Genomic DNA, 288,358 nt, shown 5'->3' with positions numbered 1-288,358 from the left:
AATTTTACCCTTGACTTCAAAGAAAGCAGAGTTAGCCCAATACTTAGTACTTCTGGAAATCTCGCTTTTTGTGTACTAGTTTAGGTCATAGCTCTGCCATTGGCACAAGTTTTAGGCGCAAGTGTCTGCGTACATGGGTCATTTTGCAGGATTTGCGCTATAGTCTTGTAATTGCTTTCTTTTTTGAGAAGTTTGCATTTCTAATGGCTTATTTATTATTAGTGCTTTTTATGGAATGCCATTACAGTCAAAATATTTCATTGGTTTTATATTTTGCCTTTTTAAAAATGAACACATCGAGTGGTTCTTAGGTTCTGTGGCTAATTTGTAATTGTTTAGGTAACTAAATATTTTAAGTTTCAAACAACATTTTAATATTTATAGTTTTGTCACCTTTTCCTCTGAATTACTGCAATCTATAAAAAGGCCTCTCAGACTCCTCAATTGGTGGTCTTAAACAGTGACCTGGTTCATGAGAAGTCAAGACAGATAACTTTATTTTATTTTGGGAAAGCAGCTTCATGCTTAGGCATCTGAATACTGTATGGCTGTGCAAAGAGATGAAACAGTCATTAATAACATAAATTAAACTCTCCAAGTTTTTTGATAGTAGCTTTTCAGGAATTCCATGAGATTAAATGATTTTTGAAAGTGTCCCTTTAAAAAATTGTGGGTTTTTAACAAATTTAATTGGCTGAAAATGGTTATAATCAGAGGGATGAATGTTTTTCAGATCCTAAATACTTATTTTACCTGTTGGTAAACCTCGTGAGTTTTAGGCTTTTTTGAGAAAAAACAGTCATTATTATTCTGATCTAGAATTCTTAGCTCAATTAACTTCAGTTATAGCCAAAATTCTCAGTGACTGCAAGATTGGATTATATTTTTGTAGGACATACAATATTATGCACTATGATACCTTTATTGGATATTATTCCTATATGTATGCACTACCTAACTCAGAAATCACTGTTGATCATGTGCATGCTTAATGGGATATAGTTACGCTCCCACGATTGTCTATTTCTAACTGCAGGTGTTGAATGACTTTCTAGTATTCTATCTGAAATAGTCTTATGTGTTTGAAGTGTTGAGATGGTGGTTGTTTTTTAATAGCAAGTGAATTTTAAACTCTTGTTTGTTGCCTGAAACACCTCCAGAAATCATTGGTTAATTTTTTTTAACAACAATTTCTTTTCTTTATAACTTCAGGAATGTATAGACAAATATTATGCAAACTATTTTTTGGAAGAGAGAATTTGCTGGCACTGTTATCTTTATGCACTCTTACTGGCATTGTAATGTGGAAAAACTCAAACACTTGCACAGAAATTGCATGTGGGTGGATTAATTGGTTTTAAGTGACCAATAGGTACGGTTCGGTCTCATAAATAATGTGCCATATAATTAAAGTATCATTTAAAAATAACTTTGCAATTGTACCCTTTTTGGCCAAGAACAGCCCTAAGGTGGTCAGAATTTCAAGATTTAATTATTGAAATATATTAGCATAAGTGAAGAGAAATTGGGTCGTAGATCAGAGATTAAAGTCTCTATGGTTTAATGGCAAATATACTTTAAAAACATCTTGTATTCCAATGAAGTTGCTAGAAAATAATTCAGCATTTAATTGTATACCTGTTCACTAATTTATATATGTTTCTTTACAGAGTCTTACTTTATACATCTGCTCTTTGCCCATACAAGCACCTTTTGTGCTGCTTGTCTACCACGGGTGCTAGCACCTAAAAAATGCTAGAGTAGACAATGCATAGGTGTTTTTATAATAGCCTCTGATCCTATTTGAAGAGTAACCTTTGATGGTATGGTAAAAATGTTTGTCTGGTCTGCAGTGCCACTGTTGCTAGTACTGATGGAGTTGCAGAAATGCTAGATGAATGGCACAAAAAGTCCTAATATAGATTCATCCTCAGATTCTTCCATTATTGACGAACATTCTGAGTATCTGCTAGCATTGTGTTAATGTGGGAGAACTAGTAAATGAAGTTGAGTGCTCTATTTCAGTTGTCCAGACTGAATGAAGTGCAAAAATTAAAAAAGCAGCATAAGTGGTGAAAAATAAACTACATTGTAGATAAGTTTTAAAAAATAATCTAACTACTAACATGAATAAGGAAATAGATTTTTAATCTGATAATGTGTTACACTTTTTAGATTTATGAGCTTTATTTATAATTCTTGATTTGAACAATTATAATTTAGCTTAAATAAATGCACTTACAAAATTGATACACAAAAAGAATGTATTTGAATGTGCATTTGTTCTCAGTCCCCCCTTAAAGAATATTCTCCAGCACTTAAAGTAGGCAAACTTTCTGAACAATTCATGTCCCCCGAGGTGTAGAAATGGTAGTAAATACAGGATTTCCAGTCTCGTAACTGGTTGGAATCACCTGAGTCTGAAGTTTTTCCTGCCATTGTAAATATTATAGTCCATGTGAGTATAATGCTTTGGTACTTGGTGCATTATATCTACAAGGGGCCAATAAAACTTGACTTAGGGAAAGCAGGCTAGGATATATTTCGGCACAGATAACATATATAATATATACAAAGCTATGACTCAACTAGGTTGACTATCCTGAAAATGTTTGCAGATCCCATTTCAAAGCCGGTGAAATAAACACAACAGAGCAGGCTCAGTATGCTAAGCAAGCTTTTGTCACTGCTGGGAGGTGAAAGGGTAAGTCTGGCGCCTTGATCATACTATGTACTATCTAGCAGTTGACAGGACCTAGAATTCAGAGGGGATTAAAGACAGTGTTACTAGACATAAATTTGCCCCACCGAAAATAAAAAATGTAAGTTGAAATCCAAGGTTTAATGTATCATGAACATGAGTTGTGGAAGTTGGGCTTTATCAGCAATGCTTGATGTATATTGCACGTGCATGAGGCATTGGAAGGATTAGTAATTTAAGTTTACCAATCATTTTATTTAATTAATTTTCTCGTTTTTATGTAGCTATTCTTTTATTGTTATCCTCTGTGCTGCTTTTGCTACTTTACCTTGGCAGTAAATCCTTTTTTCCTGAAATATTGTGGTGCTGTTACTTCAGAGAATAGCATTCTGGTAAATTTCACTTTCAGCATGGGAGTAAAGGAGCAACAAAGTATCTAAATGTGAAGGTGTCAAGAGATGCATACATCTGAAGCATCTTGATTGATTCTTGTTATCTGATTGAATTATCATCAGATAAGCTTCAGCAGCCCAACACTAATTCTCCATGGTACTGACATGTATCAGATAGATGTTTTCAGGTCAAAAAAAGAAATTCTAGACAGCTTTCTGCTGCACCCTCTTAGTCAGTTGTTGTGTAGACTTCAGAAACACATAGCCTGGAGGCTAACCTTGTTAATCCAAGGTTACCATGCTAATTTCTCCATTCTTACGAAGGACCCCAAAGAGAGCTCTAAGCTTTGTTCTACTTGAAATGAGCTCTGTGGAGGGAAAGGGGCTTGCGACATACACACCATGTGCCTAAGAATGGTCTGGCTATTGCTATGTTTCTTTTTAAAGTATTTTCAACTTTTCTTCACAAACCAAATAGGTGATTATTTTATGTTGTTTGTTGCATCTGGCTTCAAAGTGGCACTTGGTTTGCCAACTAATGGAAGTCTTTCTAAGCACCAATCCGTACTACAAATATAGCTGTAAATTAGGTTGGTGTTGTGCCATGATCAGTGGTATCTCTAATGTCTTATTGATAGTATGGATGTTACATTTGGTTCTTATTCTAGTCTTTATAGCCATAGGGCTACCCAGAAAAAATGTTAGAACCACATTGCCCTGTGCAAACTAGCACTAAAAAGTGGCAGTATAGATGCCCCATCCATGACAGTCCTGCTAGGCAGAACTTGGTTATACTTTACCTCTGTCTTCACAGTGTGTGGCCATGGATTTTATTATAGCTGTCTGGGAACTTAGTATTTGATCTATTCAAATTTTGGTTCACTGTCTGAAATATGTAAGATGCTTTTAATAAAGCTTAACACAGTGTTTCCCATAACACTCAATTCTTTGTTTCTCTAGGAACAAATCTTAAGTGCCTTTAAAAATTTGCCGATACACTTTGCTTCAGGTGTGTCCCTTAGTAACTTATTACAGTGTGGTAACTGATACACAACTAGGGTCGTTTCTACATCACCATAGGAATTTATGGCTTTTATCCAGGCTTGTTAAAACCCCTTTTTAAGGAAAAGACCAACCTATTGGATTTTGGTTTTGATTGTTGAACTTGTCACTCCAAAGTACTAACATGAACATATCTGAAAGTTTTTTTTATGCTAAAACATTAGGCTCTAATTACATTTTGAATATAACTTTAACTGTTAATAGGGTAGTGAGCACATCCAAGGTTCTTATGCATATTGGAGAACAGCAAGAAAATTAGGACTGTCTAGAAACCTATGGGTGGAGTGATTTGAAAGAGTGGTGTGGCTAATGTGTGGAATCAACAGCAGGCAGAGTCAAATTAAGAGCTTTATCAGAAGACCTGCACTTGTCCAGACAGCTCAACATCCACTGAAGGTGGTTTTTTGCAGATTTTGATTGGTTTGTTTGATCGTAACAGTGTCAGTGCTAAAACAGCAAGTAAGTTGATGTGTGTCCTTAGATACAGACTGGATACATTTAGGAATGGCTTATTAGTGGACTGGAGGCTCAATTATTGTCTTTGCCTGCAGAAATTGCAAGATTTCCTTTTTGGATAAAATATGCTTCTTAGGTCTGAAGAATAATTGTGTAGTATTTTTTTTTATTTGTGGGATTTTTTGGATTGAAAGAAATAGCAGTGTTATTCTTCACAAGCAAAACGGGAGGTCTGTCCCCCAAGGAATTTACAATCTAAGTTGAACATACCACTCAATTAATTGTGAGAATGTATTGCAAGGATGATGTTAATAATAGTAAAAGATACTTTCAAGTTCACTGTTTTTTGTATATAGCTTTGTATATTTTTGTATAACAAGTGGTATTTCTTCCTACTTCTAAAAGTCAGTCTGTCTGTTTCTAACCACCTAAATTATCTAATACTTCTGTTGTGTGCTTAATTAAGGAGGGAACAGTTGGCTTGGCTTGTAGTAGTTGTAGTTGTCTTGGCAGAACACGCCTTATACTATTAAGAGAATGACAACTGTTATTTGCAAGATGGCTACACTCTACATTTATCTTTGTGGCACTGTATAAATATATGGTGCTTTATAGGCAAAACATGAGCTCTCCCCTAGAGGATTTACTGTCTAAGATGCAACAGAGTTAATTTGTTCTCTTTGGCAAGAGCTGTTTCTGTCTTCAGGGATATTGTGACATGGCCAGGTACTGGTTTGAGTGCTTCCTGTATTTAGGGTTTTTTGCTGGTATAGCAAGGGAGTGTGATAACCATCAAGGAATTATTTCTTACTAGAATGATTGAAATTGTCTTCGTCAGATCATTTCATTCTTTGAAAAATGGAAACTTAATTAAAGGTTGTGGGATAGGATATTATGGCTATCTAATTATGAAGTTTCTTGGACAATGAGGAAGACATGTATGTTTCATTGTATTTTGGTGGAGATTAATTTTGCATCTTTAGTTCCTGCTAGATGAAAGTTCAGATCAAAACTAAAGTGAAAAGTTGAAAGTTCAGATCAAAACTGGCAGTAAGGTGGGAGGAGTGCTAGTAGCAAACACTATTACCAATAAATCAAGGTGGATTGATTTAAATCAAGGCTATTTAAATCATGATTTAAATCACCAAGAGAAAATCAGTGATTTAAATCAAGTTTCCCACTGATACTACTTCACATGTTTCATAACAATGGTGCAAATGTGATCACTAAAACATGTTAATTTACAACTCGATAAAGCATTTTACAACATCTAGGAGGGTATACTTTGTGTAATTTTTTAGATAGCTTGATTTTTATTAATTTAGGAAATAGTACATAATACTCATTACCCGTGTCAAGCTGCAGATGCAGCAGCAGTACAGTAGGAATGGTAAGAACTAAATATCATACACAAACACAATAGCACTTATATTTTATTAAACTAAATCTTAAATGTTACATAAATGTTTCACATTTAGAATTTCAGCAGTCTCCTGAGTTGCTGGCTGATGGCTGTCCTTAAACTTTTTTTTTTTTTTTTTACTTTTTAAATTTTATTAACTCTAACAGACAAGTCATCACAACACTAAACATACGCTGTCCTTAAAACTTCTACAAGGCTATGTCTACACTGCAGAGTGAAGTCGACTTACTTAAAATCGACTTTCACTCACCCATTTTTAGAAGTCACTGGAGCGTTTCCACACCATGCTCCTTGTGCCGGGTTCGTGTGTCCACACTTGCCACGCTTGTGTCGACAAACAAAGCAGTGCACTGTGGATTGCTATCCCACAGTGCAACTAGCCACGGGGGCTGTTGGGACGAGTTTCATTGCCCCATGATGCAACGATCCTTCTTGCCCTAAAGAAACAGGAAACCGGTTTTCGTGTTGTTTATTTATGCCGTGTGCTCGCCATTGCTGTGGAGACATGGAGCTAGCTCAACTCTGCACTATTATTGTGAGCATCACAAATACATCGTGGCTTATCATAGAATATTAGAGTTGGAAAGGACCTCAAGAGATCATCGAGTCCAACCCCCTGCTCAGAGCAGGACAAACTAGAGGTGGTGGGGATTGAACCCACAGCCTCATACATGCAAAGTATGCGCTCAAACCACTGAGCTACCTTAAGGGTATGGTGGAGTATTTTCAAAGGAGAGTGAGAACCCAAAGCACAGGCCACAGCGATGTCACTGAGGCTGCCCTGCTACAAGATATCGAGTGGAACAATTCATGATTGCTGCAGGCCGTAACACATCTGCAGTCCGTGGAGTGCTAATTCTGGTCCCGCGAAACAAGCATGGACTGGTGGGACCGCATCATTATGCAGCTGTGGGATGATGACCAGTGGCTGCAGAACTCTCGTATGCGAAAGGCCACTTTCCTTGAACTTTGCGCGGAGCTGTACCCCTCCCTGAAGCGCGTGAATACTTGCTTGAGACAAGTTCTTACGGTGGAGAAGCAAGTGGCCATCGCTCTGTAGAAGCTGGCAACCCCTGACTTTACTGCTTGGTTGGGAATCAGTTTGCAGTTGGTAAATCTACAATGGGAGGAGTTGTGATTCAAGTGTGCAGGGCCATCAATGGACTTCTGCTACGAAGGGTAGTGACTTTGGGAAACGTGCAGGACATAGTGGATGGGTTTGCCGAGATGGGGTTCCCAAACTGCGGGGGGGCATTGATGGCACGCACATCCCTATCTTAGTGCCTGCCCACCTAGCAACAGAGTACATAAACCGCAAGGGATACTTTTCCATGGTGCTGCAGGCCCTTGTGGATCACAGGGGTCGTTTCACCAACATCTATGTGGGGTGGTCTGGAAAAGTGCATGACACGTGCATATTTAGGAACTCGGGGCTCTTCTCTAACATGCAGGCGGGCACTTTCTTCCCAGACCAAAAAATTCACATCGAGGTTGTGGAAATGCCAATAGTGATCCTGGGGGATCCTGCTTATCCCTTGCTCCATTGGCTAATGAAGCTGTGACCCTTCTGTGCCCAGGGTAGCCACCTGAAAGTGCCAAGGTCAGGGCAGGCTGTAAGAGGAGAGCAGATTCTCCCAGCACTGGTGGGTGACACTGAAGTCAGACTTCCCAACCAATCACAAACAGTGCTTCTGATTCCCCACACTGGTCATCAAGAAGTCAAAATAAAATATACACAGCCCCCTTTACTGCATTTCAGTCTCTGGCCCCCAATCAGCCACTAGGTTCAGTAAAGAGACCAGTTATTTAAACTCTATGCTCTTTACCAGAAAGGTTCCTCCTGACCCCGAAGGATCAGCCACAGTACCAGATCAATATAAGTTTAGATCTTACCCAAAATACCATGCTGCTAGCCAATCCTTTAGTAACTAAAACTAAAGGTTTATTATAAAAGGAAAGAAAAAAATTATAAGAGAAATGTTAAAGGATTAAAGTAATCAGATACATACAAATGATTTGAAAGTCCATATATATCAGGTTTCTAGAAGAATTGTGGAGTTTGCAGGCTTGTATAGTCCCTCTGGTGTACAAGGGTCTCAGTCCTTTGTTTCACAGCTTCAGTTGCAGATGACTTGATCCAGAGGTAGATAGGTGGCTGAAGGCTGAACCCGACTGAAGACAAAGTGGATCCCGGGCACCTGCCTTTTATGTCCTCTGGCCCTTGCCATGCTGCTTGTGGAATTTCACAGGAACCAAAATGGAGTCCAAAGTCACATGAGCAAGTTCTGGTGACTCATCAGGCATATCCCTGGCTTCTCCCCCTGGGCCCCTTGCACCTGTGAATGTCTTAATGGGCTATTAAGCAGGCCATCCCTACAGCCATCCTGTTTGGGGCGTTACCCAGACACAGCACAATTTGTAATACAGATCATAGAATCATAGAGTTGGAAGGGAACTCAGGAGGTCATCTAGTCCAACTCCCCACTCAAAGCAGGACTAACCTCAGCTAAATAATCCCAGCGAGGGTTTTGTCAAGCTGCAGCTAAAAAAAACCTCTAAAGATGGAGATTCCACCACCTCTCTAGGTAACCCATTCCAGTGCTTCACCACCCTCCTAGTGAAAAACTTTTTCCTAATTTCCAACCTAGATCTCTCCCACTGCAACTTGAGACTGTTGCTCCTTGTTCTGTCATCTGCCACCACTGAGAACAGCCTAGCTCCATCCTCCCTGGAACCCCCTTTCAGGTAGTTAAAAGCTGCTATCAAATCCCCCCTCATTCTTCTCTTCTGCAGACTAAACAAGCCTAGTTCCTTCAGCCTCTCCTCATAGGTCTTGTGCTCCAGCACCCTAATCATTTTTGTTGCCCTCCCCTGGACACTCTCCAACTTGTCCACATCCTTTTTGTAGTGGGGGGCCCAAAACTGGACACAATACTCCAAATGCGACCTCACCAATGCCGAATAGAGGGGAATAATCACTTCCCGCGATCTGCTGGCAATGCCCCTCCTAATGCAGCCCAATATGCTGTTAGCCTTCTTGACAACCAGGGCACACTGCTGACTCATATCCAGCTTCTTATCCACTGTTACCCCCAGGTCCTTTTTTGCAGAACTGCTGCCTAGCTCATCGGTCCCCAGTCTGTAGCTCTGCATGGGATCCTTCCATCCTAAGTGCAGGACTCTGCACTTGTCCTTCCTGAACCTCATTAGATTTCTTTTGGCCCAATCCTCCAGTTTGTTTAGGTCATTCTGTATCCTATCCCTACCTTCCAGGATATCTACCACTTCCCCCTAGCTTAGTGTCATCTGCAAACTTGCTGAGGGTGCAATCTACCCCATCCTCCAGATCATTAATAAAGATGTTGAACAAAACCGGCCCCAGGACCGACCGCTGGGGAACTCCGCTTGTGACCAGCTGCCAGCTAGACATGGAGCCATTGATCACTACTCGTTGAGCCCTATGCTCTAGCCAATTCTCTATCCATTTTATAGTCCATTCATCCAACCCATACTCCTTTAACTTGCTGATAAGAATACTGTGAGAGACGGTATCAAAAGCTTTGCTAAAGTCAATGTATATCACGTCCACCACTTTCCCCACATCCACAGAGCCAGTCACCTTTTCATAGAAAGCAATCAGGTTGTTCAGGCATGACTTTCCCTTGGTGAATCCATGTTGACTGTTCCTGATCACCTTCCTCTCTTCCAAGTGCCTTAAAATGGATTCCTTGAGGACCTGCTCCATGATTTTTCCAGGAATTGAGGTGAGGCTGACCGGTCTGTAGTTCCCTGTCTTTCCTCCCTTTCTTGAAGATGGGCACTATATTTGCTATTTTCCAGTCGTCAGAATTGCTTGAATAGCTGTTTCTGAAGGAGACCCTTCTCCTCCCACCAGTCACCAGCCTGAGCCCATCTCCAGGAGCCTGCAGAGAAAGGAAGAGGATTATGCTGTCAGAAATATTCTACAATGTTCAAGAAAGTGAATTTTCTCAACACTTCCACTCAGCAGTGTTGCTGGTGTCTCAATAGGGGCGGCCTTTGGACTGGTCCTTCATCAGGCTGGGTCTCTTGCTGAAAAAGTAGGAAAAGACCCAGAAGCTGCAGATCCGTGGCAGAAGGCAGGAGAAATCAGCTGCTTTCAAAGCGGCTGAAAGCTAAAGGCTTGGTCTGAATTATTGTTTAACATTTACTTAACATTTACTTAGATATATCAGCCATATCCATAACTTCCATTACACATATAACACATGAACATAAACATTATCGTCTTACTTAGCACATTATAGCCTTTCTTACAGTACCTGACATGGCATATCTCACATGAATTATGATTTTGACACGCTGATGTCAAACAATATACTAAATGCCCCCCCCGCCCCACCCCCCAAATCCAGCCAGTGTGACACCCCCAACGCGATACTAGTGTAGAAGGGAGTAATCGGAACTCCTGAATACACCTCAAGGGTCCACCTTATCCAGCCAGCGTGACAGAAGCCATATACTGGGCATCTTGACAGCGACAAGGAGCGTTTTAATAACAGGCTAAGCACTTGCAGAATGGTGGTGGAATGTGAGTTTGGGCGTTTAAAGGCCGGATGGATAAATCTCCTTACTAGGCTGGACATGAGTGAAAAGAACATCCCATCAGTTATATTTGCGTGCTGTGTTTTTCATAATGTGTGTGAAGTGAAGGGGAAAAGGTTCCCCCAGGGTTGGGCTGTGGAGGAAGAAAGACTGGCTGCCAATTTTGAGCAGCCAGATGGCAGCAATACACTCAGTCAACTGTGGGGCGCTTTGTCTTCGGGAAGCACTGAAAACCAGGTTCTGCAATGAGACACAGTAATGTTTTCTGTATGTTTTGTGCCTTTGCTTACCATCCCCCGTACCATAGATATCAGTACCCTCCAAAGCCCTCCCCAAACAAGCTATGAATTAATAAAGAGACGTACTGAAATGATGCAAACTTTTATTTATAAGCATTCAAGTCAGTGGGGGCGAGTGTTCATTCACAGTCTCAAGGGGTAGTGTGGTTGCTTGCAGGACAGCTGTCAGTCTGGCCGCCGTTGTTTTCTGCTTGCCTCCACTGGGGTGGAGTGCACCACATACTGCAGCCTGGCCATTCTCCTCCAAGACTGCTTGGGGGTTGGGGAGGGCAGCAAAGCCATAGGCGGAGGAGCGTTCTGGAAGGACTGCAGTGGGGCTCTGTCCGGCTGCTGCTCCTCCTGAAGCTCTACAAGCTGCCTGAGCATGTCTGCCTGCTCACACATGATTCTCAGCATCTCTTGCTGGGTACTGCGATCATGCTCCTGCATTGCTCTTTGATTCTCCCTGTCCATGTCCATATTTTAGGACAGAGCTCTGTCCCAGCGGCCATGGAGGTATTCCATGAGCTCGCCAAACATGTCATCCTATGGGTTTTTTCCCCTCTTTCTGATCTGCGATAGTCTTTCCGCAGCACTTCTGGGAGGTGGGGGGGAGGCAAGGCCGAGGTGTCTGCAGAAGGAAAAGAAATGCACAATGTTGCCATTGTTAACAGACCCAGAAAACTGAAGCAAATGCAACAATGTATAAAATACTCCCCTTAGTGTGCACAAGGCTAAGCCAGACCCGCATTCCATTCTGGCTCGGAGCTGTGCCATAACAGACTCCTCGCCCCACAGACCGATGATATCTAAGACCTCAAGCCGATTCCATGCTGGAGTGCGTTTGGGCTTTGCAGTAGCCATGATGAGTTCAGCTACAAAGCTGTCTCCATGCTGGCTACACAGGAAATGAAAATTTAGATTTTCCTGGGGCATGAGGGGAGGGGCCATTTCCTGTTTGCGTGGCTATGTAATAGCAGAGCGTGAATGTCCAGAGCTGTCACAATGGGGCATTATGGGATACCTCCCGGAGGCCATTAACGTTGAATTACATTACGCTGTGTCTACACTGACGCAAAATCAAACCATGAAATTCGAATTACGTGCTATGCCACTTGTGGAGGTGGTTTTATTACGTTGACTTTTGCCACATTTTAAGTCAATGGATCTACCGTGCCAGTGTAGACACAGGTTTTAGGAGATCGACATAAGTGACGTTAAGTCGACCTCCGTCGCCAGTATAGAACAGGCCTAACTCTCATTTTCCCCACTCCCATTGTGATTTTTATTGATAGACTGAAACAGAAATATGAGTTTTCCTGCTTTTTCAACTCCCAGTCAATTTCTTAGCTTTGCGTGAATAATACCAAATGAGGAAAATATTCTCTCTGTCCCTGCAGAGGAAACTACTGCTGTGAAAAGTTGACTTAGCAAGTGAAGGAACTCTGTTTCAAGGTGCCTGGCTAATGATTTCCACCAATTCAGGGGAGTGTCTTTGTTCAAAACATCATCAGTAAACATGTACTGTTTAAATGATTCTTCTCCAGTGCTGAAATTTATTATGACTGGCATAACTGAGGAGTGATTTTGAGATGCCCATGCCATAGCAACAGCATCATCTTCAGAAGTTAGGCATCTACCTTTATATCTGGGGTTGAGAATGTTTGCAAGAAAATGAGGTGGAGTTTAGTGCTTGATCCATTCGCTTCTTTATTGCCTGCAGTTTAACTTTCTGGTGAGGTATTTCTTTCTACAATGTCTCTTGAAGTGCCTTCCAAATTTCGACAGCATCAGCAATGCAGCAACAATTTCTCTAAAGTTTGTTTAAGGCTATGGGATATAGGCTTCAGTACACTGAGCATATCCTCTACATTCCTCTTTAATCCAATGTTAGACACTTTGGATGAGATACTTTCATCTGTTTTATCACGTTTTTCTTCACAAAGGTTTATGAAAATAGGGCAGTTCTTAATAAATTGTTAAAACAATCAACCACAGAATTCCATCAAACATGTTGAGGAAGAATTAGTTTGGATCCTTCTGCTCTCTTCAGTGAAGCTGAAGCAGAATGGTTGTTATGGAAGTATTTTGCGACTTCAACATTTTCTTTTATTTCTGGCAAAGACTTATTTAAGTCTTTGGCTAAAAGATGCTAAATGGGCACTGCAGCCATATGTTATTAAGGAACATCCTTCCGCTTCTTCTTCTAAGTATCTTCTCATCTTTACCACATTTGCAGCATTGTCTGAGACAAAACTGTGCACTTGACAGTTGAATTTTTGTTCACAGTTTGTTACAGCTTTCACTGCCACTTCTTTTAAATATTCTGCCGTGTGGGCATTTCCCGATATATCTATTGTTTCTGAAAGATATGCAACCCCATCTTCTGTTGTCATACAGGCACATATTACTGGATCATTGTGTACCTTGCTCCACCCATCAAGGTGTAAACTGGCAAATTTCCCCTCAGTATTTCTTGCACACTGTTCAAGTTCCTTCTCATACACTGTATCTAGCAACCTTCCACCACTGTCTGCTCTACCAGGTGGAGTGTAGCCTGGTCGTAAGGACTCAACCATGTCAATGAAGTGTTTATTGTTAACAATGCAAAAAGGAGAATTTGTGGCATAAATGAACCGAGCAATCTTTTCATATATGGTATCTTGTTGGTATTTGCTGGTCCTTACTACAAACCCATCCATGTGGTGGTTTTACTGGATGATTGAAATCTTTTGCTTGCTACTGATACTTGGTTGTGTGAAATACGTTTAGGTGCAGCTTTGCTGCTAAAAGTACCAATGGGTGACTCTGAAGCTGTTGCAGATAGGCAATCACAGTCAAAGTCTCTTATGCTTAAATGGGATCCTGAAACAACATTCAAAAATGATTTTGAATAGTCATTTTTCTCAGTTCTTCTCACTCTATTATTCAGTTAATCATTTACATTTTTTTCAGCCAGGATGCAGATCTGATTCCAAATGACCAAAAAAGCTAAGAGTGACTGCACTTAGAGTGCACTTAATTTTGGAGTAAACCCCATAGAGCTCACTGGCACTTCTGTTTTTTGAGAAAACAAGTATAGGATTGGGTTCCCTTGGTAAAGTTAAGTTATGCTGAAGTAAAATAGAGAATAGACTTATGGCATCACCATTACGGTCTGTGGCTATGATGTTCAAAAATAAGGGGCATGTATTATGTAATATAAAATAAGAAAATGACACCCAGTGGCAACTGGCGACTCTAGATTTCTCTTACTGCAGCTTTCTGTACCATGTACTTGGTAATAGATTCTAAACCTAGTTAACTAATTAAAAAACTATAAGGATTAGCTAAGATAAACTTTTTTTTCTAGCAACATCCAACATAGCAAACAGCTTGGGAATTTACTTATTAAATCACACTTATACTAAAAGGCATAGAATCTTGAAGAATGATGCATTGCAAAGTGAATTATTTAAGTTACTGACCAGTTGATCCACATTGTTCTTCAGACATATCCACATCTACATCCACATAATTTTCTCCCAATAAACAGTTTTCATTATGATGTTTCATTCTTGCAACTAGGCCCTGCATCTCCTTCTTGCACTGCTTACACTTGACACGTTTTCCTTTTTTTACCCAGGGAAGGAATTTCTTCAAAATATTCCCAGATAGGGTCTCTTACACTCAGAAGCCATGACAGTTTTTCTGTGGCAAAAGTGTGGGGGGAATAGAGGAAGTTGTGGGTACTGAATGTCTTCCCATTTTCTTTCCAGTCCACTCCACTGTTCCTTTCTACTCTGCCTCCGTCCTTTGTCTCTCTAAGACAGTGTCTTCACTAACTCCTCTGCCTTGCTTGGCCCAGCTTTACCACCACATAAGCACAGAATAACAACATTCTTATCCATCCTGTGTCTTTCTTTGCACGTGTGACTTTAGTCTGCTGAGAAACAGAAACTGTGAAACAGAAACTGAAAGCCCAGAACTTTCGAGAAGCAAGAGCTGGTAGTTAGGCTGGACAGACTAGAGCCATTAATTCATTTTATGAGATTGTAAGTGTAGGTTTAGCATGTTTGTGATGAGATTTAATTGCAACTGTTATTTTTTAAATGAGAGTGAAATGTAGTATTTTATTGATTTAATTTTTTTTTTAAATCTGATTTAAATTTAAAATATCCTTGATCCATGCTACAATAAATATATATGTGGCTTAAATAAGGTAAGGACTGTGCAGGAAACTCAGTGGAATCTGATACTCTAGATTTTCTCACCTCTTTTATGAGAGGCAACACAATGTGAAGTGAGGCAGGGGAAGACTTTATCTCTTAATTTGCTTATTCAGTGACCTAAGACTAAAATTGATAACTCATTTCACAGTCTCCCACTGAATGGTCAACATCATTCCACCATAACTCGATGTCATACCTCTCAGCTGAGAGGCAAGGGATGGAGTGTCCATATACTGAATTCCCTTCATGCTTAGTTGAGTCCTCTCTCCCTAGAGCAAGATGATGGCACTTTGGGGTGTTTGAGAAAACTACATCCTTTCACTACCCATGTATCTGTTTTTTTTATTTGTTTTATGGTGACATCTGGAAGCCGTTGTTGAGATCATGCTCCCATTATGCTGAGTACTTATAAATACAATAAGCGAATCCATGACCCAAAGAGTTTACCGTCTAGTCACATAATTAGTCGATAATCTGTTCTGAGGATGAATGGAGGAATTCACTCACTAGGCCTGTCAGTCTGGCAGTTTTTTAAATTAACATTTATATTTGAACAAGAAAACAGAACTCTAATGTCTTGTTTTAATACTTACTTATACTATACAATTGGTTTAATTCATTTTAAAGGTGACCTGGAATGCTTTAAAAAAAAAAAAAAAAAAGCGATCCCCATTCAGTAACAGACTGCCTGCAAATAAGTACATTATTAAAACGGGAGTTCATTTTTTTTCTCTTCACTCGCCATGGAAGATGAGTTCATAAGTTTAAGAAAATTAACATAATACAGTACTGAAAGTTGTACAAAGAATGCAGTTCTGTTTACATGTCAGCATGTCATCACCCAATGCATGAGAGAAACAGTACTGAAATTGGATCTTGACGGATAACACTTTGAGTACTTGAACATTTACTCAAAAAGTACTTACTAGCCAGAGGATGCTACAAAAGTCAAGTCAGGTATTACAAAAGAAGAGGAAGATGGGGATATAGCCTGCCAGTCTTCTAGCAGGATCAGGAACTTGGTGAGGAGTCTAATGCTCACTTCAGTTGCTGAGTGAGAGGAGCTATCTTCCCTCCCCAGCTTCCTGCAAGGATGGATTGTTATGCTACACCAATATAACCTTTCAGGTTCGTCGTAGAGAGAGGGAACCTTCTAGCTTTCTCTCCCATGTATTGTGTGGTTTTTCTTTGCTCCCTCATCATCTCTTCTTCCCACCCCTAAAATCTCCTGCATACTGCTGCTGCCTTCCCAAGTAGTTCAGTGAAACTGACAAATAATTGGTCAGTATTATTGCTGGGAATGTTGTGGTACTGAAACTGACCAGATATTAATCATTGGTTGCTGCAGGTGTAGTATAATGGAGAGCCTTGTTCTCTTTTATAAGCAGCTTTGACTTGTTACTAAAGTGACATGATGGAATGAAAGGATTAAATCTTTTCTCAAAACACAATGACTTAAATGCATAAATCAGAATAAAACATATTTTAAGCACTTGTGCCTCAAGCAGTTGCAGCACTGTCCATGTGGGTATGTAGCTAATTATTTGTAGGCCCAACTATCAGTATGATGACTGACTATTCATAATAAGTGTATTTAAGGACCTTTGTTCATTTGTCGAAATGAAAACTGTATAATTCTATCCACCAGTTACCTTGACTGCACAATAAAAAATGCACTTATGTCTAATTGACATTTGATTCCCCTTTTCACTCAGAGCAACTTATGAATATTTGTTCCGTTTGTGCACAACTCAGTCTTTTGAGAGCACTTTATTCTTGCATATTTATGGGGCCTGAATTTTAGCTCTGAAGTAGGACTGAAAATTGGATTTGTCATGTGCAAATACAGTTACATGCTCCTATTCCTGGCTTGAAAACTGGACTTGTGCTTTCATGGATTGATGTAGTAGTCACCAATATATTGAAGTGGGGGGAAAAGGCTAGAGGTAAACTGCTTGTTAGTCGTGTAAAGGCTTTTAAAAGCACAACAAAAAAAAACTAGTCAAGGTTAATACTTTACAAAGTGTATCATGCATGATAACTTAAACACTTGGATTTTTATTTTTGTGAGTCCATCCCAACACCTGTATATTAATGGAGGCTTTTATCTGAGGAATGCATATATTGAATGTTAAAATTATTATGATAGGGCTTGAAAAAACTTATTAGACAGCTACTAGCTGGGGGACTACATTTATTGGCCAGAGATAGCTGCAAGACAGATGAGGTTTTATGTGCTTTCATGGAGAAATTCAGAGCAAAACTCTGTTGAGAGGGCTAGCCTCATTTGCTACTTCTAGTTATTAATCAGGAGGGTGCTTGTGTTCTGCCAGGGTACAATCTCTGCACTGTATGCAATCTTTATCTTTTGTAATGGCTATTGTATAAACTTGCCATAAAGGAGTTTCTCTTCAGTGCTTTCTGTAAGTTACTAGACTTTCAGTTTCTCTGAATGTTACCTGTGAAGGGCCACTGATGCTTCATATTTGTATGCAAATATCTGTTTAAATGCCTAAGAGAAGCAGGCAGAAATGATCCCCTCTCCTTTTTGAATTCCCCAAATATATTGCTGCTTCTCTAAATAAAATGAAGACTGGATATGCTTAATTTTATTTTGATAGGCTTCTCATGTGTTTCAATACGCTTTCTTTCAGTATCAAGATAAGGAAGAAGTCGTTCTATGGATGAATACAGTAGGACCTTACCACAATCGCCAAGAGACATACAAATACTTCTCTCTTCCCTTCTGTGTGGGGTCAAAAAAAAGCATCAGTCATTACCATGAAACACTAGGAGAAGCACTTCAAGGAGTTGAATTGGAATTTAGTGGTCTGGACATTAAATTTAAAGGTAAGCATTCTAAATCATACTAAAGAATCCCCTACATTTAATCTCTGAATTAGATACTCCTGGGTAGGAGAAACAGACAGTTCCCGTAACTAGTAGATTTCTCATTGTTGGTTATAACACTGTATGAAAACAGGCCTTTAAGAAACCATTTGTAATAAACACTCTGAATTTCTTTGTGTGTCTGATTCACCCCTTAATTAAGATATTTCCTTGCAGCAGCTAATAAACTTTTGAGGTAACTGATTATAACCATGCAAATGTTGAAAATGGACAGTGCTGAAGAAAATTAAAGACTGTTTGGTGTGAAAGTATATGGCTTTTATTTACTAAAGATTAAAATCTTTTCAAAATATAATAGCGCAGCTCTTAATTTATGTACAGAGTACATATAAAATAACTGCTCAATATCACATGTTGGTACAGGTATATATTAGAGGGACTTCTCTTTGCTTTTCTGTATTATTGCAATCAGGGCAGTTAGGACGTCTGAGATATTTAGCCATATATCCCCTATAGAAAAACTTAGTATAGAATATAAACAATGTATTGAGGTTGATTTGAAGGAAAACTTTTTTTTGTAGAACAGAACACATTCTATAGCTTTTATCTTACTCTTTAAACTTCTGTATTGTGGCATACTAATCTTATTGATATGTAAAATTGGAATTATTGCTGTTTTTGTTAGTAGGGTAGACACGAACTGTGGGCCTGTCCCAGACCTTCTTCAGCATAATAAAGGTGGAACTTGTAACTGAGAATTGTGGATATTAATGTGACCAAATTTTTCAAGTGTGCTGAGCACATGCAGCTCCTCCTGAGGTCAATAGGAGCTGTGGTGGTTCAGCACTTTTGAAAGTCCTGTCCAAAATAAATGTTGAATGTTATACCCCTCTTGTTTAGGTTTCCAGTTGTAAAAGCTTTACTATTGACTTTTTTGCCCAGTATTTTTATAAAAATAAAAGTTGATAAAACACAAAATTGAAAAACTAAAAATGACACATCTGCATTCTATAATTATTCAGACTTGAAAGCATTGCTATCATTAATTTGTCTTTATACATGCAATGTGTGAACCTTTATTGCATATAAAGTTAAAAATAAATTGGAACTGGGTTTAGGGGAGGGAAATTACATGGAGAAATTTACAGTTAATTTAACTGGAAAGTGTTTAATCTTAATAGAAAGAGATAATGGGACTACTAAACTTAAAACAAATGATGAACAGGATAATGTCTTACTGCCTTTTCTGATTGGAGATTGTATGAACTACTAACTTCTACAGTGAATCTCTAAAACTAAATGTGAAATTGCACAACACGTAGGTTACGTGTAACTTGTGTTGAAGACTTTTAAAATTAGGCTACAAAACTCACCTAATATTCTAGAAGACCCACTTTGAAAGGGTTTTTTGCAATCTTCTGTAAAACTGATAATTAATTGCTGATGGTATCTTTAGAGACACAAAGCATAATGACTTCTTGCTAGACTGACGGTACACAAGCAGTTGCTTAAGAAAAATAATGGAAAGCCACATGTGTACTGTAAATCTAACAATATATCATTGGTGTTTTAATATCCTTTCAGTATCAGGAAATATCTTTTTTGGAAAAGAAAAAAAGATGGATTTCTGAGGCAGGTCAGCTTTTTAGCATAACGGATCTTAACTTGTCTGATAAATCTTCATAACTTAGAGTTCACAGAGCAGCTTGGTCTGATAAACTAAGCGATACAGACGAGTGTGCATGGTTTAAGTTTCAAAGCATTTTATTGACTAGTGAGAAACTGCGACAAACCTACATGAAAAATATACTAAATTTCTCCTTAGAGGACTAAATATATCAGCATAAAGCAGATATAGATGGGAGTAGGGAAGGTACACAGGAAGTCCGAAGACAGCATACTGTTGAGGAGGTTAGCCTCACAACTGCTGGGAAGGTGGAAGGTGCAAGGAATATCTTTTCGTCATTGTCATTGGACTGTGCTATGGTGGCTCCATTTTCATAATGGACTTCTTGCTTTTAGGTGGCTGGAAAATAGAGGCTCTTTTCTCTCTTCTTTGGCTATTGGAAAGGAGGAGTTTTCTTGCACATTCTCCTCCTTTCCTTCCATCTAACATGACACACTTACCAGCTGAGGGTCTGCAGTGGGGGAAAGGATTCTACTATTCAAACTTTCCACCACAACATTCTGGCTCTGAATGGTCTCTGTTGCTCTCTCTTCAGCCTTTTTGGGCCGTCTTCCTGCATGAATAGCTCTACTACCTTCTTCTGTAATTGCTTTCCCAGGCAGCAGCTGGAAACTCAGAGGAGTGGTTACACTTTCACTTGCTGCTCACAGGGTTCTTCATAACACCAGTAAAACTGACTGCTCACTCAGCATAGTGTTGTCATGTCTCAGCAGCCACAAACACACTTAAGCAGTCTGCCAGCTAACTTGGAAAGGCAACACTGCATTCGTTTAGGTTCTTGTTGTGTTTGCAGATTTATTATTAGCCCATGAGGGCTAGAAACTCCAATATTACAACGCTAAGAATCTGAAAGTGAAACTGACTTCATAGATGTTTTTGTTTGTTTGCTGGACTTAAAAATTCAATAAGTCAATATAGCAAAAAGAGGACTTAATATTTCAGTCTTAATTATGTATGGTGCCAGTTGTTATTTGCAATTTAAGTTGTCTCTTTAAGAAGAGCTAAAATGCAGAAGGAGTACAGTGTGCCAGAGTCTTGTGTACTGCCAAAATCTAACTGAAGCTCCCAAGGCTATGCAAAAGCCTTTACGTAAATTGATCTATTTCCCTGGAGTGAATCCCCAAAATACAATTTAGCTGACGTATACAGCAAAATGACCCAATCTGCTTCACTATTTGACTTGACTGCTCATTTCTGCACATGTGGATTTTTAAATTAGCTGTGGTTGTTTGATGGCAGTCACTGTCACAGGTAGTAATGGTTCACTTGACAAGTCAGACTCAAACTTGGAAGAGGAAACCACTACCATTTCCTCTGTTAGGTAAGGTAGCTCTTACATCCCTGGCTGAGAAGAGGGAGAAAAACAAATTAGGTTTTTCCTTTTCAATGGATAAACTCTATTTATTTACTAAGCCACTTTGGATCGGTGGATAAATGGGTGGTCTCTCTTCTAGGTAAGGCTTGGAAAGACAGCACTGTAGTGACTTAGCTTAAAAAAAAAAAAAGGGAGTAGTTAGTTACAATTCATACTCTGCACATGCCAAAAAGGGTTCCTAGAGTAAGAGAATTCTCAGATTTAAGATAACCTTGCTAAGGGCACTGAGGTCAAAGAAACAGAGCTCCCACCTGACTCTTTCGGAAGCCCCACTCTCTGGGATCCATAAATTACTGGAATTACATTGATTACTGGAAACCTTATTCTTTGCTATATAAGCTTTTTTTCCCTACCTCCTCCTGCCCCCCCCCCCTCCCAATACTAAAGAAGGGACATTTATGTACTTAAGAGGAATAACATTCTGACTTTAGCAAGATAATCTGATACATTCCCAGTATTGTTTCCCTTTAAAATTGCTGGAACAGATGTACTGGGATCTTTCATTGTTTGTTATAAACTTTCTTCATGTAACTAAGGCTTGAAAAATCTACTCAAAGCTAGTCAGTGGAAAGCTGTCTGTGTGTGTGGAGATTAATTCATCAGCTTGCATGGAAAACAGTTTTGCTTAAAAGCTAGAATATTTTAAGATGGTGAAAGAACCTACCATCCAAAATACAAACCTAGATAATACTGTCTGTCTTAATCTGCGGGCAAAACTCCAGTGCTGCTGCTGCTTCTGTTTATATATTATCAAGCTGCAGCAAAATGAAGTTAACTAGTCAGTTTAATTGCTGCTATTCATAATCCTGAAGGCAGTAATAAAGGTGTCAGAAAATCATGTTATTTTTATGCTGTTGTCAGAGAGAGCTCTGAACAGCAGCAGAGAGCTTACAAAAAAAGTTTGGGACTACTGTAGAGTAGAGGAATCCTCTTTCTCACAATAGCCAAGAGCTTTTTGGGATCAGTAGGGTAATGGAAATTTGCCCCCCTTGCAGTACCCAGGAATCTTTAGAGGGGATTTGGAGGAAATCAGCAAAGCTCTTTCCTTCATCAGCTAAAGGCTGTGTGTGATGCTTCTAATTCATGTCTCTATCAGGCAGAACCTGATACAAAAGATGGACTGTTCTTCAAAACCACCTGGTCTCCCAAACTTGTTCCAGGGACAGCATCTTGGTTAAAATTGCAATACCCTTCCCTCTTTTAGCAGTTGGGGGTAATGGGTTGAGGTTCTGACTAGCCAGGGTGGACTGTGGTTGCTCCTCTGGAGCAGTGACAAAGGAGGATCTGCAGGCAGCATGATGAGTGCAGAGTACTAAATGATCTGGAGGCACTATTTTGAGATCCTGGTCACAACCTTTAATTGTACTGAATTGTATTTTACTTGGTAGCTCTGGCTTCCACTTGCATAAGAATAGGGAAACTGATGTGCCCCTTGTTCAGTTACTAGTTTGTGAACCAGCAGGTAAACTTCAGGGTGCAAACCTGAAGTTCACTATTCAGTGCCCCATCTTCACCCTTTTCCCTCTTCATGTTCTTTGAGTGCCTAATACTTTGGCACTTCCTTGTCTGCGTTACAAATCAGTATCATACCTGTAGTGGATTCAGCTCCTAAAGGAAGCTGGTATGGATTAGATGTTAAGTGGAAAGCAGATGGTGCAGAATAGCCAGCAGATGAGTAAATGCATGTGTGAGAGAGCTAGGATGCTGTCTCTGTGTATTTCTAATTTGTCCCTGACAGTCTGTGTCCTGATAATAAAAGATTAAGACAATAATCCCAAACAATAATCTGTTTTGTGGCTACTTCTGTATCAGGAGATGGCTTTAATGTGTTTAGCATTGGATCATGAATTTAAATCTGAACATAATTAAACTCTCTCTTAATCATATTTGATCTGTGACTTAAGGTACTAAAAAGACTATTATTCTTTAAATTTGAATGTATGACTGGTATAGATAAATTATATAAATAATATGTTGACTGAAGGCTTTTCAAATAACAAGGAAATTGTTTGTAACCATTAGCACACAGTGACCATAAATTAAAAACATAAAATGTATTGAAGATCTTATTTTTACAGGTTCAGAAATATTTCTCAAAAGGGTTATCATACAAATACAACACAACCCACATGCCACTATCTACACTTATGTTGTTGAGTTTGATATCCTGTAGCTGGGAAATGGAGGCTTGAAAAGTTGGAGAGTGCATTTGAGATCTGGTTTTGTGGTGTTAAACATTTTTGGTACTGAATTTCTTCTTGCTTTTGTGTTTAAATGCATCCTGACCACCTCAACTTTTGGATGAATTTTTAATGGTGGATCTTGTTCTTGGATTAAGTAATTCATATTAACGTTTTCATAAAGATACAATTGGATTGTATGTAATGAATCAGAATGCCTCCTAGCAGCAAAAATCTATTCTAATGTAAATAAAGTGTTGATTTTTTGAAGTAGTCCAAATAAGAGTAGAATGAAATTGAGGCAAAGATTTTCATAAATAAAAACCTAATTTTAGGCACCTACATGCATATGTAGGTTCTCTAAGAAGCTGATTGCCAGGTGCTGAAAATCCAACATCTCCCATTGAAGTAAATGGGAGCTGCTGAATTCATAGCACTTCCGAAAATAAACGCTTACTTAGGTGCTTAAACATTGGCATGAGTACCTGAAACAGCTCTACAGCTACACCAATTTCCTTGAAGCATTTTGAGATCAGATCATATCATTTTGATATCAGGTTAAAAGATAGGAAATAAAGGGTAGGAATAAATGGTCAGTTTTCAGAATGGAGAGGTAAATAGGGGTGTCCCCCAGGGGTCTGTACTGGGACCAGTACTGTTCAAAATATTCATAAATGATTTGGGAAAAAAGGAGTAAACCATGAGGTGCCAAAATTTGCAGATGATACAAAACTACTCAAGATAGTTAAGTCTAAAACAGTGTGTGAAGAGTTAAAGGGAGCTCATAAAACGGTTACCAGGCAACAAAATGGCAGATGAGCTTCAATGTTGGTAAATGCAAAGTAAAGCACATTGGGAAATATAATCCCAACTATACATATAAAATGATGGGGTCTAAATTAGCTCAAGAAATATCTCAAGAAAGAGATCTTGGAGTCATTGTGGATAGTTCTCTGAAAACATTCACTCAGTGTGCAGTAGCATTCAAAAAAGCTAACAGAATGTTGGGAGTCATGAGGAGAGGGATGGATAAGACAGGAAAATATCTTATTGCCTCTTTATAAATCCATGGTATGCCCACATTTTGAGTATAGCATGCAGGTCTTGTCGCCCCATCTCAAAAAAGATATATTGCAATTGGAAAAGGTACAGGAAAGGTCAACAAAAATGATTAGGCGTATGGAACAGTTTCCCTATGAAGAGAGAGTAATAAAACGGGGACTTTTCAGTTTGGAAAAGAGAGGACTAAAGATGAATATGATAGAGGTCTATAAAATCATGACTGGTGTGGAGAAAGTAAATAAGGAAGTGTTATTTACTCCTTCTCATAATTTCATTTGGTGACCTCTAGTTTTTGTGTTAATAGGCAGCAGGTTTAAAACGAACAAAAGGAAGTATTTCTTCACACAGCACACCGTCAGCCTGTGGAACGCCTTGCCAGAGGATGTTGTGAAGGCCAAGACTAATAACACGGTTCAAAAAAGATCTAGATAATTTCATGTAGGATATGTCTATCAATGGCTGTTAGTGAGGATAGGCAGGGATTGCTGTTTGCCAGAGGCTGGGAATGGCTGACAGGATGGATTACTTGATGACCTGTTCCTTTCATTCCCTCTGAAGTACCTGGTATTGGCCACTGTCAGAAGACAGGATACTGGGCTAGATGGACCATTGGTCTGACCCAGTGTGGCCGTTCTTATGTTCTTAACTAAATCCCTAGTTAACAGATCAGACTTTCTAATGTATGTTTAGGGGGAAACCTCAGTGTTCTATAAAAGCTCAATAATTATTGCTGATCAATATCTCTTTAAATCAGTGTTGCGGAAAGCTTTGAGTCTGCCCAATTAAGATGGATTTTGGATTTGTCCTTTTTGTTTCCCTTGGTTGAGATGAGAGAAATTGCATCAAATGACAGTGTTTGTGAAAGACACTGATATGACACACAAACTTAAGTGCTCTATTCATGGAACAGGGATAACCAGAGCTCATTATTTTGTGATGCTGTGGAATTTACCCTAGAATCCACCCTTTGCTGCAAAATTATGTACCACAATATAAGCTTTTGAAAATAATAATAAAAAAGTAGCTCTTATGCTATTGAAACAAGTGTAGTGTTTTTGAGTTGTCAGACAACCTGAAGATCGTGTTTGGATGTATGAATGTCACACTGGGGTGGTAACCCAAATCTGCACTGGGGATTTGCATCAATTACAGCTTCTGGTGGTCATAAATCCCTAATGAGATGAGCAACACTGCTTTTTGTCAATGGAATTTGCCCCTGCTTGAAACTGGGATAAGTCACACTATTGCAAATTGTGGCTCTATAGAGGTTTATCATGTCTAGACTAGGTGTGTGCGCTTGTGTGGACTACATAGGAGACTAATCGGGGCAATTCCAGTTAGACAAAGCTTAAGCCTAAAAATGAAAATTTAAATGTCAGCATTAACTATTTATTAAATGTATTAGAGATCAGAGACATAGTCTGTTAGGTGCTGAACAATGCATAGTAAGAGTCCCTGCCCCAAAGAGTTTATTGTAAATAGATATAGGATGAGAGGAGAAAGCAACCTATATTGCAGGTGAGGCACAGAGATGAAGTGATTTGCCTAAAGCCAGACAGAGTTTTTGACAGAGCTGGGAATTGAATTCTCATCACCTGTATCCCAGTTCACTGCCTTAAGCACAACACCATGCTACCTCTCCTGTAATCTTTCTCAGAATATGTTTATTTCATATGGTAGTTAAAATACTAATGGTACATCTTAACTGAGGCTGCCAATGTTGCTGATACCAGAGGAGGCAAAGTGGCTTTAGCAATTTTTTAATTCATTCAACCCCTTTACTCTCCTCACACCCAAACTCTCCAGTTCCTTCTTACCAAATCAACTTTCTCTGTCGGATGATGAAACTATATACACAAGGCAGTTTTTCACTTCCAAATCTATACAAACATCTTCTAAGTTTGCTAATGCTATTATGTGTATAGTATAACTGCACTTTTTTTAATCTATTATGACTATGGGCCACTCCAGACAACATTAGAATGATTGTATTACAAGAACGAAACCCCATATGAATATCTTTATTCAAAACGTTTGGGAAGTATTGCATTAGTATCAGCTTATCCTTTTATAGAGATTTTAGGTATTCAAATTATTTAATTTATTTGACAAACTAAATCTTTAATAGTGACATTTCAGTGAAGAAATTGATGTGTAAAAACGACAAGGGTTTGAATTGGCAGACTGCATCTGTTACACTAGAGTTCTAGTGAATTAATATGTATCATTAGCACAATAACAGGTTGTACTGTAGAAGATTTTTTGGCACTGTTACAGGTACAACACTCATTAGAAAAAGTTGCAGTTTTAATAAATGAAAATTATTTTAAGCACATTTACTGTACATGAATGTATCACTTATTCAAAATTTTTCCTATAGACCAGGGTGCCCAAACTGTGGCTTTTGAGCTACATGTGGCCCTGTTTTTATAGTTAAAGTGCAGCTCATGGAGGCCCTACGCGCCCCTCTTACCCCCCAACCCATTCTCCACTTACCAGACTGGGGTGGAGAGACTCAGGGCGTCTGCCCTGCAGTGGGGTGGTGGGGCTAGAGACTTCTGCCCTGTGAGGAGTGGGGTCTCGGGCCTTCTGCCCCACAGGAAGTGCCTGCCGAGGCTTGGGGCTTCAGCAGGAGCAGGGCTGAAGCCTCAACAGGCGCGTCTCATGGGACAGAAGCTTCAAGGACCAGCAGACACGCCCTGGATCTTGAAAGTTTGGAAGATTGTTGTATGTGTCTCGGAAGGTCAGTATATTTGGCCACCCCTGCTCTAGATTAAAGACTCTGTACTCTGAGGTATAATCAATTGATTAGCAATGAAATAATTAATGTTTATTTAATGCTTTAAATAAACAGTAATACCCAAAATGGATGAAGGCAATTTCACACTTCTGAGGTATTTTTAAACTCTGCAGACTGAGGGTTTGTCTACACTTGAAAGTTAATTTGGATTAAGAAAGGGTATAAATTTAAAGATCGCTATTCTGGAATAACGCTCTGTGCAGGCAAGCTGTGAGGCATACAATGCTGTGCTAGTTCCTGTTAATTAACATTTTAAAGTCTTTCTTCACCACCACAAGCTAGTCCTTAGATTCTGAAATTCAGCTAAGCAACAGATTAAAAAATGACAATTATATGCATCCATTTATGTGGCTATACTTTAGTAGTAATGTTTACACATAGTCTGTATTTGTTACCTCTGTATTCAGATGTTTATAATTTGATTTAAAACAAAACTAGTATTAGAAAAATGTATGTACAAATACTGCCATGGACTTGCAGCTTCCTGGCACTTACCTTTTCATGCATTTAAATCTTTTTCTTAAAACGGACAAAGGCCAGAGAGTTCAGAGTTAATCAGATTTTAATCTGAATGTGTTGTAGAGCAATGGATATTAGTTGAACCCACTTATGCCTATGGTGAGTTTGAGCCTATATTTTTCTGGAGCATATTTATAAAATGTCTCTGGTTGGCAGGGTTTTGTCTTAACAATTTTTTAGTCATCTTGGCATTAATTTGAAAAGCAATTAGTCCCTAAACTTTGGATTTGTCACTAAGTGGGGCACTTAAATTGTCCCAAAATAAAACATAATTGGACTTGCTCTGTTACTGCTAATCTTTGACCATTTCATACGTAACAAGAATCATAATGTTCTACTAACAGATGCTTTTGTCATGATATCTGAGTAATTGTTAAACACACAGATGTGTCAAATCTGGCTTAAAATAACCCTTCACAAAGCTAAGGACCAACAGAAATGTTTCTGTGAATTAAAAATGAGAACTAAATGGGACCAGTTTAAAAAATCTAAACAGCACTTTTAGTTTGTGCCTTTCCATCTTCACATTGTGCCAGGAATGAAAACCTGATAGTGAAATGGCCTAAAACTGATCTCAGAGTGGTCCATTGTCCAGAGCTCTTGGTAGCTATCTGCACAGTGCTGACTGGTTGAGTGGCATTGAGGTTCTTGTTTCCAACTACTACGTTATTTTAGCACAGCTAAAAATGCATTAGCTTCCTAACACCTTTTTTATATGAGCAATAACTATTTACCTCAGGGATGATGATGATGTTTGCCATGTATATTGCAGTAGCATCTGGAGGACTCAGTTAGGTCAAGGTCTCATTGTGCTAGGCACTGTGCAAACAGTGACAGTTCCTGCCCCAAAGAGCTTGGAGTCTCAGGCTGGAAATAGGAAGTGACCTCATTGACCAAAGTTGGATGAGGAATTGGTTTGTGAGTTTATCTCCACTAGCTCCTCAATGCTTATTTTTAAGTGTGCTGCTCACAGGGTACCTGCCAAAGGATACACAACCAGTAAGAACTTCAAGCTCTGGAAATACGCATTCCCTCACTCATCTGCTTAATTTGTGTTTTAGTTAGCGCTATCATTAATATGTCATTAACATGTTGTTTTGATTTCCACAGATGATGTAATGCAGACCACATACTGTGAGATTGACTTGGACAAAGCAAAGAGGGATGCTTTTGTGTATGCTATCAAAAATCATTATTGGTATCAGATGTATATTGATGACTTGCCAATATGGGGTAAGTGCTATGGGATACGTGGTGGTGGTGGTGTTAATCCAGTGTTTAAGATGATGACGATAAAATCTTTTACATCCATAAGGGTGTGGACGTTCCATGCTCCTAGAATGAGTTTTTTCTTTTCATTGTTTTTTGACCACTGTAGGGTGATCTGCCAGCTGCGGTAGTCTGACCAGATGTTATGGGGCAGGCAATGTTTAGGGCACCTTTTCTAGGCCCCTCTCTTAAAAAGGGTGAACAGTGCTATCCTAAAAAGGGCTGCTCAGTCGCCTAGAACGCTTCCAAACTTCTCCATCATCCCAGGGACGGAGCTGAATGGCCATTAGCCCCAAGGCTGCCTACATCAGGATTGTGGCTACGCCTGCCAGTGGTCATCTCCACCTGTCGCTTCATCACGCTCTCATTGCTGGAGGACTTGGATTGATGATATAATTTTAATAATAATGAGATTTGATAAGATGATGATAATGGGATAAGATTTGCGAGAAAACCTGTGTGAGAAATTTGTAAGTGAGAAGGCCGTTGCACAGGGGCAGTCCCACTCTCTCGGCCATGGAAGCCTGAATCCAGCAGCATGAAGAATCGTTACTGCTGAAGACTTCCTTAGCTACAGTAGGTAACCAGGACATCTTCAGTGCCTTGTCATGCTCTCTGCGCCCCACAGCACACTGCTGAGCCACCTTCATGGCCGTTAAATCACAAATTAATTTCCTCCATTGAAACAGTATTCACATGCTAGAGAAAGGCAAGTTAGAGAAATTGCCAGGGGTAAAAGACCCACCTGCTACCCTCATCTGTTTTAGCCCACTTGTTGAAGTGGTTTATGGGGATGTGGTCGCTTTTGCATGCAAACAGCTACTTGGAGCCACAGCTGAGAGCTGGGTGTAGGTGGGGACCAAAGCGAGTGAACTACTCACTAAGGAGTATGACGTGTTCCTCCAGCAGAGATACTAGCCCCCCGTATGGGATATGTGCTAATAATTTAAATCATATTTGTCAATCATTGAGTGACTGAGTAATGTACTGAGGATTAATGAGATCACTGTACTTAGTTTCCCCTAAAGAAGCTTATTCAATAACGTCTATGTAGCCTAATAATAGGAATAAAAAAGAGTGTGTGTAGCCTAATAGGAATAAAAAAGAGGTTGAAGGATTGATAATTTATTAAGGGAAGACTTCTGAGTGACTTGCGTTGCTGTTTCAGTATACTTAAAAACAATGAAAAGCTCATTTTAGCAATTTCTTCCCAAAAATAGAGTTTTGCTAATGCTGAGTTTTAAAGGCTAAATTCTGCTCTTAGACATGCACCTGCAACTCCTACTCAGGTTATTGGGAATTGTGTGCCAATCTGTGACCAGAACTTGCTTTGTGGTACTATGCTGCTGGGGTTGGCACTCAGACGTAGTAAACCATTTAACTTGGTATGAATAGACTCCGAGTCTAATTCAGAGCACAATGACAATTAACTTCACCGCTAATGTAGTTAAAGAGCTTTATAACTTTATTTTGAATATACAGTACTTGGCTATGTAAAGTGAAATAAATTAACTTTAGTTATTTCTAGATTGTTCTTAAAAAAAAAACTTTGCTTACTGTCCTTGATAAGGAGCAAGATGTCAAAAATCAAGGGCAAGAAATGAAGCCTAGTTCAGTGTCATTTATCTGAATTCTGCATGTTTTTGTTAAAAGGCCCATATGCAAATGAGACTTCTTCCTTAGCAGCATCTAAACTCTTAATACATTAAGAATAGGAGCAAGTGGAGGAGTTGTGCAGGACAGAGTCTTGATATGTCTCCTCTTGAGTCAATAGCATTAAACCAGGAATGCCTGAATGATCAGTCTGTTTTTTCTGTTGTCTTTCTTGGACTCTTTTGGAAGATTGGTCTTCTCAGTAGGGACTTGTCGGACATTCTTAATTTGGTTTAGAAGTTGTGTTTGAATCTTGGATCAAAACTCTTCTCCTTATCCCAAGGGTGTCTGTGCCTCTGTGACATCTGTCTTGTCACTCTTCCGCCCCCCCATCCACCTGCCACCTTAAATAAGCCTAACGGAGAAAGGTTTTTCGATGCCACTTGTGTATATTGGTGGCAAACGTTTTTGCCTGCTAAGTTTTGTGTCCAAGTTTTTCTGCCAATACAGACTTTCATCTTTTTAATTCAGTCAACTTCTGGATGTTTAAGAAGGTGCTTCAGCTCTGATAGTCTGATTATAGGGAGGCAGAAGTAGAAGGTTGACCTAGGGAGCGGAAAACATCTGAGCAGTCTAAAGTGACAGAAACTAGGGCTAAGCGCAGTTAGCTGAATGGGTGCTTCTCCCTTGGTGGTATATCAGGCAACCTTCACAGGCCTTAGTGATATTATGGAGCCGTGGTCGCTGCTCTGTACTGAAAAGAGTAACCGAGTTTCTACATTCTGGGCAGCCCTTCTGTCCCAAGATCCACAAAGACTCATATTGGCTTCAAAACTCCCAGGCTAGGCTTGTGGCCACGTCAGATTCCCTTCTCTTCTACCCCCCTCCCGCCGCCTCAGGACTGAAAGCTTAAAATGTGTGTTTTTCTGAGCACGTAGCATTGCTCTTAGAAACCGTTAATGTTTAAGCAACTGCTACTCTAGGCACTAGCTATTTCTAGCGTAACACAAAGCTTTGCATGTATGTTTAATGCCTATCTGATAGGGAATTTGAGAGATTAATGACAGAGCTATATGTGAGGCAGTAAACTCCTTGGGCGGGTGATTATGGTTAAACTACTTGTTGCAAAGATCCTCAATGCAGATAATGCAATTCTTATGATACATCGAGAAAATCCTTCATTAAACTAAAACATAAGTAAAAATGTTGTTGTTGGAGGTTTGAAAGTTCCATTCTGGATGTAGACTGAATTCTGCAAGTGTGGGTTCAGAAAGTAAATAACTGCTCAAAGATGTAACCTGGCTGGAAACGAAGTGACAGGTTGTGCCCATGTCAATAATTACACTACTTACCATTCTGTAACATCTTTCAATTTTAAAGCTCTTAAAGCACTTTATAAGCATGACCAGATTATCACAATGGGTCCCTTAAAAACATTTGACAGTGTCTGGGAGGATAAGTTAGCATGTACTATCCCAGTTATCCTTTTATCTGTTAAATGAGAACAAAGAGAAGTTGACTTCCTTAAGGTCATATAACAACTCTCTGGTAGACCCCAAATCTCCAGTTCTTCGCTTTAACTACTGGACCACAAAGGATAATTTAAATTTGATTCATGAGATATCTAATTATCTGGGTTGTGATTGGTAGAAATCGTATTCTTGGATAAGTAAAGGGACAATAGGATAATTCTGTAAGATTTCTGTTATAGAATTTTCCCTCACCCTCCTTTTAGAATTTCAGCCCTTTTCTCTTTGTACTCTGAATACTGGGATCTATCAGTTGTGTTTGATGTAAACATCATGAGGAATACACAGGCTTTAAAGAACTTGATCTGCTGCTTTCAAACTAGTAGTCTTATCTTGTCTGTAGCCAAGCAGCATCTGGGGTTCTCTCTTCGAGTGATTGCTCATATGCATTCCAATTTAGGTGTGTGCGCACCCCATGCACAGATTCCTGGAACTTTTTTTTTGCTTTAGCACGCCCGCAGGGCCGGGTGGTGCCCCCTGGAGTGCCGCGCTCATGTCGCGGTATATAGGGCGCTCCGGCCCCACGAGTCCCCAGTTCCTTCTTTCCGCCTCTGATGGTTCCTGGAACTTCTGCCCTTGCTATTGCAAGCAGCAGTCCTTAGCCTCTTTGCTCTAGTTGGAGATCTAGAATTAGTTAGTTATTCAAAACAGTTATTTAGATAGCTGTTGTAGTGTCAAGTGCCCTCAGGGGCTTCTGCGGGAGCCATGCCGGGCTCCGCTGGCTTCAAGAGCTGTTCCCTATGCTCAAAGCAGTTCGCAGTGAGTGATCCTCATGACCGCTGCCTCCGTTGTCTTGGAGAACAGCACCGCAAAGAAAAATGCAGGATCTGCAAATCCTTCAAGCCCTGTACCCAAAAAGAAAGGGACAAAAGGCTGAAGGTGTTGCTCATGGAATCTGCTCTCCATCTGTCATCCGAGCCGTCGAGATCTCTGGCACCGAGTGGATGCTCGGTGCAAAGCGCACCGCCGGCACCGACATCGGCACTGAAGTCTTCGGTGCTGAAGAAGACGAAGCGGTCCGGCACCACCTCCATGGACTCCTCCCTGCAACCAGTGAAGCAGGGAGAAGGACAGGAGACACCCCAGCCACGTGCCGTAGAGGTTCCTCCGGCACCGGTGTCTCCTCGTAGGGAGCCTCCCCCGACTCGTGGGGGTGGGGGAGTGCCCCTACAAGGGCCGTTGACGCCGGAAGTATTCGTCGCGGCAACGGCCCTCATGGTCTTGCCTACGCCTCCGTCCCCCCCTCGGCTGAGGGGCGTGGGACTTGCATCTCGGGGCAAACCCGTGCTGGGTAGCCCCGGGGGTGGAGGAAGCAACGCTCCCAATCCTCACCCAGACGGCCACGGAGGGTGGAGAGTGCATCTCCTCTGAGCTCCGACTCTCGGTCGTCGAGCACGGCCGCAGGGGGGGCGGTGCAGGAGTGTCAGTGCGAACTCAGACACCACCCGCAGCTCGGGCTCGAGCTCTCCGGTGTGAGGGACATCGCGGCACTGCAACCGCTCACCAGTCGGCAGTCCGGTGACATCGAGCAGCGACGTCCTGGAGGCTCCCCTCACCTCGGCACCGACTGCAGTGGCACCGTCCATTCCGGCACCAATTGCAGTACAAATGATGCCAGGACCGATAACGATGCCGGCTTTTACAGCAGCGTTGCACGTCTCCCTGGCGTGGTCCATGCCATCTATGCCTCCAGCTCCATTGGGGACCCAGGCACCGACAGGCCAGATCTTGGCGCCTCCAGGGTTTACGGCACCGGCGCTACTTGCACCGGTACCTCTGGCACCACCAGCACCGATGTATTCGGCACCGAGGCTACCGGCACCGGCGACTATGGCATCGACCGCCTCGGCACCGGGCTTTGCGGCACCGGGAAAACTAGCGCGTTCCTGTTCAGCCTCAACGGCACGCAGCCGCAGAAGCTGTCACTCCCGATCTCGTAGTGGGAAGCTTTGCTACAAACGGTCGGGGCGCAGACGCAGGATGTCCACCAGTTCCTCCAGTAGGTCTTCCTCTAGAAGGCACGACAGGCATCAGCACCGGTCCTCCTCTTCTTCCCGGAGCCGGTCGCCGCCGAAAGGTCGCAAGAGATGGTTTGCGGGCTAAGGCCACAGGGGCCACCATGTGGAGACCCAGCAATTACCTATGCCAGGGTGGCCGCAAGGGCCATGGCATTGGCCGTACTGGGGACCTTGGACCGCGCAGCCGAGACAGGGTGCTGAGTCTCTCCACTCTGGTGTGGTGCAGCCTCCACCTCCTCCAACACAACTGCCTCCACAAATCCCCTCTGATAGGGAGTCAGACCCGGAGGACGGGACTTCCAGGGACCATAAGACGCCCCTTTTTGATTTCCGAGCGCACCAAGATCTTCTTAAGCGGGTAGCTACCAACTTGGGGTTACTGCTTAAGGAGATGTCGGAGGAGGATGATCCCCTCTTTGGCCCTTCGGGGTGCTCAGGCCCTTCTCGAGTGGCCCTCCCCATCCACAAAAGGGTGTTTGGCAAACACCTTCCTCTGTTCCCCCAACATCGAAGGGAACAGAAAGGAAGTATTATGTGCCGAAGGAAAACTTTGAGTTCCTGTATAATCATCCCCTCCCAGGGACTCTAGTTGTGGATGCGGCGAACCAGAGAGATTGCCAAGGGGGTCAGGGGAGTACTCCCAAGGATAAAGAGGGGAAGAAGTTAGATCTCTTCAGCCGCAAGGTTTATTCGACGGCCGCTTTACAATTAAGGGTGGCAAACCATCAGGCCCTCCTGGGAAAATACAACCAGAACCTGTGGGTCTCGATGCTGCGTCTGATCTCAGCGCTTCCCCCTGATCAAGCTGCAGACCTGGCCACGTTGGCAGAGGAGGGGGAGACAGTGGCCCAAGCAGCTCTGCAGTCCGCCAGTGATGCAGCAGATACCGCAGGCAGGGCGATGGCGTCCACCATCGTCATGCGCCGCTGTTCCTGGTTGCAAGCATCAGGGTTATCGGTAGAGGTCCAGCAAACTCTCCAGGACCTCCCCTTTGAAGGTTCCGGCCTCTTTTCGGAGAGGACGGATGACAAGTTGCATGCCCTCAAAGACTCGAAGGCTACCCTGAGGTTCTTAGGGCTATACACCCCTCAAGCATCGAGACGCCAGTCTCGCCCCCAGCCACAACGGCAGCCACTTCCCCCGCCAAGACCAGCCCCTTGGGCCGCTCAGCAAAAGAGGGGGCGGGAGCGCTTTAGAGGGCCCAATTGCCATGAACGGCAGGGCTCTTGAGCGCGGGCGCAGCATGGCGGCAAAACCGGAAGTGGAAACGGTAATAAACACTTTTGACAGCGACTATGAGGGTGGCGCCCTTCCTTTTCCCTGGGAGCCTGACCGACCCTTTGAAAGCAGGCTTTGGCCTTACTATCATGCTTGGGAAGCAATCACTACGGACCATTGGGTCCTGGGGGTGGTTCTCAGGGGCTATGCCCTCCAGCTCACTACTTTTCCCCCAGACGCCCCTCCCACCCTGTCCCCTATCGGGGACCCTGCGCATAAGCAACTCCTCATACAGGAGGTCCACTCACTCCTGAAGCTCGGTGCAATTGAGGAGGTCCCATAGGCGGAAAGGGGAAGGGGATTTTACTCTAGAAACTTCCTCATCCCCAAGGCCAAAGGTGGCCTGAGACCAATCCTGGACCTCCGTTGTCTGAATAGATATATCAGACGTATCCGGTTCCGTATGGTTTCCCTAGCCTCCATAATTCCAGCCCTAGATCCAGGGGACTGGTACGCTGCCCTTGATTTAAAGGATGCCTACTTCCACATCTCCATTTTACCAGGGCATAGGAGGTTCCTGAGATTCACGATACAAGGAGGCCTCTACCAATTTGCGGCCCTCCCATTTGGCCTGTCTTCAGCCTCGAGGGTCTTCACCAAGTGTATGGTGGTAGTGGCGGCCTATTTGCACCGCAAGGGAGTACAGATTTTCCCCCACCTGGATGACTGGCTCATCAAGGGCAGATCCAGGGGTCATGTGCAGAACAGCCTGAAGCTGGCTTGCGCCACATGCACCAGACTGGTGCTGCTCATTAATTAGCAAAAGTCCACACTCGCCCCGGTGCAGCGCATTGACTTTATAGGGGCCACCCTGGATGCCATATAGGCCAGAGCCTTCCTGCCACGACCGCGTTTCGAGGCAATGAGGTCCATTATAGCGGAGCTGCATAGGTCCCCCATGACGACAGCCAGGCACTGCCTACAGCTGTTGAGACATATGGCAGCCTCTACTTACGTGGTAAGGCTGGCTTGTCTAAAGCTAAGGCCCTTACAGGCATGGTTAGCTTCGGTCTGCGTACCCTCCAAACACTTATTGACCAGGGTGGTCACGGTTCCCCCACAGGTGCTGTCCTCCCTCCGTTGGTGGAGGAACCCAAGGGAGGTGCTCAAGGGAGTCCCGTTCAGAGACCTGGCTCCGTCCGTGACCCTTATCATGGATGCCTCGGATGTGGGATGGGGAGCCCACATCAGCAGTGACCTGGGCACCCAAGGGTTATGGTCACCGATGGAGAGAGCTCTACATATCAACGTTCGCGAGCTCAGAGCAGTCCGTTTGGCCTACAAGACCTTCCTCAGATTCCTGAAGGGCAGGGGGGTACGGGTCCCTACGGACAATAGAGCCGCCATGTTCTACATGAACAGGCAAGGGGGGGACGCGCTCCTCGGCCCTGTGCCAGGGGCTACACGACTATGGGAATTTGCAGTGAGGCATGACTTTCATTTATTTGCCTCTCACTTCCCGGGGACCAGGAATGACGAGGCGGACTGCCTCAGCAGGTCATTCTCTCCCCGGCACGAGTGGTCGCTATACCACGAGGTAGCAACTTCAATCTTCCGAGAGTGGGGCGTTCCCCTTCTGGACCTGTTCGCGTCCTCTTGGAACAGGAAGTGCCCGAAATACTGCTCGCTCCGAGGTCGCGAGCTGGACTCCCTGTCTGACGCGTTCTTAATAAATGGTCAGGGTCCCTGATGTATGCTTTTCCCCCCATCCCACTGCTCCCTCAAGTCCTGCTCAAGATCAAGAGGGACAGGGTGAATGTCATACTGATTGCCCCAGCGTGGCTGAGACAGTACTGGTACAGTACACTGCTCGACCTATCCATCGACACGCCGATCCCGCTCCCAAGGCGCTACGACCTGCTCTCCCAGGACCAGGGGCGCCTGTTGCACCTGGACCTGGGCTCCTTCCATCTGACAGCTTGGAGACTCTCTGGCTGACAGAGGGAGAAAGAGCCTGCTCCTTACAGGTTCAACAGATTCTGTTGGGTAGCAGAAAACCCTCCACACAGGTTACATACCAGGCTAAGTGGAAGCGCTTTACAGGCTGGGTGGAGGCCAAGGGTATCACGCCAACCTGCTCGCCAATACAGGCTGTCCTGGAATACCTTCTGCATCTTAAACTTCAGAGCCTAGCTTTGGCCTCCCTGAAGGTACACCTGGTGGCCATCTCGGCTTTTCACCAGCCAATGGAGGGCGGTCACTGTTTGCCCACCCCATGGCGGTCAGATTCCTGAAAGGGGTGAAGAGGGTGTTTTCACAGGTTCGGGATCCAATCCCCCCCTGGGATTTAAACCTGGTCCTCACCATATTGACAGGTCCCCCCTTTGAACCCATGGCTACATGCTCCCTGTTACTCCTCTCTTGGAAAGTAGCATTCCTGGTGGCCATTACTTCGTCCAGGAGGGTCTCTGAGATAAGGGCATTAACATCGGAGCCCCCCTATATGGTATTTTACAAGGACAAGGTCAGGCTGCGACCGCACCCGGCCTTCCTACCCAAGGTAGTGTCCCAATTCCATTGTAACCAAGACATTTTCCTCCCTGTCTTTTTCCCAAAACCGCATGGTTCGGAAGAGGAATGGAGATGGCATTCGCTGGATGTCAAGCGGGCCCTGGCACACTACATGGAGAGAACCAGACCCTTCCATAAATCAACACAGCTGTTCGTAGCAGTGGCAGGCCGGATGGAGGGCTCTCCCGTCTCCACCCAGCGAATCTCTTCTTGGATCACATCCTGTATTAAGACATGTTACGAGCAAGCGAAAGTGCCCCTGCCAGGAGCGGTGACGGCACATTCAACCAGGGCTCAAGCCTCATCAGCAGCCTTCCTAGAGAACGTGCCACTGCAGGATATCTGCAGGGCAGCCACCTGGTCGTCAGTTCACACTTTCATGACCCACTACACCATTATTCAACAGGCGAGAGACGACGTAGCTGTCGGCAGAGCCGTACTGAGTAGAGCCGCTCGTCAGTGACTCCTACCCGCCTCCTAGGGTATGGCTACTTAATCACCTAAATTGGAATGCATATGAGCAATCACTCAAAGAGAGAAAACAAGGTTACTTACCAGTAACTGTTGTTCTTCGAGATGTGTTGCTCATATCCATTCCAAACCCACCCCCGGTTCCCGCTGTCGGAGTCGGCAGAAAGAAGGGACTTGGGACCTGCAGGGCTGGAGCGCCCTATATACTGTGACATGAGTGTGGCACTCCAGGGGGCGCCGCCTGGCCCTGCGGGGGTGCTAAGGGAAAAAAGTTCCGGGAATCTGTGCACGGGGCGCGCACACACCTAAATTGGAATGGATATGAGCAACACATCTTGAAGAACAACAGTTACTGGTAAGTAACTTTGTTTTCTTGCTTTGACTGTCCTACTTTACTTTTTTTTTTTCATGTGCCTCTTGTATCATGCAGTATTTTCTCTGGTGGAACCTTGCGTAATAGCAGTAGGGCTTTTCTCCTTTAATTTATATGGACAAAAACATTAGCACAGAAAATACAAATGCTACAAAAGTAAGTTTTAAATATTCAGTATTAGTTTTGGGGGGAGTATTTAGAGGTATAAGTGCTTTGGGAAACATGCACATGAGAATGGCAGCATAGGAGTGGTTGTGGCACCTGTACTATTAAACTCATACTTTGCAAGAGGTACTGCTTTGAAAGCACCATGCAATCAATCAAAGCAGCCATTATTACACTTGCCCCGAAATTCTTGGCTGTGTTTTTAAGGGCAGCTGTGGATGACTTTTCTTTCTACCAATGGCCTTGTTGACTGCTGATGTTAACATCTCAAAATTGGACCATTGAGTAATGTTCCTGGACTAGCAGCACAATTACATAGTCTGTAAGAGTGCACTAGGATGACTGCTTTGTTTAGCTGACTTACGTTATTCAGTGAGCATTTGTTGGTTTTGAAGACTCTTCTCATTGGTTGCTGAAATTACTGACAGACAACTTCCATTCAATGCCTTGTTTGGGGCTGGTTTTCTAGCCTCACTTGGGATATAACAGACCTCGAATTTAATGTAGGAAACTTGTTTAGTTGTCCAAGTTACAGAGTGAAGCTCTTACTATATATACAGTTGCTAAACAGGATCAAGAAGTCCTGATGACTACGTTCTGCTTCCAGCTAAAGAGTTTGGAGAAATACAAACCATGAAAGCCAGCTTTGGGTCAGGACAGATTCATGAGCTGGAGGATGACAAGCTATATTAAAGAGGTCTGACTGTGATCAGAGATTTGCTGAACACCCTTACGTTGATTCAAAATTGCACTGTTTTACACAGTACTCAGACTGGAGCACCTAAGTAAGTTGAATGAAGGAGTGGATGCTCAAATTTGAGCTAGAAAAACAAACACTCTAGAAACAATAGGGATAGAAATATTTCTAATATAATTAGTGAATCTTGTATATATCGACTAACTAAATGTTGTGTTGTATGCTGAAACACGTGTTTTAATGTGATTCTAATATTTATTTGTAACTCAAATAAATGGTATGCTTTGTTCAGATTGTTTATCCCTGCCTGCCTGAACACTCTGGACCTCTTTCAGTGTAGTGGTAAAGATTAATCTTGGTTGTTACAGTTGTTGGAGCTAGGGCCTTACCTTTTGATACTTAATGGATCAACATGGCAGAGATTACTATTATTATAAAAGGTATAACTTGTTCACATCACACACCCAGGCAGCAGGACAGAAGATTCTGGTTTCAGTACTCTTCTTGAAGGCAAAGAGAAACTATCAGAGCTGCAGTTCACTCCCTCAATCTTAGGCTGTATCTACACCAGAATATCACCTGTTGCTTACAAGGTTGTTAGCAGTGGCTATCCACAGGTCTAGACGGGGCCAAATTCAGGAACTTGTTAAGCCGGGTTTAATCATAGTTTGTGAAAGAGTGAGCATGAGTTAGTTTAGGCACTGCTTTAAAGCAGCTTCAGGCTCTCTACTTTCCATAGCACCAAACATTTTCCACAGTTGCTACCAATGGTTCACTTCCCCTATTGGTAGCAATGGCAGGAGCCCACCATGTTGGCTAATCCTGCTCAGAACTTAGCAGTACAAACACCGATGACCCCTTTGTCTCTTATGTGCACTAGCATTTCCATTGTTGCTACCATCAGTGGAGCTGAGCCATTGGTAGCACCAGTGGGGAATGTCAGTGATTAATAGGGGAATGTAGGTAAGATGTACAATAGAGAAGTTGGAGATGTGAGAGCCTAGATATTAATGACTGGTGTCCTGTAAATATATTGGAGGGTGAGAATTTCACTCTTGGAATGCTGGGAATGACCGAAACTGGATTTTCAGTAACTGGGACCTGTTAGCTTTTTTTTAGGGTAGCCTGAGGATTCTTTGTTCTGAATCTGCATTCCTGCTGTTACCCATAAGCCTTCACATCAGTTCAGTTGGCTCCCCCAGGATTACCAGCCTTGGAAGGCCTACTGTAGAATTGCCTGCCTGCTTTTTAAGCACCATATCGTCCAACACCATAAAATGTTCCTACTGTAGACAAGGCCTTGGTGTTGTCTTTTCCTGGTTCAGCTTGTTACTGTGTCACCTTAATGGATTAGCTGAGCTCTACCTTATGCTACTAATAGAAAGTAAAAGTCTGTTCTGTGGAGTTTGGAGGAATAGGCTCCAAATGGCATGGCCTCCTTCTATGAATTCTAGGCAATTTATGCTTAGTTGGTGAAGCAGACCACTTTTCTTAACGCGTGTTAAAAAATCTGAGCTCCTATCAAAATGGACTTTTCTCTGACTGTTCTAATTCGACCTATGAGCAAGGCAGAAGTTTGCCTACCAGCATGTTATGCTCCTTCTGATTGTCCACCATGGTAGAGATTGTTAGGCCATTGTCAGATGTACCAGTGTGACACACAGTCAACACTTGAAGTCTCACTTAGGAGGAAAGCTTGGAAGGTCTGGAAATGAAGCAGTGTTCTCTAGACAATATCTATATAGTTTACAATAACTCTTGGATATAGACAACGAAAAGATATTGACCTTAAATTTCTATTGGAAGAACTGCACTTGATTTACTAACTTCTAGAAGGCTACCTAACTTTTTCTGTTTTTAAATTTAATCTATGCGAAAATGAGATGAGTACTTTTCTTGGGGCTTGCTACAAAGCCTTGGCAGATAGTAGATAGACTAACATGGCTCTATGGCATGCAATCTCCTTGAGTGGATGTAGCGGTATGTGGATGTATACTCTTTCAAGAGGTGGTTGATCTGAACATCCTTTTAGATGTGTAGAGATCCAGAGTGCCATGATTTTGGGCAACACCGTAGAAGCAGATGTCGAACTGAATAGTGTAGCCACAAATTGACAAATGTTCTTCCTGCACTGTGTACGTGAGGTGACACTGAACAAATGAGCTTGAATAAGATGAACAAAAATACCTCCTTGAAAAGTAAAGAGCATAGGTAGGCTACAAGTGCTGTTTCTTCATGTGTAGCAAAATAGTTGTTTGTATTTTGTTTTGTCACTGAGGTGGAGATGAATGCGGCCATGAAAAATCTTGCCAGTGTCCTTCAGCAAAAATAAAACAGTCAGGACCTTTTGTTCCTGACAAACAGCAGAAAAGTTTGAGTGAAAATTAGGACAGAAGGTGTGAGAGAGGGGAATGCAGGGAGTACGATGAGGCAGAGGTGGCAATAATGAATGTGGGATATAGGATGAATGGTGAAGCAAGTCATAAAGAGGAGGGAAGAGAGAATGAGTGAACGAAAGGATAGATGGAATAAGGGAGAAGAGAAAGTAAGATGAGGAGGGATTGGGATTAAAGATATGATTGTGATCTTTATATTGGCACTTGGAAAAAATTGAAGATATTGATACAGCTGTGTCTTGCACTACTAATTTGGCCTTTATCTGCCCCTGTACGTTTACTGTGGTATCACCATCTGCTGGTGTAGCACATTTGAAGGTACAATGTTATCAAACATACTAGCTCAAAAACAGGCAAGATGAAATAAATGTATGTCCTGCTTTTTTTTCTATTGTAATGTTAATTTAGCTACCAAGTTTATATTTGTTATGTGCCATAATATATCAAATGCTCATGAAACTATTCACAGAATACTCTTGAAACATGCTTGTAATTGCATCTTAAACAGTACTTGTTTCTTCTACAGGTATTGTTGGAGAAGCAGATGAAAATGGGGAAGACCATTATCTTTGGACCTATAAAAAACTTGAAATTGGTTTCAATGGAAATAGAATTGTGGATGTGAATCTGACAAGTGAAGGAAAGGTCAAATTAGTTCCAAATACCAAAATCCAAATGTCCTATTCAGTAAGTAATGCAGGAATATACATGGGATAAGAAATTCTGCAGAGTGTAGTATACTTGGAATAGTTACTCACATACCCAAAATTCAGAATTGATGTCTGTGTGTTTACAGGGAGAACTGTCTTAAGTGAAGATGCATCTTTTCAATAGCTTGCAATTTGTTGTAGAATTAAATTTGAAATGCTGATTTAGTGCATTTAAAACAACTAACAGAAGCATTTAAACAGGGTGGCTTAAACATGGATTCATGAGTTCAGTTGCAGCCAGAGAAATTATGAAACTAGTGGTGCAAACATACATTTACGCCAGAGCTCTGAGAAGGGAAGGCCCAGGGGAGGGAGTGGAATTGGAAAGCGAGCCCACCCTCACCACTCAGCAGCTGCTCCTGTCCCACAGAGCTGAGTGTTGGGACCTGATGCATGGAGTCACAATGCCACTCACTCAAATTTAGCCTGGCTGTCCCCGTGGCTTTGGAGAAATGCAAAACGTGTCTGAAAGTGTGCATATTTTTGTCTTTTCCTAAGCCCTGTTTCATACCTAATGACACCAATATATTTGGAATCAAATAATTTCAAACCTACAAGTCCTGATGTACACACTGCAATGACCCTTTTGTCAACAAAACTAACCTGTTGTGTCGACAAAATAAAACTACCTAGATGAGAGGCGTAGAACCTTTATTCAGCAAAGTTTTTGCAGAAAAGCATATGTGTAGACACAGCCCTTAGGTTCCATTACTAAAAATAGCCTCCCGATTATCCCAGCATGCCATTCTGAGACCGCTCTGGTAAGCAGTTTGAGCTCTGCTGCTCTGCAACCGTCCACCTCTGCCCCTCTCCTTTCCAAGCCCCAGGAAGTTTTCAGGTTAACTCACTCTGGAGAGCTCACTCCACAGCACAGCAAACACAGTTCTGTCCTGCCTGCCCTAAGATACAGGGGAGGGGTGTAACTCCTGCTGTTCTGTGCAGAGCCAGGGAGGGAGGTGGGGGCTGTGTCCCTCTCACTGGACAGTCTCTCAGGGGTGGGGAAAGAGAGAGGAGGGATGCCAGCTATGAGTATTTTCATGTACTTGAGTGGTCAAGAATTGGAGTGAAAACTGGTAAAAACTGAAAATAGCTTTTGTAAAACTCAGGAATTTTTCAGTTAAAAGTGATTGCATTGGCAATCTTTAATTGTGGCATTTTCTAACACTGGAGTAGTTGACTTATCAACCTTTCATTAAAACTATGTTAAAAATGTTAACTTCCAATTTTTAAATAAAAGGACACTAAAAAACCCAAATTCCATCAGGTGGAACCATATTGGCATCCACATTGTTTATCAGCAGAGCTGAGATTTTTAAATCCATGGCATGGACCTCTGTCATGTGAGCTAACTGAGTAACTGATATCAGTCACCTGCTGTTGGTCTCTGTGAGACCCAGCATCTAGAAGAGGAAGATGCAGACACTTGGTCAGTGGGCTTCACAGCCATTTGCTGATAGCAAAGGAATGTGGATTCCAGAATCCTGGGTTCTCTTCCAGTTTCTATAGGACAGTATGTTCTGGTGGTTAGAACCTTTCTCATTTGTCCTCACCTCCTAACCTGAACCCATCTGTTCTTGTCCCCTCTAGCCTGTGCCTGTTTGTCTCCCTCTTTCCTTGTATTCCTGGCCTCTGCGCTGACTGGCCACAAGTGGGAGGAACACTGAGAACACAGGAAAGGGTCTCTGCTGTCAATTCCAGAGCAGCATCCAGCTTGGATGGGAACAGTTGCAGGAAAAGTCTTAGCCTCTGCAATTCTGTGATGGACCATGCTTAGTTGCTCTAGTGATGGTGTATCCACAGTCTATTTGGCATACAGAGGTTATGAGAGGATGAAGCATGCTGTATGACAGAGGTAGTCAATTTTTAGTCAAGGTCTAGACTCCAGAGAAAATAATCCAAAAAACAAACAAAAATAATGAGTACATAAAAAGATTTTGGGGTCCGTTCAAAAGCATCTGGTGGTCTGGATTTGGCCCGTGGTCTGCCTATTGACTACCCCTGCTCTGATGTTGGAATCTGGAGAATTTAGCTGCCATCCTGTAACAAACCTCTACTGAACACGTCCAAAATGCTTTTTTTCAAAAGCTTGTAACGACTAAATTTGGGTGAATTTTCAAGGGGGAGGGGAAAGCATGTCCCTCAGATGGGGGCAACCCTTGCCAAACTTAAGTCCTTCCTACAACACAGAGGTACTAGAGCGTCTGCATGAAATGTGTTTTAAGAATCTTTTTAACTAGGCAAAACATCTTTCCCTAATAACTTTATTCTGAAAAACAACTGAACTATTTCAGTGAAAACTTTCCAGACACATTCAATCTGAGGCACACCCTGGGAAACCTCAGACTGAACAGTTAGTTTGTCAAAGTGGTAAGTAAATGAAAACAGATCTTGAAATGGAAAGTGTTAGGCAGTTTTAAGGAGCATTGATACTAGCTCCGCCTATAACAATAAAAAAACAAAGGAACCATTGTTAAGGACTAAGGCTATGTCTACACTTAAACAACTACAGTGGAGCATAGCTGCAGCACTGCAGTTGCACCGCTACAGTGCTTCAGTGTAGACACTTACTGTGGCGACAGGAGGGGTTCTTCCATCTCTGTAGTTAATCCACCTGCCCTAGAAGTGGTAGCTAGATCAATGGAAAAAATCTTCTGTTGACCTAGTGATGTCTACACTGGGGGTGAGGCTGGTTTAAATATGAAAAAGCTACACCACTGAGCAACATACCCTTGAGCGATGTAGCTGGGGTTGACCTAACTTTTTAATGTAGACCTGGCCTACGGGAGCATAAGACTTAACTTTCTTGTTCCTAGATGTGCTCAGATGAGGGTTGGAGTAGGTTCTCAGGCAAGCATGTGACGTTTGCGTTGCTGCTGCTCATGCTCTTCCTATTCTGTAGATTTCAGACGTTAGGGGCTCTCAGCCCAGCACCTTTTGCCATCTCCTAAATTCACTTTTCAACTGAATAAAAAAATCAGAAAAGTCGGTTTCTAAATCCCTGTGGATTTGTGGCTGAGCAAGTATTGTGAGTTTTTCAAGTGTAAATCTTTTCTCTCTCCAGGTGAAATGGAAGAAGTCAGATGTGAAGTTTGAAGATCGATTTGACAAGTATCTTGACCCATCTTTCTTTCAGCACAGAGTATGTAGTTCTAAAACTGCCATACAAAACTTCCTTTGAAATGTACTATTTGATTCAGAAAGGGCAGTGGATCAGTTCTCCAGGCTGCTCCAGTTGCTTCTGTTGTAGTGAAAAAGGAGAGGTAAAATGTTTTGGAGGTGGCTTTGTCCCTTTTGAGAGGAGAGCAGATAAAATACTTAAAAATGGCTCAGTCCAGTTGATTTTATTTTTAACATGAGGTTGCTTGTGGATGATTTAGTTGGAGTTGATCCTGCTTTGAGCAGAGGGTTTAATCTTCTAAGGCTTGGTCTACATTTACCCCGGCGATTCAGTGGCAGTCGACAGGAGTTATGCAAACTACGCAGAAAACTTGCGTAACTCCTGTCGACTGCTGTGCTTCTCTTCTGCACACCGTCTTCACTGCACTGTGCCGATGGGAACGCAGGACGCAGCACTACGCCTCTTGCGGGGGTGGATTAACAGTGTTAACTTCTGGATCGACTGAGCGGGTCTCCGCTGACTGCTCAGTCAATCCAGATCTGACGGTGGTGACTTTGCCGCTGTCAGTGTAGACATAGCCTCAGATTCTATGATAACATTCTGCACGGAAAACTTTTCTCTGCAGCATCCAGCAGGTTAAAAAGGCAGCATGTATGAATTCCTATGAACTCAAAATTAATGAAAATTAATGTTCTGTAGCATCTTAGCTTGACTAATGGACACATTCAACATGTGTTGGTGGAAGATAACTTGCAAAATTTCACAAGCTATTTTTAATAGGATTTTTACAACTTTATATAGTTCATTGTTACTTAGCACAATAGTTTGTACTGACTCTTATCGGCATTGATATGTACACACAGTTCTTAAAATTGAGTCTTTTTTTTTCTTGTAGATTCACTGGTTTTCCATATTCAATTCCTTCATGATGGTCATCTTTCTGGTGGGTTTAGTGTCTATGATATTAATGAGAACATTGAGAAAGGACTATGCACGATATAGCAAAGAAGAAGAAATGGATGATATGGTAAGATTTGCACTAAGTTCCTAGAAATTTTAGTAGGACATCTTGCTTTTTCTGTTTATTTCATTGGAGCTTATGAATGGTTTTCTTCACCAAAATAGAAAATAAATTGAAATTTGTGGAGAAAATTTGCCTAAGAGGTGGGTAGGGAATTCTCTCCAGAAGAACAGTGGCTTTCAGATTTCCCAACCAGAGCGACATAATTTCCTGTTACAAGAATCAGTTGCTGGTTGATGAGGACTGAATTAGGAAACTTAAAGCTGTTGGCACAGACTGCACTGAGGATTGGTGATGCAATAATAGCCTTTCACTAAGTTTCAACTGTGAATTCTGCCTAGGATTGCACTAGGTGAGAGTTCATAAACTCTGCTGCTTATGAAATATTTGGTCCATCTAGTTCAGGTGCTAGTCGCCATTTGTTCATATTACCACAGCTGGCACTAACTGGCACGTTCCTGTGTAGAGGGGACAAAAACTGACTGGGTTTGGATACTGAGCTCCCTCCAACTTCGATGTGAGGCACGTTGTTAAGTCATTGTGGAAAAATTGTATTACCATGACGTATGATTTATCTTCTTCTGTGTATAAGTTGGGCTTCAGCCTCCAGAGCTTTCAAGCAGTCAGTTTCCTCAAGTGCTAATTTCACACATGCTGTTTTTTTTTAAAATTGAAACAAAAAATCCTCTCCACTGGCCCCTGTGCTTTGAAAGCCTGTGCAAACCCCTAAAGATTGACATTTGTGGGTTGAGGAAATAAAACCATTCTGATTGGATTTAGTTTTCCACTAGTGACTTTGATTGTGCATTTTATGATTGTTCTTTAGGGGACAAATATTCCATGAAGTTAATTTATTTAGTTTAAAGATATTCCATTAGGACAAACCTTTATTTCATGCCTAGCATAGTTTTCTCAGTTGTTATTACTTAGCAATGATATTTATAAATGAACTGTATTTTTATACACAGGACAGAGATCTGGGTGATGAATATGGGTGGAAACAGGTCCATGGCGATGTTTTTAGACCGTCCAGTCATCCTTTAATGTTTTCATCACTTATTGGCTCTGGTTGCCAGATCTTTGCAGTTTCTTTCATAGTTATCATCGTTGCAATGATAGAGGATTTATACACAGAGTAAGTATGTGAATGCAGAAATTCCCTCTTTCACATCTAAAAGTTCTTAAGAGTGTTTATAAAAATTAAGCTGGTTATGAATTCTGTATACAGTTTCAATTGAAAACGTAGTGTTTTGTCCTGAAGTTCAAAGGTGACTAGCAAACAATTTTTTTATAGAAATTGAGTGTGTTGTCCCATTTTTGCTACTATACGACTTAACAAAGAAGGCCTGAAAAGCTTTTAAGTTTTTCTCATTGCTTGTTTTTTATCTTAATTTTAATATTTGTATGTCTGGTCTTTCCTGGTTTTGGTAGCAGACCTTGTGGGAGGTAAAAAGTGTCTCGGGATATTTTTTGAAGTCACACATTTAACTGAAGAAGTGAGATGATGAATCTTTAAGGAAATATTTTATATTACTTGGACTACACTCCTGTAGAGATTTACACATGTGCTTAACTTTGCACACAGTGAGTAGTTTCTTTGACTCCTATGGGATTATTCATATTACAGAAAGTCAAGCACAGCATAAGTCTCCATAGGATTGGGAACTGAGACTCTTAAGTTTCTTGGGGTAGAGATTCTCTTCAATATGTGTGTGTAGTACCTGGAACAGTGGAGCCCTGATTGGAGCCTATACAAATATTTAAGAATGGTCATTGGAGTTAAATACTCATCTAAAACATAAAAACGTGGACCAACTTAGCTGTGCAACAGTGGATTTAGTTTATCACCTTGACCATGTTGCTTGGGGGGGATTGGTATCCAACCCTTCATCTGTTTATCTTTTTCGATTGTGTACACTTGGATAAGAACTAGCTTTCCCTGCTTTGGAAAGCAGCTACCACATTTTGGATGCTGCAACAACATATATAGTTTTACCAACTGTTAGCAGGTTTTTAAAAGTGACTCAACTTTCTCCCTCTCAGTTCAGCTTTATTCTCCTTTGCAGGTCATTTGTAACTCTGCATTTGAAACAATGGTTGTAGTACTTTTGATATGCCACAAGAGGGAACCCTGATTCTGAATTTAGCTGCCTTGTTTTCATTAACCTTAACACTTTTTTTAAAAAGTGCCTAGTGTGCTTTTCTTCATTTTACAGTGATTGTCCCCATTGTGCGAATAGCTGAAGAGGGAATTAGATACGATTCTAAGTGTGTTAGAATGCAAATGTTTTGCAGATGGGACCATGACTATTTTTATGTCTGGAATGTTTGCACATTGTGGTGTGACTAGAAACTTACTAATAGTGATACATGTAAAACGTGGGGAGGGAAAAGCTGGACTCGTATACTTGCATATGCTTACCAGTCCTCTTTTGTGCAGGTGCTCCATGCACAATGAAGTAGCAGTCTGGTTCTAAGAGCACAAATGAGCATTTACTTAGCACTAGTCCAGAAATGGACCAGTAGTAGGAAAATGGTGTGAGCTGAAAAGTGTGGTATACCATACTATTTTAAACTGAGTGATCATTGCATGTGCCCTGCAGTTCCATAAAAGAGCCCGTAAAAGGAACACTCTCCAGTTTTCACCTGAGAACAAGTATCTGGCATTTAGTCACATCAGCTATTAATGTTGGATTGTGTTACAGGAAAGCTGTAGTATTAGGACTCTTCTGGAACATAAGTAAAAATAGTGGATAAGAAATACATGCACAGCATTTCAAACTAGAATGGAGCACCTGCACAAAAGAGAACTGATAAGCATATGTGAGTATGAGTCCAGTTTTTTCTCCTTTTAGATAAGGGAAGCATCTGTTTATCTGCCAAACAGCCAGCAATCCAGAGTTCCCAAGAGAATGACTCTGACAATACAGTGGTCTGGCTGAAACTGTGCTGTTGGTGACTGCCTCAGCATGATCAGTTTTTATTGGGGGAAACCCGGTTCTGTTTGTGAGCAATGCTCTAGTCTGTTTTTGTTACAGTCTGGTCAAGGAGATTGTTCTGGGGCTTCCTTTTGTGGCTTAGTGTCAGAGCCTGCTTTGCCTTTAAATGCTCAAAGGATAGACCAAAACAAGTGTGGTTCTCTGTTTATGTTGATGAGAGGACACCTTGAAAAGCTACTGAACTCTTCTACTTCAATTTGACACCTGCACTCTGAAGGTAGGCTTCCAGTATAATGCTGTGGCCAAAAGCGCTAATGTGGTCCTTGGATGAGTGAACAAGGGAATCTTGAGGAGGAGTGGGGAGATTATAGTACCTCTGTATTTGGTACTGATGTGACTGCTACTGGAATATTGCGTGTCCAGTTCTGATGACTTCAATTCAAGAAGAATGTTGATTGATTGGAGCGGCTTCAGAGAAGAGCCCCCGAGTGGTACAAAATACTGCTTAGGACCTTCCCTTCAAAGAGACCAAGTTAAGTGATGTCACAGACGGGTCCCATCACTTTCTTAAGGACTCCTGGGTGAAATTACGGTCACTGAGCAAATATACATCTGTGGCTAAAAGAAGATACAGTAGATTGCAGAGAACTCAGCTGTTTTGCCCAGTCCATGAACCTAGCTGAACCCTCCAGGAAGATGCCCATGTTCACTACGAGAGGGCCATCCTCTACAACAACCTCCCAGTTGGTGACATTCTCAAAATGACTTTTATGACAAGGGCCATAAACTCTCTCCAACTCCAGATCCAACATTGCACCATTTCCTCCTCCGCCATTATGCAGATCATCTCTCCAATTTCCTACCTTCCTGGGGGCTCATCACCTTGGAGAGATGGAGGTGATTTCTATAAGCTATTCCAAACTACAGCAAGGGCTTACCTGCACCTCCTGGGCCACATGGCTGCCTGTATGTTTGGGTGACACCCTTAGCAAGACTACACTCTGTGTCTTCAAAGCTTGGCTGAAAACCATTTACACTCCCAGCAAGCACAGTCTATCCAAGTGGGTGTCCGTACCTCATAGAGTTTGATTCTAAATTGGTGGAAGGATTCACAGAAGGTGTGTATGGGAATTCTATTTTTGCAGCCTCTTCCTACAAAGATCATTACTACAGTTGCCTGCCTGATAAGCTCCACAGTTCTGGGCAGATAGACTTTGCAGGTGATGATCCTCCATATCAACATACTAGAGCACAGAGTAGTTTGTTAGGCTTGCCAGCACTTCCTGTTCCACATGAGGGGCCACCCAATCAGAACAATGCTGGACAACAGAGCATCAATGTATTACATCCATTGATGAGGAGCAAGAGCCCAGTCTTTGTGCCAAATCCATAAAATTATGGAATTGGTGCATATCACACCTATTTATTTAAGTGGTTTACCTGCCAGGACTACAGAACAGAGATGAACTCCTTCAGCAGGCCTTTCCAGATCAACGGTGCGTGGAAGTTCAACAATGAGATATTCAGAGAGAGATGTCTCTCTCTACTTGGTCATCCAGAGAGAGAGATTTCTGACAACAATTCTGCTCAAGGATAAGTCTGCAACCCTATGGATGATTTCTTGTCCTTATGTATTCCTATACTCTTATCCCCTGATTCCTTTACTGCTGAAGGTCTGAAACAAATTGAAACAGGAGAAATTAGTAGCCATCCTCATAGCACAGTTGTAGCTGTGTTGTTCCCAGATGTGGTTTGTATGCGTCTGCCACCACCTCTCCATCTTCCCATGACAGCAAAATGCCTTCATCCAGGAGTTGAGATCCATCACCCACCCCAAGCTCTTGATGGTTCATCTCAGGGTATGGGTGTCAGACAGTTCTTTGGTATGGAAAAAGCCTGCTCTCCAGAGGTGCAAACAGTACTGCGTAATAGCAGAAAACCATGACAAGGAAAACTTATCTGCAGAGGTGAAAATGCTTCCAGGTGAGGTGCAGCCTCTGGTTTGTACCTACTCTCGAGTCCTGTCTGTCACACATTCTCGGGTACCTGCTGAACTTAAAAAAACGGAGGCATGTTGCTGAGCTCCATTAAGGTTCACCTGGCTGCTACCACAGCTTTTCAACCCCCAGTTCTCAATCTTTACCCACCTGATGACTACAAGCTTTATAAAAGGCCTATTCAACCTCTTCCCTCCTATCAAGGAGGCAACTCCACAGTGGGACCTCAACTTAGTCCTCAATGTGCTGAGGAAACCTCCATTTGAACCTATGGGGAACTGTTCCTGCCTTCATTGGTCTCTCAAGACCTCTTTCCTACAGCCATTACCTTGGCCAGGACAGTAAGGGAGCTTCAGGCATTCTATCGTGATAAGGTGACTACATCTGCACTCTCGCTTCCTATCTAAAGTTTCTTCAGACTTCCATGTTAATCAGGAGATTCACCTACTGGTGATTTATCCCAAGCCGCACTCTTTAAGAGAAGAAATGAGCCTCCATATGCTGGACATACAAAGAGCTCTTGCCATTTATCTCTACAAGACAAGGCTCTTTCTCGATTGCAAAATGAAAGAAAGGACATCCGATTTCTACCCCAAAACCATCTCAGTGGGTTGCAGAATGCATCTTAACCTGAAGCCTCAGGGGTTCTGTCCTCTGCAGGGTGATTAGATATTTCAGTATGGCTCCATCTACTTCTGTAGCTCTACTGAAAAACATACTTGTCTCAGACAACTGCAGGGCAGCCACCTGGTCTTTTGTGCATACTTTCTCTCAGCATTATGCACGATGCTCTTGTACCTGCTTCCAGAGATGATACGGCTTTCACTGACATTGGTTTTATGATCCATACTAAATCTGCCGCATTGGTAGTTGGGGCTGCTGCTCGGGTATCTCCTGATGTGCAGCACCCGCAGGAGCACTCGTTGGATAAGGAGAAGTTACTTATCTTGCACAGTAATGGAGTTATTCAAGATGTGAGTGCCTGTGGGTGCTCCCCTACCGGCTCTTTCCCCTCTGCCTTGGAGTCTGCTGGACTTCCGTGACTGAGAAGGAATTGGAGTGGCAGTGAGTCCATTCTCCTGGAGCATGAGGATATCAAGGGTACAGCTGTGGACCTGCAGACACTTCGGCTGAAAATCTCCAATCAAGAGTGTGCGCACATCAGAACATGGAGTACCCATAGGGACACACATCTTGAAGAAATCCAGTTTCTGTACAAGGTAAGTAACCCTTTCTTCCCCTTTATCTTCAGATCATATGTCATATGTTAATTTAAGTGCTCTCACCAAGCATTGAAGCTAGAAACGTTTTGAGCGATATGCTGTATTCCTTCATTGGCTAAACGTGTATGTATCATATAGTTGTTCTTTTAACACAGGATTTACTTACAAAAAATCAAAGTACTTTGGTCAAAGATGATACCTTCTGCCTTTATTTTAATGGAATTAAGCATATCAGGAAAAAAAACATACTGTATCTATTTTAATTGCTTTAGCCTGGTCAACTGAGGTGGGTAAGCAGCTTTGAATGAAAACGGTTATTTTTGTTGTTAATAGTAAACTTTAGATACATTTCATTGGTTTATTTTTACTTTTGCACCAGTTAAAAATAGCAGTTATATTTTTTCTGATAGTTGTGTCTGTTTTACTGTGAATATTTTGCTGTAGTATAAATTGGGTTTTTGCATTTCTCTTGGCTTTGCAAAAAAAAAAAAAAAAATTCTTTTTATTTTAGGCGAGGATCAATGCTTAGCACAGCTATATTTGTTTATGCTGCAACATCCCCAGTGAATGGATATTTTGGAGGGAGCCTTTATGCTAGACAAGGAGGTAACTTGTTTTGAATTTCAGTGGTACTTATACTATTTTATATGGAAAGTTTATTCTCTTTACCAGTATACACCAGCACAGATATGTATCGTGTTTTTATAGATGGTGTTTAGGTGTAGTTAATGAAGTCATATGAAATCCACCGTTTTTAATCAATACAAGGGATTTTGAATCTAAATGATACTTCATTCCCTGTTCATTGTTCGAATGTCTTGTATTAAAGCTTGCTAAAAACCTTTGTATTTAAATCAATAAGGAATATAAAGTAGTCGGGTCAAATTCCAATTTGGGTAATTATATTCTGCCTGTTGAATATCCTCTCTATGGTACCAAATAGATATATTATCCTCCTGTTCCTGTGTGCTGTTAAACAGCTTATGTGTTCTACCCAAGTTGGCCTTTAGTGGCTGATGAAGTGGCTTGTTATCACCTTAGCTTCTCCATAGGGATCTTGAGACTCAATGTTTACAAAGAGTGAATAGAAGAGGCTATAAAGGTTCATAGTATTATTTGTTGTGTTTGTGCTGTGCTTTATGGGATGAAGAATAATCTTCATGGAATCTTAGCAAAATATTCACTCAATTTATTTGGCTTCTAATCAGTTTGTTTGTAAGTCATCAGATGCAGAAGTAAATATTGGTAGACAGCAAAAGCCCAATAGTACTAGCTAGGTAAAGTTGGGCAGGCTATCTGCAACCTTCTCCTTATAGCTCTACCAATGCTTCTGAGTTCTGACCTGCAGTGCTCCTGTCATCCTCCAGTCTCCTCCTTCTCTTTGTTTCAACAAGAGAATAGTTAATACTTTGTAGAATACAAATAAGTTTGTATTATAGTAAACATTAAGAAAATTGGTTTTGGTGAATTTTTAAAACAGAAGCTTGTATAATTTAGCAAGAGATACTGATCAATTCTTAGTTTTTTATAGAATCAGTCTGTCTATCTAAGAGCTTAAAAAGGTCCTAAATGTCTAAGGCCTTTTCACCATGCAGTTTTTGTATCAATTTAATAACCTTTGTAGAAAGCCAGATTTAATTAGATCAATTTTACCAGCATAGGGGTGTCATACGTATACCTCCGACACAAGGTGTATTAGTGTAAAGGCCCATACTAGTGGGTTGCAGTGATTTATATCAGCTTTTCTACAGATCTGGCTAAATTGGTTACAAAAACTGAATGAAAGTCCTAAAGTACTTTTGATGCTCCTGCATAATGGAAGTTTATAGTCCATATGCAATTCTCAGAACCATATGTTGGTTTCCTTGCTGCTTTCTATTCAGTAAGCTGTAATAAAGATGCATCCAGACGCTGACTGTTTAAATAAAATAAGCACAAATTCATAGATTAATAGCAAATACAGGAAATTCAACCAGTGAAGACTGAAGTAAGGCAATCATAGACCGGTCTTGCACAAGACCACAAAACAAAGTTCTATATGGTTCCTTGAATACCCGGGCATAGCAGCAATCTCTTACAATCTGTCTGGATTGTGGGAGGCTTGTCCACTCTTTGTCTTACTCTTTTGTTGGAGATGCCTATTATAGTGAATTCAATTTTGTTAGAGTTTATTAAACATGGTGTTATTTAACGCCATTAGTATTAGGTACTGACATATGAAGACAATAGGTAAAATTTTCAAGAGCCCTAACATGACTTCAGAGCCCAAGTCCCATTGACTTTTAAAGTTAATGGGACTTGGGCTCTGAAGTCACTTGAGCACGCCTGAGGATGGGATTTTGAAGTTATTGAGGCGCTTTTGAAAATTTTACCCAGAATTTCTGTCTTTGAAGAACTTAGTCTAATTAAATATACAGACAGGAGAAAGACAGGGCAATGGAGGAAAGGGAATAATGCTGAGCAATGTGGTTGGTTGAATAGTGAAGCTAAGCATGTGTCTTAACTACATTATTGTAGTGTGGTGTTTTATGAGCTCTGAGTCTTTATTCAAACATTGCTGGGTTATTGCTGTTATAGCCATAAACCTGCACTGCCATTCCTGTCACATTTAACTGGTCACTTAGACATTTTACAACAGAATTGATGCCTGTTGATGCAAGGAAGCAATTTTAAGTGTAAACATCCATCAGTTGTGTTTCTAAACATTGTTTATTTAGCATAAAAGCTTTTCTTTATAAATTCTTATTAGTGCTTCCCATTGTAGGCTGTTGTTACTCTCCAACTCCATATTGCCATACTGAACTGTTATTGTTTATGAAATCAAAATGCCTGATTAAAAGTGAAGTACAGTTTAAAAGTTTAACTACCTTTGCTCCTATGCGTATGTTATCTAGTACTCATTTAATTCACTTGGAATAAAAGGATAAATACTTACCTTCTGGTAAACTTGTGGCAAAATGTAAACTTTAGTCAAAGTGTACAGCATGTTTTATCAATCACTGATATGTTTATTTTCTTTTTACAGGAAGGCGATGGATAAAGCAAATGTTCATTGGGGCTTTCCTTATTCCAGCAATGGTGTGTGGTACTGCCTTCTTCATTAACTTCATTGCCATCTATTATCATGCTTCACGGGCTATTCCCTTTGGAACTATGGTGAGTAGTTAATACAACTTGAAACAGCATAGTGTACGTAGGAAAACTTAGATTCTAAGATGGGAAAGCCAGTAGTCTTTGTGTCCCATCACCTCAAAGTGGAAAAAATGAAATTCAGGTAGATCTGTCTCTCAGATTTGATAAATAATGTAGAAAATCTGCATCTTTGTGTTATAGAAGTTTAGAAGATTGCTGTCTTTGCAATAATACTTAACTTGAAATGTAATATTAGATAGTTGAAATTCAGACTAAAGAAACCAGTTCACTCTAGTAACTATTTGCTAAAGGGATTTTCTGTTTGTTGAAAATTTTAACCAATTCCAATAGGATCACATTTTTAATTGCATGGAGTCAGATATGTACTCAAGTCCCATTCACTTTTATTGGGAACTAACATGGGATTTGTACTTTCTGGGCCTGGAAAAACAAGGACATCCAGAGGACGGGGGTATGAATGCCACCCCATGCTTTTTCGAGTGTGTCTGTTGGTGTCCTTGGAGGAGAGTGGAAATTCTGTTGTCTTAGTTTTAGAATGAACATTGTGATAGCAGCAAGTTGAGTGGTGGTGGATAGGGTATAAGTCATGGCTGGTGGTAGAGGGCTGGGTGGATGGATAGGACTGAACCAGTGGCCCATTAGTAGCACTCCACTCAAGATGTATTCTACTGTTGAGTCAACTTAAAACACTGCTGAAACTTCACTTTGATAATACTTACAATTTAGGAATTTTTGTCCAAGGATCTTAAATTGCTTCTCAAATACAGATTAAATCTAAAAACACCACTGGAAGATAGGCTATGGTTTTATCCCCATTTTAAAGATGGCCTGCAACTTGTATATTTTTCTTCCATATACCCCTTTAATGTCCAGGGCCCTCAATCGTTGCCTCTCATGTCTGTAGCATCTATGGTCTTGTTTCTTTTTTATCCCTCCCCCCTCCCCTGCAGTTTCTGTTGCATATTTTCCAAATCCTTTCCCATTCACACACTTCCTTGTTTTCTCTCTCTCTCTCTCTCTCTCTCTCTCTCTCTCTCTCTCTCCTTCCCTCCCCCTTTAGTCTTTCCTAAATGCAATCTCTCTCCATTAGCTACCCCTCCAGTTTACTGTTTCCTAGGTTACTGAGATCCTACCCAGTTACCCCAGCTCCCTTCTCCCTCCCAAGTGTTGTTTCCATTCCCCTATAAACAAAACAGTTCACAGAGCCTAGCTGACAGAGCAAAATCCCTTTTCTGTAAATGGAATCTAGAATACATACAGGCCCTATTCATGCTGAGCTTGGAGCTGAGTGTAAGTGCTTGGCTTGGCTCGGCTCTGTCTTCGCTGGCTGACCAGGGTTATGTGGAACCAGGTTAAAGATTGGTTCCTGACCAGTGTAGGTGAGGCCCCTCTGTGTTTCTCTGCCCTGGAGAACTTAATTGTCAGGATCTAATTGGTGTTGCAGTTTGTAGTGGTGTCTACATAATTCTGAGCTGGCTCATACTGAAATAGTGAGCCATGGATATTCATAGTGTGTTGCTCGGAGGTATCCTGGCTGGGTCGGTGTCTTGCTTTGGATGTGGTATATGCAGGCTACTTCACATATCCCATCATAAAATAGTGCTTCCCCAACCAGTATACAACAGATGTGGCAAGGGCATTCAGTCATTGTGTGACAATCTTGTATGTCTATGACTCATGACCAAAATTATCTTCCTACATCTTCCAATCTTTCTGGAAAACCCTCTGGCTTGGATGTGTTGGGTGTCCTTTTCCCCCCCACAATTGAAATAAATGGAAATAAAATATTTTTCACTTGCATAGCAATATGTCAAAGCCACCTGAGTTAGAGGGTTCTTGGAAGAAGCTGGGAAAGTAGTTTTGACCAGTGATCATGCTTACTCCTATCCTTGATTGACGGGAATGATTCCTCCACCTGATTGAGTTGAAGACACATTCTGCCATCTGAAGGAGCCTCCTTCATTAGGCAAGCTGCTTACAGCTCCCATTGCACGTGCAGGGATCATGCTTGCCTTCCACCATGCTGAGAACTACTTACTCTGCAACTTTTTCCTAGTTAATTCTATGAGTAAAGTTCTGTTCTTCTACATTTCTAACAAAGCAGCTTTGCAATGTATTTGCACCCAGCCTTTTTTTTGTGAGAGAGGATTCCCAAGTGAAGGGGGGGAAAAGGGTGATAGGGAACCGGGAGTACAACTGCACAAACTACAAATATGTGCTAGTTGAAGAGAAAAAACGTCTCCTTCCCCTTCAAGAGACCATGATTAGTGTTTCACTTTACAGGAAAAGTGAAGTGATTTGGTATAACTTCTTCATGTGTGAGGAAGCCAGTTGAGTGTCATAAATCAGGCTTAATTATGAATGTATTTGATCTTTAAGATGTCAGAAAGAAAATTTCTTTTTGTGTGGCTTTTGTCTGTCTTACCTTAACAAATTCACAGCTGCTGAGTTTGTCTTAAGTGCTCATAAGGTGACTAGTCTTTTTAACAAACTCCATTCCTTTGTGACATTTGTTATCTTGTAAACAAACCCCAGTTATAGCTGAATCCTGGGAGTAAAAGTGAAAGGCAGCACCCTGTTTTTCCCTAAAGATTGATGCAGGCTGGTTTTAAGGCAAGGTACAACACACAGCCAGTCCAGTTGAAAGCCACTTCTAAGCCATCGTGGTTCAGTAAAATAATCTATAGAATGAGATTAGAATTCCTGTACTATTTTGATTTTGGGGTATGGCTCTCTTCTCATTCCAAAGGCCTTCTTACGATCCAGCTGTGGACTCTTATCTGTCTTCATTTTTAAAGTGAAAAGATTAACAGTGGTTAACCTAAAATCTGATTCAGCATGGTGACTTTTCCTGTTTGCAAAAGCTTCCTTCAGAACACTCTTTTCTTAAAAATAAATACATTATGGCACTTACAACCAGCTCTGAAATAACCCTTTGTGATTAATGTAAGAAAAAGCACTTGGCTATGGATAGAGTTCATGTTTAAACTGCCAAAGCATAATTCTAAATCGGTAAAAGAAGATTTTGGGAATGTGCAGTATGAAAAATATCTTGTACTGTTTTAGCATGTGAGGTGGCAGCAGCTTAGATTCAGACTGTTTTCAGGCTCCAACATGTCAAAGGGATTTCAACATAGAGAAGTGTGTTTTCTGTGCATTAGCTGTAGGTAGCCCTAGGATTTAAATTTTATTTGTATAATTTTAAATTGTCTTTTAGTTCTACACTGTCTAAACAATTAATGTATCATAAAAACTGTTACACTGTCTTTGTTTAGAGATTTGAACTGCCCCTGGATTTTTTTCACTTCTAAATCTACCATAAAATGAAATTTACAAGGTCATGTCACAATTTCCTTTTGTAAATACTTTAGTTAGGGCTATCATGAAAATCACTATGTACTTTAAATAGCTTTTTCAAAACTCAATGTCAAGGTGAAGAATGGAGGTAGCAGGTATTGGAGAATGTGGTTAAAAAAAGCTGTGGTTTAAAAGAAGACAAATCAACAGGTCTTCAGGAATTTTCCACTGAGAAGTAACATCAAGTGACATATTTAAAATATTAGCAATAGGAAGAACTGTATCCAGCAATTTAGAATAAGAACCTTAATCACCATTAACATGAAGCACTAGCTGTAGGATTTAAAATAATCAATGTAATGTAAAACTAAAAATGTTTGATTTGTTCATCCATTGAATCCATTAAATCTTTTAGTCTGGATATCTCTTTAGGGAATAAGATTGAGAATTTTAACTTTTGCCATGTCAGTGTTAATCAGTTTATGCAAAAATGGAATATATCTGTGCTGAGCCAACAGTCATATCCAACACTGTCAGAAAGGTTTACAGCATTGATCTTTGATACGTGCAGAGAGGCTGTGTTTTACTGCTGAGCAGACATTCACAATATCGCATGTCTCATTCATATTCTGATTTGGAGTTTAGGAATGCTGATGGAAGGGAATTCCACCTGCATTGAAGTTTTAGTTTAGTGCTGTTCAACTCATTTTCATTTTAAGATCACGGAAATGTCTGTGCAAAAGCAATTGAGAATGGGGTTTTCAAGGGTCCTGTAATTAGTTTGTAGGGTTCCTTACACACACAATGATTTTAATGACCTCTAGGTTTTATGAGCCTATGTTCAAGTCATAATTACTGTGTGGCAATCAACTGGGTTTTGCAGACTTTAAGTAGGAGCAAGTTGTGGATTAGAAACTTTACCAGAACAGTCAGTGATTTAATGAATTTTAATCTACTAATGGAGCTGGTTTGTAGAGGGAAAGAGAAAAGAACTTTGCCTCCTCACAGCACATACCTGTACTCTTGTGAGCCCCTCTGTCCTTGTGTAGAGTGGTTCCTCTCACCTCACCCAAAGTGGACAAGCCTCCAAAAGTCTCTAATGGTAAGCTTGTGCCTATTTCATGAAAGGAATATCCCTTTTTCCAAACTACGCTAGAGGTGAGCACCATAGATGTCTTAAACAGTCCCCCTTCTTCAAATTCCTTGCAAGGTCTTCTCTTCCTTGTTATGTATTGCAGATATGGAGAAAACACAAATTGGGTGGTCATAAAAGAACACGGAGTGAAAAAGGTTCAGTAAGAAATTGCAAAACTCCCTTTCTCATCCTAAGCTTTCGGTATAAGGCTCAGTCTTTCTTCCTTTTTTTGGTGATCTGCCCCAACCCCTGTATCTCCCAGATAGTATAATGCCAGAAACAAGAGTAAAGCCTAATTACTAGCTGTCTAAATTAGTACACTGGCAGTTTGGACCTATGTGGATTTTAGGGAGCCCCTCACCTAGCTCTCCTGTTCTGAGATTGGCTGAACTTCCATAGCCATTGCAGGGTCCTTAGTTAGGGTTTGCTGTAACTCTGGTTCACTTTGAATCTCTCATAGCTTCCTCTGCTGCATTGTGCGTCGGCTGTGCCCTACCTGGAATCTCACAGGAACTATAGCAACAGGAAGTGGAAAGCTAATAGGTTCTCCCCCTGTAACTCTAGGACAAGTTTCTATTCTTGACACTCATGGATATACACATGATCCTTAATCCACAGTAGGAAAAGCCTTGTGTAAAGAGAGAATAAAGTTCTAGGCTCTCTTCCTGAAAAATATTTTTCCATTGTGTTTCCCATCAAAATGTAATAATGAAGCTGACCAGTTTTATTCTAACTTCTCAGAGCTTTTAGAAAAGGGTTTAAAGTACTCAATTAGAGCACTTCTATTAAACCTACAGTATCTAAGGAGGGGGATAAAGATCTGATTCCTTCTAGCCTCTAAATGTGTGGAAACTGACTGGCCTAATATATAACTTCATGCTTGTAGCAGTAACAGTGGAGGAGATTGCTATGATTATCTGTCCTTTCAGAACCTAGGTTTTTATTTTTAAATCTTTCTAGTTCTTTATTGTACCCTGAGAGGGTCTGGGATTCTTTTGATGCTGTAAGACACTTTGATTTATCTTGTAATCTTCCTGTGCACTCATACACGAAACAGTCACAGCATATACACATCTGTTTATTTTCATGGAAAGACATACAGAAAAGAACCAGACTAGACCCAATCTGTTTTACTCTTACATTTCTGGTAAAATTATCTTGTGTTAATAAATGTATTTCTTCTTGATTTGATTTGTTTAATCTGTTTGTCCTGTTCATGAATAATTTATATTTTGGTCAGGAGCTACGTCTTGAAATATTAATTTAAGCTACTTCTGTTGTGGGAAATTGCATAGTTGTCATCTCCATTGTTTTTTTCCTTGCTTCTTATTTCTTATAGATGAGACAGGGTTGGTGAATAGATTTACCAATGAGATTTTTGTGGCTGGTGATTCTGAGCAAAGCCTGACATAGGTCAAAACCACAGATGTTCAGAGCAAAATAGTTTGACATGGAGAATTGTGGTCTTCAGGATTACCATGAACTTTTCCTTGTAGTAAAGGAGTGGGATGAGGACAGGCTGGAGGGAGGGGCCAGAGGCAGAAGGGTCTATATCCCCTAGAGTACATGCCTCTGAGAATGTGGAATAGAACCCAGGATTCTGGAGTCTCAATTCCTCTGCTGTCAGCAAATAACTGTGAAAGTCAGTGGCAAAATGTGTCTTTCTTTAATGGTTGTTCCACAGAAAGGATGACAACCTACTATTGCAATCAGTGAATATTAGCTCAAGTGGCAGATATTTGTGCTGTGGATCTAAAATTGCTGACTCAGTTGATGGTCCATAATGATGTCAGTAGGGTTCCACGTGATGGGATTTCTGTTTTGTTTGTTTTTAAAAAACGTAGGAAATTACATCCAAAAAACTACATTAAAAGAATATTAAGGATGCAATGATAAGCTCTCGGGGATTAGAAAGTACCAGAATTAAGGGTGCCTGTCCAACCTTAATTTGGCCCCTTGTATGGATGCATTGTTGTGATAGTCTTCAATTATATGATCACATACTATATGTTTTATGTGTGATGGAAGTATGATAGTATGATCACATATTGTATTATGAATCAAGGTTGTGTATTGAATGAGGCTGTTGTTTGTAGGACCGACCCCTGCTTCACTTGTTGAAGAAATTGGAAATTGTGTAATGAATGAAGGAAGGGATTACAGGAAGAGGATGGTCTTGTGGTTTAGGTAGCTGAATGCTACACGGAAGAATTGGGTTCTATCCCTTGCCTCTACTACAGAGTTCCTCTGTCTTCCTGGGCAAGTCACGTGAATCTGACTTTCATAGGTGGTCACTGTGTTCTCATTTTCAGATTGCCCCAACCGAAATCTGGTTTACAGATATGTGGAGCGCTCTCAACTAGAACTATGAAGAATCTTTTTTTGGGTTTACTAGCCCACCACAACCAGTAGTTTTGTGAATGGGGCCTAAGTCCCCTTGTGAATGTAGTCTTTGGCCACAGTCACATGTGGTGTCATTCAGTGAGCACTGTCCATCCTGTGCATTGAATGAATCAGGAATCCTTTGCAAAAAATAGCATGTGATCATGTAATTAAAGACTGAACCTCAATGCTTACATAAAAAGGGCTTAGATTAACGTTGCCCAGGCGGTCTTCATTCTGGTGTTTTCTAACTTCTGAGTTCTTGACATTGCAACCTTAATATTCTTAATGTAGTTATTTGTGTATAGTAACATTTAACTTAGATGTCCTTTGTTTAATTTCGTCCTGGGTTCAGCTTGTGTAATACCCTCTAAATACTCTAAACTGCTTAGATTTATGCACGAGTGAATCTTTGCAGGTTTAAGTCCTTAGTATTTACATCCTTCATGCCTAGATTAGAAAAAAGGTGTCTCTTTCATCAGCTAGCTTAACTCAATTTGAATACCAATGTGGACATAGTTTAACACTTTTAACTCAATTTTTAGTAAGTCAAGTTATAACAACATAGGCAGGACTCCAGGTAACTATTACTTGATGTACTAAAAACATATTAGCTTTGTTGCCTCTGACTTTTGCTGTTCTGTATCATAACTCTTCATTTGTCCAGATTTTCAACTTGTGAACATGCACTGCTGTAAAAATTCAGTATCCCCTCATTTATGGGGGAGAGTCACATGATCTCTGATGTGTAGCATTAGATCATGGCCCTCTTTCTTCATTGACAGTTTTTATTGCATTCATCCCTGGTGTATTTGACAGTTAGTACACCACAACCTGCCAGTGGCAATTTAATATTTGATATGCTCATAACAAATTTAATAATCACCTTTTGAATGAAGGTTAAACTACAGTTGTCAGAAAATGTGACGCGCATGGAGGTAGTACATAATTTGTCCTTCTTGACAATGTTTCTTTTTAAATATGAAAAATTTAATGGTACACATTCAGCCAAAGGCAATATAATAGTGAATTCCCCCTCAAAACAATTACAAATAAATCAGGTTGCTGTTACAGAAGATCTGTCCTATGGCAACTGAAATCAGGAGAATAACTCAAAATGCTGATGTTTAAATAATAGATATTTTTAGCTGACAAAAATACAGTAGTAAAAGTTCAATTTGTATTTATTTTATTAACTTGGGTGTTTTAAAGAGATGAATAAAAATCTAGACAAATTATTTAAGTATTGGGTTTTCAGTCAGATGGAAAGCAGGAATTGCAATTACAGTAAACTATACATTTTTTAAAGTATTGGTTAAAGTTGTCCTTTGAAGTTCCGCTATTTGCCTATAATAAAACATACTTTGCTTGAATTAATTTTTAAGACCTAATTCTGATTTCAAATAATTCAGAAGCATATCAGTGCATATCTTGCAAAATCCTTCACTGTTCAAGTGATAGCTAAGCAAAGTACTGCTGTTCAAGTGAGTGTCACTGCACATCCCGCTGTAGGTAAGCACATGCACAAGACCAGTTTTGTTTTTCTTGGCTACCAGTGTCTGTTATGGCCGCACGTGCTCTCTGTGCTGCCTTATGCTCCTGTGCAAGGATATAAAAGAGAAGCTGCAGCCCTCTCTGTTCACTCTCTGCCCATGACAGTGACACAGAACCCAGGGAGTGTCCGACCCGCTACTGCTATTGAATTTAAAAACGCATCTGTTTCCAAACCTTTGGGGAAGAAATCTATCTTTATTGCCACATTCATTCTTTTCTTTAATTTGGATGTTCCTAAAAAAAAAAGTTCTATATATAGCAAGGGTAGGTGTCCTGTGCCTACTGCTGTGGCAGACTCCAAATCGTCTGGGTTTAAGTCCTGCCTGATCTATGACGGTCTCCTCCACCTGGTCGGTGGACATAGGCAATGCCTATTCCCTTTGGGGGAGAGTTGCATTCCCATTTAGTGTATGATATGTAAATGTTTTTTCTGAAGGACTGGAAGTCAAGGGATGCATGGCTGAAATTGCATTTGCTTGAACAATCAGAGCATGTTATGTTGGACCTGAAGGAGACCTACTGCTTCCAAAGAACAAGAAGGGTCATCTTCAGCAGGTGGTCATTTGAGCAGACAGCAGACCTCAGTGTCAAGCAGTGACAGGAAAGAAAACACCATCAAAATGTTCTCTAGCTATATTGACACTGGCAAACTCAGCATGGGCACCAGGGCACCATCTCAACATCACTTCCAGCACTGACAGCTTCAGCATTGGAACAAGAACTGGTGCTCCGATATAAGGGTGAGACCAAAAGGCACAGCCAAATGGAGCTCAGACATAGCTCCACATGCTGGGGCAAACAATCCTGAAGGAGAAGGAATAGCACTCTTCCAAAGAGCGCCCAAAGTCTTTCACTAACCCCTTATGGGAAGCCCTACTAATATCAGCTCCAGCAGTGGCAGCTGTCTTACTCTTACTCCCAGGCAGACAGATTAGCCATAGTGGAAAAGATCACAGTACCAGAGGAGACCCTCTTTTATCTCCTGTGTGTCACACACCACCCAGTCAGCCAGACAGCAAATTTGAAGGGAATGTCAGGAGCCACATCAGAGCCAATCAGGAGCCAATATCTATCTTTGGGAGCCATCTTGCCTTGTTCCACAGGTCCAGTTGCACCAATATCACCTTGGACGAATGGGTGCTGATATAGTTGCCCCAGGCTATCCCATTTACTTCTGCACCCTACCCTTCTCAATACCCTTCCCCCATCCCTTTTTAGGGGGTCCTTTTCAGGAGAGCCTATTACAAAAAGTGGCCATGTTGCTTCATTTAGGAGCTGTAGAAGAGGTTCCAGAGGAATATGGGGGAAGAGGCTTCTATTTGCAGTACTTCTTTATCCCAGAGAAAGGTGATCTTTGTCCTATCCTAGACCCTGAAGCTAAGCAAATACATAGGCTGCCTCAGATTCTGAATGGTGACTCTTACATCTATCGTTCCATCTCTTCAGAGTCAAGACTGGTTAGTGGCTTTCAATTTATATGATTTCTGCATAGCCATCTACCTAGCCCACAGGCAGTGCCTAACATTCCCAGAGTCATTCTCGAGTCATTCCTAGTACGAGATACTGCCATTCGACCTTTCTGCACCATCGCAGGTCTTCATGAAATGCCTGCTAGTGGTAGTGGAGTGGCTTATCTGAGAAGACAAGACATTCACATCTGCCACTTCTTAGATGACTGGTAGATCAGAGACAGATGACAATGGGAGAAAGCAGCAAGTCTGGAATGTGCTATCACTTTGGATGGAAGATCATTAGGCTCTTGTCACTCAACCTCCCCTATACAAGACAAGGTGGTGCTAAGGCCTCACCCAAAATTTATCTCCAAGGTCTTAGAATTTCACCTGAACCAGTTCACTAACTTACCAGTCTGCTACCTTATAGCCACATTGGCATAGGGAGAAAAGAAATTGCACACACTAGATCTATGCAGGACTCTGCTTTAATATTTTGACAGGACTAAACCATTTACACTGTTGCCCAATCTATTTCTGGCTATAGCCGGGTGTTCTAAAGGTCAAGCTATTGCATCTCCAACTGAACATCTAGGCTCACTCCACTGGAGCTCAAGTGACCTCTTCAGATGTGCTAATGTCAGAGATCTGCACGGTGGAATTATTCACTAACCTTTGTCAAACTGAGCCTTGGACTAAGCTGCTAGGTCAGGTGCCAAGTTCAGGAGAACAGTATTTCTGGTGGATTAGTCACAGTGGAATGCCTCATTCCCAGTGTCCAATGGGATGCTCCTTGCCAGTCAGCTACAGTGGGATCTACACTGCCACATACTCAAAGAACCACGTAGTGTAGGGTGATTGTTCTTTGAGATGTTGTCAGTGTGAATCCCACAACACTCCCCCAGTCCCTGCTGTTTGGAGTTCTCAGATAGCACAGGCTTCCTACTGTAAGGGAACTGAGGAGGGTTATGGTCACTCCACGTTTTATGTCCAAACACGAGGAGGCCCAGCGCCAACGGACACTGTTATTTAAACAGACAAATCCGATCTCATGCCCATGCATCCACAGTGGTGACATCTTGAAGAACTTGCTGTAGTGTAAGTGACCATTCTGTTTTTTCTCAGAAGTAGCTGAAAATGTTATTGGAAATATTAAATTATTCAAGTAGTTAGTTTCATATACCAGAATTGCATGGTTAGGGAACATTGTGCCGAGCATTTAAAATTCTTTTTTTGACTACATAGTTCCTTTCATGAGCAGAAAAAAAATGGCATGTCATATATAGAACTGGAGGCACACACCATTGGAACAGGGCAGAATGAAAAGGGCATGATTTTTCTTCACTCTACATGCACAACTGTGCGCCTAATTTGTGCATGCATTTACTGTAGTTTGTTTGTAAACTGGGTAACTACATGCAAATGGTCAGTTACTGTCTGTCCATTTGCATGCAGTTACCCAGTTTGTATGCATAGTTTAGACAATCAGGCCCCAAGTGTCCATTTGAACAGCGTGATATGACTTCAACATTGTAGTTTTTGGAAGACCTTTATGGATCAAGAATGTTGTAAGCAGATTTTAAATTTAACTATTTCAAACATTGCTAGTTATCAGATAGGTAATATCTTTGTGTACTTAACATTTTGTAATCAGAGATGCTTTCTGACACTGAGTTCTAATACAGCAAAGCAAAATCAAGGATCCAGATTTCAGTTCTTCAGTGTTTAAACTGAACTTCTGTTTATAATGGTTAGAATGAAGAGACTGCTATAAGTTTGTTCATCTCTTTACTAACAACAGAAACTGGTTAATATTTTTAGACAGGTACCGTTTTACGAGAGTACATTTTTCTTTGAACACCTTCTGCTAGATTTGCCATGGAATCAACACGTTGCGTCTCAACAGTCAAAGTGGTTTGGACGTTGGCTAACATTTTATAACTAGGAGTATGATGCAGCATTGGAACAATATACACACTTGTGCCTCGTTACTCTAGATGTCTTTACGTTTCGTGATCTCATACCTCTATTTATTTAATTTACAGGTGGCAGTATGCTGCATCTGTTTCTTTGTTATTCTTCCATTGAACCTTGTTGGCACAATTCTTGGCCGAAATCTGTCAGGCCAGCCCAACTTTCCCTGTCGTGTGAATGCTGTGCCTCGTCCAATACCGGAGAAGAAATGGTAAAGAGAAGTGCTTATACACTGTGTATTGACTCAAACTTTTAAATGTGTTTAAAATTATTTGAGGTATTGGGATCACTCAAAATTCTGGACTAGCCTTTAAATTTATGTTTAGTTCAACACTTATGTGCAGGAAAAAGCCTCTCAGGAAACCGTTTTAAGTTTCTACATTAAAGTATCTCTTTAAAGGGATTGGATGGATAAAGATAAAAGCTTTCAACTTGAAGTCACTGGTTTGTGGTCCCAATCCAGCTCCAGGTAAATAGATGTCACCAGAAATCAAAGTCCCCACCTCAGTTAGCACCTTTGCCAAGTTTAGGATTGAATGAGTGGAGACTGAACAAGCTTCATGCATAGAAGTGGGTTTCTCCCAGGTCTGGTTGAGACACATTTGGAGAATATTGTTGGGGGCAGCTTGCATTGTCATTACCAGTTTTGTAGGTAAAAGGAATCTCTGGGTCATCAACCTGGTATTGTTCATGAGCATTACTTTTTTTATGTGACTATAAAAGGATGTTTAGTACCAAAAAATAGACTTTTTTAGCTTGTAGCATGCATACCATGAATAGTCTCCTTACCCTGCTAGCTTATATCTGGTGAAACTGTGATATAAAACTACCATTAAAGGATGGGTTTTATTGATTTTATTCCTCTCAGAAGACTGGAGTAATCAAAATGAAGGGGTTGTGGAATGTATACACTCACATTCTCCAGGAAATACAGTGTCTTGATTTAATGCTGTGTTGTTCATTTGATAAGCTGGGTTTGATTTATACTGTAGCCCATATCTTAGAAAGCTGATGGTTTATTCTAGATCAGGATGAGGTGAAAAAATAAGATACTTTTAATGAAACTAAAATTGTGGGACCATCAATTTAGACGAGTCTCTTTATAAATAATGAAGGAAGCAGCAAATTAAATCACCAAATCACCTCTCTAGCTAGATTCAGGATTAGGGTGCGTACAATGAAGAGGTCACCTCTGGTAAGTGACAGTAATATCTATAGATGCTGAGTATTACTTTTAGCCATAAACTCATGGCACATGTTCAGAATTTTTGGATTCTGACTTACATAACCATTTCTTTGTAAAATATTTTCCTCATAGGTATTCATAGAATCATAGAATATTAGAGTTGGAAGGGACCTCAGGAGGTCATCTAGTCCAACCCCCTGCTTAAAGCAGGACTAACCTCATCCCAACCAGGGCTTTGTCAAGGTGCAGCTTAAAAACCTCTAAAGATGGAGATTCCACCACCTCCCTAGGTAATCCATTTCAGTGCTTCACCACCCTCCGAGTGAAAACGTTTCTCCTAATATCCAACCTAGACCTCCCCCACTGCAACTTGAGACCATTGCTCCTTGTTCTGTCATCTACCACCATTGAGAACAGCCTTGTTCCATCCTCCCTGGAACCCCCCTTTCAGGTAGTTAAAGGCTGCTATCAAATCCCCTCTCATTCTTCTCTTCTGCAGACTAAACAAGCTTAGTTCCCTCAGCCTCTCCTCATAAGTCCTGTGCTCCAGCCCCCTAATCATTTTTGTTGTCCTTTGCTGGCCTCTCTCCAACTTGTCTACATCCTTTTTGTAGTGGGGAGCCCAAAACTGGACACAATACTCTAAATGCGGCCTTACCAATGCCGAATAGAGGGGAATAATCACTTCCCTCGATCTGCTGGCAATGCTCCTATGAATGCAGCCCAATATGCTATTAGCCTTCTTGGCAACCAGGGCCACTGCTGACTCATATCCAGCTTCTTATCCACTGTTACCCCCAGGTCCTTTTCTGCAGAACTGCTGCCTAGCCCATCGGTCCCCAGTCTGTAGCTGTGCATGGGATTCTTCCGTCCTAAGTGCAGGACTCTGCACTTGTCCTTGTTGAACCTCATCAGATTTCTTTTGGCCCAATCCTCCAATTTGTCTAGGTCCCTCTGAATCCTATCCCTACCTTCCAGGGTATCTACCACTCCCCCTAGTTTAGTGTCATCTGCAAACTTGCTGAGGGTGCAATCTTACCCCATCCTCTAGATCAGTGGTTCTTAACCTTTCCAAACTACTGTACCCCTGAAGCCTGAGTCCCACCCCCACGGGGCTGAGGCATGTAACTTAGTTTCATGGCGCCCCTGTGGCTCCAGGCAATTGCCTTTCTTGCCACCCCCAATACCAGATCTGCACTTGCGACCCCTCTAAACCCCCAGGTTAAGAAACACTGCTCTAGATCATTAATGAAGATGTTGAACAAAACTGGCCCCAGGACCGACCCCTGGGGCACTTCGCTTGTTACTGGCTGCCAGTTAGAGATGGTGCCATTGATCACTACTCGTTGAGCCCAGTGATCTAGCCAGCGCTTTATCCATTTTATAGTCCAATCCTCTAACCCATACTTCTTTAACTTGCTGATAAGAATACTGTGGGAGACTTGTAGGCTGCGGAAGATGTTTGTAACGCGTTGGCTAGAGATAGGGGCTTGACGGGTCTGGTCAGAACCGGTTTGATAAGAGGCACTGCTCAGCCCAGTAAACAGGCTGTGCAAGGCCATGTGAATTTGTCTGTGGTGCCAAAAGAGGAGGAAAGTGAGGAAGCAAGATCAGGTGCTATAAATTAGCCAATGCTTGCTGTTCCCTACAGAATGCTGTATAAAAGCTTGAAATGCAAATTGCGCAATGAGACTTGGCCATGAATCCCCTTAGATTGCAAGGCAAAATCCCCCGGCAGCCCGCTTCGCAGCTCGTACTAGAGTCTCCTGTGGCTGTTTGGAGCGTAAGCTGTGATTAAAGATAAGTGTACCTAACTGGTGTGGGCGTTTTTATTCCTTACCTGGTATCCAGAACCTTCAGGCAGCTGTGGTGAGCAGCAGTGCCTGGCATAACAAGACTGTATCAAAAGTTTTGCTAAAGTCAAGGTATATCACGTCCACCGCTTTCCCCACATACACAGAGCCGGTCACCTCTTCATAGAAGGCAATTAGGTTGGTCATGCCTGACTTGCCCTTGGTGAATCCATGTTGACTGTTCCTGATCTCCTTCCTCTCTCCAAATGCCTTAAAATGGATTCCTTGAGGACCTGCTTCATGATTTTTCCAGGTATTGAGGTCAGGCTGACCGGTCTGTAGTTCACTGGATCCTCTTTCTTCCCTTTCTTGAAGATGGGCACTATGTTTGACTTTTTCCAATCATCCATGACCACCTCCATTTGCCATGATCTTTCAAAGATAATAGCCAATGGCTCTGAAATCACATCAGCCAACTCCTCCAGCATCCTTGGATGCACTGCATCTGGCCCCATGGACTTGTGTATGTCCAATCTTTCTTAAATAGTCCTGAACCTGTTCCTTCAGCACCGAGGGATGTTCTCCTCCTCCCCATTCTGTGCTTCCCAGTGCAGTAGTCTGGGAGCTGATCTTGTCTGTGAAGACAGAGGCAAAAAAGGCATTAAGTACCTCAGCTTTCTCCACATCCTCTGTCACTAGGTCACCTCCCTCGTTCTCTAAGGGGCCCACACTTTCCCTAGTCTGCCTCTTGTTGGTAACATACCTGTAGAAACCCTTCTTGTTCCCCTTCACGTCCCTTGCTAGATGCAACTCCATTTGCGCTTTGACCTTCCTGATTTCATTCCTGCACGTTCGAGCAGTATTTTTATACACCTTCCTAGTCATCTTCTTGTAAACTTCTTTTTTGTGTTTAAGCTCACCAAAGACTTCTTTATTAAGCCAAGCTGGGCACCTACCATATTTGCTATTCTTTCTGCTCATCGGGATGGTTTGTTCCTGTGCCCTCAATAAGGTTTCTTTAAAATACAGCCAGGTCTCTTGGATTCTTTTCCCCTGCATATTAACCTCCCAGAGGATCATGCCCATCAGCTCCCTGAGGGAATCAAAGTCTGCTTTTCTGAAGTCTATGGTCCGTATCCTGCTGTTCTCCTTTCTTCCTTTTGTCAGGATCCTGTACTCAACCATCTCTGGGTCACTGCTGCCCAGGTTACCACCCACTTCTACTTCTCCGACGAACTCTTCCCCTTTTGTGAGCAGCAGGTCAAGAGGAGCACGACCCGTAGTTAGCTGCTCCAGCACTTGCATCAGGAAGTAGTCCGCAACACTCTTCAAAAACTTCCTGGATTGTCTATGCTCTGCTGTATTGCTCTTCCAGCAGATGTCAGAGTGATTGAAGTCCCCCATGAGAACCAGTTCCTGTGAACTGGAAACTTTCTCTCGTTGACTGAAGAAAGCTTCATCTACCTCATCCTCCTGGTCTGGTGTCTATAACAGACACCCACCACGACATCACCCTTATTGTTTTTGCGTCTAAGCTTAACCCTGTATTGGGTATACAGATGCAAGATCACTATCTCTTGCAAAATTTTTGTGGATGTTTGGGTTTAAACACATGAAATGCATTGTTAATTATATAAAAATAAAATAAAAACAGGTTCGACAAATACTTGTCAGGGATGGCCTAGGTATACTTAAGACTGCTTCAGCATGCAGGGATGGACAAGATGACCTCTCAAGTTTCCTTCCATCCCTACATTTCTGTGATTTCAATGCAATATCGGTCATTCGCTACCCCTGTCTTGAAAAAGAAGCTCAGATTTTTTACAATAGTAATACATGTTTGTAGACATTGTTCATTGTGTAGCATTATCTCAAAGCCTCACAATGCCCCCAAGAAGAAGGCATTCTCAGATTATGGGGAAAGAGGCATACAGTCAGAGACTTGCCTATGGCTACAAGACTTCTTTGTGGCAGAGATGGAAATAAAACCAGATTGTGTGTTTCTGGTGCCTTAATTGCAATACCATCGTGTATTAAAAGTGTCCCTATAGCTGAGTTGCTCAGATATATAGATAGCATTAGAGACAAGGTAAGTGAGGTAATGTCTTTTATTTGACATTTATTTATTTTATTATTCTGTTTGGTGAGAGAAACAATCTTTATCTCTTCGAGTGATTGCTCATATCCATTCCAATATAGGTGTGTGCATGCCCCATGCACAGATTCCCGGAACTTTTTCCCCTTAGCAATCCCCGTAGGGTCGGCTCAGGCGCCCTCTGGAGTACTGCGCTTATAGGGTGCCGCCGACCCTCCGGGCCCTCAGTTCCTTCTTTCCGCCTGTGACAGTTGCTGGAACATTTGCCTCTTGCTGTAGCAAGTAGCACCCCTTTAGCGTCCTTAGTACAGTTCATTGTTCGAGTTAAGTAGTTGTTGATAGTCAATAGTAAGTTAGATAGTTGTCCTTAGGGGCTTGCGGTTGAGCCATGCCCGGCTCCACCGGCTTTAAAGCCTGCATCGTATGTGCGAAGGCTTTCCCCGTGAGTGACCCTCACGACCGCTGCCTCCAATGCCTCAGAGAGCAGCATAGAAAGGAGAAGTGTTTGGATCTGTAAGGCCTTCAAGCCCCGGACCCAGAAAGAGTGGGACGCCCGGCTGAAGGGATAGTGATGGAGTCCGCGCTCCGCCCGGACTCCGAACCATCCCGATCTCCGGCGGTACCGAGCGTCTCCTCTGTGCGAAGCGCTCCACCAGCACCGGTACCAAAGCCTTCGGTACCGAAGAAAAAGAAGCAGCCCAAGGCCGCCCATATGGACTCCCCCCTGTGACCGGTACAGCAAGGGGTGACTCAGGAGATGCCCCAGCCACATGCCATGGAGAGTACTTTGGCACCGGCATCTCCTCGCAGGGAGCCTCCCCTGACTCCTGGGGGTTGGGGAGCGCCCCTGCAGGGCCCGTTGACACCGGAGGCATTCGCAGCGGCACGCACCCTCATGGGCATGCCCACGCCTCCGTCCCCCCTCTCGGCTGAGGGCTCAGGGACAGGTGTCTTGGGGAAAACCCGTGCTGGGTGCCCCCGGTGGGTGGTGGAGACAGGAGTCGAGGTCTCCCCGCAGACGGTCAAGGAGGGTCAAGAGGTACACGCGTGAGCTGAACAATGCTCCAGTTCCGCCTCGTGCAGGGGTCGCAGCTCCAGCTTTCGTACCCCGGTACAGAGCCCTGCTCAGCACGATCCCCAACCTTGATGCGCAGCCCGACGTGCAGGTGGCACCAGTCGAGATCCCTGGCATGCAGTCCGGCGCAGGTCACGGTGCCCGTCGGTACAACACGCCATCGTCAGTCACCGCCTGCTGCAGCACAGCCTGCTCCTACACCAAGTGCCTCAGCACTGCGGAGTCTATCATGTTCGCGGTTGGCATCATCGCGACATCAGCGACACTGCTCCCAGTCCCGAGGTGGGAAGCGTAGTCACAAGAGCTCGAGGCGGAGGAGGTGAGTGTCATCCAGCTCCTCTAGCAGCTCATCCCCCCCGACAGCACTGTAGGCGTCTGCACCGGCAGTCGTCGTCATCGTCGTCGTTTCAGGGCCGTTCACCACCCAGGAGCCGCAAACGTAGATCCAGTGGCTCTGGGTCCCGGGGCCGCCATCTAGAGGTGACCTAGCAGGCACCAATGCCTGCTCTGGCGTGGGCCCAAGGCCCCTGGCAGTGGCCGTACTGGGGGCCGTGGGGTACCCAGGTGGGCCAGGGTACCACATCCGTCAACTCCTCAGTGGCCCAGCCAGTGCCCCCACCTCCGAGTCAGCCGGACCAGGGCTGCCCCTCTGATGAGGGTTCGGACCCCGAGGAGGGTCCCTCCACGGGGCCCCTTCCACAGTTCTCCTCCTCGTCCCCGGACGATGCGGCTGCCAGGGACCACAGGGCTTCTCTCTACGCTTTCCGGCCTCACCAGGACCTTCTTAAAAGGGTGGCGAGCAACCTCAATTTGGAGCTCAGAGAGATGTCCGAAGAGGAGGTCCCCCTCTTCGGGGTATCTGGGTCGGCGGCAGGGCCATCAAGAGTCGCCCTGCTGGTGCATGAGAGGGTCATGAAATTAGCCAAGGCTGTATGGCAAACCCCATCCTCGGTGGCCCCCACCTCCAAGGGCACTGAGCGCAAGTACTATGTCCCTAAGGAGGGGTTTGTCTTTTTATATACCCACTCTGCCCTGGGGACATTGGTGGTCGACGCCGCTAACCAGCGGGATCGGCAGGGCGGCCAGGGCAACACCCCTAAAGATAAGGACAGCAAGAAATTAGACCTCTTTGGCCGCAAGGTCTATTCTACTGTGGCCCTGCAGCTGAGGATCGCAAACCACCAGGCGCTCTTTCGGAGGCATAACCTCAACTTGTGGTCCTTGCTGCAGAGGTTTGCTCCGGTGTTGCCCCCATACCAGGCTGCGGACTTCGCCACTGTTACCCAGGAGTGGCAGTAGCGGCCTTACAGACTGCCAGCGATGCGGCAAACTCCGCCAGCAGGGCCATGGCTTCGGCCATCATCATGCGCCACTGCTCCTGGCTCCAGTCATCTGGGCTGTCCCAAGAGGTCCAGCAAGCCAGTCAAGACCTACCATTTGACGGCGCTGGCCTCTTCTCGGACAAGACTGATGAAAAACTCCATGCCCTGAAGGACTCCCGGGCTACACTGAGGTCCCTAGGGCTCTGTACCCCACAGGCCTCGAGACGCCATCTCGGCCTCAGGCCCAGAGGCAGCCTCAGCCTCCCACCAGGCTGCCCCCCAGACCCACCCAGCCCAGGAGGGGTCGAGACTGGTACCGAGCATCCAATCGCCACGACCGCCCAGGGTCCTTGGCGGGCCCCAGCAAGACCCAGACAAGGGCCATAGTAATAATAAACGGCAGTTGACGGCACGCACGAGCATGACACTCCTCCTTTCCCCCTGGATCTCTCCTGGCCCTTTGCCCACAGGCTTCGGCCGTACTATGCCGAGTGGGAAACTATCACTACGGACCGCTGGGTCCTTGGGGTAGTCCTCAGGGGCTATGCCCTTCACCTTATGGCCTTCCCCCCGGACTCTCCCCCTACCCCATCCCTCTTCAGGGACCCCTCTCACAAGCAACTCCTCATACAGGAGGTCAACTCCCTCCTCCTTCTCGGAGCTGTGGAAGAGGTTCCTCCACAGGAAAGGGGAAGGGGATTTTATTCACGTTATTTCCTCATCCCCAAGGCCAAGGAGGGCCTGAGGCCGATATTAGACCTCCGCCGTCTAAACAAGTTCATCAGACGCCTCAGGTTCTGTATGGTTTCCCTAGCCTCCATCATTCCTGCTCTAGATCCAGGGGACTGGTATGCCTCCCTTGACCTCAAGGAAGCTTATTTTCACATTTCTATCCTCCCCGGTCACAGAAGGTTCCTCAGGTTTGTGGTAGCTGGCTGCCATTACCAGTTCTCGGCCCTGCCCTTTGGCCTCTCATCCGCCCCCAGGGTCTTTACAAAATGCATGGCGGCGGTAGCGGCCCACCTGCATCGCAGAGGGGTCCAGATCTTCCCATACCTGGACGACTGGCTGATCTGGGGCAGTTCCAGGGCCCATATGATGAATAGCCTAACACTCACCTGCGCGACATGCACCAGACTGGGGCTGCTCATCAATGAGCAGATGTCCACGCTCACCCTGGTGCAGCGCATAGAATTCATCGGGGCCACCCTGGATGCCACCCAGGCCAGAGCCTTCCTTCCACAGCCTCACTTCGAGGCGATGGCTGCCATAATCGCCGATCTCTACAGGTCCCCCACGACGACAGCCAGGCACTGTCTCCAGCAGTTGGGACACATGGCAGCCTTGTACGTATGTGGTGAGGCTGGCTCGCCTCAAACTCAGGCCTCTCCAGGCTTGGCTGGCCTCGGTGTATGTGCCGGCCAGGCACTCCTTAAACAGAGTAGTCACAGTTCCCAGGCAGATACTGACTTCTCTGGTCTGGTGGATGGACCCGGGGGAAGTTCTGAGGGGTGTCCCCTTCAGAGACTTTGCTCCATCAGTAACTGTAATTACGGAGGCCTCAGATGTGGGATGGGGGGCCCACATCAGCAGCAACCTGAGCACCCAGGGTCTCTGGTCGACAGACGAGAGGTGTCTTCACATCAATGTCAGGGAGCTCAGAGCAGTCCGCTTGGCCTGCAAGGTCTTCCTCAGATTCCTGAGGGGCAGAATGGTTCAGGTCCTCACCGACAACACGGCAGCCATGTTCTATATGAACAGGCGTGGGGAGCGTGCTCCTCGGCTCTTTGCCAGGAGGCCATTCGTCTTTGGGACTTGGCGTTGAGGCATGACTTCCACATGTCTGCCTCTCACCTCCCGGGGGTCAGGAACGACGAGGCGGATCGCCTCAGCAGGTCGTTCTTACCCCGCCACGACTGGTCACTGCACCCGGAGGTGATGACTTCCATTTTCCACAAGTGGGGGATTCCCCAACTGGAATTGTTCGTGTTGTCCTGGAACAGGAAGTGCCCGAGGTTCTGCTCGCTCCAAGGTCGCGAGCAGGGTTCCCTCTCCGACGCGTTCCTTCTAGACTGGACGGGGACCCTCATGTATGCATTTCCCCCCATTCCACTGCTTCCCAAAGTCCTCTTGAAAATCAAGAGGGACAAGGCGGACATCATACTGATCGCCCCAGCTTGGCCACGGCAGCACTGGTACAGCATGCTGCTCGACCTGTCCATCGCCACGCCGATCCCGTTCCCGAGGCGCTACAACCTGCTCTCCCAGGACTAGGGTCGCCTGCTGCACCTGGACCTGGACTCCCTCCACCTGATGGCATGGAGACTCTGTGGCTGACGGAGGGAGAGAGAGCCTGCTCCATACAAGTCCAGCAGGTTCTGCTGGGCAGCAGAAAACCTTCCACTCAGGTGGTGTACCGGGCCAAGTGGAAGCGTTTTACCTGTTGAGAGGAGTCCCGGGGTATCCCACCGAGCTGTTCGCCCATACAGACGATTTTGGAGTATCTCCTCCATTGGAAGCTCCAGGGATCTAGCACTGGCCTCCCTGAAGGTGCACCTGGCGCCCATCTCGGCCTTCCACCAGCCGATGGAAGGGCGGTCTCTATTCTCCCACCCCATGTCAGTCAGATTCCTTAAAGGGATGGAAAGGCTATACCCGCAGGTCCACAACCCGATGCCTCCCTGGGATCTGAACCTGGTCCTCGCCATATTGACAGGACTCCCCTTCGAGCCCATGGCTGCATGCCCGCTGCTCGTCCTCTCATGGAAGGTAGCCTTCCTGGTCGCCATTACATTGGCTAGGAGGGTCTCCGAGATAAGAGCATTGACCTCGGAGCCCCCCTACACGATTTTCTATAAAGATAAGGTCCGACTGAGACCCCACCTGGCCTTCCTGCCTAAGGTGGTGTCCCAGTTTCACTATAACCAGGATATCTTCCTCCCTGTGTTCTTTTCTAAACCACACGATTCGGAGGAGGAGCGGAGATGGCATTCGCTAGATGTCAGACGAGCCTTGGCCTTCTACATCGAGTGGACCAGGCCGTTCCGGAAGTCATCGCGACTGTTCGTGGCAGTGGCGGACCAGATGAAAGGCTCACCCGTCTCCACCCAGCGCATCTCCACCTGGATCACCGCCTGCATCAGGACCTACTACGAGCGGGCAAAGGTGCCGCTCCCAGGAGCTGTAACAGAGCACTCAACCAGAGCCCAGGCCTCATCCGCGGCCTTCCTGGAATGAGTCCCCTGCAGGACATCTGCAGAGCAGCGACTTGGTCATCGGTCCACACCTTCACGTCCCACTATGCCATCGTGCAGCAGGCGAGAGAGGACGCGGGCTTCGGCAGAGCCATGCTGTTGAGAGCAGCTCGCCGGTAACTCCTACCCACCTCCAAGGTATGGCTATTTAATCACCTATATTGGAATGGATATGAGCAATCACTCAAAGAGAGAAAACAAGGTTACTTACCAGTAACTGTTGTTCTTCGAGATGTGTTGCTCATATCCATTCCAAACCCACCCTTCGTCCCCGCTGTTGGAGTCGGCAGAAAGAAGGGACTGAGGGCCCGCAGGGTCGGCAGTGCCCTATGTACCGCGGTATGAGCGCGGTACTCCAGGGAGCGCCTGAGCCAACCCTACGGGGCTTGCTAAGGGGAAAAAATTTCCTGTAATCTGTGCACGGGGTGCGCACACACCTATATTGGAATGGATATGAGCAACACATCTTGAAGAACAACAAGTACTGGTAAGTAACCCTGTTTTCGAGCCACACTGAGCGCTTCTTCCGGTCTGGGAAAGGTATTCCAAGTGAGTGTCAGAGCTAAAGGACAAAAAGAGATGTTAATGGGCCACTCTACCTTGAATAGTCCCTTAAAATATGTAACTATTTATGCTAAACCATCTTTTCCATCTTGCACCAACAGAAGTTGGTCCAATAAAAGATATTACCTCACCCACCTCTCTTTAATATCTTGGAACTGACTTGGCTACAACTCCACTACATACATCTTTCCATTTCAGAATTATTTTGATGTATGTTACATCATGGGGAATTTGTGGGGATTTGTTATATAGATAACAAATATTAGGTATTATAGGCAAGATTTTTTAAAAATAGGAGGCTGTAGTCAGGCTTCTAAATAAGAGGTCATATGTTCAAAAGCAATGAGGTCCCATTGCAGCTGCTGGGTGCTCAGATCCTTTAACCACTTGGGGCCTGACCCAAAGCCCAATTTAAGTAAATGGGGTTCTTTATGTAGACTTACCACGAGGCGCTTAGTGTGCCTGAATATGGATTTAGGAGACTGACATGAGTCTCTTGCATGTTTATCTAACATTATTTCCTTTTTAAATACAGTGGGTCTAGAGCAGTGGTTCTCAACCTGTGGGCTGCTGGCAGCCCAATCAGCACACAGCTGCGGCTCATGTGACATCCTCAGGGCTATACAGGTGGTATAGGTATTGTGTGGATGCAGCCCACATAACACATAGAGAGCTGCATGTGTGGCTCACAGTGATAAATAGATTGAGAACCACTGGTCTAGTGGGACTATTGGAGGGATTTTGTCAGAATGGGTGTCTTTAATATGTGGCTTTGTTGGGTTTTATTCAGTGTTCCGCTGTTTATCTTAGATATCTTTATTAAAGAAATACAACATTAAAAATGTGTCTCATATCAACTTTGATTGCTATTTCTGTTATTTTGCAGGTTCATGGAACCAGCTGTTATTGTTTGCCTCGGTGGAATCCTCCCTTTTGGGTCAATTTTCATTGAAATGTGAGTTTTTGCATGGAATTAAGTCAGCTACTGCTAGTGTAAATACATTAGGCCTGATCAGTTGAAACTGCTAAAAAAGGTTTAGTTACAATATAATAAAGCTGCCTGTTTCATCCAATTCTACTCTAGGTATTTCATTTTCACTTCATTCTGGGCTTACAAGATCTACTATGTTTATGGCTTCATGATGTTGGTGCTGGTTATCCTCTGCATTGTGACAGTCTGTGTGACCATTGTATGTACGTACTTCCTACTAAACGCAGAGGATTATAGGTGGTAAGTACCATTTTTGTTCATAGTACACGACTAGAATATCTATCTCAGAGTCATAATACAGACTTGCAAGAGACTTTCCCTGCTGAAGTAAAGTTTCTCTAAACACAAGTGGATTTAAAAAAAAATCATTCTGTATCAAGCAGAGTCTGACACTAAGGTATGAATTGTTTGCAATATTGTTGTAACCATGTTGGTCCCAGGGTAAGAGAGAGAGAGAGATGGTAAGTTCATTTGTCATCAGAGCTTGTTGATTAAACCCTCAAATTGAGTAGTGTAAAAATATACATAAAACAGAAGTTAATCAGCATTTGGTATTGGTGACAAATATTTTCGTGCCAGCCTGCTTTTCACATGAACCACAATATGTTTAGACAGGTAGATTATTTTTTCTCCTGCTAATTTCTCCTGTACCACATGTTTTGTTGGAGACACTTTTTTTGTGTGTGTTTGGTCCATATCTGGTAGTGCGACACACTTGTGTTTTTTTGTTTTGTTTTTTTCCAGGCAATGGACAAGCTTTCTTTCTGCTGCATCAACTGCAATCTATGTTTACATGTATTCTTTTTACTACTACTTTTTCAAAACAAAGTAAGTGGTGGTTATGTCTTATACTTCTAGGTTAGGTCAAATGTTTGATTTAATAAATGCTAAAGAATTAAGAATAAGCTTACTTTAGAGTAACTGGTATATTGAGAAACTACAGAAAAATGTCCTGTGGTATAAATTACAATGTTTTTTTTTTCCCCAGAATGTACGGTTTGTTTCAAACATCATTTTACTTTGGTTATATGGCGGTATTTAGCACAGCCTTGGGGATAATGTGTGGTAAGTTCAGAATATATTTAAATCTGCTATGTATATCTCATAAATCCACAATTGTTTCTATTTTCAAAATGCCTTGTAAATAATTTTACTTCTGTAGGTATCATAAAAGAAAACATACCCTTGAAAATAACCTTCCACTTCTCTGGCTATATGCTTGGTTTGGTTTCTTTCATTTTATGCCAGTTTAGTAGAACCAGGATGATGTGAACTGGTTTTTCAAAAGGGAAGACCTATCTCCTATGTGCTATGCAGAAAACAGACATCACTCTGCAGGGCTGAAAGAATAAAATAGTACTACAAGAACTAATCAGAGATTGTATTTCCAACACATCTGAGCTCTGCATGATGAATTCCATGTTAAGTAGTCCTTTACCTTTCCAGTTTGAGATTATTCCTGTTGCACCCTGAGGGGAGCTAGATTTCCAGGCATCCATTTAAACTATGCCCTGAAACACTCAACTCACCTTCTGTTTTTGAAATTTAAAAATGGAAGCCCTTGGTTCAGGATTGGTCAGTTGAACAAATACTTCTCATTCTATTCACTGTTGACATACTCTCCCAGTACTAGGCTGAGGATATGGGCAACAAGGATTTGTGGCTCAAACACTGAGTAAGGAAGATTCTGCTTGAATTGCCTTGATAGGGTACGCAGCAGTGAAATGCATGAACCTGAATGAAATGCATGCTGTAATGCAAAGGTTAGAAAAGCAGTCTGGCTCCTGACCACCCCCCCGCACTCCCCCTTTTTTTTTTTTTTTTTGGCCACTTGACTGCTGCAAATGCTTGCAGCAATCTGGGTGACGCAGGACGTAAACTCTTCTGTAGTGTTTTGGTTTTTAGGATATTAGCTTAGTCCTTAATATATACTATATGGAAGTACTAAAAAACCCAAACTTTAATCCCAAGCTTTTGGCATGCAAAAGATCAGGATCTAATCACTGTGATGCAGCAAGGACACAGTCCTAATAGCTGGCCACTACTCATTGACATGAGAAAGTACATTTGCCGGGTATCTCTTTCACCAGGCCACTATCTCCAGCCATGGCTTTTTATGAATAGGAAGGCAGACTAGAGCTAACCATGATAGAGTCTTCACCGTTCCCAGGAATTGTAGTCCAAGGACCAAGCAGTTCTGGGGCTCGGGTAGGTATGGTAGGGCACTCCTCTCAACAGGTTATAAACTGAATGGTGCTTGACTGACTTTCTGGCAAGAGAGAGCCACAAGGTAATAGCCCCAAATCCCTTAGTGCCAATAAGCCTTTGATTGTTTTCTGGGGTCAAGAGGCTTATGCCTGTTCCTCTACACCAGAGATTCACTCTTTCTGAAGCCCTAAGTTGTGTTCCCAGCATGGGATAAACTAAAGTATAACATTTCCATCTAAGTCTTTAAAACATAGAACAAGAACCATTCCTCACACCCAAAAATCAGGTCAGTAAAAGGAAAGTCACACTGAGACTCCTGGTCCGTCACTTGTCAGTGTCTCTATTGGCACAGAGGAATTTTCTAGTGAATCCTTCAGTACCACCATATAAAGAAGCAGCTGAGAGCCTTGGTGCCGGTGCTGACATTGCCCCTATGCTGGGCCCACTCTCTTCATGACTCCAGGACAGGACTGCAGTCCAAATGAGGCCTCTTGTCCTGCATCAAGAGGGATGGTTCCCTCCACACTCATTCTTTCAGCAGGCTCAAGTATCCTATGAAGGACTCATGGATTGGTCTCAGCACCATTTGGGATGGCGCAGACTGCTCATTCCAGTGACCCTTGATACCAGGCATATCTTAGGAGAGGGGAGAATGCAGAAGAGACCTGTATTTTCTGGAAAGGAATAAGGAAACAAATGTTATAGATATTTGCAAACGAGTGAAGAGCACAGTGCTCTTTCATTCATTTGGGTTTAACTGCCTGTTAGATGCGGTTTAAGCAGACCATATGGATGTTCATCTGGTGAATTTAATATTGGCTTTGATTTTAGTTCTTTCCCTCAGATGTTTTTGAAAGTGCAAATTGGTTCTTCCCATTTTTGCACAATATGACTGGCTTTATTCATGCAAGCGTCTAAATAGTTTTAGTTATCCGTATTTAGAGTCTTATTTTACAAATCCCTACACATGGAAATATTTCTTTGCCTTCAGTGGGAGTACTTGCATATGGGTTACCGACGTCCATAAGGATTTGCAGGATCAAGGCACTAATAGATTCAGTATCCACCACTTACGCTTCATGCATGTTTTTTCTTATCTTTAGAAGACCCAAGAAGATAATTTCATGACATTTACAAGGAAAAAGAAATGTGGTCGAGCCCTAAATTAAGTGCTTTTCTGACTGAAATCTTATCTTGCTTCTTGAATTACAAGGTTCCCCCACTGTTCTGGCGTTCTCTCAGCCATTTTTTCTTTAATAGGCTTTTATATACCTTTCAGCTCTAATCTTTTTTTTTTTTTAGTGTTCAGTCTGGTATTGATTAAAATGTTGGATTCCAGGAACTAAACATGTCCATCAATTTTTGTAATTAATGTTTTTTTGATTGAAAGGGAAAAGTCTTTATATGCTTTCTTGTTACTGTGAAAAAGTATTTGATACAGTATTAAGGAGATATCTAGGTTTTTACTACACAAATATTCCTTCAAAATCAGACAACAATGTGTTTTATGCATTAAAATCATGTCCAGCACCATAGTTAAAATATCACAGCTCAGTGGTAGCAAAGCTATAGGCTTCTGAGGTTTCTTTTTTTGGCTAGGAACCCCTATTTTCAAGTGTTCGTAAAATTCCATCTTTTCCTTGCCGCCGCTGGCCCCCCCTCCCCACCCCTCCCCAATTACCCTTTTCAGGTATATTCACATCTGGTGTTCAATTTATTTTGTGATATAGCATTTCATTTGATTGTCTGAGCTAGCCAAGCATGTTTGATTAAAAAAAAATAATAATAATTGGGGAGTTGAGCATGTGTTCGTGTGTAGTTGTATCTAATCTAGCAACTCCAAAAGGGCCTCTTATTTAAAGGGAAAAAAAGTAGCTGACTTGCTTCAAGCTAAATTCATCCAAGGAACTTGTCTTGATGGAGAGCTAGCAAAGTGTGTTAGAAAATTGTGCACTGTGCATGCATTTTACTGCGTATCTATTATGAAACAATGCATGGAGGCACAATGCTCATGCACATGGCTATCTGCAGCATCATGCAATTGGATGCTGTTGGAACCAATTAACATTAGCTAGTTGGGTTTCACCTTGACTGCTTTGGAGCCCCTGCACATTCAGGCTACCTATCCCTATCATGACTCCTCCGACTATGTTTAGTTAACTCAAATTTCACACGAGGGGGTACTTTGATCACTGAGCATACTGCCACCTACAGAGCATGAGAGCTTTGAAACTGGCAGTGGGGAGCTCCCTAGAACTTCCACAACTTTGATCTTAATGTAGGAGACAGATAAAACTTAAAATCCCTATCCCTTTAAATAGCATAGAAAGGAGCTTATCTGATTTGGGTAATCATTCTTCAGGGCCTCTTGGTTTACTAACTTCATATTGTCCATTCTTTGTTCAGTTGCACGTGCAGTGCACTCAACACTTGCACATTCAGATACATACTTATGTATTACTGTTTATTCCCTTTTTTGGAGTTTCTTAACTTCTGTCTATATAAAATGCAACTCTTATTTGCATTAGTTTTGTGGTATTAAGAACTGTAAGGTAACTGTTTCTTTTATGATTCAGGTGTCCCTGACTGTTTGGATCCTTTGAGTTTTGCTTTAAGTACTTACGAAAGTTTGTGATTCTGGTGAGGTGGTCTATTTACAATCTACTCCATTAGACAAGTATTTGCTCTCAGGAATTGCCTGTTAGCCAAGTACCTTGAAAATCCCCCTAGCCAAAATACAATTTTTCTCACTTGATGGCTTATACCTGTAAGTAAAATTCTTATTCAGAAGTTACAAATAATAGTCTTTATACCTGGGTCTGTGTTCCAAGCAGTAAGTGTCAGGAACTCTCAGTCCTCTAGTATTCTAAAGCAGATAGCCTCACCTGAGGTGACACACACCCTGCTCACAGAGTGGCATTCTTTGTTACTGCATTGCTCACAATGTTAGCTGACATTTTCTAATGGTTAGCTGAGGAATGGTATTTCTTCCTTACTGACAGGCAAAGCCAACTTTTATTTAAATATGTAACTTAGGGCTTGTCTTCACTTACCTCGGAGATTCGGCGGCAGTCGACCGGAGTTACACAAGCTACGTGAAAAACTTGCGTAACTCCTGTTGACTTCTCTGCTTCTGTTCTGCGTGTCATCTTCACTGCACTGTGCTGACGGGAATCGTGTTCCCATCAACGCAGCACTACGCCACTGGTCTTAATACGTTGATTTCTGGATCGACTGAGCGGGTCTTCACTGACAGCTCAGTCAATCCAGAGAAGTCTATTTGCCGCCGTCAGTGAAGACATAGCCTTAGTGTGCTGCATTGGTCTCAGTTTCTCATATATGCCTATTTATAAAATGTCTGTGAAGTGGCCTGGGGGTTTCAAGCCATGCTTTAGATGCAGCCATAAGTTGTCCCTCATGGATATGACTGCTGCCCAGGGTTCAGGATAGGCAATGACTTGTTTCTGTGGCTGATATCTGTGGCCTGATGTCACCTCCAAACTGTCAGGACCTAACACAAATGCCTTACAGGTCTGTTGGCCTCCCAAACTTCTGTAGTGTCTGACATCATTAAATCCCAGAGGGCCTCAAAGCACAAGTGTTGAAATGCTTCAGAGTAGCTCAGCTTAAATGAGAATTGATACTGCTGACATTGTCTGCTTTGGTGCAGACAGAAGGTTATAAATCTCTGAGTTCAACACCTATGGAGTGGCTAGCTATGCCAGCAAGGCTGAAGGCAAGGTTTCGATGTGTGCAGGGAAATCTAAATTACATCTGATATTTAAGTGAATGCAATGCAGACTGTTAGAGAAGGCTGCTAAAGTTGCTTGGCCACGTCTAGTCTCTCCAAGTTGTCAAGCCTTCAGTCTACTCCAACCCCAGTAGTATCAGTGCTTATGGGCCACAGCCTGATTCCTTTAACTCAGTGAATTCATTTAATCCTATTGCTTTGGCCAAATCATTAATACACACACCACATCTGCTAGTTAGATGAAGCATTGTCATGATGCTGTACCTGCTTAGAATGTCCTGTGATGTCGATACTTATGCCCCATGCTCATATTGCTCTTGATGCTCTCTGTTCTGATGCCATTAGCTTGCTTGGTGCTGATGGCCTGATCTAACTCAGATTCATCTGCCATATCTTTTGGTTTCACAACCATAGCTTGCTATTTGAGGATCATGGGAGGACTTGCTAGGCAGCCTGGAAGATAGCCTATAAACTCAAGGGGATTGAAGAGGGCCTGACGTTTTCCTTCACCTTGAAACATCCCTTTCTGCCGTTAGCTTGGGTGTGCCTGTTAATTCATTCCTGAATTGGCTGTTGAAGAATATATATCAGGACTTTCAGAAATGTCTGAGTACAATTACTTTACCCCAAAGGATACTACAACTTGCTTCCTCCCACTTCCCTCCAGAAAAGCTTATTGGTAGAGATGGCTGTGAATGTGAGTAAGATCTCTGGTTCAGCTCTTCTGGATCATAATTCTAAGCACGAAGATGCTCTTTGGATCTCTCAAGGTTTGGCCTACTGGAGTTGCAGAACTTGCTTCTGGGATAAGTTCTTGCGCTCTTGCCGTCTGAGTGTCTAGTTTTGTCAGGAGGTCCTTTATTACTGCAATGTATTGTTCAATCCCAAACTGTCTCCATGCTCAAAAACTTAGTGTCTTGTTCCATTATTCGACTGTGGTCCAAGCATACTCTCCTCATGACTCTTACTAATTTGAAAACTGCAGGTTGCAATTTCCTTTTAACAACTTACTGCAATTCATTTGTGCCTTGTGGTGAGAAAAAGAACACTCATTTTCAGAAAGTACATAGCTTATAATAAAACCCAACCACTCCAGAGATTTGGGAATTTTATGCTTTCAACCCTTTGCTTGGAGGAAAGGGCCTGGTTATTAAAAGCAGTAGGGGGCACTGTTATATTTATCAAGGCAAGGGAGCATAGCCTTCTAGGGAGATGGTTTAATGGATTTAGATCTTTAGAATTATGGGAGTTCTTGCTAGTCATTAACTGAGAGCAGGATAATTATATACAGTTTGAGAACAAGTATTCCAGGTAAGTGTCTTTTTTCAGAATGACTGGTTTAAATGACCTTCTCTGAGAACAGTGTATTTGTTTTATGTAATAGTTACTGGTGATGACCTCTAAAATACACATTTTATTTTTTCTTTTGCAGGAGCCATTGGTTACATGGGAACAAGTGCCTTTGTCCGTAAAATCTACACTAATGTGAAAATTGACTAAGGAAATAAGAAAACTGAACTATGGATCAGTTACTGTTTTCAATGAGGGATGAACTTGCACAACAAAAAGCGCGAGAAGAGAGTTGGGTTTTAACACTGGGCCTTGTGTGCGTCTCCATTTTGTGGATGGCTTAAAGTAACATCTATTTTCATTGATCCTAGGTTCTTACTGACTGCTTTCTCCAACTGTTCACAGCAAATGCTTGGATTATATGCAGTAGGCATTACTACAGTACATGGCTAATCTTCCCAAAAAAACCTAGCTCATTAAAAATGAATAGGCTAGCTCTCTTCAGTGAAGAGGACAAACAGTTTATTTAAAGCATTTGTTCCATTCAATAAAAAGAGGGAAACTTGGCTGCTAAAACTGCTTGATTAGTAGTCTTCCTGGTACTTAACATTTCTAAATTACCTAAAAATGCTGTTCCAGACAGATTATTTTTCTGGTTTTCCTTGCCATTGTCAGGATAGAGGTATGTTTTATATTTTGACTCTGGGTGCTTCTTTTGGTTCATTTGCAGTATCAACTATACGTACACCCATTTGTTTAAAAAATAATTTAAAAAATATATTCAACTCACCTGCATGTATAATTCTATCAGCTATCATTCTAGTTGGACCATCTTCCCATTTATTTATCTTTAAAGTGATATCCAGCTACATCTTAAATCCATCCAAAGAAGATACAGTCTGAAGACTGCAATTTACTGTACAGTTAGAAAGCAAAATGTTAAATGAAGAGGATGCCGTTTGTTTTTATTAAACGTTTTGAGGTCTAGATTAAAACAAAACCAACGTTTTAACTGAATGTCTAAAGTGATTCTCCTTTTTTCCCAAGTTAGTCTCTTTTGTTTGGGTTTGAATGAAGGCTTTCCTTAAGACATTATAAAGCGATAAGTGTATATAACATTAAATAATGTAACTTAGGTGTAGATCCCAAATGTATTTGGATGTACAGATTTACTACAGAGTACTTTTTTCTGATGATTCGGTGTACAAATGTGTGAATTTGGGTGGCTTTTTACATCTTGCCTGCCATTGCATGAAACGTTGGGGTTTCTTCACAATGTGTGTATGTCATGCTTTCTGTTCTGTTTCCTTTCTGAAGCGCTTACAGGATTTACATTTGTAATTTAGAACATTTAAATTTTTGTTAATTCTATCTGGACACTTGTGTAACATCTAAAGCAAAGTTGCTTTAAAGTGTTCAGAAAACTAAAATAAACTTTTCAGACAAAAATATTCTGATTGTGAAAATAGATGAGTTTGCAGTTGAAAATGTCTTGTTTAAAAGGGAAAAACTACTGAATGCCACTTTCTGTATACAGTATTACTGTGCTTTTCAAATATTGAAAATATGCTTCAAAATCAGAGAGAACTTACATCCAGGTTATACTGTTCAGTTCCAAAGTGGATGGCCAACTGAGATAGATCCTTCTTGGCTGAAATGTTAATGGAAAAATCTGTTGATCCAATTAGCATACTGTGGGGAAGGAATGAGAGGAGCACTAATATAAATGGGCAAATAAAGGTTAAGATTTTCTAAGACAAATGAGTGTTAATTGTGCAGTGTACTTGGCTAGAAAGATTCTTCATGTGTTAAATTCTTCATTTGTTTCCATGAGAGGTTTAAAAACCAGTCAGCTTGGGATTTTGGCACCTGCTGTATAGGGTTGGTTTTCAGAAGACTGTCTGTTGGAACATAACATCTGCCCCAGAAAATGCAATTTGTTGAATTAAAAAGAAAAAGGACAATGACCACATGCAATGGTATTTGTATTAATTATCCCTAAATTGTGTATTTATAAAACATACCATAAGGGATGAAATACCATTCCACTCCTGAAGAGGGGAGCTTCGAACTCATAGGCAGTATTCATTACAAGGTACATGTCTAGAAAATTGTCCATCCTGTGTATATTTTATGTAAAGTATATGAACTTTAAATGAATGGAACAAGATAATTCCACCACATAGGGAGAATGCGACCAAATCCAGACATGGAAAGGAGGTTAAATCCTGCCAATGCTGTTGAAATTTTACCCATATACATAGAGAGAGATAATCTTTACATACTCTGACTTTTTTTTGGCCAATTTGAACTGATCTTTGCAGGAAAAAAGAAGTGCCATTTAAAGTAAGTGAATAGTTGTTTGTAGCTATATTTTGCTGTTTGACATAAGATAGTCCTGGTTTAAAAGCATGTAGACTAACTGAAGGAAGCATAAACTGGGTCAGCAATTATTTTGCCTTAATAAAATGACTGTTTCACAATATGTAGACTTTAAACAAAGAATGTTTTTTATGCTTGTTCCCTCTAGTGACATTCCTCGCCCTCTTCTGTTGCATGTTCTTCTAAATCTAAAATGAGAATCAATTATCAAACGCAATAAATACGTGAAGTACCCCATTGAGGTACACGATTTGGAAGGGGATTATTGCTAATGGGCTGGTGCTGGGATATAATTAGTCTATCAAATGTCCTAAATCATTTTTGAATTTCATTTAATTGGTTGTCCTGCAGTTGGATTATTTTTTTAATGCTACAGAATTGCATGCTGCATATTTCCTTTCTCCATCCTCTGGCATTATTAGCTTTGGAAAACCCAGACAGCACTGTACACCTTTTAAAATGACATTGAAGAGATACTGAAAGACACAAACCATGCTTTCATTTCAGCAGGTATGTTCCTCTGGAGAGAAGCTCTGCATTTTAAATAATTGACATTTTTATACTACTACATTATCACAGAAATAGGTTTTTTTCTGCTTTTGAAGGAATGAAGTGGGACTGTTCTGTTATTTTGAACTGCTTGTCCTTATTATGGTTGCTGTTTGAACAGAGCCCAAATTACTGTGGATACATCTTGAACCATCTCAGGTAATAAGATGCGGAAACTCTCGGTTTAGGCAACGTTGCCCTTTCTCTGTTGTGGATGAAATAAAAATCTTACACCTAATATTTCTCCTTCCATAACCACTTGTCAGTTCTTGAATTGGCTTTAAAGTAATCTATTAAGAGCTCTTCAGTTTGGCTCTTCCTATTTTGGTGCAGATTACATTTGTTGAATTCACTAAATGGTAGTAAAGCTCATCTCAGCCAAATGTATTGGATAAACGCAACTGTGAATGTTTTGAATTTAGAAAGGAATGCAGCTGTAATACTTGGTAAAGGAAAAAGGAGAATGCTACTTCAGAGATTTGTTTATTTTGTAGTCATTTTTATTGGGCTTTTGACATCTGGTTTTATAGGAGCATCTGTATAACTTAAAATGTAATTATTGTCACAAAAGTGACTGACTAAAATGGATTGTGTCTGACTGAAAGCTCGCTGACTCTGTTCAGGGGCGTCTGCTCATTTTAGTGGCAAATTTAGATTTTACTATTGTCAGCACTGCAGAGGCAATGCAGTAATGAGTTGGAATCTATTCTGACTCTCAACAGTAAGTTTCAGTTACAGAACCCATTCAATTACATATGTGCAGCCCCACTGAAGGACAGCAGGGCTGCCTGCATGAAACTGAGGGCAGAATTTGGTTTGCTGAAGCTTAGTGATAATGATATATAAGCCAGAAAACCCAGCCTCACTCTTTTAGATCCCAGGACTGTTCTGAAGGCAACTCTTATAAATTGAGTCTGTTTGACCTAGACTCAGTCTACATTTTGAAATTTCTTCAATTCCTGTTATCATTATCCCTGGTCAAGTGCTGGTGCGGATGGGACCTGTATAATAGATAATGATCTGGTATCTGGACCCCTTTTTGCCATTGTTTTTGCTAAACCTGCTGCAGTGGGGTTCCCACCATTACTATAATCACTTCAGCTGAACCAGGAAAGACACCAGAGTGAATCAGATTTCCCAAAGATGGACAATGCTTGAGGCACAAGTGTTATGCCATGGTCATTCTTTTAGAATAGACTTTCACTTTAGAATGCGAAGCTCTGTGCTGATGCATTTTCATCCTCAGGAGCAGCTCTTCATTTCTTTCATCTTTCTCAACATGGGAGTTCAGAAGTGTCTTTTTGGAATAGAATGGATTTCCTTCCAGAGAAAAACGCATGCAATTAGAAAGTTAGGTAACTTCTCTGGGAGATGCATTTCAGTCCTAGAATTAGCGCTAACATTTCATTGTCACTTTAAGAGTTACATTTGGGCATGTGATTTCAACCTGAGGGGGGGAACCTGCTCTTTTTTCATGGCTAGTTGGAAGTGGTCCTGAAACTTTTTTCTTTTGCAACTTGGGGTTGTGTATAGAAAAAGGTCAGTGGTTTTCAACTGTCTAAGGTTTCCAAAGGGGTCTGCACCTCCATCTGAAATGTCTTAAATTCCTATCAGCATTATCTCTGGTCAGTGCTAGTACTAGTGGTGGGACCTTGTAAAGTGACATTAGCAAATTCTAATGCATGGAGAAAATCTAAATCATTTGGGGAAAGAAAAGAAAAAGGGGTGTGTCCATTTGTTTGTTTTGGGAGAGGCAAAGTCCTATAGTCCCTATATGGTGAATTAGCCTATGTTTGAAGACAAACTGCTGGTGGTGAAATCATATTTAGGCTTTATAAAGGTCTCCTTTCAAGGCTTTTCCTTTTCATTCTCATAAATATACTGTTGAGTGTAAAACTTTCAAAAGATTCTTAAAGAAAAAGGTTGCATAACACAAGGGAAAGTTGGTACTTGCTGATATATTCATCTTATAAGCACTTTTGATTTCTGGAAACTGTAGCCTGCTAACCAGCAGTACTAGCAGTGAAAGGCCATGTATTGGGTACTTTCTGAGATTCCATGTGTTGTAATTTACTTTTTTTAAATGAAAATTAACCTCATAGGTACTTTATTTCTTTATATTCTAGACTGAAGATTGAGAAGAGTATACAAGATTTCATGTGAAATACTCAAAAAGCAACTTCTGCCTGAGGCTGCTGTGCACAAGTATACACCCCAGGAAACATGTACTGTGTTTTTATAATAGCAGATTAATACACAAGTGGAATATTGCTCACATTTTACAGAAGAACTTGTTTTTCACACCTATTGTAGCAAAGTTTATCCTGGGTTCCTGTTTTGATTAACTAGTTTGTTCATTACAACATGGCTTTATCACTTCTAACTGAGCATTTTGTTAAAAAGATGTAATGACGACATTTGACATTTTCTAAGGATTTTTTTAATGTAATGGAAACATTGGGAAAGACCTCTTGTAGCATGTTTAACTCCTTTCTGTATAAGTGAGGAAACTTCCTGGGTGGGCAAGGTATTCAAGGCATATAAGTGAAAAGTTCTATAAATAGACACAATAGATTTTATGTCACAAGCCAGTTTAGCCAACAGTTGATAAATGTTGGGATACTGAAGACTTGCATCCTTTGAGCTTGAGGATTTCACAAATCTTATTTGTATTTTAGTACATAAACCTAGCAAACAATTTTGCTCTGATTAAGTAGGGATGCTTTTTACAGCAGTAGGTCTTGTTGCAAAAAGGCTAGCTAATGAAACCTTAGCTTTCCTTATAACAGAAGGATTTGAAGATGTACCGTGTCCAAGTTTTGGTAGAGCTTTGTAGAAGGTTGTTCTGAAAGTCCAGAGTGGTGATTGATCTTCTACTTGATTTGCAGAGGTCTCTAGATCTAAAGTCACTTGTTGCTGAGAATAATTCCAAGCATTAGGATCAGATAACATCAGGAAATATTTAACTTCCTGAAGGAAAGCTGTTGTTTGCAGTCTGTTATGCTTCCATTTTCTCAAGGTTTTTCTTTTATATGTAAATTTCCAACATGCATAATGTACCGAGGCAATAGAGTCATAGGGTTAGAAGGGACTGCAAGGGTCATCACTAGATAAAGCATGGCTTCTGTTGGCTGAGTTAGTAGGAGGGAAGGCTCCCTTTTCGGTCATCTGATGGAGCTACTGCTTACGAACCACAAGAGACTTGGTTTAACTATATCACTTTAATTTGCTAGGAAAGTGGCGTATTCTACCCATTGCGCTGCAAGCTGCTGTCCTGGTGTGTGCTGTAGTAATGTGCTCTCACATGGACTGCAGCAATGGAATGGAAACTCTACTTGTTTCCCTCTAGTGTCTGGCCAGCAGTTGGCAAGTGAACTAATTAGCATTGTCCCTGCTTTATTTACATCAAAAGGTCTAAATGGTTTTACCAGAGCTGGCAAGTATTCAAACCTATGCACTGGAGAAAATCCTATGTCAAATAACTGTGCTTTCTAATACAATCATTCAGTGTTAAGGGAATGCAGTTAAGAAGCTTAAATTCAGTATTTAGACACTGTAAAAAAAAACTTTAAACAGCTGTAATTAGAACATTTTTTCTTTTAGCTGAAAAGTTTGTAGTTGAGCATTAGTTTCTCTTTGTCTTGCTCCCGAGAAGTGTTTGCAACCCCAAACACTGCAGCACTGTCTGAGAATCGGAAACTGGCCAGCTAAGCTACCTTGTCTAAACTGCACAAAGTGCACAAAACAAGTAAACTGCATCAGTGGTGGAAAGCAAGACTAAAAATATTTGTTTTGTAATATATGACACAGCAAAGGAAATGTAGGTTTAAAATATTTTAAAGGTAGGAGTGTCTTAGTACTTTAAAATTAGAAAAAGGGTTAGCACGTTCTGTGGTCAGAGATACCATCGCAGGCTGTGCCACTGGGGTTGAGGTTAGAAGATTACTTAGATAATCCAGAATACACAAAAATCTCATGATAAAACTCAAACAGGGAGTGCGTTCTGTGTAATTAAGAAAGATCTCCTCCTTTGGGTTGCAGCCAGACTTCCTTTTGCCTATTCATTAAATCATACACAATTTTGTGAATCATCAAATTAATAACAAACTAAGGTGGCATATGTCACCAGGTTGTTCAGGAATGAACAGCTCAGGGCGGATGTCGGAATGCAATTCTTCTTGCCAGATGGCATAGATTTGGAGGGGAGCTGCTAGTTTCCATTGTCACACTTCTATCCTTCCCCAGAAGAGATTAGTTCCCACAGTACAAGAGCATTTCTGTGGCAGGAAAGATAACCTTCTTTGGAAAGGTCTACAGACTCATTCCCAAAATTCCAAACACCAGAGGAACCTTGCCGAAGGAGGCCTGTATGGTTTTGCCTACTGCAGCTGAAGTCATCAGAAGCAATAGAGTAGCCCAGTGGGTTCCCAACCTTTATGGGTTCACAAACCACCTTCTTAAAGGGTTGTGAAGTGAATTGATGGCATGCCCAGCTCACATACCACAATTTGAGGACCTCTGGTTTTAGCCCATTTTGCTTTTTCCTTTGTGAGAGAGGTCCTTTGTTTCTACCTGGCTCCCTTGTTCTGAGCAAAATACATACTTTAAAAAGTATTGAAGGAACTTGTCTGCTTTATTTTCCCAAGATTCAAGGAATGAACAATGGAGGAAAGCGCTGTCTGGTATTTCTTTGGGACAGGGAGATGGAATGACTCCTAGAATACTTTGCACTTACAGCTCAAAGCACTCTACAAACACCAATGACCTACTTGTGATGCCAAGGTGTTGTGATGCTTTCTGAGTAATAGGGATAGATCACTCAAATGTCACCTGCGTTTTAATGTACAAATAGGTCTGGTTGCAAATGGAATATATTCTCTTTTCTGCTGCCAAATAGCTCAAGTTATAACACTGCAGTACAAATATATTGACCCACTCACGGATTTAGTAGACAAAAGGAAACATTGGCATTTCAGTGAGTTATTTCCTATAGTACCTATACAATAAACTTACAGAGAAATTTAGATAACTATTAAGCACATAAAATTGTGGCATGGTCATAATTGGTTATAGAGGGAACCAATTAGGGTGACTGGATGTCCTGATTTTATAGGGATAGCCCTGGTATTTGGGGTTTTGTCTTATATAGGTGCCTATTATCTCTCACCTGCTGTCCTGATTTTTCACACTTGCTATCTGGTCACCATAAACCCAATAAAAGGAACAATATCAAGTTAGACAACAGAGATCAATAATGGAACCCAGTTCAGTTTCGTTAACAACCTACAGCTGTAAATTAAACTGTAATCAAATCCTGCTGAAAAACCAAAACCAGAGGGTAGGCAAATATAAAGGAAGTGGGAACCAACCCCAAGTAGTGATGAGAACAATAGACTGCAACAATAAGATGAAGTATAAATAGATGTAAAACCTATACCTATAGAGAGGAAATAAACACAAGTTCTAGCTAAGGGACTGCTGTCTGAAAAGATGAGTGCAAAAAGACTTGGGATGATACTAGCAAACTGAACTTGTGGTGCAGTATCATACAGGCAGGGAAGAAACCAGTGCCTCTCCTGAGTATTGTAACCTTTGATTTGCCTCAAATCTGATATAACTTCGCTATGAATATGGTATGGCTTTTGAGGAGGAGAATCTTCTCCTGTAATGAAAAGTTCTATGTCCATATACCCACAGTCATGAGTGCGTCTGGCAAAAACTGCTCTATTTTGCTGTGTGACTGGCTGTAGCTTTGAACCCATGGTCATTGTATTCCACACTGGTCATAAGAGGCTGGTGTAGAATATGATGATAGCATGGAGTAGTGGAACCACGAAGGGTTCTTTCCCCAAATCCTTTACCACTCTTTGACAAATCAATTTGTTAGGCAAATCTAAAATTAACCCATGCTCCACCAGAAAACCTGCTTCCAGCAGGTTTTGTGGTTCTGGTTACTTAGCCCAGAGCAAACACGAGTCTTGCATAAATCTCCTATGGGGACTATCAGTGGGTGAGAGCACCGTATTTTAACAGTATGTTCTACAAAAGTCTTAATAGACATGAGTCCTTTTCCTGCCAACAGCGACATAGCTGGGTGAGGGTCATAATGTACATACACCTCCATCAACTATAAACATTCCCTCACCACCCCTTAGGAGGGCTGGCACAGTTCGTCTCCCTATTCTGCCTGTACCTAAGGAGGCCATTGTACGGCAGGGTGGTATCTGGTGGTGGTGGTGTTGTGAATGTGTATCCTCTCCGCCCTTTACCTGGCTTCTGGAATCAGGGCCCAATCAACTGAGTCCAAAAACCAGGTATCACATTCTCTTATAGAGGAGGCAGCTACTGGATTTCTTTTTCTAGAGTCTTTGAACCGTTCCCCATTAGGATCCAGTTAGCTGGGAAACTACTTCAATTCCTTCCCTTGAGCTACAAGAGTATCTTTCATGCAGCGAATTTCTGCCACCATGTCATCCCATTGATTCAGTGAATCAGAGTGGGCTGGGCACTGTTTGGGAAATGGAGAGCAGCCCTCCTAAAGCGCCAGCATCTAATTCAAACCTGCTCAAAATCATTAGCCACTCTAGCAGTAATATTCACCAGTGCTTGTACACAATCCTTTGCCTGGTTGGTAGTAGTCTTAATTTCCCTTACAGCTAATTCATATTGCTCTCCTTTTTGCCTAAGCTGTGTCTCTAAAGTATTGCACAGTAACAACAAACTATCCATTGCTGCTCCCTTTAAGTCTTTGCTATTAACTTTCTTGATATTCACCTTGTGTTTAAACCAAGTACTCACAATCCCAAAAGGATCTTGCTGCTCTGCTGCATTTACCGTGATGTCCGTCCAGACCTCCCCAGTGACTGGCGATATAAGATTTAACAGATGTTATTAAAATTGCTTGTTCACTCTGGAGCCCACCCCTAGTGAATCTGTTAGTGCTGCTTAGGGCTTTGATACCACTAGATCATAGAATTGGAAGGGACCTCAGGAGGTCATCTAGTACAACCCCCTGCTCAAAGCAGGACTAACCTTAGTTAAATAATCCCAGCGAGGGTTTTGTCAAGCCGCAGCTTAAAAACCTCTAAAGATGGAGATTCCACCACCTCCCTAGGTAACCCATTTCAGTGCTTCACCACCCTCCTAGTGAAAAACCTTTTCCTAATGTCCAACCTAGACCTCCCCTCCTGCAACTTGAGACTCCCCTCCTGCTCCTTGTTCTGTCGTCTGCCACCACTGAGAACAGCCTAGCTCCATCCTCCCTGGAACCCCCTTTCAGGTAGTTAAAGGCTGCTATCAAATCCCCCCTCATTCTTCTCTTCAGCAAGCTAAACAAGCCTAGTTCCTTCAGCCTCTCCTCATACGTCTTGTGCTCCAGCCCTCTGGGTACTGTCCCCCACTCAGTACGGTTATTAATGTAAAAACCGGTTTATTTATTATCATGTACTCCTAGCACATTAAAGTCTATATGTCAGCAACCTGACTCAATTTCCCCAATATTAAGGCTACTCAGCCTCTTTTTGGAGCAGAATCAATATAGGTGGAAGGCAGGGGCACAGTCTCCCTCCTGAGTGCAATCACTAGTGGAAGTTTTCCAGTGATCCTTTGGATTCTTTTGGAAATCAAAGGAAAGGTGCCCAGTCCCCTCCCACTGCCCGTGTTAGGCTCTTCAGTCACCCTAGACAGGAAACAATTTATGAAGGGGAAAAGTACTGTCACTTTCCCGAACACCCCTTTTGGTTCCAGAATGAAATGGACACCCTTACGAGGCATCCTCAGTCTCTGAGAGCTGGGATTAACTACAGATGGGGACAGAAGCACTGTCAACTTTCCAAACACCTCTTTGGTAGCCAGAGTAAAACATCTTTGTGAGGGTCTTTGACCTCTGTGAGTGAATCACCCTTACTTGGGGTCATCTTTGGCTGCTTTATGAGCCAGAATGAACAGTTGTGTAGGAAGCACAGTCAACCCTAACTCTCACCCCACCCCGCTCCACTCAGCACCTGAATCAAAGGCTAGTGCGCTGTCAGCAGCCTTGGCCGTCGCAGAGGAAAACCTGGGGGGAGGGTTCCAGAGCCCGAACTCCAATGTTTACGCTACAATTGGATAGGGTCACAAGCCTGAGCCCTGGGAGCCCAAGTCATCTGACACGGTCAGCCAGGGACGTTTTATTGCAGTGTAGGCAATACGCCATTTAGATCTGTGGACAGACACAAGGCCCAAGCATAACTGCTTGTCCTGGTTTTTTGGGAAGGTCTTGGATCTATGTCTTTGAGCCGGTTCTGGGTTTCTGTAACCTTCAGTACCAGCAAAAACAAAATCATGTATTTAAAAAATCAGTTCTGCTGTGTAACACTACAAATATTTTAACTGCGGTTGTGAAGGAGAGACAGTAATTTGGATTGATAAGCAGTGCCCCATTTACAAAACAGTTCCACAGACTGCGCAAACCAGTTTTGCAGCTGCATTACGAAACTTAAGGATTCTAAATTAGACGGGAAAGTTTTGCTCTCTGAAGCTTTCCTGACTTTCAATCCCCAATAAATCCCCAATCCACTCAATCCTGCATTTCACAGGCCCAGGTTTCAGCACCAACTGTAACCTTTGATTTGTGTGTTCCCAGATAGGTTTTGTTCCTTATTTTTAAAATTACTAACTGAATCCTGGCTTCAGGGTGGGTACATCTGATTGAATTTAGTGGAGTGTGAATGACCCAATGAGTGATAAAAATAAAAACTTTTAATATTAATAGTTAGGCAAACAGGTATTACAGTATTACACTGGATTTATACTCTCATTCTAAAATGAAATGATGCATTTAGGGGGGAGAGCAGTCCCAAAATGAGGAAAATAGCTATAATCCTTTCTCTGACACCTTGATGGTAGATCGACATGCCTAATCTAAAATGAGCATGCTACCCTTTTTATAATCAATTATAATGCCCCTTAATTAATTAATTAATTAACATTAAATCCACTTTTACCCTAATTAAATATCTTCTACTTTCTTATTGGCTGTTTAACATTAAGCATCTTAACATCTGTGTAACTGCCATGCCAGTAACTATCAATATAGATACCATTTTCTGAAACATTAATTTTATCTAAAACACTTGTAAAAACCAAGATCATGTCCTAACTCATTTTCAACTTGTCTCTGAATTGTCTCACTTCACTTTTACTCAAACTTTACCAGCCTCGATCGACTATTGCTAAGCCTGTTTCTAAGGAATACCTTTTTGGCCTACTTACATTTCAGCATTCCTGTATAAACATAAGCAAGCATCATCACTAACGGCTACAATACATAGCAAAACTAGGGTTAAAATTGATGCTCTGCATAATCTGGTGCAAGTGCACCTGGAGTACCATGAAATTCTGTTTCCCATAGAGGAAGGAAAGAGGAAAAACAAGAAAGAGGTAGCTAAGGAATTTAAAATCTGTAGGAGTGCTTGGGGTTCAAAATGCATCCACGATCACTCCACACGTACCCTCATAATTTTATAAATGAAGGAGGAAAAATTATTCTAACATTTGGCAGAAGGCAAAAATGAGCAGTGGCTGAGGCCACAGAAAGAAGTCTCGCCTTTTACTGTTGAAACACTTTAGGAGTCTAGTCCATGGTCACATTTCCAATGGAAGTGGTTAAGGTACCATCTCTTTGAAGATTCAGGTATATTTACCGGAGTTGAAATGTGGTAAGAAGCAGTCCTCCTGGATACGCCAAGTAGTCTGGTTTTGGCCCTGTGATCCTGTTTGTACAATCAGATTCCCCTGAGGATGAGGAATTTCTATTTAGGTCTCTTCACAAATGCTATTCTGAAACAGTTGTGTGGAAAACTTTACCTGCTTTGCTTATCCCATAGTGAGGTTTCAAAAGAGATTTTTGTTCATGTTTTTTCATGTAACGAGATTCTGATCTTCTGGAATTTAAAATACTGGTCTTGAGGAAAACAGGTACAGTCAAACATTTGGAAGTAAGATTGTCTCTCACCAAATTGCACTGTTAATATGTTAAATATCGGGGACCAGATAACTTCTTGGCTCAAAAACCACAAGCCTTTTTTTTGTTGGGGCTTGATAGGTGTGCATGTGACTTACGCTGATCAGGGGCATTTGGCTGTAAAGATTCAGTAACTTTTTCAGTGATGGGAAAAAATTTCACTCCTTGAACATCACTTGGCTGCAAGTTAAATGTTACACCTTGGGAAAACGCCAAAGAGAAGCATTCATAGAATGGCTGAGCTCCCTTGGTGTTAAAAGTCTAGTAGTTTTATCCTCACAAAGAGATTTGCTGATATGTCTGTGTAAATTCGTTTATCTGGATAACAGTGATCACCTGGCTAGAATAATCAGATGGGCTTGCACAAACTAATCCACAGAATTAGGGAACCACAATCATTCACTCTACTTATTTTTCCAGATCTAAAGCATGTTCTTGAGTGCTCATGTCTACACAGGGACCTTATCTGGGCTGCCACCCTGAAGGTCAGCAGAAGATCATGTGATCATAAGATTATACCCACTCCTGGTAGCACACAGTTGTATCCCATTGTCGTGGAAAAGAATCACACTGCTACATTTTAGAGTTGGATCGGGTGCAGCTTTAATTGTGACACACACAATCACATAACCATAGCTATGGAGAATACTATAGCCATAGGGAAAACCCAGGTGGCTATAGGGAAGTCAAGCAGCATGTCTAGATGCTGGGCAAATGTACTTCACCTGGCTACCAGATACAAAAGACTTATATAGGGGTTGCTTAGGTTCATTTACATGTTGATCGTATAGTGGAATTTGATTAACAGTTTATACTTAACAGGAAAGACAATCACAATGCACAGTGGGGCACACCAAACGCCCTCACAGGAATGCCCAATGAGTCACTTGATTATACAATCAGGTTTTCAGGGACCTTGGTTAACTCCTGAAAATGGGTGGTGACACAATACCTGTTCAAATGCTAATTTGTATGGAGTGAGTTTCTATGGGGCCGGTAAGACAAAGGGGGGCAGGTACTGGTACTTATCAAAACAGGTGAAGTCTGTTCAGACTTCAATTAAGGCTCATAACAGAGACTTGCCTCTTGGGTGTGGTTCAAAGACCTCTTGTGGGATTTTAACATCTTTATCCTAATTTCAGTTGAGGCATTCTGTTAATGGTTTAGCCTGTGGCTTCTATTTCAGTTTCAGGCTACAACTTCAGACCAGGCCTTCTATGACCAGTTTCAGGCCAAGCATTCTATTAATAAATGTAATGCTTATTTCTTTGATTCCACACCATTGATGAGCACTCTGGTAGCTCTCCTGAGCCATAGCGCTGATCCCAGGGGAGGCTGTGTTCCCAGTGTTTGAGATGTTCAAGTATTTACTCCCCTCTCAGAAGGAGAGCCACACTGCAACTCTCGGGAGGGAGGGGAGCAGCTACCCCTTCAAGCAGCCAAGAGGGGAGAATGTGCCTCATCTCACAAGAGCCAGGAATCCTTTTGAAGTGCTACAGGAATCGGCACATCCTTTGAATTACCACTAGAATCAATGATAAATTTGTCATGTGGTGCCATAGGAATTAGCAGATTAACCTCCAGAAAAAGGAGTAAAGTGGAGAACCTCTTGTATTAGCAGATGTTTAAAAACAAGGTGCCAGCTCTTCTTAAAGATACCTCTGTCAAAGATACTCCTCTAAAGTTCAGGAATACACTCCTAAAATGGATTCTGATTAAACCAATTACTTTTCATCTGCTTGTCCGTTCCCCTTGAAGGTGTGAAAATATGGAGCTGGAGTTCATTGTATTTGAGGATATAGAAGAAAATATATGCAACACCTACAGTGCTACATCTGGACAACCAAAGAATATCAGTTAAACCCACCTGTTCTCAACAGAAGTAAAAATACCATCAGTCATACATTTCCCTGTAGATAATGTTGTTTTCTGTTGCTTTCTGTATTTCCAATGTATACATCACTGCAGTATCTGTGCCATACACAGAAGTATTATATCCCAAAGACATGCACACACTCCTCTGCGGGCACACAGCATTCTTAAATGGAAATCACATTAGCCTGATGAGGTTTCTTTTGTAGACTGTTTTGCAACTTGATGGAGCCTGCCCAAATGGTGGCCAAGCTTGTTCTCTTGTGGTCTGGTAAGGAATTTCCACAGTACAGGGCTGTCCATTGGACACCCCACCTCCCTAGCCCCTAAGTTTCACCATGAGGAAGCTTGATTGTAGAGTCCCTGTTGAGCTGCTTGGTGGATTGTGAAGAGAGACAATGTCAAAGATAGCTAGGCCCTAATCCATTGAAGCCTTTAAAGATCAGAACCAGGACCATGAAGCAGGTCCAGAGTTGGATGTGAAGCCAGCAGAGAGAGGGTGAATGTACTTGTGTGTTATGCACTTTCACCTGCCTTTTATCTAGGAGACTGTTCTGTGTGTGGAGGGGATAAACCCCAGCTAAAGTCAATAGCAGTAATTTAGCCAGAGGAGGGAGCAGAGGGCAGGTGTGATGTGCAGTAGCCCATGTTTTTGAGCTGTGCTGCAATGTTCTGTACCAATCAGTTTCTTAACGGCTCTTGGCTTCATAGAATCATAGAGTTGGAAGGGACCTCAGGAGGTCATCTAGTCCAACCCCCTGCTCAAAGCAGGGCTAACCTCATCTAAATTATCCCAGCCAGGGCTTTGTCAAGCCACAGCTTAAAAACCTCTAAAGATGGAGATTCCACCACCTCCCTAGGTAACCCATTCCAGTGCTTCACCACCCTCCTAGTGAAAAACTTTTTCCTAATGTCCAACCTAGACCTCCCTCACTGCAACTTGAGACCACTGCTCCTTGTTCTGTCATCTGCCACCACCGAGAACAGCCTAGCCCCATCCTCCCTGGAACCCCCTTTCAGGTAGTTAAAGGCTGCTATCAAATCCCCCCTCTTCTCTTCTGCAGACTAAACAAATCTAGTTCCTTCAGCCTCTCCTCATACATCCTGTGCTCCAGCCCCTTAATCATTTTTGTTGCCCTCCGCTGGACTGTCTCCAACTTGCCCACATCCTTTTTGTAATGGGGGGCCCAAAACTGGACACAATACTCCAAATGCGGCCTCCCCAATGCCGAACAGAGGGGAATAATCACTTCCCTCGATCTGCTGGCAATGCTCCTACTAATGCAGCCCAATATGCTATTAGCCTTCTTGGCAACCAGGGCACACTGCTGACTCATATCCAGCTTCTTATCCATTGTTACCCCCAGGTCCTTTTCTGCAGAACTGCTGCCTAGCTCATCGGTCCCCACTCCGTAGTTGTGCATGGGAGTCTTCCGTCCTAAGTGCAGGACTCTGCACTTGTCCTTTTTGAACCTCATCAGATTTCTTTTGGCCCAATCCTCCAGTTTGTTTAGGTCGTTCTGTATCCTATCCCTACCTTCCAGGGTATCTACCACTCCCCCTAGCTTAGTGTCATCTGCAAACTTGCTGAGGGTGCAATCTACCCCATCCTCTAGATCAGGGGTGTCTAACATACAGCCCGTGGGCCGGATTTGGCCCGCGTTCTGCTAGTGAGTTGTGCTGCCACCGAAAGTTTCTGTGCATATGGCATTGCCTCTTTAAGAGATTTGTCGGCGGAGAGTCTTAAAGCAGGAACACCATCCTCCGCAGAAATCCCTCAAAGCGGCAAGATGAGTCCGTGAAATCCTGCCACCGAAAAGGGCTCATGCTGCGCTGCCAAAAATGGAAGATAGCCCGAATTTTTCGGCGGCAGGTATTGCATGGCCCCTGTGAAGGCCATGATATGTGAATTTGGCCCATCGTCATCAGCGAGTTTGAGACCCCTGCTCTAGATCATTAATGAAGATGTTGAACAAAACCGGCCCCAGCACCGACACCTGGGGCACGCTGCTTGTGACCGGCTGCCAGCTAGACATGGAGCCATTGATCACTTCTCGTTGAGCCCTATGCTCTAGCCAGTTCTCTATCCATTTTATAGTCCATTCATCCAACCCATACTACTTTAATTTGCTGATAAGAATACTGTGAGAGACAGTATCAAAAGCTTTGCTAAAGTCAAGGTATATCACGTCCATTGCTTTCCGCACATCCACAGACCCAGTCACTTCATAGAAAGCAATCAGATTGGTTAGGCATGACTTTCCCTTGGTGAATCCATGTTGATTGTTCCTGATCACCTTCCTCTCTTCTAAGTGCTTTAAAATGGATTCCTTGAGGACCTGCTCCATGATGCTCATCCTGCTCATGCCCAGATGAGTCACGTTGCCATAGTCCAGATGAGAGGTTGTGAAGGAGTATGTAACTGATGCTAGGTTGCTGTTTGCTGGCCAGGACGGTATGACATCTAGCTGGCTGCAGATGGTAGAGAGCCCTACTCCTGGAAGCTGCTATTTGAGAGCTTGGCATCAGTGAAGAATTTGGGAACACTCCTAAGCTATGGGATGAATTGACAGATGGTGGATGTTTGTCTTCAACCAAAGAAGACTTGTGTTGTGGCTGCAAATTCTTCAAAATGCTGTCTTGTGCCCACCAGTATAACCTCTGCCTCTCTCCAGTTCAATGTCAGCCAGCTCCTGCTGTCCACGAGCTGATCTTCAAGCATTGGGCCAGCTTGGTGGCAGTATATTCATATATGGTGAAGGATAGGTGTCATCCTCATTGCTGCCACTTGTGTCCATGTCGGCTGACCAGATCACCTAGTGGCTGCATGTAAATGTTGAATAAGATCGTGAAGAAAATTGATCCTTGTGGGACTGTCCCCAGACCTGTGGAAAGATGGCTGGTCTTTTGGTGCATCCCTCCAGCAAGCACTTAAACCATCTGTTTGTCAAAATAAATGGGAGGCAGCAACTTCTGTATGGAACATCTCTGCATTTATATATATGAGACAGAGAGTATAAAAAAGCCCTTGCCTGATGTGCCTTGGGGCATATAGTGTCCATCACAAGCCAAGAAACAGAAACTCGGTTCTGCAATGCAGCATGTGCAGTGTTACGGGCACTATTAATTTTTAAAACCTTTTATGGGGTCTAAGGCCAGGTCTACACTACAAAGTTTTGTTGGCATAGCTATGGTAACTAGTAGGGTGAAAAAAAACCCATCCTCGCTGACATAGCTGTGCTGGCAAAACCCCAGCGTAGCTGCAGCTGTGCTGACAGTGCTTAATGTCACTCAGGAAGGTTGTGTTTCTGTGCTGTCTAAAACCTACTATGGGGCATGCTGCACCTACGCTAAGGGGTCTGCATTTGTAGTGTAGACAAGACCCTCTGCACAAACCCCATTAGCTGTAGCTCTTCACAACTGTGAGTAGATCCAGCACTGTGGTGCCTATTGCTTTATGCTCATATCCCACTTACGCCGCTTATGAACAGCCTTCCTGCTTTTCCCTATTTAGACCACCTCAGTACGCAAGTTTCTACGGGAAGTAAAATATCCTAGTTGTTGTAGTTTAAAGCAGACAAACTGCAGTGTATTTGTTAGAGTTGATGAATGAGCCAGAGGAGATGGACTTTTTCTGATGTTTCATTCTTTTGCTAATGATTTTACAAGTCCAACTTTCTTTCTAAAAGGAGAGCTATGGTTAAGCCGAATTTTACATTACAATTCTAATAGGACTGTATCGAACCATGTATTCCCACTCCTGTCAGACGGTAAAAAGTCTATACTAGATATTGGCAGAAATGCTCTACAGCTAGTATTCATCTGTAGCTCTCAAAACCAGACTTTGCTATTCACTTAAGCTGCTTCCAGGTTGCTGCAGAAAGCCAGTGCCTCTTCTGCCGTTAGTGGCGTGGGTCCTGCTGGATGGAATTGTGGGCAAAGGGACATAGGGCTGATCCTGGTGGCAGAGGCGCTCCTAGAAAGGAGAGGCTCTTGGAGCATGTAGCTGGCAGCAAAGGAGTCAGTATCCTGTGCTGGTCCATCGGGAGCAGAGCTTGACTTCGGATGAGGTTAATTCCCTGGAGCAATGGAGGGTGGTGGGGTAAATCCACTTGGGATGGCTGCTTGACTGAGCAGAGGCTGGAGAAGGTCCTATAGGAATTCTTGCTATGCCTGACCTCAGGGCTGGGGGGCTCATAGGCTGGTTTATTGCTCTGACTCACAACCCCGCCTCCACAAGGAAAGGGTGAGGGAGCATCTGAGTGCTCGATCCTCCATTGTCTTTCTGAGGCTGGTTTTAAAGGGCATTGAGGTAACTACTGAAGCTGTTGAGGGTGAGCCCTGTGAGATGTGAGCTGGAACACGTGATGGTCGGCTGGGTGAGACTCAGAGGTTTGTACAGAGAAGCAGGTACTGGGAAGACTGAAGTGTTCTAGTCGCTTGCTGTGGATATGACACTTAACCTCAGCGTCCTCTGTAAGTGGTAGGAAACAAGGTGGGGGAGCTAATATCTTTTGTTGGACCAACTTCTATTGGTGAAAGAGAAGCTTTTGAGCTATGCAGGGTTCTTCAGGTTTGGTCACAGCCAAATACGAGATATCGACAATGGTTTAGCATGAGTAATGAAAACATTTCAAGGGACCATTCAAGTGAAGTGTATTAACAACACCCTGCCAGTCATAGCAAGTTGTGTGGGGGGGGGGGGGGCGGGGGCGGGAGATTGTTGTAATAAACCATCGATCCAGAGTGCCTCTTTTTTTTGTGCTTAGGAAAGTTATGAATTTAAGCCCCCAGACTGGTCTCTTGAAAGTGTTGTGCAGGTTTCCATTGAGGTCAGACGAGGAATGATGGGTCTGACACAGAGTGATTGCTTTGTGAGAAGCCTTCACCTTCAAGTGATGCGGTGCTTTTGCCTTTGACCGTTTACTGTGCGAGTTCACTGGCCAGTGTCGTGCTGCTCTGGTTTCACCCGCGTAGCTGTTGGAGCAGTTAATGCGCTAGCTGAGGTGCACCGCCTGTTGTGACAGGCAGGGGTGGGATCTGCGGCTCTTGAAAAGCGCGTAATGGGGGATATTGATCAGTGTAACCGTGGAGAAGATATGTCTGCAGGTGTATCTGTCCTGGCAGGAGCTGGTGCCGCTTTGAGTCCTGGTGTGTGGGGAGCTTGCTGCTAAGGGTGAGGTGGTGGGTGGGGGGGGGGAGTTTGAAGGCCAGAAGAAGGGGGTTCAGGGCAGGTTTCTTTCAGGAAGAGGTCCCCATGGAGTCTGGGCTGTAGTTTGTTGATACCCGAGCCGTGTGGGGTGGCAGGTGCCAACTAGGGCTGTGCGATGGGAGAGGGCTGATTTCGGTGTTGAAGCAGGCTCTCGGGGTATTGGGTGACCCCGTCCCTAGTGGCAGGCTCAGGCTGCCCCCCGGGGCTGGGAGAAGCAGTGGAGCCACTCCAGGGGCTGGGGAAAAAGGGGAGCTCCCCTGCTGCTGCAGGGCAGGGCAGGGCCGGGCCAGGGTGTCCCGCCGCCGAGTTCTGGAGCTGCAGCGAGGCTGGAGACGGGGGCGCCCAGGTGTCTCGTCCGGGCTGCGGAACTTTGAGCCCGGCCGCGGGCAGCTCGCAGGGCTTCCCCGGGAAGGAGGAGCCGGGGCGTGGGCGCTTGCGGATTGGCTGTCTGTGCCGTGAGTGACGGGGGCCGAGCCCAGCCAGGGCGCGGGAGCTACTGAGCCCAGCTGCCCCCAGCCCAGCTGCAGGCGCCGCAGCTTCTCCCCTGGCAGAGGCAGCCGGCGCGGGGAGCTCTGGGGCCGGGTCAGTGCCCTCCCCACTGGCCAGGGGCGAGCTCCGCGCCGTGGCCGCCATGGGGTGGGCTGCCTCGCTGGGGACCCTGCTGCTGTTGCTGCCGGTGCCGGCTGCCCGCGGCGCGGCGGGGCTGCCCTGGGGGCTGGAGGAGGAGCAGAGCCTGGAGCAGCAGCCGGGCTACCGCGACCCCTGCAAAGCTGGTAGGTGCCGCGCCCCAGCCTGCCGCGGCGGGGGGCTCCCGGGCTGCAAGAACTTCCCAGCCGCGGCTGGCGCGAGCAGCTGCCCCGGGGAGCTCATTCCGGGCCAGGTGCGGCAAACAGCTGCGCCGCGAGCAGTGCGGCAAAGGAGCCAAACTCGAGCTGCGCTGCCCGAGTAGGAAGCGAGTGTGACTGTGTGTATGAGACTGTGTGTGACACTGAGTGTGGGAGAGAAACAGCCTCTCTCTGCTCCGAGACCAGCCTGGCTCCGAAAGCGGGAGGAAAAGTTCCCCGTTTCTCTGGCAGTCGCTGCGTGTGCGTCGGAAGGACAGCAGCCGCCCGTGTGCAAACCCCCAGGAGCGAAGTCTCCCGCAGGTCCCAGGTCCAGGAGGGCTCGTGTTCCCCTCTTCCCAGCTGCACACCCCTGCACACCGCGCTGAGGCCAGGACGCCAGCAGGTGTCTTGAGGGGGACTTGGGCAGGCTGCAAGCGGCTCACCTGGGTTTGCGTCTACAAGTATTTTGGAAGCAGGGAAGCCCCAGGGCGCTGTGTAGCTCTTGTGTCCTCTGCCGGGCGCGCGTTTGTTATACGCGCTGATTGCAAGAACTCCGCTGCTGGGGTTTATGCTTAACTAACCGGCCTCGTTTGTCATTCGGATCCAAACGGGAGATTCAGGACTCGCTCCGATTCCTTTTACAGTGTTTTTGTTTTGCAGAGCGTGATAGTCTCTGTTCCTTAGGCCGGGCACGTTGCAGATTTGATCGGACTACATACCGTGCCTTAGCCTTGGGATTGAAATTCATGATGGGCTTTCTTGAGCACGAAATTCCATTCTGGAATCCAGTGGTAATAAAGAAATGTTTGCTGAGCTTACCCCTGTCTGCTTCCAGCCACAGAAGGTGTATATAAATAACTACCCATACTTGTCTGACCTTAGTTTACACCACCTGTCCCAGACAAGTAGCTACATCTCGGGACTCCAAAATCATTTCTGTGCAGGTTGTCCCAGTGTAGACTTCACGATGGGGGAATGGAAGTCGTCATGTCTCGGCTCTTTAATATGCTTCTGTGTGTTGTGAGCCAGGGTTTCCATCAGGGTGCTGCCCGGAACCTCGCTTGGGAGCGCCTTCTTTTATATCAGCCTTCCACTAGTTGATGTCTGACACATTGTGAAGCCCGAGCCCTCTTTTGGCTGCTGTAACAGGGACTGGGATTTTCTCTCCTCTTCCTCCATCCCACGCTCCATGCACTAGTCTTCGGGTGTGGGCCAGTTCATTACCTGTCCCACAGACTCCAGGCTTCTGTGGGGAGGGTGTGTGGGTAGGGGCAGCTATTGTCAGGCCTCTCCATTTGTAGTCCTGGTTTGTGTGTGGTCATTTACCCATGTGTGATGTGTCTCTGCTCAGAGCTTCCCCAAGCAGCAGTAGAGTGAAACCAATGTGGTGCTTGTTAGTTGTACCGCTTCCTTCCCTGCACAGGCTGCCTCTTTCCAGGCCGATGCTGCTGCTACTGCCAGCCCCAAAGTGATTCTTCTTAGTTTTTCTGAGGAGTCTTGTCAAGGCTTCCCATGTTTCCATTTCTCCACCTATAAAGTAATCTACCAGACACGTAACTATTTGTGAAGTCATTTGAGACCTTCTTATGAAAACCCTGCTGAGAGGGCAAAATATTTTGTAAAGATTAACAAACTGTGGGTTGTCTCAAACCGTGGGCAGCTCTGTTGAAGTTGAGGTGATGCAGGTGCTCAGCATTTCAGAAAACCGGACCACTTTCAGTTGATGCCTAAATGTAGGCAGCCAGACTGGAGACTGTGGGTCTCTAGTTTTCTTTTCCCTTAGCTCTGTGACCCATGCAAGATAGAAATACCTATCTCCAGGCAAAAGGTTTCTGCCATGAATGAGGCTTACCCACCTTTTTGAAGTGCTCCAGGACACACCTGGAGATAGGAGTGCTATACTAGAAATGCTGTTTAATTAAATCAGTCAAGGCTGTGGGCTTATGCCCATTTGAATGCCATATATGATTCTCTGGAGACAAATATGTTTTTGGGGGGCAGGCAGTTTTGAAGGAAGGAGAGAACCTATTAGAGAAGGGCGGGTGGGGATTCCTTCCCAAAATGTAATGTCTCAGGGATGTAATGTAAATGTAACATCTGGCTGCCTGAAGTGCCAGAACATTACCACCATTATTTAAAATACTGTAATTGTCTCCAACCCCTGCTTGTTATTGCTACTATACGCACTTGCGTTTTGGACTGTTACAGTAAACACTTGTACACTTCTCTACAGCACAGGAGGACAGAGTAATGTCTTAACAATGAAGAGAATCCACTGGCTGGCTCGAACTGTCATCTTGCTTAGTTAGAATTGTCAGTGCAATTTATCAGACGGGCTGTGCTTAACAGTTTCCATCAAGTGCTACGCTGGGTCACTAAGCTTTCTAAAGAGAACGTAGCAAATGTTCACTACTAGATCTTTGTTCAGTTATGGATGGGCAATGTACAACCACGAGATCTGCCTGAAGCAACAGATGTTTGTCCTCCCTGATGAGGTTAAATTGCCCAAACATGGGCACAGGTCAGAGTGAGATTATCTATTTAAACAGTTTTGAGAGAACTTGTGGAGACTTTGCAAACAGATGGGACACCCATTTCTGACATTCTTGGCCTTAAACCATAAGGACTTGTCTGCTCACAAATTGGGACCAAAATAACTACACAGGCTGTAATTCACCTCTCTAGTTATTTCGGTGCAAGTCTCTGTGGACAGTTAGTTTGGATTGTGCGTCCTATTTTGATTTGAACTTAAGTCAGTTTAAAAAAAAAAAATCCAGGTACGGAGACTTGGGTATTTGCGGGATCAGTCTCTTTCTAACTGGCAATATACGATGTGGTAAGCAAGTATCTTTCCTTCCAGCAGGGGGCCTGGGAAACTGCTCCTACCCACGGAGACAGCAGGTGGGGAGAAGCACTGACTTATCTAGTCCCTGAGTATTACTTTTGCTTCTGGATCCTTGTCACTCAGGGCTACGTGGCAGATGCTTTGTGCCTCTCCATCCAGTACAGTTGCATCTCATGTCCCCTTTTCCTCCCACTCCTTTAACCGGTGACAGGTACAGCAATGTTTCTTACCCCCCTTTTGCCGCTAGGTGACTTCTTATCTCCCTGGCTGGTGGCAGATGCACTTTGCCCCACAGGCATACCTTATCCCCTTCCTCACCCTTATAACAGGTTCATCTCATTTCCCTCCAGCTGTAGCAGGTGTGTCTCATTCCTTGCCTTGGAAACGCAGGCAGGTGTAAGTGTCACTAGACTTCCATCCTCTGGGTACTGGCGGAATAAGGAGTGGCATACCTTCGTCCCAGTGCATCGTTCCCATGTTGACTGAGGAAATCATGCTTGCCGGATGTTATGTGATCAAAGAGGGTCTTTAGAAGACCAGTTGCCTGTGCTCTGAGCTCTTATCTCCCGCCTCCCCCTCATATATTTCCAGTGTATGGGAGGGGATGTGCTGTACATAATATGTGCTGACCAAGGCTCAGAGAGGACGGATTATGGACATAAGTAGGAGCTGAATTATTGCCCTGCAAGTAGTAATTGATTTCCTGTCTTTGGAACAGTAGTGATTGCTTTCCCTCTTTTATCAGGGCTTGTTGACTTACATTAGATCGATGTACAGCCGCCACAGTAATTACTGTGGGTTTCCATGTCCACACTGCCTTCCTTCTGTCAGTGGTGTAGGTCTTCACCAGGAACGCTTTCACTGACTTAAGAGGGGAGGTGTGGGGGGCTGAGAGCCTGGGCACTGACTCTTCACTGGTAGCCCAGCTATTGCCTGGACTCTCAGCTCTCTGCGGCGCTAACCAACTATTGCTGTGCACGGCTCACAGGAGGCCTGTCGCCCTGGCAAGGAATGTACAACATGTCCAGGAGCTATCCTGTGTCACCAGCCCCCGCAGCCTCTGAGCATCACCCTGTGTGCTGTGGAGTGCCATCCGCTCCAGGTCAGTGCTGGGCAGTCTCTCGGGGAGAGGGGGCTTGGCCAGTGTGTGATGGATGCTCACCAGCCAGAGATGCCTTGGTGGTCACTGCCCACATCTTACAGACGCAGGGAGCTCCAGGTAGCTTCGAGACATCTGGCCCAGCCTGAGAAGCCGCCACAAGTCCTCCGTTCCACTGTAATTATACTTGGCCCTTCCCTCTGAAGGTATCCAAGCACACTTGCTACTGTTCCCTTGGCGGGTTAGCATCATCTCCACTTCACAGCTAGGACTGAGATGGAAAAGGAGAGGTCAAGTGACTTACTAAGGTCACCCAGTGAGCTAGGGACATAGCTGAGAGTAGATGCCAGGTCTCATGACTCCCAATCCTATGTCCTTCACCAATGAAACATCCTTGCTTTGCCACCCCCAGGCCTTGTCCCCTTCAGGGAAGTAGGCTTTTATCTCAAGGGGAGACCCCAAGATACATACAGGCTGCAGAGCTGTGGCACAGATGCAGCTGTTGCTGCAAGTGAGGCAGAAAAAGCCCTGTGTTCAGGTGGAAAGCTCTCAAGGGACTAAATGTGATGGATGAGCCCCTTCTCTGTTGTGTTTCCCCAGCAGGTTGCAAAAGGGGTTGGTTGGCGGGGTTTGCAGGGTGCTCTGAGAATGAATTGACTATTCTCATTACTTAATTGACCTGCAGCTGAGAGAGGGTTATGGTGAATGAGGACAGGTGGGTAAAGACTGCTGGAGACAGTATACATGTGCGGTTGTGAGGTTGCTGTGTGCAGCTGGAGAGGTAATGCACTGCAGCTGCAGTAGTGGAAAGGGTTTTAAGATGGCTTTCCCTGTAAGCTCTGTTGGATATGCCCTATCTAATGTCTGTGGTTTAAAAAATAATCCCACACCACCTACTTCCTCCTTGAAAGTTAGCATTTGGGATCTCCTGGCACAAAGAGCTTTTGTGTGGAAGCTTAAGACAAATTGAGCAAAGGGCTCTAGAGATGCGTGCTTGAGGTTTTCCACTTTTTGGAGAGTCTTCTAACTTCACTGGGAACAGCATGTCAAAAACTGCTCCATCTGGGAGTACGTACTGGTAGCATGGTTGATTCATTTGCTCTATATAAGACAGTACCCAGGACTGTATCTGGGGGGGGGGGGGAATGAGGTATGGGTGGATTTTGGGCACGGGACTTCTGTTGTTAAAGAAGGCTGGATGGTTTATTTTGGGATTTTGCAATGAATACTTAAACCTTCTGCAAGCTCTTTGAGGTCTCTGTAGAGTTTATAAACTTCTTAAGATCTTGTTGAGTTTAGAAACATCATAGGTGTGTGGCCTGTGGGTGTAACCCCGGTAGCTCTGGTTGATTGCTAATTCCATAGGGCTGCTGTTGTGTCAAATCCTTCAGTCACCTTGGCCTGGCTGAAGGCATTTAGAACCCACACAATGTTTCTGCAAATCTTCTCATTTCCACAAATTAAACAGATTTGCTTCAAGGTGCTTCCCAATTCCACAGGTTTAAATTGAACTGTTAAGACTGCAGTGAGTGCAATATAAATTATGTGGGTATTTTAGTCTTCACCTCCTTTCTTAAACTATTGTGTGGTGTTGCTGTGCACTGTTAAATAGCTGCCTCGTTCTACCTCCAGAAGTGGCTGCATTTCATTGATGGTTGAAATGATCTATGTAAGTTCTGGGAGCCTAGGAAATGCAGCATGAATTTTTTTAAAGGTAAATTTATTAACCCAAACCTAGGGCTTTTCTCTTGATTGGCTCCAGAGTACTTCCTAAATGAAAGAAAAGCTGTTTAACAGGAAATTCATTAGAAGAAAATCTAAGTGCAACAAGAATAAAATTGTGTCAAAGGTCTAGGAAGCAGGAAAGCATTAAATTAGTTCACATCAACCTCATAGACCTGTGTTTAAGAGTGGGCAAGGGTTAATCTCACTATACACAGGGTTCCTACAGGCACTGCAAGCCTCAGTACTTAGACTTAATACCTAAATTAGAATGCCAACTTAATCTGCATGGACTGAATGTGGCGGGGGGGTTGGGATCTAAAAGTATGTCCCTCTATTTCTGGAGTTAAGAGACCAAGGCTGTTTACCTTGCAGGCAGTAGCAGATTCATAAATGTCTCTATATGACCTAACCACTAAAGGGGGGCAAAGAGTCATGCTGGCAGCATGGGTGGCATCCAAGTCTGCATTTGGGTTTACCAACGGAGCACCTTGCTGTGGGCTTGAGTGTGTACGTGTGGGATTATAACCGGTCATTGGCAGTGTCAGTATTACTAGCCCCAGGAGTTCAACCTTCACAAGTCAGCCCCCACCCCCAAAACATCAGAGTGGCTTAAATGCGGAGATTGATTTTTTTTTTTAAAAAGGATTGTCTATTTTCCCTTCTGGTTCGGTGCTGGCAGGGAGTGCTGAGTCATATTTCCATCTTTCCTCGAACCGTGAGGTCTGTTTTTTTTAGTGAGAGCAGAGACTCTCCTGCGATCACTTGACTCCAGCAGCTGGGGCTTTAAGAAAAACAGCAAATATCACCCAAGTTGTCAGCGCTGATGTGTGGGCAGTTTTCCTATTGCCTGTGTATAAATCTTTTCTTCTGACCTCCTCTGTCTCCCTTTCTCTCCCCTTCAACAGGTCCATGCTCTCTCTTCCCCATGCCCATAATCCACATCCTTGACTCTTCCTGGCCTGTGTCCAAGCTCTTTTGCTAAGTCCTGTGGCCCCTTCCTTTCTGTCAGCTCATTGGTTCCTTTCTCCCCACTGCTAATCCCTTCTCCATGGTAGTGTTTTGCGTTAGTCCCTGTAACTTTCTCCCTGCACTGGTCTGTCCAGGATGTCACTGTGATCTTTCTCTGTCACTGCACTAGCTGCAGGTCTCCCGGTGACTCCTTGCCTACCTCTCAATCACAGCCTAGTTTATCTTCACTTTCCACATCCTGTATGTCCACCTCAATGCTTGTTCTCCTTTCCAGCCCACTACCCCTCAGTTCTCTGGCCTACTGGGTCTCTGCTTTGTGCTTTCTGCCCTGCTGCTGTCTAAGCCATGGACAAATTTCCAATTTGGGTCTGTGAAGTGCCTTTCCCCACCCCCTTTCCAGCAGCCCTGGTGTCTTTTTCGCCCATCATTAATAATGTCCGTGTCCTCACTTACCCAGACTGTAGACTTACTTCATGCCATGGGTTCACCTGCCGCGTCTCACGTAGCTCTTCGGAGCAGGGTGCCTGCCATGAGGGAAATGTTGCCTTACTAATCTCCCCTTTCCTCCCATGACCCAGCTGGAGAAGATTGGGCCACCTGCGAAGCAGGGATCCAGATGAGTGTCTAGCCAGAAGAGGGCGCTGTGCTTCATTATGGCATTCTCCACTGGAGAGTCTGTTAGATTTCTTCCTGGGGTGGGGGCTGTGTGCTTTCTTAAGCAGAGTCCTCCTGCATAGCTTAGTACAGGGTTTTCCTTACAGGTAAGTAAGTTCCTGTAGCCTTCCCCGTGGGGACACCAAATATTCTTGCTGCTTTGGCTTATGGGGGTTGCAGGGGTTGCCTTTGACTAGTGCTGAAATCTGCCCTCACTGCCCCATGACACTGATTAGCCATTGGCTTGATCCTGCTGATCAAGATTTTTGCTTTTGTCATCTTTTCTATCTGAGCCTCCAGTGTGGTGAAGGTGACCGAAATGTTTAGCTTCCCTGGCGGAAGAGAGGATACCTTCAGCATTTTAATCCACCCCAGCATTTGCAAGACAGAAAGCTTCCCTGACAGGGAGCAGTTGACTGTGTGAAATGTATTGGTTATTGATTCACAAATCATGATGACTTGTTTTTTACTTGGGCATGTTTACTATAGTCAAGCTCGGCACTTCTAGGATTGATTAATGGTCTGTTGAGGGGGAAAAAAACCACTAAAAACACCCTCTTCCTGTTCAACTGATATAAATTGTCTTCTATTATTGAGCTCTGCAGCAGTTTCCAGAGCATGTAGCAGCTCAATATCACCTAAAGACTCTGCCACAGAAGTTGTTTTGAATCATCCTAAACTTTGGCACCTAGAAAAATGCTAACGGCCAAAGTTACTGAATTAAAAATTACAACAAAGTGACAAATGAACGTTTGCAGAGAAAACAATAGAAGAAATTTGAGACTGAGGAGCAGGATGGCTGAATATTTAATTTTGTCCTATTAGTCAAAATCTGCACCAGAATAAGATGTACTGGGACCCACCAGCTCAGATTTCTCAGCGGCCAATTGATTTTTTTGAGGCAGTGCTGGGATGCAGAATTACCTTCGTAGAGTTCTCACATCTTGGTGTGGCTGTTAACACACACATCTTTGAGCCCTTTATTATAGGTGTGGTTGGGAGCACTGCCTAGTAAGGTTGCACGTCACTCCTGACAAAGACCCTGGTTTCAGTTGCTTATGTCTTTGCCAGTCTTTAACTATTTGGGCTGAAATTTACTATACCAGGGATTTCCCTCTGGCTGAATGTTTTTGGATGCTTTCGACAAGCCCTCTCAAAGAACGAACTTAGGGAAAAACACATTGTTTTGCAATGTTAAAAAATTTCTGGCAACTTTTTCTTGGCGAAGCTCTGGGGCCACCCTACTTTTGGAGCTGGGAGTTGAAGTTTCACTGGGGTGTGGCCTTAGTGTCAGGGCTGTAGCTTTTGTGGAACCCTACTGCAATCTGGCCCAGTTATAAGCCTTTCATAGAATCATAGAGTTGGAAGGGACCTCAAGAGGTCATCTAGTCCAACCCCCTGCTCAAAGCAGGACTAACCTCAGCTAAATAATCCCAGCAAGGGTTTTGTCAAGCCGCAACTTAAAAACCTCTAAGGATGGAGATTCCACCACCTCCTTAGATAACCCATTCCAGTGCTTCACCACCCTCCTAGTGACAAATTTTTTCCTAATGTTCAACCTAGACCTCCCCCACTGCAACTTGAGACCATTGTTCCTTGTTCTGTCATCTGCCACCATTGAGAACAGCCTAGCCCCATCCTCCCTGGAACCCCCTTTCAGGTAGTTAAAGGCTGCTATCAAATCCCCCCTCTTCTCTTCTGCAGACTAAACAAGCCTAGTTCCTTCAGCCTCTCCTCATAAGTCCTGTGCTCCAGCCCCCCAGTCATTTTTGTTGCCCTCCGCTGGACTGTCTCCAACTTGTCCACATCCTTTTTGTAGTGGGGGGCCCAAAACTGGACACAATACTCCAAATGCGGCCTCACCAATGCTGAATAGAGGGGAATAATCACTTCCCGCGATCTGCTGGCAATGCTCCTACGAATGCAGCTCAATATGCTATTAGCCTTCTTGGCAACCAGGGCACACTGCTGACTCATATCCAGCTTCTCCTAACTCTCCGTTCTGGTGACTAGCAGCGCACAGCAGCAAGAAGCAACAACTGCAGGGGAAGTCCTGCTCAGCCCCAGAGTAGCGCATGCTTGGGGCAGAGAGAATCATTGGCTAAATAAGTCTAACAAGCCTCTACTGAACACATGCAAACTAGTTTTCTGAAGATTTGTAACTTGGGCAGATTTTCACCGGGAGGCGAAAGGCACATTCCTGACACCAGGGTGATTTCCCCCATCCTATGTCAAGCCCTTGCTTCAAACTATGTGCTCCTCATTCTCATTGAGGGATGTAATTAGGGTGGATGCATACATGCCCACTAAGAGGTGGTATAGTAGTGCTGAAGTAAAGGTGGTATTAAGGGTAAATAAGTGCTTAAGCTTGGTGTATGCTTAAACTTTAGGTTGATGTTGCTCAGAGGTGTGAAAAATCCATACCCTTGCACGACAGAGCTATGCTGACTTAGACCCCGGTGTAGACACAGCTAGGTCATTGGAAGCTAGCTAATGTCACTCGGGAGGTGGCTCATACAGCGATGGGAATACCCCACCCATCACTGTAGTCTGTGTCTGTACTATAGGCATAGTTATGGCACTGTAACTATGCCACCATAGTCCCCATAGAGTAGACGTGGCCTTAATTAGAGCTGGTTGAAAAATCTTGGAACAGTTTCCATCAGAAAATGTAGTTTGGTTGAAATGTTTCACGGGAATGAGTCTATTTCAACCATTTGACAGACATGTTAAAGCAAACCAGTTCAACGTGTTTCATTTTGATGTCGATGTTTTATTTTGATTCAGAGGATAATATTTTTAATTGTTTTTAGATCAGTACTGAATTTCTGAATCAAAATGTGTTGAAATTCCCATTGTGCAAGAAACTTCCAAATTTCAACTTTCTTCCTATTCGGAATGAAAATCAATATCCAAATGTCAACCTTTCCCACTGGGTGGAAATTCTGGTTTCCGATCAGTTGTAATTTTTCCCTTGTTTTTTGTTTATTACAAACAGCAGCTCAGCCCCCAAATTTTGGTTTTATTTTTTTTTAAAGCTACTTTTTATTTAAATGTTATCTTGGTGCTTATAACCCCAAACCTGCAGCATTGTACTAGTGCAGGGAAATCAGACTGTGACATGGCTTATGAACAAAGCAAAACCGATCGATTTTATTGGTTTGGTCTTCACTCCATTGTTAGTTTGAGTATACCTCAAGTTTAACTATTAACCCGACTTTTGTCCACACATGCAAATCTCTGGCTCAAGTTAAGCTGTGCTTTAAACTAGAGCTAGCTGGCCAGTCGGAAAGGTGTCGACTTCAGTTGCTGCTGACGCTCCAGCTAAGTAATGCAGTGTGGGTGCAACAGCTTGATTTCCAGCTCAGCTGCTAATCCAATCTCTGCTCATTCAGCCGCTCTGTGTCGCTCCAGTGTTATTTCTGTGTGGCTGCTCTCTGGTGAGGTGGGCTATCTCAGCAGCAATCACTCGAACGTATGAATTCAAGTTAAACGTTGCAGTGAAGACAACACCATTGTCCAAGCAGCATGAAATCCACAAAGGAAGCAAACACACATAATTGGGATTGGATTTTAAAAATTCAGTCAGTTTTTAATATTGAAGTAGTTCTTGTGGTGCAAATGAGTAAATTTTTCTTCTAACAGGGCTTCCTTATTTATTAAAAAAGAAAAATACGATGTATAATTTCAATACAAAAGAAAAATGCAAAAATGTCTTTTAATAACAGTAGGCCACATTTTTATATCTCTAGTCAGGTCCACTAGGAAAAAAATGGTCTTTCACAAGAAATGTTTAATTTTCATAAATGAATGCTAGGCACTACTTTCATATAGGTTGTGACTGACAATCACTGATCAGTTCTAGTGACAACGCTTCAATGATCTTTAGATGAGCATTAATATCAAATCTCATGCCCCCATTCCCTAATAGTACCCTAAATTATATTACTTTAAACTTTATATTCTGTCTCCTTGAGTATATATTATTTTTATTCCTCAGAGGAAGAGTCACTTGGTGTCTTAACATCAGTTACTTTTTCTTTTGCTGCAAGTAAAATGGACCAGCTGATCAGAGCCAGATAGGGAAGATTTACCATACTAATTGACCCATCCTTTGGATTCGTGACTCATCTTGTGTAGCTCCTCTGGACTACGCTGGTCACCCATCTCAAAACGGCTATTGCAGAACAGCGTATGGATCTCTGTGGGAGGCTGTCAGGAATGGGTGGCAAGGTTGGCTTGTGTTTTCTGATCTGACTACAGAAGGCACCTGGGCTCACTCTGGGAGTGCAGGTGGCAGCATTTGAGTGCCGGTATTGTCATATCTGGCCAAGGAGCTGGGAGAGGCCTGTGGCAGTGGAAGGAGGTCGGACTGACCCTGATGTTATCCTGCCAGTGACATAGGAAGGGGGTCTCGGGGAAGATGTCAATTGCCCCACCTGGTTGCAATCATTTGGGGTCCTTTGCTGAGCTCTCCATGGGTCAGCAGAGCTGTTGATGAGTGGCCTTTTACCTGCAGTTGATGCTGCTGGACAGCATGTTGTGAATTGTAAGACTGCAGGGCTCTGTGGCATTTCTGTGGGACTCTTGCCAGGTTGGGAGTGACTAGAGACTTGCCTGGGAGAAGGAGAGCAGTGTGGTCTGGCTTTGGATATCCAAGGGGCTCAGTCCAGGATCCTGGATTCTGGGAACATCAGACCTTCACCTGTTACTCTCCAGGTGCTTCTGAGGCTTACCAGAAGCCTCCTGGGAGGAAATTCTGCACTCAATGAGCTCCAGTGTTCATAGCTCTTGTCAGGTCCCTTTTGGTTCTGGGATGTTTAAGCTTTTGGGACAGTTTGCCATATTGGTCCCGGGATACTAGCGAGACAATATGGGGGAGGGAATATCTTTTATTGGAACAGCTTGTGTTGGTGGAAAGTACAAGCTTTTGAGCTATTACAGACCTCTTCTTCAGGGACAGGGACAGTCTTTTATCCGTCTGTATGGTGCCTACAGCCGTGGGGTCCTGGTGTGTGGCTGCGGCTCTTAGGCGCTACCGTGATACAAAGAGTGTTGATGATACTTGTGACTTTTCTGCCTTGGGACCTACCTAGTCTTGGAGAGCAGAGGCAAATCTTTGCTGAGATCACCCCTGGGGGTGCCCATTAGTGCCTACTGGGCTGGTTTGTGTAACTGAAGGGAGGCCTTTTATTTCTGTATTGTTAGTATTAGGAGGAGATTTTATTACCTGACACTTCCAGCCTGCAATTGAGCATTCAGACTGGGCCCATGCGGTGTGGCATAGCTGTGAGAACCGATCACATTTAATGTCTGACCTTTGATCAGATTTGAAAGCACATACTCGTTGGATTGTGTTTCCCACCCATCCCATTACTGTGATCTGCTGTCTGTTTTTCTGGGTCTCTAAATCTGACTTAAAAGGTTTCAGCAGCCTAGTAAGTAACCTCCTACAGGGAAATGAGTTCCCATCATGTCTGGTTAGATACGATTGATTTGGTTTTTTTGCCTTCTTGTGCAATATATTCCCTTCCTTGCGGCATTGAAATAACAAGACACGACAGGATGTGCTAGGTTAGTGCTGGCTCCTGTTGACTAAGCAGCAGAATTTCCTAAAGCCATTTATCAAAGGACATCCAGTCCTGTCGGTCCTTTGAATGTTCTAACAGTGGGACCAGCACACATGGATTTTCCATTCGGTAAGTGACATGATTATGGTAGTGTCTTGTTAGCACCCTCTTCAGCTAATGCTACAACATTGTCCATGTTTATATTCATAGGTCTTCCTAAAAGCATTCACCTTTGGGGCTGACTTTTTCCACCTGGTCAATGGGACTCTGCTTTCATTCTCTGCCCCCCTGCACAGCTATCCTGCGTTAGTTCTCCAAGTCCAACCTCCAGCCAGGCCCTAGTCCATCACATGACTCCTTCCCTCATCCCCAGGCCACAGTTTTGTTTTGTTCCCCATTTATTACTAGAAATAAATGGGGGATGGTCTACCTTAACTTCCAGCCTTTGTCTGCTAGGTTGAAGAGCCCTCTGTTGTCAAATTTCTGTTCCCCTGGTAGATAGCTCTAAGGCTGTGAAATTAACCAGAATAGCCATTGTGCTTTAAATTCACAACTTGCCTTCATAAGACTAGTTCAGCCCTGGAACAGGCTACCAAGGAAGGCTGTGGAATCCCTGTCATTGGAGGATTTTAAGAAGGTCTGACAAACACCTGTCTAGACTTACTTGCTACTTCCTCCAGCACAGTGATTGGACTAGGAGACCTTTAGAGGTCCCTTCCAGACCTACATTTTTATAATTCTATGGTTGTGGGCTGGTCATAGAATCCTATAGGATTAGGAGCTTTCCGGGGCTGTAGGCAGGAACCAGAGAGGGAGACTGGGCAGGTTACTGAGGCCTGAAGGGGGCATGGAGGTAGCTGGCTGATCTGGGTTTCCCTGTTGATTTCTCCTTGCGTAGGTGAGTTATGATGAATAAGGGTGACAGTGGCCTGTACCTGAGATGTCATCAGAGCTTGGGGAATATGATTTGGTTTATACAAAAGGGACAGAGTGATCTAGACAAATTGGAAGATTGGGCCAAAAGAAATCTGATGAGGTTCAACAAGGACAAGTGCAGAGTCCTGCACTTAGGACGGAAGAATCCCAGGCACTGCTACAGACTGGGGACCGATGGGCTAGGCAGCAGTTCTGCAGAAAAGGACCTGGGGGTAACAGTGGATAAGAAGCTGGATATGAGTCAGCAGTGTGCCCTGGTTGCCAAGAAGGCTAATAGCATATTGGGCTGCATTAGTAGGAGCATTGCCAGCAGATCGCGGGAAGTGATTATTCCCCTCTATTCGGCATTGGTGAGGCCGCATGTGGAGTATTGTGTCCAGTTTTGGGCCCCCCCATTACAAAAAGGATGTGGACAAGTTGGAGAGAGTCCAGTGAAGGGCAACAAAAATGATTGGGGGGCTGGAGCACAGGACTTATGAGGAGAGGCTGAGGGAACTAGGCTTGTTTAGTCTGCAGAAGAGAAGAATGAGGGGGGATTTGATAGTAGCCTTTAACTACCTGAAAGGGGGTTCCAGGGAGGATGGAGCTAGGCTGTTCTCAATGGTGGTAGATGACAGAACAAGGACAAATGTTGCAAGTAGGGGAGGTCTAGGTTGGCTATAAGGAAAAACATTTTCCCTGGGAGGGTGGTGAAGCACTGGAATGGGTTACTTAGGGAGGTGGTGGAATCTCAATCCTTAGAGGTTTTTAAGATGTGGCTTGACAAAGCCCTGGCTCGGATGATTTAGTTGGGGTTGGTCCTGCTTTGAACAGGGGGTTGGAGTAGATGACCTCCTGAGGTCCCTTCCAACACTAATCTTCTATGATTCTATGACTCATTTGTAAGACTCTTGGGCCAAATTGCACAAATGGATCATTGGAAAACGTTTCCTTTGCTGAGCGAGTAAAACCTGGCCGCAAAACTACTGTGGAAAACTTAACTGTCCTCTGCAAGATTATTGTACTGGATTTGGATAGCAAAGTCAGCCTTCATGTGGGTAAGAGGGATTTCTGTCCTGCTTTAAGTGTACATTTCAGCACAGCTGAACCTTTAGGATTCATGTTTTTGAGCTTTTTTTTCCCTGTCAGCAAACAAACTGCAAACAAACTGCTAAAGAAAACGAAAGCAGAAATTCTCATGTAATCATCTGACTCCAGGAGCTGGGGCTTCAGAAAAACATTAAACGTTGCATGACTCATAATCACCTGGGGGAACCTGGCGGCGCTGAGGAAGTATGTCTTAAGACCTAGATGAAGCCAGTGTTGGCTGCAGGGTTTCAGCACCTCTTAACATATATGACTTCTGCAAGGGCAGTAGTGGTTCCAGTCTGAGCGCTAGGGGTAGAACTTGGGAAAATTCTACCTACCAGGTCTACGCTCAGACCACTAGACCATGCCTTTGCCTAATCAATGTGCAAGTGGTGCCTGCTAGGTGGCAGTCCGAGGGATTATGCTCAACTGTTTCTGGCCTTCTCTTTTTTGTGAGAGGGGCTGCCCCATTCTCTGGTCTTTAGAGCTGTTGTATAACGCAGGTGGCTGCTTCTTGTTTGCAGCCTGGTCTGATCCTCTTCTGCTCCCTGCCTGCACAGTGAATGAGTGAAAGGCTGGAATCTATCTGGTTTCTGAGGAGGTGGAGGTGAGGGGGTGGGTAGGCTGTGGAACTGGTTCACTCTCCCATGCTGCTCCTGGCAGTTGTGATACAGACACACAGGAAGTTCTGTGCACCCTTGTTACTGTTTTTAAAAACCCACAAGCAGACCTTGGTTACACTGTTCCATGAAGTGGTCCTTGCTTTGTCTCCGCTCCGGTCCCCTCCCTGGTTTTGCTAACATGCACAAATGCAAAGTCCTGAAATTTAGGTTCATGGTCCTGAGAATAAACAAAAAAACTATTGTGGTGGCAGGGAGCTGGGTACCCTATTAACCCATAATCATGAATATTTATGGTGCTGGATTACAAAGGAACATAGAGACTATATTGTATTTCCTAGAACTTTATTTCCATGGAGTCTTTTCTTGGCCGGCCACTTTAATGTAAGCTTTGCTTATTTAATCGCACACTTTAAGCCGATTAACTTTTTACTAATAAAATGTGTGTTGACTCCCTTTGACCGAGCTCCTGTTTGTTTGTACCTACACTCCTGTGACAAAGCGTCACAGAGAACTGCTTTCAGCCTTGGCTAAATCCCCCTGCTGGAAGCTTTAAATGAACTAAATGTGTTGGTGTGTGATTTCTGTGTCACTGTTCCTCGATATTTTTTCCCTCCCGTTGCTGCCTCGGGAATGTGCCTTCCAAGGCAAACGTTTTGAACGTTCGTTTGTTTCTGTAGCCATTCATGAGGCTTCCATTGAAACTGCTTTGCCAGAGATGATCCCTTCCATCATTGCCAGTGCTTGCACTGGGAACATCACTGGTAAGAATCAGCTCAGACAATTCCAGGCACACCCAGTAGATTATTGCTAAGGGAGGGAAGCCAGTGACTTTTTCCAGCCCTAAATTCCAGTCTGTGGCTGTGTTCAGTAATTTCCCAATTGGAACGTGTTTCCTTTTTTCTGCTGTAGGTTCTCTTGTTTGCATTGACAGTTGCTGCATGTATTACGCCACGTCACGTGCTTATGTGGCTTTATTGCTCTCTAGACCAGCATTTCCCAAACTGTGAGGTGTGACCCCAAGTTGGGTCGCTTCTTCAGCAGATGGGGTCACGGCCATCCCCAGCATGCAGAGGATGCCATTTTACAAAACGGTGCCCTCAGCGCAGTGTGACCGCACAGGCACCGTATGCACAAGGGCACCTCGCACGGGGAAGCTAGTTTGCTCTACAAAACAGCACCCTCCACCTAGTGTGACCTCACACTCACCATGTGTGTGTGAGGTCATGCAGTCCAGAGGACGCCATTTTGTAAAGCAAAATGGCCGCCTCCTTGCGGTGTGACCTTGCATGTACAGTGCATGTGAGCTCACAACTTCCCTGCTGTCTGGAGTAGTGGGAAACAACACATCCGAAAATGGGGTCCCGCAGGGACAATGTTTGGGAACCACTGGGCTAGGCACGTCCTGGAGAAATGGCTGGGCCATACACTGTGGGTGACAGCACTTGTCTTGAAAGAACGCTTTGAGACCCTTTGAGGATTAGTTGCTGCATGGCCACTGACGGCTCTTTGGGGTAGGTTGTTAAAGGTACTTAGGTGCCTAAAGATGGATATAGGAACTAGTGAGATGTTCAGTTTGCCCAGCTTCAGCTCTATAATTCTGGCCCTTCATGTTCATGGGCCAGTGTGTCACTGGAACAGAATTCGTCCCTTCTCAATGGCATTTTAATGCTGCCCTCCAGCATCCCTCCCTTCATTTCTCTGCTACCCTCTCTCCACTTCAATGATATAGTCGCAGCAGCAGCCAGAGCCCATAACCTGCTTTCAGGCTGAAGCTTCCCAGGTCTGGTCTCGCCCTATGGGGATTCAGAGCAGTTCAGCTGTTGGAGGAAGGGGGAAAAAATCCTTTTCCTATTGGAAGGAAATTCTTGTGTCCTTCTCTTTACCTGCCCCGCAGTGGCTGGGGACAGGAGGTGTAATTGGAACAGGGAAACGGCCCTCAGGGAAAGAAGCACCCCAGGGTGTTTCTGGTGGAAATGGGGTTGGATTTGGCCATGTTCCGAGCCTTTGGAAGTCCCTGGTCTACAGCTCCTATCAGCCTCCTCCCCTTGCTGTGCATCCCCATCCCCAGCCAGGGAAGGGGATAGGTCCGGAGCCAGGGAGCGGTCGGGCTCTGTATGGGGAGTGGGAGTCCCATGAGCGCAGAGAGCTGCAGAGAAGCCCCAGAAACTGTGAACAGAGCTGCGTGTGGGTCAGGCTGTGACTGCCAGCCCTGCCCCCTGCCATAATGTCTACATGGGACTGGAGCCAGTGCAGAGGGGCCCAATGAGAGCTGCTAAAGAAACCTGGCCTGGAAACGTGAAAGCTCCTATTTGCTTGAAGAGAGACTGCACTGGAGAGGGCAGGCCAGGCCAGGCACTTACTCTGAGATACTCTGACTCTGGCCTGGACTGTCCCAGGGTGCAAACTGCAACTGCTGTGCCTCTCTCTGAACTGTAACTCTCTAAGTCTCTCTCTCTCTCTCTCTCTCTCTCTCTCAGGTATTTGTAGTCTTGCCCCTTTGCTGCTGGCCCCTTGCCATTCCCTTTCCCTTAGCCCTGTGTCCGAGTGGTTGCGGAGCCCCACCAGGGCTCGCGCCTACAAGGCCTGGCGTCTGAAGCACCTGCAGCGCTCACCTCTGAGACACGATACACGGGGGCACGCTGCTGGCACCCTATTGGTGTGGGGTTCTCGGCAGCCACAATAACTAGCCAGCTTGGGGAAGGGGAGGGAGGGGCAAAGGGCAACTGTATTTAAGGAAGCTATGTGAAGTCTCTGGTCACCATCCCTTAATGCCCAGAGTCACCCTGGCTGCTAACTTGTGGGAGAGGGAGTGGTATGGTGGCTGGAGTCCGGGTGAGGTTAGTCCGGGTGAGTACAGGCACCACCCTGGTTGATCTCCTAACAATGGATGAACAGCGAGTGTCTGTGCGGGCTTCTCCCCTCCGCACAAACTTCTAGGGAGCTTCCAGCTCTTACCTGACAACCATAATGAGCCCCTTCCATGTGTGGTCCTAGTGCCATTGGCACCATTGTAAACCCGGTACTGCAGGTGGTGTTAGGATTCAGCTGGAGCTGGTGGAGGTGGCGATGTCCTCAGGGCCCCTCTCTTTAGCCCGGTCTGGTCAGGACATCCCTCAGAATTGGGACAAACAAGGTCCGGGGTCCCAGGAGATGGTGGGAGAGGCAGCTGTGATGGCAAAGCTCACTCCAGTAGCCCATTTTTCTCCCCAAATCTCTTTCTTAAGGCCCCCGGAAGGGAGTGACGCGTGGAATAGCCCATCTCCTCATTATTCTGTCCACCAGTCAGGCCTCATTTCTGCCACAGCAAGGTTGGTTCACTGATTCCTAGTTCCACACTTCTCCTGTTTATCAAGTACGATCTTCACACAGTCCTTTAGTTATATCAGGAGGTCTTTTTGTTTCGACTACTTATATCTTTGTTTCTCTCTTTCACCTTTTCCCATCAACATTTATTATAGGCCATTGTGATATCTTACGAACCTGCTCTCACTTTTTACCTTTGAAGTCACAATTAGGTAAATATGTTGGCTCAATTATTACAACACCTCCCAATTCCTCCTTTTAAAGTAATAGTGGAAATTTGCTGGCATATATAGGTCTCCTGGGTTTCAGTTTACTAATTAACTATTTTGTCCCCTGAATCCCATCTAAGGAAGGCCGTATAGAGTACAAGGTTGCTGCGGGAGTTCTTAAAGTGCATAAATTAGAGAGAAGAATTCATTAAATAATAAAAGCCAGTGAAGAGCTACTGGGTCACACAGAGAATGAAAACAATGTTAGTATAAATGAAGCTAAGGTCCTAGGAAAGAGGGCATTATTTGAGGAATTGCACGAGGCCCTGTAACTGTAGACTCCCATATCATGCACAAGGGGGCAGAGTTAATGGTATCCTGACAACCTTTCTTGATTACTTAGCACTTAACTGGGCAATCTTAAGTGCATTAAGGTGATTTTATATGGAATACCATATGTGATATATGTTCTGACAAGCAGCATTCTCACAATCAATAAGGTCTTACTTTACCATAGGTGCTATCTTTCATCATGTAAGCCTTGCACATTCTCAGTTCGGCTGGGTGGGCAGCATTTTGCCTTTTAGGGTGGAGTTATAGCCAAGTTAAGAGGCTTGCTCAAAGTCACGTGCTGACTTGGTGGCAGAATCTGGAGGGGAACAACAGAACAGAAACCTGACTCCATGTACCTGCTCTAGGGACACTGTTTCCCTGTTTAACCCTTGGAAGGTTGGTGTTTTCACCCACACATGTCCTTTCTCATGCTTTGTTCTGAGAAATACCAGCATTGTAAGGGTTAAACTGTGGCCCTGATGTTGTGTGTGTCTGCTGGACAGCTCAGTGGATGTAGAAGTGTAACTAGCAGTAGGAGTGAGTTTGATTTGGTTGATTGCAGTGTAATTACAATAGCTCTACATTGTTCATAGTGTAGGCTGCTCATCTGCAAAGTGCTAGTGGGCTTGAGCAGTGTTCAGCTTTCTACAGATATGGATCTGGCAGTGGGCTAATGCTTCCTAGGAGGTCACAGTGGAGTCAAATTTGGCCCTTTTCAGAGATTCTGCTAGGTTGGATGCTGGGGCTTCTGCTACTAAATTCACCTACTAAAGGCACCACAGAATAGCTATCTCCAGGCTATGTCTGGAGACAGCTGTTTTGATCAGTGGTAACAGAATTGCCCTTGAATAGAACTGGGCAACTGGATAGTAAATTCACTGAAAAATGCCTTTGTCAGGGCCCTGAAGCCATTTGTGAATTTGGGTCAATCCAGCCAATAATTTTGGCCAGCAAAAACCTAGGAAAATTCAGAAATGTCCATGTTTCGTTTTGTGTGCAGTGGTGTAGCTGTGTTGGTCCCACATATGAGAGATAAGGTGAGTGAGGTGGAAGTTTGTCCAGTAAAATATCTTACCTCACCCACCTTCTCTGTTTCTCTTCTGACGCTTTGTTTAGTAAATGCCATTTTGATTAACTTTTGGAACGTTTCATTCGACCCAAATGAATTGTCTTTCGGTTTTTTGTTTTGCCAAAAAAATTCTGTTTTGAAACAAGTGAACTTTTTTCCCTGGATTTCTTGGTTTGGCCTCTGAACCGAAAAAATCAATGCTCCATTCTGCCCAGGAATGCCCCATGCCCTTCCTTGCCCCTGTGTCATTGTCACCCAAGCTAGCTATTGCAAGTACTTCACTGTAAGTCTCCCCACATGGTCCTGTCAGACCCTTCCTCTCAGAGAGAGACCTGGAATGTCCTTTGAGTTCTGGACTACAGACAGGCTATTTGTGTTAGCCACACTGGTTGAAACCAAGGTTCTTCACCCACAGAGTCTTCTCAAGGAGTGGAACTTTGTAAAGAAAGGCCGTGACACGATGGCTGTGTGTTAGCCCTCTTGCTTTCTGCTTGGTCCCTTCTCAACTGAATGTTTCTTTCTAGAATAATGTAGCCGATGACACCTTAATTTAGCCCCCCTTGTGTAAATGCATTACGGTAATCTTTAATTACAGGATCACGTGCTATTTTTCCACAGGATGCCCTGCCTCATTCAGTGCAGAAGATGGTCCTCCTCTGGGGATGAACCAGGGTTGTGCAGCAAAGGAAACTGTCTGTAGGACTAAAGTAATTCCCAGCTGCTAGCAGCAGGAGGCAGCCTTTAGAATGATCAGCAAAATCTAAATGTGTCAAGGCTCTAGGAAAACATAGTCCTGAGAGAAAATGAACTGATACTCTGAGCTCTGTAATGAAACCTTCCTCTGTGGAAGAAAAACAATCTCTGCATTTATATGCAAGTGGTGCTTGCTCCCAAGTTTCTGTCAACATATGGAAGCTGTTTAATTTGCCATATGAGCCATAAGTGAAACAGATGCATATTCTTAAGCAGGCTTTTGTCATTTAAGTGAGTGAAGGTTGCAGCTGGCTTGAAAATTGGGGAGCATGTCCTCGCCCAGAAGAATGTAAGTGTTTGGAGTGAAACAGAGCCAGAATGCTATAGGATGTCTATTGATAAAGACCAACTCTTCATGGGCGTTTTAGTGCATAAATAAGTTGGCTGTTTAATAGCATACAATGACACTTAACTCTTGAGCTCCCTTACCTATTACCAGCTCCCTACCATGTTACTTTGACTCCCAAAGTAGAGATGCAGTAACTTTCTGAGGTTCAATGTGAAGAGTTGATTGAGGACACGCAGGGTTCTGTTGTTTGAATGCAAGGTTCTGCCACTTAGTCACTTTGAATAAGTCTTTACGCAACGAGGGGTCTACATTGATTCCACTGCTCAGCATGAATAGGGTAGCCGAATCTGGCTTAAAAATGTTACCTGTTGATGGACTGTGATTTAGCAAAATTTATGGGAGGGAAGTGGGGTCAGGACTACTGGCTTCTCTTTCTGGTTCTGCTGCTGACATGCTGGGCGACCTTGGAGAAGTCACTTAACCATTCTGTACCTCGGTTTACTCACTTGTGAGACTGTTCCTCTTTGTGTCTTACAGAAGGTTAAGAGACGAGTCAGGCCTGGATTCAAAGATCTTCTGAAATTGAAATCAGGATGCAAATTTGTGCCTTGGGTCAATCTGTACGTGTAAGCTTAATGAAGAAAAGTCGTTAGTGCCTTTCAACTGAGATTTCAAAGGCTTGTAATTTAGAAAGATAAAACCCAAATGGATGTACTAGTTCCCCCCAGTCCCCTCCCCATAAGTACTTTGTGCAGGAAGAGAGATCCGTGTGTGTAGTATGTGTCCTTGTAATTTGGTCCATAATCTCTTGATGGGAGTGCCTCTCGCTGCCCCTGCTGGGCAGATGCAGGGTCTGGATAGGTCACTTCCTACATCCATAGCATTCTCCTTCCAAGTAATTACCTTAAGCAACATGAGGCTGTGATTGTTTGGCTGCAGGAGGCTGAGTGAAATGTGAGCAAGTGGGACAATGATTACAACTGATACTCCCCCTGCCACCCCCCCACCCCCGCAGTCTTTACGGCACTAGCTACAAGACAGCGTGAGGTATGAGACGCTCTGGCACTGTAGTGATGAGGGTGGGACGACTGTTCCGTTAGCCTGTGACATAGAAAGGCATTGTTTGGAGAGTAAATTAGAGTTGAGTCAAAAGGCCAATAACAGAGAGAGCTCTGGAAGTGTGGACAAACGAGTGGATGTGTGAGATCAGGTAAGCTCTGAGATGATGGAGGGGGCGGCGAGGTCCAGAGATGTTCCTGGTGGCAGAAGTGACACGCAAAAGCTCTAGGGCTAACCCTGGTGGGACTGATGAAAGGGCGGAGAGGCTGGTGTTAAGAGCTGATGGAAAGAGCTGCCCGAGGAAGCCATTTGCAGGACACCGCAAACTGTTTTGGTCCTACACAGCTCATAAACAACGCTACGGGTGCTTGAGTGTCGTCTAATGACACATTTGCTATTAAATATTTACCTGTGTACTGTTACCAGATTTGCCCTTCACCTTGGGGTATGCTCATTTATTAGGGTTACCTTCCTGGAAGGGGGGTGTGATCCTAGGGGTGTGATTCTACTAATGTACTGCTTGTGTTACCTGTGTGTTCATAGGGCTACAAGCCCCCTCCCAATGGAGCTATCCTGCAGGACCTAAGGTTTTCAGGGCTGGGTTCCTCCAGCACCTGATTCAAATACCCCCTCCCCCCCATACACACATTTTAGATTAACTGAGTGTGTCTGAGCAGACCGGGCTATCAGCACTGTCAGCTGACCCCTTATATGTCCCTGAACTCAGCAGGCTGGGTGTCACCACACTCTCAGTGGCTACCCTTATATGCCCCTTTGCAACGCACCAGAATAGAGCAGGCTTTTTGGCTACTCCCCTTAATTGCCCCTTGGACTCAATCATGCTGGGTCAAACAGCACTTGAGCTGCACCCTCATTTGGCCCTGGACCCCATAGGCTAGGCAGAGTAGCACTTCCTGGCTGTCCCCTTCATATGCCCCTTTACACCACAATTGTTCTAGCAGTAACCCCCTTGATGAGCAAACCCCATAGGATTTTTGGGCACTCCAGAGATCTTTGGCTTAGGTAAGAGAAGCGTTACTACAGAACAAGATAGGGACCAAGGACACAAAGGAATAAAATAAAGTTTGGAGAGAGACAGAGAGAAAGTGGCAACCAGCTTGATTATAACAGTTATTTTATTGCTAGGTATATAAAACTTATGATACTAATAGTAATACCATACAAGGAGAGAAAAACAATCAAACACTTACAGTACTACACAATTACAGTTGGGGGTATTGGAGAAAGCTATCCCAGGTTTGATTACAAAAGTAGAAAGTTATACCTGGACTGAGAGAGAGGGAGAGGGAGAGAGACAAGTTGTGTTGGGTGAAGAAGGAGGGGGGGTTGATCTCGCCACTCCATGCAGTTCAGAGGTTCCCAGGATCAGGCTTGTCAGTTCAGGGTCTGGAGGGCTTTGAGTCTGGCAAAGCCCCCAACACGATCAGTCAGGAAGAGAAGACAGGTTACAGTGGAACTGATGCAGAGTTTGGATCCAAGCATCAAAACAGAGGTTTGAGCTTTGATAGGGGATTTGTTAGTTGCCAGATTTGTTTATGGATAAACAGTGTCTGGACAAAAGGAGCTGATCATTCCTGGAATGGCGTCTTTTCTTGAGAGAGGGCTCACAATGCAACCAGGTTTCAATGTTTTGCATACCAATAACTAGAATTGTCTGATAACTGCAGAGCTGGATATGTACAGGCGTGAGTTAATTTACATCGAAAGCAGAGATTTCCCAACGTGCAGTGCTTCCCTGCTTCACCAATCCTAGAGTTCACTGCGTTCCCTGCTTCACCAATCCTAGAGTTCAGTGCGTTCCCTTCTTCACCAATCCTAGAGTTCAGTGCGTGTTCCATCTTCGATGTAGATGAGGCTTCTGTTCTCCATTCATGTGCTAACGGAGATGCTTATGAGGCATGGGGAGTTGTCTCACCCTTGATGGGAGGGTTTCAGTTGTGTCTCCTGCCTTTTCATATTGAGAATGTCTTTGGTTTCTGGTTCAAGCATGGGCTGGTGGTCGGGGGGGGGGGGGGGAGGAGGGGAGTAATTCAGGTGAGCCAGAGAGAGAGAGTTGGGGTTTTACGCCCTGGTTCCCCAAGAATACAGAGCTGCTAGGTAACAGTACAGACATGGAGCATGCTCATAACTATTGGTACCAGCCAGGCAGCCTCAGAGAAAATGGAGGTCTGAGGTTGGCTGGATCAAGTCCATAGTAAGTTGAGTTTTTTTTAAAGGTGATTTTTAACAGGATCCTGAAATGACCAGGGAGCTCTTGGAAATTATTTAAGAAGCAGGAGATCTTATTTATTCTGCACATGCTGGAGAGCTGAGACTAACCATGTTTTTCTTAGCTTTCGCTAAAGAGACTGGGATCACCCATTTTCTTACACAAACTCATCTAGCTTTGTGTGCGGAGGAGGTTATCTGACATCTGGGGTGGGTGTTCTGTTACCCCAGGTGAGCTTCTTGGTAATAACCATAGTCCTGATGCTCCTGCTTGAGAGTTTCTAAATGCGTTGAAGTCTAGCTTACTTTCAAGGAGCAGATTATTGGCCAGAATCTCTCAAACCCTTATGCATGTGAATAGTCATGTGGAACTGGTGTGTGTCAAGTTACTCCAGGATGCTAGTGTTTGCACAGGGGTATTGCTTGTGGCATAGAGTTGAAATTTGCCTACCACTCCATCATGACTGCTCTGCAAGGATGTGACAGCTTTGCTTTCCAAGGCTTTGTCTAAGTTGATGAATTCCTTGGCCTCAAGAAGCATTTGGAGATTGACCGCAGAGGTAGTATTCTCCCAAATCAATGTGCTCCTTTAGAGAGGCTATGTAGCCCGGGATGGGGTGGGGTGGGGGGGTGTAAGGCACTGCACTGGGAGGAGTCAGGAGACTGGGCTCTGGCATTGAACTGCTCTGACCTTTGGCCAGTCACTTCACCTCTGTGACTGTTTTCTCCGCCCACCCTTTGTATGTCTTGTCTATTTAAATTGAATCTCTTCAGTGGAGTGACAGGCTAAATGCCCAGCACCAAGCATAACATGGTGGCTTTTCTATCACTGACTATCTTTAAATCAAGATTGGATGTTTTTCTATAAGATCTAATATAGGGATTGTTTTGGGGAAGTTCTCTGGCCTGTGTTATGCAGGAAGTCAGACTGGGTGATTGCTATCGATCCCTTCTGGCCTTAGAATCTATGGATGGTGGATGGGGCCTCTTCTTGCAGCACAAATATAAAACAATTACACATGTTCATTGCAGCAATGTGGGCTCACATGTCTCAGGCTTCGATTGGGAAACGTGGTCTCTGCCTTTGCTGTGAATCAAATGGTCATGATGGAGATGGGGGGACTTTATATATTTCCAGCAAAGCTGCTGCCAAGCAAAGTAAATGTAAAGGATTCCCAGACCCTATGGGGACTTGTCTGAATGGAACAATTGACCAGAATAGCTATTCCAGAGTAACTTGCTGCGAGTGTGGACGCTATTCCAGAATAAGTCACTTTATCCTGAAATAATTACTTTGTTCACAAAATGCACCAATATTCCATAACAAAGTCACTGTTATTCCAGAATAGTGTGCCCACACAGGGAGCTATTCTGGAGTAATTTATTCAGCAGTAGCTTTTCCAGGTCATGTCTACACTACACAATTGTGTCAACCTCACTTACGTTGGCATACAGCCACAGCAGTTATTAAATTGCTGGTGTGTGCACACTTGGCTCCTTGTGTTGGCGGCATGCGTCCTCGCCAGCAATGCTTGTATTGATTGTATTAGCGTGGGCATTGTGGGACAGTTCCTAAAAGCCAGTACCAGTCAACGTGAGCAATGCAATGTCTATGCTGACACTGCGTTGACCTAACTGCATCAGCCATGGCTTTCTGCTGCTTGGGGAGGTGTTGTTACTAAATCGTCAGAGAGGGGCACTTACGTTGATGGAGCCAAATCTAAGAAAAGATGCTTACACAGCGAGGTTGATGCAAGGCAGCTTACATTGACCTAACCCTGTCGTGCAGACTAGGCTTCAATCAATTTCTCCATGTTGGCTAAAGCAGAGATACTTGTTTGTTGACCAGCGTTTTGTGGAGAGATGGGATACAGAGCCGGTGCCTTTAGTATAGAATAGCACGGTAAATTGCTTTGCTCACCCATTCTTACCTTCTATTCAATGACTGTCATTAGGCCTCAAGTACCCGGCTTTCATCCACCTGCCCCATTGTTCTCTATGCACTTGTATATGTATATGATGTTGCTATGTTTCTCATTTCTACCTCTGCATCTGACAAAGTGAGCTGAGCCTCACGAAAGCTTATGCCTGCTAAAATTAAATTTGTTAGTCTTTAAAGTGCCACAGAACTCTTGTTGTTTTTACAGGGACTGAATGCACACTCAAAAATGGGGAAGGGGTTTTTTAAACATACAGGTTTGGAATAGTGACGCTTTGCCCGTGACAGTTTGATATTTTTGCATATGGACAAACACGGTGGCTATGTCCCTTTGTTCCAGTAGGCTTGGGAATCACATAGACAGCAAAACACACCCGCTTGAGAATTCAGAGAAGGGCAAAAAAATCCCAGAACTGAGGCGTTCAGGACAATCTCCGAGTCACTTTACCTTAGTAACATTCTGGGGGTGAGTGGGAGATGGGGAGGGGCGATGCTTCATTTTGAGAGGTAATTCCTCACTTTGTAAGAGCCCGGTGGAGGGTGGTGGTAGCCCAGAATGGCTGCTGTATTCTCCTGAATTCCTGTAGTGGGTGAGTGATCCCTGTATTGTCCATTCAGGAGTGTAACCTGTTGGGCACTACAATTTTCCATGGCTGGTCTCGTCCCACAGAGGAGCTTTTGGAACATTTGCAGGAAAATCCCTTCATCACGTATTTTTGTTTTTGGCGGGGGAGAAATGCATTTCGCATTGTAAACCAACCCTAAAGACGGTGTTAGTGCTGTGTATTTAAAATGACCAAACCCCAGCAAATGCATAAGGAAAACTGCTGCAGCAGTGACTGACTCCGTCAGGTTGCACAGATGTAGCATTTCCTGTCAGTCTCTCTAAATGGGTGGCTAATATTAGGCTGTGTTATGGCATGAAATAAAGATATCAGAATTGTCCTGGGACCTTAACTATTGCATGGGCACATGGGGGTAGGTTAGCTATGGAGTCCACTTGTGCACATACACTCTGGCTTTCGTAGCATACCCTGCAATGTTATGTTTGTTTGGTTCCATTTCATGCCTCTATCTTATGATATGCTGCTGCTGTTGCTGATAATCTCCTTCTGATCTCTTCATTGTTGCAATTTTGGCAGGCAAAATTCTCTGCCTAGGCCTGAGAATTTAACTCCAGCACATTTGCATGACTGATTGGATTTGTCTCGCTTCTATGGTGACATTGTTTCTATGGAAAATTAATGGATTCTCACGTTATATTTTTAATGGCCAAAACACCCTCTCCTCATCACAGGGTCTCAGAGGGGAAGTTCATAAATAGCTCAAATTAGCTATCGTCTGCATACAGCTCTCGTTTGTGTCCTGTGCGCTGCCTGTCAATAAAATCCTCCAGCCAGGCAGGAGCATTTTTTGTATGTGTTGAATGAGTAATAATGAATAAAATTATACTGTTTGCTTTTGGTGCCTGTCCCTTAGTTGCATGTAACTCATCATGACCTGTGTTTCATTTGTGTTTAATGGTGTGATGGCAAATCCATCAACCTTCCCAAAGTTTGCTTGAAATGGGGTCCATGCACATGACCCTCTAGCAAAGTTTCGACGATGAGATATTCATTTGTTACCCTGCCTGGAGTGAGGCAAATTTTCATTGGGGTTGTAATTCTGCTAACAACATGGGCCCGATCTAAGTGCTGGCAAATAGATTCTGAGACCAGAAGGACTATTGTGATCATATAGTCTGACCTCTTGTGCAACCCAGGCTGGAGAATTTCCCCACAGTAATTCCTAGAGAAGATCTTTTAGAAAAACGTCCAATCTCAATTCTAAAATTGCCAGTGATGGAGAATCTATCATGACTCTTGGTAAATTGTTCCAGTGGTTAATTACTCTCACCATTAAAAATGTATGCCTTATTTTCCGTCTGAATTTGTTTAGCTTCAACTTCCACCCATTGGACCATGTTAGACCTTTCTCTGCTAGACCAAAGAGCCCATCATTAAATATTTGTTCCTCATGTATATTCTTATGGACTATAATCAATTGACTTCTTAACCTTCTCTTTGTTAAGCTTAGTAGATTGAGTTCTTTGAGTCTAGTGCTATAAGGCCTGTCCTTAGACTGTATGTACCTGCCCCCAAAAGAGTGCTTGTGTGTAATTTACCCCACTAAAATATGAGCCTTTGTCCCCCTCTAGTGGCTAGGATACATCCAGAGGGGGTTAAGTCTTCTACAGCCTTGCTTAACAGAAGTGGGTCTCTTAGTTCACGCATGAGAGGTTTCTATGATGAGGTGACTGGCTCTGTGGATGTAGGGAAGACGGTGGATGTGATATACCTTGATTTTAGCAAAGCTTTTGATATGGTCTCTCACAGTATTCTTATCAGCAAGTTAAAGAAGTATGGGTTGGATGAATGGACTCGAAAATGGATAGAGAACTGGCTAGAGCATAGGGCTCAACGAGTAGTGATCAATGGCTCCATGTCTAGCTGGCAACCGGTCACAAGCGGAGTTCCCCAGGGGTCGGTCCTGGGGCCGGTTTTGTTCAACATCTTTATTAATGATCTGGAGGATGGGGTAGATTGCACCCTCAGCAAGTTTGCGGACGACACTAAGCTGGGGGAAGTGGTAGATACCCTGCAAGGTAGGGATAGGATACAGAGTGACCTAAACAAACTGGAGGATTGGGCCAAAAGAAATCTAATGAGGTTCAACAAAGATAAGTGCAGAGTCCTCCACTTAGGAAGGAAGAATCCCATGCACAGCTATAGACTGGGGACCGACGAGCTGGGCAGCAGCTCTGCAGAAAAGGACCTGGGGGTAACTGTGGATAAAAAGCTGGATATGGGTCAGCAGTGTGCCCTGGTTGTCAAGAAGGCTAATAGCATATTGGGCTGCATTAGGAGGGGCATTGCCAGCAGGTCACGGGAAGTGATTATTCCCCTCTATTCGGCATTGGTAAGGCCGCATTTAGAGTATTGTGTCCAGTTTTGGGCCCCCCACTACAAAAAGGATGTGGACAAGTTAGAGAGAGTCCAGCAGAGGGCAACAAAAATGATCAGGGGTCTGGAGCACAGGACTAATGAGGAGAGGCTGAGGGAACTGGGCTTGTTTAGTCTGCAAAAGAGAAGAGTGAGGGGGGATTTGATAGCAGCCTTTAACTACCTGAAAGGGGGTTCCAGGGAGGATGGGGCTAGGCTGTTCTCGGTGGTGGCAGATGACAGAACAAGGAGCAACGGTCTCAAGTTGCAGGGCGGGAGGTCTAGGTTGGACATTAGGAAAAAGTTTTTCACTAGGAGGGTGGTGAAGCACTGGAATGGGTTACCTAGGGAGGTAGTGGAATCTCCATCCTTAGAGGTTTTTAAGCTGAGGCTTGACAAAGCCCTGGCTGGGATGATATAGCTGAGGTTAGTCCTGCTTTGAGCAGGGGGTTGGAGTAGATGACTCCTGAGGTCCCTTCCAACTCTAATATTCTATGATTCTAGGTTGTAAGTTCAGTCCTCGCTGTTGATGACTTACCCAGTGGCATCACATTGCAAATAGTGTGCGTCTGCTGCACTTTATTACTATGTTAATTAGATGTGCTGTCACAAGTGAGAGGTATGGGGAGTTATAGGAATAGGATCACTTGGTTACTCAGTTTACACACATGCATGTATTGTTGGTTCTGTTAGCAGAAGATACTGAAGGTACAGACGTAAGGCCATTGACAGTGATTTGCTCACTGTGGGGGCAATGGGAAGGAGCAAATGTCTGATCTTTGCAGGAGCCTTTGTCATCAAGAAACACTCAGGAAAGCTGTATGCAGAGTTGCTGGAGCCGTGTCACTGCCAGGTAACAGGATGGGTGCAGTAATGTATGTTGTTGGACCCACTTCTGTTGAGGAGAGAGACAAGTTTCCAAGCTACACAAAGCTTACAAGAGGAAACCTGAAACAACACGTTCAAAAGACAAGGCGGGGAGTTAAAATTTCATAACTTTTCTAGACACTAAAAATCATGGACTGAATGGAGACACTGGATTTTTGGTTATTACAACAACCTGTAACCCACTAACTCCTCCCTCGCCCCCACATAAACACAATGACTGGAGAGGTATTAATGGGCCACTTCATCATGAATGGTCTCCTACAATATGTGTTAACTACTTATGCCAAACAGTCTGTTCCACCTTGTGACATTTCCCAGACTGGAAGAGTTCTGTGTAATCTCGAAAGTTTGCCTCTTATACCAACAGAAGTTGGTCCAATAAAAGATATTCCCTTCCCCACCTTGTCATTCAGAAAAGTCACACTTAAAGCGTTTGTCACTTGGAGCACTGGATTACATTAGCATGGCACAAATGTGAAGGGCTATTAATCAGGCAGAGCTGGAGCCGGGGGAGGAAGGAAGGTTATAAACCAGGAAATCTATGTAATGTACTGAGTGTTTCTGCAGCAGTATCATCCTCCCTTCAAATTGCTAATGGAAAAATTAATTAAAATTATATTGAGCTGCAAAAGTGATGGAGTGCGTGATATGGGGCGTGTGGGGTGATTAAAAAAATTAATTGATAAATACATCCTTGGCTTTAATTGCCCAGAACTTGCCATCTTCCAGTCTGAAAGTGCAGTCCAAAGGGATGCAGTATTTCATGAGTCTCCTGGGCGGAGCAGAGTAGAAAAAAGGCATTTTGAATGTAAAATTTTAGCTTTCTTGGGTGAGAAAAAAAGCATTGTGAAGACTAAGTTAGAATCATAGAGCTGGAAGGGACCTCAGGAGGTCATCTAGTCCACCCGCTGCTCAAAGCAGAACTAACCTCAGCTAAATCATCCCAGCCAGGGCTTTGTCAAGCCCCAGCTTAAAAACCTCTAAAGATAGAGATTCCACCACCTCCCTAGGTAACCCATTCCAGTGCTTCACCACCCTCTTAGTGAAAAACGTTTTCCTAATATCCAACCTAGACCTCCCCCACTGCAACTTGAGACCATTGCTCCTTGTTCTGTCATCTACCACCACTGAGAATAGCCTAGCTCCATCCTCCCTGGAACCCCCTTTCAGGTACTTAAAGGCTGCTATCAAATCCCCCTTCATTCTTCTCTTCTGCAGACTAAACAAACCTAGTTCCCTCAGCCTCTCCTCATAAGTCTTGTGCTCCAGCCCCCTAATCATTTTTGTTGCCCTCTGCTGGACTCTCTCCAACTTGTCCACATCCTTTTTGTAATGGGGGAGCCCAAAACTGGACACAATACTCCAAATGCGGCCTCCCCAATGCCTAATAGAGGGGAATAATCACTTCCCGTGATCTGCTGACAATGCTCCTCCTAATGCAGCCCAATATGCTATTAGCCTTCTTGGCAACCAGGGCACACTGCTGACTCATATCCAGCTTCTTATCCACTGTTACCCCCAGGTCCTTTTCTGCAGAACTGCTGCCCAGCCTGTCAGTCCCCAGTCTGTAGTTGTGCATGGAATTCTTCCGTCCTAAGTGGAGGACTCTGCCCTTGTCCTTGTTGAACCTCATCAGATTTCCTTTGGTCCAATCCTCCAATTTGTCTAGGTCCCTCTGTATCCTATCTCTACCTTCCAGGGTATCTACCACTCCCCCTAGCTTAGTGTCATCTGCAAACTTGCTGAGGGTGCAATCTACCCCATCCTCCAGATCATTAAGGAAGATGTTGAACAAAACCGGCCCCAGGACCAACCCCTGAGGCACTCCGATCAATACTCATTGAGCCCGATGATCTAGCCAGCTCTCTATCCATTTTATAGACCATTCATCCAACCCATACTACTTTAACTTGCTGATAAGAATACTGTGAGAGACCGTATCAAAAGCTTTGCTAAAGTCAAGGTATATCACGTCCACCGCTTTCCCCACATCCACAGAGCCAGTCACCTCCTCATAGAAGGCAATCAGGTTGGTGAGGCATGACTTGCCCTTTGTGAATCCATGTTGACCATTCCTGATCACCTTCCTCTCTTCCAAGAGCCTTGAAATGGATTAGGGACGTTAGGGAAAGGTGTTGCATCTTTGTCTAATAACAATCTTGTCTTTGTTTATGGTGCATTTCATGTAAAAGATTTCCAAAGTCCTTTTATCTTTCTATCTTAGATCTTTATCTGGCCTGCATTGCCGTAGTATCTGAGCACCTTACAATCCTTAGCGTTTCTACCCTGGGAGGAAGGTGAGTGATATTATTCTTGTTTTACAGGTGGGAAGCTGAGAACAGAACCCAGAGCTTCTGAGTCCCAGCCCAGTGCACTATCCACCGGACTTTCATTTCATTTTCATAATTTACTGTTGATCCTGAAGAAAGCCTCTCTTGGCTTTCTGAAGCGAATTGGAAAGTAGTGGCCGGAGACTGGCCTGGCATGCAGGCGACTTTCATTCCCAGCTCTTCCACTCACTTTCTGGGTGACCTTGGGAAGTCACCTCTGTGTGCCTGTTTCCCCATCTGTAAAATGGGGAGTATGATGCTGACCTTCTTTGCAAAGCACTCTGGGACATACTGATGGAAATGAACCATGTGGGAGCTAGATATCTGTGACCTAAAAGCTTGGTGCACTCCTGGCTTAAGACCGTATCAAAGGCTATAACTCACAAGAGGCTTTTCGGAGCTGCGTGCATCTGGCCCATTGTGGTGTGCTGTGTGTTGTGTAATCCTCTCTATCCCTTTGGGGTGGGATTGGAGCCTCCCTGGAGTTTGTTTTTGGGATTTGGTTCAAAAGGAAGGGAAGCATGTGAATAGAAGCTCAGACCAAACTGCCAGGTTGGGGCCAGTTTCTGGCTCTGTCCTCGCCTGGGTCTTGTCCTCAAAGTTCCATCTCAGGTTCTGTTTCAGTACGCTTGGTGAGGCTGGCTTGCCATAAAGATTATCCCCCTTTCTTCTCCATAAGGAGTTTTTCCAGCCCGCTGCCTGGTTATTTATATTTAGACATAAATGCCTCACCAAGCAGCTGGGAGTTTACGTACAGTGTCTGTATAATGGGAAAATGCTGGCTCCTTCCCAGCGACTTCTGGGGATGCAACCCTGGAAGTTTTGTTTCTCTACTGAAATCAATAAGAAATGAATGAACGTGCCTGGTATTGCAGGAGCCAGAAGATGTACAGCAGGCTAAGGCTCTAGATTAATTGGATGCAGCAGCCATAGCCTGCGTTGGTAATATGGGCGCAGTGGCAGTACAGTTTGCTGTGCCTTATTACAGTGATGGATGGTAGGCCTGACTCGGGAATGCTGCAGAAAAGAACATTTTAAAATCCCTCAATGCTACGCCAGCACTAACTGTTCCAAAGATCAAGTGTAATTACTTAGACGAGGAGTGGGGAAAAGTAATGTGAGCTTAATGCGAATAGTAGACTTGGCACTTCTTATAGCAGATAGGTTCAAAGAAGCGATGATTTTGATGTTAAAGTATAATAAGTTTAACCAGCCCGAATCCGAAAGGGGCAGGGGAGCATCTTGCCAGAAAGTTGGCTTTGAAGGAGGTTTTCAGGTCTTTTTGGAATCCCTGTCGACATTTCTGTCTGTGGCATTTAGAGAGCAGACACGGCTATAGAGGCGAGCTCCATATACAAACAGTTTCCGTGCACCTTCAGACTGGGAACGTCAGCTGCAGGACTCGTGGCTCCATATAGTCCAATAGATGAGAGACCTGCAGTCGGATTGATGGTGGGTGTTCGAAGGAGAACACTGTTGCCTGTGGACCCATTCAGTCAATGAAATTGAACACAGCTTCATTTTATATAATGCCTTAAATGCAAACTGCTTCCCTAAATGCTAAGGGAAAGTACGTGGAGAGAGGCGAACGTAAGGTGGAAAGGAGATGTTTTCAGCTCGGGGCTTGAAAAGAGTTGGAGAGTCAGTGAGGTGAAGGGAAAATAGCAAGGATTCTCAGCTGGCAGCAGTGGCAAGGGAGAAGACTTTTGCGCAATGGGTAGTGAGGCTGGGGGATGGAAGAGAGGAGGCTGATGACAGCATGGTACATATTCTGGCTCAGAGCCATGGTTAGCCAGTGAGAATGGAAAAATCGCTTCCGCTAGCACTGCAATACAGCCATCTGTTGAGCAGAACCCAGCAGCTGATCAACAGTGACACTGTGCAGCGTAGAACAAGAACCTGAAGAAATGCTATCCCCATCTGAAAACATGGTTGGAATTCAGGCAGGCAGAATGGAAAGTGATTATCCACGCTGGGGTCTGCATCGCCTGGCAGAATTACACTTTCACCAAAAGTGCTAAGGGGTTCGTTAGTCACCACACTTCGTCAGGGGCCTGGCTTTTAGCTCTCGTTCATAAGACGCTGAGCTTTCCAAGTCAACGTAAATGGTTTACTTAAGACATGCCGTGAAGATAGTGGTAGGGGGGACCAATGTAAATATATACTTTGGCATGTCGATAGTGCCTTCTTCCCAAAGTCCTTTAAAACTCCCTGCATGCACTGCCAGCCTGAAGATGAGAGCACTGTATGGCAGTAAAGGAGAAAGAAAGTGTTGCCCAAGGAGACAAGGTCAAAATCCTTGCTCTCACAGAAGACATGACCAGGCATTTAATGTTCACCCAGGGCGGAGGAGTCCTGAACTCTGAAAAGTACGTACTTTGCGTAGGCTTGGAAGGTTGAAGGGTTGAGTCAAGCCAGCTGTGATCTGAGCCTGCAATTATTGGAAACCAAGAATTTCAAACCTGATGCTTAAACCATTAAGCCATCCCCGTTCACGGAGGGCGTGTCCACACAAACAATCAGACCGTGGCAAGCTGGGGTGTGAATCTAGATAGCAGTAGCCTGTTGTGGACTAGCTGTCCATGTGCACCTGGCTGATGCTCATTAATTATTTTTTTTAGAGTTCATTGATCTAGTCCTAGCTCAAAGAACTGCTATGAATTCTTCACGGGCATGTGTCAGCAGGGTGCACATAGATAGTTATAACACGGCAAGCTAGTACGGGCTAGCTTCACACCCCAGTTTGCCTCTGTCTTATTGTTTGTGAAGACAAGCCCTAAATTTTGAGCTGTCAAGGTGTGGACGGTTCTTTCTTACAAAGAGGCCACAGTGCAGGTGTTTGATTGTTGGAGTTCATAGGGGGAGCTGCGTTTCTGAATGAATACAATCTGGGTTCTCTGCACTTTCTAAACTCTTTGAGTCGCTCATAATACACTGGAATAGATTGTGTAGTTGATTGGATTGGAGCCGCAATGATACACAAGAATCCTCCTTCCTTTTCATATCTGTAAAGACTAAGAGGCAACAAGGAGCAGGAAAGTTATGAATATTAAAAGGCCTAAATCTTCTTTCTGCTAACCTAATGATGGCAGACAATATAATCCATGTCGCTGAATAGCGCAGTTCTCTGCTAAAATAACACAGCATTCAGCCAGGGGAGAGCATGCATTGTTCCTTAAAGCTGGGCATTGTATATTCTCAGATGCCAGGCACAAGGTTCATTAATGCATTGTCTGTCACCTTTCCCAAGAGTGTTTTATTGAGTACTAACTGGAATTAATACTAATTCCGGGCTTGAGGCTGTGTTGTTACAGTAAATAGTTTCCCAATAGGGAGCACTGTATAGGAATTTAGAGACCTCTACATTAGAAAGTGCATGGTGAGAGAGCACCGTATATGTGAAGAAGGAATAAAGCCTGAATGTAGCGTTCTCTTTGCTCTCTCTGCTTGGGCACCGAACAGTTGTGCTGTGCACCCACCACTTCCAGTCAGCTCACAGGGAGCTGGGGAAGTACAGGCTCTGGCCTTTTTGGTTCCAAAGTGTTCACTTAGTATCCATCTTTTTCTCCAAGGTTCTTGGGCCCTTTGCTGACTTATTTTTGGACTTTATTCTTCCTGCCTGCACAGTGATTGCTTTATATTGAAGAACGGTCTTTGGTGGGTTTTTTTTTTTTTTTTTTTAAAACAGGAATTTTTCAACCCACCTATCCAAAATCATTATCCACCTATTCCTGAGTTGGTGGCATTTGCACAGATCATCAGCAGAAATATCAGCTGTGTGATTTGGTTCAGAGGGTGACCAATATGCTAGTGATAAATGGAGGCCCTTGGTAAATGGCCATCTTAGTTGCTAGTTTATTTTTAAAAATGCAGGAGGATTAGCCCTAGTGAAAGATAGTGACAGCCTTGAAAATTATGACCGCTACATGTCCATGGTATTAAGAGCTGTGTAATGGGGAAGCCGATTTCCATGCACCACAATAACTTGATTGGTCCTACGTACTTATGAACAATGTTACATTGTGCGCCAGTCAATGACACTCTTTGTATTAACTATGTACATACAACCTCATACACAGGGACTTCTTTTGTATAACCCTCTGTAACAAACACAACAGTTTGCTTGCACTGTTCTGCTCTGGAACAGCCACCTCTAAGAACATGAGATGATTTAAAGTGTGTATTTCCGTTTTTTGGCAATGTGTTTGAAGTTTGGAGCTGTGCGTGTATTGGCAACGCACATGACTGACAATTGATAGGTGCACAATATAAATCTGTGTGTACGGGGGGAAATTAATGCTGAAAAATTCACTGCAATTAAATCCTGCTATCAGTATCTGCTTTAGAGAGGAACTACCTGTTTCTGCCAAATAAATTGCACTGGAGTATATATTAATAATAATAACCACCTACTTCTTACAGTGCTTTTCATCAGTAGCTCTTGAAGTGCTTTACAAAGGAGGTAAGTATCGTTATCCCCATGCAACAGATACAGAAACTGATATGCCCAAGGTCACACAGCAGTTCAGTGGCAGAGCCAGGAATTAGATTGATAGATTCCAAAGCCACAAGGAGCCAATGTGATCCCAAAATCTGACCTCTATATCACACAGTCCTGCTCCAGTGCTGTATCCGCTAAGCCACAGTGTTTTGAATGATGTACCTGATGCAACCGTGAGATGCTGAAACTCCAGAGAGGCACTTGAGACCTGGGTTCTGTTCATGACCCTGTCACTGATCTTCTCTGGCACACAGGAATGGTCAATCTCCATCTCCCTGTGCCCCTGGGGCTTTCTCCAACTCTGTCTTGTCTATTGGGATTGTAAGGTCTTGGGACAGGAACTCTCCCTTACTATGTGTGAAGCTCTCCCGCCAACATAGCGCTGTCCACACCAGCGCTTAAGTCAGCGTAAGTTATGTCGGTCGGGGGGTGGCTAATTCACACCCCTGAACAACATAACTTTTTGACTGAAGCTGGATTGTAGCCATAACCTTTAAAGAGATTCCGAGGTAGTTGTGCAAACGCTTCTCCCTTTTGTAAAATACCTGTTACTATGAAGCTGTATTTATTTTGAAGTGTCTATATCTGACTTGTTTTTCTTCCCCCGCCCCCCCCCAATTGTTTTGGTGGGTTTTTTCCCCCAATTTTTTTTTGGGGGGGGGAACTTTCAGACTTTATCAAAATGTTTCCTCTACCAAAAACCTGTTTTTAGGTAAATGAACAATTCTGATAATAGTATGGAAAAAACATTAAATTTTTTTTTGGGAAGAGAGGCACAATTCTTCACAAAAAAGGAAAAAAATTATTGAAAACTTGTTGAGGAAAACTCATAAAAATTTCAACCTGCACTACTTTAAAAAGCAAACTTTTTCACTAAAAACAGTTGCAGAAGAGAAGACCACCAGAGAAAACAGAAAGGGCCATTTCTCATGCTCTGCTAAACCGATGCTGGTTACTGATTGCAGCGGTGGAGAAAGCGTCATGAAGGTGTACTAGAAAACCTGCTTGTTTTCATGATGATGATACAAGCTGCTTGCATCTTGGGATTGCAACTGGTTCAGAGCCATGTATGTTAGTTACTGTGTTTAAAATATGGGATGTTAAGGAAGTCACAGGCTTTGTGAGTGGAACTTATGTGGAAACAGCTCGGCTTTTCCCTCAATAGGAGGATTTATTTTCATCTTCAGTCAGTGCAGCATCGCTGCAGCCTATTCCACGTGCTATTGATGGCTGCACACAATGAAGGTCTGAATAAATGTATAGAATATTTTCAAACTGAGAATGATACCAAAAAGGAAACTGCTTGAAAAGTTGGGAAGAAAAAGAATAACTATCTCATGTCACCCGGGTTAAATTGGTGTTCACATGAATAGACTGCAGGTTAGACAAGGTCCTTTTTTTAAACAAAAGCTAATACATTGTTGCAATTAATGTTGTAGCCAGCACCTGTGTGTAATTTGGAGCCTGATTTTGGCAAAAAGTCAGTTTGAGAGATGCGGGTTTATAAGTCTTTTAGGCTGCTGTTTTCCTCTTTGAATTTCATGGAGATTTTCCTGTTAAATTTAAAGCAAGAATTTTTGGCGGAAACCCAAAATGGATGCTTTTGAGATACTTAATGCAACTTACGTGCTGACAGATTCAGAACATGTTATAAACTCTTAGAAAATAGGACCAGGACTGCACTCTGGGACAGCTCCCTGCAAATGCCAGAACAAACTGAAGCACACTCTGGTGGGCGGTAGCTGTTTGGTTACATATGGGAATTGGACATTTTTCAGGCTGAGCAATGTGAGAAAGTAATTGCTGACAGCAGAGAAGTTGTAGCACAATGTTTCCATTCGAGACTCACATGAGGAAAAGCTACTCAGTCCCTGCTGGACTATGATAGATAGTGGCTTTCCCATAGCACTCTGGGACTACAGGTGGCTGGAAATAAATGCTGGAGCAATTCTGCTTTTGTTACAGGCCATCTTTCAGGATGATGTACGACTTCAGAACAAAAAGAAATTCCTTCACTGGGGCTGGAGGAACTTCTGCCTGAGGATATAGAATAATATAGAAAATGCAACAGCAGTGTTATGTAAATCCATAGCCTGGCCTCATCTTGAATCTCATGATTGGCACTTATTGCCTCATCTAAGAAACAAAACAAGACACAGCAGAAATAGGAAAGATCTTGAGAAGAGACGATGAAAATAATTGGAGGCATGGGGGCCACCATACGTTTGGTGAAATTGTGTGTGTGTAGGGGGGGAGAGCATTATTTGGTTTGGAAAAGAGGGGTAGAGGGTGGAAATAGAGATGAGATGAATAAAATTGTGGCTCAATAGATAGAGGGCCTGGGTTCTATTCTTGGCACTGATCCTGCTGTGTGACTTTGGGCAAGACCTTAGCCTCAGTATCCCCATCTGTAAAATGGGGATGATACTTGTGTCCTTTGAGCCCTGTGGATGGAAAATGCTTATGTCAGGAAGAGTGGGTTTTAAAATTAAGAATGGAGTGAACTAGGATCCGCAGGACTTCCTCTAAACAAAGAATGAGGACACTTACAGTAAGTGAAAGGCAATATAAAGTAGATAAAAAAAATTGTTGGGAGTTTTGTAATTGTTTCAATTACTCTGCTGTACTAATACTAAGAATGGCTCAGGAGAGGAGATATGGAGAGCAAGAAACATCTTTTCTGTGGCATAAGAACTCACCTGTGGAACTCACTAATGCAGGATATTGGACCATTCCAAGAGATTTAGTGACACTCCAGAAAAGATGAGCAATTTATATGAATAGCAGCTTCTGCCGGCACTATATCTAAGACACACATTACACAGGCTATACGTCTTGCTTTATTTATTTGTGCTGGATAGAGACCCCAGCTGAGACTGAGGCTGTTTCACAGTGGTGGACACTGTACAAACATAGATTCAGACAGTCCTGAGCTGGAGGATTTTACAGTGTAAACAGACAAAACAGAATTATTGTTGGCGTTATACAGATAAGGAATTAAGGTACCTGGATTAAAAAGACTTGCCCAAGGTCACGCAGGAAGTCTGTAGTAGAACTAGGAATTGCATCTAGATCTCCCAAGTTCTTGTTCAGAGCTTTGGCAACAAAACCATCCTTCATCCGCTTACTGCTTCGTAGAATAAGCTAATTACCAGCTGGGGACAGGAAAACAATTCCTTCTCCAAAGGCCTCAGTTAGGGATTGGGTCCCATTGCGTGTATACGCCCGCCCATTCCCCAAAGAGCTGAGAATCTAAGTAGGACAGCTGTATTTTGTTGTTGTTGGATTTCTTTGGAACAAGCCTTATTCTTCCCTCCCAGAGGGGAGATACCAGATGGGACGGACCGTTGATCTGTCCCAGTCTGGCACAACTGGAATAGGGTGGTTCGCTGCCAGTCAGGACCCAGATGCATTAGCAGAGCAATCTGGGAGTGAAACAGCCAGGGGTGTTGCAGGTTAAAATTCAAGCACTCTGGTGAGCTGTGTCAAAAGCTCGTGTGGCCAGTGCTTTGAGGACACTGGGCCCCCCGCCCTTCAGATGAGGATGGAAGTTCTCTCTCTTCATAATGTCTGACTTTGTGGGACAAAGTATAGGACAGGTCTATGTTACGAGGAGCAATTTCAATGTTTTCTGTAAGTTCCAGCTAACTCTGCTTGTTGACCTTGCAGGAAAGTTTGCTTGACTGGCTGTGATTTGACACTGTTCTAGTTCGTTACATGTTACTTATGCTGTGCTAGGGGTTGGGTTGTATTTACTTAGCGTATCAGCTCTTTGGGACTTTTTGTTCTGTGTTTGTACAGCACCTAGCACAATGGGGTCATGGGCCATGACTGGCTCTCCTAGGTACCACTGCAAGTAAAAATAATAACTAATAGCAAACTGTGTTGATGAGGTTCTGTTGCTTGCCATCCCTTTGTCTAGGCCAGGGGGATGTTTTTGTTTTTTTTAAACTCACCGAAATTTTGGTTTCCTTAATAATTTGATTTCTCGCTATAATTAAATTTTCATTTTGTTTGGAAAACAAAAATTGGTTCTCAGGACTGTTGGTTTTTTTGCTTCCTCCCTGCCCTCCCCTCCTTGTTCTCTTCCGGTTTTCTCCATTGGAAAAAGGGCCAGGAGGGGACCCAACCCCCTGAAAAGTTTCATATTGAACCATTTAGTCAAAAATGAATGAAACAGAAAATGTGTGAAACCTATGGCAAATATTTACGTTCCCTCTAGTGCTGGCTGAAAAAGTCTTGTTATCACAGTGTTGGGGGCAGGGGGACTGGGACTCAAGTGAAGGAACTAACTCAGGGAATCTGTGGCCAAGTCAGGAAATGCTCACCTGGGCGGGGTCTGAGATGATTTTAGCCTGGGAAGGGGGCAAGCTGGGATGCTGTGTCTTGTGGGCTGTGATAGCTGGGAGAGAGAGATCATCCTTTGGGGATAGCGATTGGTCTCCTCAGTGTACAAGAGAAAAGGCCTTTACAGATGCCACAGAGCAGTTGGTGCAGAGGCCAGCAGCCACCCCTTCCCTTTGATTAAGAGGGGAGGCTTAGCTTAATGGTCTAATCACCAGAGGCCAACTTCTGCTTGCCTTACAAGTGTAGTTGCTCTGACATCAGTGAGGGCAGGGTGTGGTCCTAGACTGTAGGTGCCTAGGCTCAGTGCAGTCACAGGTTCAAATTTAAGCAGGGGACATCCTCTTCTCCTTCTGACCAGTGTGCAGCAGCGTATGGAGTAGGCATATCTCATTTGAGACTCTAAAAGCCACAGTCCTCTCTGCTCTGTGGGACTGCCCTATAAGAAGGGGTGTGAACACAATGTCCTTCCTCCCATTGATGTGCCATGAGCAGTTTGGTTGCTGCCTCCAGAAGTAGCTGCATGCAAGTGGTGGATGCACTTTTATTAAGGCCTTTGGGATGGAAGGGGCTATATAGATGAGAAACACTACTGTTCGTTAATCAAGTAAAGTCAATCACTGCTTTCCATGCCCCACTGCGTGATTTCTATGCCCTTGTTCCTCAGCCATTCTGATGGCTCAGGAAATTGCTTTTATTATCAGTGGCGTGTGCTTTTTTCCTCCCACTTACATTTTGAAGGGAAACTTTAAATATAAAAATTATATTGCCGGGGGGGGGAAACACTTACCTAAGTTAACATCTTATATTGGAAAAAAACCAACATTTTTTGCTGTCTGTCTTTTCTCTCATTCTAACGTTTGGGTCCTTTTGCATTTCGTTTGGTCTTGGCAGGGAAGCTGGAGTGGTCAGTTGAGCATGATGGCCCCTCAGGACTGGCATAGTTTGTTTGGTGGTTTGTCCCAAGCTTCTGGGGACCTTTTTAAATTATGCAAATTGTATTGAATTGGTGGTGCTGGGGGGAGAATCAATCATTTCTAGTGACAGAGAGTCAAATTCACTCCTTGTGTAACTTCTTGACTTCAGTAGAATTACATCAGGGATGAATTTGCCTCTCGCGTTTCTTATTTAACATTTTGCTTTTATCATTAACATACATGCACTTTCCATGCAAGTATTAAGAAATCCTGTTCAAAACCTGTGTTATCTTTAAGGTTAAGATTTTGTCATGATTATTTTTAGTAGAAGTCTCAGATAGGTCAAGGGCCTTGGTGAATTTTTATCTGTGACTTCTACTAAAAATAATGGGGTAGGGAGCCTGACATCATGCCCCAGGGATGAGAGCCGTAGTCCCACTGCAGGCGCAGGAAGGTCCAGCAAATCGCAGTGAGCGGCTCCAGGTCCCGCTGCCGAGTGTTGTGACTCCCAATTCCAGGGTCCCCCGTGGTGGCTCACGGCTCCAAGGTCTCCCTCCGCCGCTGGCAGCTGGGAACTCTGGGGTCCCCTGCTGCCCATAGCGGCTTATGGTTTCAGGACCACCCATGATGGCTGGGGGCTGCAGGATCCCTGCCACCTACAGCGTCTCAGAGCTGGGGTTCCCCTTAGTCTGCTCTGGCAGACAGCAGCAGGGTCACCGTTGGCAGAGGCTAAGAGCTGTCTGCCGCTGTGTCTCTGCTGCCCATGGCAGCTTGGAGTCAGGTGTCCTGCTGCAACTGACTGCAGTGGGGCACCCACTGGCAGTGGCTCAGAGCTGCAGGCCCTCTGCAGAGGAATCTGTGACTTCCATGACCTCTGTGACAAAATCTTATCCTGAGTTCTCTTTAAAAGAGCCATCCATCTGTGGGTTTCTTTTGTTCAAATTCCAAAAATGGTAACTGTACACTAGAAAATCATCTTGATTCTAATAATAGAAGGCTGTCTGTCATTTTTTCCATGGAAAGGACTTCCTATGTTTTATTTCTTCATGCCACAAACAGGAGGGATCTGTCCTAATATTTTTTAAAAAATTTTTATGGCACCTGTCTTAAACTCCAGGCTTTTAATGCCGTTAACACTCTCTAGAAATTGGAAGGTGGACACAATTACAAAACTTCCCCTACAGTGTCACTTCACAATATTTGATGCGAATTATTAACACACAGCTCAAATCTAAATCTGAGCTGCAAACTTCCCTTTTTAACTGGGGCAATGCCAGTTAATTGCCCCAGTTGTAGAGTAAGTGAGATGCAAATAAAGGGTGAATTGTACCACTTAAGCCCCTGGTTTGGAGCCAGCAATAAAACAAAGGAGGGCATGAAGATTTGATTCCATTCTGATTATTCAGCAAAAGTGGCTTAATTTAAACATTGTATCTGTCCTCTGTTAGCCTCATTGTTTCAGCCCCTTTGGAAAGCTAGTATCACGTATGACATTTTCCCAGTCCCTGCCATTTTTCAATCCATAGGGGTAATTCTGGTTGCAAAGTGGGCCATGTACAGTTCCATATAGGAGTGACACTTTCCTTCCAAAACAGTGCTGAGCTAACTGTAATTTATTTTGCCTTGGTCTCCAGCTGCCTTTTGGGGAGATATTGCTTTAGACGAAGAGGACTTGAAGCTGTTTCAAATAGACAGAACTATTGATTTAACAAAGCCTTCAGATGATAATACAAGACACACTACAGGTAAGTGCAGACAATGCCTTGTTTACACTGGCTTTATTGCAAGAGTAGATCTGAAGAAGCAACTCCTCAATCTCATTTGCTATGGGCATGATTCTAGAGCTATTGAAATGCATGGGGAGTTTTGCCACTTATTCCAGTCAGAGCAGGATTGGATTCTGGACCATTATGAAAGCTTAGTTAAGACTGAGCTCAGTTTTTGCACTTAAATAGAGATTCGGCCTCTTTATCATGTATGAAAACTAGAATATCCTCCCCAGATTTGCAGCCCATACTCACTGAGTACAGAATGAATGTTCTGCATCACTTGGTCATGAATAAAAATGGATCATTTGAGATTTAACCCTCACTGTCACTTTTTTGGTCCTCAATGGTCTTAATGGAAAAATGTGGGAGCTTCAGACATTCAGCATAGTTAAGTCATAGCAGTCTTCCATGTAGAGGCTACCTTTGAAGTTAGTTGAAATTCAGCGAAATGAACAGTTGTTAACGCCAGAGCTCCTGGGAGGGTCGCGGATCGAACCTGGGACCTCTGGGTCTTAATGTGCAAACCTCCACTGCCTGAGCTAAAAAAAAAACAACTTGCTTAGCTAGCTTTGTCCTGGCTTGAAACATTTAGGCAGCCTAGCCAGCACTAATGAGGGAGAAACTGCCGTACCATTGGTTATGATAAGTTTTTATATAAGACAATAGATAGGGCAACATCAATTTAAATAGCTTACGTGGGTCATTGTGACAGAATTAGCTCAACCAATCATCACCTTTGCTCATCTGCTAATGCATATGTCACAATACCGTTGGCAGTAATGAGTCAATGGCACGAGACAGGACTCATGGCAAGAATTCTCACTGATAGATGACTTGATCCCAGCTTTCATTGGTCCTTACAGGTTCTGGGGCCATATATGGGCTTGGGCATCAGGGCTCGAAAGGTTCCCTAGGGCACAGCTGCCTCTGCACGGGGGGGTTGTGGGAGAGAAATCCTTAAGCTCAGAGACTTGGGGCCAGGGTTCTCTGATTCCTATGCACCAGGCACCTGGACAGCAGTGCATGATTGCGGCCAAGAATGTAGGTTATTAAGCACTGCAGTTGCACTATGGTGCATAGGACAGTTAGAACTCAGGAAAACAATATAAAAAGATGTGAGCTGGGCTTGTCTGAGTTCCCTTGTCGTCACTACAAATAAAGGTGTGAGAGCTCCAGGTAAAATCCTGGGGAAGAGGAGACAGTTTTTAGTTTTCACACAAGTTAGAAGGTTCTAGCGAAGACAAGGACTGTTCACATACAGCTCCTAGCACAATGGAATCTCTTAGGCGCTACTGTAATGCAAGTTGTTATAATTAATAAGTGACTAAAATGCTTTAACGAATGGAGACTTTTTCTCCCCTTTGTGTTTATTTAATTTAAGGGACTGCAGCTCTGTGGTATGTATCAATTAAACTTGAAGGACTCTGGATTCTGTGGTACTCTCATGTAACAGATTGGAAATCCTGCTGTAAGTCTGGTCTGTAGGTCATCCATCACATTTTTGAGTGAGGCCTTTGCTTTCCACTAACAACTCTTACTACATCTCTGTATATATTTGGGCAAGGTTTGATGTGTTACAGCACGTGGGAGATGGTAGTTTTCTAGGTCTTTTTCTTAGCTTGCGAACAAAAGTTCTGTGTTGGGAAGACATGCTGTATTTGGTGTTAGTTTTGGTAGTAAAAGATTTTGGGTGGAGGATGCTTGCTCTCTGCCTTGGTCGGTGATTAGTTCATTTTTTGAGGGAGTTACTCCCTAGGAGCCAGGAATTGCTGTTGGGCTTGAGATCTGAAGGAGAAGATTATCTGCATGCTGTTTGACCACCTCTGTTCCATGACTGGTCTATATGTGTAACCAAAACAAGTTACCCTTAGAACGCAACCAGACTCTGCCTTATTGGAAAGCCATTCTGCAAGGTGCTGGACATCTGCTACTGCTTGACAGAGGGTTAAGAACTAAATAAGCCTATGGTCTGGATGACACGGACTACTAAACAGTGATCAGCATCACGTTTGCTAACTCTTGCTAGTATATTACAAGTCTCATGATATTTGGTGGTTTTTGTTGGAGCCCCAGGTCCTGCAGTCATGTAATTACATGAGTCTCAACTTTCATTTTAAAAAAGTAATTTTGCAGTCCTCAGGGTTGCAGAGAAAAGCTTGAAAATGTGACCACAGGCACTCTGCAGCGTCAAACATCAAAAGGCACATACAAAGCAAGTTTGGAGTTCTTTTTATTAAAAAAAAAAAAAAATCTCATGGTTTTTAAATTAATCTAATGATTTTGGGGGGAGGGAGAGGTGCAGAGCTTGATTCATAATTTTTTTAATGCTTAGGGCTGGCAATACTGTTAGCTAACATGATTGTTGGCAACAGTTTTCAGGCACAACGGATTGTTGTAATGTGGACAAGACCTTTTGTGAGCAGTTCGCCCAATTTATTTATGTAGGGTCAAATTCTGAAGCCCTGTTTTACACAGTAAAAGCTCCCATCATCTTTTGAGTTTTGTCTGAGTCAGGACCCTCAGGATGTGGCCCCCAAAAGGTTTAATATACAGGTTCTTAACTCTGATATCCAGATAAATCTGTCAGGTGGCTTTAAATTCAAGCCAGATACAGGAATCTTATTCTGCTCACTCTTCCTGACTTCCATGGAAGTTTTGTTCAAGAACTATAAATATTTTGGAAATATTTTCATGGATTTAAAAAAAAATTTCATTAAAACATTTATTTTTATACTGAATTTTTAGTGTTAAACAAAATCTTAAACAAAGTCCTACAGATTCTCCTGTGCTGTTAGAAACACAAGCACCCAGCATCATGGTGAAAGGGAACCAGAAAGTCTATAAACAGGAAGTGAAACTGACTAGAGACCCTTCTCTGTCCAATCTGAGTGAGTGGCAGAAAATAAAACAGCAGAAATGGTGAAATGTAACTTAGATTTTTAAATGCTTTTGTTTTAATTATCTGAGGTGTTAGCCACACAGGAGGAATGATTTGTTTGTCTTTGTCTTTTAAAGAATGTGTCCATTTAAATGTCTTATTCATTTTTCGGTTAATATCCAAAGGTTTCTCTGAAAGAACTTGGGCAATTGGGGTCTCTAAAATATAGAGGAGCTGCTTCTACAAAGATGGTGACCATTTTTCGTGATTTCTAAGACAGGATAAAGCTCAGACAGTTTCTAGATACAAAAAACACTTCCATGATTTGAGGGAAAAAGAGGGTGTCTTTCTCCCACATTCTGGCTTTGGTTCTGGGGGCTCAGAAGATGCAAGAGTTTAGCTGCCCTGCTGAAATCCAGAATGTTTTTCAAGAATGTTTTAAATGGATTTTCTCTGATATTGAGGAAATTTTAGATTCCTGGCTTGTGGGCCTTGACAAAGCCTGTACACTTGCACAAAGCAAGTGTTCGTACAGAGACATCCCTTAGAGGGGGATCTATTAATGGAGATTCTCTATATCCTGGTAAGAAGGACAGGATGGAAGAGGAGAAAATATAGGTAGGATCTGATGAGAAACAGTCAAATGAAAAAATCCCATTCAATTACATCACATAACGGCAGACAGCTAAAAAGTGACAGTTTTCTTAAATGCTTATATACAAAGGCTGAAATCTAAATACTAAGATGGGTGAACTTGAGTGCCTCATATTTAATGAGAAGATTGGTATAACAGGCATCACAGACTTGGTGGAATGAAGATTATCAATGGGACACAGTAATACCAGGGTACAAAATATATCGGAAGGACCGAATAGGTGGGGGAGTGGCACTATATATGAAAGGAAAGCATAGAGTCAAATAAAATAAAAATCTTAAATGAACCAAACTTTGTCATAGAATCTCTATGAATAGTAATTCCACGCCTAAATAATGAGAATATAGCAGTAGGCATATACTGCCGACCATCTGAGCAGGATGGTGATAGTGGCTGTGAAATGCTTAGGGAGATGAGAGAGCCTATAAAAATAAGAAACTCAGTAATAATGGGGGATTTCAGCTATCTCGATATTGACTGGGTACATGTCACCTCAGGACGGGATGCCGAAAGAGAGTTTCTTGATGACTTAAATGACAGCTTCTCAGAGCAGCTAGTCCTGGATGACACAAGACGAAAGGCAATTCTTGATTTAGTCCTAAGTAGAGCACAGGATCTGGTCTAAGAGATGAACATACCTGAACCGCTTATAATGGTGTGACCATAACATAATAAAATTTAACATCTCTGTGTGATGTTTGGGAACACCAAAGCAGCCCACCATGGTAGCATTTAATTTCAGAAAGGGTGGAACTATACAAAAATGAGGAAATTAGGTAAACAGAAATTAAAAGTGTTATAGAATCATAGAGTTGGAAGGGACCTCAGGAGGTCATCTAGTCCAACCCCCTGCTCAGAGCAGGACTAACCTCAGCTAAATAATCCCAGCAAGGGTTTTGTCAAGCCACAGCTTAAAAACCTCTAAAGATGGAGATTCCACCTCCCTAGGTAACCCATTCCAGTGCTTCACCACCCTCCTAGTGAAAAACTTTTTCCTAATGTCCAACCTAGACCTCCCCAACTGCAACTTGAGACCATTGCTCCTTGTTCTGTCATCTGCCACCACCGAGAACAGCCTAGCTGAGAATAGCCTAGCTCCATCCTTTCAGGTAGTTAAAGGCTGCTATCAAATCCCCCCTCATTCTTCTCTTCTATAGACTGAACAAGCCTTGTTCCTTCAGCCTCTCCTCATAAATCTTTTGCTCCAGCCCCCTAATCATTTTTGTTGCCCTCCGCTGGACTCTCTCTAACTTCTCCACATCCTTGTTGTAGTGGGGGGCCCAAAACTGGAAACAATACTCTAAATGCGGCCTTACCAATGCCGAATAGAGGGGAATAATCACTTCCCTCGATCTGCTGACAATGCTCCTACTAATGCAGCCCAATATGCTTATTAGCCTTCTTGGCAACCAGAGCACATTGCTGACTCATATCCAGCTTCTTATCCACTGTTACCCCCAGGTCCTTTTCTGCAGAACTGCTGCCTAGCTCATTAGTCCCCAGTCTGTAGCTGTGCGTGGGATTCTTCCGTCCTAAGCACAGGACTCTGCACTTGTCCTTGTTGAACCTCATCAGATTTCTTTTGGCCCAATCCTCCAGTTTGTTTAGTTCCTTCTGTATCCTATCCCTATCTTCCAGGGCATCTACCACTCCCCCTAGCTCAGTGTCCTCTGCAAACTTGCTGAGGGTGCAATCTACCCCGTCCTCCAGATCATTGATGAAGATGTTGAACAAAACCGGCCCCAGGACCGACCCCTGGGTCACTCTGCTTGTGACTGGCTGCCAGCTAGACATGGAGCCATTGATCACTACTCGTTGAGCCCTATGCTCTAGCCATTATGTTGAATCCTTTTTAATTGTTTATATTCAGAGAGAGAAACCAGCACGGGAACACAGAGAGATGCAACACAGGGAGCATCCTTTATTGAACTAACACTAAAACCAGCTAGGACTGACTGAGCTATCCCCTAACAGTTTAACTCTATTGCTATAGCAACAAGCTAAGCTCTGTTGCTATGGCAACCCAGGCAACTAGGCAAGACATAAAATATACAACAAAAAGGTACAGTGCCAAAAGTGAAATCCCTGCAAGCTGCATGGAAACTTTTTAAAGACACCATAATAGAAGTTCAATTTAAATGTATATCCCCAATTAACAAAACATAGTAAGAGAACCAAAAAAGTGCCACCGTGGCTAAACAACAAAGTAAAAGAAGCAGTTAGAGGTAAAAAGGCATCCTTTAAAAAGTGGAAGTTAAATCCTAAAAATCTTTGCTCAGGAATAGATGGGGGCAGGAAGGAGGGAGGAGAAGCTGGCTTTGTGCCCTCTGGTTTGTGGGCTGGCTGAGGACCAATCTGGTCCTCACATAAGCTAGGGAATTTCTAGAGACTTATATTGCTGGGGGGAGTGGTAGATACCCTGGAGGGTAGGGATAGGATACAGAAGGACCTAAACAAACTGGAGGATTGGGCCAAAAGAAATCTAATGAGATTCAACAAGGACAAGTGCAGAGTCCTACGCTTAGGACGGAAGAATCCCATGCACAGCTACAGACTGGGGACCGACGAGCTAGGCAGCAGTTCTGCAGAAAAGGACCTGGGGGTAACAGTGGATAAGAAGCTGGATATGAGTCAGCAGTGTGCCCTGATTGCCAAGAAGGCTAATAGCATATTGGGCTGCATTAGTAGGAGCATTGTCAGCAGATCGAGGGAAGTGATTATTCCCCTCTATTTGGCATTGGTGAGGGCGCATTTGGAGTATTGTTTCCAGTTTTGGGCCCCCCACTACAACAAGGATGTGGAGAAGTTAGAGAGAGTCCAGTGGAGGGCAACAAAAATGATTAGGGGGCTGGAGCAAAAGACTTATGAGGAGAGGCTGAGGGACCTAGGCTTGTTCAGTCTACAGAAGAGAAGAATGAGGGGGGATTTGATAGCAGCCTTTAACTACATGAAAGGGGGTTCCAGGGAGGATGGAGCTAGGCTGTTCTCAGTGGTGGCGGATGACAGAACAAGGAGCAACGGTCTCAAGTTGCAGTTGGGGAGGTCTAGGTTGGACATTAGGAAAAAGTTTGTCACTAGGAGGGTGATGAAACACTGGGATGGGTTACCTAGGGAGGTGGAATCTCTATCTTTAGAGGTTTTTAAGCTGCAGCTTGACAAAGCCCTGGCTCGGATGATTTAGCTGGGGTTGGTCCTGCTTTGAGCTGCGGGTTGGACTAGATGACCTCCTGAAGTCCCTTCCAACTCTATGATTCTATGATCTAACTTAAGTTTTGCTGTACTGGCCTTCTATAGGTCATTGCAGAATAGCTGTTTGCGCTGAGGGTACTGGTAGGCAAAGCGTTGCACAAATGTTGAGCCAGAAGTCAACCCTTGCTGCAGAGCAGTTATGATTGCAGTTTGACAAGACTTCCCAGATCACTGAAATAAACCAGCAGGGCTGGAGCATAAGAGGACAGGTAAAAAAAGGTACAGTTTTGCATAATAAGCACTGGTCTCAATTCGCTGCCTGCCTAGAACTTTGTGGATTTTAATAGGCGGTTTCCCACAGTGTGTAAGGAGGGGTATAGGAGAAGGAATGCAAGTGCTTCTGGGGGAAGTGGACTCTCAGGTAGTAAAGACTGGCATTGTTGGCAGAGGGAAGCCCACGAAGGCAATGGACTAGAAGGGGTTGTACTGACACTCACTGGTCAATGATAGAACAGCACTGGCCCATGTCTCCCATTTTACTAGTGTGGCCAGGATTCAGTTTTCTTCATGAGACATATTTCCAAGGTGTATTAGTTTAAAAAAAAACAAAAAAACGCAACGACACCCCCCCCCCCCCCCCCCCCCCCCCACACACACACACACACACACACTTTCCGAGGTCAGGGTTTCGGATCAGGATTCACTTTTGCAAATTGTTAGAGTCATGCAGCTAAATTTAGATTTCTAAATCCTAAAGTTCTCTGTATTTCTAAAGCGCCTAGTCAGGATGAGATGTAGGAACAAGGTATCTTGGACTAGGCTAGATTTAATTTCCACCAGTGATGTGGCAAAGAAACCCATCCCTACACTTTCTAGAATAGAAAATAGATTCCAAATGGTTAAACCTGGCATATCTGCTGTGTAGGACCCTGCCTGCAAAGGGCAGTGTAAGCCACTGGGTCAGCGGACGGTAAGCACTGATCTCATGCGCAGGACTCCTTGATATTGCTGGCTGTGCAACAGTTACTGAATCTCATCCCCTCTTGTGCAAACTGAACCTATCTCATGGTGATTGCTGCGAGTGTATTAGCAGTATTTGCACTTGCATGTTGCCTGCTAGTTTCCACACGCTTCGTGTAATGAAGCAACAGAGAGACTCATGAGCAATAATAGTTCAGAATCTGGAAGCAAATAAGAAAAAAGGGGCTGGACCCTAACTTCCTCCTGCAGCGGTGAAAGCAGCTGGGAAGGGGAAATGGTCAGGTAGCATAGAATCAGCATAGCTGGCTTTTTCATTAACCAAAACATTCCTCCAGGCACACTAGGGATGAGACATTGGTGCACAGCGCAGCATCTCATCTTCTGCTGAACAGCTGGTGCAGCTGATTCTCTGAGACAAAGGCAGCTGGTGAACCTTAGCGCATCCTCCAAGCCAACCCAGTGGCTGGGAGGCAAACTTCCCCCCGAAAGCTTGAGTCCGCTGTAGCTCTGCCCTGAGAACTTCTATTCAGAGGTTATTAAAACCAGAGGAGCAGAAGAGCTGAAGGAGACCAGTTTGAATGGGTTCTTGTAGAACTGTGTACACGTGAGCTCTAGTGAAGATATTAAGGGGTGAGCCTACCCGGAAAAAGAACCGATGAGCTTCTCATGCTTAGCTGGCATACTCCCTGTGACCAGCTAGAAGAAGATCCGCTGCCTTTACTGAGTAAATAAGGTCTTACTGCTTCTGTTAGTCCTGCCAAGGACTCTGCGGCTCAGCGAGAGCGAGTTGGATTCAGTTCTGGCTCCTGTATCATAAGAGAGCTTGTTGACCAAGTTTGGATTGCAGAATCTTTTACTGCTGGTGGGTGAGCCAAGCAACGCCCAGCTTGACTCGCATCCCTGGGTAAACTGAGCAGACTTGCTCTGCAGATCAGACACCCAACACTGAGTCTCAGGATGGCATATGTAGTCACAACAGAGAGAATTGTGTCTCAGGTGACGGGATTGTGTGCACGCTCCCATCTCTGTGTGCTGGAAATTCAAGGGTGGGACTTTGTCACACAAGGACTCTTGAGAACAGATGAGCTCTTTCATGGGTGTTGTGTGCACCCCATTCACCTGACGGCGTGTCTCCACGTAGAGCTGCGGTGCTATAACACTTCAGTGAAGACACCTCTATGTCGATGGGAGAGCCGCTGCTATCAGCGTGGTTAATCCACCTCCCTGAGGGGCAGTCGTCTGTGGATGGGAGAAGCTCTCCCAGTGACATAGCGCTGTCTACATGGGGGGTTAGGTCAGTATAACTGCATCACTCATGGGGTGTGGATTTTTCACACCCCTGTATGATGATGTTTTACTGATACAGGACTGTAGTGTAGACCTGGCCTGAGAGTGGGATTTTTCAGAAGCTCTCAGCATTACCCTAATTCCGCTCCCCTGGAACTAAATTGGTTTAATTCTAGGGTCTGCAGAGGAGTGTCCCCTCAACTTCCGGGGCAGCAGAATTAGGCCACTGTTAAGTGTGTTTCGAAAATCCTGCTGTGAAACAGCATGTTTGGTTAAACTAGGGGGAATAAAATCTTGATTTTTATGCATCTTGCAGTTTTATCTGGAGGTTTGCGATTACCTCTACTGTTAATACATCAAGTCTGATAGCACCTGTCCCATCACTTGCAGCTATCGCGTGATCTTGTTCAGGAACACGTTTTTGCTCATGTCCCCGTTGGAAAAGTCACTTCAAACTCTGGAACCCTCTCACAAGTTTCCACATCACCCACTTAGTTCTACCAAGCATGTTAACAGACTAAGGACTTGCTTTTCTTGCAAACAGATTCTGCTGTCCTCTCCATTTGTCTTCTTTTTTCACTCCTCTTAACTAAAAAGGAAGGTCATATTGTGTGGCAAATTGTATGGTCTCTAGGCAGCCTAGAAAGAGTATCTGGATTATCATATTCCAAAGGGGGTTTATGCTCAATATCATACTGATATGCCCTGGATCAGTGCTGGTGCCTGGCAGTTGCTCCTTAAGGTGCCCCACAGCCTAGAGTTCTTGAATTATTAGTAAAGGTGTATGGAGAAGTGTAGTGGTCTTTCTTACCATACATGTGTGCTCTATATTGATGGAGTCCCTCCATCTATTCACCATTCCTTTCTGTTTGCCCCAGTGCGTGATGCATGCACCATTGATTTCTCACTGCAATGAATCTATGTAAAATTAGAGGCTTTATCCCAATAACAAGAAGCTTGTCACAATTCAAGCTTACAGGAAAGGCCAATGCAAAAGGCACTGATACCTGAGTAGATGGCAATGCTCATTTAGCTGCACCAAATGCTTTCCCACGACCAGTCCCAATTTTTACCTTTTTGTATCTATTCAGTCAGGAGCTTTACTTGAGCCAGACAACCATTACATGAATTTCTGTAGTTCTGTTCTGTACATGAAGTTCTGTAGTTCTAATGCAAGGAAAACTCTCTGCTCAGTAAATATTGGATAGATACCGGTGAGAGCGCTCTAGTTTGTGTTCTTTCTTGAATAGTATGAAGTCCTTATAATTCACAGATTCCAAGGCCAGATCATCTTGTCCTATGTAATGGCTCATGTAGCACAGGCCAGAGACCTTCCCCCAAATAATTCCTAGAGTAGATCTGTTAGAAAACATCCCCCCTTGATTTAAAAATTGTCAGTGATGGAGAATCCACCATGACCCTTGATAAATTGTTCCAATTGTTAATTACCTAAAAATGTACACCTTATTTACAGTCTGAATTTCTCTAGCTTCAACTTACATCCATTGGATCATGTTCGACCTTTCTCTGCTAGACTGAAGAGCCCATTATTATGTGATCAAGTCACCCCTTAACCGTCTCTTTGTTAAGCCAAATAGGTTGAGCTCCTTGAGTCTATCACTATAAAGCAGGTTTTCCAATCCTTGAGTCATTCTTGTGGCTCTTTTTTGACCCTTCTCAAATTTATCAACATCCTTCTTGAATTGTGAGCACCAGAACTGGACACACCATTTCACTGCACTGGGTAATTGACGTTCTCTTGTGGAAAGGGAGGAAAGGGATGTTTAATTCTCTTTACTCCTTAACCATAGTCTTGCAGTCTGTTTATTACAGCTTTCTGGGTTTTCTCTCAGCATAAAGATATTCTCCAAATAGCATACGAACCCTGTTGTTGTTGCTGTTGAAACTGGTTGTCTGACACTTTTCATTATAGGGATCCTGTTTTCAGTTGTTTAGAACTTTGCTGGAGTTTAACCATTAGGGCTAATATTTTCCATGCAGGGTGTCTTCTTCAGACTGAATTCATTTGGAAAGTCTCAGTTCAATTGTTTTTTGGGTGGTGGTGTCCAGTGTATCGATACTAGTTTTTTTTCTCCCCATTGCAGTCAAAAATATGGCATTATGTTTTTCTTTAACAGTTTCACAAGCTCTGTAATAATGCTCCAGTTAACCCATGCAAGCACAGAAGCTCTTTTCATTAAAACAAAAATCCTCAACTACTCTAGACCCAGCCGTTTCAACATTTCTTTGTGGAAACTTACTGGTGTTTCTCTTAGGGATCTAATCCACTCATTATTTGAGAATAAAATGGGGGGGAGGGGGATATTCTGACTCATTCTTATCAAAGATTCCCAGCTGCATATTACAGATTAGTCTGCTTGGATTTTCTTAAGGAGCAGTAAACTTTCTTTAAATGCACAAAGAGGATTCCAAAGAGTATACAGGTCAATACAACAGTCTAAGCATCTTAGAAGCAGCATTCTTCTGTACATCTCATAGAATCATAGAATATTAGGTTTGGAAGGGACCAAAGGAGGTCAACTAGTTAACCCCCTGCTCAAAGCAGGGCCAATCCCAACTAAATCATCTCCCTATGCAAAACAGCTGTCTTCAGGCTTGGGCACAGGTGCAGGCAGGAAGAGTGGTTGCAAAAATGCATTTTCCCAGACTTTTCTTCTGCAAACACCTTACGTCCAAATTCTGCATTCAGTTATGCAGATGAAACAGTCGTAGATTTCAAGGAGGTGCACCTGGGTAACTGAGCACATTTTGGTTCCTGGTGTTCTAATTAACCCAGGTACAATAAGCCAAGACCTAAACTTTAGGTGTGGTTTATGCACTGAGCAGAGCACTTGTTGAACATCTGATTCTTGTCTGCTGCTGTCTTTCTGTTGGCCGTCCTTAATTCGCTTCTTGCTTGTTCTGGTCTGCAGTGGTGTAGCACTCTGGAAGGGTGTGTTCCTTCTGAAACCAAGAAAGCCTGACTGGAGTCTGTTGTGTTTGAATGGAAGTTATTAAATAGCTTTATAAATTAACTGTTATGCAGAGAACACAATCCATTGTAATATTAGATGCTGCTTAACCAGTAGTTCTGAAATTGCCTAAATCCAGCATCAGTTTTGTAGCTGGGAAAATGCCTCATTTCTGTGAATACTTGCTCAAATAATAAATTGAATTGGGCTTGACTGCGGAGGCTGCCTTTTGTGTATTCCGTTTCCGAGGATGTTTTGGCAAAGAAGCTCCTGGGCGGGAACGGTCGGGGAAAGGAGGAGTTCTCAGCTGAATAGTACAGACTACTTGCAGAAAGAAGACTTTGAATCTGTAATGAGATTTGCCCCATAAACCTGACTTTAAAGCTATCTTCATGCAACCAGGGATTGGGACCAATATAGTGTCATGGAGCTGAAGGCCAGAAGGGAATGCTGGGTCATGTAGTGTTACCTGTATGTCACAGCCACCACCACCACCCAGGCATGTGCCCATGATTGCCTCCATCACAGCTCAGATGAAATAATTGAAGGCTCTCAGCAGACTGCTCACAAATGAGTTGTAGATCCAAGAATTAGTCACCAAAATTATGTGGGGAAATAATGCCAAACAGTAAATAAATGTAGAGAAAGTTGTTAAGCTGTTCGTGATCAATGGTGCATAGAAAGGAGTGACATTTGTGAAATAAAGTGTTAGCTTTAAGTTGCTTGTTCAGGCCTAATTTGTACAGAGGACAGCCATTTGTAGCCTGCAGCAGACAAAAAAGCTGCAGCTCCCCTCTTCAAATCCCAAGGACAAAGTATTTATTCAGCTGTCAAGTAGGGAAAGAAAGCAAATTAGCCTCAGACTTAAATGCAGGATGGTGTCACTGCTGTAGTTCTGGCGACTGGAAGGATCTGATCTTTAGAGGGTCTAAATGGCATCTTGTCTCTCAAGCTGGAGGGTGGATGTGCAGAGGATGACATGAAAGCCAAAAGGAAATATTTCAGATCAATCTTATGATTGCCTCGAGGTGCTTCAGTTATACAGTGCATGTAGATGGTTGAAATTTGCAAAAGCTTTCTAGGGAATTTAGCCACCTGGTTCCCAATGAAATTTAATGATGTGGCTGGATCCTTTAGTCAGCTTTAAAAATCTCAATCTAAACCTATACATGTATCACTTAATTTTACTCACCACTGAAATGCAACCATCTCTGGGGTGGAGCGTGGCAGCCTTTTTAACAGCATCAGTAGCACAATAGTCTACTGGTGTGAAGAAAGCTACTGTAGCCAGTTAAAACCACAGGAGGTCTTAAGGGAGGCGAGGATGTGATAACCCAGTAGGTATGTGGCCAAAAAGCCAAGAATAACTCACCTGTTGGTTTTTAATGGCTTCAGACAATCAGCGTATCTGTTTTATGTGATATCTGAAAGCTGATGCTTTTGGCAGCACAGGTCATGCTGGCCTGCTGGGGCATCGGTGCTGTATGGAAATAGAGAGAGACCTTGACTGAATCAGCCAGCAGTACCCTGGGTTTTCACTGGTGGTCTGCCATCCCAGGATTTATGCTGTTGGCTTGGGCACTGATAAGATCACAACTCATGCCAGCTCCTTGTGAATGCTGCTGATCTGTGTGCTCAGGAGACTCCCTGCCTCACCCGCCCCCCTCTCCCTTTCCTCTGCCCCCAGGCTACTTTGTCTGAGCAGGTTAATGCCTCACCGAGACCTGGTGAGCCAGCTATTTAGGACAGGTTTGGGGAGAGCCAGGAGGACAACTGATGTGGGGGGGTTGGAATGTCAGCCTGTCAGAGGCTTGATCTTGCTGCTTTCTGCTGGCACTGTTGTGTGTGGCCTGGAGGCTAGGTGGGTGACTGCTGCTTGTGCATCAGAGTCTCTGAGGTGTGCGTGTACAGTGTAACACAAGATGTGTGAGTTGCTGGCATGTGATGTACCCCGTGTGCTGGTAAAGCTGCCCCTCTCCTTTGGTGGCCTGTACAGAAAGCCTCGCTGAATCTCTCTAATTGAAGCTTTAACCAGCTGCTCTGGATCCCCTCCAGCTTCCTGAGAAATGGGATTTTGTCCTCCGCTTTCCCTGACTGCTAGGCTGGTGCCTGTCTTGGGTTCGGTTCCCCCCACGACTTGCAGGGTCGCTCTGAATTAGCAGAGAGAGGCTGTCGCACTGGCCTTGCTGAAAGGATCCTGCCGTGCAGTTTGCTACATGTGTGGCTCCTGTTGCTCTTTCCCAGCTCTATGTTGGACTTTGCCCTGAATCCATCCAGGAAGTATCCACGTTGAAGCTCCCATTCCCAAGAGGCTTCAACTTTCCTCCATAAGCCTCACACAGAGAGATGCTTGCTCTGTTGGTACAACGCCTTCCACCTGTTTGCTTTTGCCTCAGTTTCCCCATATGTAACATGGGGATTAATATTGTTCTACCCTGCCCAGGGATGTATGGTCAGTGTATCAAGCACTTTGAGAATGAGACTGTAATAGTCCATGCACGTCCTCTTCAGATTAGTACTCGGCGATTGGATTGCAGGACCATAAGCGCAGAGGTCCTTGAAGTAACCAGACAGAGAGCTGAGAGGATAGGTAGAGTACTGGGATCTCTAATTTCCAGACACAACCTGCGATTTGTTTTAGAAGTCCCCTTGTTTTTAATATACATTTGAAAGTTGCATGCACAGTTCGGACAACATTCAGGACAATCTCCTCCTCTAGAAATCTCAGTCAAATTACCATTTGCAGGTTCCCAGGGAGCAGCAATGCCTCAACCACTGACTAGTTAGAGGGGTTAAGGCAGAGAGCAAACTCTCCTGTTGCTTGCAACAGCTGTCGCAGAAATAAACATCATTACAAAACAAAAGCAATGCAGCATTCCTTCAAAGATGGTGCCATGCTTGCACGCTAAGAGAAAACTTGTGAACTTGTGCAACAGCTCTATCTGGTGACTTGTCATATCACCATTTAAACTGATGGGTCTCATTGTGCCTAGGCACTGTACAAACATTAGTTCCAACCCAATGACTTTGCTCTACCCATGTCACTGGCTTTCTCTCATGAATGTTCCTGGGATGCAAATGTCATAATCGCATACAAGCATATGTAGGAAGTGCATTATAACTGTGTCATTGGGAAATTGGGGGGGGAGTACTTTTGAATGTTTGTCCAGTCAGGAATGGAAGTAATACCTGGTGATTTGCCTGACCAATGCCAACTAACCAATCCATCTAAAATAATAAAAATCGAACACTGGCAGTGAGCTATTAGTGATCAATCCTTGAAGTTCAAAATGATGCCATGTGTTTTTTGCATGCTTTTTGGACAAACAGAGGAAATCATGGAAATTCGACAAGCAGAAAATGCCAAATACAAATATAGAGTTTATCACGAATAATTTGCTCAACTCTCCATGGCATGCCTAGGGTTTACAGAAGCTTTTTGCTGACCAGAAACGACACTGACTCTGGGAAACATCTGTTCCTGTATCTGAACCGCATCTTCCCAGCTAGAACTAACCCTCATTTGAATAAAGCTATCGCTTTCTCTGCTGTAGCACAAACTAAAGAAAGTGTCTCTTTCCCCCTTATATGATGTTTCTCGTTGTTAATGACAGAGATTTAAAAGCAACAGGGTCATTCTTATTCTCCCCTCTCAGACACTGCTCTAACAGACACTATTGGGTTGGATCAGAATGAAATTGCAGCATCAAATGAAGTTGGGAATTCACTTGTTACCTGCTGCTCTTACTCTGTCTAATGCTAGTTTTGTAAAACAAGGACAGCTTGCACTGATTTTTAGGCTGTGGTGGTAGTTCCATAGTTAAGGTTACTTTATGGCTTCCATTATAAACCCAGTCCTTGCTCTCAGTTCTGCTACACATGTAGCATCTGACCATCAGATGAATGGACTGAATTTGAGGTTGTTTGGGCGAGCTGTTTTAAAATCTGGGACACAGAGGGAAAACCGGTGTTAATCATTTTATGAAAATTCTTTTAATGCTTTTTTTTTTTTTTTGCCATATCCTAGCTCCACCATGGCTTGTGCCAGAGATGCACAATGAGATTTATTAGAAAGTCCTGGGTGTGAGTTGGTGCACCAAAACCAATTATGAATAATAATTTAAAAAAAAGCATATCTAGCAAGTTACTCGCTGATGAATTAGGAATGTCAGGATGGCATGTCCAAGTCTGGCAGGCTCCTGAGACTCGCTCCATTTATCCTTAGGGATTTGAGTGAAAGGCTGTTCACCTGTGTTTATAAAGCACTTTGTGAGCTGTTGATGGAAGGCTCCAGAGAAGGGCAACATTCTTTTTAGTAAGAGGTTCCCCAGCTCCGACTACGTGGGATAAAATTTTTTTAAAAATTTAGTTCTCCTGCAACATGCTGGTACTTAACTTGCAAGTCCCATAAATTAACAAGCTGTGTTCCTCCCCTCCACCCTTTTCCCTGTGCCAAAAACATTTCTACCTCCCACACGTCCCCAAAGCACCCCCTTTTCATCTTACAGTAGCAGCACAAAAGAGCTGCAAACAGTACAGTTTTGTTCTGGCTCTTTGGCATGCTTTGCGCTCTCTTCTTAATCTGCTACCTTTTATTTTGGTCCTAGCTGAGCAACTAGATTTTCTTTTCACAGTTGGGTTTTGAGTTTCCTGTACTGTAAGAGTTGCACAGGACACTTTCTTTCCACTGATTCCAGAGGCTGCCGCTTTCTGCTTCGCTGGGCCTTCACATATCACACGAGGCTCTCTATAGTGTACACAGACAATCTAGACACCAGCTGTTCAGCAGGGGCAGTGAGTGCTGCCTTGGGCTTTGCTCAGATCTGTGGTGCATTGGCACCATTGCAAGCTCCTTTCAATCAGCAATGCTTCCTTGGTGGTACTGTAGCGCCGGTCCTTGGGGAGCCGCTTTGCTGTTCTCAGAACAGAGAAGTTGAGTTGTTTAACAAGCTTGCAGTAGGTCGAACGCATGAAGCAGATCTGACCTTTGTGAAGCTCCTTTTGTCTGTTTCTGGGCCTGGGCAAGAGAGCCAAGTTATCCACTGGAGTCTAGGAAAGGCCCCGTCTGGTAGCCATTTGTAGTCGTTAAGCTCTGTAAAATCCAGAATGTCATGATGTTTGTGGCACTAGGATGCGTCCACTGAAACATTCAGTTTCTGAGCCGAGCTGAGCATCAGGAATATATATATCCTCTCTTCATTTGGCTCTAACTGTCTGGTCAAAGACCGGACAGGTGGTATTCGCTGGGCTCTTGTGCAGAGAGGAGACTCAGATGCAGCCAGCACTGTCTCTCTCCCTGTTTGATACCTACAATTCCCCTGCCCAGCTGACCCAGCAGAGGCTGCTGAGAGTTCAGATCTTCTATAGCAGGGATGTTGGGTGCAATGGAAAGTGGCAGCAGTAGAGGGGGAAGATAAATAGGAGAACAGTATAGAAATGCTGGCTGCTCAGGGCTTGTCTAGGCAGCTTTTCTAGTTCATGCATGGCAGGTTGGGATGTAAACCTGCCTCGCACTGGCCTGCCACGCGCTAGTGGTCTGTGTGGATACTGCTGCTGTACACTAACAGCTCCCCAGGGTGCTTTGATCTACCCCCTTTGAGACGGGAGAATTCACTGCTAGTGCAGGGTCCATATGGACAGGTAATGCCAGCATGCTAGTGTGAGGCAGATTAACACCTCCAGTTTACCGGGCACAGACTGTTTGTCTAGACAAAGCCCTAAGAGGAATCTGCCTCTCTCCTGCTGCACTGATCTCTGCCCTTTCCATGCCTACTGCTAAAATCCTGCTCCAACTTCTCAACTTCGTCCTGTCAAGTACCCTAGCTCATCTGCAGTACCAGCCTTTGCTAAGATACCTATTAAGGCCCCTCCTTGCTCCTTCCCCTGCCTCTTACCCCGCCTTCCTGTCCATCCAGATTACCTGTGTTGGGACCCCGTCCTCTTCTGACCACCTTGTGACCCACCTGCCCCGAAATCCCTGCTGCTGTCTCCCATTCTGCATCACACTGAAAATTACAAATTACTTCAGAGCTCTGTCCCTGGCTATCTGGCTGCGCTTATCTGCTCTATTCCCTGTGTCTCCCTCCCCACAGCAATCTGCCCCCTTTGATTTATGCATTTTTTTAAATTCAGGGTGGGATTTTCCAAAGCACTAAGCATTGGCCTATCTCTGCTCTCAAGGAAGGCAAGGCTCCCGCCAGCATCAGAGGGAGCAGCATGAGGCCAGCTGCTCTGAATGCTTCTGAAAATCTCATTTGCTATTTCAATGGCATCAAACTAACTCGTGCTGCAATAATGCATTCCAGCATTGCTTTCGAGGCCATCAGCTGGAAAGCCCTTGATGTGTTAGCCCAGACTTTTTAAAGAGATGAGCTGGACTCACAGTCCAGGTCCAAGCCCCTGTTTGGCTTGTAGGAGTTTGGGTCCTGATGCAAAGTTTGCAAGCCCACCAGAGCCATCCTGGAGGGGGGGCGGGAAGGTTCCCTTCCTGCTTGGTGATGCTGGGGTATAGGATGGCCAGGCTCCAGAGGGAGGACTAGAAACAATAGTAATGGCCATGCTTTTGAAACCATTTGTGTGGTAGCTTTACTGTAACAGGTGGCACCTCTAGAATACGTGGTGTACTGAGAAGCCTGGATAGCTCGCCTGCGGTGCCAACCTTTGCTAAGATGGGCTGCAAGGGGCAGGGGAAGGGAGCATTGCAAAATTGTCAGTCCACCCAAGCCATCTTTCATTAGGGCTGGAGACTTTCAAAGGGCAGGAGGACACTAAGTGGAAGGGGCCAGCTTCTGCACCAACCTGGACACCGTGCCTGCAAAGAGAAGCGGTCTGGGTTACACTACCCCAACTTACATGCAAGTTGCACCCGCATCCCAGTAAGGAGAAGGTAGGGAAGGGCTCTAAAGGAGCCGCCGGTTGCCTCCCTGAACGTCCCTTGGGCCTGCCGTCAAGATTCCTACTCTCACAGACAGTCATTTTGCAGGGGATGTGCCGGGCAGCATGTCTCTTGCTGCAGCAGCCAGAGATGGGTTTAGCTCATAAAATAAACTGCTAGCAGCTGGAGCCAATGCTGCCACTGCACAACTCTCACACTCTCAATACTCCATGCTACTATTTTTACACATAAGTATTTTTAATTTTTCTAATCATGTTCTTAAAGACATGGAATTCTCTTCTCCCCACCCAGAAATATTTTTTTAATCCTCTCACTAGCTCAGCACCCCGCTGTCGATTGGGTCTGGCTGCGTTTAACACTACAATGGTAATTACACTGTGAATTTCAACATCGGGTGTGCTTAGAGGTCAGTCTATTGATGGAGACAAGAGTTGGCTCCAAGAAGCCAGCTCAAGTCAGCGTTGCTGATTGTTCCGAGCTGACAGTAAATCCTTCCTCTCTAGTGCCTTGTTGCTTTCTTAGGTTGGAATCAATAGATGGGAGAGAATAGGGGCCATTCAGGAAAAGACAGCACAAAATGAACCTGAGTTCCACTCCCCAGAGTTTGTCTGGATTCTGGTTTGGGATAAGAGGACTTACGCGATGCCAGCCTCAGAATGTGGATCTGGATTCCGGTTTGGATTCTGAATCTCCTACCACTCCACGTTCAGGGCCATTTGTATTCTGGCCCATCTCTACTTTGTAGTCACAGTTGTATGTGAAATTGGGATGAATGGAGGCTCTGGCACTCCAGACCTTATCTGCAGGGGAAGGTGTCCACGGAAAGGAAATTCCCTCTAGATTGATCTGAAACCATCTTGCCAGTGACATCTTATATTAAAGTTCCGTTTACAAATACTTTATAAATGATTAATGGATATTTTAAGAAACGATTAATCAGTTGTTAGATGCGACAGTTTGATTAACATCTGTAACCTCTTTAAATGATATGCTGGTAACCATTACGAGTAGTAAACATACTACTCGTGTCTGCAACCTGCTTATCACATTGCGTGTTATTTATTCCTTTGAATATAAATAATCTTACTACGAAGTGCAAACTTCAGATAATTTATGATCTTAATGTCCAAGTATCACTGATCACCCTGCAGAAAATTTACTGGTGGAAGACCATGCTTTTTTGTGTATGCACTTGGAAATTTATTAATTTCCAACATGAAAATTGGTTGGTACACAAGTTCTTCACCATGACTGTACTAGAGCTGATATTCCAGCGTCTAAGTGCTTCATGATTATAACCCTGTTGTGACAGGGCCAGACCTGATGGTTACAGGAGAGTGGTGGAGAGTGTCTATATTAGCCCCAGAATCAACAAATCCTTGTTCCCTGGGTGATTCAGTTGGGGTTACTCCAGGGCAATTGGGCAATTAGGCCAGCTGAGACCAATTAAGGAGCTTGCCCCAGCAGTTAAAAGTCTCCCTGTCAGGCAGATGGGGGCAGCTGAAAGGGAGTTAAGAGGAGGAGCGGAGCGGCAACACCCCGATGTTTTTGAGAAGGTGCCATTATGCATTTCAAACAGCCAGGTCCAAGCGCTCAGACCCAGCTGGCCCATCTTTGGATCCTTGTGGGCTGGTCACAAATCCCCCATTGCCCAATGGGCACTAATTGTTGCTTAGCCTCTGCTGCATCAACTACAGAGCTTGGAGTGATTGCTGTTGCTACCACAACCCAAAAGGTACAGGAGTCAAGGAGAAGCCCGTCCCGGCACGGCCAGGGAACATAGGCACAGAGGCCTAAGGGAGGACCCTCGCCCCGGTTCCAGGGAGCGGGCCACGAGCAGTGGGGCCAAGGACAGCAACCCAGGGAAGGTAGTAGCTCACGGACTAAGCAGTTTGAGGCTACTCCTCACAGGGTCCCTGGGTCGGGGCCTGGGGTAGAGGGCGGGACTGGGCCACTCCCCTGTCCCCACCCAGCCACACCACCAGCATAGCCGAAAAGGGTGCAGGACCCACAGAACAGCAGAACAGGCCGCCCTCGCCACACTGTTTAAGTGCAGTGCCTGAGAGCGTTCCTGGTTCTCTCTCCCTTTCGTATGTGTTGTGAATTGCGAATCAAAATGTCATGTAAAATGCATTCTGAAATTCAGGGCTGATTACCCTGATCATGTGTTCACCCATCAACATTTATCATTTTAATTGCACAGGACACAAATTCAAAGTGAAATATAGGAAAAATGAGCCTGCATGAATGCTCCTTCAGCTCTCACACCAGAGCAACGTTGTTTAAGGCAGAGAATGAACAAGTGTATAACTAAAAGGAGAGAGGCTGAAGATGGACTTGTACGTCAGCTATACTGGGCTGCTGCTTTATTTAATTGTAAGGGAGGGCAAGATGGTTTGGTAGGTTGATAAGAGGTAAAGCTTCCTAGGCTAAGCCACCAGTTCAAACTCTAGTCCTGGTCAGTAGTGGCTGGAAGTAATTAATACATGAAGACCTCTGGTGGCTTCCATGTGAAGTTAATTGGTAGTTCTCTGTCCAGTTCATAGCTTGAACTGCAAACTTGGAGCTATTTCTCTAATGGATTGAACCTGAACACCCCGATGTTTTTGAGAAGGTGCCATTATGCATTTCAAACAGCCAGGTCCAAGGGCTGCTCAGACCCAGGGGTTTTGGTTCTGGCCCATCTTTGGATCCTTGTGGGCTGGTCACAAATCCCCCATTGCCCAATGGGCACTAATTGTTGCTTAGCCTCTGCTGCATCAACTAGCCGAAGAGTAGAATTCTGTTAAGACTGCAGCACGTGCACCCCCGCAAGGGATTCTGATGGAAACAAAAGTCGGAGCATTACGGTAATCAGTAAAAATCTTCTGTGCATTTGATGCATCTCCAGGAATCTCTTCATCTAACCCCATTTAAGTATGTAAAATCCTTGAGGGCAGGGAGTTGTCATCTGTTATTTCCCGTAGAAAATTACGCACACCTTATGGCATGTTATGTAAGTGTTGCTAGGAGGGGCCCACTTTGCCAGCACCATTGTCACTTGTAAAATGTTAATTACTGTTTGCATACAGCAGCAGGCGATCAGCGCGCACAGATAGATCAGCAAATTCCAGGTGAGCAGCAGCTTGAGTGGCAGGTCTGACCGAGAGGTGCTGCTGTTGTCCTATCATGCCACAGGCCTAAGCAGCGCTTGGTTCTGCACTGTTCTCTGGGAGCAAGATGTTTTTGTTGTTGTGAAGCTGGAATTTCAGTTGGGTGCATTTGGCACCTATTGCCTGCAAAGCAAGCCTGTGAAACCTGTGCCCCTGGCTGCTTCTCACTCATCCCCAGTCTGCGTATCTCATACTCACACCTAGAAAGATGGGAGGAGACTCTTAGTGGAGGTTTGCATGGAAAAGATCTAGATACTTAGTTTTTCCTTTACAGCAAAGCTGTCCTAGGGCTGCCCCTCAGGCTCCAGGAAACTGTAGCTATAGTTTTCAAATACAGATACCTTCCATTCATTTGAAAACCTGTCCTGTGCAGATTTCCTTTAGATAGCACAGCCTGTTCTGTGTGGGTGGAGCTCTTGTCTGGCTGGGTTCGCCTTCATGGCTTTCATCCGCTCCAGAGGGCTCCTACAGAAGATGAATGCACCCAGCTGTGGCTTAGGGTTTGTAAGAACTCGCCGAAGCGGGATGACTGTCACTTTTACATGACATTTAGCTGCTAGAGATTATTGGAAACCAATTAAAAATGTAATTCAGAAACCAGAGGTTATTGGACATGACAGAGGTGGTGGAATCTGCGCTGGGGCCCACTCATGAGACGTGCTGAGCACCCACACCTCCAGCTGACGTTAATGGGAATCGGGCAGCACCACTTGGAACCAATCTCCTGACTAGGAACAACAGACATGACAATTTAATTAATAAACTTGGCTTGTAAGGTCTTTGGGCAGGGACTTTTCTTGTACAGCACCTAGCACCGTGGAATCTTGGTCCATGATTGGAGCTCCTAGGTGATCCTGCCGTACTAATAATAATTACACTGATTTACCAGTCCATTCCTATTCAGAGCACAGTACTTACGTACTTAAGTACATGTTGAAGTCCCACTGAAATCAATGGGGTGCACTTAATGCTTTTCTAAATAGGGCTGGACTTAAGCATATACTTAATGCTTTGCTTAAATGCTAATGGTCCCAGACTCTTCTCCCAGCTTGTTTATTTTGTCCAAGGTCAGATTTAGAAGCAGGCGACCCAGGCAACCACCAGGGGCACCGGGCTTGGTGGGTGTGGGGGGGCTGTTTTTGCTGTTAGTGACAAAAGGGAAAATAGAATGTTTGAAGTAAAATGCTTATATATGGCATGAATAAATACAGATGTACGGATCCTAGCATGCAAATTTATTGTCTTCTGTGATGGGGATAAATCATGCATGCAAATCCTGCAGCAAAATCATAAAATGGGCTACGAATGCAATAAAAAATAAAGGTATTCAGAAATTTAACAAATGGAGGGGTGGGGGGCACTGAAGACGCTCTGCATCTGGGGCACCATTTGGTCTAGACTTTTGGTCCTTTGCAAAGGTTTTTCTGTTAGCAAATATGCACAGACCTTAACATGAGAAGCTTGGCTGGCCTCCACTTCTTCGGCTGCAGGAGATTCAGGGAGATGGGGCTTCAAGTGCTGCCATCACAATGTGCATGTTTTGTATATTAGTGATCATTTCTGAAGGTGGTATGGTAGCAACATCCCCCTCCCCAGCTTTACAAAACCATTGCTCTAATGCGAAGCCAGAACAGCAACTCTGCACACACTTATGTCCACAGAGCAGCATGTCTGGTCATGTCACTTGGAAAGTTGTTCTGCCTCAGCATTTGTAACGCTGCCATTAAGGCTTTTGCATTAGAGCGCAAGGGTGGGATGAGTGTTGAAGCTGGAAGTGAATGCCTTATAGCATGCACCTTTAAAAAACCGACCAAAACACTGTGCACATACACAGGTCTCTGGGAACAGGATGAGAGGGGGAATGAACCATGTGTGACAGATATCCTATGTTTCTAAACGCTCATGCTTCAGGGTTTCAGCCAACCACCTGCCAGGGTCAGGAAGGGATTCCCTTCCCCTCCCTCCAATGTGTTTTGGGAGGTTTTTTTAATCTCCTCCTGCTGCAGTATCAAGCATGACCCCAGCTGACGATGGGACATTGGATGTGGGGATAGGGCTTTGAGGTGACACAGAGCATTGTGTTTCACTTGCTTGGCTGGCTGATTCTTGCTTGCATGCTCAGAGTCTAGCTGATCGTCATATGTGGGGTCAGGAAGGAATTTTCCCCCAGGTCAAATTGGCGATGGCCTTGGGGTTTGTTTGGTTTTTTTCTACCTTCCTCTGTAGTGTGTGGGTGTGGGTCATTTGCCAGGATTATTTGGGGGTATCTAACTTAATCATTTCCCTGCCACTCTGCACATTGGTTTCTTTTAATTTCTGCCTGCGGCACATGATAGTGCTCCTATGAGCTGTAATACTTTGGTCTAATTTTGGATGCGGGGTTTCGTGTGGCGGTGTAGCCTGTGATATCCGGGAGGTCAGACTAGATGATTTGATGGTCCCTACTGGCCTTAAACTCTGACTCTGTTAGTCACGTGCAGTGGTGTCGTCCTGACTGGGCATTTCTCAGAATGCCCCTGCCAGCCTGACCTTGCACATGCTATGTGGAGGAGGCCATTTTGAGAACAAAATGACATCCTTCATGTGGTAAAAATGCCATTCTGCCGCAATCCAGCCCCATTACACCAGTGGTCACGACCAGAATGTGCCTTGATACTAGTGTGAGGAGGTTGGTATTAAGAACCTGAATAGAACTAGAATAGGAATCAAATAGATTATGGAGTGTGTTGTCGAGGCATTGCAGGCCATGTGACGGTGGTAAGAAATGCTGGGGATTTTACTTTTCACTTGACTTTTTTATTTTCGTGCCTGGATGCCACACCTACCAGCTAACCAAAGCTGGTGTGCGTGCGCTAGTTACCTGTATCATGGCATTACTTAGGGGCTTGTCTCGATGGAAGTTAGCGTGTGGCAGGCTGGAATGTGAATCTGCAGCACTTTGGCGTGCCACACGCCAACTGGCTGTGTGGATCCTGCTGCCAGGCACTAAACGTTCTGAAGTGTGCTCTGATCAATGCTGCTTTGAAGCGGGATAAGTCAGTGCATAGTAGGGAACTGTTTGTGTGGGGCACGTGGACAACTAGTGCTTGGCAGGCTAGTGCACTGTAGATTTACACCCCACCTTGCTGAGAACTAGTGGTTCATCTAGACAAGCCCTCAGACTGTAAGCTCTTTGGGTAGGGACTGTCTTTTTGTCCTGTGTTTGTACAGCACCTAGCACACGGGGTCTTGGTCCATGACTAGGACTCCTTTGTGCTATAATAAGACAAATAGTAAATAATACCTGCACTGTGCTATGCGCTGTCCAAGCTTATAGTAAAATAAAGCTAGCCCTGAAGTACAATAGGCTAGCCAGAGAGACAGAAACAACTGGCTAAACAGGGGATAAAAACTGGAACAGTGTAAAGAAATAGAAGAATACACAAAGAGAAATGTGACATGGGGGTTGTATCGCAAGATAAGAGAATGGAGTGGGAGATATGAGTTGAAGATGTCAGCGGTGAAAGATAAGATTGGACAAATACCGAAGGCAAACAAACAAAGAATAAGTGATGGAAAGAATATTTTGAAGAGCTGTACAACGTGCAGAAAGTTTGGGAAAGAAAAAGGCGCTGGGAAGTGACAATGTCACCACAGACCTGTTCAAGGAAGAGAGGAACACATGGTAAAGACAATGTACAAGCTATTTGACAAGATTTACAAATAAGAGCAAGGGTTGAATGAAGGGGGGAAGCAACAATAATTCTGATCTATACAAATGGAAATAAGAACGAAGTGCAAGAACTGCAGCAGAATCAGCTGATTGAGTGCTCCAGGAAAAGCATTTTCCAAGATGTCGCAGTGGAGAATGAAGAGGTAGGTGGAATTGGTGCTTGCAGAGGGGCAGTACGACAAGTCGATGAGTATGGTGAGAATAGACAAGAAGCTGATGGAATGGTTCAGGACAACCGTAGGAATGAGACAAGGGTGCACGGTATCACCAGATTTGTTCAGCTTAGCTCTGGAAGCGGTAATGGTTGTAGCACTGCAAGATGAAACAGGAGGAGTCATGTTGTGTGGGGGGACAGCAAATACCTTCGATTCGCAGATAATATTGACCTCACAGCAGTGACTAAGGAGGATTTACAGAGAATAGTTGACAAGGTTGACCGGGAAAGCAGAAAGTTCAGACTTGAGATCAGCATGGAGAAGAGGAAAACTATGGCAGTTGGAAGAGAAGGGAGATGTACAGATCAAAGTCAGAGATGCAAAACTAGAACAAATGGAAAAATGTGTTTCTCTTGGAGGACTAATAGTGAAAAATGGGAATTGTGAAGACGACATAAATTGAATCAGCCGCTACTAGCTTTGGAAAACAATGCAAGATCTAAAGACATTTTGATAGCATTAATATAAATTAATATATATGAAATTACTGTTGTGCCGATCCTGCTTTACAGGTCAGAATGCTGCGGAGAGAGGAAAGCTGACAAGCTAAAGATGTCAACTGCAGAAATGAACTGGCATTTCAAGACTGCAGAAATTTTTTAAAAAAAAACAACTAAGGCAGGAAATAACACTGTTACAGAAGACTGAAGAAAGATGACTGCAATTGTTCAGACACGTGTCAATAATGGACCCAGAGAGGTTACCAGACATTGCAATACATACCAGATTGCAAGGAACTAGAACTAGAGGTGGATTGACCATGGGCTTCAGAAAAGCGGACTTTGACTCCCTCAGGGAACTGATGGGCAGGATTCCCTGGGAGGCTAATATGAGGGGGAAAGGAATCCAAGAGAGCTAGCTGTATTTTAAAGAAACCTTATTGAGGGCACAGGAGCAAACCATCCTGATGTGCAGAAAGAATAGCAAATATGGTAGGTGCCCAGCTTGGCTTAACAAAGAAGTCTTTGGCGAACTTAAACACAAAAAAGAAGCTTACAAGAAGTGGAAGCTTGGTTAGATGATTAGGGAGGATTATAAAAATGCTGCTCGAACATGCAGGAATGAAATCAGGAAGGCCAAAGCACAATTGGAGTTGCAGCTAGCAAAGAATGTGAAGGGGAATAAGAAGGGTTTCTACAGGTATGTTGCTAACAAGAGGAAGATTAGGGAAAGTGTGGGCCCCTTAGAGAATGAGGGAGGCAACCTAGTGACAGAGGATGTGGAGAAAGCTGAGGTACTCCATGCCTTTTTTGCCTCTGTCTTCACAGACAAGATCAGCTCCCAGACTGCTTCACTGGGTGGCACAGAATGGGAAGGAGGCGAACAACCCACAGTGCTGAAGGAACAGGTCCAAGACTATTTAGAAGGATTGGACATACACAAGTCCATGGGGCTGGATGCAATGCACCCGAGGGTGCTGAGGGAGTTGGCTGAGGTGATTTCAGAGCCATTGGCTGTTATCTTTGAAAGCTCGTAGCAACAGGGGGAGGTCCCTGAGGACTGGAAAAAAGCAAATATAGTGCCCGTCTTCAAAAAGGGAGGAAAGAGGATCCAGGGAACTACAGACCGGTCAGCCTCACTTCAATCCCTGGAAAAATCATGGAGCAGGTCCTTAAGGAATCCATTTTAAGGTACTTGGAAGAGAGGAAGGTGATCAGGAACAACCAACACGGATTCACCAAGGGAAAGTCATGCCTGACCAATCTGATTGCTTTCTATGATGAGGTGACTGGCTCTGTGGATGTAGGGAAGGCGGTGGATGCGATATACCTTGACTTTAGCAAAGCTTTCGATACCGTCTCTCACAGTATTCTTATCAGCAAGTTAAAGAAGTATGGGTTGGATGAATGGACTATAAAATGGATAGAGAACTGGTTAGAGCATAGGGCTCAACGAGTAGTGATCAATGGCTCCATGTCTAGCTGGCAACCGGTCACAAGCGGAGTTCCCCAGGGTTCAGTCCTGGGGCTGGTTTTGTTCAACATCTTCATTAATGATCTGGAAGATGGGGTAGATTGCACCCTCAGCAAGTTTGCGGATGACACTAAGTTGGGGGGAGCGGTAGATACCCTGCAAGGTAGGGATAGGATACAGAAGGACCTAAACAAACTGGAGGATTGGGCCAAAAGAAATCTAATGAGGTTCAACAAAGAAAAGTGCAGAGTCCTCCACTTAGGAAGGAAGAATCCCATGCACAACTATAGACTGGGGACCAACAAGCTAGGCAGCAGTTCTGCAGAAAAGGACCTGGGAGTAATAGTAGATAAAAAGCTGGATATGAGTCAGCAGTGTGCCCTGGCTGTCAAGAAGGCTAATAGCATATTGGGCTGCATTAGGAGGGGCATTGCCAGCAGGTCACGGGAAGTGATTATTCCCCTCTATTCGGCATTGGTGAGGCCGCATTTAGAATATTGTGTCCAGTTTTGGGCCCCCCACTACAAAAAGGATGTGGACAAGTTGGAGAGAGTCCAGCGGAGGGCAACAAAAATGATTAGGGGGCTGGAGCACAGGACTTATGAGGAGAGGCTAAGGAAACTGGGCTTGTTTAGTCTGCAAAAGAGAAGAATGAGGGGGGATTTGATAGCGGCCTTTAACTACCTGAAAGGGGGTTCCAGGGAGGATGGGGCTAGGCTGTTCTCGGTGGTGGCAGATGACAGAACAAGGAACAACGGTCTCAAGTTGCAGTTGGGGTGGTCTAGGTTGGACATTAGGAAAAAGTTTTTCACTAGGAGTGTGGTGAAGCACTGGACTGGGTTACCTAGGGAGGTGGTGGAATCTCCATCCTTAGAGGTTTTTAAGCTGAGGCTTGACAAAGCCCTGGCTGGGATGATATAGCTGTGGTTAGTCCTGCTTTGAGTAGAGGGTTGGACTAGATGACCTCTGAGGTCCCTTCCAACTCTAATATTCTATGATTCTGTGATTGAGGGATGTGCTGGAGAGACACATTGAAAAATGACATGGAACAAAAAGGTTTAAAGATGAATGAAGCTGGTGTGACTCTGGCAGGCCAGGGGCCAGCTCATACCAAGGTTCCGATGTCTCAACTGCTACATAGCTGGAATTTTTCTGGATCACTTGTGTGTCAGTATTGTTAAAATAGGTATTAGAATTTATAAGAAGGTGTTTGGTGTTTAGACATTATTGAATGCTTGTGAGTTGCTGCCAGCATTAAATTTCACTTATAACGACTGTATACCGTATTTTAAGGTAATATTGGAGTAGTTATATTGTGAGCCTCGGTGACTCTGTAAATCGCCAGATGGGAGAGAAACATTAATTTGTGAGAAGGGCTGATCTTCAACAGAAGGAGTTATGCCCTTCCCAAAAGGAAAAGCCTATTGGTACGAGATGGATTGTTGTGGGACATTTCACCTGTAATTTCCCTACGGGCTGTCAACAAAAGGACAGAGGACTTTTGCTGTTCTGCTGTCTTCCCCATGAAGATGAGTATGCAAGCAGACTCCTCCAATGAGCTAAGTTTGCATCTCAGAGCACGTGGCAGGATGGGGGATAAAGGAACTTGGTATCACTATGCGGCTTGGACTCTGGGGGTCACAGTGTTTCAAAGCATAAGCAAGAGATCCCCAGTTGCTTAGCCTGGATTAGCCCTAAAGGACCTCTAGCGCTTACTTATTATAGAAGCTTCTGTTACATTTCGAACCTTAAGATTGTAACTTATTTGTGTATCTGTTTACCTGCTTTAACCTTGTAAATAACTGTCTGGTTTCCTTTTCCTATTTCAAAAACCTTTATATAGTTTATAGGATTGGGATGAGTGTTGTCTTTGGTGTGGGATCTACTGTGCAATTGACCTGGGGTAAGCAACGGGTCCTTTGGTACTGAATATTGCTGTGATTCTTGGGGTAAGGGACTATCTATCACAAATGTAAGCTTGCCTGGGTGGTGAGATAGATCAGAGTACCCAAGGGGACTGTCTGTGACTCCCTGTTCAGGCTTTTATAGAAGCATAGAAGTGGTTGTGGGAAAAGCAGGCAAACAGGAGCACCAGATGGGGTGAAGTGCGAAGGCAGTGTTTCCCAAACAGTGGGTCCCAAACCATCGCTGGGTTGTGGCAAGGGTCTAAATGGGCTGCCTGTCGCCCCCTCCTGCACATCGCTCCTTGCTCCCCACATGCCCTGGAAGGGCTGTCCCCCACACTCTCACGTCTACTGTGCCAGGACAGCAGGCAGCAGCATGGGAAATGCAGTCTGAATCAGCGAGCAGACAGTTGGCAGCCTGGTAGTGATCATGGTCTGGCCACAAGGAGAATGGGATCAGCTGGGGCTGCAGGCGGGACTGGGGCCAGAAAGAGGGGTCTGGAGGCCCCCTCCTTTAAATAGCACTCTGCAGCCCCATATGACAGCTCCTAGAAAGCAATAGATAGTAGTAGAAGTAAATAGATCTATGTCCAGTATATATGCAGTGGTGGGTCCCCTTAAAAGACTCATGGGTATATATGCAGTTGGTGGGTCAGTTTAGTGGAAAAGTTTGGAAACCAATGTGCTACGGGACAGCTCAGAGTATGGGGGAGACAGGGTAACTCAGCAAGTGCACTCCACTCCAGGCGCTCTCATCCAACACAGTGACATGGCAGGGGCTTCTCAGGGCTTGGCAGCAATGGCTGAATAGGGCCTTCCCATCTGAATCAGAACCTGTGGGACTGGAGGGGTCCGGGGGGAGAGGACGGGGTTATGCTGAAAGCGTCAGATCTTTAGGATCTTTGAATGTCAATGAAGTCTGTCTTCAGTGTTCTCAGGGATCCACAGGGGGATGCTTTAGAAGTACCCAGAGGGGGGTTTATGTTGGGGATAATTCTCAGTGCAACAATGATGATGCACCTAAATTAATCTATAGCCCTCTTATTAGTGCCTTCTACTTCCATGTCCCAGATTCTTAGGTGAGGAACTGATTTTCAGGACACCGGCGGCAACTACCTTAGTCCTTTAATTGCAAATATGGCTCCTATCTCTGCATTTGATGCATGTTCCCAAACATCCCTGCTGTCCCAGCCTGAGGCACAGCTCAGTAACATGCCTAAGCGCTGCTTTGGTCACCTCTGCACTGCAGCACTGATCCATGTGTTAACTGCCTCTGGGACACCGGTGTTTGTCAGGCCCTCCCAGAATCATAGAATATTAGAGTTGGAAGGGACTTCAGGAGGTCATCTAGTCCAACCCCCTGCTCAAAGCAGGACTAACCTCAGCTATATCATCCCAACCAGGGCTTTGTCAAGCCTCAGCTTAAAAACCTCTAAGGATGGAGATTCCACCACCTCCCTAGGTAACCTACTCCAGTGCTTCACCACCCTCCTAGTAAAAAACTTTTTCCTAATGTCCAACATAGACCTCCCGCCCTGCAACTTGAGACCGTTGCTCCTTGTTCTGTCATCTGCTACCACCGAGAACAGCGTAGCCCCATCCTCCCTGGAACCCCCTTTCAGTTAGTTAAAGGACGCTATCAAATCCCCCCTCACTCTTCTCTTTTGCAGACTAAACAAGCCCAGTTCCCTCAGCCTCTCCTCATAAGTCCTGTGCTCCAGCCCCCTAATCATTTTTGTTGCCCTCCGCTGGACTCTCTCCAACTTGTCCACATCCTTTTTGTAGTGGGGGGCCCAAAACTGGACACAATATTCTAAATGCGGCCTCACCAATGCCGAATAGAGGGGAATAATCACTTCCCGTGACCTGCTGGCAATGCGCCTCCTAATGCAGCCCAATATGCCATTAGCCTTCTTGACAACCAGGGCACACTGCTGACTCATATCCAGCTTTTTATCCACCGTTACCCCCAGGTCCCTTTCTGCAGAGCTGCTGCCCAGTTCGTTGGTCCCCAGTCTATAGTTGTGCATGGGATTCTTCCTTCCTAAGTGGAGGACTCTGCACTTATCTTTGTTGAACCTCATTAGATTTCTTTTGGCCCAATCCTCCAGTTTGTTTAGGTCCTTCTGTATCCTATCCCTACCTTGCAGGGTATCTACCACTCCCCCCAACTTAGTGTCGTCCGCAAACTTGCTGAGGGTGCAATCTACCGCATCCTCCAGATCATTAATAAAGATGTTGAACAAAACCGACCCCAGGGCCGACCCCTGGGGAACTCCGCTTGTGACCGGTTGCCAGCTAGACATGGAGCCATTGATCACTACTCGTTGAGCCCTATGCTCTAGCCAGTTCTCTATCCATTTTATGGTCCATTCATCCAACCCATACTTCTTTAAAAAAGCAGAAAGCTGGCAGGACCTTAGACTGGGAGCGCTGTCCTGCTTTGAACCAATACACATTCTTATGGAGAGATGGGCTGGCCCATGGGAACTTGTTCTAAAAGTCACAACTGGGAATTAGGAAATGCTGGATGGGGAGATGGGTAGTCATGGCAACTCAGCTAAAGATGCCTTTGGTGACACTGCACACCTCTCTGGGAAGAGAAATGTCTTCTTTCATGCACGGTGCAGGAGATTATTCAGTCTAGGAGATCCCTGTCCCCTAGAACTCTCTGGCATGTTACCCAGTGCTCTGAACCAGGAAGTCTTGCAGTATTGACTTTACAGCTGGTGAGGGAGTGATGCTCTATGAGTATCATATCTCCCTGATCAATAGAAAGAAAAGTCACTGGATGACATGGCTCCAGTTATGTGCACTTAAGCCGCGCCTGGATCAATGAAGGGCATTAAGTTTCATATCTACTGTAGATAGGATCTATCCAGAATGCCTGGGTACGCCTTGCATGCTGTGAACAGCGAATCCACTCAGAAACGGCTGCATCAGGGAAGTAACAGTCACTTCTTTAGGAGCCAGAGAACACAAGTTTATCTTGTGAACACCACGACTGTCCTGTTGGAATGTTTTTTGAAGGCCCATCAGTGTGCATACGGGGAATGATAGGATGGCGGATGCTGAGAGGCTACTGTGAAAAGGAAGAGCGAAGCCAGAGGTGGTGGTGGTGGTGGTGGTAATGTGTGTGTGGGGGAGGGGAGGAGTCAATCTTGTCCTTCTACCACTCCCTTGGATCATGGATCATCTCCTCGCTCAGTCCCCTTGAGTGGCTGTACCCTTCTTCGGTGGGAATGGACTTAGTGGCCATCAGTGCAGCTCGTAGCTTGCTAGGGTGGATTGCAGAGGCGCTCCTTTCCAGACCTCCCACTACTGCAGGAGCAATGTCACCATCATGAGTTCTGGCTATGCTCTTAACAAGTTCTTCACAAACTTCTTCCCCCGCCCCCATTTTTAAAAACTTTCTTTCTCTCCTTTAAAAACAAAAAGGCAGAAGACAGTGATGACTTTTGCCTCCAGATCCCTCATTTGCAGGTTCCCCAAAGATCAGGTCTCCCTCCAGTCCTCTTCAACGTCTATGTTCAACCACAAGGAGAACCAGTGAAGTTTCTTGGCCCCAACACTGACCACAGAGGGGGGCAGCTACGAATGTACACAAGAATGCCAGTGACATCTGGCTAACCCCGCAATTGGCCAAGATCAGGACTATGGCATGGACTAGGAAGAGCTGCTTGAAGCTGGGTAGCAGAGAGCAACATCAAGGGATTGCAGGGCTAGTGCCTTTTTCACACGTTGATGATGCACACCACAGCTAGCAGAGCCAGGCTGCAGTTCTCCTGGGCTCCTCACCAAAGTTACACTCTCACTGCTGGCTAGCAAGCTGTGTCCCATCCTTGTGGATGATGACCTGGTCTTGGTAACACATGCCTTTGTTACCTTTCAGTTGGACTAGAGCAAGGCAGTCTGTCTAGGCCTGAAAAATCAGCCATGAGATTCATACAGCTAATACATAATGCACAGGATGCTACAAGCATAAACCTTTCCTCTGCTTGCTATGCTGGCTTCCCCTAGAACATTGCATCAGATGCAAGATTTCCATCCTCATCTTCAGCATTCTGAATTATGTTGGGCCAAAATATGTAAGTGATCACCTTGTACTCTGGAACTATCATTTCCATCGCTAACTCTGCTCCTCTGCACACTGGGATAGTCCATCACAAAGGTAAAGCTCATTTTTACCTTCTCAGGGAGCTGGCAAGAGAGACTGTGGAACTCACTGCCAGAGGAACCAAGAATCACCTTGAACCATTACACTTTTTGTTCCAAATGAAAGGTGCATTTCTTAAACCTCATCTTCACTAATAAAAACCTTTAATTTACCTCCCCCAAAATCATTTTTTATCTTCTGCTGGGAAGAAGAACAGAGAAAGAGACCTCATATGACATGTCAGTCACATTGCTTAATGAAACTCAGAAAGGTATTTAGATACCTAAAAGCCAAAAAAACTTAGGAGATGATCTTCCAAAATTGGCACGCATCAGTAAAACCATCTGTCTGACTAGGCAGGGGTGTTGGTTGTTCATGATTGCAGTAGCAAGATTAGTAATGTTTGCAAATATCCGGTGTATCCCCACAACCATATTTAGCCTTTGTGTAATTATCCATCTCTTCACTGGCTACGAGAGAAAATCTGCGAAGATCCTATAGATTTCCTTAGGCTCAGCAGTTGATTCAAACATCTCTTTTGCACAAGAAGCCAAGGCATGCACTGATCTCTGGGAAAGAATGCAGTTGCAGCTCTGAAAAGAAGCCTGTTCCAGTGATGACTGAAACACCGCAGAGGTCAGCAGCCTGTGATGTAGGGCTGAGGGGGTGCCAGCTGTAATGCTTGGTGCCATCATATGCAATTCAATCCCACACAGCCCCCTTCTAGGGGAACAATTCACTAAATGAAGAGTTGTTCTTTTTTTCTGATTCACCATATAATTCACCTCCCAAGTTCCATTAAGACATTATCTGTTCAGAACTCCAGGAGCAAGCTGCTTTTTATTTATAAATACAAAATTATCTTCCACTCCAACAAGGATCCCCAGGCCATAAGAGCCCTGTGTTAACATTTGAACGCTGTCCTTTAAATATAACTGATGCTCTGTCATGAATAGCATGTTTGGGGGAAAAGATCCAAAGGATCTTAAATTCAACTAGTCAGCGGAGCAGTGTTGGGATGATCTCAGGGGATGTAATAAGTAGCAAGGAGAAATAGAACAAAGGGGAATTGTAGGATTGGCCATCAAAGCTGGAAGTGAGCAATTACGTCCCAAGCAGTTTATTTTGTCAATCTACGCTTATGCTAGCTCACATGTGTGTAATGGCTTTTCTCCAGCCGATTGGTAAGTGTCCCAAGTGATGGAGCTTCTACCACTTCCCTTCATTTCCCGACATGATGCACCACGCTGCAGGGAAGCATTTCCTGATGTTCAGTGTACATTTCCCCCTTCCATTTCACTGCCCCTAGTTAGACCCCTTTGTCCAACCCTGGGGAATTCAGGTGTTACAGCACTGGGGAAGGGGAAAGGGGGCTGAGTGAAGCTCAGACCCCTGCTCCACGGATGCTAAGAGACATGTGCTGCCCACCTCAAATCAGGTGGGTTTGGGGAAGAAATTCCAGCCCCAGCAGCCAGAGAAATTCTCAAGCTGATAGGAGCAGCCTCAGCAAGGACTGTCGCAGAGGCTGCTTGCTGCATTTCATCCTGGCATTCTCTCCCTGTGCCAACTGGCTTGCTGAGGGCTCAGTTATTTTATTGATAAGATGTCAGATGTAACTCAGCTCAGATAACTTGGCACAATCTGCTGATAAAACCTAGAGAAATCAGCACAGAGAGGTTCATATGTCACCAATCTCTGGAGAACAGGCATGCAGCTTTTCAGCATCTTCACTTCCAAAGTACAATTTCAAACATGTCTTTCTTTTATACACACCTTAGTGTACAACAAATAGAAAATTCCCCAGGTTTCACCTCAAGAACGCACACCTTTCCTCTCTTTTCTTTAGCTAGTTCCACACCTGTCGTTCAGGGTACAAAGCTCATCTGCACCCATTATTTCTAGCATCTTAGTTAAAGACACCTGTCCCAATTATCACAAAGATAACCAGATGTGCCTCACACACTGTTTATATTTGGTATTGCTTCTAACGGGTTCTGTATACTCAAACAGCAGAGGGTACATACAGTCCACCTGCTAATAAGTCTTTGCAGTAAAGTTTAACATCTGTGCAAGGTGTGACCCATCCATGCTTAGGGTAGCCACCTGAAAATGCCAAGGTCAGGGCAGGCTGCCAAAGGAGAGCAGAGTCTCCCAGCACAGGTGGGTGACACTGAAGTCAGACTTCCCAACCCGCCACAAACAGTGCTTCTGATTCCCACACTGGTTGTCAAGAAGCCAAAATAAAAATATACACAGCCCCCTTTACTGCATTTCAGTCTCTGGCTCCCAATCAGCCACTAGGTCCAGTTAAGAGACCAGTTATTTTAAACTCTCTGCTCTTTACCCAAAAGGTTCTCCTGACCCCAAAGGGTCAGCCATAGTACCAGATCAATATAAGTTTGGATCTTACCCAAAATACCATGCTGCCAGCCAATTCTTTAGTAACTAAAACTAAACGTTTATTATAAAAGGAAAGAAACAAACTCTAAGAGAAGTGTTGAAATGATTAAAGCAATCAGACACATACAGTCGATTTGAAAGTCCATATATATCAGGTTTCTAATAAAATTGTGGAGTTTGCAGGCTTGTATAGTCCCTCTGTTGTACATCCAGCACTTGGATGGGTCTCAATCCTTTATTTCAAAGCTTAAGTTCAGTTCAGTTGTAGATGAGTTGATCCAGAGGTAGCTGAAGACTGACTGAAGACAAAACAGATGTGGTGCAGCTGCCTTTTATGTCCTTTGGGCTTTGCCATGCTGCTTGTGGAAATTTACAGGAATAAGATGGAGTCCAGAGTCACATGAATAAGTCCTGGTGACTCATCAGGTATATCCCTGGCTTTTCCCCCTGAGCCCCTTGTACCTGTGAATTTCTTAATGGACCATTTGGCAGGCTAGTGCTGCAGCCATCCTGTCTGGGGTGTCGCCCAGACACAGCACAATTTGATGGGCATGCTGGGAGTATGGTTCATAGTTATATAACTGAGCGAAAGTCCAAAGCCATCTAAAAATATTTTACTAACAAGCTAATTGCTCCAACTCTTCCTTTTCACTTCACTTGCTCGCTGTGCACCCCTCCCTCTTCTCCCCTGCTGAAGTCTTTCTGTGTCCAGCTAGTGGCCTGCAGTGTCTCCCCTCCCTTTGTCTGTCTAATTGATCCCCTCCTATCAAATCTAATAAAATCTAGCCTGCCCCCACTACCCCGCAAAAAAAAATTGAGACACATCTGATATCTGCAAGCCATCATTCTGCTTCGATGTTGCATCCTGTTCCCCATTCTGTGTTGTGTCTATTTAGATTGTGAGTTCATTGGGGTAGGGGTTGAGTCTCACTAGGTTTGGCCAGGGAGTCCTAACCTCAGTTGATCCCCAGGAACTACCGTAATACGAATAATAGATTCAGTGGTGTATGGGAAATTGTGTTAAAAATGACAAGCTATTATTTTAATTGGCAAGGGGTTTCCTAGTTCTGCTTGCAGGCTAGGGGCTCTGTAGGGAAGCATGTGATCTGGGTCTAGGTGAGTCAGCTGCAGAAATGCAGCCTAGAGTAAGGCAGGGTGAGCTGTGACTGTGTTTTAGGGAGCAGTCTGGTCTGTCTTGCTCTGGTTTTGTGTTCTTGGTGTGTTAGGGATCTGAATTCTATGAATAAAGTTGAGTTATGCTGCAATCTTCAAGCAAGAGTATTTTATGTTCTTATCTAACTTCTCTGTGTGCATGACATGAACCTAAGATTCTTCTCCCTCTTTGGTCTTTACATCCTTCAGACGTTTGCCTTTTCCTGCTCAGCTCTCTGCCAAGCTGCACAGATCTGCTTTAATAGTCCTTTGTAAATCAATCTATGCAGCACACTGATCGTTTGTTTCTCTCCTCTGAGCTCCCATGTGTTTGTCAATATCCTCCTGATAATGAGGTGCCCAGCACTGGACTCAATCCTGAAGCCACCTACAGAGGAGCTGTATGTATGTAGCCCCAAACCCTCACAGGCCTTTTTTTGCTGTCACATCGCACTGCAGACTCCTGCATACTAGGTCAGCCACACTCACCCCAGGTCTATTCAGCACTGCTGTTTTCCACGTGCTTTCTTCCCATTTAACTCGAAACATATTTCCTAAGATGCACAGGGCTGACACTCTCCCGGATTGAGTCTGTTTGTGGTTTGCTGCCCGTGTTTCTAAGTGCTGTGTCTTTTCCTCTAGGTGTTTCCAGGCATTCTGGTGTTTGCACCTCAGGCTCTGCTGCTGGGAAAGGGGGGTAAAACCGTGTAAAAGACAGCTGTGCTGACGCTATCTGTGTTCTTCAGGTCACTCCTCTTTTCCCCTGTTTTCAAGGGCTTAACACTGCCCTACAGGGCTCTGGTGGAAGCATATGTTAGGGGCCCCTTCCCAATTCTTGCCTCCTGCCCCTCCACCCCAGCACCCTGTAACCTCTGCCTCTCCCAGCCCATCTCCCCATAACACTCCTTGTTGTCGAAGCTGAGACCTTGGTGCAATTCAGGTGATGGCTGGGGGGCTGCCTGGGCATCAGGGTTTGTGGGGGCTGAAGACCTGGAAGAGCTGCCAAGAGCCATCCTAAGCCGCTCAGGGCCTGAGCTAGGCCAGGGCCAGGGAGCACTTCCCTGGAAACCTAGCTGGGGGCCACTTCCTGCTCCTCAGAGCCTCGGATGGTGGCCACTCCTTCCCTCTGTCAGCCCTGTTAGCCTCATCCCCCGCTGCTGCCCATGGAGGGAACTGGACGAGGCCCCAAAATCTGCCACCCTATGCTTAGTCTTCCTATAGGTAGAGAGGGCTCTGCTGGTTGGGCACTCTTAACCTCATGGGCCACTGTCTGAAAAATCAGACCCCTTTAATGGGTCTCATGTTGGGCACCAAAGATCATCAGCCACTCAACATTTTTGGGTTTGTTTTAATGACCAAAACTGGCACTGAGCGAATTCTTCTGGCTTTTAACCCACTTTGAAATTTCAGGCGTTTGCCTTATTTTGTTTTGTTGCCTTTGCTAACAGTAATAATCTATTACATTTTGCCTGAAATAAGCCCAGAAATGGCCTCTTAAAGGCAGAGGGTCAAGTAGCTTCAGCCTCAAGTTCAGACAGGGAAGATACAAAAAGTACTGTGTCTAGAAAAGTTCAGTTGTGAAATAGGACACAATTTTGGGGATGTACAGGGCAGTTCTGAAAATTGCCTGTGTAAAAATGGCAGCTCTTTACAACAGCGCACCTCCCTGTGTGTATTCAGAACAATACTTTGACACGTTTATACTACGTTTTACCCCTGTAGAGCCAGCACAGCCAGGAGAAAGCAGGAGCTCGATTCTGTTCCTTCTCATGCATCATAACCCCCAATTTGTTTACCGTGTTCTAATCCAGTTACACCAACCATCATTGGGAACCTAGTCTGAGACACTGGGATTGTACAGGTGTCACTGTAGACACAATCTGGGACCTTAATTACTGTCAAAGTTGCGTGTGTGGGAAAGATCTCAGCTTGGTTCTCGGAGCCCCAGGTGAATGTGCAGGGCTGGCTGTAGATTGTAAACTGAGCCGTTTCATTCTGGAGTCACTTGAGACAAAAGCATGCAGCCTCATGATGCCCTTTTTTTTTAGTCACTTTCTAGCATAGAATGGCACTTCAGACATTCCCCTGGGAGGTCAGTGGCACCAGCGCTAATCTAGTGTGGGAAAGCCAGGCAGTGGCTAACGCTGGGCTAATGAGAAGCATGCAATGAAACTGACCAGTGAAGTTTCAGTGTCTGAGCTGAGGGCCAAATTCTCTGCTGATTGTAGGACCTCACTGGAGTTGCAAGTGGTGGAAGTAGACAGGAAATTTGGCCCTGAGCTAACGGCAAGAAACAAAGTGGAATTGTACTGAATAATCAAAGAGTATTTGTAGGAACACTGAGAAGGATTGTTGTTTTCAAGTGGGGCCAAATCCATCCCAGGTGAAATTCAGACCAAGGATGAATGTGGCTCATTTCTTTATCGTGACAGTGCCTCTTATTACGGTATTTAATAATAACCCTAAAAAATGCCCGACTCTAATATAGCGCTTTTCATGCCCACATCTCAAAGCCCATGACAAAGGAGGTAAGTCTCCCCATTACAAACTGGAGTGTAGAGAGGGGACATCACTTGCCCAAGATCAGAGAGCAGGCTAATGGCTCTAGACCCCATACTTGAGAAGAGAGCAATCACTTTCCATCCCCTAGGCATGTCCCCTTCTTGGGATCATATTGAGAATTTGATGTGTGTTCTCCCTGCCTGCTCACGATGGGCTCTCTCTCTCTCCTCTCTTTGCAGGTGGCCGGGGGGAGCAGTCTGTTGGGCCCAGCCAGAACACCACTGCAACCAATCATACTAGCAAAAAAGTTAAAAAGGGTAATGTGGTGCCCGCCCAGACCTTTGGGTATCTTTTATTTACTTTTTTATCCACTGTAAAGGAATGTTTTGTCCTATGTACGTGTGTGCATGTATCAGCCCAACTGTCTCCCTGATGCAACTTCTCAGAGCTCGGTGGCATTTCACCAGGGGTGGGTTTGGTCCAGTGTGGTTAAATGCGGGGTCTCTGTCCAGCAGCCTCACAGCTCCCCTGAGCATGGGCTGCACTGGCTGGATGGTGCTTGTGAGAAGCCAAAAGCTTAGGCAGCTGAGGACATGCATCATGTTCTGAAGCAGGGACAGGAGCCTTCTCACTTGCAGAGTCTGAGCCAGTGACTGGCTCCCTCCAGGTCAGAGTTCGAACCCTAATGAGCAAAGAGAGGGAACTGCCACTGCCACGACTGTACCTGCTCTGTGGATAAATACAGGATGTCAGTCTGTGGGACGGGCGAAATTCCTACAGATGCTACATGCTTTGCATTTACAAATTATTATTCCCACTTTGCAGGTGGAGACACTGAAGCAGAGCGATTGAGCAACATGTCTGAGGCCACATGCCAAGTCCACGGTGGAGCTGGGATTAGAACTCAGGAGTACCTGGGCCATGTAGCTTCAGAATATCTCCTGCTAACCTACCCAGGGTTTGCCACTTGGCCTCAGTTTTAACTTACTAACACAAGGAAGAGCAGTTCTTGATTACTATGTAGGGCCTTGTCGTCCAGAAGGCTATATGGGTGTTACGTCTCTCATGGGAAGTGGGTGGAAAGACCAGTTTAATACAGAGCTCAACCTTTCTGACAAACTGTCCATATCTAGCTGTGTGAGGCAGGAATGTACAGTGCGTGCACAAAAGCAGCAGGAACTGTTTCACAGCACCTTTCATCCCAGAGCACTTCATGAGCTGTAGTCTGCGTATGAGGAATCTCTTCACCCACCACTGAAATGGTGCCGCTTCTGGGGTGGCACATGGCATCTGTCTAACAGCGCACAGCAATGTCATTTCAAGACAGGAAGTGAAGAAGGAATGCAGGAGGAACTCTAGGGAGGTCGATTCATATAACTATCCAAACCAGAATTTGCAGTGTTGTAGCCGGGTCGGTCCCAGGATATTAGAGAGAGAAGTTCCAGAGGGGTAGCCGTGTTAGTCTGTATACAGCAAAAACAACAAGAGTCCTGTAGCACTTTAAAGACTAACAAATTTAATTTCTGCAGGCATAAGCTCTCGTGGGCTGTAACCCACTTCATCAGATGTAAGAGAGATAGGGTGTTTCAGGTAATATCTTTTATTGGACCAACTTCTGCAAGTGACAGAGACAAGCTTTTGAGCTTACACAGAGCTATTCTCCAGACCTGAACTGGTCTAGTTCTCTGGGGCCAACAACTCTATGAATAGGAGCAGCCACTGCCGTTAGGAAAAAGATAGGTTAGAAATGAAGGAGGCCATTTCTCTTCATTCTTTATGGCATATACTGGGCTATGGACAGAAATTCCCTTCACGTGGATGACTGGATTTGAGGATAACTGCATTGACATCTATAGGGAGGGAAAAGCACCTACAGCTGCTCTCCCAGAGGGCTCCCAGCTGGCACAAGAGCACAGAATCTGTCTTGTGGAGCTCCTCATGGGCCCCAAACTGCAGGCTTGAGCTGAAGAGTGCAGGGGGAAAGACGACTAGCTTAGCTTGAACGGTGGTGATTGTCCGTGTGTGTATTCACTAAGCCTTATGGTAGTCACAGGGATGGTGCGAGATGGTGGCTGGGAGAAGGTGTCCATGGCACTCTCTCTCCCTTTTCCACACCATGCAGCCATCTGATTGCGGCAAGCCGTTGCCCATGGACGGCATCCAGAGTCACTGCACCCTGTAAAAGGGCCTCATTTGATGGCAGCTGGTGCAGAGAGGCTGGGCCATGACTCTGCCCTTGCCATCCTTCTCCTCTCTGGGCCACTGTCTGCAGCAGAGTCCCCCAGTCCTTGCATGGTGAGATGTGCCTGGCTGTGAGGGGACCGACTGATCTCCTTCTGTCTTCTTCCCCGTTTTGCACCCCTCGTCTAGCCCATAGCGCTGTAGTGCACAGGGAGGCATGTTGGGGGGGGGGGGGAGGGGTGGCAGAAGGGAGAGGTTGGCTTCTTCGTCTGAAGCACCCAGCATTGACCGCTGTAGTAAACAGGGTGTGTGACGAGCTGGTCTGTGGGCCAATGCTGGGATGGGCACTTCCTATGCTTCTAAAATGCCTGATGCTCGTGCTCTCCTCCCCACCCCACCCCCCATCCCCCCGCGCAGCCACACGAGACCGGATCAGACAAATGAAACGGAACAAAAGGCAAATTCCAGGCATTGTGTCAACGCTCAACCTGCAGCTTCAGGGAAGGCATTTTACAAGCCAGGATGGGCTGGGAGGAGGAGGGGAAGGAGTTTTAAAGTCCATCCTTCTGCTCTGCCTTAATTTTCTTGTCATTGTGCAGCGCTGCTCAGCCTTGACAGTGCTGATTCGCAGCTTCACGTTTCTGCTAGGAGGATGAATGGGAGAGGGGCTCCGTCAGCAGCCCGTGCTAATCGTGGTGGGCTGCTGGGACCCCTCTTGCATGGAGAGTAGGGCTCAGCAGGGTCTGATTCTTTTTATAATTAGGCTTTTAAAAAGAACCCCAAACCCAACATGTGTAACTGATTCAGGAAGGGTAACTGGTAACCGGTGTGGGTCTGATTTTCACAATAGCAGTAATGCTGACACCAGAGCAAAGGCGCCTCTGCCTAGAGCTTCAGAAAGGCCCTTCAGCAAAACTCAGCTAGCAAGAAGCCTGGATTGTCCCTGGCAGGCCACGAGTAAGAGACTTCTGTCCTGTAGATTGGAGAGAGGGCGTTGCCACAAGCATTGTTCCCCTCTTTTCCTGAGTCTCCGGAAGCCCCTCCGCCAGTGTGCAGCAGGGGTCAGGCTCCTTTTGGGATGGGGTGGAGCTGGGGGAGCAGAAGGCCATGAACCACTATGTTTTCTAACGAATCTATGAAGCTGAAGTGATCTGTGCTGACGTATGAGGGTGAAAGGTGCCACATTGTGAAACCTGAGGCCAAGATCTTCCTTTATCCACAGGACAGGTACAGCACTGGCAACAGCAGAGCAAACTTCTTAAATACTGCCTTCCCCACCCCCCAGCTGTCTCAACCCTGACCTACCAGGGCCGCTGATAGTGGTGCGTCACAGGGGGCTCACTCACCTTTGGTGGGGTCCCCTTCTGGCACCTCCACCAATCTGGCGCCCCGTCCATCATCACCTTGCCCCACGGTGTTTCTTTCTCTGGGACTCGGGGTGTTCCTTCTCTGCGACTCAGCCCTATGGCCAGGACACTATGGTCCCCCCCTTCTGCGGTGTCAAAGTCCATTTGAATCAGTGGCCCATTTGTCATTCTGGTCAGCCAGAACCAGTGCCACTTTCCCAGCAGCTGGTAGAGGAACCTGGTTCACCCAGTCCAGGGACCCTACACCTGGCAACTATAGTGCTAGCTCCCAGACCTTGGTGCTACTTTCCTAAACTCCTTCTTACTTCCCTCTTTGTCTTTGGGACCTCCTCTGGCCCAAACGCCCTTTTCTCAGGAGTAACTGCAGACTCCTCCTTTTCTGGCTTCTAGCCACACTTTGTCATCCCAAACCCACCTGGGTGCAACTGCAGTCTACTTCCCCTGCAGCCCCCTTCTTTCTTTAGCTTGCTGGCTTTATACAGACAGCCTGCCCCTGCCCAGCTGGGCTTCATATTCAGTGGGAGTTTGTCTCTCCCTCTCCTCCAGGTTCTTAATTGTCCTAACAACCTGCTCTGGCTGGCATGAGGTGGGCACCCCGTCCTAGGGCGAAAATGGAGTTGTCAGTCGCCCACTCATTCAGCTCTTGGCCCCAGCGCCAAAGCTGCCAGCCAAGGCATCGGTTAGCTCGAGAGGTTCCAATAACTGGACAGCACAGGCTTCAGCACAGCTTGGATGAGCCCACCAGGGACCCTTGTTAATTCCTTGGCCAGCTAGGAGAAGTCCACACTGTTGCAGTGTCACAGCAATCTGTACCTGAGCTAGCTAGATTAAAGACAGTTCACCTCAATCCCTGGAAAAATCATGGAGCAGGTACTCAAGGAATCCATTTTAAGGCACTTGGAAGAGAGGAAGGTGATCAGGAACAGTCAACATGGATTCACCAAGGGCAAGTCATGCCTGACAAAACTGATTGCCTTCTATAAAGAGGTGACTGGCTCTGTGGATGTGGGGAAAGCATTGGACATGATATACCTTTGACTTTAGCAAAGTTTTTGATACAGTCTCCCACAGTATTCTTATCAGCAAGTTAAAAAAATATAGGTTGCATGAATGGTCTATAAAATGGATCGAGAACTGGCTAGATCATTGGGCTCAACGGGTAGTGATCAATGGCTCCATGTCTAGCTGGTCGGTTCTGGGGCTGGTTTTGTTCAACATCTTCATTAATGATCTGGAGGATGGGGTAGATTACACCCTCAGCAAGTTTGCAGATGACACTAAGCTAGGAGTAGTAGATACCCTGGAAGGTAGGGATAGGATATAGAGGGACCTAGACAAATTGGAGGATTGGGCCAAAAGAAATCTGATGAGGTTCAACAAGGACAAGTGCAGAGTCCTCCACTAAGGACAGAAGAATCCCATGCACAGCTACAGACTGGGGACTGACAAGCTAGGCAGCAGTTCTGCAGAAAAGGACCTGGGGTTTACAGTGGATAAGATGCTGGATATGAGTCAGCAGTGTGCCCTAGTTGTCAAGAAGGCTAATAGCATATTGGGTTGCATTATCAGCAGATCAGCATTGTCAGCAGATCAAGGGAAGTAATTATTCCCCTCTATTCGGCATTGGTGAGGCCGCATGTGGAGTATTGTGTCCAGTTTTGGGTCCCCCATTACAAAAAAGATTGGACAATTTGGAGAGAGGCCAGCGGAGGGCAACAAAAATAATTAGGGGGCTGGAGCACAAGACTTATGAGGAGAGGCTGAGGGAACTAGGCTTGTTTAGTCTGCAGAAGAGAAGAATGAGGGGGGATTTGATAGCAGCCTTTAACTACCTGAAAGGGGGTTCCAGGGAGAATGGAGCTAGGCTGTCCTCAATGGTGGTAGATGGCAGAACAAGGTGCAATGGTCTCAAGTTGCAGTGGGGGAGCTCTAGGTTGGATATTAGGAAAAAGTTTGTCTCTAGGAGGGTGGTGAAGCACTGGAATGGGTTACCTAGGGAGGTGGTGGAATCTCCATCTTTAGAGGTTTTAAGCTGCAGCTTGTCAAAGCCCTTGCTGGGATGATTTAGTTGGGCTTGGTCCTGCTTTGAGCAGGGGGTTGGACTAGGTCTCTTCCAACTCTAATATTATAGGATTCTATGTCTATATGTGCTGCAGTGCAGACGTACCTTGAGACTCAACAGCTGGGCATTCCCATGAATGTGATTACAATTCGAGTTGTGGTTACAATTGAAAGGCCTATTCCCATGACCGCTTGCGTGTCCATGTCCTTGAAAAAAAGAGAGGAGTAAGACTAACCTCGGGGACTCTGTGGTGCAGTAAATGGGATGTTTGTAGGTTCTTGCAGAGGGTCATTCACAAAAGAGAATCTGCAGCTTGATCTGCTCTAAGTTTGGCTACTAGGAACTGTCCCTCTGGGTTAATAAATCACAGTGTGTTTGCAGCAACACCAAAACAGATGGAAATTAACCTTGTTGCCAGTTTTGCAGGTAAGGGGGAGACATTTTCTCATTTTGCCTGTTAACTTTTTGTTCTTTTTATTCCAAAACGAGAGTAAATGTGCTGAGGATCAAATTTCTCCATTTTCCATGGTGTTAAACCTGCATCCTCCCAGCAGAAACTGACCAATTTGCAGACCCTCCCGAGTGCCTGAAAATTACCCGTGAAAACTGTTCATCTTAGAATTTAAGTGGTTGTGCTTTCATTTTGTGAGAGCAGATTCCACTTCTAAGTAGAAGTCGGTTTGGATGCTTTTACCATATAAAAATGTAGATCTTGCGGAACAGAATTCAGTCTCTAAACTTGTTAGTATGAAGATGAGTTGATAAATTGAGGGTACATACCAATGCAGTAACTGCCCTCTCAGTGGAATAAACTCACAGGCAAAAGGACAAGGCTGCACTTCTGAGTTTATATGAAGGCACCCTCGAGTTGTGATTACAATTGGAAGGCCTAATGATTGTAGCTGTTCAGCAGCTCTGTGCTTTGACTGCTTGCGATTAATGTTGCAACACAATGCAACAGAATCTACATTCGTCTAAAATGACAGGAGCCCACACTGCCAGTTTGGGCTCTAGAGCCAAACTTTGGGGTTGTTCAGATCTGGGGTTTTGGTTTGGACCCATCTCTACTTAAACTTTAAACTCAATGCCCCCATCAGTGAGGTCACCGTAATGCAAAGGAACAAAAGAATGGTGATTCCCCATCGGCTTTAGCATTTAGAATGGGGAAGATCAAATGATAAGCCTATCTGCTACAGATTAGCTCTATGATAGCTCTGAAGGAAACCGGAGCTGACCTAGATGTGACTTCTGGGTCAAATTATCATTCTGACTTGTTCTGTTTTGCTTGCCCCAAGGCCAAGGTGTCGCCTTTGGGGCTGCCCTTGGAACCAAGAGGATTTAAACTGTGTTGCAACTTTTGTCTTGCAGATGGCGGGCAGAATGCCATGCTCTTAAGGAGGCCAAAGGAGGAGGCGTATAAAGACCTGCCTCCCACAGACACGGACTCCTCTCCCAGAATCCGCAGGGCAACCACATCCAGGGCAGAGAGGATCTGGCCAGGAGGGGTCATACCCTACGTCATTGGAGGAAATTTCACTGGTCAGTAGCATAGTAGCATTGCTTAGCTGCTTGTGGAACCCTTCTTAGGAGATGTCAGGAGCAAATCTTCTCCACTCCTGGCTCAAGAGATCCTGATCTTTGGTAGCCCTTCCCTGGACAGGGCTGACTGCATGGTGAAGTGGTTGGACAAATAGCTGAACCCCACCCTGGAAGTTCATGGAGAAAAGCCACTCAGTCCAGGCTACCTCCTTGCCACTGCACACTGCTTAAAACTCCTGTTACATGGTGGGTCAGAATCTGAGACCTGAGCTTGCTTTCTTGCTGTCTGGGTCTCTAGGGTGGGAGTGCTGAAAAGGCAGCACAAGCATGGGGAAGATGATGCATTGGGCTACTCTTTTGTGATCCCTCTGGTCAGTGGAGCTTCCAGAACACGGCGCCTTCTGCTTCTCCCCTGGACAGTCGGTTAGTGTGATGCAGAGCCGCAAAGCAGATGGGCGGGGAGGAGGAATAGGAAGCTCTGAGCTGGATCCCTGGATGGAATGGGCAATCTCTTAGTGGGGCTCAGAGACCGTGGGCTGCACCACCTTCGTGCAGCGTGCAAATAAGCATCACTTCCAAGAATAGCTGCTCAGGCCAGTGTAGGATTCTTCCCTACAATAAATCCCTCAGCAGTCTGTCCACCCTAGCTTTAAATAACCTCAGTGATGAGATCTATACCACTTCCATTGGGAGCCTGTTCCATGCTGATTTCTTACTATGGCATTATTTCTCCCAATAGTACCCCCCTCCACAATTTTTCCCTGGCTTCATTTCACCTTAGTGGTCTGCACTATACTCATTGTGGCTGCCCTTCTAATATTTCTCCATGGTTCTATCACCTTCTGTGACCCAACCTACCCAGTTAGGGCTAAGTCGTTGCACTGCAGCAGAGCTCACGGTAGAGGGCGGTGCCGAGGTGCTGTCTCAGCAGGAACTCCTGGAGGAATTGTGCCAATCAGGTGAGCATAACTGCTCCAGCAGTCCATGTGTGCGACAGCTGCAGTGCCATCGTATAGACTGGTAGAGCGTGCATGGCCACTGCAGCATGGCAGCATCTCATAGACTCACAGACTTTAAGGTCAGAAGGGACCATCATGATCATCTAGTCCAGTGTTTTTCAAATAGTGTTCCGCGGAACCCTGGGGTTCCGTGGGCTGAGATGAAGGATTCTGCGAAAAAGCGGAACCGCGCTGCCGAAATTAACAGAAATCGTGCGCCGCCGAACAGCCGCGAGCGCGCCGCGGAAAACAGCTTAGAGAGCGTGCCGCCGAAACCAGCCTACACCACGCCGCCGAAAAGGGGAAGATTTCTTGGACTTGTCGGCGGAGGGTATGGCATGGCCGCGCAAGGGTGCCGCGGTGAAATATAATTGAGAAACACTGATCTAGTCCAACCTCCGGCACATCACAGGCCACAGAACCTCATCCACCTCCTCCTGTAATAGATCCCTAAACTTGGGCTGAGTTACTGATGTCCTCAAATCATTATTTAAAGTCTTCACATTACAGAGACTCCACGAATGACACTAGTTTAAACCTGCAAGTGACCCAGGCCCCATGCTGCTGAGGAAGGCAAAAAAAACCCCAGTGCCTCTGCCGATCTGACCCAGGGGGAAATTCCTTCCTGACCCCAAATATAGTGATCAGTTAGACCCTGAGCATGTGAGCAAGACCTGCCAGCCAGACACCCAGAGAAGAATTCTCTTTAGTAACTCCGAGCCCTTCCCATCTAGTGTCCCGTCAGTGGCCGTTGGAGATATTTGCTACTAGCAGTCATAGACCATTCCCTCCATAGATTTATCATCTCTAGCTGACAGGGCAGAACTATCACCTCTCTGGTCCCTTTAGGTGTAGGTGCCAGCCTGGAGCTGTCTTGGTGCACTGGGCAAAAGCACTCCCACTACACTTGGCTCCTGTGTAAGGGCTCAGTGTGCAATCGGTGTGCACTCAGCCAAGGGCTGGACCATCTGTCAATGTATGGATCTTTCAATCTCTCTCAGAAATCACTCCCTTCAGCTTTTTTCTTCATGATTTTTTGCTCCTAATTTGAGGCCATTTTTTTCTGGCAACCATTTTGCTTTATTCACTTGGCTCCAGGGGAATTTACACCTGGTGCAAACCTGTAATTACCTAAGCTTTACATCTTTTGCTTCCTTGCCCTATGCTAGCTGCACTGGCATGGAAACGAATGCTGCGAGATTGTAGTTGTATACAGAACAAAGCACCATGCACCTCAGGCCATTTGGCCTCTCCCTTTTGCAAGAGTACCTCTTAATGGCAGAAGCCGGGAATCTGTACTTCCCTGTTTAACGTATGGATGAGCTCTACTCTTAATGCTTAATCATGTTCGTTAGACATTTTTAATACTCATCGAGAGTAAGGAGAAAAGACAAGTCTGGGTTTCTGTACTAATCACGAAAGGCCCAGCTTTCAGAGGTGCTGGTCATAAATGTTTGTTCTACTTCGATTTCTTTTGTAGGCAGCCAACGAGCAATATTTAAGCAGGCCATGAGGCACTGGGAGAAGCACACCTGTGTGACATTTGTTGAGCGGACTGATGAGGAGAGTTTCATTGTGTTCACATACAGAACGTGTGGGTAAGTGATGCTCACCGGAGCACTTTAGCAGTGTCCAGATACACGGCCTGCTAGTATCTTGCTGGATCCCATACCATCGACATCAGTGATTGTTTGTCACTGAAGTAAGTGGTGCAAGATCAGGCTTTCCCTTCCCTGATAAAACTCTGTTTTTTGAACGTCAGTAGAACTCCTGTTGAAAGTGGCCTACACCCATTTTTTGTATTTCAGCGATTAGATGTTATACAAATACGTTGTAAGCACTTTGGGGCAGGGACTTTGTCTTGCTATCTAAGTGCAAACAAAGGAGGTTCTGTCCCAGTTTTGCAGACAGCAGAGTGAGTCTCAGAGATGTTAAGGTCCCAGTCCTGTAAGGAGCTCCATGCAGGTGACTTGCCCCAGATCACACAGGAAGGCTATGGCAAGACTGGGAATAGAACCTCAGACCTCCTGAGCTTAGTGCCTTAATACCATGTTACTAACGACCCTTTGCACAGTTAAAATGGATTGAGTCTTGAAGGCCGCAGTTTCCTTTTTGTTATTTATGCTGTTGTTTTCTTTTCTGCTCTTTGTTCTGACAATGACAGTAGACATTATTATCATAGTGCCTGGGAACCCCAGCCATGGACCAAGGCCCTGTTGCGCTAGACACTGTCCAAACACAGAACAAAAAGTCCCTGCCCCAAAGAGCTTACAGTCTAAGTAAATGGGGCAGTAGCTCTCTGTTTATAGTTAATTTCTAACTCTGGGAAGTAAACGCTGTAGGAGAATGTTGGAATTCCCTAGCACTTGCTCTCATGATTACCCCCCCCCCTTTTTTTTTTTTTTTTTTTTAAATAAAGTCATGCACATATTTTTGATTTTTCTAAGGTTTTTGGGGAAGAGGGAAAAAGCAAAATCTAGATGTTGGGCCTATTGCTTTAAACATCCTTAACAGCAATGGCGTGATAAAAATTTATTACATGTTAAGGTGGGATGTGCCATAAAAATACTATGGGAAGGTGGGTAGGTAGGGGAGAAGTCATTGTCATGTGGGAGACACGTACCTGCCCTCGGATGGACTGTCAGACTTAGGTGCCTGACTCCCTTAGGTTCCCACCTGCATCTTTAGGCACCTAAATACCTTTGTAACTCTGGCCCCTGGTTTTCCAACTAGAAAATCTATCGCTAGTGAATGTGCTTGGTCATCTCTAATCATCTCCCTGTCTCCCACCCCTGGAGCTTGGGTGAGGATTCGCAGCTCACACAGACATACTTGCACTAGTTCACATCAAACCAGTGTGCTAAAAATAGTAGTGTAGCCACAGTGGCTCAGGCTGGGGTTAGCTGCCTCGAGTACGTACCCATGGGATCCGGTGGCAGCTAGCCCCACTCACCACTGTCTGTGATACCATGGCTCTGCTACTATTTTTAGCATGCTAGCTCAATGAGATCTAGCATGAGTAGGTCTACACAAGCTGGGGATCACACCCCAAGTGTAGACATAGCCTCTGGTTCAAGTACCCAGCATAAGTTAGTAACCCCTCTGGATAAGGGGTCTTGCCAGCCTGGATGCTGATGCTGCTTTATTGAATCTTGCCTGTGTACAGAGCAGAGATGGGCCTGGGCCTTTCTGGGAAATCCAAATCCAGATCCACTTCCCACTTCATGCCGTTCAGGGCTGCCTCTGAACACAGAGTCTGAACACCTCCAGATCTAATCTAAACTCCCCAGCCCTATCTCTCAATACAGAGAGGTACCATGCTTTTCAGCAAAAATAAATAATAACACTAGCATGTAGCATAGGGAGGCCTTGGGCCGTTCTGCTCCAGAAACCTGAGAGAGAGAGAGAGCATGCATGATAAGATTAGACCTGTCTTCTCTGGAGCACTGAGAGCCAATAAAAGGTAATGTAATCCTAAATTCCTCAGCAGGTCTGACTCCATCCAGCAGAAGGCAATAGCATACACACGCTGCCAGATCATAGACACATACTACTCCAGCATGGTTTCACCCATTAAAGTCACTCATCCAGTTGTTCGTTTTCCAGTTGCTGCTCGTACGTGGGCCGCCGAGGGGGAGGTCCCCAGGCCATATCCATTGGCAAGAACTGTGATAAGTTTGGCATCGTAGCCCACGAGCTGGGCCATGTGGTTGGGTTTTGGCATGAGCATACACGGCCAGATCGGGACCAGCATGTTACGATCATCAGAGAAAACATACAGCAAGGTAAAAAGGAAGCTCTCTTACCAGTTCTGGATGCTGTCTTGTGGAAACCTCAGTCCTCCCTGTGCTTGTGCAAACTCCCCTTCATCTTTGAGTTACAGCGGGAATCCTCCGTTACTGCAAAAGGGAAACTAAAAACCAATGCCAGTCATTGCAGAAAATAGGGCCAAAATATTCAAGAGACTAGCAGTTTTTAAATACACCTGAGGAGAATTTTCAGAGGGTAAAATCCAGTCCCCTTTAGTGTCACTAGTTGCTTCTGGAATTCTCAGCCAGAGATATTTACTAAGCAGAATTATATTAAACGAATTTTCACAATAACTGAGATGCCTTGTCATCTAGCTTCAGAAATGTAAATGATACTGGTGCTTCCCTCGATGCCAGACATTGTTTTAGCTGCCCGGTTATATAGATTAGGATGTGACCTGGGTAAGCTAGTCATCTTAACTTTTCTTTATAATGTCCAATAGAGCAGCATGACAACAATCACTACAGGACACGAGCTAGGCTGTGACTGACCTTTCCAGAGCATTTCTCGGGGTAAAGTTATATGGAAGAAATAGGATCAAATGCATTTTAAAACTGATACAGAAAAAGGGTAGGGATGACCAAGAGAGACTTGTTTTTCATTTTAGACCTTTTGTACAAGTTAAAGCAAGTTAAAGAAGAATGGGTTGGATGGATGGGCTATAAAATGGATAGAGAACTGGCTAGAGCATAGGGCTCAGCGAGTAGTGATCAATGGCTCCATGTCTAGCTGGCAACCGGTCACAAGTGGAGTGCCCCAGGGGTTGGTCCTGGGGCTGGTTTTGTTCAACATCTTCATTAATGATCTGGAAGATGGGGTAGATTGCACCCTCAGCAAGTTTGCGGACGACACTAAGCTGGGGGGAGTGGTGGATACCCTGGAAGGTAGGGATAGGATACAGAAGGACCTAAACAAACTGGAGGATTGGGCCAAAAGAAATCTAATGAGGTTCAACAAAGAAAAGTGCAGAGTCCTCCACTTAGGAAGGAAGAATCCCATGCACAGCTATAGACTAGGGACCGACGAGCTAGGCAGCAGTTCTGCAGAAAAGGACCTCGGGGTAACAGTGGATAAAAAGCTGGATATGAATCAGCAGTGTGCCCTGGTTGTCAAGAAGGCTAATAGCATATTGGGCTGCATTAGGAAGAGCATTGCCAGCAGGTCACGGGAAGTGATTATTCCCCTCTATTCGGCATTGGTGAGGCCGCATTTAGAGTATTGTGTCCAGTTTTGGGCCCCCCACTACAAAAAGGATGTGGACAAATTGGAGAGAGTCCAGCGGAGGGCAACAAAAATGATTAGGGGGCTGGAGCACAGGACTTATGAGGAGAGGCTAAGGAAACTGGGCTTGTTTAGTCTGCAAAAGAGAAGAATAAGGGGGGGGATTTGATAGCAGCCTTTAACTACCTGAAAGGGGGTTCCAGGGAGGATGGGGCTAGGCTGTTCTTGGTGAAGGCAGAAGACAGAACAAGAAGCAACGGTCTCAAGTTGCAGTTGGGGAGGTCTAGGTTGGACATTAGGAAAAAGTTTTTCACTAGGAGGGTGGTGAAGCACTGGACTGGGTTACCTAGGGAGGTGGTGGAATCTCATCTTTAGAAGTTTTTCAGCTGGCTGGGATGATATAGCTGAGGTTAGTCCTGCTTTGAGCAGGGGGTTGGACTAGATGACCTCCTGAGGTCCCAACTCTATGATTCTATACATCTCAGCAGGTATAATATGTTTTACGTAAACCATCCAGAAATGCACCTTTTGAGTAGAGCTGGGTGAAATTTCTCATACAAAGATTTTTTTCTCTGAACTATATAGATTTAGGTCAACTGAAGCCATGTCATGAATTTGTCAAATTTGCCAAACTGCTTCAGGAAAAAAAAAAAAAAATCAAGTCAATGTTTTTCTTGCGACATTTTCAAAACAGAACATTTAGTTTTTATTCAAAATTTGGCTCCAATTTACCTTGATTTTATTTGTAAAAGGTTTTAAAAAAAAACAAACTCAAAATGTTTCGTTCAGCCCAAACAATTCCGCCCCCCAACTTTCTCATTTTGCCAAAAAATTTGAGGCACAAGGTGGGTGAGGCAATATCTTTTGTTGCACCAACTTCTGTTGGTGAGAGAGAGAAGCTTTCAAGCTTACACAGAGCTCTTCTTCACGTCTGTGTAAGCTCAAAAGCTTGTCCTTTCACTAACAGAAGTTTGTCCACTAAAGATATTACCTCACCTGCCTTGTGTCTCTCTTATACCCTACAACCAACGCAGCTACAACACTGCAGACAAAAAAATTGAAACCTTTATCTTGCGTTGAGCCAAAATGAAAATATTTTCTAATTTATTTATTTATTTGCACAGCTCTGCTTCTGAGCGCTTTTTTGAGCAAGGCTCTCAGATTTCCAAGAAATATTTTTCCTTTTAATGGAGCCTTGTGTTGTAGGTCAGGAGTACAACTTCTTAAAGATGGAAGCCGGGGAAGTGAATTCTCTGGGAGAGACCTATGACTTTGACAGCATCATGCATTACGCCCGGAACACGTTCTCAAGGTCAGAATACAAGGTTATTTCCCTTTACTACTTTATATAGCACCTGTGGCTGGCCAGCCAGGCTGTGTAGTGGCTAGAAGGAGAGCTGTGAGTTTATTGCAGATAAACATGGCACATGCAACCATTTAATTTGCCCTGCAAGCTTCATAAAGCACAAGCAAAAAAACAACTCAGTAGAAACAAGGGGAAATCTTGTTCTCTTCCCCATTACTCTGACCTCCAACTTGCACAGATACCCATAAGGCCTCCAAATAGTACTATGGAGAAACCAGATACTTCCTACCCAGTGTTGGCATTCTCTGCCCCTTCCCCTGTTGAGGTGCTTCTGAGTGCTTCTGGCCTGTTCCTCTCACTGCATGGGTAGTGAAGGTAAAAATGTGAGAATAGGTGGAAATTGGGCCCATATAGAATCATAGAAGATGAGGGTTGGAAGGGACCTCAGGAGGTCATCTAGTCCCACCCGCTGCTCAAAGCAGGATCAACCCTGACTAAATCTGGGCCCAATTCTGCCCCACTGGTCTTGTCTAGACAAGGAAAGTTCGGACCTATAACTCACCTCTGGAGGAGGCTAGAATGCATTGATGTTACTGGTGGAGCAGTCCCGTGTGGGTCCTTTTGTAGATGTGGCTCATGAGAGCAAATTGATTAATTACAGCTCTGGCCTTGAAGCAGAATTACCATCCATGTTACAGGGCAATACAAAGAAAGAAAGATGCTGCTGACAAGACATCAGCATTTTAGGAGCCATAGTCCTGGCATACCCTCCTATCATGATTAGCAAACTAGAAAATACAACTTGTCAAGAGGGTCACAATGCTGATGACTGAAATCTACCTACTTGGGTTGTGAGCTGGCTGGGGTGAGGGCTGGGTGTGCGTGGGGCATCCCTGGGGGACTTTCAGCTCAGGTAATCAAGACAGCACCTAGCGTCCCTGCCTAAAAAGAGCTATTTACACACGTGTAAACAAATAGTGACCTGATATAATTCTCCTGCTCACACAGGCTTTGAGTCCACAAAAGCAGTACCAGACAGCTTCCTTAGCAAGGGAATTTAGATTACTAATGTAAATATAACCTTGACGTTCACAGTCAAGGGACACCATATACTCAAAATCACTTCTGTCTGAAAAGTTCCAGAGGGGTAGCCGTGTTAGTCTGTATACAGCAAAAACAACAAGAGTCCTGTAGCACCTTAAAGACTAACAAATTTAATTTCTGCCTGCAGAGATCAAATTTGTTAGTCTTTACAGTACTACAGGACTCTTGTTGTTTTTGCTGTCTGAAAAAGGATTTATTCCAAAAAAGCCCTCCTGCTGGAAGACTGTAGGAAAATTTGTTTTTACAAAGCATTGAGCTGAATGTTTGAGATTCAGATGCTGTGATGAATATGTAGATAAATGCGTGATGCAAGCTTCAGTTCAATCAACTCTTTTATTGTATGGGGCACTTCAGTGTTACCCTGCACAGCTGTGTGGGGGGATAATTCTGAACTTAGCTTTGAGTTTCCTGGTTTTCAGACTTGTGCTTTAGAACTGCAGCAATGCATCAAGCTTTATTTCCTTGATGTTCCCAGACAAACAACTCTGCTATGGTAGAAGTTAAGTTGTAAATACCAGTCACTAGCTTCAGTTATTTTATTATTATTGTACGTGACCAAGTACTCTGTGCTATGCACTACAGACTCATGCCTGTGGTCTGTAGAATTATAAAAGGAGAAGGGAAATTGCTAACACCTTTCCCTTTTCAGTGTTTCCCTTTTCAGTGAAGAGAGGTGAATATAAGAAACTTAGGCCTACATTTCCAACTTGGCTAGGCACCTAAATAAAAGTTTTCCTCAGGTGTTGAGCACTCAGAGTTTCCACCAAGCCCCAGAGACACTTCCAGGAGCCATTCCTAGTGCTCAAATGGCCTGAACCATAGGTTTAGAACAGCAGAGTTTATCTACTCTCTCTGGAATGCAATAATAAAGAGAAGTTCCTTTGCTCGAACCTGGGGGAGGCTTAAATTCAGATAGCCTTGCCAGAATGCTTGATTGCACAATATGCAAAGATGCCTGGCTTTTTAACCAGCTATTGTCACTGAGTTAGACCTGAAATAGGGTAAGGTTCTCTCAGAAGCAGCTGAAGGGCTTGGAAGCACAGGTTTGGTGAGTTTGAGAGATTGAGGATGGGAGACAGAGCCTTTGACTCCAGTCCATGTGGACAATGAGCCAGAATGTCTCACATGATGGTGGTGGGACCATCCATGGTGGTGGGACCAGTAGTGGGACACACTGACTCTTGTGAATGAGCAGAGGATTCCCACACAAGTTCCTGCTCCAGCTAATTGGCTTCTAATTCATTCGCTTCCTCCCTTCGCTTAGGGTTGAGGGCGCTGTTGAAGAAGTTTGTGCTCCCGCTGCCCATTCCATGAATGGGGACTTTATTCTATTGTTCTCTTGATCTGGAATCTTCAGGCAGTGTTAAAAATTAGTCACAAATTCATTGCTGCAACAGACTTGCGAAGGGCGTATCTGTCTGATCTACTGGAAAGCTCTCCCCTAACTCCCAGGACTGCACTGCTGGTGCTCCTAAAACTTCTATTTACTCCAGTGCACCATAGTTTTGCCAAATGAAGTCCTATAAGATTTCCCCCCACCCTACCCCATTTCTTTCAAGACCAATCACTCTGCAGACCATCTGGAAAGAGGACCTATTTAATGTATGTTCTTTTAGGGAGGGACAGACATTTTCATTGCTAAAATTTAACACAACATATTTTTCTTAACCTCTTGGTTTTATGGATGTGCCACCCCTATTATTTACTCTCTTGTTGATGTACGACTCAAATCCTCTGTGGTCAGCAGGAAGAATTATGAAATATTACTGTAGCATTGCCCGCTCTGGGGATGGTTGTGGGGAAGGGTGCTTACAGTATTCAGAGATGTCTTTGTATCAGATCACCTGGAGCAGACAGTTTGTCTTCCCTTGAGATATGTGTTGAGCCCTTCCAGAATTCAGTGGAGTTCAAATAGTAAGAATTGTCTTACACAAAAGCAGAATTAAGATACTACATTTGCTTATCCTGTAGATGCCTGAGTCTGCATCCCTTGAAATCCAGAACTCTTCAGACTATTGAAGGGCCAAAAAGGGACCAAAATGGCAATAATTCTTCTAAATGTAATTTTGTGTTTAACAGGCTTTTTCATCTCTTATCTAAACCCTTGCCTCCATGCTCTATTGCTCCCCCCCCCCCCCCCCCCCCCATAGTCTTTTTGCATAGTCTTCAGTGAGCACTAAGTGCTTGTGTGGGCATTGGTTGTGTATCTGTAGTAAATAGGCAATGCTGGCATGCAAATTTTACATGCCCTGTGAGTGTTTTTAGTGCAATAAAAAGGTGCAAAGTGTAGCCCAGATTCTCATCTGATGCATGAAGCTGGGGAGATGAAACCCGTGTTTGGTGGCTGAGAGCTGGAAAAATGGAATCCTTCCCCTCCCATCCCAGACTGGAGCCAGCTATTGCAGCCCTTGGCCTGTGGGAACTGCTGTGACTCGCTACATGACACCTCCTTAATGCTACAAGCACCTTCTTTTAGACCAAACAGCTTTGAAATCCTGCTTGCATTGCTGTTTTTTCAAGAGTAGCGTGTTTACCTTTATGCCCTGAGTGAATTTCAGTGTCAGTAGCTGCATTGTGCTTTGCTGAGCTTCCACTGCAGTTTAATTGGGATTTTTTATTCTTCTCTTCTTGTCCTAAACAACTGCCTGGTGCCGCTGTGCACTGCTGGAAAACTGCCATGTTCCCCACCAGATTGTGTTGAGGAACACCATCAGAACTTCAATGGCAGGTGAAGCGATCTTTTCTGCGTTCTCTGGAATGGTTCTAATGTTCATGTTTTGAAGACTGACTTTGTTTCCTGGGATTTTGAAGTGACTTCTCTACACAGTCTGTACTGAGGTACCTTAGTTAGCAATTTGTCATTCAGCCATGCAGCCTTCCTGGTGTAATTTCATAGAATCATAGAATATTAGAGTTGGAAGGGACCTCAGGAGGTCATCTAGTCCAACCCCCTGCTCAAAGCAGGACTAACCTCAGCTATATCATCCCTGCCAGGGCTTTGTCAAGCCTCAGCTTAAAAACCTCTAAGGATGGAGATTCCACCACCTCCCTAGGTAACCCATTCCAGTGCTTCACCACCCTCCTAGTGAAAAACATTTTCCTAATATCCAACCTAGACCTCCCCCTGCAACTTGAGACCGTTGCTCCTTGTTCTGTCATCTGCCACCACCGAGAACAGCCTAGCCCCATCCTCCCTGGAACCCCATTTCAGGTAGTTAAAGGCCGCTATCAAATCCCCCCTCATTCTTCACTTTTGCAGACTAAACAAGTCCAGTTCCCTTAGCCTCTCCTCATAAGTCCAGCCCCCTAATCATTTTTGGACTCTCTCCAACTTGTCCACATCCTTTTTGTAGTGGGGGGCCCAAAACTGGACACAATATTCTAAATGCGGCCTCACCAATGCCGAATAGAGGGGAATAATCACTTACCGTGACCTGCTGGCAATGCCCCTCCTAATGCAGCCCAATATGCTATTAGCCTTCTTGACAACCAGGGCACACTGCTGACTCATATCCAGCTTTTTATCCACTGTTACCCCCAGGTCCTTTTCTGCAGAACTGCTGCCTAGCTCGTCGGTCCCCAGTCTATAGCTGTGCATGGGATTCTTCCTTCCTAAGTGGAGGACTCTTCACTTTTCTTTGTTGAACCTCATTAGATTTCTTTTGGCCCAATCCTCCAGTTTTTTTAGGTCCTTCTGTATCCTATTCGTATCTTGCAGGGTATCTACCACTCCCCCCAACTTAGTGTCATCCGCAAACTTGCTGAGGGTGCAATCTACCCCATCTTCCAGATCATTAATGAAGGTGTTGAACAAAACCAGCCCCAGGACCGAACCCTGGGGAACTCCGCTTGTGACCGGTTGCCAGCTAGACATGGAGCCATTGATCACTACTCGTTGAGCCCTATGCTCTAACCAGTTCTCTATCCATTTTATAGTCCATTCATCCAACCCATACTTCTTTAACTTGCTGATAAGAATACTGTGAGAGACGGTATCGAAAGCTTTGCTAAAGTCAAGGTATATCGCATCCACCGCCTTCCCTACATCCACAGAGCCAGTCACCTCATCATAGAAAGCAATCAGATTGGTCAGGCATGACTTTCCCTTGGTGAATCCGTGTTGGTTGTTCCTGATCACCTTCCTCTCTTCCAAGTACCTTAAAATGGATTCCTTAAGGACCTGCTCCATGATTTTTCCAGGGATTGAAGTGAGGCTGACCGGTCTGTAGTTCCCTGGATCCTCTTTCCTCCCTTTTTTGAAGATGGGCTCTATATTTGCTTTTTTCCATTCCTCAGGGACCTCCCCCTGTTGCCACGAGCTTTCAAAGATAATAGCCAATGGCTCTGAAATCACCTCAGCCAACTCCCTCAGCACCCTCGGGTGCATTGCATCCGGCCCCATGGACTTGTGTATGTCCAATCCTTCTAAATAGTCTAAATAATTTAGGGGAAGCTGCTATTTAATTACACACCCCAATGCCACTCATCCTTCCTTAGGCACAAGGCAAGCAATGAGGGAGTTAGCTCAGTAATGTAGCACTGTATGTAAGTGCCTGTATGTGAGAGGCAGTTTTTGCTATTACTTTGTCATACCTAATCCGCAAGATGCTCTGTAAGTACAGTGTACTGCGTATATGTCATTATTGATTGTCATGACTCCATTTGTCTGGCATTTGATCCTCTTCACTTTCAAGTACTTAGTGTTGATGTGGTTTTTTAATGGGCTATTTATTAATAATGTTGAATGAGCTCTGTATTCACATGGCTGCATTCTCTGAGAACCAGGGACAACTTGTAGTTCCATATATCTCTGTCACAACCTGGCCCAGGCCTTCTCGCTTCATGGACACCACTCTACTGAGGAAACCCATCACCGGATCCTACGTGCTTCTGTGCTCTTTGAGTCTAGGTAGTGGTGGGCCACTGTTGCTGGTTTTGTGTCTCCGAGGTGCACTCCCAGGTGCAGACCCAGTGTCTGACACCCTTTCTTAGGATGTGGGCTCCCCTACTCAGCTACCTTGAACCCATAAACCAGCCCTCCTGAGCCTTCAGTTGCTTTATATGCTCCTTCACATTTTCACCTTAGTGTGGGTGCTCTGAGCTTCTCATTTAACCTGCTCAGGGACAGGAAATCCAGGAACATAGGCTCTGTCAAGGAATTTCTTAACCACAGGCACCTTTACCAATCTTTGCAAAATAATGAGGTGAGAGACTTTTGAAGCTGATAACCCTAGATTGCTCTATTTTGGCTTGCCTTCTCCATCATAGTCACTCAACTAGGTTCCAAGCCCCTTATCCAAATCGGATGTTCTCATCCCAAATGGAGTTTACACTAAGATGGTGGTTGTGGGACAAGAAAGAGTTCACTGTCTGATATAGGCATATCTTGCTTTGTCAGAATCACTGTGAAAGGAAGCATGGGATAGTGTCAGATAGTAGAGATCTGTGTCACTATGTAACAGCGGCCATTAATGGGGGGGGGGGGGGGGGTCACTGTGGATTGAACCCTGGAATTCCAGCCCTACAAGCAAGTTGAGCTAATTCAGTAATTCCTCTTGCTGGTGGCACATGATCCTCTGTGGATCAGCAACTGGCCGGGTTTGCATAGCACAACACAGAGCCGTGTGTAGCCACATTGCCACCACCTCTCTTGCTTTAAAAAAAGAAACAGCGTTTTTCATCTTCCCCTTACTCTACTCTCTTGCTCTCTCCTTCTGGGTGTGAGCGAGGGGCAGAAAGGAATATGACTGACTCTGCAGAGAGGTCAATGACCCCAAACAGAAACTCCTGAGACAGACAGTTACAGAGCATTTTTACGTGAAATAAAGTCTTTGATACCTTCACATTTTAAAGCAGGACACACGTTGATTACAAATACTGTTGAGGATCTGGCCCAAGTTCCCAATGAGAACCTAAATCAATAAATGTCATTTATATACCACCAGGTGTCTCTTCATCTCCATACCCAAATATAATTAGCGTCAGTGGACAATGGGAATTGGACTGCAGGCATAAGAGACCATGATGAGGGTAAAAGGTACTTGACAACAATGGCCACTAGTTATTGCACATGAGTAAATGTCGTACAAGCTATACAATGTGGCTGCAGACTTGTATTTTCTAGTACGCAGGCTGACACACACAGAGGAATGTGTTAAGCTAATTATTCAGGAAGACAGGGTTAAAAAGCAATGCCCTCTTCCCCCATGAAGACTTGCACGTAGTGAGTTATCCAAGATATCTTTCTATATTCCAAACAAAATCTTAACATCAACGTGCACAGTCAAAAATTAGATTTGACTCCCATGCAGCCATCGTTCAGCTCCCTTGTTAGTATGCTATACAGTGCAGCCTTTCATTAGGTTCTCATACTTTTTTTTCCCCAGGACCCTGTCTCACTCAATACCCAGGTGATGCAGTGCCCAGCTGTTTAATATTGATTTTCTTTTTTCAATGTGTCGCTTCTTGTGTTATTCTGTGCACACCATGCACATCCTGCCCTGAACATAAAGTATTGCTAATCCTCTTGGACTTGATCCTGGGAGGTAGGGATGTATTGTCTCCATTTTACAGAGGGGAAATCAGATGCAGATTTAGGCCAAAACTTGCAACATTTTCTAATAATTTGGGGTGCCCAGCTTGATATGGAAGAACTGATTTTTCCAGAGGTCCTGAAAACCCACAGCTCTGTTGACATCGACTAGAACTGTAAATGTTCATCATTTCTTAGACTAATAACTTCTAAGTGTTTATATAGCACTGTATTATTCCAAGTACTGTACTAACATTAATCCTAAGAGTAACATCACTTGAACTAAAGCAGTAATTCATTAGCTGAGTGCCAGCAACTGGAGGGCTATTGGATATTTGCGCTAGCCAGTGGAGCGCTACAACACTCAGCAGGTTTATACAACATTTGCTAGACAGCAGGAGAATGTGGGGGGAGGAGGGAAGAATCAGGATTCCTGGGTTCAATTCCAAGCTCTGGGAGGGTAGTGTGGTCCTAGTGATTCTTGAATCATAGAATCAGAGTTAGAAGGGACCTCAACAGGCAGAAGAAGGGAATGGGAGTGAGGACTTCTGAGTCGCTACACTTTGCATTTACACAGTGTCACATAGATCTAGCATGTTCATTCTGAAAGTCAGTGTGGTTAAGGGGCTGAGACTTGGGTTTGCGATATGAGACCCCTGAGATCTAGTCTGAGCTCTACCAGAAGTGAAGTCATGCATCCTCATTTATAAAGTGGGAGAAATCTATGCCACATTATTTCCTAAAGTAGGCCCTTACTCAATAATGCTCTGAAGGGCACAGAATTAAATTGGGGGAAGAAGGGGAACTAGAAGGTATGGTCTCATGGATCCCAGCCCAGCACACCTTCCTCTGAGGCTAGGCCAAAGGCTGTTTTGATGGTGGACAATGACCCTGAGAGGAGATGGTTCCATTCTGCCAGTGACTTGGCTGGAGCTCCTGAGTGTATGATGCTGGAGGTCTAGTGGGACCCGGGAGTGGGGGCATTGCAGGTGGAACATTCCAGACAATTAAGAGCAAGCATCTAACAACTCCTACTGAGCATGTGCATTGGACAATTTCACTTATTTTATCATCTTAAAATCCTTCCAGATTGACCATCGGGACAGAAAAAGGCATTTCTCTGAGCCCAGAAATACCCCCTTCCCAAATCTCAAATTCTTCTACAAATCCCTGTAGTGGCCAAAAAAGCTTTTACTATTGGCAAAAATGACCTGTTTTTCCAGTAACCTTATTCCTGAAAATGGAGGGACTGTTTCTGCTCAAGCTTCTTACCCCAGTTCAGCGCAAAGCAGACACAGGACATGGAAAATTTCAGCCTGCACCGTTAAAGTTGGTCAAAGTTAGCAACGGACAAATGTGTCACAATAGACAGTGGCACCCTTAGCTTAGGAACATCACTGCTAGCGCTGGTTGGGAATTTATCTTTTCCCCCCACAGAAGAATTTGTGAAAATGTGTTTTTTTTCCACAAGAAACATCAACATTTACACATGAGATTTTTCACAAAATCTTGTTTAATCACAAGGTGTTTTCTATTGAAAAACATAGATGGAATTTTTGATGGCCTGTGATCACTACTGCTCTGCCTGTATTTATTAAAATTAAAACAAAGAAAACTTCCACACTTCCCCAAATTCCCAGTCCAACTAAATACTTAAACCCCTGGGTCGTCCCACCAACGACCGTGGGATGACTCATATGCTTGAAGTTAAGCCCATACATTAAAATGGTGTTCCATCAGGGCCTACTTGCATTGCAATAATCTTATTGCTCACAGCCCTGCCTTTCCTCATGGTCCCTTCAATATTGTTGTCATTTCCCTTAGGAAGACAAACCATATCCCAAGGAACTGACAGTCTGTCTTCAAACATGTCGTTGCAATCTGTACTGTGAGGCAGAATGTATTTTGGGGTGATGTGAAATAATGCACGTGGGCAGCATGGCTAAGTTAACTTAGTTTTAAGCTTTCATTTTATGACTCCCCCCCCCACACACACACTTTACCTCTTTCGCAGCACTTTTCGTCCATAGATCTCAAAGGAGATCAGTATCCTTATCCTCCTTTTATAGATGAGGAAACTGAGGCACGGGGCAGTAAAGTGACTTGCCTAAGGTCACCCAGCAGGCCAGGGGCCAGGAATAGAGCTAGGCTGCACTGCCTCCCTTAATGATGCATTGAAGTAGTTTTTGTATTTAAAACCCTTGCACCATAGGCACTTTGATTTCAGTGGGGCTACTTGCAGGCTGGAACTCAAGCCCATGCTTAAAATTCTTTGTTAAATCAAGATCTAGGTTGGGGGGAGGGAGCTCCAAGGATAAGGGACAACACAGAAGCAAGCACGAAGAAGGGAATGGGAAAAAGATACGAAGAGAGCTATTGTCTCAGTGGCTTTGACAGATCAAAGGGACCAAGAGTGGGGGTGAGTTAGACAAGAGCAGAGGAGCGTCTTGGTTTTAACATTTAGGAAATGCAGGGTCTATCGTTGTCTCAGTCAGCAATGATGCCTACAAGCAGAATAGCATCTCCATACCAAGCAAAGATGTCCTGCCCTGCTGCCATGGCCACTCTGTCCAATTTGTGCGATGGCGGATCCGATGGGTGTATGTTGATGGGAACCTCGTAAAAGGATATTTTATTGCCTTCTCCGGTGTATGGTAAGTAAAGCATTTGTGCTGAAGTAGAAGCAGCAGCAGCCTCTGCTAGTCCCAGAGAGGAATTTACTAAATTGGCAAAGCTGCTTGTGCATTTGGAAGCTATCAGGTGTCAAGAGAACATGAATGTCAAAGCACAAATTTCTCAAGAAGCATGTTGTCCAGTCAGATTCTGTTCCCCCTTCCTGCTAGCACAGGGCATGTGGTCAGGGGATTCTCATCCGTAACCGTGAGTGCCCTCAGCACGTCATGCCATCTTCACTGCTGTCTGTCTCTCTCTCTCCAGAGGGGTCTTCCTAGACACCATCCTTCCCCGTCATGATGACAGTGGGGTGCGGCCAACGATCGGTCAGCGCATTCGCCTGAGTCAGGGAGACATTGCTCAGGCGAGGAAGTTGTACAAGTGCCCAGGTAAATATGGCTAGGGCGGATGGCTCCAACTCTGTCCCATACACGTGCTTTATCTGGAAGGCACTGGAGTTCAGTAGCATGTTAATAATCCCTTTGAAGAAAGAACTCTGAGAATATGGACCATCCAAGTGCTTCAAACCGGAGCTGTGGGAGAACTAAGCTCCCCTACCAGGTGCCTTTTATTAGTGTTTTGTCAGTATTCCTGATTTTGTTAGGGCCTAGGGCTCTTTACTGTCTTCCCTAGCAGTGACAGGGTGGTGGTGGAGCCTGCCTTTCATAGGTCCCTAGACTCCTCCCCTTCCCATCATGCTTTGCTGAAAAGGAAGCTGAAAGTCAAGTTGTTCCCCTCTCCCCTAGCGTTTTTCAGTAGAGAAAGTGAGTCCTGCACCATGTTCATAGTCTTAGCCGGGCAGGGACAAATCTTCCATGGCCTGTTTCTTTCAGGCCAGGATGTCCTAGTCTGCTAATGTGATGAGATAAAGAGGATCTCTTACTCCTCATTCTTGGGATCTAAGTGAATGGGAGAGTAAGCCCGGTTTATTTAAAAGCATGGTCTGACTGCGGCACTTCCCAAATTCCCATTGATATCTCGCTCTGTTGTACTGGGGGTGCAAGCACTTTTCTGGTCAGAAGTAGCAATGTTGGCTATTTGGAAGGGAGAGGGCAAACCTTGGGTCTTCAGGGATCCAAGTATGACAGGAGGTAGAACTATTCCATGTTTCCAGAGATGGTGAACATGTCCCTTAAAGCCAAAAAACAAACTGCTGGGTAACATTCTGAATACCCCAGATAGCAGGGGATAAAAGGCAGTGAGCATAAGTAAAATTTCCAACTTGCCTACCTTGTTGTCCTGCCAATCTAAAATCCCTTATATGACTCTCACCATTGTGATATTGAACTACCACCTCTGCACTGCGTTCACTTTTATTTTAAGCTTTTGCTGGTCACTTGTAAAGGGAAAGAAAACTCAACATTCACCCCACACACAACTACACCAACACCCTGCCCCTCCCTCTCTCCACACACCCTCTTTAGTGACTAATAAGTACATAGAATTTCAGGGAATGTTTACCTTGTAGGAAGCAATTCTCAACTGCCATTTATTGACATTGTAACAAAATAGTGTTTGCTAGTAGGTACCCAGTATCTGCACAGTAATTATATGATCTTGCAGATTACTGGGTAATTGCACTTAGTGAGCCGAAAATGAATTCCCCTGTAACCTGCATTGTGGTTTAGCTGAGAGCAATAATTCTCTTTATTCCATGTAATTGTGGCAATATGATATGTGTGCCCCGTAATTATCTCTCCATGGAGGCAACTGGTATTTGAGCAATTGTTCTTTTTCACCGCTCAGAAAAGCTGTGTCAAGTTGTCAGTCACATAGTGCATAGGCCTGACAACCTGGGACACTTCCCCAAATGGTCAGATATTCCTCAAGTCGTCCTGTGACAATGGCCACTGCCGACCTTCCAGCGATCAGTGATGATTCAAGGTGACTGGCTCCAGAGTGACTCTTGCTATTCTCATATCTAAAAACCTCCTTGAAGTGTCCACCTTGCAGATCACCATCATTGCTGGTCTTTTTTTGGGCAAAGTGGCCAGGCATAGCCATGGAGACCGAACAACCCCAAGAGATGGTAGGTACAGCGAGGAAAGCGCAGTTGTTTGGAGAAGGGGGTTGGGCGTTACCTGTTCTACAAGTGAAAGCCTACAAGCTCCTGCACTAGGAGACTAGTACCTTTCACCCGTGTGAATTTTTTAAACCCAGTCAGGTGAGCACTTCCACGTCTGGCCCCGGAAGCTGACCGACCTTTCGGAGATGTAGTATTTGTGGGTCTGCAGACTAGCAGAGCCCCTTTTGAGCTGTAATCCCAGCTCAGAGGTTAGTTTTTTCTGTGGCCTGGGAGAGTTGACTTTTTCTGGGTACCTTGCTCTGCCTATCTGTGGAATGGGGATGATGGTACTTCCCAAACACAAGCTTTCAGCAATAGAAGCTGGTTTAATAAAAGATATCACCTCATTCACCTTGTGTCACTGCTTGGAATCTGTGACATTTCCATCCTGCTGTTTTCACCTTTCAACTTCCTTATGAGCCATTCAATAGGACAAAGACATCTATATCTCCCAGCCCCATGGCTGCTGCTTACAAGTCATCTTTCAGTCTGGCCTGGGTGATGACATTTTTCATATATTAAGCGTCCTGAATGAGGCCGGTGTCTCTTCCCCAATAGGCTCCAATCTACCTCTGTAATTGTGATCAAGGCTGAAAAATTAGTGGGCAAACCTCAGCATCAGGCAGAGTCAGGGTGCCAGGCAGAGTAGCGTTCATGGCATTTGCATGAGAAACAGAGGCAGATGTTCAATCTTGTCAAATCTTTCCAAGCGCTCCTGCTTAATGAAGGATTCTTGGGGGCTGCCTCACAGTTGCTGGGGAAACCCAGCAAGGGTCTGACCCTACTTTAGAACATGAGTGGGCACAAGGGTTATGAAATCCAGAGCAGTTGAGCAGTGGTCTGATGTCTGCTCCGCATCGTGCTCATTCACATGTGGCTTTTGAGCATTGCGAGTGAAACAGGCGCTTTGAAATGTGTGGTCTCTCACCCCAGTCAGTCAGCATCTGCTCTGCACGTGTATGTGTCATTCCACATTCCAGCCCTTCCTTCCTGGCTCAGTGAATAGGAACTACACTTGTTGCTGATTTCACAGATGTTGGAACCCTGTTCCCTAAAAAAGGGTGTTTAAAAACTTTCTGGGAGCTACCCCTCATCCGTTGCAACAGGCAACAAATAGTGTGTGGCAGAGAGTAGAGAAAAGCTTCAACGTTAAAATCTTATGCTGTGTCTTGCTACAATGCAGAGTTGACTCCCTGAACTGAGGGTGCTTTGGGGCTCAGCTAGCTTTTGTCACAGTGTTTTAACCCAGAAAAGAGTATTAACAATGGTAACTAAGGAAAACTTTATTGAGCAGATTGTAATGAAGGGAAAATAGCTTGTCTAGTGGCAGGCTTTGGTTTTAATAATTTTGCATTTGGTGGAATGGGTAGAAAAGATCTTCCACAATTCAGATAATTTAAAAATATTTTTAAAAGTGCTTTGTGCAGAGGAGAGTGGTGGAGGGAGAGGTAACCCTTTGTAATGATCTATTTTGTCAGCATCCCCAGATGGATAAATCTTTCTTATCCCACAGATGCTGATCATTTTCACCTAGGTCACCAAACAGGCAGATGGCAATGACCACTGCTCACTACCAAATGAGGTTGGATTTGAGTCAGTGACCTAGAGGTGCAAAGCTGTCTAGCTTGCTACCAATACCCACAAGGGAAGATCAAAAACAGCTTGATAAACTCTGAACATCTTCTTTCAGAGGGTAACTCTTTGCTGCTGTCTTTCAATCTCATAGCTTGCGGGGAGACCTTGCAGGACACAACAGGGAATTTCTCTGCTCCTGGTTTTCCAAATGGCTATCCTTCCTATTCCCATTGTGTGTGGAGAATATCTGTGACTCCTGGGGAGAAGGTAGGTTAGACTTCCGATAGAAATTGTATCTGCAATTTCCAGGCATGTGATTTGGCCTGAGTGTTGCATTAGCAATTCATTGAGATGCCCTTGGACACACCTATTTTCATCCTGAATGCAGAGGCTGTGCACCACTCGATTTGGGTAGAGGCTCATCTGCCAGAGTCTTGCACAGGTAAGTGGAGACAATGATCGTGGAATGCCAGCTTCCCTGGACAGCTGTGGGAATTCAGGTCCCTACATGCAACGCTCTTCATTGATCTGAGCAGCCATCTCTCCTGTCAAGCTAGATCCTGCATATGGGGACCGTGCTGACCACTTGCTACATATCAGTGGGATCCTCAATAGATTCTGGGGAGCATTTGGATGATGGGAGTTGTGCTGTACTCCTCTCCACCCCCTCCACTCTTGTTCGAGTATGAGGAGGAGGTGGTGGGGAAACTTTTTTCCAACCTCTTTGTTCCCATGGAAAGTTTGTCCCCCTTCACTCATCTCCATAGATACCCATGCAGCAACTGTGCATGCTCTGTGGGAAGGAGCTCAGCGCTCAGCGCAGTGGAGCAGCTGTCAATGAAGGCTCCAGAGGCATTTTAGCTACTCTCCTAAGAAAGCGGAATTCAGGGCACAGCCTTTGGGGAGCTCAAAGGGCAGCGTCTGGTAACAACTCTATGCTACTGCCTGCAAACTGTTAAATCAGGAGGCATCATCCCTGTCTCTCCAACTCTAGTGCAAACCCCTACAGTTCTGGGCGCTGTGTTTCCAGGACGGAATTTGCCGATTGGAAGGAGCTGAGAAGAGCAGCAAAAGGAAGGATTATTTTTAAAGAAAGAAAATAAGAGCTAAACCCGTGTGTGTTGGCTATAATAACCCTCCTTGATTATTGACAAGGTTGATTGTCAATACTCCTTAATTACATGATAACCTTAGAATCATAGAATATTAGAGTTGGAAGGGACCTCAGGAGGTCATCTAGTCCAACCTCCTGCTCAAAGCAGGACTAACCTCAGCTATATCATTCCAGCCAGGGCTTTGTCAAGCCTCAGCTTAAAAACCTCTAAGGATGGAGATTCCACCACCTCCCTAGGTAACCCATTCCAGCGCTTCACCACCCTCCTAGAAAAAAACTTTTTCCTAATATCCAACCTAGACCTCCCGCCCTGCAACTTGAGACCGTTGCTCCTTGTTCTGTCATCTGCCACCTCCGAGAACAGCCTAGCCCCATCCTCCCTGGAACCCCCTTTCAGGTAGTTAAAGGCCGCTATCAAATCCCCCCTCACTCTTCTCTTTTGCAGACTAAACAAGCCCAGTTCCCTCAGCCTCTCCTCATAAGTCCTGTGCTCCAGCCCCCTAATCATTTTTGTTGCCCTCTGCTGGACTCTCTCCAACTTGTCCACATCCTTTTTGTAGTGGGGGGCCCAAAACTGGACACAATATTCTAAATGCGGCCTCACCAATGCCGAATAGAGGGGAATAATCACTTCCCGTGACCTGCTGGCAATGCCCCTCCTAATGCAGCCCAATATGCTATTAGCCTTCTTGACAACCAGGGCACACTGCTGATTCATATCCAGCTTTTTATCCACTGTTACCCCCAGGTCCTTTTCTGCAGAGCTGCTGCCCAGCTCATCGGTCCCCAGTCTATAGCTGTGCATGGGATTCTTCCTTCCTAAGTGGAGGACTCTGCACTTTTCTTTGTTGAACCTCATTAGATTTCTTTTGGCCCAATCCTCCAGTTTGTTTAGGTCCTTCTGTATCCTATCCCTACCTTGCAGGGTATCTACCACTCCCCCCAGCTTAGTGTCATCCGCAAACTTGCTGAGGGTGCAATCTACCGCATCCTCCAGATCATTAATAAAGATGTTGAACAAAACCAGCCCCAGGACCGACCCCTGGGGAACTCCGCTTGTGACCGGTTGCCAGCTAGACATGGAGCCATTGATCACTACTCGTTGAGCCCTATGCTCTAGCCAGTTCTCTATCCATTTTATAGTCCATTCATCCAACCCATACTTCTTTAACTTGCTGATAAGAATACTGTGAGAGACGGTATCAAAAGCTTTGCTAAAGTCAAGGTATATCACATCCACCGCCTTCCCTACATCCACAGAGCCAGTCACCTCATCATAGAAAGCAATCAGGTTGGTCAGGCATGACTTTCCCTTGGTGAATCCGTATTGACTGTTCCTGATCACCTTCCTCTCTTCCAAGTACCTTAAAATGGATTCCTTAAGGACCTGCTCCATGATTTTTCCAGGGATTGAGGTGAGGCTGACCGGTCTGTAGTTCCCTGTATCCTCTTTCCTCCCTTTTTTGAAGATGGGCACTATATTTGCTTTTTTCCAGTCCTCAGGGACCTCCCCCTGTTGCCACAAGCTTTCAAAGATAATAGCCAATGGCTCTGAAATCACCTCAGCCAACTCCCTCAGCACCCTCGGGTGCATTGCATCCGGCCCCATGGACTTGTGTATGTCCAATCCTTCTAAATAGTCTTGGACCTGTTCCTTCAGCACTGTGGGTTGTTCGCCTCCTTCCCATTCTGTGCCACCCAGTACAGCAGTCTGGGAGCACTGGGGGATGTTCGCCTCCTTCCCATTCTGTGCCACCCAGTACAGCAGTCTGGGAGCTGATCTTGTCTTAATTATTGTCAAGGTTAACACTGAGGATGGAGAGGATTTATTAAAGATGATCCAAGGGATATAATTACTGCTACAAGGCAGGGGAAAAGTGGAACACTGAATATCAGGAGAAACTTCCTGACAGTGAGGTGTGTTAAGCTGTTGGACAATCTCCTAAGGGGTTGCTGAAAGCCCCATCACTTACAGGAAATCATTTAATGCTACAGACTGGACAAAGCACTAGTCAATGTGGGGAACAACCCTGTGTTGGTCCCTGAGGAAAAGGACTAAACAACCTAGTAAGTTGTTTCCTTCTCTAATGTGTCTGCTGTGTTGAAAATCCCCCCAGATCTGTTTTTAGTGATCAGTGAGGTTTCTAAACCAGCATTTTCCCTTTTGCTGTTTGGGGAATTTGCTGGGTAATGGCTTTTGTCCCTACAACAATAGGGGACCCATGCAACCTTTGTGAAATCATCAGTGCAACATAATAATGCGTACTTTTTCTTGGGGAGGGGAGAAGTAGGACAAATACTAAGCATGTGTGGAAAGCCAGAATCCAGGGTACAGCAATCTCTCCCAGGTGCCTGTTGGCCTTCCCTGGTTGTCCTTACCTGCCTACTAGCTATCCAGCAACCTGCTAACTCTGGCTGCACTGAGAACTCAGACATGCACCCCTAAAAGCTTCCTACCACTCTGCCCAGTTCCGTAAAGTTGTGAGCAAAATTGCCATTGGTTCCTGAAGGGGGGGCTGAGACTCCATGACATCAACTGCCTGCCCTCTCTGCACAGGAAAATATCGCTGTCCGCTGGAACTCCGCCCACCACTCTTTGGACGTCTTCAGATTGCAAGACCTGCTGACCATCAATCAGTTGCTTCCTCTGCTTGCTTTTCAGCTTCTTTTGTTTTTATTGATTTTCCAGTGGAAATTAAATCTTTCTTTAACCCATTAACACTACTCCACTCAACCCCTCTGCATCCTCTCAGGCTACCATGGGTGTGTTGCCCTGCATGGGAGCTCATTGGCACGGCAGCTAATCAGTAAACCCTTTAGAGAAGCACTTAAGATGCACGCATAAGACAAAACAGTGCAGAAAGGAACCATAGATCCCACTTCAGCAAACACTTGCTTTCAGCTGCTGTTCTGCCAAACTACCTCATTCAGGGCCCGGGGCCCAGATCCTCAGAGGTATTTAGGTTCCTAACTCCCAAAGATAGCTGGACCTGGGCTCTGTCAACACTTGATTCCATTGCCAATGGGTCCTGTCCTGAGATGTGTGGTGCTGCTGCCTCTAACATCAGCAGAAACCTTCGGATGTTAGAAAAATTACCAAGAATGGTGCAGGCTCTTAATTGATATTATTGGACGGTTTAAAAACAATTTAAATTGTTATAAGCTCTTGTTAAGTGTGTCTGCCTCAGTTACAAGGGTTAGGTTAGATGTAACTCAAAATTTAAGTTCTGTGAAAAACAAATTTCTACAAAATCAAAGTCCATTTAAAGGGGGGGGAGAAGGGCGTCCACCATTTTAAAAATAGCCCTTCCCCTGTGGTGCTTGCAGCTAAGACATTGCAGCGTTGAGCTGATGTCCCAGATGCTGTCTGTAAACTGAACTGAAACTTACTCATCTGTTTTTGTTGTCCATGTTCAGAGAAGTGCAGAAAGGGATGAAGGGTAAATAATGAAAAGTAAATAGCGTTTTTAAGATCTTTCCAGTTTTAATGATCTAGTTTATTAGGTCAGAATATATAATAGAAGCCAGTTTTTAGCATGGCCATATTTCTTTAGAAGATATTAGATGAAAATTAATCTCTTGGACAAATCTTGCAAACACTTACTACTCTGAATAGGGCCATTGGGTTCAGTGGGACTCTCAGATGCAAAGCGGGAGGGTCCCTTTTCAGGAACAAGCCCTACCTCTCTCAAATTCACTCTCCCACCACCAGTTGCCTTATGACTAAATACTTTAAAGGGACACTGTCATGATAAAAATCATGGGACCCATTATGCCCTGAAATCAGAGCCAACCCCACTGGATCAGCATGGTTGCATTGGTATAACTGAGCTGAGAGTTAAGAAAAAAAAATCTTGTTGCCTTCCATCACTTGTGCCACTTGTTTCCCTTTTGTACTTCCCAGAATTTGGACAATCAAATGAACTGCACCAGTGCTGGAAAATATTTTTTGTGTATGGTGTTGCAGTGTGCATGACTCAGTTTCCCCTCAATAAAATGAATAATACTTACCTGTCACATGGCATTGTTGTGGGAAGCTTAATTCATGCCTTGTAAAGTACTCAAAGAAATATATGTTTAAATGAAAACAATTTTACTTTCAGAGCCAGGGGCATGCACAAGGGGGACAAGCAGGGATACGGCCCTCCCAATAATCAGTGGGAGGGGCACAGAGCTCCTCCAGCCCCCAGGGCCTTGGCGGGATCACAGAACATGCCCTCCAAAAATGATGGAGTTTATATTCCTGAGCATGTCCCTGTTCAGAGCTGATCAAAAATCAGAATTTCTGTTCCATGGGAAAATCCAATATTTCAACATTTTCTTGTCCTGATTTTGGACAAAAAGTTGAAATATTGAAGTTTTTCAGGGCATGAGAAGCTCTGAAACATTTCAGTATGGAAAAGTAGAAACTTTTTCAATCAAAAAGACAATGTTGAGACATTCCTGAATGGAAATGTTTCATGTTTGGTTTGTTGAATCAATCAAAACCTTTTGTTGTAGCGCAGTTTGATGCTAAACTGTGTCTGCCTCAGCCATTGCAATAACACGTGAGCATAGTAGTATGGGTATTTATCATCTGGGTACTATGGGCTGGGCTTCCTGGCTGGCTTACATCTCCCGTGATGCATCACAGTGGCTCATCAAGAGGGGAGACAGTGGTTGGTCTGTTGTGGAGGATGTAATCTGGCCAGGGAGACCAGTCCAAAAAGGGAGAATGGAGACAAGAGCCACAGAAACTACAACTCCCATGATTGCACCACCGCAGTTGAAATAGATGCAGATTAATGTTGAATTGACTGGAAATGGAACATTTTAATTTGGTTTGACAATCCAGAGTGTTTTGATTTGGGTTAACTCAACACAAAAAAAAATACTTGATTTTAATTTCCCTGACAGAAAATTAAAAAATGTCAGCAAAATCAAAATTTTCCTGCAGAAAATGTCAATTGTGTATTTCCCCCCTTATTCATATCAGGTGAACCCATGGTCCCATTTCTTATTTTTGCTACAAAACCTAAATTGATCCCAATTTACATAATAGCAGCCTTTTCTTTTATTCACCATGTGGTCAATTTACGCCATCTTTTCCATAATTCCTCCAGTTACTTGTGCTGGCTGCTGTCTTGTACTATATAGCTCTGTAAAACCCATCAGGTTGAAGGCTTTTTTAAATGAAAGATGCTACAAAAAACAAAGTGGGTCCATCCTGTACTATCTAAACCTCATATGCAGAATAACGGCACTGACGGACTCTAATCTGTAGCATCTAATGTGTGAAATAGCTCCTGGGGCAAAGATAATTCTGCACTGTCTGTTCACAGATCATTTTAAATTTCACGTCAATGGACTTGTTTAAAAGTCGCCTGTGCTGGTACGATTACGTGGAGGTGCGTGATGGCTACTGGAGGAAGGCTCCCTTATTGGGTGAGTGTCTATTTCTATTTTTAAAGAGGTTTTTTATGGCAGGCATACAAATGAGCCCTTGACGGTTTTAGCTGATGGGAGCAAAGGTGCCCGGAGCTCCTGCTTTCATCCAAAGATCCCACAGTCCTTCATGAACTGTAAGTAAGATCCAGATCCTTGAAGGTATTGAGGAGCCTAACTCCCATTGAAATCTGTGGTCGTTACACCTGGGCCTATTCAGCCTCACAACTCCCTTGTGAGGTAGGGCATTGTTATTCCTTCACTGCACAGATGGAGAGCTGAGATCCAGAAGGGGAAGTCATTTGCCAAGGTCCCACAGTGAGTCAGAGCTAGGAAGAGAAGCCTCGTCGCCTGAATCCCAGTCCCCTTCTCTAACTACTAGAGTGCCTTCCCTTCAAATATTTAATTCTATTCTCCTGGTTCAGTCTTGCAGCAAAGATAGGACCAAACTGTGTTGCAATCATGTTCCCAAGCCACCCTGCAGGCCTTCTAGGCTCCCGTTTCCAAGACTGACTAGTGATTTGGAGAGCCTTACTTATTGGGTGCTCAGCGAAGGACAGCTTAGGGGAAGATCCAATTTTCAGCAAGTTCTGAGTCACCTGACTTCTGAAAATCAGGCACCTTTAAGATGTCTCAAGTTGGGCACCTAAAATCGCGGCTCCTTTTGGAAACCATTTAAATGTGGTCCCACAGCAAGACTGGACCTTGCAATGAGGGTTAGTGTGGTGAAACCAAATCCCTGCTTTTGCAACATAGCCAGGACTTGAGGGACCATTATCTGTGTTTGGATAGGTGTGTGTCACAGGTCTGAAGGACTCCTTGCTGGCTCTGCGTGTACATATCCCTGGCAGATCCCAAGTCATTGTTTCCAGGCTCCCTCTAGAATGGTATGAATTAGTGCTGATGTCCCTCTGTGCCGCAGGCATGGCTGGACTGAGTCACTGTGAGAAAACGCTCGTGTCTCAAGTTCCTGGTGACTCATTTATTTCCTGCATCCTGTGCCTGCAGTCAGTCACTCTTGAGGGAGCAGAGGTGTGTGGAAGAGTGTCTTAGAGGAGAGAGTGCTGTCTGCTGCTCTGAGCAGGGTGCCAGGACTCGGGCGTTCTGTTCCGATCTCTGCTCCTAACTCGCTTTGATCTTGGACAAGTTTCTTAGCCTCTGCAACCCCATCCATAAAACGGTGCAAACCCCCACTGTGGCGCACAAGGGGAGACAACGAAAGCCATATCCCTTGCTGTTGTGAGCCCGTGAAGCATTGCGGAGGTGAACGGCACTGTGCTCTCTGACACCACAAGGAACTGGGCTGGGAGGCTGGGGTTTTCAGTGAGGCTGAGGGTGCAGAATGCCCCAGTGACTTTCGGCATCTTTGGCATTTCCAGATTCAGTTCCCAGTGTATTGGGTTGTGAGGCAGCATGTGGGTGAGGTGCTTTGAAGGAAAGGAGCCAGAGAAGGGAAAAGCATTAAGGCTTGTGTCTGCAGAGAGCAAAGTTGTACAGAGGGGTATGCAGGTGAGGCTACACAAGGGTAGCCACTGGGCAGAGCCACAGTGCCTCCCTTAAACTCAGAAGCACAAGATTAAAGAAAGGAGGCCTGTGAGTGTACCTGCAAAGCCAGGTTTATAACCCTCAGTAGCTTTGAGAGATACCTCATGCCTGCTGCTAGCCAGCAGTCGCATGGCATCTGACCTGACACTGGTGGAGGAGCAGGTGGGTAAGGCTGAGGTTTCCCTGCAGTTGGAGCAGTTCTGTTCTCTGGAGGAATATTTCTTTGGGGCTGTATCGAGGAGCAGAGGTGTGTGTTAGTCGGGTCGGTGTCGGTGTGCCATTGTCACTGTGCTGTGGGTGAGCACACGCCTCTTTCCAGCAGCCTTAACTTACGTCACTTCAGTTTTTCTGCCAAATATTTGAAGTGCTTCCAAAAAAAAAAAATCTCCTTAATACAGTGGGATTTGCCAATCTTGCTGTTCGCAACAAGTGGCTTGTGTGAGCTGCCATGGCCCCTAAGAGGGGCCAGGGCCATGGACTTAGTTAGGAAGAGGCAGGTTGGTGGCAGTCCAGCAGCGGGGTGGGGAGAGGATTAGTGTGAATTGTGAAAGCATGTATGTTGCCTGGAAAAAAATGTGCACTGCATATTTTCCCAGGGAAGTGTGTGAAAATCCAGCCTTAAATGGTGCATAACTTTTTATGAATGGGCCCTTTATTGCACTCCAAGGAGCTCACTTATTCTGGCTTCCTCATCTGCATTTCCTCTCCTTGACATCCTTGTTGAACTCCAATTTGAAATCCAAGAGGCAGTTGCTCAGTGACCCTAGAACTAAATAACTTTGCAGCGTAGGCACTGTTAGTTAGTATCTCCTTCCCGTACCTCCAAAAACTTCAGCAAGCTGTGTCCCTGTCTGTCATACCATAATGACTCCTGACCCCCATGGACTATACTTGTGCTTGCAAAGGTGATATGATTTTGTCAGATTTCATAAGTTAAGCAGAGTCTGTTCTGGACTAGCATTTGAATGGGAGATGCACTAGGAAAAGATGGAATTATGGTTCAGTAGATGTTATTCCAGTAGATTGCTTGCCTTCACTAGGAAGAGGTGTGTGTAACACACCTTTAAACCCTGGAGCGGCTTATAGTTAACATCAACCAGCTAATATATTAAAACTACAACTGCCTTCTTTACACTAGGATTTTAACCTGTGTCGATAAACGTGTGTTAGCTAATTCACATTAAAACATGTACCTTTTTCCCTACTCTAGACATGGCCAGAGTTGATAAAGAACCAATCATGCACCATGTGGTTGGGTACTAAGATGCTGACTTTCCGATGAGAGAGAAAACCAAGCTCTTAATCATATGAAATTATTACATATCCTCTTGATATATCTTTTTTTTTTTTTTTTTTTTTTTTTGCGAGACCAGCAGTCGTATCCCTGATGTCCTGGCTGAATTCCAGCTTAGGTAATTACATTCAGCCTCTGCCAAATTCCCCCAGCAGATTCAATTGGATAAGTTGTGATTTAGTTACTCCTTTAAATGAGGAACAAACCCTAACCCTATTGCATACAGCAGATAGTGTCACTGGTGTCCAGAGAAGAAAAGAACCATATTGTATTAGTTACTCCCAGTACTTATTTATTGTTTGTACTGTGTTTTGAGGGGCCTTCTGGCTGAAATAGGCTATAGAATCATAAGGATTTATTATTTATTTATTTACTTATTAATCAGATTGCTCTGACGGATTGCAGTTTGCGATTGTACAGTTCAGGAATGCCACCTCGCCTGTTGTTAGCCTGACATTTACCAGTGAGAACCAAGCTGTGTAAAGCACCCAGTGAAGATGCTTGTGCTAAGAAAAGGCAGTTACTGTAAAGTTTTGTAAATGATAGAGGGTTGAGTATGAAGAGATTCTTAACTAAGAGGATTCTATGTCAGGTGCCAAAGGGTGGATGTGATCGCCAGAGTTGAAGTGATGGAGAGATTTTCTCTCATGCTACACCTACAGGAGGAACAGATCCGTCTTTCTTTTTTTGATGCTCAGGCTGAGATTTTCAAAGCTCTCCAGGAGCTCTGTACACCTACTTCCCATCCATTTTAATCCACTGGTCTCCCACCCTTTGTCTGTCTGGTCCACTTAGACTGGAAGTGCCTTGGGGGCAGGTACAGCGCTGCACTCCAGTTAACACTAACAAGGACCATCTTTTTATTCTGTGTCTGTACAATGCCTAGTACAATAGGCTCTGGGCCATGACTAGGGCTGCTGGTAATACGAATAAATGATGGACAGTCAAGTGCTGGGATTCCTGTGTTTTGGCTGTTGCTCCTAGCACTTCCTCACTATCAGGAAATGAGGCTAAAGTCCCTACTGTATTCACCTAGATTCTTTTTAAGGTGGGCTAACCTTTGTGTGGTTAAAATGAGAGCCAGACTAATGGTGGCAGGATTTGTGAATGAGACATGCTGGCTTTTGTTCCCAGATGATATTTAAACTCTGTTATGGGTAAATAGAAATAAAGTTGTAGTTTGAGTGAAAGAGCCTGTTTGTTTATTTTTACCATCGACTCTCTCTGTTCTCTTGAACTGCTAGGGGTCTTGTATGTCTCCCCACTCAACGCTGCTGGGAGCACAAACCGCTTTTGCCAATCAGTGGAGAGATCTTGACTGTCTGTTTCCTGCCTTCTAGGTAGATTTTGTGGTGAGAAAGTCCCCGAGCCGCTTATCTCCACAGACAGCAGGCTGTGGATCGAGTTCCGGAGCAGCAGCAATATCCTGGGAAAAGGCTTCTTTGTGGCTTATGAAGGTAGGATCCTTATCTAGGAGTCCTACATCACGCTGCATAGGGATCCAAACACCAGGCAGTGTAAGTGGGAGCGTAACAAATGGGCCCAGAGCAGGGACTTGTTTGATTATAAATGAAGGCACTCAAGCCACTGGTGTTTTCCAGGGTGAGCAGGAATCTCTGAATTTGGAGAGCCCTTCAACATACAAGGCTGATATCAGCCAACCCCCGCAGCAAATCTGTTCCCAGGGCATGGAATAGCGCAATGAGGGGACCACATCCGAGCATGGGGCTCAGACCAGCTCTTCTACCCCTGCCCTAATCAACCACCAACTGTAGCTATGATCCATCTAGCAAAGGTTCGGTCAATGTATATCGCTGGTGAGCTGGTACTTCCTCGCAGGCTAACTGGCCAGCCAGGCCTTTGCTCCGAGATTACATAAGCATCTGGCACTGAAATTTCTACCCACCTTGAAACCAAGGGATGGACTCAGACCTTTGTCCTTCAGCCAGATCAGTTGAGTTCCTTGAAGGTGAAGCTTCTTGGATGAATTCCTGAATCCCTTTCTGCACTGCCTAACATTTCTTGTAAGAGTAGGGGCTTGCCCTGATGTCCTGGCCCCTCCACCGTAGGGTTGCCACCCGTCTGATTTTCACCCGGACAGAGACAGAGTTTCAGCTTGTGTGTCTGGGTGCCATTTGACAAGCAAAGATGTCCCACATTTTGTATCTCGGGGGAGAGCCGGGAAAGAGGCAAGGAAGGGGGTGGGGTGTCAGGGGAAGAGGTGGTACAGGGGCGGGGCTTCAGAGATCCAGTTACCAGCCATTAAAAAGGTGGTAACCCTCCCCCCCCCCCACTTGTCTGTGGGCATGTTGTGCACTGGTGTGATGCATTATGTCTATTGTCTATGAGGCTTTTCAAAATGAGAGGTACTGCAGAATCAGAACACATGGTGATTTAAGGGGAAGCTCGCACTCCTGGCTGTGAGTGAAGTTCAGGGACTTCCACTGATTGTTGTAGTTTCAGATAACCTATTGATTCAGGTCCTTTAAGGGGCTAATCCTTAAAGAAGGAGGAATCCATCCATATGTGTTAGGGCACTGGTTTGCATTGTCCCAGTGAGGTTGTAGGGAGGATTTGGGAGGCATAGCCCATGGGTGTGCAATGGAGCTGGATGCAATTTTTGGAACCCAGTGTCTTTTTGTTGAAATATGTCCTTTTGGTTTTTTGCTTTTTTTTAAAAAAAAAAACTTTTCACACAACAATTGTCCATGTCGCCAGTTTTTCATTTTGCATGAACAATCTTCCAAAACGTGTATAGAAAATATTGAAAATGTTATTGAAAGGGTTTGAAAAACTTCCATAGTTGTTTTTGGGGAGAAAAAAATTGAAGAAAAGCTCAACTGGCTATTTAGAAAAATTAAAAAAGAAAGGGGGGGGGGGGTCCATTTCAGTCACTTGGGAATGAAAAAAAATGTAGAAATTTTTTTCACAAAAGTAGGTTTTCATTTTGCTCCTCTACCTCGTTTGCAAACAAGACAGATTTCCTTGCCAACACCACCCAGTGGACTGTGGCAGTTACTGCAACCCAGAGGGTATAGTAGTGACTGGATGGTAACTGTTGGATCAGCTGTTCTGGGGGGGCTCCCTGGGCAAGATGGGGAAAGGATCCTGGTAAATGCCTTGGGAAAAGGGAGCATTCCAGGCAGATGGGCTTTAGGTGAATGATGGATTTCCTAAGCAGGCTATTTAACAGAAGTTTTGGATGCCAATATTTGGTACCATGGAGCTGTGCATCCTGGAGAGTTGGTAATGCAATGTCTCTGAGAGCTAACATTCAGGTATGGCTCTGAGCCTTTTCCTATCAATTAGCAGGGCTTTCATCCCTTTCTTTTTATTAAATATTTGGAGAGCTTTTTACCTCATAATTGTTTTTCCTCCAAAATTGATTTTGCTGCTTAGATTTCTGTTGTCACTTCCCCTGTCTGCTAGAGTAATTACTGGGGGCCAAAAACAACGAGATCGGAGAGATAAGCAATTATCAGAACTGGTGACACAAATGGACCTTTGTTTGAATCACTTAGCTCTTTGGCTGGATTTTTGGCCCAGCACTTACTGCCTGTCTGAAGTACCACTTGTCTTGTCTCTCTCAGGTGAAAATACATGGAGAGCAGATAAGTTAGTTGATGCTGTTGTATAGCATGATCCATTTTGCTTGCAATTACAGCAGGTTATTACTGGCAAGAATCTTTTGGAAAGAATAGAACAGATTTTAAATGTCGAAAAGTATGAAATCCACTAGAAAAACAATCCTGGATTGGAAGGCCTCAAACAACTCGGAGCTGGATTAAGAATTTTGGGCCTAATAAACAACTCTTGATTCAGGCCAAACTGAAGCTATATGCCAGTGCTTTAAAAAGTGAATGCCTGAAGTCTCACACCTAGAAAAAAGCAGCCTGATTTTCAGAGAGGATGAGCACTCACTGATCTGATAGAAGCCCATGGGTCACTCAGCTGCTGGGAAAATCAAGGCACTTGTATTTCGGTCCCTAACTTTTATACTGCTGCTTTGGGGGGCTAGTCAGATTCCACCAAAAGTCAATGGCAAACTTGTGTTGGTGCAGGATCAAATCTGTACAATCCTTCACTTTTGTGTGTCATGGAGCTTTCAAGTTTGACAGTTTTGGACATACTGTTTCCTTTATTTGCTTTGATCATTAACAGCCACCTTTGATCTCAGGTTCTTTTCTGAATGTCTAACACTATAAAAAGTGCTGTCACACGGGCTGTGTGCATATCCTCTTCCACATGACCATGTACATGGTGGGGTTGGGCACGGGCCTGCCTCAGTTACCCCACCTCTAAAATTGGGTTAATGATACTGACCTCCTGTGGGAAGTGCTTTGAGCTCTACTGCTGAAAAGCACTAGATAAGAGCCTAGGTGGTGTTATTCTGAAAAGAGGCAGGGCATAGTACACACACATTTTCATGGCACCTTTCCAAAGCCCTTGACAGGCTACAAGGTATAAACCAAACTTAGTTAAAGAAGTCAGGTGGAAAGTGTGCTTCAGCTGGGTCTAGTTAGCACCCAGCAAACAACTACACTCTTTGCAAAAAAAAAAAGAAATGCACCTTCCAACAAATAGTAGAGAATCTGGACATGAGCAGTTCTGGATTCCAGCCAGTTTTCCACAGCCACGTATTCACTCCTTGCTCCTTATCACATTGACTGACTTGAAGTTTACCCCTTTGTTTTGTTCTGCAGTGGAAGTCGGTTGGGTGTACATTGTTCACTTGTTAAATGTGTAATAAAGATGCCGAAAGGAGTGCAGCCTCAGGGAACAGTCCTGGGTCAGTGTTGTAAGTTCCCACAGTGCATGATGATAGGGGAGCAGAGAAGTATTTTTCCAGAATGGAATTGCCATGACTGATCTGTTTGGGGTTGGTTTATGGTGCTGTAGGATTAAATAGAACCTGTTTTTGTTATAACATTTTGGAAATGGATTCCTTGAATCCAGCTTATAGTTGGGTGGGGGCGGGAGAGTGAGTGATAAAGGATTATATAGAGTGGGGAACTGGCTGGGTCCATGTCCAGATTTCTTAACACTTTCTGGAAGGTGTGTAATTGTTTTTCAGGTGTCTAGTGGACTCCATTAAATGCCTGCTTTCAGCCTAGACTCCAGGTTTCATGTTTGGGAATTTCCCTGTATCTAATCAGCGCGAAAGGTTTAAACTCAGGAATGGGAGTCCTGCTCCAACAGATCTTACAAGGTCCATTGATGGACCAACTTCAGTAAGCCCACAGGAAGTGTGTGGAAGTTGTTACCTCTGGATGGGATAAGGAAGATTGTGGACAGAGGAAGGGGAGGATTTTAGCCACATGAGTGTCTTTATGCTCTTACAGTCCCATATCTAGGATATTTTAAGCATTTACACTTTTTTTGGTTTTGTTTTGGTGTGGCTGAGATGCCAACTTTCCTTGTCCTCCAGTTCCCTGTATGCTTCCCTCCATCACACCTTCACGGTCCACCTCACTCTCCTGTGTTTACCCCCTTTGTGTCTCCCTCCTGGGCCTGACGCTCCCTTGCCATGATCTCTGGCTTCCTGCCCCCTTATCCACATTTCCTATCCCATTCCATGCCCCCCCAAACTGCCTTCCTTTCCATAGACTTGTAGGACTGGCAGGGACCTCAATCAGTCATCTAGTCCAGTCCCCTGCACTCCAGGCAGGCCTAAGTAATAACTAGACCATCCCTGACAGGTATTTGTCTAACCTGCTCTTAAAAACCTCCAATGACAGAGATTCCACAACCTCCCCTAGGCAATTTATTCCAGTGCTTAACCACCCTGACAGGAATGTTTTCCTGATGTCCAACCTAAACCATCCTTGCTGCAATTTAAGCCCATTGCTTCTTGTACTATCCCCAGAGGTTAGCGAGAACAATTTTTCACCCTTATCCTTGTAACAACCGTTTATATACTTGACAACTGTTATCAAGTCCCCCCTCAGTCTCCTCTTCTCCAGACTTAACAAACCCAGTTTTTTCAATCTTCTCTCACAGGTCATGTTTTCTAGACCTTTAATCATTTTTGTTGCTCCCTTCTGGACTTTCTCCAATTTGTCAACACCTTTCCCAAAATGTGGTGCCCAGAACTGGACACCATACTCCAGATGACTCCATGCTTGAGCCTTGTCCTATGCCTCCCCATTTATGCTTCTCTCAGTTCCCTGAACCTCCATTCATCAATCCCACTCCATCTCAACCCATCTGCTGCTCCCCTCTATCCATCCCCACCTCTAAGAGCCTCCCAAATTCCAGTATCGGGGATCACAGCTCCACCCCACTCTGCCACTTCCAGTCTTTCCCTTCCAGTTGTTGCTGTCTCAGTTCCCTTGTTGCCCTGTGAGACTCCTGCAGCCCTCCCCAGTCATATATCACCACCCCTTAACATCTGGCTCAGACCAGCAGCTGCTACAACACAGCCTGGGGTCAGAGAGGTCACTTCATAATTTCAATATTGCTCTGTGTATCTGTCAAAGGAACTTGGGGCATCTCCCCTCAGGAAGGCCAATAAACCCAGCAAATTTGGAGTTTATAGGCACGGTTGTTTTGGAGCCAAAAACAGTTTAGGAAAAATTTGAAAAAATGAGTGGGCCATTTTTAGGACACTGTAACATCACAACCATTTTCACTAACTCTACCAAACTTCCCAGAAAAAATCTACACAGAGATGAGACCCTGTGTGTAAAATTTCAGGGAGCTTGGGTTCTTTTTAGATACATTGGGAAGGGAGGGAAGAATTCTAAAAATCAGACTTACAATAAACTAGCTTGAGCTTTAACTACAGAGGGGATACGGCTGCTCCACATGATTTAGGAATCACTAACCCACTACTGAAATGCAGCTACCTCTGGGGAGGGTGGGGGTGGAAATGCAGAAGCCATTCTGCACTAGCTCCATGACAACAGGGAACTGACTAATAGTTCTCCAGTTGAAACTGCAGTGGGTGGGGCTGTTAAGAGGAAGACCCAAGTTGCAATGTATAAGCAGGCTAGTAGGGCTGGTTAACAATACTGCTCTTTTCAGAAGTGCTGTGGAATCACTAAGGTAGTCAGGGTCTTGGTTTTCTGACTGATCTGAAAGCAAGTCTATCCAGTAGCTTCACCATTCATTGACACCCTGGTTTCTGAGAAGCAGCTTCATGCAGTTGTTTGGATTCACTGCTGGAAATCTAATGTGCACATTATTATTTAATGTTTGGTACAGTAGTCCTCAGTGGCCCCTTTCAGAATTGGAGCTCATTGTGTAAGGTGCCGTACAATTCCCCTTTCCCCCACATACGTTCCATGCAGAGGTGATGCTGGGCTCTCAAATGAGATCTTCATACTTTTTTTTGCATGATTTTAAAAACAAACACAAGCTCTAAAAGCGGTTTAAAAAAGAAACACACCCATTCTATAAGCAGCTTCTGGTGCTGATAGCATAAACTGCTGATACTTATTCCTATGTGCAGCTTTGAGTTACCTTGATTCGATCCTCTTCCCAATCTGAAAAGTTTTATTTAGAAAACAGCCCCAACCTTGTCTCTCTCCACTTGCAGTGTGCAGTCCCAACTTTGTGTGGCCCAGCTTCTCGCCTGCATAAAAAAATGACTGTTACAGAGGTTACTAAGGTTACAGAGCATCTGTGGATGCCATCCTTACCAGCCCTTATGCAATAAATTAGATTGGTTTGTACCGTTAGGCACAGCTTCACCTAGGAGCCACCTTCCAGGAACTGGCATAATGTTTGCAAACAGTGCCATCTAGTGGCAGGATTTCATTTTGCTTTTTATCGTGGGCTTTAATGTTAGCTTCATGTATGATTTTGCTACTATTAATTTAATAACTAAATTAGTGGTGTACCAGACACAGATATCCAAACAGTTCCTGCCTCAGAGAGTGGATAGTCGAGGGGACAGACACACAAGACAAGAGACACTAAGTGGAATCAGGCTTTTAATACCTTTCATGATTTATTGGCGCGCCTTGTAGAATGAGTAGTGATAGAATAGATTTGAAAGGGGGAGAGGGCGTGCTGGGAGCAGGCGTTTGGTGAGGAAACCAAGTGTAATCTATGTGCTGTTTGTTTTTCTGAAGCTATTTGTGGTGGAGAAATTCACAAAGATGCTGGCCAGATTCAGTCTCCCAATTACCCAGATGACTACCGACCTTCCAAAGAGTGCGTCTGGAAGATCACTGTTTCTGAGGGATTTCACGTAGGGCTCACATTCCAAGCATTTGAGGTGAGAGGTTTGAGTTGTGTGCTTTTAAACCCAACTAATGTGGCAGTCAATGAGACTATAAAAAGGAAGTGTGGTAAAGAAGGTAAAAATTGGAGAATTTCCCCCCTAAATATTTGTTTTATAAAATTATTTCCACCCAGTCCTGACTCCGTTGTCATCAATGAAAAGTGTACACTTCATGTGCCTTCTTTGCTGCCTCTTTAGATGCTAAAGCCATAACACTTTTATCTGAGGCCCACAAAATGCTTTACAGAGTTATGTGTATCACGGAAGCATTCAGTGGTCCCAGTCAAGAGTCAAGGCCTCATTGTGCTAGATGTTGTCTGTGCACAAAAGGAAGACAGGCCCTGCCTCAGATACCTCGCCATCAGAGTATAAGATGAGAACTGAAAGATTCGACAAACAAAAAATGAGGAGTGCTAGGTAACGGTGAAGAAAATTACTCAGACTCACACAGTGGCAGAGCCAGGATACAACCCAGAAGTCCTGGCACCCAATTCCCTGCACTAACCATCAGGACACTCTTCCTGGGTGACTCTCAAGAGAGGATTCCTGCCATCAGACTGCATACTGCATAGGACGGTGCTTCTCCAGCAAACCCTACATAGATCTATTGAGATCACACCACCCAGGAATACATCCATATCTTCCCTCTCCCCTGTTTAAATATTATAGTAGCCATAATGACCTCAGGACAGGCTATTCCCTACATCACCAGCCAGGTTTTCATAGAAGGGTAGAAATTAAAGAGAGCAAATTGAAGAGGTTGAGCGATTGAGATGGGGTTTACATATGGTGAGTTTGCAGAAGCTAGGATTATTTACTTTTGAAGGAGCAATTAGAAGGGATTTACAATAACTGAGCTATATAAGACTATTCAAGAGAGACTTAGAACTGATGAGCTCCTCTTTCCTACCTGTCATGTAACATGAAATCACAGGGTTATTTGATGAAGTTAATGGTAGGTAAATTTTGAATAAATAAAATAAGATATCTCTTCATACAGTGTGAATAGGCAGTAATGGGAGATTAGCAAATCACGTTGTGTCTGTATTTTTGAAAACTGTCTAGAACAAGACTCCCCATTGTTTTCAATGGGGCAGGATTGGAGCTTAGAAAAGTGTACAGCCAGGAGTGGCATTTGTGAATGTCTAATCAAGTGTCATGTTACAGGATAACAGCCAGTCTCTGCAGAGGCCAGGAAGGATGTTCATCCATCGTTTACAGTATGTATTGCACTGCTGGCTGGGTGCATTATGATTAGTTGGATTTTTGCTGACTTTTTGAAGTAGCAGGGCTGGAGATAGGATGGGCCGGACCTGAGGATCCCTAATTCTTGAGCTATTTGCCTCTTAGTGATTTCCATGCTGTGTGGCCTGCAGGGATGTTCTTTCCCTTCTTGGAGATCATCCCCTGGATTTGCCCTTACTTGCTGCTGTGCCTGAGGAAGGCAGCTCTTGTAGATGGTCAGGGACCAGAGTCTCATTGGAAGGTGTCTCGTGAAGGCGACAGAACTAAGCCCCATAACATTCAGACACAGCATCTCATGTGGCTGCAGGGGATTCGATGGCAGCAATGTGATGCTGGCAAGAGGCTTCAAGGCTACTAGCAAGAGATCCTGTGGGACCCACCAGGCCCAGTGCCCTTTGGAGTGCGCAGTGAGATATGGTGGGTGCCGTGGACAGAGCAGATACTGAATCTCAGACATGCATGAAACAAACATAAAGATCCAGAACTGAAGAGAAAAGGGAGGGGCGAGAAGGTAGTCAGGGCCTGAGCCAGTCCTTCAAGCCCACTTCATTGAAATAAGGGATAAGGCAAACTTTCCCCACGCTGCCCTACCGGTACACCTGTGCCCTTGCCTGGATGGACAACAAGGAGCCAGCTACGATGGGGATTTTTTGTGCTGTCCCGTGAGAACTGAACTGAATCCAATCTGTAGCTACGTCACGAATCATGAATTACAATATGCATTCAATTTTAAACGATACTGAATACTTAAAACAACATGCTCTGCAGATTTCCAGGCTGATGGTAACTTTGAGGTCCAAATTCTGTTCCACTTGTTTGTGTAATTTTAATTCAGAGGTGCTCTCAGCACCCATGATGTAGCTTAAATTGCTGAAGTTGGGTGTATTTTTAAGCTGAACCACCACAAATCCCATTCCCTCTGTTCACTTTAACAATTCCCCCCCTCTCAGCTTTCAAAAGCCTGGGGAAAAAGAGGACCCCTGCTTGAAGTTGAACCAGAGAGCTTTGCCTTGACTGTATTGAATCAATTTGTGCTCTTTGATCCTGTAAAGTTAAACAGAATCTCACTGGGCTGAGTGAAGTGTGTGACCTCTGGCGTGTTCCATTTCCTTCTGCAGATTGAGAGGCACGACAGTTGTGCTTATGACTACCTGGAAATCCGAGACGGCCCCACTGAGGACAGCCCTTTGATAGGACACTTCTGTGGCTACGAGAAGCCAGAAGATATCAAATCCAGCTCAAATAAAGTGTGGATGAAGTTTGCGTCAGATGGATCCATCAATAAAGCAGGGTTTGCAGCAAATTTCTTTAGAGGTATGGATTACACATCGGACCCTAATGTGGTTTCATTAAGATGAAACCTCTCAATAAGAGACACTTTAGACCCCTCTCCAAGGGCTGGTCCATGCGCCACATAGAGGCCATAGAGTTCAGCAATGTGGGCCACAGGCAAAGGTTAACGTACGGCCTCTATCTCAATTGGAGATGCCAGCTGCTTAGGGTAGTACTGGCTGGGAGCTGAAGACTCTGTAGCTCCTTATTAAAGGGGGAAGAGGCTGCTACCCCTCTCCCCATTTTAAGCAGACCAGATGGGGTCTGTATCCTCCTTGCAACTTGCCACTGTAGTCCTCAGCTAGTCAACTCTGGCGGCACCTTTTGTCCTAATGAATTTTGTAATGACCGGGAATTTAATGTGCCTCTTGCATTATTTGGAAGAAACATGAAACATACAAAGTAGCTGACAGCTTAAAAAACTTGAGTAGAAGTGTGTTGAAATATGTGCTCTGTGAGAACATGGGACACTAACTTTTAAACACCAAGAATAAATAAACCACGAGCCTATACATGATCAACCGTTAAAGGCTAAGCCTTCCACTCATGTGGGGGATCAGGCAACAAAAATGAGAAATTACCTTGCCTTCAGGACAGAAATGTTGACTGTTGGGATTATGTTACTTCATGCTATCCCTATGGAGAAGCTAGAGTAGTCCTTAATTATAGAATCATAGAAGATTAGGGATGGAAGGAACCTCAGGAGGTCATCTCATCCAACCCCTGCTCAAAGCAGGACCAACCCTGACTGTACCCCACTTTAGAGATTATGTAGACAATCTCTAAAGTGCATGTAATATTAATAAAGTTGTGGCTATCTTTTGTGTTTATATGGTACCTTTCATCTGGAAGGATCCCAAAGCACTATGCAGACTCACCCGTACTGAAATGCAGCCATCTCTGGAGTGGGATATTGCTGCTCTTAAATAGCGCACAGCTGGTTAGGTCGGGTACTAAAGATAAATAGTTCTCCAATGAAAACCACCAGGAAAAATTCTCAATGAAGTATAACTACCAGGACCCCAGAGCTCACTTCCCCACCTTTCAGACCCAACAAATCCTGCATCGTGGCAGGGGGCTAGCCTAGATGATGCTTGCAGTCCCTTCTAACCCTGTGGCTTTATGAAAACAGCTGCAGGACCTTCAGTGACCAGAGTGGTCATGACCTTAGCTATGTCTCATGCAAATGATTTAATTCGACTTCCCGTCCAGTTCTAACGTGGAGCAGGGAGTCTAACATTGTGTCTTAGCCCACATTGGCATCGTGTCATAGCTTGACTGTGAAGAAGCAGGGATCTAGAAGCTCATGCAGTATTAATCAGGAGGGGGTTTCAAATACTTTCACTGTGGGTCTCCTCTGACTAGCATGTCTCATGCCTCCTGCCTCTCCCACCTCCAATACGTCCCGGTAGCAACTGCTGCAGTCGCTGAGATGGAAGAGTAAGACGTAGAAAAGGTGACTCGTTTAGCTGTCTTTTAATGCAGTTTAACAGCTAGGACAGGAGCTAGTGTCCTGTGACCAGCCACAGGCTCTATCTGTTGGTGTACCATCCTCTGGGAACAGCTGACCTAGGGAATGGGAGGGGTTTTCTTAGCATGGAGCCTGTAAACAGAAGCAGGGAGACTCTTTCTTCTCAGTGGGGGGTTATTGCCTCTGGTGTTTTCCCGACTCACTGGTGGCGAGGCTTCCAGAGAGCTCACGTAGCAGGGTTGTCCCCACCAAACCAACGTCACAATAACTTTTACCGGATCATTGTAAGGAAACTACTCTTTAAGGCGATGAACTAGAACCAGGAAATGAGTTTAGAGGCCAATAAATGAGACCTTTGGGGATTAAAATGGCAGCACAGGGTGCAGAAATCTGATCAGAACAACAGGTTCCAAAGTTCAGTCTCTTGACAGGCTGGTGGAAGCAAAGAACTGTTCCCAGGGCTGCCCATACGCACGGTGCCCACATGTGGCATTGGTCCCGAGGAATAAAGGAAATCAGGAGCGTCATTGCAAATGAGGGCAAAGTGCAGCAAAGCCTTTGCCAGAAGAGACCTCACTTCTTCTTCCAATGGCATTGACTAGTGTCACTTCAATGCCCTGTGCTGCCTGCAAGGTGGTGATGTTAATTGTGTACCCCCTACATGGTGAAAGGCAAGACCACTTTTGCCCTTGTCTCTCTGGCAGGGTCACGCCAGGGCCCAACCAGCCAGCAAGACCTCTTCCGTTGCTCCTTTGGTCCTCTGACCCGTGAGCGCTGCCTGTGAAAATGAGGGTGGGTATTGGACCATTAGGAGAGCTTGAATCGTTGCCTTTCTCTCCCCGCAGAGGTGGATGAGTGTTCTCGGCCAGACAACGGTGGGTGTGAGCAGCGCTGCATGAACACGCTGGGCAGCTACAAGTGTGCCTGTGAACCTGGCTACGAGCTGACGGCTGATAAAAAGAGCTGTGAGGGTCAGTAGCCTGCAGAGCTGGGCACATGGCTGGGGGAGGGACACCCCTGTTAATAGTTAAGTAGACCTGGTTTGAAAATGGTTCCCTGATCCTCCATTGAAAATTTTGACAGAAACCAAAAATTCAGGTTTCATCAAAATTTTCCCTAGAAAACATCAACTTTTCAGTGACCAACTAAAATCTGAAATATTTTGTCTGAAAACCAAAATATTTTTATTCTCTGCTGTCATAGTGCCTTGTTATCCCATTTCCCTGTCATGGGTTGGGCTCCCTGACTGGCCTGCATCTCCTGTGATATATCACAGTCTCACCTTTTGGTGAGACAAGAGGGGACAACATGGCCGCCACATAGCTGCAGTGCCTGGTGGGAGAGGAGGTCTGGCTGGGGAGCCCGGGCCACACAAAAGAATGGGGACCAGAGGCACCCAAACTGTTTGAAGCTGAAACCAAACAAGTTTTTGGTTTCTGGGTGGTCATTTTTGTTCTGAAAATTTGAATTTCCTGTGGAAAGCAGATATGTCTCATGAAAAATTTCATTTAACTCAAACCCCAATTTTCTGCTAAAAACTGTTTTGAGGGAAATTTTTCAATCATCCCCATATTCAAACAGTGGATCTCTTTAAATAAGTGTTAGCCTGCACAGACTGTACAGCTCTGTCGTATTCAGACACTCCCTCCCTGCTCCTGTCTCTTGTTTCCTCCCCTTATTTGAGAATTGTTTTGGAAACTGAACAGAATGAGCGGGATCTTCAAAGTCCCTCAGTGTCTCCTTTAATCATGCACCCACTGAAGCAGTTAGGAGGCCTGCCATTGATGGTACTGGGAGCAGAGGGCTTTGGAAAATCACTCTGTTTTAGATAGACCCTACACATAATTTGACAGCCTCTTCCTAAATTAGTCTAGACACATTTTACCCTCAATTTTACACCTACCATACATGAAACAGGAAAGGTAGTCTCAAACCCTAATGACATATGTCAGAACAATCAATGGCTTTTGCTTCTTCAGGCATTGCTGTGCCAACGTGTTATGCACTGAACAACAGTGCAGGGAAGAGAACGTGGGCTGAACCTGAATTTTGAAAGAATAAAACAGCCTGTTTTTACGAACCACAGAGGAACCCCACAGAAAATTTCTATCCTGTATTAACATACTTTAAACCAGGGTCTTGTCCTCTTAGCAGAGTTGGGGTCCATGCTTTTCTTAGTGTCTAAACTTGCTGCAGGGTGCTAACGTGGTTTCCTTTCTCAGCATAGCGTAGGCCTAAATTAATGAGCAGGTGCTAGAGGACATGAATTCTGCCAGCTATATCAGCCCCCGTCCTTCAGATAAAGATAATCGCCAACATTAGGGTGGTTGGGGATTCTCCATGAGCTACTAAAAATAGTGAAGTACTCAGGGTAATCAGCAGAGCTGGCTGGAATGTTTGGGTGGAAATCAGAATACTTTGTAAGATGTTTTGTTTTCCAGTTGGCTCTAGAGATAACACACTTAGTGCCTTGTTAGCCTTTGAACTTTAATACGGCCATAAAACACTGAAGTACTAAAAGGGTGATATGAAACTAAGGCTGTGTCTTTGCTGAAAAAAAGGTGTGTGTTTTACATGAAGATAACTCTCTCGTGTTAGCTCTCTCTGTGTAAAAACTTAGTGGAGATAAGGCACAGACAGTTTTTACCATGATAGAGTTAGTTGGGGTCAGCTCCAAACAGGGGATGTAAGGTTGACCTCAACTAGTTACATGAAGGTAAAAGATACCTGTACCTTGTCTAACTAACCCAAGTTAACTGTCTTGATGTAAAATCACACCTCTGGCTGCAAGCCAAAGTCAAAAGCTAGTGAAATTCTAAAGAAAATGGGCCACTAATGATAGAGTGCGAGTCACCAAAGACACTCTGGCTTTATCTTCGCTAGGAAAAAGGTGTATGTTAACCTTTTCCTGGTGTAGATGTGGCCTGTAAGTTATAAACTACCAAAGGCTTTGTCTTTATTAGACTTTTTAACCTCTAATTAATCAATTGCCACTTACATTGAGGTATATACAATACGCTTGAAGAAGGCTATGAATATTTGTTCTAGGCAGATCTCTAGGGTAAAGAGCAACTATTTGTAGCCTAGAACAAATGTAGGAGGAATCTCCAGGTTGGCCTGCATAATCCTGTTAATTACCCCAAGTTAACTGGTTGTCACTTAAATGAGGTGGCAAAGTCTAGTAGAGACCAACCCTGAAAGGCTACTGTGGTACTAAGGGCTAGTTCCTAAGATGGAGTAGATTGGCAAAGGTCTATCTACTTCATTGGAGCTCTGCTGGTTTTTACCAGCTGAGGATATGGCCCTAAAGCAGTTTTCCATTTTCTCCGCCACTCTGAAGGCTAGGATTTGAAACACGCGCCCTTGCCTTGATACTGGCCCAAGTTAGGGCTGACTTGTTTCCTAACGAATGATATGGCACAATCTTTTCTCCGTCTGGATAGAACCAAGTAAACCTTGTGTTCGTTTATCGCCTCTCCAGCTGCCTGCGGAGGCTTCATCACCACGCTCAATGGGACCATTACTAGCCCAGGATGGCCCAAGGAATATCCCACTAACAAAAACTGCGTCTGGCAGATGGTAGCTCCAGCCCAGTACCGGATCTCCCTGCAATTTGAAGTGTTTGAGCTGGAAGGCAATGATGTATGTAACTGGTCCATGGATGTAGTGGGTGTGGTTGTTGGCTGGCCCGGAGCCTGATAATATCCTGGGGTACAGAGAGGAGACCCTGTGTTATGTGTTGGTTTTGGGGCTTCCCGTGGTTTCTCAACCCTTGATTTAATGAGCAAGTGGCAGTAGTTAGTGAGACTTTCTTTAAAGAACGGAATCTGTTTTCTCTGATACATATTTATTAATCTCTAGGGAATCCTATAGCAGTAGGTATCATAGGTTTTTTCCCTTTGTAGCTTTTATTAGTTCCTCTTTCCTAGAGACTACTTCTATAGGAGAATTACATGACATTGACAGTAAAATGTAAAATCGGTATAATAGCGCTTCCTTACTTCACAGAGGTGTGGTGAGGAAAAAAAATATATTGAACACTGTGAGATGCTCAGATGATAACGGGGGCCAGATAAATGCCATGCAGAGAGAAAAGAAATGTAGCTAAAACAATTCTGATAAATGCAGCTAGGCTATAAGATGGGGCAGGAAGGAAAGGAGTTGCTGGGAATAAGTGACACAGGTCTGGGGAGTATAACTGGCAGGCAAGTTTGTGTGTGGCGTCACTTGCTTTGTCACTCAGGAATAGACTCTTGCTGTTTTGTATCCTACGTCTGCAATGCAGTGTATCCAAGTCCCCTACTCTATGAAATCTGACTGTCCCCTGACAGGTCTGTAAATATGACTATGTGGAGGTTCGCAGTGGGCTGGCTTCCGATTCCAAGCTCCATGGCAGATTCTGCGGCTCGGAGAAGCCGGAAGTGATCACGTCCTATAACAACAACCTAAGACTGGAGTTCAAATCAGACAACGCGGTATCCAAAAAGGGATTCAAAGTCTACTTCTTTTCCGGTATGTAGCTGTTCCCTTTAGGAAGGAAAGCTTCGGCTCTGGCTGCCCTGCGTGTGCAGGAGCACCGCGTGCTTCGTGTGTGTACATTGCTATGCTATTATTTCTGGCAGGCGATGGCATCAGGGGTTACTAACATGCTGCTTATGCAGTATGAAGGTTGTCACTGCTGTGTACCACCTCTCTCTCTTCCCTTGTCTCACAACATTGGAAAGGGGTGGTGAATTTTGCATGATCCCTCTTCAAGGCACAGTGGCTGTGGTGAAGTAACCTAGCAATGCAGGAATTGCTGTACGGGGTCACAAATCCTTAGATTTTAAGGCCAGACCTGCTTAACGCAGGCCAGAGACCTCTCCCAGTAATTTCTGCATCAAGCCCAGATCTTCTGTTTTGAGCCAGAGCATGCCTTTTAGAAAGACATCCAGTCCAGAAGGCTCATCAGATCTGCAGATCACCTAGTGTCCTGTCTCAATGCTAGCCAGCACCACATGCTTTCAGAGCACAGCAGGCAGGGCTTGGAGTAACCTGCCCCTGGGAGAGGCATCGTGCTGGCCCCCAGTAGTTAGAGGTTGGCTTTTGTGCTGAAGCAGGAGGGTTTAGATCCTTTCCAAAACTACTCTTATTTTCAACCCTTACATTGTCACTCTGGATGTTCTCTCATAAACATCCAGTTCTCTGTTGAATCATGCTGAGCTCTTGGCCTCAATGACACTTTGGGCAGAGAGTTCCAGAGGTTAATTATGCTGTCATAATTCAGGCAAGTGCACCTGTATTCTCCTGCTATGCTCTACTAAGGCACCCATTCTAGGGTCCTGGCTCTTCAGCCATCACCTCTCTTGGGCAAAGACTGCGTGTATCTCCCACCTGACTGTGGCTTTTCCAGGCTGCATAGTTTCCTGCCTACACTGTGATATTCCCAGCAAGCCAGACTGCCTAAACAGGCCAGCTTCTGCACTTTGCTTATTCTTCAAAGGTATGAAAAAAAATATTAAAAACAATAAAAGAACCTACACGCATGCTAGAAAGCTTCCCAAAGGTCACCCCCCAGATCCAACCTCGGGCTCTCATAGGTGTCAATCCTTCAAACCCCAGAGCTGCTTTTACCCGTGGTTACAATTTCATCGCTGTCTCAGAGCTAGTCTACACTTAACACTTACAACGGCACAACTGTATTGGTACAGGTGTGCCGCTGTACGAGCGCTTGTGTATCTGCATTATGTTGATGGGAGAGAGTTCTCCCGCCAACATAATAAAACCATCTAAACGAGAGGCAGTAGCTATGTTGGCGAGAGAGTGTCTCCCACTGACATAGTGCTGTCCACACAAGTGCTGATGCTGGCAAAACTTCTGTTGCTCGGGGGGGTTCACATCCCTGACCGACAAAAGTTTTGCTGGCATAAATGCTAGTGTAAACAAGATCTCAGATTCAGACCGATAACAACCACAAATAGTTCCATCTTTCCCTGCTCTCCCACCCTGCTCTTCCATCTGTCACCCTTCCCCCTTGAGACCTTACATATAGCCCCATCCATAATAATACACACACCCATCATTTAGTACAAAGGACCACAAAGTCACTTAACCTTAATTCAGTAAGGTCTCCCAAGGCTGTGGTGGGAAATTGCCTGCTCTGTCACACATGCACTATGTGAAAGTTTCCTTTCAGCAGTTTTAAATGTTACCTTTCAATTTTGTCACACACCCCTATGTGCTTGTGTTATCGGAAAGATCTAATAGATGTGGCTGATCTACCTTCTCTATTTATACCCCATTCTTTGCTTGCTTCTAATGTCTCCCGTGCACAGACCCCGTAAAACCCATCTTCTCTGCTCTCCTGGCTCTTGCAAGCCCTGGGAGCATATGTGAAGGCATCTGCTGACCTCTTCACCCAAACTATCACCCTCTGCTCCTGCTGGGGCACACTGCAGCCATGGGGGACAGCTTACCCAATAGCAGCTTTCTCTACTTGTTTGCATCCTCTCTTTCTCTGCACCAGCCACAGACCCTGCAGCAAACAGCTCTTTCCATCTAGACATCTGATGAGTGGAAAAATGGGGGAGCTGCTGGCAGTGAGCAGAGGGAAGCTCGCTAAAGGGAGCATGCAGCACAGAGCTGAGTGTCAGAGAACATGAAGCAGGGTTGCCTGTATAAAGATGGGCCAGTGGATTTTTGCCAGGACTGGTAAATTTGTCTGTCAGTTTTCCTGAGTGCTATACTCATCTATTCAATTTTGTTACTACTTTTGGGTTTAGTTATAAATCAGGGGAAACATTAAAAACACACTTTATGTGCTAGACCCATGTAGTTTGTTACATGTGAAGAAGGACAATAAACTGGGGAAGGAGAGAAGTGGCTGGGCCTAATCCAGAGACTGAGATTTAGGTTAGTTCTCTGCCATAGCAGAGAGAGCTCACAACTGGGCTCGGATTTAATTCTCTCTCTCAGCGCGGAATTAAGTGCCATTCCTTTAACCCCTCCCCCACAAGATAAAGATGAATGCTCCAAAGACAATGGCGGATGCCAGCACGAATGTATCAACACGTTTGGGAGCTACGGATGCCAGTGCAGGAACGGGTTCATGCTGCATGAAAATGGCCATGATTGCAAAGAAGGTGAGTGCCGCTAACTACAGCTAGGGAAGCCTAGATTTATTTTCAAAACTGCTGTTTGTTTAGGGAAAATCAACGTAAATAATGCAGCAAACAAAGGAAAATTCCCGGGTAAGGACAGGTGAACGAAAGTGTCTTTACAAAGCATAATGCAGACACACCAATGACAAGCTCTCAGCCTAAGTTATTAAAGGAGCCAAAGAAGATTAGTGTCAACTCCCATTGAGTTTTAATGTAAATTTAGGCACTTGAGGGACATCTACAGAGCCTGTGGCATTGAACTTCCCAGCCTGGGTTGACGGAGTTGGGGTTGCAGGGTACACTCAGCGCTGTAAAAGTAGCTGTGTGGAAGCACGTTTAAATTGTGGTTAGAGCTGGAGTTGTGTTTTGGGCTAAGGAGCCCAAGCTACAACGTCTACCCAGCTGTTTTTAGGGTGGTAGTGCGAGTCCCGGTATGTTGAGCTGGGCCAGGAGGCTTGCTGCCATGGGCTTTGCAGACACACCCCCGGGTCTCCTTTGAAATTCTTAGCCTTAAGGCTCTTGTGAAAGCAAATATAGATGAGAATGAGACCGAGAGGGAGATAAGGAATGAAGGAATTAAGCAACTGAGTTCCATTGAAGCCTATGGATGTGTAAGTATTTATGCTGGCAGTTAATTAGGCCCCAGAGAGTAGCTATTTCCTGTCTGTATGACACTAATTAGCTGTTCTTGCAGAAGCTGGTTGCAGAGGGATCATTTTTGCCTTTGATGCTATTGTGGAGTTTAGCAGGAGGCACCTCAGATGTGCAGCTCCTCAGCTAACTCCCCAATCCTTAGTATTGTCTGGCAAAAGCAACTGATCCAGTTTCCCTACTGTGCCCAAGTGAAAGGGTCAGTGGTGAATGCCGATGCCTCTTATTGAGGTTGGAGCGCTGACCAGGCTTGGTCCAATAACTCACATAGCAGGAATAAACCATCTTTAAAGAACAAATCTTGGGCTGAGAAAAGACTTAGATGCAGAGACTGGGATCCTCTGTTTAGCCACATAACAGCATAGCACAGACAAGGCAGTACAAGCTGCCCTGCAATCAGGGCACGCTGCTGCTCGGTGTGTCTGCTGAGGTTGGCAACAGAGTGTGGCTCTGAGTTTTGTGGACAGAGATCAGCATAAGTGGATGGAGACCACTCGCTCCATTCACACAGGCCCCCAAGCAGCCATCGGATGGAAATGAGAATCCGTTCGTGCCTGTGAAATCCAGCGCCAGCAAATACAAGGCAATCAGCTGACTGACACAGCCCGATGCACTGTAAATGTAAGAGACCTACTGGGCCAAACGTTTCAAACACTGTTTCCACTTGTGAGTAGGCACAGATGCTTGTGATCTGAGCCCTCCCAGCAGCTGCATTTACCGCCCTCCTCCCCACCCAATGCCTTCTTGTGTTCCAGGAATAATAGGGCACATAGGCACCTGTGGGAGTGAGGCTGAGGTGGGAAAAGAGCCTGGTCCGGGGGAGATCAGGTTCTGTGGGGAAATTTCAGCATGAGACAAGGAAGCACTCACCCCACCCTCACGCTTTAGGACATACAACTGTAACCCCTGTCCACGCAAGGTGGCAGTCTGTCCTCCGCTGAGCCACAGAGACTGATGAGCCTGCTGCAGGCTTGGCTAACAGAGACAGGTGTTGTAGATGAGGCAATACAGGCTCATGGTTTCAGATCCAGAGGCCCCAGGTTGCGTCCCTTGCAGCTGACAGCCCTCCCAGGGGCGTGGTGTTACACAGCCATTACAGAAGAGTCTGTTCAGCGATTAAATCCTTCTCCTGTTTTGCCATATCTGGAATCCCTTGGCTTGGGAGCTGCCTCTCGCGCATGAGAGCGACAGAGCCGGGACTAGCTGACTGGGTTCTCTCTCTCTCTCAAGCTGGCTGTGAGCACAAACTGAGCAGCGCAGAAGGAATGCTGGCAAGTCCAAACTGGCCTGATAAGTACCCCAGCCGGAAGGAATGCACCTGGAATGTTTCCGTGACTTCCGGCCACCGTGTGAAAATCGTGAGTAGCCCCAGGGGGAGGCAAAGGGGGATTACGTCTGCTGTTCTTTTCAAAACCACAGTAATTTCTGCCAGCCCACCCACTCTGTGCTGTGTGTGAGTGACTGTCAGACCGTACCCCGGGCTGGGGTATGCTGACAGGTGAAGCATCTCAGAATGAAGCTGGTCAGACCACGGCCCCCTCTGCACTCAGATGGGGCAGGAGGTGGAAGTGGCAGTGACCTCGTGGGTGCTCGTAGTCTGGGGGACACCCCACTCCCTTTTAGTACAGGAAGAACAAGTGCACAATTTCCCGTCCCCGTCCTCCCATCGCTCATTTGTAAGCAGGATCGATCTGCCTAGATGCTTACAGCTACGTCTACACTGGGGGAAAAGAAACCCCAACCTGTGGCAGCGTGTCTGAGCCTGGGTCAGTTAACTGAGGCTCACGCTGTGGGGTGCAAATGAGCAGGGCAGGCATTCCCACTTGGTCTGGAGCTCTGACACCTACCCTCAGCTGGGTCCCAGAGCCCAGGCTCCGGCATGTGCCCATAGCATGAGCCCCAGTCAATTGAACCAGGGCTCTGAGACTCACTGCTGTGGAGTTTTGTTTTTGCAGTGTAGATGGACCCATAGCATCCCCCCTCACTAATCTGAGCACTTCCCATCACAGTTGGGACTTTATTCTCTCAATACTCCTGTGTACAGATTGTCACTCTCTTTTACAGATGAGGTTGTGAGGTATAGGGTAGATTAAATGACTTGCCAAAGTCTACAAAGACATTAGTGGCAGAACCAGGATTTGAACTCAGGTCTCCTCAAATGCTAGTTTAGCAACTTAACCACTGGACCAACTCTCCTCCCACAGAAGAGTCTTCAATTACTGGGGCTCTCTTTCTCCACCCCACCTTTTGCAGTAACTTGTACCATTCTTAATCTTTCCACATGTCACCTGGCTGTGGCTGTGCATGCTTTAAAGTTAATAGTACAGCAAACCAAGGACATTTATGGCAGATGTGACAGGAAACTGCAGCTAAGAGTAGCTGGTTGCTTGAAGGTAGATGCCTTTATTTGTCTGGCCGTGCCTGATTTAAAAAAATAAATCCAGTACTTCCCTAGTGCTTTGCTGTTCCAAAGCACTGTGTAACCATTAATCAGCCCCCTATTTGGGAAAAGTGAAATGCAGACAAGAGCGCACACAGCCCGGATGATAACCCCGATGTGCCTGGCTCCTCCTATCTGCTCATCTCTTTAGACTCTGTCCTGTCTGCAGTTAGCTGGCGTAGGCAGAGTAGTACTTGGGTGACTGACTTGTGTATGCTCGTTCTAGGCCTGTAGTAAAAGGAGAGACAGGACCTAAGAGGCAGAGGGATAGCACTGAAGCCTTTATTAAGCTGCTGAGTTAAAGCTGTAATGGCAGCCTTGTCGAGCTCTGACCTCTGGCCTGACTCCCTACTCCAACTCCTGCTCTGCCCAGAAGGTTTGAGCACCCACTGACCTCCTGTGTGTCACGGGCTATAGTATTTCACCCCGTTACTTTTTATTGACTCCAATAACTTGTGTCCGGATAAAACATCTCTTCCGGAAAGTCATCCCGTCTTGATTTGAAGACAAAGAGAATCTACTTCGGTAGTTTGTTTCAGTGTTTAATCATCCTCACTTTAAAAAAAATAATTGGGCTTTAATTCAAAATTGAATTTGTCTGGCTTTAACTTACAGCCATTGGTTATTGCCCTGCCTTTCTCTGCTAGATTAAAGGGCCCTTTAGTACCCAGCATTTTCTCCTCAAGAAGGTACCCGAGAGATACCATAATCAAGTCACTTCTCAATCTTCTTTTTGATAAACTGAACAGATTGAGCAGTTTGAGTCTGTCGCGGTGAGGCATTTTTCTCCAGTGTTCAAATTGTTTTTTGATTTTTGGCATCCTCTCCAATTTTTCAACATCCTTTTTAAAATGTGGATACCAGAACTGGACACAGTATTCCAGTACTGGTCTCACCAGTGCCACAGATAGAGGTAAAATCACATCCCTAGTCTTTATTCACTATTTTTCTGTTTATATATCCAAGGATCACATTAGACCTTTCTGCCATAGCATTGCATGGAATGCTCACATGAGTTGCTTATCTACTATGACCTGTAAATTCTTTTCAGAGTCGCTGTTGTCCAGGATACAGTCCCCCATTCTGTAGGTGTGGCCTGTGTTCCTTGTTCCTAGATGTATAACTTGGCATTTGGCTATATAAAAACACATTGTATTTGAAAGGGCCCAGCTTCCCAAGTGATCCAAATAGCCCTCTCCTCCTCATAGTTTACCACTCCACCAATATGGGTCTCATCTGCATCCCATTAGAAACACCTTCATTAGGTGGTGATTCCCCACTGACCACTACTTTTAGAGATCTGTTAGTTAGCCTGTTTTTAACCCATTAAATCCTTAATCCCATTCTGAATAATGGCAAAATGTTTTGTGACCCTCAGATAGAAGATGCTGCAGAAGGATAAAAAATACTTAAGTGAGAGCCATATCCCACATGTAAACATTATGAATCAATCTAGCATTGGGGTGTTTTCGTAGTTTTCTATATCACCATAGTTGGCCTGAATGAGAGGCAGATCCGGGAGCACCTCACAACTTACTTTCAGCCTTCCTGTGCTTGTGTGTTCTGACACAATCTTTAATTACAGGATCACTTCCTGTTTTTCCTGCAGGACCCCATCTCATTCAGTGCACAGGCAGGACCTGCTCTGGGGATGAATCAGGGTTGTGTAGTGAAGGAGACTGTTGTCGGGAGGCCTTGCCTTTTTTGTTGCAAAAGTTGGAAGGTGTGTAGTGGATGAGGCAGGGAAGAGAAGAGGAAGTTGAATGTCACCTTGGAAAGCTGGGTTCTATCTCTGCCTCTACCATGGAGTTCCTGAGTGATCCTGGACAACTCACTTCACCTACTATTCTCACAGGTGGCCACTAATTATTTGTTCCACTTCTGATGTTCAGCCTGAGACTCCTGGGCCTGATGTGAGGAATGGTTGAGCGCTGCCATCTGCAGCTGCTGTCAGGAGCTGTGTTTGGAACATAACTTCGCTGTAGAATGCTATGTACGCTGGGAAATAAGGCTGTAGCTATCTCAAATTGGGCACACAAAATTTGTGGATGCATCCGACAGTGTTGGCCTTGATCTCAACCTCATTTCCCTGGTAGTAAAATGGGGATAATGCCACCAGCTAATTTCAAAGGCTTGTTACAAAGATACATGCAGCAGTGTTTGTGAGCACAACAGAAACACCCGTGAAAAAATTTATAATTTTGTATTCGGTGCAGAATTTGGATGGTATGTGGAAGGGCTAGGATCACACATTGAATGAGAGGGCTGAAAAGAAATATTAAAAAAGTGCCTACGCACTGAATGAGGAAGGCGAAAATAGTACGTGATCTTGTAATTAAAGACTGTATCATGACGCATACGCACAAGGGGACAGAGTTAAGATTGCATGGGCAGAGGACCGTCAGTTTCTTTCACGTCATATGAAGAGGACTAATTTTCACTGCTTATGTTTGTGTTGCAGACATTCAATGAGTTTGAGATTGAGCAGCACCGGGAGTGTGCCTATGACCACTTAGAAATGTACGATGGGCCCAACAGCAAGTCGCCCATCCTTGGCCGCTTCTGTGGCAGCAAGAAACCAGATCCGGTGGTGGCGTCTACAAACAAGATGTTCCTCAGGTTTTACTCTGATGCGTCTGTGCAAAGAAAAGGCTTCCAGGCAAAGCATAGCACAGGTAAGCTAGGTTTTCTTCTGATAACCCAATGATACTGACAAGGCTCCAGGTCTTACTGTGTATATTGCTAGGGCAAGAGAAATTCCTAAAATCAGACAGCATCCATTCACATAAGACTAGGGAGGTCACAGTAAAGCCGTTCCCAAAGTAATGACCCTGATCTGAGTGTTAACCAGCAAATATAGACTACACCAGCATATCGCTGGAGCATTCATTGCACTGTACCGTTCACGTCAACCATTACCTGACTGCATAGGACTCACCTGTTCTAACCTTGTTAACCTCCTAGGTATTGTCTACATGGGGAGAATGATCGGCATAGCTATACTGGCATCACTCTAGCCAGTAACAATCTACACATGGACTCTCTTATCCTGGAATAAAGTACTTTTTTTTCTGATTTAGCTTATACTACTTTCAAAGCAACATAAACTAAGCCAGGAAAAAGCACTCTTATTTCAAGGTAAGCATCCACATGGGGCATTTTGCCAGCATAGTATATAATGATACCCATACAGCTTTGGTGGTAATTTTCCCCATGTAGACAAGTCTCTAGGTTGTAAGGCCAGAAGGGTTCATGATGATGATCTAGTCTGACCTGCACAGACCATAGATCTTCATTTACTGATCGCTCTATTGAACCAAACGTGATTGATCTAGAGCTTGTCTTGATTTAGAGCCTCCAAGTGACAGGAGAATTTACCACATCCCTTGGCAATCTGTTTCCCCTTGCTATTAAATGTGCCCCTTTAACAGATGCTTCCTTGCCCTCCTCGCTGGGCAATGTGGGGAGGAGACATCTATTCTTTGCTGAGCAGTGGGGCTATAGAGGAAGACTGTCTCTTTGCTTCAGAATGCTGTCTCTTTGCTTCAGAATGCGGTGGGCGCCTGAAGGCTGAAGTACAAATGAAAGAGCTGTACTCCCATGCCCAATTTGGGGATGACAATTACCCAGGGCAGTCCAACTGCGATTGGGTTATTGTGGCAGAAGATGGCTACGGAGTCGAATTAATATTTCAGACGTTTGAAATAGAGGAGGAGGCTGACTGCGGCTATGACTACATGGAGATCTACGACGGTTATGACAGCACAGCCCCCCGACTGGGACGCTTCTGTGGCTCCGGGGTAAGCCGTGGAGAGGGTAATTCCTTAGACGTAGCTGTATCCAGGGGAAGGGATGCATTGTGGGTGCGACCCAGCTTCTTTCTAGTCAGCTGGACAACGCCACCAGCAGAGGCAGCCGTTGCTTAATCTATACATCGTGCTGGACGGGTGATGCTGGATACTGAATTCCTCTGGTTAGCCACAGGCTGATGGGCAGCAATGCCTGAGCCCTGACTTGGAGGGAGAGCGCCATCTTGGGGTGAGGAGCTCAGCCTCCAGGGGTCCATTTTAATCCTTGGCCTCTTTCTACCAGAATCAAATAATAGAATCATAGAATATTAGAGTTGGAAGGGACCTCAGGAGGTCATCTAGTCCAACCCCCTGCTCAAATGCCGAAGTGTGTTGAGGCCCCACCCTGTCTCACAGTGAAAAGAGGGAAAGAGAATGGAATCTGCTAGCATAAGTACCCCACACCCAGGATGGGGCTCTGTGCCCCTCAAGGGTGGCTGGACAACGTCTGGAGATGGATGAGCCAGCTCCCGGTAAAAGAGGCTGGTGGGTTTTGATCCAGAGGCCCCAGGTTGAATTCCCCCTGCTGTTGATCCATCTACAGGCTCAGCGCACTGAACATACTTGAAGTCTCGTCCGTCTGGAATGGACTCATGATGGACTTGTACGGATTGCTAATGTTTTTATCCCATGCCATCCCAGCATCTCTGCTGGGCCCCATTTAAAATAGCTTAATTAAAGTACAGTTGGTCAAATCCACCCAAGTGCTGGCCTAGTGTGGCAGAAAAGCATTAAATAGCAATCCATGCACACATCCTGACAATGAGGGACAGAACCTGGGGAGAGGAGAGGCATGTGGACAGGTGGGCAAAGAGGCAACTTTTACCTGAAAATAACTGGCCGGGAAGCTGCAGGCTGGAGAAGGGGGGGCTGTAAAACTGCACATAAATGACAAATAAAGGCTTTTGTCCATGCAGCCGTGCACATTGAGCAGCTACACTGACGTTAATGGGGTTGCATGGGCCAAAAGCAGAGAATTCAGCTGTAAAATGTCTACCAATAGCCTCTGTGGAATGCTTGAATTCAGTCTACACTTCCCAGGGCACCCGTGTCACAGTGCCCACTTATTAATAGTAATGCCAAGGGCTGCATAGGTTGTGGTGGCTGAAATATCACCTGCCTCAGGAGATCCTCTCTTCAGGGAGGAGCTGAGTCACATGGGCAGCAGCAGCACTAGTGTAATCCACACCCACATGCCCATGTTGGGTCACCATTTGTACCGCTATGCCCCAGGGAGGGTTGTCGGCAGCAGGGAACTGAATCTGGCACCACTTGATCTAAGAGCAGGAGCCTCTGCTGTCTGAGCTGAAAGACCCTGCTTTATTAGCCCCAGTTGTTGCTGGCTCACCAATCTCTGTGGCCCAGCAGCCACTAGAGGGGATAGTGGGTGTGAGTGGGCATGAGTTGTCCAACCCTTCCTACACCATTCGGCCAATGCTGTGGCTCAGTGCAGGTCATCAGCCTCCCAAGCAATGAAATCTGGCACCAGCACTTCCTTCTAGCAAAGAAGATGCTTCCTTGCATTGTATAAAGTGTGTGAGAAATGTAAGTGGGGCAGAAAGCAATGAAACATTCAGTATTTGGGTCCAACACTTGCCTATCAGACCTTCTGCATAAGTACCAAGGGCAGGCATCTGGGTGCTTTGACCTCAAACCCTCTGATCATAGTAAGAACAGTTCCCTGTCATGTAAACTGACCACCGTGTGCTGTTTTGTTTCCCCTCCTGTAGCCACTGGAAGAAATCTATTCTGCGGGGGATTCCATCATGATTCGATTCCATACGGACGACACCATCAATAAGAAAGGCTTTCATGCCCAATACATGAGTACCAAATTTCAGGATGCGCTGCACATGAGAAAGTAGCTTGGATGTTCCTTGTAGGTGTTCCCAGATGGAGGATTGAGACATCTACCTGAGATGGTTTTTAAATTCCTGGGCGCCTGACCTAAAGCAGCGTAAAAATACTGTAACTAAAACTAAATACAGTCCTACAGGCTTGCCTTTGAAATTACTAGTATGGTCCTCTCTCACTAACATATCCAGGACCCAGTATTTTCTCCTGATCATGATCATCAACCTTATATTCTTGTCCACCTGGCTATTGGGCTGAATGAAGAAAATGTTTGAACTGGAAGAAGCCTCTTAGTCTGTTGCATCCTCCTGCTTGGGGTGGCTCCTACTAAGTATCATAGACAATAGCTGTTTTAATACATCATACTATGAAACGGATGACATGGATAGCCACCAAAGGAGATGGCCTTAAAGGACCATTGGGTTGCCTATGCCCACCCCACCTGATCGAATTGCTCTGTGCAATAAGTGAAGGACACATACCTGTGACTCCAGATAGTCTGATTCACTTTTATTTATTGTTTTGGTTATTCTGCCTGCGTGTAAAGGTGAAAGGGGCACTGTAAGATTGCTAGGTCATTGGACCACATTCAACAGGAAGTCCACAGTGCCAGAGGTGCAGGCACCTGGAAGAGTAGGTGTCAAAACAGAAGCACTCTGCAATGATGTTTAAGGACTAAGGCTATGATTAATAGCAACTGCTATGGTGTCAGCTAGGATAAAAATTTGGAAGGGTATCAACCCGCACCTTCCTTGCACCAGCCGTTTGCTAGCCAGAGTCAGGAAGAAATCCCTCCCCTTCCCCTTCCCAGGATTCCAGACTCATTATTCCGGCCAGTCTACCCATTCCTATGTTCTTATCCCTCCCACTATCTTTGCTTGCTAACCCTGTGGTTACGCAAGATTATTTTACTGCACAGAGAGATTTAATTGCTTCTTTCTAATGTCACCTCTGCCTTTGAGTTCTCTATTTCTCTTTTTGCCTGTGGTGCTCTCCATGGGCTCCCCTTGCTGACTCATCGTTTTGTGTGATTAACTTATCAGAATGTCCAGGCAGTTTTCTTGATTCTGTTGCAACACAAGGTAAGAGAATTCAAGGATTACTCGGCACCTGCCCTGCTGGTGCCCCAGATGATCCGAGGCAGAGAACTTGTAGCACAAAGCACACTCAACTCCACAGAACTCTGGCAATGTGTCAAGTGTGTGGATGCTCTGAATTAGTGGATGGACTCGGAAGCAGGTGGTGAGCTGGCTTCCTGTTTCCACCTGTATTGCTGCGTGACATTGAGCAAGTTACTTAACTTTGCTGTGCCTCTGTTACCATTGCTGCTTTAATTTTGGTGAAAGCACTTTGAGATCTCGGTCTGAAAAATGGAAAAGTAATTATGTACATGGCAGCCACTGGGTAAAGCATCATGCTGTAGATTAGTAAAGCGTGTACTCTGAACGGCATTTTGTTAAGACACACACGTGGGCATTATGAGCTAAAAGATGTGGTATGTTAGCTTTAATGAAGTATTTATAATCGACTGACTAATATGTTTACATAACCAATGTACTGTTAGGCTACAGAGAGACACCCTTTCATTAGGTGTGAACTGTAGTAAGTGCGCCCTGGTGTCAAATGTTGGGCGCAAAAGTGTTCTTGGGGACAGGCTTGTTTTCAAATGTATTCTAAACAAAACGCCACCCCTCCAAAAGTTCTTAAATGGCATACGTGTCCAAGTATTGTGAATGCAGAGGTGAACCAATTGCATGAAAGTATTTTCTTGCTCAAAACAAGAAAAGCAAAGTTATATATATAGATAGATAGATATGCATGTAAAAGACCAATAGAAAGCCTTAGTAAGTGTAGTGTGAATGATATTGTACCATTGATCATAGCTTTCCTACAGGCCATTTGAAACCATATTACTTTAGTGCTTGTTGTTTTAGATCTGCTTTGTTTTTCTTCAAAGTTTATTTGTGGCCTTTTCTTACAGGCTTAAGACAAGGCAGGTGATCTCTCGCTGAGTTATACTGGATCCTGTTTAAAGTGAACTCTGATCTGAGGCTTGACCCTGACACCTCCATTCAAGTAAAAAGCCCATTGATTTCAATGGCAGCTTTGCGTGAATAAGGAGCTCAAGGCCAGGAATAGAATAAAACTGATTCTAGCAATCAAAGTCCTGAATTGCATTGCAGGCTGCAGTTCAGATTATAGCATTTATCTGGGGGGAATAAAATTACCATAGAAGCTTCCTTTGAAATTAAATATTTTCGCTCCACATTTTTGCATCATTTCTGATTTTTCTTGGACATTGGATTGTATATTCTGGTCCATTGCAAAGGGTTGCAATGTGGTTTGACCGATTTGCTACATTTGTTAGCATTCAAATAGTTAGGTGTGTTGTGTTACAGCATTAGCAACTGTTGTATTAGCAACTGTAGCTAACTCTGTGCTTTCACCAACTGTGTGAGCAAAAATTTCTCTTCTTTCTTTCTTGACTGGGTTTACAGTCAATAATTCTAAATGCTTAAAAGGTTCCTTTAAAAAAAAAAAAAGTCAGACTCTTTAAAATGTATACATATTTTGGTCTTTGTGTAGTTTTAAACTTCATGAAATAAAGTTCGTTTTTAAAAAGTCAGAGGGGAAGAATTATCTGAAATGTATTTGTGCTCAGAATGACCTCTAAATTAATTTAAAGAATGTGGATTCAGTTGCACATTGTTTGCATGTGCACACGGGGGTGTGGCACTTTCTGGTCTGGGTAAGTTCTCTAATACAACTATCACTCTGCTGCCGATTATTTCATTTCCAGTGATCACACCTGTTGTGATTTACCTTCTTTGATTTCCGAAACAAAGCTTCATTTGAATTTGAATTTATTTCTTAATTTTTAGAATGCATGAGGGCAGTTGAAAGGCTGGGTAGAAACTAGCCTATTTTCACCTGCGGGACTCAAAAGAGAAGCTAGGCAGTTGATCCAAAACACAGCTGCCCCCTCTCCTAAGCAAATAGATGAGAACACAGCAACTCTGCCTCTTGCACATTCAGTATTGGTTCCATTCAAGATTTTAGTCCATGAGCAGTTTTGAAGAGGTGAGGAAAGAGGTCTGATTACCCAAAGCGTCACCGCCAGAATACAATCATTGATACCAGGTACCCAGAATGGAGATAGCTGAAGCTAAGCTATTCTTGGTGGAGGATGTGTGCCTGCAGAGTTCTGAGACGGGAGAGCAGGATGAAGGCAAGGCAAGCCTGCTTTATTCACACAGCCCTTTCCACTGGGAAAGTGGCAACACAAAGCTAAAACAACCCAGGAATAGTCCTAGGCAAGGCTACCATGAAACTTTACTCTTGCATTTAGTGATCAAGAGATGATCCTTCGCTGATCTAACAGACCACTCTACAAACAGGCAAAACAGGTTCCTCTCCTAGGACAGCACGTGTTCAGTAGTCAGTCAGCACCTATTGCTTACAATCAAAAATAGTTTCCCTCCTGTTTCTGCTAGCCCACTGCCTTCTATCCCACCCCATTTCCTAAGGAACATGCCAGACAAAGCTCATCTTTGTATAGACTCCTAAGCCTCTGCTCATCTACAACCATCAAGGCTGTTAAAATGCTGTGTGTCATGTCCACTCAACACTTCACAGTAACAGCAAGGAAAGAGAGCTGATCCTTCTGCTCCAAAATAGCATTGGAGCTAAAAAGGGATCTCCATTAGATGTTAGCAGTACAGGATCATGACACACAGTCTAGCAGTTCTGATTCCATCCATTAGAGGGCACAGACACACCCTCCAGTTCATTATAGAACTGTATTATTTTAGTTCTGCTATCACATTCTTGCAGCTGGCAGTCTCAGATAAGCCCATAAAAATGATCAGTAGTAACAGCTAATGAGATTATCCCAGAGGCCAAATGGTCATCAATAGCTTTTGGGCCCCACTTCAAGTGCCAGCAGGTGTGACTCCCTCACGCTACTTCTCTTGTTGTTCTGTGCTGGAACAACTTCTGTTGTATCCCGTGCAACTTCCCAAGTTGCATATAGTGTCTTAGAAAATTAAGCCAGTGCTTCCCCCTGCAGAGTCCATCTTATTGGATAGAGGACATGGATGCCTTAACATTTCCTATTTCATGTCCTAAAATATAGCATTTAGGTTGGGTGATTTTTAAATTATTTTTGTGATTCTGTACACTATTTCAACAATATTGCTTAGGACAGTATTATTTTTAAGAGTCTTGATGTACCAAATGCAATACATATCCATTGCAATAACTACATATAAAACTCATGGATTCTTTCCTTGCAATCTGGTTGCTATATCTGATACTAAGCCTGCCATAGTAGCAGCACCATCGTAGCATTATTCATGACAGTCAATTTACACGCAACAATATATCTTTAATTATTGATGTGATTACTTCTGCGAATGTACAGGTTACATTGTGTAAGCCAATGAACTCATGAACAATCCATGTCATCATCCTGATAGTGCAGGCATAAACCCACATACTCTTTGTTGAAGTTTCACTGTTTCATCTACCATTATTAAGGCTAAGATTTAGTCCTAAGTATTTTTAGTAAAAGTCATGGACAGGTCATGGCCAAAAAACAAAAATTCACAGCCCATGACCTGTCCATGGCTTTTACTATAAATACTGCTCTGGGGCGTCCCAGGGGCCGACGGTTAGTCCCTGCTCTCGCGGCAGGAGCTGATTGCTCCCAGCTGCCCTCTGCTCTGTGGCCACCCCATGGCCACTGTTCCGGCTGCCCTTGGGACCACTGCCCCCAGGACCACTGCTTGAGTGGTCCCAGGGCCGATCCACAAAATGGGGTGGTGTGGCTGGCTCCAGGGCCACCCGAGCAGCTGACTCTGAGGTCAGCCGCACCAGCCATGGAGGTCATGGAATCCATGACTCTGACGACTTCCATGACAGATTCATAGCCTGAACCATAACTGGTATGCCACTGCTCAGAAAGATCCCTCATGATTTTAAGAACCATGCTTTCCATTATCTTATGTTGAATAACTGGACTTGGGAATGTACCTTGAGGCTTTTTCAGCTACTTTCAAATATAAGAACATAATAACAGCTATGCTGGGTCGGTATCTAGTCCAGTATCCTGTCTTCCAACAGTGGCCAGTGCCAGATGTTTCAGAGGGAATGAACAGAACATGGCAATTATCAAGTGATCTATCCAGTCCCAGCATCTGGCAAGCAGAGGCTTAGGGACACCCAGAGCATGGGGTTACATCCCTGACCATCTTGGCTAATAGCCATTGACCCTTGGCAAGTTCTAATGGATAATTATCCTCACTGTTAAAAATGTACACCTTATTTCCAGTTTGAATTTAGCTAGCTTCAACTTCCAATCATTGGCTCATGTTATACCTTTCTCTGCTAGATTGAAGAGCAATCAAATATATTTTCAAATATTATCAAATATTTGTTTCCTGTGTAGGTACTTAGAAACTGTGATCAATTCATCCCTTAACCTTCTCTTTGTTAAGCTAAAAATATTCAGTTCCTTCAGTTCATGGGCAGTGGGTCCATAAGGTCAGGGAAGGCTTAGCCTTCCTTGACAGCCAGGTATGGCCCCTGGATAGGGTGGGGCTCCTCTGGCCACCATTGGGGCCTGGGCAGAGTACGGTGGGTGAATGGGCAGGAGCCTCTGGTGTAAGAGGTGGGGCCAGGGGCAGGTTCACAAACTGCCCATGCTTGAATCTATCACTATGTCATGTTTTCTAATCATTTCATCATTCTTATGGCTCTTCTATGAACCCTCTTTAGTTTCATAGAATATTAGAGTTGGAAGGGACCTCAAGAGGTCATCTAGTCCAACCCCTGCTCAAAGCAGGACTAACCTCAGCTAAATAATCCCAGCAAGGGTTTTGTCAAGCCGCAACTTAAAAACCTCTAAAGATGGAGATTCCACCACCTCCTTAGATAACCCATTCCAGTGCTTCACCACCCTCCTAGTGACAAACATTTTCCTAATATCCAACCTAGACCTCCCCAACTGCAACTTGAGACCGTTGCTCCTTGTTCTGTCATCTGCCACCACTGAGAACAGCCTAGCTCCATCCTTCCTGGAACCCCCTTTCAGGTAGTTAAAGGCCGCTATCAAATCCCCCTCATTCTTCTCTTCTGCAGACTAAACAAGCCCAGTTCCCTCAGCCTCTCCTCATAAGTCCTGTGCTCCAGCCCCCTAATCATTTTTGTTGCCCTCCGCTGCACTCTCTCCAACTTGTCCACATCGTTTTTGTAGTGGGGGGCCCAAAACTGGACACAATATTCTAAATGTGGCCTCACCAATGCCGAATAGAGGGGAATAATCACTTCCCACGACCTGATGGCAATGCCCCTCCTAATGTAGCCCAATATGCTATTAGCCTCCTTGACAACATCCTTCTTGAATTGCATACACCAGAACTGGACACAGTGTAACAGAAGCTGTTGCCCCAGTGCCAAATAGAGAGAAAATAATCTCTGCTTCTACTCAAGATTCCCCTGTTTATGCAGCCAAGGACTGCATTAACCCTTTTGGCTATTGGAAGCTAATGTGGAAATGCTTATCCAAATCAACTTCCAAATCTTTTTCAGAGTCACTGCTTCCCATTATAGTCCTCCATCCTATAAATGTGGCCTACATATTTTGTTCCTAGGTGTATACATTCACATTTAGCTGTATTAAAATGTATATTGTTTGCCAAGCAATCCAGGTTGCTCTGTATCAATGACCTGTCCTCGTCTTTATTTACCTCTCCCCCAATTTTTCTGTCATCTGCAAACTTTATCAGTGATGATTTTAAGTTTTCTTCTAGGTCATTGATAAAAATATTAAATAGCATAAGGCCAAGAACTGATACCTGCAGGATCCCCATGAAACACACCCACTTAATGATCATTCCTCATTTACATTTTGAGATCCATCAGTTAGCCAGTTTTTAATCCATTAACATATGACATGTTTGATATATATCAATCTAGTTTTTTTAATCAAAATGTTGTGCAAAAAGTCAAGTGCTTTACAGAAGTCTATGTATATTATGTCAACACTATTACCTTTATCAAACAAACCTGTAATCTCATTAAAATAAAATCAAGTTAGTTTGATAGAATCTATTTTCCATAAACCAATGTTGATTGGGAATAATTACATTACCCATTTTTTTAAAAAAACAATTAATCTAGTCCCAGTATCAGCTGTCTCATTATCTTGCCTGGGATTGATGTCAGATTGACAGATCTGTAATTACTTGGTCATCACATTTACCCTTTTAAAAAATTGAAACAGTGCAGAGAGCTCCTCAGCCAGACCTTTTAAAACTCTTGGATGAGAGTTATCTGGACATGCTGATTTTAAAATGTCTGACTTTATTAGTTGCTGTTTAACATCTTCCCAAGAAACTAGTGGAATGGAAAGAATGTTATCATTATCATATGATATGACTACATCATCATCTGTTTTTTTCCCCCCAAAATAGAAAAATTTATTGAACACTTTTTCCTTTTCTGTATTATCATTACCATTTCCATATTGTAATGGACCAATACTTTTGACAGGATTCTTTATGTTCCTAATATAGTTAAAAACTCCTTCTTATTGTCTCTAACTTATTCCACCCGCTTCACTCCGTTATTATTTGGGTAGCACTTAGAGGCTCCATCTGAGATTGGAACTCCATGTGCTGGATGCTATATAGACACTGAGCGTACAGGCTAAACAGATGATATAGACAAAGGACAGGAGGAAGGGAATAACATCATTGTACTGCTGGAAAACTGAGGCACGGTGCGGTTAAGCGACTTGCCCAAGGAGTCTGAGGCAGAGCTAGGGACTGAATCACATTTCCTGAGTCTCAGCCTAATGCCTTACCCACAAGATCATCTTGCCTTTACCTCATTTGCTCACATGCGTAAGTTAGTCATACACATACGCACACGTGTCACTTGCATGCTCCTTATTCTAATTCTGTACCTAACCTGTGCATCGAGTTCCCGGAAACATTGGCAAAGCCCAAAAAGTGTAGCATGATTCATGGAGAAAGAGGAAGTGAAATAAATTAATTGAGCATCAGGGAAGAGACAGGTACTAAAATCAGGAGCCACACGTACACTGGTCTGCTGGCCAGAGGAGAGCGGATACACATTTCTGACCCTAGTGGGGAAAGATTCAGTGCGTATGTTTCGCCAGCTATTGCTAGCAGCTGCTTGGAGCCAGGAGGGCTCCAGCACCCCCAACATTACTCTCCCTGGCAGAGCTGCACCAGTATCAGCAGGAGAAAAGGCTGTATGTAGAGACAACCAGAGCTCCATGGTGGTGCCTGAGCACTCGGGGACAGGGACTGTCCTGGTGCCTAGACCATTGGGGCCCTGATCCCTGACTAACAACCACAAGCACCATCACAATACTGATGATGATTACAGAAAGCCCTGGGCGAGGGTAAAGGTTTTCAGCTCCTTGGCTGGCTGGCTCATTGCACCCCTGGCTAAGCACAGATGCCTCTTGGCTCATTAGCCAGCAGCTGCACCCAGCATGCCAGGCAGTCAGCAGCTCCTTTGGGTACCTCTCCCTCCAGGTCTGAAAACAATTCAGACATTGAGGGGTTAAGTGTTTTAATTTAGTGTATTGACCGAGAGAAATTGGTCCAGCTGTTAAGGTTGCTAGTTTAGGGCTCAGAAGACCTCAGTTCAATGCCTTGCTCCATCACAAGCTTCCTCAGTGACCTCCGGAAGTCACATCTTCTCTCTCTGCCTCAGTTTTCTCATCTGTGCAGTGGCAATAATCGTCCTGACCCACCTCCCAGGGCGGCTGCTGTAAAGAGAAATGCATTAACGATGAAGTGCTCAGATACTATAGGGATGGCAGCAGGATAAGTAACTTAGCCCTGGTCTACACTACAAAGTCATGTCAGTATCACTGCATCGCTTGGGGTGCTGCCACTCTTATGTGTGAGGTCATGCTATGTGATGGACACCATTTTATTCTAGGAATGCTATTATCATTATTGCTTGAGCCCCAGCACCTCTTTCTTTACAAATTAAGCACTGCGCATTCTTATGTATTTTTCTCTAAATAATTTGAGGGCATATTTTTTGTCATTTTGGCTGCAGCACTATTTGAGAATTATCCATCAGAATCAAATGGGCATTTCCCACACAGTCCGCTTCCTTTGGTTGCAGGGTAGAGAGGGGCCACTGGCTAGGACCATCTGTCTTTCTGCGTGTCCATAATACTGAGCTACTTTGTATTGAATGTTTTTCCTTCCAGAATTCTATGAACTTCACATTGTCCCCTCCCAAGATAACGGTAAGTACGTTGGGTATGGGTGAAATCAAGGTGATCTATTACCTATCAGCTTATTTGAGAAGGTTGAGAATAATGTTTCCTGGAATGATGAAGGCATGGAGGAGTTCTCGAGAGGCTGGCAGAGCTCTGATCTAAATGGCGATTTTATTGCTGCAGAAGTTATTTTGTAATATTAATTACACGTGAGGGTGCACAGAAGCTCTCGTGTGTCTTTTATTACTGAGAGGGAAATAAACAAATCTAGAACAACACAAGTTTGCTAAACCTTCGATCTATTTTAAATCTCCCAGTGCTTCTCCACTCAGAAAAACGGCTCTTAACATGGCATTGCAATTCCATATAAATTCTCTCAGTGAGAAAGAAGGTGAGGAATGAGCTAAGGACTTGATCCATTAGAACAGGCTTCAGCTGCAAGGGGTTAAAAAAACCTCTGGAGTTAAATACACACTCAGATGAACTATAATACAGAAGACATGCATTTCCTCCTCTTGGAATCCAGCTAATTTCAATGGCCTCTCTGTCCCCGTCTTCCTTGCAATTCTCTGGGTTTTTTTTCAAAATCATGCAGAGAGCTGGCTTACCCTTACTTGCCATTATATGAAAGATGGCCTGGCACATGGCCTCTCTTTCGCCTAGGTTTAGAGGCTGCAGTTTTCCCCACCAGGAGGCAGCCACAGTCAGCTGCTGATTACAATCCAGCTTTCAGCCTCAGCTCCCCCAAAATGGAATAGGCAGGTAGGAAAGCTAAGGCAGGAGACGTAGAATTATGAGTCTCTGGGCAAGGAGTCCTTTTACAGGGCCCAGCCATCGGTATTATGATGATAACTGATAGCAGCTGTGATCTGCTATGAGGACACATGTCCTTTGCTGGGTATGCTTACCATCAGGAGTATTGATTGTCCCGTCATGCTAGTTTTCCCTCCATTGGAGCTATGCACACTTAGACACAGTTCCAGGCCCACATTTGGGAACGAGCCAATTTAAGGAATCTACCTCATTTGTGCCTCATTTTAACGAGTACCCAGTTGGATTCTCATTTGTGAAATGCCATTTGGATCTTACGCACTTCCAGCGAAGGGGTCGTGCTGTGTATGTAAGCTTTGAATTTCAAACACTCCTGATCCAATCAGTTAGTGGTATTTTTTGGGTCAGAAACAGCCTCTGTCAGTCTACATGCAGGGCAGTAATTGTCCTACTGGACCGGACCATTGTTTCCTGCCATTCCTTGATGCTTCAGGACAAGATGAACCTCCTCCCATCCCATGCAGCTTGTTGGGGGCTGAGTGAGTGGGAAAGACCTTCCTGTCCGTCCCCCCACCCCATATATTAGTAACCTACTTGCTGTGCACTCTCTGGAGTTCGGTTTGTTCTTTAAGACTCAATTATTTCATTTTCTCTATATTTCAGAAGCCTGTCTTGCTCTCCACTGCTGCCACCATTACAGTAAGTATCACAGGTCCATGGAGGTGAAGGCCAGAAGGAACTGGTACTATCATCTAATCTGACCTCCTGCATAACACAGGCCCAGTGGTTGCTGCATCCAGCCCCTGCCTTGGATCTGGCTGCCTACTTGCCATTTCAGTCTGAAAAATCAGGGTTCAAAGAAAGAACTAGATATGTTCATGGAGGATAGGTTATGGCTATTAGCCAGGATGGGCAGGGATGCAAAGCCATGTTCTGAAGTGTCCCTCACCTCTTTTTGCCAGAAGTTGGGAATGGGTGATGATTATCTGTTACGTGCATTCCCTCTGAAGCACCTGGCATTGGCCACTGTTGGAAGACTGACCACTGGGCTAGATGGGCCATTGGTCTGACCCAGCATGGTGGTTCTTATGACAGCTATACAGAGAGGATATAAAATTACCCACTAGTAGCATTTTAGATCCACCTTGTACAGATGCAGAAGACTATACAAGGTGCAGGGCAATGCAAAATCAAACCCTTTGTGTCAGAACTGACATTCTTTCACTGGGTTGCTGTGTGGCCACAAAGATTCCTGTAGTGACCAATATCTGCACCCTATATCCAAGCCAACTTAAGAACAGAGCAGACAATATTGGCAGTGGCATTTATTGTATTTGAGCTTGTGCAACCTCTGTCCTTGTTTGATTTTCACCAAAGAGTGTAACTGTTCTGAACTCACTCTTTCTTGCTTTCTTTTTTTAGTCTTCTACAAGTAATAGCACAAATGTTCAACCATGTCCTTCTGGTACGGTAAATGGTTCACTGTTGAACTTGCTTCATTACAGTCTCCCATTTCCCCAACAGTAAATTCCCCCTGTAGAATCTGTCCTCCCTTTCCCCTGTAAATACTGTTTAATTCTGATGTGAGCTGTTAAGCATTTGCAATGTTTCACCTCAGAAGTGGCTGTATTTCTATCCCTGGTGAAGTGCATATACAATTGGGGTTTTTTTTTAAAGCCTTTGGGATCCCTCAGGATGAATGGTAACATTTTAATATTCATGTAGACTCATAGACTTTAAGATCCAAAGGGACCCATATGGTCATTTAGTCTGACTTTCTGCACAACGCAGGGCACAGAACCTCACCCACTCACTCCTGTAATAGGCCCCTAACCTATGACTGAATTATTGAAGTCCTCAAATCATGGTTTAAAGATTTCAAGGTACAGAGAATCCACCAGCAAGTGACCTGTGCCCCATGTTACAGAGGAAGGCGAAAAACCACCGGGGCCTCTGCCAATCTGCCCTGGGGAAAAATTCCTTCCCAACCCCAAATATGGTGATCAGCTAAACCCTGAGCATGTGGGCAAGGCTCACCAGCCAGACACCAGGAAAGAATTCTCTGCAGTAACTCAGAGCCTGGCCCATTACAGTCTATTAGGCATATTTACTACTAGTAGTCAAAGATCAGTTAACTGCCAAACTAAGCTGTCCCAGGCCTGGTCTACACTGGTGACTTAATTCGAATGAATTACTCCTGCGTCTACACTTGCACATTGTTAATTCGAATTAAGGAGCCTTTAAAATCAAATTAATAAAACCACCTCTGCAAGTGGATTAGTGCCTGAAGCGCATCAGTTAATTTGCATTAGTGTGAGTGTGGACGCAATGGGACTTAATTCAAATTGATTGGCCTCCAGACTGTATCCCATGATGCCCCATTTCAGTACCCTCCCCCAAAGCAGCCCCGGGAAGATTTAAATCTTCATTTCCTGCGGTGAATGGGTTTAAAATCCAAGCTGCGATCACCCCTCCCCCCCCACACACACAACAAGCCCTTTGCACTTTGTCTCTTTAAGGGTTTGAAAGATTTCACCACCCACCCCCTCCCCGCATGGTGAATGCGTTTTAACTGCCAGCAGTGAGAGGAAATTCTTTCCTACATTGTTTCAGTGGCCAATCATGGAAATTGATACTTTCTTAAGAGTTTATTCACAGTGCTACATGTGGATACATTATATCATGCTTTCCATCACTGAAATGGAAACATTTGTATCAATGTATTAATATACTAACTGACTCCGTTGTTATTTATCTTACATTCTACAGACATCTGTAGAATCAAAATCAAAGGCAAGCAATATACAGGGAGCATACAGTATCCCTGTATATTTAGCTAAAGGGATACATATGGATCTGAAGACATCGAGACATGGAGAATCCACCACTTACCTGCTGAAAGAAGAGGATGCCACTCTGTGTTTAACTTTACACTCTTTCTTCATGAGCTAGGTCGATCCCTTGGTGCTTGGACTAGCAGCAGGGATACCGAGAGTTGTGGCCCTGGTCCTGGGAATCATACTGGCAGTGATCTGCATTCGGCAAAGGACAAGCTGCCACTGTAATGAGGTGACTGTATTACATTTCTATTGGCTTTGTAACATTTCCAGTAATGATGGGCTCAAGTTGGAATCCTGGTTCAAAAGTCCATTGAGTTTTGGGGAAATTCAGATTCAGCTCCAGATCCCAGTGTCGCTGCTGGCCATGTGCTCTGTTTGGCTCCTGTGCTAGAAGATCTAAACACTCCATAACTCCTGGAAAAGTTGGAGCACAGATTCATGGCTTGGGGCCACCTCAAATTTAAGGGATGTGTAGTTGCTGATGTGGAAAATCCAGGAAGGATTGGCTTGAGGTGAGAGAGAGGATGAGATATTAACTAGGACTGGTCAAAATTTTTCCATTGAAACAGGTTTTCAATTAAATGTTTTTTTGTTTGTTTGTTTTTTTTGCAAAAAATACATCTGCTTTGAAAAAAAATATGCCTCACACTTGAAATATTTTGATTTATGAATGCTTCTGTGGTGCCTCATGGGAATTTTGGTTGGTTTACCTTATTTTTCATTCTCCCCTATGGACCAGGCTCCCCAGCTGGACTACATCTCCCATGATGCACCATAGACAGGGACTGCCATGATGCATCATTTCCTTTTTCCCAGAGGGGAGTCTCTGGTTCTTCATGGGAGATGTAGTCCAGCTAGGGAGTCCAGCCCATAGATTTGAATGTGGTCATAAGGCATCCAAACTACAACTCCTATGAGGTACCACGGCAGCTCTTCAGAATTAAAATATTTTGAGGTTTGAATTTTGGCTGCAAAATTGAAATATTCCACAAGAAACCCCCCACCACTCCATTTCCCAGTCACATCTAATATTAACCCAAACCCGGATTTCCTGCTGCCTGAGAGAGGGCACCTGCATGGCTGTTGCTAGTTTAGATTTTAACATGACATTTAACGATCAATGTAAATGTGCAAATCTGGGGATTCCTTTATTCATACAGACAAATGAATTTGTGTCACACCAAGGAAGGTAGAGACAGGCCTTCCATTCAGATCTCCTACTGTCAGGCTTCGTGGTCTTGGTGGACCTCTGGGGTGGACACCTGCACTGAGGAGCTTGCAGGATCATGACGTCAGTTCTTGAATTAGTCAGGCCTGTGTCTCCACTGTGTTGACACCTGGTAGCAGAATCAGACCCATGGTATATGTAGGAAACATAAAGCACCCACTTGCATTTCCTTAATTGTCTGCTGTAAGTGCAGGTCTGATCCAAAAAGGGCCTCTCTAAAAAGTCATTGTGAGGCTCATGAAAGCCTTCAGAATTGAAGTTTGTCTCAGTGCCTTCAAATCACACATACTCAGCTTACAAGTAAAAAATGGGACTTGTAACTAGTCAGCTCTGAAAACTCAACTGGCATTCTAAATATCAAGCCAGGGTGAATTTGGTTTACATCACCAAGTTGAAAGCCTTGATTTCAATCATCGATTTTAATCAACTTTCCCATTTGTGCTTCAGTTATTTTCTAAAGAAAGGTGCATTCTCGTTGGTTGATATAACCATTAAAGCATGTTGATTTACAATTAAATAATCTTTACCCTAGATTTGGTACATCTTTTTGCTACCCGGGAGGGTACACTATAACTAGATACATTAATTTAAGCAATTATATAGCTTAATATTTTCAGATTGTTACTAATTGTACATTTTTAGTATGTTAGACAATGGTGAATTATTTATTGCTTATTTATTCAATCATTAACTTTTTGCTCAGGATTTGTGCCAAGCTGAATTAGGATGGTGACTGGAATTTAATTAAACACACAAAACAGCATATCAAATTTATTTTGTGAAACAAAACAAGCCCTTAAAACAGGGCATGACCTATTGTGCCATATTTATAAAGCTTGACTTCAAAAGTTAGATGTTTTTCCCTGATTTATATAGAAAAGCAGCCTTTACCTCAAAGTTTATGACAAAAGCTCACAGATTCAGCATTTTTGCTTTTTATTTAAATGTTTTAAGAGTATCAGAAATTTAGGGCTTAAAGTATTTTGTGTTAAATTCAGATTTCATTTTCAACAGGTTTATTTTAAAAAGAAAAACTTATAATTTGAACAACAAAATAAAGAAAAATATGATTATTTTGATTTTTAAAAAAGCAACTTTTATCCACCTTGTTTCTGCTTACAGATCACAACTAATAGAAAGTTCTGTAAACCGCAGCCTGCCCTGGGATTCATTTGTGCAAGCATGAAGGATTATTGTCTGATTTCAAGAGCAGGGGCCTGGGAACCAGGACTCTTGGGTTCTAATCCGATCTTTCACTAACTCTCCATGTGATCTTGGACACCTTCTTGTGCCTCTTGTTTGTAATCCTTGAATGAAAGATGCTAGAGAAGTGCAGAGTATCATTATTTATTTTAATGACATAGCCCAGGTGTGTCAAGTTCTGAAGTTTTTTCCACAACAAACCATATTAAAATTCTCCATTGCTTCTTATGCAGATGTAGGTAAATTGTTATGGGTGTTGTCTGTCTATTCTGTCTTTTGTCTATTCATTCAGGCAAACCAGAGTCAAGAGAGGCCTGAAGAATGCAAATATGAATAGACTCTTCCAAAGCCTGCGGAAGTAAGAATTCTTATTAGCACTTTCTAATATTGCTGCAAATGGGCCAGTCCTTAACATAGCATACACACCCTGAGTTACTGACTAAGCACCTACTTCCTAGGTGGTTGGCTTAAGGGTAACTCAAAGTCATTAACATACAGCTTATTCTAAGCTCTCTCCCTAAGCTTGCCTGTTGTTCCAAAGCTTCCCTCTACACCCTCCCATATTACTATTTATATCCAGCTATTGCTAGGGCCTTTCCAAATACAGGGCGCCCATGCAGCCCACCTGCCATTGGGTGCACCGACTCCTCTGGCATTTCCCTGAACTGTCAGATGGCCAGTCCACCCTTGCACAGTTGTAAAAATTGGATAACCATTTCCAGGAAAGAGCTCATTCTCTATTGCAGAACTGGTTCACTGACAGGTTATGGAATTGGCTAGGCCAATCTATTTTGCAATGCCCAGAATACAGCCAGGAAAGCACGGTTGGAGGGACAAAGAGGGTCAGAAAAATCCATGAATTCCTGTTCTTTTCCTCCCCTGTCCTCACTAACTAGGTATATCCATGAGCGGTGAAGGATTATTTTTAGTATTGTTTTACTTGGGTCCCTCACTTTTTAGGTTCTTTAGTAGTAAGGAAACACCAAGACATCCTATTCAGGATGTCTTTTATCTTTTTTATGCATTAGGTGATGTATAAGTAACTTTACAATCACAGTGTCTGTGAAAACAACCTTCAGCAGAATTACTTGATTACACAGAAAATCAAGCTTCTTGAAAGGAACATTATTAAGGTTGCAAAGTCAAGCACTCAGAAGTTAGGAAAAGTAAGGATTAAGATTGCCTGTGCAACTGCACAGATATCTGAGTTAGTGGCGTAACTGGTAGCTGCAGTAGTAGGTTTTCATCTTAAATGTTAAGACCGCCACCAGGAGCTGTGAGGAGGCACTGATGGCCAATGAAGACAGAATCTTTGGAAATTATAACTGCTAGACTCTAAGCAGTCTCTATTGCACATGTGTAATGTGATTTTAAGTTGGTGACATTGTGGAAAACCACTGAAAATGAAGTGGGCTATAAACATGAAATAGTCAGTTAAGACATTCGCAGTAGTAGGACAATGGAGGATTGGTAGACGGCCAGGTGTGTTAATAATACTTGTAATGGCCATAAAAAAAGTGTCTCTGTTAAGTGTGAACCTCTTCTGCAATCTGTCCCACTTTGTTATTACTTCGGACATTCTGATTACCTTCTTCGTGCTTGAAGCTTGTCCCTTCGACCAGCATAAGTGGGTCCAGTAAAAGGGACAACTTCACCCACCTTGTCTCTTTCATATCCAGGGTTCAGCACAACTACAGCAGTACTGCAAACAATAACTGCAATGTAATTGTAATGTTGTCTCCTACTAGAACAAAGACACAATGTCAGTTAAGTTGAAGTTGAACCTTTGACTCACCAATGTTTGGGTAGGTTTCAAATAGGCCCTCCCTCCTTTCATTCCTGTTCTCTTCCCGTTTCCAGGTATTGATTTCAGCAATGGGGAGCGGTGGAAGCAGCTCCGCCGATTTGCCCTCACTAATCTGAGAAATTTTGGGATGGGGAAGAAGAGCATTGAGGAGCGGATCCAGGAGGAAACCCGTTTTCTGATGGAAAGGCTCAGAAACACACATGGTGGGGATTGTTTCACATCCATTGGAAACTAAGGAGTCAGTTAAAGACTTTTCTCTTTCTATTTGTCATGATATTAACTGTTTGGTTCATACGTCTTCTAACTAAAGCCATTAGCTGCACAGATAGCAAACTATGCTATGTAATGGGAAAGTATGTGTGAAAAGTTCCAGAGATGACTAGGTCTGGCTGTTTCTTTCTCACAATTTCTCGCCTCTGATCTGTGACTAATGAGCAAATGGAAAATGTTTATCTTGAGTAGGTAGACACTAATGCAGTGAGCCATATTAGAGCGGGTTAGTTCCAGCGAGTTGGGTTAACAAGACAGCTATGCCTACAGTTTGCTTAGTCTCATTTTTTTCTCTGCTAGTTGTCTGATACATGTTTGGCAGCTACATTCTAGGGTGCTGGGCTCCACGGGAACGTTTGAAATCACTGTGTAAATTTACAGTGCTTTATAAGTGACACTCATTCTCTCCAGTCTTCATGTCTCAATGTGGAATTGGGATAGTCCTAACTCACCCTCACCAGGGACTGTCACAGACAGCCCCTCCCTGAGTCATTGGTGGGAGAGCCACAACTTCCCAGTGACTCTGATGCTGAGGTTGAAGGCACTGAATTAAAACTGACTCTTTTTGGTCCAGAGCAGCTCTTTGACCCCCATCTTCTCCTCACCCATGCCGTCTCCAACACCATCTGCTCCATCGTCTTTGGGGACCGGTTTGACTATGAAGATAAGAAATTAGTTACTCATAGAGGAAAATGACAGGCGCCAGCACTCTCACTGGACCGAGATATGTTCCAGGGCTTATTGGAGATTTCTTTTCTTTAACTATTAATTTTCCTTAAACAAGGGTTATTTCAGATTTCTATAATGGTCTCCTTCTCCTCGTTAGGCTGCTTCCTGTCGCTACCTGTCAGTCTCAGATGGAGGCCATGCCCCCTCGCTACTACCTAGCTATAAATGCAAGGCTCAATGGGGAATTAGCAGTCTCCGACTTCTGATTCCCTGTGAAGGGCAGTGCCATAAGCTGTCTGAGGGACGGGGACCATCTGGCAAGGCAGAGCCATAACCAGTCTTCCCCCTAGCCTCCTGGCTCAGGTAGACAGTGGACACATACAGGCCTAAAGACGGAGTAAATAACATTTCCTTATTTCTCCACACCAGTCCTGTCTTCATAGATCTCCATCATATCCCCCTTAGTCATCACTTTCCAAACTAAGACATCCCAGTTTTATTAATCTCTCTTCATATAGACGCTGTTCTATACCCCTAATCATTCTTGTTACCCTTTTCTGTACCTTTTCCAATTCCAATATATCTTTTTTGAGATGGAGCTACCAGATCTGCCTGCAGTATTCAAGATGTACCATGTACCATGGATTTATAAAGAGGCAATATATTATTTTCTTTATCTATCTCTTTCATAAAGATTCCATGAATTCTATCGCTTTTTTTACTTCACCAGTATGTTGAGTAGATGTTTTCAGGGAACTATCCACAAAGACTTCAAGATCTTTCTTCAGTGCTAACAGCTAATTTAGACACCATCATTTTATATGTATAGTTGGGATTTATTTTCCAACGTGCATTACTTTGCATTTATCAATATTAAATTTCATCTGCCATTTTGTTGCCTAGTCTCCCAGTTTAGTGAAGATCCTTTGTAACTTTTTGTGGTCTGCTTTCGATTTTACTATCTTGAGTAATTTTGTATCATCTGCAAATTTTGCCACCTTACTGTTTACCCTTTTTCCAGATAATTTATTAATATATTGAACAGTATTGGCAGCCATCACTATTTACCTTTCTCCATTCTCAGAACTGGCCATTTATTCCTACCCCCTTTTTCCTATCTTTTAAGCAATCGCTGATTCAGAAGAGGACCTTCCTTTTTATCCCATGGCTGCTTATTTTGCTTAAGAGCCTTTAGAGAGGGACTTTGTCAAAGACTTTCTGAAAATCTAAGTACCCTATAGTCACTGGATCATGCTCATTGACTTCTTCAAAGAATTCTAGTACATTGGTGAGGCATGATTTCCCATTACAAAAACCATGTTGACTCCTCCCCAACAAACCATGTTAATCCATGTATTTTATAATTCGGTTTTTTGATATAGTTTTAACCAATTTGCATGACATTGAGGTTAGGCTTACTGGCCTGTAATTTCTGGGATCACCTCTGGAGCCTTTTTAAAAATTGGCATCACATTAGCTATCCTCCAGGCATCTGGTACAGAAGCTGATTTAAATGATAGGTTGCATAGTACATTTACTAGTTATACAATTTCACATTTGAGTTCTTTCAGTTTCACATTTGACCCTTTAACAGCCACCTCAGGAAGTCTAAGGTATATTTTTATTTTAAAGTCTATAATGGTTTATTACTGCCTAAGAAAATCTGTTGTCAAAGCTAAGGTGGGGCATTTGAGTGGTCTTAGGTTGGAAAAAATGGAGTGTATTTTAGCTGATATAACTGAATGTCACTAGCTTTTGTGAGTGTTTTTTGTATGTTGTGTAGACTGAATGAGTAGCGTTTGCAACGTTCTGTTGAATCCATTTCAATAGGAAGGTGCCACAGAGGTATTGTATTGCACTGGTGTAATGAGTCATTTGAGTGAACACTATGATAATCTGTTGTGTCCAGCTAAATCAAGCTGTTCTTTCTTTCAATCTTTATAGCTGTATAATTTTTTCCCAACTCTCATGGATTTCCTATCTGGGCTTCACCAGGGGATATTTAAAAATGATGAGAAGTTCAGAAGATTTGTAATGGAGAGAGTGAAGATGCACAAAGAGTCTCTGGATCCCAACTGGCCTCGTGACTTCATTGATGCTTTTTCTTCATCAAAATGGAAGAGGTAAGTGAGGGCAGCAGCCCTTTCTGTTTACTATGGAACATCAGGTTAGACATATCACGGGGATTAATTTGTTACCTATTAACAGAGTACATGGATTTGGAGAAGACCCGAAAGGGAGACATGATCTGTACTCAAAGAATGTACATTATAATAGTCAAGCTCTGCTCTCCTTCACGTAAACTAAAAATCACCTTCTTGCATGGAAACAGCCCAAAGCACTGCAGTAATGCTGCTGTAATCTCATGTGCTCTGGCCCATTTGCGTAGGAGTTTTATAATGATGGCAGATGGCTCTCCTATTGGGTACACTTTGTTGGCCTATATGAATATATCCTACAGCTTATCAAAGATGTTCACGATCTTTGGGGGGAAACCTGTACAATCGATCTCTTAGTGAGCAGTTAGTTATAGGTGCTGCTGGTAACATCCCATTCTATTTAGTCTGTATCGTAACCGGGCACGTGTAAAACCATTGCCCTGTAATTACATTATTGGCACATTGTCACAGCTGCCATGGACAGTAGCTTCTGTAGCACAGAAATGATCAGTTTTGTTAGAATCTCAGTTTGTATGCAGACCGTGGGACAGAATGGTGGGCAAATCTATGGGAGTCCTGTTCTTTCCCATTATTGTTAAGCTGCATTAATCTGGTGATAGAGAAAGTTCATGAAGAGATTGACCGTGTGATTGGCCAAAGCCGAAGCCCCTGCATGGCAAATTGAAGCCAGATGCCCTATACAGATGCTGTGATGCATGAGTTCCAGAGATACTTTGCCCTTGTCCCACTTGGTGTCCCACATGCTGTGACTAAAGATGTTCATCTCAAACAATTCATTATTCCCAAAGTCAGTTCTCAGTGTGTCTGGGAAAGGTTGAGTGCTTCTCCCTTTGTCTCTTTTTAATTTTGAATAGAAATGTTTCAACTAGATTGTGTGTGTGGGAGTTTTTGCTGATTTATCAATTATGTACCAATTATTATTGACTCCCTCCAAGCTTCTGCATGAAGCAGAACAGCAGTTTGCAGTCTGCAGGCTGGGCTTTCCTTCCAGGAGAGTTTCAGATCCTAGCTGTGGCATTTAGCTACGGAATAAAGAGTAATTCATAGAATCATAGAATATTAGAGTTGGAAGGGACCTCAGGAGATCTAGTCCAACCCCCTGCTCAAAGCAGGACTAACCTCAGCTAAATCATCCCAGCCATGGCTTTGTCAAGCTGCAACTTAAAAACCTCTACAGATGGAGATTCCACCACCTCCCTAGGTAACCCATTCCAGTGCATCACCACCCTTCCTCAATATCCAACCTAGACCTCCCCCACTTCTACTAGAGACCATTGCTCCTTGTTCTTTCATATACTACCATTGAGAACAGCCTAGCTCCATCCTCCCTGGAACCCCCTTTCAGGTACTTAAAGGCTGCTATCAAACTATCCCTCACTCTTTTCTTTTGCAGACTAAACAAGCTTAGTTCCCTCAGCTTCTCCTCATAAGTCTCTAATAATTTTTGTTGTCCTTTGCTGGCCTCTCTCCAACTTGGCCACATCTTTTTTGTAGTGGGTGGCCCAAAACTGGATACAATACTCCACATGCTGCCTCACCAGTGCCAAATAGAGGTGAATAATCACTTCCCTCCATCTGCTGATAATGCTCCTACTAATGCAGCCCAATATGTCGTTGGCTTTACTGGCAACCAGGGAACACTGCTGACTCATATCCAGCTTCTTATCCACTGTAACCCCGAGGTCCATTTCTGCAGAACTGCTGTCTAGCCCGTCGGTCCTCAGTCTGTAGCTATGCATGGGATTCTTCTATCCTAAGTGCAGGACTCTGCACTTGCCCTGTTGAACTTCATCAGATTTCTTTTGGCCCAATCCTCCAATTTGTCTGGGTCATTCTGTAGCCTATCCCTACCTTCCAGGGTATCTACCACTGCCCCTAGTTTAGTGTTATCTGCAAACATGTGGAGTGTGAAATCTACCCCATACTCCAGATCATTAATGAAGATGTTGAACAAAACTGGCCCAGGACCGACCCCTAGGGAACTCCGCTTGTGACTGGCTGCCACCTAGACATGGAGCCATTGATCACTATCTGTTGAGCCCGAAGATCTAGCCAGCTCTCCATCCATTTTATTGTCCATTCATCAACCCACTTCTTTAACTTTCGGATAAGAATACTGTGGGAGACTGTATTGAAAGTTTTGCTAAAGTCAAGGTATATAACGTCCACTGCTTTCCCCACATCCACAGAGCCAGCCTCCTCTTCATAGAAGGCAATCAGGTTGGTCAGGCATGACTTGCTCTTGGTGAATCAGTGTTGACTATTCCTGATCACCTTCCTCTTTTCCAAGTGTCTTACAATGGATTCCTTGAGGACCTGCTCCATGATTCTTCCAGGGATTGAGGTGAGGCTGACCAATCTGTAGTTCCCTGGATCCTCTTTCCTCCCTTTCTTGAAGATGGGCACTATATTTGCCTTTTTCCAATCATCAGGGACCTCCCCCAATTGCCACGAGCTTTCAAAGATAATAGCCAATGGCTCTGAAATCACATCAGCCAGCTCCCTCAGCACCCTCAGGTGCACTGCATCTGGCCCCATGTATTTGTGTATGTCCAGTCTTTCTAAATCTTTCTCAGAAAATAATTGTTTGCTTGACCACAGTTACTGCATTTTGTTGTTTTTAGTGTTCTGCTTTCTGTTGAAATTACCCTCCCGCTCCTCTTTAATATGTTTATGGTGCTTCTCCCTGCCAAGGTCAGAGAGAAAGATTAACAGAAGAAATGAGGAGCCAGTGATAAGTATTTTTTGTTTTCTCTTCAATTTAGAGAAATTGTCTAGACACTGTTCATAGATAAGTTAAAACCTTTTGCCCTTATTTTTTATGTTATGCATATGTTTATAGTTAGAAGAAGTAGAAAGTGTAACGTTAATAGTAATAACAATAATAATCTGAGTGTACCAATAAGCATTAAGAATTTATGCATATGTAATTTCTTTGTTTGTGTTTGTATAAATATGCAAGAGAGCATGCCTTCGGGGTCTCACACTGACCACTTGTTGGGAAGTGTCCGACCTCTGCAGAAATAAAACTTGGAGACTGCCCAAATACCTGCTTAGATCTCTTTTTTATCTGGTGCAGGGTAAACGAACCTCATTTGGAATATTTTTCCAACAATTCTGGCGACCGCAGCAGGACGGCCTTGCAAACCAACCCTGAGGTCCAGTGCCAGCCAACGCCTCAGCCAGCAATAGGGTGAGTTCACCCAGAGGGCTTTTGGACTGGGGTTAGAACTCGAGGGAAGGCTGTAAAGCAGTTGAGACCCTTTGCAGTCTCACAGTCTCCAAGGGATTCAGGTACCTGTACGTTTTGTGTTGTGTCTGTCAGGTTTTCTTAGGAAATTCCGAAACGGGCACCCTAGCACTGTCCTTGACAGTGGCCACGCGCTGGGCCTAAGGGCTATTAAGCACGGAAGTTTTTTTAAAGAGATAAGCGCATCCCCAATTGTTCTGTGCACAGGTCGTCCACGAGGTATGAACGGGAGAAATAAGTGCTAGTTTAAGTACTAGGATAAGGGCCTCGGATCAGGTTCACTGACCTGTCCTTAAGAGGACAAAAGCCGAGGCTGTGTTGACACAGAGAGTGTGTGTGTGTGTGGAGTGATAGTGTTGTGGACGGGAAATGGGGCTCGGAGGAAGTAAAAAAATCCCCGAGGACAGTCCCTTAGGGACGGTGTTAGCAGCATGGGCTGAGGGTAATTTACCGGTACTAAAAGGAATGAAGAAAACTCGAGTCCTGAAACTAAATATAGAATGGCAGAAATATTACTACAAGGATGCCCAAATTTGGCCCACCTATGGTACCTTTGATTATTGCAAGCTACAACAACTAAGACATAAGCTAGAAGAAAAAGCCCCGAGGCAGATGGATTATTGGTATTGCTGGGCACATCTCTCTACTGGAGCTTGCCCTGTAACGACAATGCCTGCAGTGAAGGGGGAAACTCCACCCCCTTATATTCCAAGCTCTTTGTTATTGAAAAGCCAACAGGAGGAACCACCTGAGCCTTTGTATCCCCTTTTACCCCCTAATGCCTCCCTACCAGCTATAGTTCAACCAACTCCGGCCTCACAAGATAGCAGACCTGCCGCAGGAGGGACAGTCACCCCCTCCCTTTTTGTCTCCGCTCCGCTTCAGGCAGAGGAGTATAGAGACTTAGGCAAGGAAAGCGGCCGTGGGAGAAAGCGAGATTTAGATAAGGATGACAGCAGCTGCAGCAATATCAGTGAAGATGAAGGGGGGGGGGGGGGGAGAGAAGGCTGGGAGGAAAAAACGAAGTAGTAGAAGGAATGGTGACTCCCCTCCCCTGCCAAGCCCCGGCTATACCCGCACAGGATGCAAGTTCAGGGCTGAGAAATCTGGAGAGCACACCACCACCACCACCGTTGCCCCATTGCGCCTGCAATATATACCCGATGGGCACACACAGCGCTTGCTGAGGGTACACACCCCTTTTTCCCCTGGGGATCTGATTATTTGGCAAAAAACCACCCCCTCCTTTCGGCAAGACCCTGTTACAGTTATCAGAAAATTCCGGACTATTGTCCTAACACATAATCCGTCCTGGGCAGACATAAGACAATTAATGGAAGCCTTATTTACCGCTGACGAGCGGGCAACTATTGTGGATGAAACTATGAAGCTTGAAGGGTAGGACAATACAAACAATGCCAATTGGCCAAGGACAGACCCTGGGTGGGATTATAATGATAATGCCAACTGGAATTTATTTGTCCATGCTTGTGAAACCTTGTTTAAAGCTATGGAGAAAGTAGGGCAGAAACCCATAAATTGGGAAAAATTCCATGAAATTGTTCAAGCCCCTGATGAAAACCCAGATGCCTTTTATGTGCAGCTTTGTGAAGGGGCAACTCGATATGCCCAGCTTAACCCTGATGATGCAAAGGATTGTAAGGCTATTGCTGCAGCATTTGTAAATCAGTCAGCTAATGATATACGGAATTATTTTCACAAATCTTGTCCAGGATGGAACGGAAAAAGCATGACAGAAATCAGGGGGATTGCCACATATGTGTTTGAAGGACGAAAGGTAAAGGAACAATTGAAAGAAGGGAAGAGAAAACAGGATGAGCTCAAGCTGTTAGCTGTGACCATGCAAAATGCAATGTTGACCCAGAGAGGGAGAGGAGGATATTTCCTTAGAGGCAGAGCAAGAGGAAGAGTGGGGGGGCACGCTGCAAATACAAGAGAAATGCCAGTATGTTTTTGGTGCAAGCTGCCAGGACATTTTAAGCGAGATTGTCCAACTCGCCTAGCTTCGGAAGCTAATGCCTACACTGCCATGCCAGCTCCATACAGCTCATCATACCAGCAAGGGGTACCCCCACCTCCTCCTCCCTCTGGCGGGCAGCCAATTATGCCTGACCAGAGATACTCTTATTCACAATGACGTTTAAAGGAAAACCTCGAGCTCCAGGATGCTGAAAGTGCATGTGATGATAATTTGTGTTGTTTAAATATACCTGTGTGTTATAAAAAGGGGGGAGAACCATATGTAACCATAACGGTGGGGAATGTAAATTATGAATGTTTAATTGATACAGGGGCAACAAAGTCGGTTCTGGCGGTAGATGCAAATGTAGCAGGGTACAAACTTGATGGGAATGAAGCTATAGTGGGGGGTGGGGGGAACAGTTATGCAAGTTCCTAAGACTGCGCCAGCATTAGTTACTGTGGGACCTTTAACTGTGGAACATCAGTTTTTGTTGACCGATTCCTCTCCAGTTAATTTGTTGGGGAGGGATTTGCTGTGTAAATTGAAGGCCACTTTGCATTGTGATTCCTCTGGTGCTGTGAAATTAGATATGCCCCTAGACGAGTTGGAGAATTTTGTGATGGTATGTAGTGCTGGAGACAGGAAATTAACTTTGCCTAAAGAATTACAGAGCCTGCCTGATTCCCTGTGGGGATGGAATACTACTGATGTTGGACTCCTTCGATCAGCACTGCCAGTAACTATACAGGTAAAACCTGGACCCCCACCTGCTGTGGCTCAGTACCCAATTTCTAGAGAGGCAGAGAAGGGCTTGGAGCCCTTAATTGATGCTTACCTGGAACAAGGAATTTTAAAGCCTTGTATTTCACCTTGTAACACTCCGATTTTTCCAGTTAAAAAATCTAAGCTAGATGACCAAGGAAATCCTGTGTACCAGGACTTAAGAGCAATAAATGCCTATGTCATTCCACGACATGTGTTCAGGACTTAAGAGCAATAAATGCCTATGTCATTCCACGACATGTAGTCGTGCCCAATCCTGCCACCATCGTGACTACTGTTCCAGCCGAGTCATGTTGTTATTTTGTTATTGATTTGTGTGCAGCATTTTTCAATATTGGATGAGATTTGTGTGCAGCATTTTTCAGCATTCCGATAGATGATAGATTTTTGGACCAGGAGTAAGGAAGCTTTCTCCTAAGCGGATCCAAGCTATACAAAATATGCCTCTCCCACACACCAAGAAACAGGTAAGAGCTATTTTGGGGGCCGCAGGTTTCTGCAGACCCTGTATTCCTGCTTTTGGGGAACTTGTGAAACCTTTAGTTGAGTTAACCAAAGCCTCTGTCCCAGAGCCTCTTGAAGAGACTGCTGAACTGAAATTAACTATTCATAAGCTAAAGCATGTGTTAAGTGAAGCTCCAGCCTTGGGACTCCCTGATTACAGAAAGCCATCTCAATTGTTTGTGCACGAACGAGGGGGGGTGGCCTCTGGAATCCTAACCCAGAGGTTCGGCTCCAGAAGACGACCAGTAGCTTATTACTCTGCCCAGCTAGATCCAGTAGCCAAAGGAGCTGTGGGTTGTTTAAGAGCTGTTGCAGCCACAGCAGCGATGATTACAAAGAGTAAAGATCTTGTGTTGGGCTATCCTTTGACTGTATTTGTGCCTCATGAGGTGGAAGCCCTTATGACACGAGAGAAGACCCAAGCATTCTCCCACCAACGAATTGCCCAGTATGAAGTGATTTTACTGGCAGCAGAAAACATCACCCTTCAAAGGTGTTCCATATTAAATCCAGCGACACTATTACCAGAACCTGATCTGATAGAAGAGCCCCATGATTGCTGCAAGGTAGTAGATGTGGTTGAGCAGCCACAGTCAGATTTAACAGATGTACCTCTTTCTAATCCAGATCAGATTTTATTTACAGATGGCTCCTCATTTATGCGGGAGGGTGACCGATATACCAGAGCAGCAGTGACCTCCCTATTCGTAGTGCTGTGGGCGGAACCACTACCAGCGTCTCAGCGCCCAGGCAGCAGAGCTAGTAGCACTAGCTAAGGCGTGTGAGTTAAGCAAGGATTTAGCTGTCAATATTTACACTGACTCTAAATATGCCTTTGGAATTTGCCATGCTGTAGGAGCCTTATGGAAGCAGCGAGGGTTTCTCACTTCTACAGGGAGTAAAATTGCTAATGCCAAACAGGTTGAAGACTTGCTGAATGCCATTATGTTACCCAGAGAAATTGCAGTCATGCACTGTGCAGCTCACACCAATGCTACAGATGACATCAGCCAAGGGAATAGACAAGCTGACTACGCAGCCAAGGAAGCAGCTCTACAGCCACTGCCCCTGAGTGTGTCTGCTCCAGTGTTCGTGCCAGGATTACAAGAGAAGGAAATATCAAATGCCATAACTGCAGAAGAGAAAGCCCGGTGGGTAAGGCTTTATGAGGCCGTGGAAAAGGAGGGATTATGGTGGACTCCCCAAGGTAAGCCCATTTTACCTTTTCTTTTGTTAAGACCCATGTGCCAGCAGATTCATAGCCAGGGGCACTATGGGGCGGCAGCCATCGCAGATACCATCCTGCGTACATGGTTTGCTCCTGGAGTCCATCAGGTAGCAAAAAGGGTAACCCAATCCTGCCCCACTTGCCAAGCCTTTAATGCAGTATCCCGGAAAGATCTAAAAGAAGGTGCCCAGCCATGGACAGTTTTACCATTTGAAAACTTGCAATTGGATTTTATTTCCTTGCCAGCCTGTCAAGGTTACAAATATGTGCTGGTGATTGTTGATCAGTTAACCCACTGGGTTGAAGCTACTCCTGCCAGAAGTGCAACTGCAACTGTTGTAAGAAATTTTTTGTTAAAGGAGATCATCCCTAGGTTCGGGCTCCCTCAAGTGGTTAACTCTGACCAAGGAAGTCATTTCACTGAAGAAACCCTGAACGAGGTGTATGCAGCTTTTGGAATTACCAGGAAACTACACAACCCATACCATCCACAAAGTTCGGGACAGGTGGAAAGGGTAAACCGGGAAATAAAAACCCTATTGGGAAAACTTTGTCGTGAATCACAATTAAAGTGGCCCCAGGTCCTACCTATTGTTTTGTTTCAATTAAGAAATAGGCCAAGGAAAGATATTGGTCTTAGCCCATATGAAATGTTGTTTGGGCATCCCCCTACTATGGCAAAACAATTTCAGTTTCTTACTAGAACTCTTATGGGAGGGGATCACCAACTATATGAGTATGTGAAATCCTTGCGTAAGCGTTTTTTACTCTTACAGAAAGCAGGAGCTCTACTACAGCCAGTTCCCCTGGATTGTGAGGTGCACCCTTACCAACCTGGTGACCGCGTGTGGATAAAGACTCCCAGACGTTCCAGTCCCCTAACGCCAGTTTGGGAAGGACCATTCCAGGTGCTGCTAACTACCCATACAGCAGTAAAGGTTGCAGAAAAGTCCTCTTGGATCCACCATTCCCAAGTGAAGCCAGCAGTATATGATGACAGTACCCCGGCTGTGGTACCACCTTTGAAGCTAACCCGACAGCCAGACTCTAATGCATGGACTATTGCTCTATTTACTGAACCAACCTAGAATGTGTTTATTGAGCTAAAATACTACTGAGTTTTTTTGTTTTGTTTGTATAATCACTGGGCTTATTATTGACATTTTATTTTTGTGCTGGAAAATAGAGAAAATGGTGAAAGTCCAGGGTTTTGAGACCTTTGCCTCCCCTCTGGTTTTTACCCTTTGTTATTTTTGGCTGATTACAGGGCATGGGAGCTCCACCCCAGACTCCACCCCAGATACCCCTTATCAAACCCGGATCCATCCTTCCCATAACAATTGGTGGGTAGAAATGGCTCGTACTGCTTTAAATTCCACTGCGTTTTGTATGACGGGGGGAGATAATGTAGGGTCATCTTTGACCACTTGTTTTATTGGGGTAGCCTGTAATTTTTCCAATATTCATGCCTATACCCAATTAACCGACTACAACAATTCTACCTGGGTAGTGGGAGACCTACCCCGATGGGGATCCATTCTTAAGCCCCAGCCACACTGGACCAATGCCCATCGACTCACCTTTCAGTTACATAATTTAACTCAAGTCCATGACTGTATTCAATGTGTTAATTGTACTAAGAAGTGTGTTAATGTGACCACTACTAAAGAATTAGAATGTAGTAGTGTTAGTTATAGTAGCTATTTTACCACTTCCCTTTATTTACCTAAGGGGTGGTTTTTATTTTGTGGTTTAACTGCTTATACTTGTGTTCCT

The 288,358-nt window shown here is 44.3% G+C and overlaps 2 protein-coding genes and 1 pseudogene across 2 annotated transcripts in view; all 3 read left to right on the top strand.

Moving 5' to 3' along the window:
* The window catches only part of TM9SF3 (transmembrane 9 superfamily member 3), a 92,167-nt gene extending 2,319 nt beyond the window's left edge, over window positions 1-89,848 (top strand). The window contains exons 2-15 of the mRNA XM_067535133.1: window positions 17,762-17,957; window positions 28,691-28,813; window positions 42,407-42,567; window positions 45,652-45,729; window positions 46,604-46,735; window positions 47,698-47,864; window positions 53,400-53,494; window positions 55,914-56,044; window positions 67,906-68,045; window positions 80,010-80,078; window positions 80,208-80,354; window positions 80,859-80,942; window positions 81,103-81,179; window positions 87,506-89,848. Coding sequence (XP_067391234.1) covers window positions 17,762-17,957; window positions 28,691-28,813; window positions 42,407-42,567; window positions 45,652-45,729; window positions 46,604-46,735; window positions 47,698-47,864; window positions 53,400-53,494; window positions 55,914-56,044; window positions 67,906-68,045; window positions 80,010-80,078; window positions 80,208-80,354; window positions 80,859-80,942; window positions 81,103-81,179; window positions 87,506-87,573 — 1,668 coding nt within the window. The 3' untranslated portion in view covers window positions 87,574-89,848. The remainder of the gene's footprint in view (window positions 1-17,761; window positions 17,958-28,690; window positions 28,814-42,406; window positions 42,568-45,651; window positions 45,730-46,603; window positions 46,736-47,697; window positions 47,865-53,399; window positions 53,495-55,913; window positions 56,045-67,905; window positions 68,046-80,009; window positions 80,079-80,207; window positions 80,355-80,858; window positions 80,943-81,102; window positions 81,180-87,505) is intronic.
* A 17,678-nt stretch (window positions 89,849-107,526) lies between these two features.
* On the top strand, window positions 107,527-258,602 carry TLL2 (tolloid like 2). The gene is made up of 21 exons (XM_067569983.1): window positions 107,527-108,154; window positions 152,473-152,583; window positions 192,811-192,888; window positions 199,550-199,720; window positions 202,199-202,316; window positions 204,325-204,503; window positions 206,956-207,061; window positions 217,629-217,753; window positions 221,156-221,271; window positions 227,440-227,542; window positions 231,722-231,838; window positions 238,460-238,605; window positions 240,975-241,170; window positions 243,505-243,630; window positions 246,141-246,301; window positions 246,991-247,171; window positions 249,655-249,780; window positions 251,680-251,807; window positions 255,351-255,564; window positions 256,439-256,689; window positions 258,468-258,602. The coding sequence occupies exons 1-21, from the start codon at window positions 108,013-108,015 to the stop codon at window positions 258,600-258,602; spliced, it is 3,030 nt and encodes a 1,009-aa protein (XP_067426084.1). The 5' UTR covers window positions 107,527-108,012.
* Window positions 258,603-270,090: 11,488 nt separating this feature from the next.
* LOC137143870 (cytochrome P450 2H2-like) lies at window positions 270,091-282,227 on the top strand (annotated as a pseudogene).
* Window positions 282,228-288,358: the final 6,131 nt, after the last annotated feature.

Source organism: Emydura macquarii, unplaced genomic scaffold (genome assembly GCF_026122565.2).
Source record: "Emydura macquarii macquarii isolate MOO-44397 ecotype Brisbane River unplaced genomic scaffold, CSIRO-AGI_Emac_v2 contig_67, whole genome shotgun sequence".
Classification (NCBI taxonomy): domain Eukaryota; kingdom Metazoa; phylum Chordata; order Testudines; family Chelidae; genus Emydura; species Emydura macquarii.
This window is presented reverse-complemented; position numbering and strand designations above follow the sequence as displayed.

What these genes read in the sequence shown, in the direction of transcription:
- TLL2 (XM_067569983.1), top strand. Translation starts at nt 108,013, where the DNA reads ATGGGGTGGGCTGCCTCGCTGGGGACCCTGCTGCTGTTGCTGCCGGTG. An exon ending in TTCACATACAGAACGTGTGG is followed by an intron (nt 202,317 to 204,324) that starts GTAAGTGATGCT and finishes TTCGTTTTCCAG; the next exon opens with TTGCTGCTCGTACGTGGGCC. An exon ending in CTGTGACTCCTGGGGAGAAG is followed by an intron (nt 221,272 to 227,439) that starts GTAGGTTAGACT and finishes GTCTGTTCACAG; the next exon opens with ATCATTTTAAATTTCACGTC.